This window comes from Aphelocoma coerulescens, chromosome 14 (assembly GCF_041296385.1).
Source record: "Aphelocoma coerulescens isolate FSJ_1873_10779 chromosome 14, UR_Acoe_1.0, whole genome shotgun sequence".
NCBI lineage: Eukaryota > Metazoa > Chordata > Aves > Passeriformes > Corvidae > Aphelocoma > Aphelocoma coerulescens.
In genome coordinates, this window is record NC_091028.1 from 17,067,567 (window position 1) to 17,285,536 (window position 217,970).

The 217,970-nt window shown below is 43.5% G+C and overlaps 9 protein-coding genes and 2 long non-coding RNA genes across 29 annotated transcripts; 9 read left to right on the forward strand and 2 right to left on the reverse strand.

The window, feature by feature from the left end:
• The first annotated feature begins 466 nt into the window (after positions 1 to 466).
• On the forward strand, positions 467 to 18,747 carry IL21R (interleukin 21 receptor). Of its 7 annotated transcripts, XM_069029892.1 has the most exons (10): positions 467 to 574; positions 751 to 841; positions 7,585 to 7,659; positions 10,781 to 10,886; positions 11,523 to 11,719; positions 13,352 to 13,503; positions 13,909 to 14,086; positions 15,388 to 15,484; positions 16,291 to 16,372; positions 16,891 to 18,747. In XM_069029892.1, exons 3-10 carry the CDS (start codon positions 7,605 to 7,607, stop codon positions 17,803 to 17,805), a joined length of 1,782 nt encoding a protein of 593 aa, XP_068885993.1. In that variant the 5' UTR covers positions 467 to 574; positions 751 to 841; positions 7,585 to 7,604; the 3' UTR covers positions 17,806 to 18,747. The 7 variants fall into 7 exon arrangements, with proteins under 7 accessions (XP_068885993.1, XP_068885995.1, XP_068885996.1 ...); XM_069029894.1 differs by lacking the exon at positions 751 to 841; XM_069029895.1 differs by lacking the exons at positions 467 to 574; positions 751 to 841 and adding an exon at positions 2,329 to 2,391.
• Positions 18,748 to 20,753: 2,006 nt separating this feature from the next.
• Positions 20,754 to 33,019, forward strand: LOC138118728 (interleukin-9 receptor-like). 4 transcript variants are annotated; one of them, XM_069029903.1, is made up of 11 exons: positions 20,780 to 20,823; positions 21,413 to 21,490; positions 25,798 to 25,853; positions 26,590 to 26,680; positions 27,079 to 27,187; positions 28,467 to 28,660; positions 29,349 to 29,494; positions 29,830 to 30,004; positions 30,263 to 30,377; positions 31,415 to 31,499; positions 31,972 to 33,019. In XM_069029903.1, the coding sequence occupies exons 4-11, from the start codon at positions 26,602 to 26,604 to the stop codon at positions 32,509 to 32,511; spliced, it is 1,443 nt and encodes a 480-aa protein (XP_068886004.1). In that variant the 5' UTR covers positions 20,780 to 20,823; positions 21,413 to 21,490; positions 25,798 to 25,853; positions 26,590 to 26,601; the 3' UTR covers positions 32,512 to 33,019. The 4 variants fall into 4 exon arrangements, with proteins under 4 accessions (XP_068886006.1, XP_068886004.1, XP_068886007.1 ...); XM_069029906.1 differs by lacking the exon at positions 25,798 to 25,853 and having other exon boundaries at positions 20,786 to 20,823; XM_069029904.1 differs by lacking the exon at positions 21,413 to 21,490 and having other exon boundaries at positions 20,794 to 20,823.
• Positions 33,020 to 33,145: 126 nt separating this feature from the next.
• On the reverse strand, positions 33,146 to 38,552 carry LOC138118730 (uncharacterized). Its single transcript, XR_011155270.1, has 3 exons — positions 38,484 to 38,552; positions 33,980 to 34,074; positions 33,146 to 33,888 (listed from the first exon to the last, which is right to left on the reverse strand). It is a non-coding gene; the product is annotated as an uncharacterized lncRNA (long non-coding RNA).
• PDPK1 (3-phosphoinositide dependent protein kinase 1) lies at positions 38,521 to 70,087 on the forward strand. Of its 5 annotated transcripts, none has more exons than XM_069029901.1 (15): positions 38,524 to 38,576; positions 49,454 to 49,513; positions 49,631 to 49,723; positions 53,454 to 53,496; positions 53,686 to 53,823; positions 54,833 to 54,977; positions 57,275 to 57,372; positions 58,128 to 58,203; positions 59,691 to 59,759; positions 60,229 to 60,325; positions 61,569 to 61,742; positions 62,159 to 62,376; positions 63,208 to 63,265; positions 64,161 to 64,313; positions 64,924 to 70,087. In XM_069029901.1, the coding sequence occupies exons 2-15, from the start codon at positions 49,511 to 49,513 to the stop codon at positions 65,029 to 65,031; spliced, it is 1,473 nt and encodes a 490-aa protein (XP_068886002.1). In that variant the 5' UTR covers positions 38,524 to 38,576; positions 49,454 to 49,510; the 3' UTR covers positions 65,032 to 70,087. The 5 variants fall into 5 exon arrangements, with proteins under 5 accessions (XP_068886001.1, XP_068886002.1, XP_068886003.1 ...); XM_069029899.1 differs by lacking the exon at positions 38,524 to 38,576 and adding an exon at positions 38,679 to 38,843; XM_069029900.1 differs by having other exon boundaries at positions 38,521 to 38,576; positions 49,454 to 49,723.
• Positions 70,088 to 70,285: 198 nt separating this feature from the next.
• On the forward strand, positions 70,286 to 101,420 carry KCTD5 (potassium channel tetramerization domain containing 5). 4 transcript variants are annotated; one of them, XM_069029716.1, is made up of 8 exons: positions 70,286 to 70,557; positions 77,861 to 77,969; positions 78,176 to 78,267; positions 79,110 to 79,205; positions 82,281 to 82,397; positions 88,193 to 88,318; positions 90,810 to 90,868; positions 95,314 to 101,420. In XM_069029716.1, exons 1-7 carry the CDS (start codon positions 70,324 to 70,326, stop codon positions 90,852 to 90,854), a joined length of 819 nt encoding a protein of 272 aa, XP_068885817.1. In that variant the 5' UTR covers positions 70,286 to 70,323; the 3' UTR covers positions 90,855 to 90,868; positions 95,314 to 101,420. The 4 variants fall into 4 exon arrangements, with proteins under 4 accessions (XP_068885817.1, XP_068885818.1, XP_068885819.1 ...); XM_069029717.1 differs by lacking the exon at positions 90,810 to 90,868; XM_069029718.1 differs by lacking the exon at positions 82,281 to 82,397.
• Positions 101,421 to 103,563: 2,143 nt separating this feature from the next.
• On the forward strand, positions 103,564 to 116,168 carry UBE2I (ubiquitin conjugating enzyme E2 I). 3 transcript variants are annotated; one of them, XM_069029722.1, is made up of 7 exons: positions 103,564 to 103,674; positions 107,699 to 107,777; positions 108,024 to 108,107; positions 110,745 to 110,817; positions 112,517 to 112,626; positions 112,803 to 112,882; positions 115,508 to 116,168. In XM_069029722.1, exons 2-7 carry the CDS (start codon positions 107,712 to 107,714, stop codon positions 115,569 to 115,571), a joined length of 477 nt encoding a protein of 158 aa, XP_068885823.1. In that variant the 5' UTR covers positions 103,564 to 103,674; positions 107,699 to 107,711; the 3' UTR covers positions 115,572 to 116,168. The 3 variants fall into 3 exon arrangements, with proteins under 3 accessions (XP_068885823.1, XP_068885822.1, XP_068885821.1); XM_069029721.1 differs by lacking the exon at positions 103,564 to 103,674 and adding an exon at positions 103,698 to 103,783; XM_069029720.1 differs by lacking the exon at positions 103,564 to 103,674 and adding an exon at positions 103,923 to 104,005.
• A 1,959-nt stretch (positions 116,169 to 118,127) lies between these two features.
• TSR3 (TSR3 ribosome maturation factor) lies at positions 118,128 to 121,775 on the reverse strand. The gene is made up of 5 exons (XM_069030318.1): positions 121,717 to 121,775; positions 120,740 to 120,933; positions 119,779 to 119,952; positions 118,357 to 118,420; positions 118,128 to 118,278 (listed from the first exon to the last, which is right to left on the reverse strand). Exons 1-5 carry the CDS (start codon positions 121,773 to 121,775, stop codon positions 118,128 to 118,130), a joined length of 642 nt encoding a protein of 213 aa, XP_068886419.1.
• GNPTG (N-acetylglucosamine-1-phosphate transferase subunit gamma) lies at positions 121,762 to 131,363 on the forward strand. The gene is given in 12 exon segments (XM_069030378.1): positions 121,762 to 122,021; positions 122,024 to 122,257; positions 122,339 to 122,393; positions 122,646 to 122,713; positions 124,816 to 124,870; positions 124,981 to 125,064; positions 126,105 to 126,198; positions 127,466 to 127,580; positions 128,113 to 128,195; positions 128,450 to 128,578; positions 129,975 to 130,056; positions 131,184 to 131,363. Coding segments are annotated over 12 exon segments (1,347 nt in total). The 5' UTR covers positions 121,762 to 121,798; the 3' UTR covers positions 131,309 to 131,363.
• Positions 131,364 to 131,449: 86 nt separating this feature from the next.
• UQCC4 (ubiquinol-cytochrome c reductase complex assembly factor 4) lies at positions 131,450 to 133,917 on the forward strand. The gene is made up of 2 exons (XM_069030379.1): positions 131,450 to 132,135; positions 132,285 to 133,917. The coding sequence occupies exons 1-2, from the start codon at positions 132,110 to 132,112 to the stop codon at positions 132,634 to 132,636; spliced, it is 378 nt and encodes a 125-aa protein (XP_068886480.1). The 5' UTR covers positions 131,450 to 132,109; the 3' UTR covers positions 132,637 to 133,917.
• A 52,291-nt stretch (positions 133,918 to 186,208) lies between these two features.
• LOC138118657 (uncharacterized) lies at positions 186,209 to 186,835 on the forward strand. Its single transcript, XR_011155243.1, has 3 exons — positions 186,209 to 186,236; positions 186,411 to 186,490; positions 186,572 to 186,835. It is a non-coding gene; the product is annotated as an uncharacterized lncRNA (long non-coding RNA).
• Positions 186,836 to 189,720: 2,885 nt separating this feature from the next.
• Positions 189,721 to 206,523, forward strand: LOC138118782 (tyrosine-protein phosphatase non-receptor type 1-like). The gene is made up of 7 exons (XM_069029993.1): positions 189,721 to 189,746; positions 189,827 to 189,980; positions 190,490 to 190,679; positions 203,397 to 203,470; positions 204,062 to 204,271; positions 204,705 to 204,866; positions 205,489 to 206,523. The coding sequence occupies exons 2-7, from the start codon at positions 189,924 to 189,926 to the stop codon at positions 205,597 to 205,599; spliced, it is 804 nt and encodes a 267-aa protein (XP_068886094.1). The 5' UTR covers positions 189,721 to 189,746; positions 189,827 to 189,923; the 3' UTR covers positions 205,600 to 206,523.
• Positions 206,524 to 217,970: the final 11,447 nt, after the last annotated feature.

Genomic DNA, 217,970 nt, shown 5'->3' on the forward strand with positions numbered 1-217,970 from the left:
CTTCTATATTGGGTTTGCATACCAAGATTTTATAGTGGAGGGGGGGCTACAAGGGTGGCTTTTCTGAGAAGCCACTCCCTTCCTGCCTTTTCTCCTGAAGACACAGTACATTGCTGCCAGTGACAGGAGAAGTCACTAAATGTGTTAGGACTATATGTTCTGTGGTTTACAGATGCAGCTGACCACCCTCCTGCAGCTTGCTGTGTGAGCCCTTTGCTTTGCTTTGCTTGGCACATGCTGCCACAGCCAGAGGTTGCAGACAGCTGGTGTGTTTTTCACCCTATGACAGACAGGTGCTGGAAAGCACACTCCATTGCTGCACCCAGCCTCGGGTGTGGAAGAGCTGCAGCCAGGCAGGATAGGTGGGACATGCTGATTTTTGACAGCTGTGGTAAAACAAAGCTCCATGAGATGCAGATGAGGCTCTTGCCATAAATAGCTGTGTGCCAGCAGCAGAGTTCTGGTCTTGGTACATCCCCACTTGCAGAGATCTGGGGACAAGGTGATAGATGTTGCCTCTAAGGGCCAACCTGCATTAAAGGAGTAGGGAGTTCTGCCTGCTCTGCCAACTCAGGTGAGCACTGTGGGAATGTGTAACAGTCTTTCTGACCTTGTGCAGAGATGCTCTGGGCATGCTTTGCATGGTGCAGCTGAGGATGTTGGGTTTGAGCCTGAGCAGAGCTGTAGGTTTCTGTTCCAGATGGTCAGGGTGAGTTCACTAGCACAGTCATTCCTGTTTCTCTTTACCAGCATGTGTCTGGTGATTTCCTAAGAGAAGGTACGAGCCTCTGTGCAATCTCCTCCATGCGAGCAAGACATACATAGTCACAGCTCTGTGAAGGTAAGCCCTTTTCCTCTGGTAGGAGCCAAAGTGATGTCCTCTTACTACGGCATTCACGCAGTATGAGTTCAGACTTGATGGATATTGGGGAAAACAAGAGGCTGAGCTCAGTGTTGGTGGCTACAGATAACTGGCAAAGGCAGAATGGAGGCAAGATATTGGGGTCTCTGCAGGTGACACTAGCATTCCCCAGACTGAAAACAGTGCACTCCTCCCTCCCCTGCAGCATCCTGTGTCAGCTCACAGCCACCACCTGTGGAGCTTCGGTGTTTTTCAACCTGCTGCTTTGCTGACTAACACCTCCGCTTTCTGCCTGGCTCATTCATATTTTAACCTGTTTCCTGAGCTTTGAGGTGGTTTCTTCTATTGGTTTCCCTTCCAGCAGATCACTGTTACTAATGTCTCAGCTGTTCTCCTGCCATTTTTTCCTTATCGTAATGTTTGATTATCTTCCTCCTAAATGTCACCAGCCAGTAATGGTGCCTTTGACTCTAAAGTTATGCCAGGTCTGTATCTTTGATGCTGCTGGGGATACTGGTTTAATTCTGTTATGACAGGAAGAAAGTACAGAGGTAGTACTGTTTCTGTGGAGTTTTTCCTGCTTTTCTCCAAATCATGAACCTGATAACTCCAAGTGTGACTAGTTTTATCTCCTAGAGAAAGGAAATGTCAGCTCTGATTGTTGTTTTTTCAATGTGTATTCATGCTGATAAACACATACAGATGTTGCGCTTCTTCCAGTGATAGCAAAATGGTTTTGGGTCATGAATAGGAGAATCTACCAGACTTTCCCTTGTGTGCCCTTCATGCCTGCTTCTTGGTGAATATTGCTGCTGCAGGCTAGGCTGAAATTACACTTTTTATGAGTTACATTTGAGGAAAACAGGCCTTTTTGTGGAATATGTTTAAATTTATAAAGCCATTGGTCTTACGGTGCTACCAGTGTTCTTGTTTTAAAAATTATCTCTGTAATATCAAATGCATATTATTGCATGGTTTAAAAGTAGTGTGGCTTGTGCCTGCCAGACTGTTGCTCTTTGGACTGATTGCATATGCTGCATTTTCGCTCTTTCGTCTGCACAAATAACAGTATTGGCACACCTTGGAGAGTCCTGTGTAATCAGGGGGCAAAAGCTACACCACTGTCCTGGTGTGCTATCCTCACAACAGAAAAATATTACTAAGAGCCTGGGAAATGTCTAACTTAGCTGCTCAGCCTCATTGACCCTGTACTGTCCCACATTGCACCCAAGAGTGGTGACAATCTCTACAACCCACAGGCACCATAAGCTGAGACAAGTCTTGTCTAAAAGTTTGGGCCTGACATTCTGCCTGTAAGTGATCCACAACGCATGTGGAAGGGAGAGCTGGTCTTTCACAGAGGCTACTCCAAACACCGTGAGGAGTAGCTTCTGGACTAAGTCTTGTGACTGTCTCCATGCATGTTCTAACAGTGTACAACCAGCTCAGTTACCAGCAACTACCTGGCAAGCATGATCAGGAGCCACCTGCGCTGGCCTGAACATTCCAAAACATCTCTTTTTCACATGGTGAGTCAGAGGCATGGAGGGCTGAACATGGAGCTTCCTCATCCTGTGCCGTGCTGCTTTGTGCCAGCTTCACTGCTGCAGTCTTCTTGAGTTATTACAGCTCCTTGTTCTTTACCCTCCGACCTCCACACTGTGCTGTGTGTGCCAAATCCCTCCACAGTGCTGCTTGTTTCCCTCTTGTCCAAGGATACAGCGAGTGTGCATGGGCTCCTTGCAGCCCCTTTAAAGGTAGGATTAGGTGAGTTGACGAACCCTCCCTCAGTGTCAACCTTGAAATCTAAAGAGACCTGGCCCAGACATAAGTTACAGGCATGAGATATGACAGGTGTGAGCCCCTCACCTGTGTAGGAGCCAGACAACCTACCTGCCTGTGGTCTGAGGATTGGTGCTGTTGTCCTGATGCTGGGACTGTTTGGGGGATGGATGGAAGCTGAATGCAGTGGTGCTTGACTGTCTCCAATGGGCACATGCTGTACCATGCAGTTTGGCTTAGTCCATTAATACCTTGACACTGATGCCTACTCACTGCACAAGTCTAAGTCCACCAGCCCCACTCTAACCTTTTAGATATGAGGCTTGTGAGTTTTTATCAGCTCTCCCACCCTTTTCTCATGTAAGAGAGCAGAGCAGTACAGTAATAAATGTTGTGTGGGTGTTTGGGCCTGAATTCATCACCTCCTCTCACCACATCCTTCTGTCGGCACAGTAATACTGATACAGTGGTGACGTCAATCTCCATTTATCGCTGTGTATTCCAATACACCACGGCCCTTGGTTGTGCACAAGTAGGCTTTGTTCTTACTCAGTGCTGAGGAGACCCACCTGCTCCCCAGCTCCCCAGGTGGGGTCTGCAGTTGCAGTAATGATTTAGCCAGGCCGGTAATGGAAGTGTTGGAGGGCTGAAAGGCACAGAACAGGGCAGGTAATGTCCATGTTTCCACCAATTTTCCCTGTGCCAGTTTGTTCCTGCTTGATATTGCAACTTCACTGTAAATCTTTCTTATAGCTGATGTGGCCCTTGTGCCCCAGATGTCATTGCTGTTGGCCTCTGGACAGTCAGAGCACCCCTTTGTCTCCCTGTTGCTCCAGCTTTGTGATTAGATGGCAGTGTGCATCAATAATGATTTTTTTTCAAGAAGAAAGCTTGTCTGGGCATATAACTGGTGGACTGTGTCTTGTGTCTTCCTTTCTTTTTTTGCTTGGGTGTAACAAAATCCATTTTCTCATGCTTGTAATTTTTTTTCCCCTCCTTTCTTTTTTTACTTAAAATGAGTTTTTAATTAGTTTTGTTTAGGGTTTTTGTTTTGTTGGGTTTGGGTTGTTTTTTGTTTGTTTTTTTTTTGGTTGGTGTTTTTTTGTTGTTTTGGGTTTGGTTTTGTTTTTGGTTTTTTTTTGTGGAAGTCTTTTAAGTACATACATTTCCTGGAAACACTTAAAATTGTGAGCTTAAACTGAATCCATGTTTGGCAGCTTATAGCATCATATTTCTAGATCCTTAACAAAAATAGTCTTCATAAATGTGTGTGTCTGTATTGGTCCTATTTCCTATTCTCTGGTGTATTAAAGATTGGTACCATCATTTACATGTGCATGTTATGAATGGCTAATCAGCTTTATTGCTGTGGTCTCATAAGGATAGTACAGAGTTTGCAGTAGTGGTACTTGGCAGCTGTACAATGCTTGACATTTTATAAGAATTAAGTGTCTGTGTTGCAAGCATGCATGAAGCTGATTCAGAGTCCCCATTTCACAGACAGAGAAAATGAAATGAGGTGGTAGAAAGGACTTTTCTAATGCCAGACTGGGAATAAGTTCCTGCCTCTGCTCATTGCCCACTGCCAATTTTTCCTCCAGGTGAACAATCACATGCTGACAGATGGAAGCAAATAGTGTGTAATAAATGGAGGGATGTAGGAAAGGTGGGGGTCTCAATCATAGACTGGGATTGAAGCTTGCAGGGGGCCTAACTGGAGCATGCTTCAGAATTAGGGCTGCTATACATCTCCATTGAAGTCATGAGGTCTTTGGCATCAAAGACCACAAAGATGCTGCTGCAGAGCTGCAACTTTCCCAGCTCTCCTGCACATGTCTTGTCTGTCCGTGTCTTGTCATAACAATCTAGAGCACAGCCAGGAGGTCAGTTTCAGCAGCACTGAAAGTGTCTATGGTGCTCTTAGAGGTCTCAGCCCTTTCCTACCACACTGAGGTAGGGAAAGAGACGGAGATAAATGTTGGACTAATCTGTGGGCACTGGCAAGGGTAAGAGATGGGACAGTGGCATCCCAGCTGAGGAAGTATTGTCTCTTTGTTTCACCTATTTTAGCAGATCCTACTGGTTTTCTTATTTTTGCTACTGTGCTCTTCTTCAGGAATCTTCCTTTTGGATTACAAGGCTGTATGCTAACCTCTCCCCATAGTGTAATGGCAGCCTCTGGTAACTCTGTAAGACATCTTCCCAATGAGCTACTTGGGCTTCTTGCTTTGACTTTTTCCTCTTCAGTCCCACCCATCCCTTTGGGTTGATGGTACCATTCTCTGAGCAGAGGAAGGAAAGTAGAGGAGGCCCTTGAAAGAAACCATAGTCCAATAAGTAAAAGCAGCAAAGACTTTCCTTGCATTGATCTGTTCATTTAGGCAAGAATGAGCATAGAAGCAGGGAGCTACTGCAATATCATGGATATGAAGCATCAGAGGCCCTGCCAATTGGATTCTGAAATAAGTGGTGGGTCTGCAGACCTCTCTGGGGGCCCAGCCCTTCTGTCCTTCCTTCCTCTCTCCCTCCATCCCTCCCTTCCTTCTTTCCTTCCTTCCTGAAGAAGAGGCAGCAAGTTGCCTTTCTTTGCTTTCCATGGTGTCCAAGAGTGTGGACTGTGACAGTCACAATACAAAGTGATGCTGAGATGGGCTCATGGTGCAGCCAGTCGTAGCAGGAAGTCGAGTGAGCAGGTTTCAGAAGGCAGGATAAGAGCAGGCTTTCCTCAAAGGAATGAGGATTTGAAGAAGAGCAGTGGAAGATGGGTGAGATCACAAGGTGGGGTTAGACAGTGGCCTGTATCTGAGTGACCAGGGACTGCACCACCAGAAGTACTGGTAATGACAAGAGTTACTACACAGAGAAAACTTGGAGAGCTGGGACCAGAGGGGTCAAGAAAGGTGTTAAGGCAGTGTGTGATGCAGAAAGAAGGGCTGGAGTATGGAGGTAGAGAGTTTGCCCTGCCACCAGCAACAGGTGAGGGTGGATGGCAGGGTGCCTGGGGCTCCTTGCTGAGCTGGGACAGTGCTTCATGGGCAGGGTTTGTTTGGCAGGAAAGAAGGGGCAGCAGCTGCACCGTTGCTCCCACCGCAGGGTGTGACACTGAGTGTCTGTGGTACCTCCAGAGCAAGCCTTGCTGGTCTCACCTGGGCACTGACACCCTGAGAGCACATCTGTGAGCTCACATGAGGCTGCAGGGGCTTTCTGGTGGCTGCTAAATTTATTTTGCTTTCACTATTTGAGTAAACCTGGAAAATTTTTAAACACCACAAATGTTCCCCAAGTCTTAGAGGCCTCATGGGCTTCTCTCTGCTGAGTGATTGCCTGGGTATTTGTTGCTTTGGGGTGGGTGCAGCACAGGCACCCCAGGACCTGAATACCTGCAACCCCCAAATCAATACAGGCTGAGGGACAAACAAATTGAGACCAGCCCTGCTGACAAGGACCTGGGGGCAGTGGTGGATAAAAAGCTGGCCATAAGCTGGCCATGTGTGCTGGTAGCCCAGAAACGCCTGTGTCCTGGGGTTCTTCCCCAGTAGTGTGGGCAGCAGGGGGAATTCTCCCCCTCTACTCTGCTCTCTTGAGAGCCCACCTGGAGTTCTGCCTTCAGGTCTGGGACCCTGCAATGTGACAAGCACGTGCAGCTGCTGTAGTGAATCCAGAGGAGGCCACAGAGATGCTTCAAGGGCTGGAGCACCTCTGCTATGTATGACAGGCTGAGAGAGTTGGGCTTGTTAAGCCTGAAGAAGAACAGGCTTTGAGGACACCTAACTGCAACCTTTCAGTATTTAAAGGGAGCCAGTAAGAAAGATAAGGACGGACTTTTTACCAGTCTGTTGTAACAGGACGAGGAGTGATGGTTTTTTAAATTAAAAGTGTAGATCAGACTATGTGGCGTGGCATGGCATGTGGGCCCTTCCTGATGTCTGTGCATCCTTGAAACTTGCCTTCAATGAAACTATGTCCCCAAGATAATACAGGTTGCTTCTTCAAAGTCTTGTCCTATTTAAGAATAGCTTGAGAAACAGTGTTGAAGTCTGTACCAGATATCAACAGCCAATACTCTGCAGGAAGCTAATTTTAAGTCTTTGTGTGCACATACATGTGTTTCTATAAGTATTTAAATGCTGTGAAAACACAGCCTTAATGTATTATATGACTTGAGGGGTTTGTCTTGGAGCAGGGGCCGTGGGTTGAACAGTCATTTGTATGTGATGCCATTTCCTCTGTTTTAAACATCCTGCTGTCATCTTCTCTGAAGCCTTTCTTATAGGTTCTCTTCACTAAACCATCAGGGCAGCCTCTCCCTGCAGTCAGTGCTGTACATTGTTCTCTTGGATGCTACATGGGAGGCTGGGTTTTTTTCTTTTTTTCTTCTAGTCTGTCTTCCTGGAGTCCCTTAATTAGATATTTCATGCTTATTTAACTATGGGTAGGCCAAATCAATGAGTTCTCACTAGCTTTGCTCACAGAGACCTACAATGATATTCAGACTCCATTTGGCTAAATCACTGCACAGCTGTTTAATCTGCAGTAATGTCACTTCTAGTGGCAAGCCGTTCCTAGTTGCAAGATACTAATGAAGTAAAAATGGGTTAGCACCTAACCCGGGAGTCTTTCTTGTTGCCTGGATAGCCGAGCCGCAGTCCCTTTGCTCCTTTCTCTGTGCACGTGCTGGCAAGGAGCGAAGATTTCACTGACCTGGCTTATGGCAAGTTGGCAGACTGTTGGTCATCCCCCCCTTAGCCCATGGAGTAGATACACACAGGAGAGCTGAAATTAACTGTCTAAATAAGGCACTTTACTTTTAGACATTTAAATGAAAGCAAGATTAATTCCACCTCAACCTTAATCAAGTAGATGTCTGAGCAGAGCTTTAAATTGGTTGTGGGAATCTTGTTTGTGGTTGTTGTTTTGTTTTGTTTTTTTTTCTTCCCCAGGACATCCAGTGAGAACCACCATGAGGAACAAACAGTGGCTCCACAATATTTTCTTCTGCCTTTTATTCCAGTACAGTAAGTCCTCAGATATTTCTTTGAGGTTGTACACCCACAGGATTTATCTTAGTGACCACATATGTCGGTTCTGATCAGATGTGCATGGCACAAGGTTGCCACGGGACAGCAACCACAAGATAAGGTCCCAGGGGAGAGAGTTCCATGGGGTAATGAGTGGTGGACAGGCACAGGAAGGTGCACAGCTGGGCAGAGTTCAGCCAGGCTGTATACTGCTCTGGGAAGCAGCACCAGCAGAGAGCCTGCAGAGGTAGTGCCTGCCCTGCATTGATATGTCTCCTAGTGACATTAGAATAGGATTTCCCCCATCAAAAATCCCCTTTGCTGTAGAAAATGTTCTGGTGGCCAAGACCAGGATATCCCCAGGGTTGCTGTTGGCTGGTCAGCCAAGGCCAGTGGAGTGAACCTCTCCTAATCTGAAGCCCTTTGCTTAGGACTGGACTGTGCATACAGTCACATCCTTCCCCCCCTTCCTCCCCCCCCCCCCCCCCCCCCCTTTTTTTTTGCTGTTTCCTACCCACACTGCAAACTCCAGCTGACTCAGAGCTGACTTTCTGAACAGATCAGCTGGACAGAAAAAGGCAGTGACAACCATGTCTGCAGGGAACTATGCAAGTTTTTAGTTTCTTACGTGCTGCTTGTAGGCAGAGCATGGGACCTGCTCCAGACCTAAATTAGGAGAAAAAATGCATTAAGAATTATATCTTCCTGTCATAAGGGACCACTGTGATGTCTGGTCTGAATTTTGTGTGATGCAAGCCATGGAATTACCATGTACTAATTTCAGTTTGGATCAATCTAGATCTTACTGGTAGAAGTATTTGAGTTTTGTTTCTGAAGCTGCCAAGGACAGACATTTTGTCCTAGATCTAACTAACTGTTATTAGGACACCTAATTAGTCCTTTCCCAGTAAAAAGCTGTCCTCTTAATTTTGTTAACAGGTTCTTGCCCAAACATGCACTTGCAACTTCCCAGCTACCTAGGAGTAGTCTGTTTGACTAATTACATAATAGCATAGAAGAACACTAATTGCCACTGCTTAATAGCTTATTAGTACTTGCTGCCCTCTCTAAAGGAATGCAAAAGATTTCTAACCCTGTTTTTCTAGGAGAATAAAGTTAGGCTAAAGGAGAAAATGTATGTTGCTCAGGATTCTGAACTAAACAGTGCTTGGTCCAGGACCGTCAGAAGAGTATTGAGGGTTCAAAATAAAGAGTGAAAACTTAATGAAAAATTTAGAACAGAATTCTGAAGTTGGTGTAAAATTAAAAAGTTAAAATGAAGGTTTTAAAAAAATCATGTGTACATCCTTGGGACCAGTCTGTTGCAAACATCCCCAAATTTCTTCTGCCACCATCCTAACTCTTTGGAGTAAGGAGGATCTTTTATGCAAGTCTGAGTGCTGCCCAGAGCTCCTGTAGGGAGAGTAGTGTGTGCTCTGATATGTGAGGACTAGAAAGTAAATGTGGTGATGGGTGACTTCAGCCAGGAAAAGTGGGACTTTCCTTTGAACTTACCCCAGGCTGGAAGGAGGCTGCACCCTCTGCTGGACACACCTGTTGTGCATTGTGACTGTAAATGCAGACATCTTGTTTGTGCGGACAGCCATTTGATCTGGAGGGTGGAACAGATTTCTGGTCCGTCATTGCACACACTGTCTGCATTCCATGGTGGTTCTCTGCATACAGCTTCAACTGTAAGACTGGGCATTGGGATTGTTGGGCCTATCGCATCAGCAAACAACACTGGACACAAAGCATTTTGCAACAGGGAAGGAGGACAAAGGGAGTACAGCTTCTCTAATCAAGAAAGCAGCAGAACGACAAAGGGAAATAAGCTTGCAGCATGGTTAGCATCAAAGGGTTTGGGTGCCTGATGGCTGCAAAGTAGTGTGTTCCCAGGAGGCTGGGAGCAGCCGTTACGGTAGGGGAGAACCCATGCTTGATTTAAGCATGGATGTAACAATCTTGAGTCTTCCTAGATGATGACAATTTTATTCCCATTGGAAAGGGGTGGTACTGTACGTGTCAGAAATGAATGGTCACTGCAGTAGGCATGGTTTGAACCAGCATGGCATGCTGCGTCTCCTGCAGGCTTTTCCTCATTCAGCCATTCCTAGTGTAATGATGGTGGTTCTTGTCAGCCCAGGGTGCTGTCAGGAGGGGACTCATCAATGCAGATATTTCTCACTGGGCTACTATCTTACCTGCCTTGAAATCCAGGGAGATAAGTGTCTTATGCACAGGACAATGGTACTTTTATACAACACATTCTGGATACTGCTCTGTGAGCAGAGCTCCTGCAGAACAAATGCAAGAATATAAATTCTGCTTTGTGACCACTTTCAAAAAATTACTTGATTTTTCTAATGACCAGTGTAAGTTCTACAATTGCCTCTCAAGGTCTCTTGAGAAGTCTGTAATTAATGAATTGTGCTTATCAGAATGTTTAATAGAAATTAAAGTAACTACAAATTTGCAATATTTTTTATTCCCAAATTCCATGGAAAACATACTTTAAGCCTCTGGAGCTGGACATAAAAAGTATTGATGCTGCAGATATCAAGCTTTAGAAAACAGAAAAGAGAATGGCAAAGAAAAAATTACTAAAATAGCACTTTTTAAAAAATGTGCAAAGTGCTATATAGATGTACAATGAAAACTAGACTAGCAAAGAACAGTACTCAATTTAGAAAGTGGTATCGTTAAAATGTTTGAATATGCTACTATTTCTTATTGGGTTATCATACCTCTTCTATGTGCTCTATAAGCTAAGACTCTTGAAGAAATATGTGACTGCTGTAGAGATTGTACGAGAGGGGACAGGGATAAGTCTGAAAATTCAGTCACAATTTGGGCATTTCCTGATTTTGGCTGCCACAGCGTTTTTAACTGGTTTTTGTTTGACACTTATCTTGCCATCAATGACTTGTCACCCTATAGAGCTGAAACACATCTGCCCCACAACTGGAGACTTTCAGTGGGAGGGAGGAGGGTTGTCAGAGACTGGTCTGTTCCCTTCAGATTTAGTGGGAACCCTGAGGAGTGCATAGATTGATACAAAGTTCTGCTTGCTTTATCATGGAAGTTGATACTGTGTTTTCTCTTTCCAAACCTACAGCTATGTGTTGTGAAAACCTCACTTGTTTTGTGGACTATGTACAGACCCTGTCCTGTATCCTGCGAAATGAGTTGGGTTTCGGTTCATACAATCTCACTGCAACATGGTATGTCTTGGTAGGATGAGCTAAGTCCAGTTAGCAGGAGCCTCTACATGGCCATAGCACAGTGGTGACCTTGACCTTCTGTCATCTTTGTTAGGTAGAAATCCTATTCTTGCTACCGTGCTGGTTTTTTACTCAGTATTTTGCACTCCAGTTATGAACTGACTTCTTCTCTAGAAAAGGACCCCTGGTTCCTGTCTCTGCCAACTATGCTTCTTGCTGCTGACTGCTATGCTGACCCCAGTTTCCTTAGCATTGCCTTCTCTGCTGCCACGGGAATACCTTGCCCTTTGCTGCTGTTAAAAGTGAACTTTTACCTGCATGCATTGGCAGGGCTCACGCAGATTGTCCAGTCCCCTACGGCTGCTGTTCTGCCCCTGCAAGGAAGTGGATGCAGTCTTGGCCTGTGTAGCCCTGAGGAGCACCTTTCCTTTCCAGAAACACTTTCCTATTTCTCTCAAAGATGCTAAGCTGAGCAAGTAGAAGGGAAAAAAGAAATCTGTTGAAGTTCAAAGATAATTTTTTATTTGAACATGTTGATTTTTTGTTTAATCATTTCCTGTGCCTGGTGGTTCAGCAACAAATTAATCCAACTACAGCATGTGATACATGTGGACTTGTTTGTTTCGGCTTTTTTAGGGTTCCTGAGGAAGATCCAGAAAACACTGTGGCTGCCTGCAGTCTCCTGCAATTGTCAAGGAACACCAGTCACACACAGTACATGTGCACTGTGGACATGACTGAACTCCTGGCAGATACCAAAGTCCAGGTGGATGTTATGGAGATAGCTGAAAGGCAGCATGTGCTTTCCAAAGACTTTTATTTGTCAGACAACAGTAAGTACAAAAATTATGAATTTGATAAATACTGTCTGACTATGTGCTAGGATAGTCTGGAAAAGGAGTGAGAGTTGCAGCAAGCAGTGTGGGGCTATGTTCGCTGTACACTCATTTACATAAAGCACTGTGCTCTTATTGTTGCTATTATGCTTGAAGCTGGCTTAGAGCTGACTTGGTCCATGCTTTTCACAGGGAAATTCCTTTTCCCCATGAAGCAGTAGGTGATAAGTATCTGCCTCAGACCAGTCTCATACCTAGACTATGCAAGAGTTTGTTCTTGGCTGGATTCTAAAGGACAGGACGAATTGTTTCATTACAAATGTCACAAATCACAGAATCCTTAGAATGGTTTGGGTTGAAAGGGACCTTAAAGATCATTAATCTCCAGCCCCCTACCATGGGCAGGGACACCTTCCACTAGACCAGGTTGCTCCAAACCCCATTCAACCTGGCTTTGGATACTTCCCAGAGAGGGGGCAGCCACAGTTTCTCTGGGCAACCTGTGCTAGTTCCTTGCCACCCTCACAACCAAGAATTTCTCCCTGATATCCCATCTAATCTGTCCTCTGTCAGTGTGAAGCCATTTCCCCTTGTCCTGTCACTACATGCCCTTGTCAAAAGTCTTTCTCCAGCTCCCTTGTAATATCCAAGGAGCTGGAATCTCCCAAAAGGCTTTTGCAGTGGACACCTGAACCAACATGACATTATTTTGGGTGGCACAAGGTGTCCCAGATGTACTGGATGTGGCAGTTCCCCTTTCTGGAGCAATTCCTAATCATTTCTCCTGCATGACATGAAGACTGAATGCAGTCATGTAAATGCCTTGGTAAAATGTTGCTGTGTTCTGGGTTGTGTAGCAAACTATGAAGAAAAGGAGTGGTTAGCCAGGCAGATGGGTACCACGCAGACATAGGATTTTTCTATTTGGCTTCTTCTGAAATTAAACTTTACTTGAGAAGTGCCATCTTTTTGACAAATGCCATAACATTTCAGGAAGCCTCCTTGCTCCCACTGACAGACTAGAGATTGGGTAGTCATGCATATCTCCTAGATGTTCTCATCCAAAGGCATCATAGCTCAGTGGTGGGCCGTGCAGACTGCTGGAGTTTTGCATTACTGCTTTTCAACACAAACACTCCCTGCAGGGATACAAAAGCTTGCTTTTTGGACACTTGGGACACGGGATTGCAGTGGGTTTATGCAGTGTCCGCTAGCCTCAGCTTTTCCTCATGACTCTGTTACATTGAGGGGTATTTCCCCAATTTTGCGAGGGATGATGACTACACAGAGTTCTTTTATGTCATGAGAAGAACAAGGTGCTCTACATTTTACATCTCCCAGGAGTTTATTAGCACTGTACTATCTTTCCTGCCCCTTAGGCAATGAGGAGGTTCAGAGACAAGCAGAAGATATATTCAGAGAAACATGGTCCTGACTTCATTATGTGGCTCACATGTGAGGTTCTGTGCATGGCTGAGGGCAGGAAGGCTGTGGACGTTCTCTGGTGTAGGAAGGCCCACCACTGCCAGGGCAGCTTTGTTCCCTACTCACTCTGCATTGCTAATACCATGCTGGGCCATCTCTTAACTGTAGTAATCTTATGAAAGGTAACACCATCCTGTCTTCCAGTCAAACCACAGCCTCCATTCAACCTGACCGCTTTGTTCTCAGAGGGTTACAATATTTCTTGGGAAACCATCTACCAGAACTCTTCCTACTACTTTTTGAATGAGGAGCTGGAATATCAGCTGCGTTACAAAAGAAGAACTGACACCTGGGAGGTAAGTGAGATGTCAGTTTACCATCAAGTAGGATGTACCAGAAAAGAGGAAGCCAGCACAACCAGGACAGTAGCACTGGTGTGGAACAAGGGTTTTCATGGTTTAGAAAAAATGTCTCTCTGCTTGACAGGACTGAAAACAGGCAAACCCAAAAAGTAATTGAGAAACAGAAGCTGTGTGAGAAGTATTAGATCCTGTGAGAAAGGCTGATGATTCATTTGATTCTCATGCTGTCCTGCATGGAAGGCTCCCCCAGGATTGCATGCAGCTGCTGGCCAGTCAGAGCATGGCCTTGCAGAAACAACATGAAAGCAGAAGAGGCTACTTTGCAGGCGTCCTCACTGTGCAGCAGGGAGAGCAAAGTAAGAGCAGTCACTCTAGTGTTTGGTGTTTAATCATTCACAGACTCAGAAGACTAAAGCTGTTCATGAAGATAAGCGGACATTGGTGCTCCTGCCATGGGAACTACAGGCGAACACTGAGTACGAGTTCCAAGTGAGAGCTAGACCCCGGGAAGACAGTGGCTATGGTGGTTTTTGGAGTGAATGGAGTTCTCCGCTGTCACTGAAAACCAGCCCTGCCGGTACATGCTGCCAGATCTCCTTGCCCTTTCAATAAGTCCAGTGTCAGAGAATGCTTTCAGAAATTTAATAAAATCTAATTAATCAGAACAAATTTTAAACAGTCCAGTAAAGACAGGTATGGTTAGCTTCCTTACTGGTTACGTGAACCCGAGGCCTGGGCTGTCAGTATTGACATTCTCACTGTGTGACAAAAGAGAGTGTTTGGTGGGGTTGGCTGTACATATGGGTGCCACTTGCAGGAGTGCAGCCTTTAGCTTCCCTTTGAATGTCAAATGTCCAGGGTCCTGCTTGCAGCCTTCAGAAATGGGGGAGATCTCCTCTACTGGGTCTTAGTGTTGTCTTCAGCTGAGGGGAGGGGGATCCTGCTCTCAAACCTGAGTTCTGTGTCTGGACTCTGATGTTTGATCATGCTGGGCATGGTGTTTTTGTTTGGTAGCCACCACTCTGCAGGGAGTTCACAGTACTTTATATTCAGAAGTACACGGATGCTTGTCATGGTGGAACAGAGACTATGAAAATAAGGAGCCTTTGCTCCAGGAGAACAGATGAAAAATGACTGGTCAATGCCAGCAGTATGTGCTGAGCTTCCCTGCTTTCACTCATCTGCAGCTCAAACTGAAGTATTACAGGGTTTACATGGTGCTGTGGCTGCAGGGCCAGGCTCCATTTGCTAAGGGATATCTGAGTTCTGGATCTCAAAGGTGCCCCTTTTCATCACAGGTGGAGAGCAGACAACAAGCACTCATCTAGTCTCTAATCAACTGCAGTCTTTCACTTCACAGATCACTTGTGGAGGTGTCCCTAAACCAGGAGTCAGAAACAACAGGGGTCTTAGTGGCAAGGAGCTGTCCTGCCCTAAGTATGTTGTCTGTCTGTCTCTGGTGCAGCCAGGTCATAGGGCAGCTGATGTACTGCTCCTTTCATTGCTGCAGTCTTCTCTGAGCATCCTCAATCAGACCTGTCTGGAATACTGGGGCCCAGATGATAGCCTCAATATCCCTGTGAGAGAATCTGGGATAGAAATTAAGGGTGTCTCATAGAATCATTTAGGTTGGAAAAGACCTCCAAGATCATCTGGTCCAACCTTTGACCAATCATTACTTTATCAACTAGATCATAGTACTAAGTGCCATGTCCAGTCTCTTGAACAAGGATAGTGACTCCACCACCTCCTTGGGCAGCCCATTCCAATGCTTGACAACTCTTTCTGTTCCAAAGACTTTTTCTCCTCACCATCTCCTGTTTATTGACCAGGGTATAAATACAAAGTGAGTCTGCATGACCTTATCTCTTTCTTCAGCAGTGACACAGAAAACAGGCATGGAATGGCTGTTGCTGTTTGGTATTGTTGTGGCAATCATGGCCTCAATCACAACCTTTCTGGTCAAACAGCAGAGGTAAGAATGCTTCAGGAAGTGGGAGTTAATGTTTTTATTCCATCTTGATAAAGATGGGGTGTTCACATGCAGCCTTCCTTGAGTCTTGTATACCTATGAGTAGGCAGCTATGGGCCTGTAAGGGACAGCCAAGTATGGTCCCTAGCTGATGTACTGCCAGGAGTGACCAGCTTTTCTCTGGGACTCTGCTGCCATTCATCTGGTTGGGACAAGATGGTGGTACATGGGGATGAAGCAAGGACCAGAAAGCCTCCTGAGCTGTTCTCCTGGTCTTGTCTGTGCTCTGCAATTGCCAGATAGAGCAGTAGCCAGAGCTGGCCTGGCCCTTTCCAAAGCTGACATAGGTCCCTCAATGCTGGCTGGAGGCCTCTGTTCCTCTCAGAGGCTTCTCATGCCCTTGAAGAGATATGGGGTGCTGACATGGAGGAGGGCTGGTGCAGCAATAGGGCTGGCACAGCCCAGGTCCACAGCAGAATTGCACAGGGCAGAGTTCTGGCCTGCAGACCACAAACCTCAGTGGAAAATGCATTTCTAGCATCTGGTGTTTTTCCAGGAAGGAAAAAACTGGAACCTCTTCCCTTAGTGTGAATATTTGTGTGCAAGTGCTGAGGCCTCACCTTCAGTGAGGTTCACAAGAAAGGCCATTAGATGGCTCTGGCAGCACAAGACAGCCTTGGAACCTCAGCCACTTGCTAACTCACAAGGCTGGGCAGGTGATTCCAGTTCCTTGAAACGGATCTGGAGATGCCTTGCTTTGCATCTGTAATGTGTGCTTAACCCCAAAGCCTTTCTCTTTTCTCTTCCAGCTTGTGGAAGAAGATGGCTTGCATCCCAGACCCTGCTCCCTTTTTCAAACCTCTTTATGTGGCTCATAATGGAGATTTTAAGGTATAAATGGGCTACACAAATGAGTGGAGTACATGACAGACTAAAAGGCCACCATGCTATCCTGGGCAAAGGATTCTCATTAGGGCAGTAGAAGGGGAAATCTGTCTCAAAGGAATGCCAAACAGCTCCAGATATAAGAACCATAGCTTTCCAGTATCTGTTTGGTGCCATGAAGACCTTTATGTTACATCTCTACTCCTTATTCTCTGTAAGTGCTGCCTCAATGTGTGAGCTGAGTTCATGTGGTTTGTGAAGCCTGGGATCCTGACGGGAGTGTCAGAGAAAACTGCAAAGCCATGCAAACCTCTCAGGGCTAATTATTTTCAATTACTTCAGTTACTTCTCTTGCAGTTGCCTGTATCTCATAATAACAGTATCTCCTACACTGTTATATTGGAGGAGTCAGTGACTGTAGAGTTTGATTTTTGCCTCTAAAAGCCTAAGAACTTTGGTTATTTCTGTGGAACCTAAAACCTAGTGATGCTAACCTCTCTCTCCCTGTGTGTCCTTTTCTGCAGAAGTGGGTTGGTGCATCCCATATGAAAATGACCTTTGATTTCTTTGAATGGGGAATAGTCCTTCCAGAAGTCCTAGAAGTTTACATGGTGCATCCTTCCAACAGCACCCCACAGGAAGAGCTGCATGAGCTGAGAAAGAATCTGCCTTGCAAGCCCTCTGTGTCTTGCCTGACTGTCCCAGGTCAAGACAGCCAGTCCCTGTGGTGTAGTGTAAACAGTAGTGGTGGGACTGAGGACCAGTCATATGGGCACTTGTCAATTGATACAGTGACTGTGGCTGATGAATTTACATCTTGTAACTGCCAGTGCAGCTGTAACCATGTGTACAGGGAACATGAGCATACCAACAAGGAAGATGATAGTGCTGGAGAACCTGCTTACCCCAAGGTTAACATTGATGAGGAAGACAGAAGGATATCCAGTGACTTGCATTTGGCCGATCTGAGCACACAGGACAAAATACTTGCTTCAGGCTCTGTGTCCACAGACCACCTGAGGAGCACAAGTGTCCCAGTCAACCAACAAGGAGAAAGGGGAGTGGAAGGAGGGATGGGGAGCATCCTAGAAGCCCTTTGCTTGCAGCCTCATCAGTGGGATTTGGAAAATTCAGGTTCTCTACCTTCTCCTGATGGTGAAAGTGTTTCTTACAGTGAAGGCTCCTATGACTTCTTCCCTCTCAATACAAGGCCTGGTGATAGTTATCCTTTGATCTGTGTAGATTTGGACACTATTGACAGTGGCTTTGTGGACTCAGACTGTGGAAGTCCAGTTGACTGTGAATTTGGGCAAAACAGTCAGACCATTTGTGGTCCCATCCCTCTTGAGCAGGAGGGACAAGACTTTCCACGGAGCTACGTCAAGCAGTGGGTCTCCTGTCGCTCTGACAGCCCTGTCAGTGGGACAGAGACAAACTAAGGCCTTTGATGTTGCCTGGAGGAGTATGGGGCCTTTTCCATAGTGTGCCAGGAGCAAAGTGTTAGCAAAATTCAGAAGAGAAACAAAGTTTACTTCGTGTAATCTCTATTGCACAAACTGAAACCTGTTAAGTCCACAGAAATATGCCTATTTCTACTGCCACTTATCCTATTAATGTCTCAAATTTGTTGTGATTGATTGTTCCTGGGTTTTGCTGGGGTTTGGGGTTTTTTAGAATCATAGATCAACCCTCCTTTATAATGTCAGAAAAAAACCCAACTGTACCTTGAAAGTTATTCTTTGGCTTATGTAGATGTGCAAAATTTTTTGCAAAATTTTTTACCTTATAAAGAGTACAGAACTTTAGGTTATTTTCCCTGGTATTCTCACCTGACTTGAGAGTTTGGCTGTGCACGGAACCTTAGAAACATAACCCATGGCAAGCATGTTTGCTACATTAAAGTTCCCCTACCCTTTCCAAGCAACATGTGATGTTACTTTTCCTTCTACTGTCTTAGGCTCTTTAAATGCAGCTGTAGTAGTTTGTTAATTACAGAGGATTCCAGACCTGTCCATGGGGATCAAAACCAATTTTTATGTAATCACCACAGAAATGTGTGTGCTAGAGACCAAGCACAACTCAGGTTTCAGAAGGACTTTGCCTTTCCAGGTGGAGTCTGCAAATGAAACGTCTTCAAAACATAAAAAATTCTAAACAAACTCTCGCTATTAGGCTTTTCTATTGAGTCAGATTCTCTCCCTGCACTTTTCAAGCATATTAAATTGAGCTGCTTTTAGAGTTATGCCAAAATTACTGAAACGTTGTCCTACCTAGATATGCCTACTACTTCTGCCTTGGACTTGCTCTGCTGCAGTTAACAGGTCAGTAACACGAATTTTGAGCAATTTCTGCTAGCTAATAAAACCAGATATGAAACTGCACTGTAACCGTGAATCTGTTTTTCTCTGACATCTCTGTATCTCTGATTTGTTCAGGATAATTGTCTTAAAAAGTCACTGTAATACTGAAATTGAATGTGAAGACCTTCATCTTGCATAGGCATGGTGCTACTAACCCATAGGCTACTTGGTCCAGAAGGTCGTATCTTGAGAGAACCTTTGTGGTGAACAATGCATGTTTCCAGTGTAGTAATAATCTGTTGTTGCTGTGATACCAATAAACTCTCTTCCCTCACCTCCTTCTCTTACCTGAGACTATAGGCAACCCCACAGCTCCCTAAACAGAAGAGAGCACAGTAGTAAAGAGAAGCTATTTCTTTCATAGGTGAGTGCTGAGACAGTACTGCATTGCATCCACATCCTCTGATTTGATTGTTCAGATACACCATGGTATCTGCTATGTTGATTTTGGACCTACATGACTTAGTTTTGCCCATGTTGTTATTATTCCCTCAATACATCACTTGCCTAGCAGCTTCCTGGGTACTGCTCTAAGATATATTAGCTTCTTTGGTCTTCCCTCCTTATTTTCCATTTTTCTTGTCATCTGCTGTGATAAGCCATGGGAGGTGTTGTCTTCATGTGCTGATTCATCTTCCCTGCTGCTCTACTGGTCCCTCACAGGCCCTCCACAAGGGGCGATCCTCTGCTGCCAACCCCACTGCCCTGATGAGCTGACTGCCCCACACTCCTACAAGGGCTGCTTGCATGATGATCATGTTGATGCAAATGTGTACTGGGCAGAAGCATTTCTGATGGCCTCAACACAATCTTCTGCAGCTTCATCTCACAGCTATTTTGACTTCAGAAACTACACTGTGCTAACTGAGCCCACGCTGCTTAAGGGAGAAACTCGCTTGTTTTTCTGGAGCCCTTTATATCTCAGTTCTGTGTGCTCTTTGTTTCCGTTTGTATTGATGGCCCCAGAACTGCTGAAGGAGCTGTTTCTGTTATTGGAACACACTCTGGCTGTACATCTGATAGAAGTGGTGGTTTGCTGTTATGTTCAGCTGGAAGTTATCTCTGTTTACCCTAGGAGGCAGACTTCACGAACAAGTGTGTGGCACAAGGGTATTAAAGTAAGGGAAGTTGTTCCCTTTGAAGCAAGCTGTAACAATTAAGCTTTTGGTCAGTGAGTTGTCACTGTGTTTGTGGAGGGGTTTGAGGTAGAGGTTTTCAGTGCCTCTTATGAGCAAACTGCAAATGTCCCTGATCTAGCATTCTAATTTGGAAATTTTTTTTCCCCCAGGAATGATAGGGTCAAAAAGCAGGTACTGGGAGAAGCACCACAATCCGTTCTGACGTACCAATTTGAAAATGTTCATCTCCATTTCTGCATGGCCCTTGTCTCCCTGTCTCTTGGCCCCAGAAGCTGATACTGACAGACTGTTATTCAGCCTGTTCTTTGACTGCTTCTCTCTGTTCTCTGGCACTAGACTCATGTACAGGACTGACTTGATGCCTCCTGGCTGTAACACTGCCATTGCATCATTGCAGCTGGGCATGGGAAAATCTGTTCCTTATAGGAACTCTAGGACCAGGACAAGGAAGCACTGCAATGCTTGTTTACCTTTGCTTCCAGAGCTGCCCTTTGAGCACAGTGCAGCAATTGGCTGTGGAAGAAGTACAGGATAGGGCAGCTCAGGGGTGCTGCAGGGGTCTGAGCACAGCTGGGCACAGGTCTTGGGTGGAAGCAGTTTTGCCCCACATTCAGACAGCGCTAGGAAATTACTTTGTGTCGCTTAGAAAGCTCTTTTGTTGGCCTATTTATATAAAAGTTGCAAGCAGATACTTTTCTATTCGGCAAATTACTTGGCCTTTTAAATGTTAATCCTTTAGCAGAAATTCCTGTTTCTCCATGACTAATGAGAAATTACATATATAGTTACTTTAACTCAATCTGATAATCAGAGTAGTTTTTCATTGGTTCTTGAGATTATCTTTAAAATCAGGCACAGTAAGCTCTGCTTTATTATGCCACTGCTGCTACTGCCTGATCATCAAACCACACTATCAAGGGACAGAAGCAGTGTGAAAAGTAACATTTCTTTTGAGCCGGTAAGACAGTTTAACATATTTCTGTTCTATGCATTCTAGTATGTAATGTTAGGGGACATCTACTGAGCTAAAATATTGAAAAATATTTTCTTTATGTAAATGTGGAATTCTATATTGTTTCTTGAACTAGGAACCGAGAACAAAAGAATGACCAGAAGTGTCTTTGCACTTTTGTTCTGATAGTTTGCTGAGCACAAAGTAACACTATTGCATTAATTCTGATGGATTGCGCTTGAAAGAAGGACCATCTTGAACAAGGTGCTCCCTCTGATTGCAAGAGATGAATGTAAAGGAATCCAGCCAAAATAGTCCTCAGTGTTTGGGACTTTGCAGACATAAACAAACTTTTTAAATGTGTCTGTATATATGTGGGTGTATGAATATTGCTTTATTGCAGTCATCCTTTGTAGCAGCTTTTTTCCTGGGATCCAAGTATATCAAATCTAAAAGTACATGGCTGTTTGTGGGCATCAAATTGTTAGGAAAATGGCTGTCCAAAGATGAAGAGAGAAAACGGCTGGTTATATGGGCTTCTCTCTGATAATCTATGCAGATAAGAAAATCCAACCACTTTTTCCTTATTCCCCAGGATAAGTCTCATGTGAGCCTGTTATGCGCATTTGATGTGCTTCTGTCAGACGTGCTTAGAGGCCTACATATTCAGAAGGTAGATAATGTATCACTAATTTTTCTTAAAGGACCTGCAAAAATCTTTTCTTACAGGCAGCGATGATTGTTTACAATGGGTATCCCTCCAATTACATGTAGTAGCACAACAGATTGCTCTGGAGACTCTGCACTTTGGTTAATCTAAATGGATGAAGGGGTGTACCTGTTGGTACAGACATGCTATTGCCTGTCACTGTATTACTTTTTTAGGTGCCAGTCAGTGTCCTGCCTTCTGTAGTGCCTGTTGGTGCTGCCTGCGGAAGAGATGTAAGCAAAGGAAGGGATTATGGCCAAGGGAGAGCAGGTCATTTATAACTAGTTGCTAAGATGTAAGGAACTGGGCGTTCAAGGGTCCAGGTCTGCTGTGTCTGCTCCCACTGTGCACCACTTGTTGTATCATAGAATCCTGGAATGGCTTTGGTTGGAAGGGATCTCCAAATCCTCTGCCGTGGACCTCAACACCTTCCACTAGACCAGGTTGCTCCAAGCCCCATCCAAGCTGGCCTGGAACACCTCCAGGGATGGGGTAGGGACGTCTTTTCTGGACAGCCTGTGCTAGTGTCTCATTGACCTCACGGGGAAAAATTTCTGCCCAGTACCCCATGTAACCCTGCCCTCTGCTTGTTGGAAGCCATTCACCCTTGCCCCATCACTACATGTCCATCTCCAGCTTTCTTATACCTCTTTTATGTACTGGAAGGGGCTCTAAATTCTCCCTGGAGCCTTCTCTTCTCCAAGCTGACCAAGCCCAGCTCTCTCATCCTATTTCCATAGCAGAGGGGCTCCAGTTCTCTGATCATCTTTGTGGCTACCTTCAGACTTGCTCTAGCAACTCCATGTCCTTCTTATGTTGAAGACCCCAGAACTGGACACAGTACTGCAAGTGGGGGTCTCACAAGCACAGAGTAGAGAGGTAGAATCCCCTCCCTTAACCTGCTGGTCATGCTGCTTTTGATGCAGTCCAGGATATGATGGGCTTTCTGGGCTGCAAGCATGCATTGCTAGATCATGTCGACTGTCTTGTTAACATCAGTATCTTGCTCTGGGAGTGAGAATGAGCAAAATACATTTTGAAAGAGTCCAGAGCCACTGCCAAATCAGAGCCTGAAGCTTCTGACTTCCTCTAAGATTTAGGTGAGCATAAAAAAACCATGTGAATGAGCTGCAACAAGAAAAAATTACACTGATTAAGAAATATACTTTATATAAAAAGTTGATGTCAGAAGTGGAATAAAACCTAGGACTCCTGGCTGTCTGCTGTGGTCTGGCAATATCACATGTATCAAAGGATACCCAAGCATGTTGAAGAATCTTATGCATACATCTCCACGTGAAATCCTTGCTCATGCTCTTATATGATACTTCATGTTTTGTCAGGCCTTTGTAAACCTGATCTTACTTGTAGTCATCCAAAAGTCAGGGACACAAAGATCTTTTTTGTGTTCATCCCTTTGAGCCCATTATGTTTATCTGTACAATTCTTCTATCTCTCTTTCTCTATCTCATCAAGCGCAAGTTTCTTGTCCCCACTTTTAAAGTCACTGACAGCCTCTTCTTGTCCTCTTGTCATCTCTCACTTCCCCATCTGGAAGTTAACTCCATGATGTCAGCTCCTACCTCCCACTAGATCATTAAATCTACTTCTCCTAATCATCCTCCATGCTACTGCTTACACATTGAAGGCACTGCTTACAATTCTCTTGGGCTACATCAACCTCATTCTTCAAGTCTCCCTGTAAAGGTCTGCTTTACAGAGTTTCTAAAACCTAGATGATATCTAGGCTACCCACATGCTGACACTGTGTTGTCAACTGCTTGTACTACTTCCCCTCTCAGTGGTATCCATCAAATAATTTATTTTACCTTACAAATTCTTATAAGAAAATGTTTTTTTATTATGTGTTCAACTGGACTCCAAATCGGGCGCTTAACAGATTTAGCAATAACAGTCAATCATTTGTCTTTCTGTTAATAAGCAGTTGAAAGCATTTGGAAAATGTGTTGTACAAATTCTGGTTAAAATTACTTAAAATTGCTTTTGGGAAGTGGAGGCGGGAACCACAGGAGGGGAGGGGAAAGGCACAGCTCATTTCCTCGAGAAGAAAACAGGCAGAAACATACAGAAAGGATGGAAACACCATTGCAACCAGCTTGAGACCACCTTGGAAATCAAGGTCACTACCACCTCCTGGTGCCGATAGATTGCTGGCAACATACCTGGTGTATCATTTCAGGGCATCATCTCAGACATTTTGTCTCTCTCCTGCAGAGTGAAGGTGGTTCTCCCTTCTTGACACTACGGCTTTTCTGCCTTCACCCACAACTTTGCAGTGTTGCAGAAACTGGACATTAGAACACAAGAAAGCAGCAAGCAGTCTGGTCCCCAAGACATCTGGCTAAGAAGTTGATTTGTCTTCCACTGCTAGCATCTGCTAGCATCAGCTGTGCTGCTAGAACTGGACTTCCATCTGAGCTAATAGGATTTTTTATTCTTTTTATGATACCTAACCAAGATCTATAGACTACAGGTCTTGCATATGTTTAGGCAAGATGTTTCAGCAATAAAGATAGATCCCTTTTGTACAAATTCTTCCCTTTGTTTCTGCCTAATTGTATCTACCTTCAGTGTCCAGCTACTGGATTCTTTCCATTTCTCTCTTGTAGATTTAAAAAAGAAAAAAAGAAAAGAAAATATTTTTCTCCTACCTGAAATCATCTTCTCACCCATACTTATGGCTGGTGTGAAATGACTACTTAGCCTTTCCTTCGCTTAAGTTAAAGAGATTCACTTGGTCTTTAATTGTTGATTTCTGAGTAAAGTTCTCCAGGACTATATTGTTCTTATAGCCCTTTTCAGAACCATTTTCATATTGACAGCAATTTTTTTTTTTGAAGTTTTGATTCCAACAGAAGAAACTAATTAATGGTGTTAAAAATGCTATGTGTAGCTGCAATAACTTTTCTTTTAATTAAGATATATCCACAGTCTGTATGTTAGCTTCTCTAATTGCATTAATGTACTGCAGAATCTCATTCAGCTGGTTATGTGCTATTTCCTGAAGTTATTTTTTGATAAGTCTTTCAGAATTCAGTGTTCCATGGCCTACCTATGACTAACATTTATGGCTTCTAACACAAAAATTTGCATTTAAACATGTTGTATTTGTTTCCAGGTGAGCTAGAGAGCCAGAAATATCTGACACATTTCAAACATTGCAGAACTGAACAAAGAACTACTTGCGGGGGGGGGGGGGGGCGGCGGGGGGGGGCGGAGTGGTTTATCGAATTAGTAGCAATTACCTGGAAATGTTCTGTCCTGGTTTACTTATCTTGACCTCAGTTTGTTTATTTGTTTGTGTGCCTGAACAAGTTCTTGTAAGCATATGTATAATTCTACTTAATGCAGCTCTCTCTATTTCATATTTAGTCAGTATTACTGTATTTATCACAGGGATCATAAGCAAACCTGATTAGAATGATAAGCAGGAGAGGCTTCATGCCTCCCAGCCTCCCTCAGCTAAAATCAGCTAATGGTGACGCTTCCTCTCGACAACCCCCACTCTGAAGAAAGTGTGCAGCAAAACAGGATATTTATGAAAAACCCGTAAATGAAGAGGTGGTGAAGTAAAAGCCAGAAATACTTCTTTTCTCTTGATCAGTTCCTGAAACATCGTAATTATTTTACAATTTAATTCAGACAAGGGACACTACAGGCAGGCATAATCCAAGTTATACGTGGATGCTGCTGTCTAGCTTTGTGAAATTCATGACTGGAAGGATATTCTTGGTCATGGATCAGATCATTTAATCTCTTCAGTAAAACAATCCTAATGATTATTCTTAATCCTAATGATTACATTACAGTCCTTGCTAAGCATAGGCTTTTTCTTGCTCACTTCTATTCAAGACTTCTTCAGACTCTTTGTTGGTTAGAAGTCACAATCTTATTCTATAGCTAGGCTATATCCGCTTGGTCCTGTGCTAATGCTGTACTTATTGTTTCTCCTATGCTGACACTCTTCCCCTTTTCCCCAAGTTCTTCTGAAAGAGAGATCATAATCTCTGGCAAGTTTTGTTTGGTATTTTTTTCTTTTTCTTTTTTTTCTGATAGTAGCTAACTCAGGCTCTTTTGAGACAGAATATTACCCCACCCTCTTGCTGTAAAGCTCAGTTCAGTGTCTGTGCTAGTCAAGTTGTGCAAACATTGTTCCTTCAATATTTTTTTAATTTTTCAAGAAACTGTTTTTGTTTATACTGATTAGTGGTCTCTGTCTACAAACTCACTCCAAGTTTTCTGGATTTCAGGCTCCTTGGAGCAGCACTCTCCTTGCAGTGGTGCTGGGCTCATTTGCTGTGTTCAGGTAACAGCAAATAATGCAAACTGGAAACATCTTTTTGAAACACCACATATTGCTGAATAGATCAGGTCCATATTCTTCATATTAAATATATTCTTCATATTAAGTGCCATAAAATCATCAAATCAGAAACTTTTAGTGAAAAAATATAATTTTAAATTAAAACTTCATCAGGAGACAATTCAGAGAATGGAATTTTTGGTTAAAAAGAAAGAGAGTGAGCCCAGCATAACCTTGTAGAGATATAGTGTTCCATATTGTAGAAGATACACTTCAATCATCCTTACATAACCCTTCAGGATTAGAATGCTCAGAGACAAACATGCTCTATTGCTATGATTCTCTCCAAGTATCTGGTTTTGACTATGGTCAGAAACAGGTTTTGGGGAAGCATGAACATTGGTTCCAACCCACTGTGGCTCTCTGCTGCTCTTAAATTGTCATAAACCAGATGACAATAATGCAGGAAGAAGGAAAGAAGGACCCACACCTTCTCCCACCCTCAACCAAATTGCAGGAATTGTAGATTTCCTTTCAGGCAGCTGGTGCTTTAGTGCAAAGTACTATTTACTGCCATAAGAAGAACAGTTCCTATAGAAGAAATGATACAGCTGAGTTGTTGCCCTCTCTGACACATTCAAGATCAGCTTTTGTCAGGCTGGCAGAAGACTGCAGCTAATGCTTCAATCTGCTGGTAGAAATACTGACAAAACTGCTCTTAACAATGATTCTGTTTTAGATACTATCTGCAATGGGAGGAGTTGTGTGGCAGTTGGGCCTCCAGCTGTGCATTGCTGCTGCACTGGTCTTTGGCGGAGGAAGAAGGAGAGGTAAGAGGAGATCTGGAATAGGTCCACTGTACAAAGACAGATACACGCCTGTGCTCATTTTCCATTCACAGACCCTTCAATATGCAACCCAAGATCTTGTGACTGCCCTTTCCCAGGTACCAGTACAGCTGGCTGGCAATGCCAGGCTTAGAGGACTAAGCACATACTATAAAAGCTGGGCACCAGAAAAAGTGTAACCACTGCCCAAGGTCCCTGCTCTAAGATCTCACATTCATCTCATGGAGTGAAGTGTGTTACAACAGAATAACAACATGATGAGGAAGATTAGATGCAGTGTCAGCAAAGGAAGTAGTAGCAAGTAATGCATTTATTTGATGAACTGAGCCAGGCATCATCCAGTGATACATGAATCCAGTTCTGGTCTCCTTTCTCTGCAGAGCTCTCTGGCAGCCTGAGCTGCCTGAATAACTACGTGACTACTGTGAGCTGCATGTGGGTAACGGAGAAGCCCGTGGGTGATGGACCTTTCCACCTGCATTTCACCAAGTAAGACACCAAGAGCTGTCTGTGGCATCCCCAGCCCTGCATGGGCAGGACAGCACTGAGAAGCAGAGATGGAGCCCAGCTGTGGGCTTTGCTCTGTCCACAGCAGACCTGTGGCACAGCTAGTTCTGCCACCCCATCATTCTAGACCTGGGCCGCCTCAGAAGCTGCTCTCTTTTGTGGTCCTGCAGCCTTAGGGGCTGCTGCAAAGGTCCATCGCATATGGCTGCATGATCTGTCAGCTATGGGCTCTCCACCTGTTCAGTGAACCCTTCTGGCAGGCATCTCAGCGCACAGAACCTTCCCTTTCCAGCCTCTGGTCCCCATGACCTGGGAACTTCCAGAGCCCATCCTACATAAAGCTGCCTAACCAGCCTAACTAATAATTTCTTTCCTTTTTGCCTAGAAATTAAACACTTAATGGTTTAATCTATGTTAGTAAATATATAAATACAAGTCCACTGAGTTATAAGCTTTAATAAGAGATTTAGAATATTATCTGAATAGTTTTTCTTCTATAGAAGAAACCGGATAAATAGTTTGCTAACTAATAGGATAATTTAAGATGAATATGTTTAGGTTATGTAGTAACATTGTCTTGACCACCAGTAACTACTACTACATGAGGGTAAGCCACTCTGACATTAGATGCCTCACATTCTGCTACAGTTGAGTAAAAAATAGCCTAACTCTTATTAATACTGGATTTTATACTCTTATTAATAATACTCTTATTAATACAGAAAGATGGGCAAGCTGATAAACTGTGATCTTCCAGTTTCTTGTGGAATCACATGCAATGTGAAAAAATAACCAATAAATGGCTAAACCACACAAAGACAAACCAACTTCCAACACGTTTTGCTGTCAATACTGGTTTTTTTGTAGTGAAAGAGGTCTCAATGTACAGCTTATTGTTACCTCTGCGCTATGCACTTGTAACCAACTGTCCATCCACTCCTTCCCCCCTACCCACCTGCTTTCCTGCAGTGACAGCAGCCCTCTCACTTTCAGAGGGAGCAGAGAACAGCTACTGGGTGCTGTGTACAACTTGTGTGAGATCTGGTGCTCTCAGCAGTAAGGTTATGAAGGTGCCTCCTTCCTCCCTATCCAGCCCTGCCATCCTGCCAGCTTTTGGATTGCTGGTTTGCTTGCTGTCTGCACTAAATAGGTTCATGGTCTTCCAGAGTGTTGTGGTGTGCTAAGCTGCCACATATCCATAAACTGAAAAGCACTTAATTGTATGACTTAAAAGAAACTTTCAGCCTTTTTATTCTTCTAGCCTCTGGTCAAAGGGCCACAACGCCAGCTGCAAACTGACTGCCACAGCGAGCACACAGAATCAGTACCACTGCACAATTAATTTAGCCAACCAGATCTTGGAAACAGATGGTTATAGAGTCTCTCTCCAAGGAAACTTTTTTGGACATAATCACACATACCTGACCTTTCCAGAGTACAATCCCCGCAAACACAGTAAGTATGAACCAGGGCAGCTGTGAGCTCAGGCTCTGCCCAGAAGCTCCAGGATAGGTCTGATATGCTGTCTAACAAAGGATGTCTCAAAGATAGCAAGTGAAAACAATGAAAACAAGCAAGACTGTCCATCCCCAGAGAGTGCACTGTGTGAACTGCACCAGTAAGGATGCAGTCACTGAGTCTCTCCATCCTGACTTTTCCCAGACTTCAGAGAAGGCTGGCTCTGGAGCACCATTCAAGAATACTTCTCATCTGCATCATGTTTTCTTGTGCCCTGGGTAATTTGCAATTGGATTGCCTCAATTATTTGTTTGTTTAGTTGTTTTATTTTTCCCTAGGAAATTATGTAATGAGGAGTCATGGATTTAACTGAATGTCCCATGCCCTGGTACCAGAGAGAAATGCTCAAAACCTGCTCATATTAGTGGTATGTCATAAGGGCAGAATGTGATATCCAGAGAGGTTCTTTGCTCGCAAGACTAACCCTAGGGACTACTGGAGTTATCATTAATTTACATCAGATCTGTAGCTGTTCCAATCCTGTAAGCTAATTTGGTCTACTGCTAGTGTTAGTATCCCTCTTTAGACCCAGCTTTATCTTCCATGACTTCAGTCACCCTAATACCATGCATTTTCTTTTGTGGTGTCCCAAATACCGTGAAAAAAACTCCTCCTCTATTTGCAGTAAAACTTGATCCACCTTTGAACATCCAGAGCAACACCACTGCCAGCAAGTGCCAGATATGGTGGAGTCTATGGAATGTGCCTTGGTACCTCGCTGAAATTCTCCAATATGAGTTGCAGTATAAGGAGTACAGCATGTCCTGGGAGGTAACTGGATGAGGCATACGGTGATCCTGCCTTGTTCTTTGGGTACAACGGCCTTGCCACTCAGCTCAGGGCTCTCCACCAGGTGACTTAAGCCGGCCTTTCTAGTTTCCTATATTAAGGCTGAGAGATTTTACATAAAACATCAATACTGAAGTTCAATAACTCTTCCTCTCATGAACCCTGCAGAAGTCATCCATCATCATGTAGGCCCTCTTCTTGCATCTAAGAAAAGAAAATCTGGAAAAGAGAAGGGAAAAAACAACAAAAAAAGAGTATTTAAAAGACCATCCTTTTGCCCAGTCTCATTAACAGCAATGCTTTGTAATACTTTGCAGGTTGCATTGAACAAGACACTACCCAGTTCACTGCCACAGGTTGAAATTGAAGCCACAGAGCTCCGCAGTGGCATTGCTTATGCTGCAAGAGTTCGCTGCAAAGTTTCTGAAAATGAGAATTCATACCACAGTCAGTGGAGTGAGTGGAGCCAGACAACACTGTTTCAAAGAGCAGGTACAAAGAATGTTGTTTTCATTTTATTTCATTTTTTTTCATGTCCATGTTCCAAAAAAAAAAAAAAGAAGGTACATGGTAAAATGAAGCTTTTCAAATCAGAACTAGCTTTATTCAAATATTCATAGCCAACTTACTTTCCTTAAGGCCTTTGGCTACAAATGAAAAGCTGTTTCATTTGTATTGCTTGGTTATTTGGGGTTCTATCTTGACTTCCAGAATTTTTATTAAAATTTTTTGCGCTGATTCTTTTCCTAGATGTCCCAAAATTCCCTGAAAAGATTCTAAATACCAAAACTATGCAGTTCTTATTAATTCCTCTGAGTTTTGGCACTCTACTGTATTTATTCTGGAACTGCAAGATTTCCTCAAGGTATGTGATTTTCATTAAGTTCCCCTTGATATTTATGGCCTGAAAAGGGTAAATCAAGAGTCATTATACCCCTTTTCCTTCCTGTTTCTGCTGCACAATCTCAGTCATTTCCAAAAGGTCTTTTGACAATCTTGGAACATGACACGTTCCTTGGCTGGTGATAGTTAACGACCCACTATACAGTCCTTAAGGAGACCAAAGTACCTTTGGGACTCCCAAATTCGGCTACAGCCCAAGGATGATGGTCTCTTGGAGTTAAAGAAATTTAAGCCCATGGAAATTTTTGAAGTTTCATGTAGATAAATTAAAAGTGCAAGTACACAGCAATCCATAAAGGTGCTTAAACTGATGTCAGTGTTAAGCTACTTGTTACATTCCTGGCAGGAGTCAGTAGGTAAAATACCAATATAGGCAAATTAAACTGACTCCAATTCATTTGAGACCATGTTGTACAGAGAAAAAAGTGGTTTTAGAACCTTGGTTCAACCATCCTCTGCAACTTTTTATGCTGGCAGAGCATAGGTAAATCTCCTACTACTGCTTTCTTTTTTGCCTTGACATACATTATTATGCTCCATATACACATCATTCTTAGAGAAACAGAACACATGATGTCCACGCGATAAAATATCTTTACAGGATAGACTCTATTAAAGGGCAAGGATGTCTGCAAGAATTTCTCTGTTTAAATGTAATGAAACTAGAACTCTTTAAAACACTTTCAGAAACAGTGGTTTAGATCAAGCAAGATGATAAACAAATGCTTAAACAGTTCAGTGCATATAATGAGTAATAGACTAGTATATTAAGTTTGTTGCATATTCCTAAGAAACTTATGAGAGTGTGCTTCAGCTTAAACATTAAATGCAAGCACAGGTGGCAGACAAACAGTTGCATGAGAAGTCAGAAATTATGATGAGTGGGCTTCTTGTGCAATCTTACTAACATCAGTGTGGAGGGGTTCATCTAACCAGTATCATGGAGACAAAACACAGAAAAACTGTCCCTTTTTTTTAAGTGTTGTTTTCTCACTTCAGGGCAAAAAGCCTCACCTGCTTTAACATTCCCACGCCAGCTGCTTTCTTTCAGCCACTCTATAGTTTGCACAATGGGAATTTTAAGGTAAGAAATAAATTTCACTTCTTTCTTATGACCCTCAGTTCATGACAGGAGGATTTTTTTTCCTGGGATTAATCGTTCTAGCAGAATTACATGGTTCTGATCTTCCTGAGAGTTTATAGTTTCACCGTTTCCTGCTTCCACATTCCAGCTAACCACCAGAGCTTCTGTCCAGCTTCTTGCTCCTTAGAAGTGGAGCTCCTCCAGTGACTCCCAGCTCAGACTGAATGCAAAAGGTGCACCCTTTCAAAACCAAAGAAATACCAGCAGCTTGCATTATATTCTGGTGGTATAATCTTGTAAAAATTCTTGTAAAATTTTGTGAAATTAGCAGCTAGGTTTTTTATCCTATTACTCTAACTTAGCCTGTTGGATTTACACTAAACATTTAGGTTATTGTGCCAAAGCCATAAAGAAAGAAGAGTTATTTTGGAATAACTGCAAAATGACCCCACCTTACTGATGTTTTCATTAGGAGTGGGTTGGACCAAATGAGGCTTGTAGCCAGCTTGAAAGAGAAGAGGCCAGCAATTCAAGCAAAGTGAATGCAGATAGAATTTCTGATCCAAACACCCAAGAACTGATTTCCCAAATCTCATTGAAACCTACAGAAAGCACAGATCTGGTTACTGCAGAAGAGAACTTTGAATTTACCTTGGGTCCAAGACAGCAGTATGTCCCCAGCAGGTACATAAGAGCAGAAGAGATTGAGTTGAGGCCAGGACTATTGTTTGCACCAAGCCATGATGATGATACCGTTGGCCTGAAAATCTCTGAAATAATTAAAGACAACCTTGAGAGCCCTAGTGTTGGAAAGAATTATCCCTCTCACTCACAGCATGGAAAGGATGACTTTCTTATGCTTCAAGAATCCTTGGGGATAGCAGATATGTCCTTCAGTGGTAGTGACTATTGTACTTTGTGTGACAATGATACCACAGGAGGTTTGATTCCTGCTGAACTACTGAAGCTTTCTAATGGCAATAGTCGTGTTAAACACCAGAAAGATCAGTGACCTTCCATGAGGAATACTGCCTATGAAGTTCCTTGTGCTCTCAGATCACCTCCCAACACTGTCCTTCCAAGCAGCTTAAATAGTGACTGTGCAAACAGTTTCTAACATGTATGATTTAAAAATAAATCCTCAATTTGTGTACTTCAGAAGAAGATTGTGACTAAGTCCTCTGTCTAGTAAATACTACCCCTAAAGGCATGGCAAAGCCTGACTCCAGCACCATTTGCGGTCCCAGAGACACACGGCTATGCTCCTCCCTAAATTAACCTCCTGGCTGCAAGATCCAGTAGCCCTCTTGTCTAAGGAGGAAGCAGCAGACCTGCTGTTTTCTTCAGGAAGAACTATTGGAATGGTGTGCCTCTTGGAAGCAGAAATATTTGCAATGTGATGAACCATGATTTAAACTCCATCATTTTGTAAAAACTATGCATGACTTTTCATAAAATAATGAGAAACTATTTTTGCTTAAGAAGGAAATTCTGCTTCTTAATATGATATTGATGAATTAAAAGAGTTCCTGATTTGATCAGAATTTGTAATTGCTCTATTTAAAGATAATCAGACAGTAGGCCTTGTTCTTTATTATCCTGAAGGGTTGTAACTTTTTATTTTGCAATAAGTAAGCCTCGTGTACTGCTTTAACAAAAAATTATTTCAAGGTTAAGTGGCTGGGCTGATCTAACGGCAAAAGGTGAAAAACAAGAACAGCACAAATGACCTTTACTTAATCACAGAAGAGGCCAGGCCCACTGCCTCTCCAGGACTTCTATTATTTCTCAAGAATTGATCAGTCCTTTGCCTATCTGCACAACAGGTACAGCCTTTCTGAGTGGAGGTTTACTTTCTGCCCTAGACACAGAAAATCCTATATATGATTAATCATCTACCAAGCAGATTTCTGGAGTCTTAGTTGCATTTCTTAGATTTAATGGGCTCAACAGTTTTAGCAAGCATACTGAGATATGTACGCATGCATCTGAACTAGCTGACACACGCATATACGCAGCCACATATGTTCATTCCTTTCTCTTTGGAGTGCTTCCGTTGTCTCTCTGGTGACAGCACAAATTAGTTTTGACAAGGCAAAGAAAGATTTCATTTAGAAGAAACAAAGTAGGTTGAGACATCCTTCCAAAAAAGCATGCTAAGCCAGAGAACTGTTGTGAGGAGTCCTCATCTGTGAGAAAAACAGGACCAGAAGGAGGAGTTAACATCCAATTTGTGTGACAGCCATAGAAGGTGACAGCAGTGATTTGTTTTCAGTGTTGTAACCAAAGGGCTTTTCTGATACTTGAAAAAATATCCCATTTCTGGTCCTCGGTGCTTTTTAACTTGCAAAAGCTATATTCAAGGGTGCATCTTTTATTCTGCCGCAATCTAATGGCAAGAGGAGAACATGATGTTGCTGTCATTAACAGTTGCTGTAATTTCCCCAGGATGAGAAAATCAGAAAAACAATGCCACATACCTGGAGGATTTTGGTGATCCCAAACTTTTAGACCCCATAGTGTAGTTTGATGTAGTGTCCCAAATTTCAAATCTTCAGAATCTGAGAGATGCTTCCTGAAATTGTCAGATCAATTGTATCTTAAACTAAACAGATCTTGACAGCCCTTACTTATGAACACGTCTGCACAGAAATTGAACCATATAAAATCTTGTTCTGTTCATAAGGTATTCTGTACCAGTTGTATTAGCAAAATGAGAGTGGGAACAATTATATTCAGATATGAGTAAAGAGAAGCAGGTCAGGCTATGGAAGGGAGAGTGTAAAACTTCATTAATAGAGAAGCAAAGAAAACTGAGAGATTGAATGTAGACAGAAATTACTTGAGAGAAATGAAAAGCCAAAGACACTGCTTGTGTCCATTAGGGCAAGATAGCAAGACTATAAGAACTGAGTCTGCAGATGATGACAGGCTGATGGTTAAAAGGCTGAAATGATATTCTAGCATCAGGAGTTCTCCAGGTGAAACTCTTAAAAACTTTCAGCTGCTTCTGCTTTTATGGAGTTACTTAAAAATATTAATTGTTGCAGCTAAAACCAAAATGCCTCTGCTTTACAATTAGGTCTTTGGAACAATCAAAGCCTCATTTTTATTCAGCCACTGAAATACTACAAATTTTCTAAAAAAGCAGGCTATAACCCCCTCCCCCCCCCCCCCCTTTTTTTTCCCCCTGTCCTTTTGCTTTGTGTTTTTTTAAGGTTTTTTTTGTTCTTTTCTTTGGTGTCATGTTTGAGACTGGTATTAGGTTCAAGCTATGGTTTTTCACAGCTTGTTCCAGAATCTCTGCACTATTCTAAGGCTGACTTTTGCCTCTAAGAGGGATATATATCCTTCAAGTGGAAGATAGAGAACTACAGTCTAATAAGGAGATATAATATTGGCTCTGATCAAACCTATGAAGCCTTTAATATCCTGGGACTACCGAGTGCATGCTATGTGTATCACCTGCAACCAGAACAAAGTACACAGCATTCTTCCCTTTTTCTTCTGTTGAATTTTGCCAAAAGAAACTATTTTGGAAAATATTTAAGTAGTGCTTGTAAGCCACTAAGGAGCTGAAAATGTTCTGTGACAAAGATTTTGGTTTAGTTGTGGGTTTGTTTTTTGGTGGTGTGTTTGGAGGTTGTTTGTTTTGTTTTGTTTTGCTTGTCTCACCTGGTACTTCTAGTCACCTATATTGCCCAGGGCATGGGAGCTTTATTTAGCCTCCACCTAAGGGCTGAGGGACACAGCTCGTCTTCAGTTGTCTTTGTGTCGCTTCCTGCATGGCCTCTGGGCCCGGGCTTCAGGTATGTTATATTTGGATAGCCCCCTTGAGTGGATGTGGCAGTGCCTCCTCCTCCCGAGGCAGTGCCCTTCCCCTCCGGGGCCGCCCCCGCTCCCCCGCCCAGCGGATGCCCCTCGGCGCAGGCCGCCCCCTGGTGGCAGGTCCCGCCCGCCGGAGGCCGCGGGAGGTTTCTCCCACGTCCCCCCACTACAGGCAGTGTTTGCTTTCCCCGATTCTCCCCAGCTGATTCACAGCTTCCTGAAGGCATCATGCCTAGACTTGGAAATACTATTCAACTGCATCCTCATTTGTTACATGAAGAATGAAATAAGTACTAGCTGCCGTTCTCAAATTCTGTATGTCATTATGTGCTAAAATAGTATTTATTTGCAGTAACATCTCACTATTAATTCATTACTTAAATTCTGGTACTCTGTAGCTCTCACTCTCACATCCTATTTCAGTATATTGCTAGTAACCTATTATTTCAGAGCTTATATTAATACATTTGCTTTCTTTTTTGAATTGCAATACTTTGCACTTAATGTAATTTCATTATTTAGAGTGTATTTAAAATATGTCAAAATATTTTTTCTCCTCATTTTTGTCTCCCCAAGTGACTAAAATCTTTCCCAGAATAATATCACAAATCTTGTATACATACTTTCTATTTCATTACCAAAACTGATGAAAATATTGAATCAGACCAAGTTTGAGCCTGGAGTGCCCCTTGAAATGCCATTTCACTTTAACAGGGAACTGCTAATGATTAGATGCATTATCAAAAATTTTAATTATTCATTAACAAGGTGCTAGCATTTAGGTCAACAATCTTCCTTAGTATTCCTTTAAAACTGAACTGTGTCAAAAATCTTAGCAAAGTCAAATTATATACTATCTACCCTGTTAGCAGCAAGTAAGCTTTCTTAGCAAAGATGGAAGTTGAATCAAGTTATATTCTCTGTTTAATCATTCACTCAGTTTAGCATTATTTTTGGCCTTACTTTTCCTACACTTGAAGATGAGACCATCATTCAGAAGTCCTCTAGGCTTCTTGAACGGCTTCTCAGAAATAACTTCCAACATTGCAGAGACTGATTCAGTTCTTTATGCTTTGCTTGGTTGGTTTGGTTTTTTTGTTTGTTTTTTGGGGGTTGTTTATTTGTTTGGTTTTGGTGGTTTTGTTTTGTTTCATTTTCCCAAAAAAAAAATACTTTGGGGCAAATTTCATCTGTCCCTGCAGAATTTAACACACTTGCTAAGGACTTTAACTCAATTTTTTTGTTTGCTATTATTATCTTGTTAAAATGAATAATATTATCTTTATTGTTAAACTAGATTGTTTTAGTGGAAGAAAAAGGGCGTGCTGTATTACTCAATCCATTACACATTGTCTATTATTCACTCCCTTTCCTGAACAATAACAGGCCTTTACTCTCCCTTTTTCCTAAGACTGATGACAAACTTTAGATTTTGTGGTTGTCCCATTTTCTAATTAATTTTAGTTTCTCAGTTTGTTTTCAACTGAACAGGAGATAAAAATTTCTACTGTCCAAGTTTTCCAGCAGGTTTGGTACACTAAACTCTGCCAGATGAAGCCACTGGACTCTACAGCATTGTCAGCTCTAAGAATTACATACAATATCCTGGTACTTCGTGGCTTTAATGCTATTGTGTGCTTTATTACCTCTGTTCTAAAGGCACCATCTGCTTTTCTAGAAAGGAAAATGTTACAGTTTGCTGATACTAAGCAGCAGAACCTAGCAAATTGCCTATAGTAATGCTGTTGCCTGATTTGTGTTTGCTTTGGCTCATGCATACTGGAACACACATATAGTCTGTACAGCTGATCTACAGCCCAGAGAAGCTGAATCAGAGCATTACACGTGCCCAAGTAAGCCCTACTGGAACAGGATGTGAGTCTGCACAGAACTGTCTTGACACATACAGCTTGATTGAGTAGTCATGTAATAGTATTACAAGTCTGCCCTGTTTGGTTCCTTCCTTTTCTTTGTGTTCACAAGTCTTGGTTGTATAATGTTTGGAATAGCTGTAAACTTGCTGTGTGCAATCCATAAATTTTTATAGTTTTGTGATAGTTTTTGAGCCTTAAAAAAACTAGCTAATTTTTGAGCCTTACAAAAGTATCCAAGGACATATAAACATAAATCCAGCTGGTCAAGCAGCTGTGTGGACCATTATGATAATGGCTAGTTAGACCCAAAACTGTAAAATGAGGAGAAAAAAGTTTTACCAGATCACATGGAAAAGAATCTGCCTTTTCGCCAGGATAATCTCTTTCAATTCACATATGCGAAAACCATCACAGCATCATTCAGTAGCCACAAACACGGCACTACTGACCTAAGTCACACAAAAGCTTTTTCCTACTTGGCAGAGTTTCTCTAAGAGGCCTAAAATATGGATACAGTCTGAAGAGTGCAGGTAGGCTTCCAACAAAAAACCACACGCGCAGACGTCCACTGACCCGTGCATCCAACCTACTACAAGACTATGATCAATTGTTCTACTAATCTGCAGAACAGATTAGTTCTGCCTTCAGGCAGAAGGATGAAAAAATTATCATAGAGGAAAGGTGACTCAGGCTGGCTATTTTAAAAACCTTTCTGAAAAAAGTGATCAACTCTGGGACACCGCAGTTGCCCTGGCCCTCCACGCCACCCCCGCTTGAAGCTAAATATCGGTATCTTGTACATTCTGATGCAGTTCAGTAAACTAGATGGTCTTTTCCTGCTTCATCCTCTTGAGTAATCCCTCACAATTCTACGAACTCTTTGACAAACTCAATTTGTTCGCTACAGTGTCGTGCACTGCTGGCCCACCTCCCGGCGTCTGTGGCCGGCGGGCTCGCACACGGACTGACAGGACGCCGTTAACGGGCACCGCGGGCTCGTACAGAAAACAGGGAAAACGGCCTGTCACAACCAGCGAGGGAGCGCGGGTATTATGCAGACGAGGCAAGTTCTCAGGAACGAAGAAGCGCACTGGAATTGCATTTATGACGCACTCGAATTCCGAGCTGCGTGGAGGGCGCGGCTCTCCCGGCAGTCCCGGCCGCCGCGCTGGCGCCACCAGCCGCCGCTCCTACGGCACGCCGCCGTCGTGGCACAAATCCGGATGTGAGCGTCCGGGGAAGGTGCTGCCCGGCGGTCCCGCCCCTTTCCGCCCTTACTTACGCAGCTTCCTGGGGGCGCCATTCCCTCAACTGCGCATCCTCCTCTCGGCTTGGACGCTGAGGCTGACGGGGGACGCTCTGTTCTGGCTCGCGTGTGAGTAACAGTTACCGCCACCAGTGAGCGAGCGCAGTGCGCGGAAGACCCGCCTACGGCGGGGGGGGGATTGTTGTGGTGACGTCGGGGGCGGGGGACGCGGGCGCCCCATTGGCTCAGGCTGGGCCGAGCGCCTGGCGCGGAACGGGTGGGGAACGGCCCCGGTCCGGGCGGGCCATGGCCAGCACCGGCAGCCCCCTGGTGAGTCCGGGCGCGGGGGGCGGCCCGCGGGCCAGGCGGGCCATGGCCAGCACCGGCAGCCCCCTGGTGAGTCTGCCCGCGGCTGCGGCCCGCGGGGTGCTGGGGGAATAAGTAGGCCCGGGCGCCGGGGCCAGCCCGTGAGAGGTGGCCGCCCGTGCCCAGTGCTCTGCCGGCGGTGGGGTCGCGGTGGGCTTTCGCGAACGGCCCCGCCTCCTACGCCCGCTCGAACAGGGCGGGTGAACGGGCGCTGCCGTCGGTGGGGCCAGTCTTGTCGCTGCTGCTCGCGGTCCTTCTTCCGCCCCCCTTTCCTGGCTCGCCGCCGGCCTCGCGGGAGGGCCCCGTTCTCCCCCGAGCGTAGCCCGTTCGCGGGAGGAGGTGAGGCCGATGGTGAAGGGGCCTCACCGCGGCCTCTCGCCGACCTCCGTTTTCGGTTCCGGGTACGGGGCGTTGGCATGGCTATGCCAGGCCGTCTCCCGCTGGCCGAACAGGCGTTGTTGCCCTGTGGGAGCTACCTGTCACTCTGTAATCGATTTCTTTTGTAGTAGGAACAAACGCGTGAGGAAGATCGTGAGGGTCACAATAGGACGCCGTTTCAAACGCAGTTGTTTACGTTAGTCTGACAGCGTAAATCTCGTTTCGTGTGTACTGACATATCTCGAAGATGGACTCGTAGTTGGTATACAGACGTGGTAATGGTAAATCTTCTTCTGTGTTGTAAGTTATACAGTTTGGTTAGTGTAGACATTCTCTTGTGAAAAGAAAAATAATCACCAGCTTTCACTCGTGTTGGCAAAACTACCTGGCAGTGATATGTTCCTTGTCCTCATGTGCATGCTGCTGTGCTTTTGAGTCCTGTGCTCTGTCAGTTGCAGGCTGCCAGGCTTCACTCTGCGGCACTTAAAACTTTTTCATCAACTGGAGTTGATGAAAAGGAGGCTTTTATGTGGAGACTGGCACAGCCATGTAGATTCTTGACATCTTGTTTCAGTGTGCTCTCTTCTCCATGCTCAGTGATTTTTTTCATCAGGGTGTTACACAGAATCATGACCGAAGATGAGAAGTACTGTGTGGAGTAGCCCTACAGAGCACATGGAATGCTACATCAAGGTCTATGAAATAAACCAATTTTTGATTATTAAAGGGATTAGTTTTGCTTTCTTGCTAGTTGATACAGCTCTATAAAGCTGCTTCTTAGCATCAGAGATGACTTCTGTTTACTTGGACACTTAAACAGAGAGTAGGCTTCCCTTTTTGCTTCTGCTCTTGCTTATTGCCCATCTTTCTCAGAGTTTTTTTTCCAAAATACTTGCATTTCCCTTCCTTTTCTGTATACAGTTTAGGTCCCTGCTGATAAGAAAAGCATGCAGAGAGGGAAAAAATTAGGAATGCAACTGACAACCAATTTTGTGAAAATCAAGATATTTTGTCAGGGTAATTTTTTTTAAATTCCTTCTCTTCCATTCTATTTAATATTTTCCTGGTCAGGTGAGTGTACTGACAGGCAGTACTAGATAGAGGTGGCCCGATTCAACTAACCTTTTTGTAATTCAGATGATATCAAATATGGGAAATCCAGTATTTCTGAGACTGAGCAAATTACTGCTAATGTTTATGTGATGGAGTTAATGACATAATGAGTTCTGTGATTATTGAATTGTAAATGCATAAGATGGGATTGGGGAGGGGAGGTGTGAACAGAGCCCGGCTTTGAAAGGAATGTTCTCGTAATTTTCTGCCAAACCAGTTAATTTCTTTATTTTTGTACTCAGGGACAATTCCTAAAATGTTCCGTTAGTTTCTGAAGATGTGGCCTAAGGAGGGAGTTGTACTTCTAAGAAGGAAACTATTTTAGTGCAGCTTTAGTTGCAGATGCTGGTGTGGTCTTAGCTATTTGCTGTTAATGCTAATGTGAGTATATTGGGTCTCAAACCAAGAAGTGCCCTTCCTCTCAAAATCAGATGTCTGGAAGTATGGTAATTAACATCTTCATTTGCAGCAACATCTTTACTGGACTGTTTAGCTGCACTGGCAATTACTAGATTCTACCAGTGTTTCTGACCTGATAAAACCTATAGTGTAGTCATGGATCCAGCTGAACAAAATTGCTAGCTTTTTTTTTTCCCCCAGTGGAACTAATATGAACTACACTTTTCGAAGAACTGGGCTCATAGACCTTACATAGAGACAGTTTTGCAACTATGTTAAGAATTAGATTAGGCAATGTTAAGAGTTCTGTTTGTAATTATTTGTAGGTGTAAAGCTTCCAGATATGTATGTAGGGGAAACTCTTCAAGCTTATCTATTTAATATTCTGTTCTCTTGGGTTTTCATCATAAAACCATGACTAGTCTTTATCACTCATGCGTAGGCTTTTAACTGGGATAAGTTTTCAGTAAATCTCTCACCAAAACAGGCTGCAGGAATAGACAATAGCAGAAGACACGGATGTTGAAAAGGTGCTCAAAGGTGGAAAAACCGGGAGTTTTAACAGGAGCAGTTTTATATGCATTCATATTTCTAACATTAAAAGTGCTTAGAGCTAGATGAAAGGACATGATCCACAGAACAATCTGAGTATAATAGTGATGGTCTACTAAACCATGATTCCACTGTGTGGGTAAGCTTTTTTTTAAAACAAATTTTTCTTTGGGTTTTTGATCTATTACAGTGCCAGAAGTAAAGTCTGTTTCATTTAGCTCTTGAAACTCTACAAGTAGATTACTGTAGCTGGATGTTGTAAGATACCCTGCAGGCTTAGGCTCATTGCACTTGCCTAAAGCAGATCAGTTGGAAGGCAACATTGCTGGAAAAACTTGGAAAGGGACGACGACTACTGAAGTACTTGCAGGAATTTTTGTACAGAAGGCATGAAACCAGGGGCACAATCATTTTGTTAGACTGAAAAATGTAGTAAACTGTCAAAGTAATAAAAATAAATTTGGTCTATGAAGATGTGAAATATTTTATTAATACCTATTTTTTAGCAGTAAACTTGTATTTTTTATATATATATTTGTCTAGAAAGGCTATACGGATTGCTGTAGAACTAGCACATTTATGCTATTCAGAAAATATGAAAGTGACCTTAATTTAAAAAACATCATGTTTGAAAGATAAAATCCAAGTTCCTCATATCAGAGCTTTCCAAAGAATACGTACGATGCCAAGGAATTATTGTTTCTGGTTTTTCAAATGGAAGAAACTTTCTTTGCAAGTGACCAAGTTAGATTGTGTATGTATAATAAAGAAGGAAATGAGGGAGAAGCAGATTTTCTTCCCTTCCCACTTCCCTTTCTGACATCTTATTTGCAGGTAGGCTTGTGGAAACTTACTACAGTCTAAAGCGTCTGAAAGGACTGGATACAAAATGTGCAAAGCTAGCTATTTGGTCTAGAACCTTATTTTTCACGCCATATGAATTCTACTCAAAATTGCTGTAGGAAGTAAGTGGTTTGCTGTGTGAGTAAATATTGAACCTGAGAGTTGCTTTCTTCTTTAAAAGACAAGCTGTAAATACTTCACCTAGAAATATTTTATAATTCTTTATGGTGAAAAATTGCAAGGATTAACTTGCTTAGTGCATTCTTCTGAAAATACTGAATTCAACGTTTGGTTCTTTAGTAATCCTGCAGGAATTTACAGTTCTTGACTGTGCCATGAATCCATTGTATGTACACTGCATCTATATACTGCCACTTCGGTGTGTCTGCTTCTCTGTTCTTTACCCCAAGCTGTTCTCTTTGCCTCCTAGAGCTGCTAGCAAGGAGCCTGGCATAGGAAGTCTTTTTGTGTTTGCTAGCCTGAGCCCCCATCTATGCTGCGCAGCACCTGGTTATCAGGTGAGGTAGCTGGTGGTGTAGCCTGGGATCCAGACTATTGCGATCACAGATGGCTTTTGTTTTCTTGTGAGCTAGCCTAGATCTGTTTGTGTTAAATGAATTCTCGATTACTTGTTTACAATATAGCTATATATGGGCCATAGGCTGACTTTAGGTTCTTGGAGATTTGTGTGGTTTCCTGTTTCTGATTTGTTTTGAAGCACTAGGCAGTGGAAGGATGCCTTAAATAGTCTGCCTCTGAAGATGCGTGGAATTTAAGTGCTTTGCTTAGCAGTAGAGGAGGTTAGAGAGTAACTGGCTGAAATGCAGGTTCTTATAAATCCTTTCATTAGCTTTAGTCCCTACCTGATTTTGGAATTAGAATCCTGGAAATCAGTGGCAGAAATACCACTATGTAAGGTGGTCGACTTTATAGAAAGGCATTTGCATAAACTAAAATTTTGGATCAGCATTGCTTGGTACGTGAAAAATTAATTTCTCTAGAAATGAAATCAGTCTTGTGGATAAAATACCTTTATTCCCTAAAGGTCAAAACAGTCTAAGAATGTTGAGGTGTTCTCTGTGCTTCCAAAGCATTGAGCTTCTTGGCTATATTTTTGCTGATATAATATGAAGCTGATATCCTCATTACTCATTTATGGATGGACTGTGTTATGGATTTACTGGACAAAGGAAGAAGTGTCAGTAGACCAACAGTACTTCTGTTTCCCACTACTGCAGAGGGACCAGCCATTTTAGGTAAAATAGTATGTTTGAACAGGGGAAAGCTTGAAGCTTTCAAGCTTTTCAAGCTTCCATTAATTTGTACAGTCTTTAATCTTGAAATGTATTATCAGGACATGATTTTTAAAGATTTTTTGTTGTCTTTTAAATTATGGTTATTTCTATCAAGATATTTTGTTAAGAGATTTTTTGGGAGTAACAGTTTTATGCAGTTCTTCAATGAGTGCTTACCTTTCAGCACTAGGTTTCAAATGACACTGGGCATGAAGGAAGGTGAGCATAGTTGTTTTGCTGGGTTAGAGCCTGGACTTCTTTAATCAATTAGCATAGCTGTTTGTTTGGACAACAACAACAAAATACCCTCCTTTTACGAAGCCAAATGCTTTTGAAATTTATATGGTTAATTCATAAAAATGGTCTTTAAACCATTTTTTCATGTGGCAACTTCTGAGATCAAAAAACTTCACCCTAGATACATGTATGACTTCAGATTCTCTTGCAAAATGAATTTGTGTTAAAACAGTTTTTGTAGTTGAACTATGAGATTTTAGTATGTTCATTTAAATGTAGTAGTTGATAATCATTCATGAACCTTGATCAAAGTATCGATTTTGACAAATTGTTTGGCTTCAGACTGTTTTACTGACTGTGAGGGTCAGTTTGTTCACGATATGTGGTGTTAAAGGGGCAGTTTGTTGGCTTATGAGCTAAATTTTAAGTTCTCTACAGTAATCTTTTGCATACCATTTGATGATGAGGTTTGAAAGAGTGCTGATGCAGCTCTACGCAACATAAACGCAAACCCCTGCTTCACAAGATCAATGTTTGATGTTAATGCTTTTTAAATATCTACAAATAACTAATACTTGGAGTAGGGTTTCTTTGCTGCAGTTTGAAGAAAATGGCTTACTATTGTCTTCAAAGAACTCTGTAGAAAAGAGCATCCTGTTGTTTTGGGAAAATATTTTTGAAACCTAGTGTATTTTTTTAATAAATGCTTTTCTTTTTCTTTTTTTTTTGGAGATGACTGTTTGCTCTTAGAAATCATGTTGAACTTCTGTCAAGCTGAAAGTGTGAACAGAGTACATATCTTCTAATACCTCCCAATTACTATGATGTTTTAGTGTGGTTGTATGTATTTTAGTGTCAAAGTTAACCTGTTAAGTGGGTGAGTTAAATAGCTGTGTGATGCATTCAGAAGTACTTCTGAGGCTTGTCTTACTGTAAGTTTTGTCCCGTTCATTACATGCTTGATTTTATGTTACAGTCAAAAGGCAGTCTGATAGCAGCTAGTGACCTTTTTTAATGAATGTTTTTTCTCTTTAGGCAAGTATTTTAATTACTTAAAGGTAATAATAATGTTGGCAAATAGATGTATTGTTAAATTCTTGAGATTATCTGACAAACTTCTAAGCTATTCTAAGTGTGTATGAAGAGAAACTGGCATGCAATGGAGTTTGATTAATCAGTATATTGTTTCTCTCTACACAGATACATGTACAATTGGTTAATAGAAAGAGGATGCTGTTGATCACTTAGCAGAAAGTCTGACAATCCATTTTTAGGCAGACATCCAGAGCATAAATAGACATGAGCATATAAGGTCTGAGAATTGATGTTTACTGCAGTTTATGAAAGCACACCATCTATTATTGTCTTCATTCAGGGCATTCCACTCTGGTGCAGCAACGGACAGAATTTAGGAAAGGAAAATGGGTGTTAAATATTGATAGGGATCACACAATAATCATTACACTTCCTGCAAACAGCTCCTGTATGGGATCGGTATTTATTGTTGCAAACTGTACTGTGCTTTCTGCACTGAAAGGTGAGGCCTTTAGTTGGATTTTTGTTACTGTGAATCAGTGGGTTTGTGTCTTCAGTTTCTTGTACCTGAACTACACTGCTTTTGCCTGCATTCTCATTTTAGTAGCAGTTTGAGGACATGTATTCAGGCCTATCTGAGTATCTGACCTGATCAGTTGCTTTTTTCTTTCGGAACACGCTGGAACTCCCAGGGTGTCTTACACTATAACCTTTGAAGTGGAGACTCTCACAACTAGGTACTGGGGAACATAGAGAAGGTTAACATTTTAATTGTGGGATATGAGGGGGGAGGAGGCCAGTGGAAAAGCTGTGTGTAATATCTGTTAATTACCCCTTCTGATGCTCTTTTTCAGATACGAGATGTGTGTCACATGCAGTTGGTGCATCTTTGTCAACCCTCTGAAACACCAGTGTGCCATGAAAAGAATTTATTAAATATAACTGCTTATCTTTTAATTTTTTCATTTTAAAACCCCAGGTTTTCAATGTTTAAATTGTAAGCAATACAAAATAAATTTCAGTTTCAGATCTTTTGGCTTATATGACAATGTCAAAACAGTTAACAAAACAGCTCAGGCCAAACCTGTCTAACTTAAACTGCCTTTAGCAGAATCTTGGGTTGTGCCAGTCTTCTAGCTTATAGCCTCATTAGCATTATTTATAATCAAAACAAATGTACTGGTTGAGGTTTAGAGGTCATGTTGCTTTGTGTAAAAAATACTTTCTGTTACCACGGTCTGCTTCCAAAAATATTGGCCTTAGAAGTAGTTAGATGGAAGAGCTTTTGTGATCATGTTTGCCCTGTGTCTTAAAGCACCTTGAGATTCAGTAATAGTCAGCAGTCAGACTCAGTGCTATCAGACAGCTAAGAGGTCAGGACCCTGTTCATAGTGATTTTCTTTGTAATAGATCTTGCTAGTAGAAATTCAGCAATAGCAAAGATACTCTCAGTCGTCTTCAGGGTTCAACATCCTGCCAATCAGTGGAGAAGTAAAGGATACTGGAAGTTTTAGAAGCCCAGTCTTGAAAAGTATTTTTTGCTGCTGTCAGTGTTGATAGAATGGTCTCAGTAAAGTAGTGTTGCAGATTTTGTGGTGGGCAAAAACTAGTGGAGATGCAGTTGTTGTGGCTGTACTTGCTTTAGAGAAGTGTGGTATGTGTTTGATGCATATAAATACATTAACAGTTGTAGTGATAGTGCAGTTGTCAAAATGCTGAATTGCAAAGGGAAAAAGTATGAGTTCTTTTAGGTGGTGGGGAGGAAAGGAAAAACACAGTGCTATCCAATGGGCTTTTTGCATTGATTCCAGTTGACTTAAAGTTTATTTCTACTCTTCACAGACAATTGGGGAAAAGAACAGTATTAGAACTTATTTCACGTATAAATAAAAGGAATCCTGTTTCTAGTGATTTAGTGAAAATTACTTGATGAAGATTTCGAAATGACTGTTGATCTATAATGCCATGAGCATTCAGGAGGTTTGTTATTTTTTTCCATGAAAGGCTTTCAAACTCAGAGTATGTTGCATTAAGAATGAAACAATTTCTATGTGAAAGTAAATGAAAAGGAGAACCCTTAAGGGTTTGGGAAAGAAGTAGTGTTAGAGAGTACTTTTTAAAGAGATAGAATTACTAGGTCAGTGCTAATCAGTGTGGTCATGATCATCCATGACATGCAATAGGTAAGTCTGTAGTTACTATGTGAGGATCTGTGCTTTCACTGGCTTGCCAGCTGAGAAATATTGATAATTGCTAGAAGGAGAGCATCCTCAAGCTTCTGAGAATTGCAGATGCAGTTTAGAACATGCTAAAATTCTGCTGTGATTGACTTCATCTCTCACTAAAAAATCGTCTGCATCTGGCAGAAGGAGGATATTAAGTCTGATTTTTACAAAAGCGTGATGGTACAGAGTTAGATCAGATAAGCTGACCTGTATCCTATCTCTGGCGTATTTAAAAATACATATGTAATGAGACATTTATGGTTTCTGCAGACCTGTTTTTCGGAGCCTTTCAAAATAAAACTAAGAAGGTAAATAATGCAGGGCAAAATGCTAAAGAAGAATATATGGAGTGTGGAAAGGCGAGTGCAGGAATTACCTTTTTCTGTAAATGTTGAGGTGCAACATAACAGACCTAGTTGCGTAGCTCTGTCATTTCTTAGGTAACTGATCCTTTTAAATCTACTGCATGTTCCTCTGTCCTCCTTGTTCCTAATCTTGACTTTCCTTTGAGAAAGTTGGGACTAATTGATGTTATACCCTGGCTGAAAATAACCTTCTCTTCCTACAAAGTCCTTTTACTTCTGTCTCTTCCCTTAGGATTTTTCTATACTGGATATTCATTGTGACTTAGTTTCAGCTACTGTGTAATGAAATACACTGCATCCAGCACCTTTCCCCCTCTTTCTCCCAGTGCTCTCTGCTTTGTGGTGGATTTTTTTCTTGCTTGTTTGCTTTTTCAAGGTTCTTTTGCTAGCTGCATAATCTGATCAGACCCCCTCCCCGCAATGCTATTGCTTTATTAACCTGTAAAACCTCATTTGTGACTGGAGCCAGTTCATCATTTAGATCCCGATATTTAGTCTGTGTATATGTGTGTTTTATTTACTGTATTTCAGTTAATGGGATGTTTTTTATCCTGGCATCACTTCAGTTGCTGAGCAGTCGTGCTTGTGTCAGTCTTGCTGCAGTCTTGATAGGAAAGGGTGCAATCTGTTTTTAATTCTAGCTAGCGTGTATCTTTAGGCACACTGCTGTTTGAGTAGCTGTCTGAAGGAGAGGTGATTCATCTGGGATATGAAAATGCTGGGGACAATAGTTAGCCTGCGGAAGGTACCAGCTAAAATATATGTATATGAAGCATAAAAGGAACTGTGACCTACAGCACATATACTTTAATGTGTATATGCTGTTTTCGTAGTAATAGTGTCAATTTTAGCAGTAAATAAAGGTAGCTTTTCCCTACTGCACAGACCACAACCATGTGAGGAATCGCTTTTTTTGGGAGCTAGGTTCTTTAAGACCATGTGCATGATTAAGTGTCAGTCCAATTCCTTTCTAAGGTGGCTTCTGACAAAAATGCAGAAAATTGTTTCAGATTGAAATTCATGAGGTAAAAAAATTCTTTTTGTCAGAAGTAATTTTTAATTTGGTAACATGATGTATGTTATGGACTATCTCACATGGTTGTACATTACGTCTGTTTTGAGATTAGGTGATTTTCATTAAGTCATAGTTTCATTCTGCTGGATCTATGGTGGAATACTGAGATTAAAAAATAATATTCAGCCATGGTGTTAACTTTCTTAAATATTTCCTCTGTTTTTTTTTTTGTTGTTGTTGTTTGTTGTTGTTGTTTGGTTTGGGTTTTTTGTCAGCAGTAGTTTAGCAGAGCTCTCCTATTTGTTTGTATTTTCTGGCCAGTTTGAAGTAAAACATCAGATGCGGTCCCTGACAGACTAATTGAGGTGTATTACCAAAAGGGGCAGAAAGCAACTTGACACGGTTCCTTGGTCTTACTTAGGGAAAATTGATAAAAGGGTACCAAATGACGACTTGCTTTGTGTATTATATTAATCAGGAGTGTGTCTCCTTGTACTTGCTGTTTTATGGGCTGTATCTGTTCTTTTTGTTTTGCAATTGGGTTGTTTTTATGTGGCCATATGTACAATTTAAATAGTGCGTGCAATCTCCCTTGTTTTAAAAGGCCATGAACCAGAGCATTCTTCAAAAAAAGTTTTAGGTGTTGCCGGTTATGAAACCCTCTAGCTTATGTGCCTTTTTTATGTTATCTCTTTTCTTCTTGTCCTTCACCAGAGAAAGTGAAATTCCAAGTAAAAAATTAAGAATGTATTCTTTGCCTCCATTAAAGTTTTCATGTGTTCCTCTAGAGTTCATTGTAACTTGGATCTCTGAACTAATATTACTGGTAAATACAGGTGTTCGTTGTATAACTAGAAATTTAAGGTCATATTATTTGTAGGAGAAGATACCATGAAATTTGGTGTTAGGAGCATTTTTTTGGGTTTAAGAAAAGCATTCTTGAATTAAAGTGTTCAGACATTTGACCTATGGCTATATGACAGCGTGACCTAAATAGAGGTATTTATCAAATTGAAGCTGCCATTTCCAAATAAATACTAATGTTCCCTCCTAAAGAGATTTTTAATGATGACCCATTCAAAGAAGAATTTATATGATTCTTGTATGGAAATAAAGTGCAGTTGTGCATGGTAGTTATGTCAGGTATGGGAATAATAGTTTCATTTCTTTTCATCATTTTCAGTATGATGCTGTTCCAATCCAGTCAAGCGTGGTGTTATGCTCCTGTTCATCCCCATCAATGGTGAGAAACCAAGCAGATTCCAGCACTCCATCTGTCATTTCCCCTTGTGGCATCAGACAGGGATCTAACATGGAGGGCACAGCACCTGAATCAAGATCTAATTCAAACTCCTTGCAGCAACATACAGGACAGCAGCCTCCACAGCCTCGAAAGAAACGACCTGATGACTTCAAATTTGGGAAAATTCTGGGTGAAGGATCTTTTTCAACGGTAACTTTACTTTTTATATGAAGTGCCAGATATCTTAGATAAACTTGAAAATTTGTTGTATAAGATTGATGAGATTGAAATGTGGAGGGAACAGCTTGAAGAGTAAATGAATTGAATATAGTGGATTTAAGCTTGCCTATTAAGTGTCACCCTAAATATGGGGGTGATGGGGTTTTTTTTAAGCTCCTTTTAAATTGATCAGAAGTTCCATTGTATCCTAATGACTTGATGCTTGGATGTTCAGTCAACATTGCTTTCTAGTGTAAGTGTGATAGCCATAATAGGTTATGTGAAAAGTTTGATAGAAAGGATTGGAACTGGTCTAGGAGCTAATGGTAAGAACTGTGCAATGTCCTGTCTATGTCAGGAGGTACTGCCAGATGTTTTCGAAAGAAAGAACAGTGATACTTCTCCAATATTCTTTCTCAGCCTCTAGTGTCATGGTCCTTGAGGACTTAGTGAGTCACAGTCAGTATATTTGTGTTCAGTAGCCTTAAATGGTTTGTTTCTTACATCCACAGCATTGCACAAAAATGAATTACTTAAGTGTTACCTTAATGAATCCATTAAGCAATTAATACTTTAATCTGATGGTTCGGTAGTTTCACAGTTATAAGAATAATATTTCTGTGTCTTTTTCATATGATATTATTTGTATACAATTTTTGGTTGTAGGTCTCTAACTGTTGGGGTTTTCTGGTTCTTCCAGTACAGCCTACTGCGGTTTTTAGGATGCAGGCCTCTAGTGCTCATCAAGAGTAATTTGCACTCAAACACATAGTTTGCATAACTTGCAGGTTTCCCTAGAGAATCCAAGAGAGTTGTTGTGGCTTGGGTATACCAGAACACTTTGCTTCAGTAATACACTTTTCCTTCCTGCTTTTGGTCTCTGAAAGTTAATGCCATGTTCCATGTAGGTAGAGGAGTTCATAGGGCTTAGCCCAGGCTCTGAATAAGCTTTTGTTCCAGCGCTCTGCTACCTGTCCCCCTGGACAGCAGCACAACCCTCTGATGTATCAACTTCAGAGCATTTGATCTGTGGGGCATGTACCTTTGTTGTTATCAAAACATCTTGTTAAAAAGCATATGATTTGTTCTTATTAAACATGGTTGTAGACTCAGATCTGATGTACTCTGCAAGATCCTCACCAGTGTTGTAAATAAAAAGTGTTTATCTCAAAAAGCAGGGGCCTTCATATTGCCGTATATCCAATGACATCTTCAGATTAAAAAAATATTTTATTCAAGATCATAATGAACATATTTCATTTTCTTGGACTTCTGTTAAGCTACCACAAACTCTCACCTAGTGCCAGTGCTGCATTTTAAATTCAACAGAGATGCACATGATTTGGCTTCAGGGTTTTTCTTCAGAGCACTCTCCAATTTTGTGGGACCTTCTTCTGCAGCTGCAACTTCTTGGACCCATGCTTGGTATAAGCAAACACAGAAATGCAGGGCCTTCTACTTGTTGTTCAGCTCTTTTAAACTAATGAGAATCTACTTGCTTTGTAGACAGCTTCATGCTGCTTTCAGAATATCTGTTATGTGGTGGAAGAATTAAAATTCTCACGATTGAGGCGGCATGTTGTGTTGCTCTCCTCCTTCTATATAGCGGGTACATATATATTCCACCTTGGTTTTGTCTCCACCGATAAATGAGGCACTTCTTAAAAACAGGAGCTCTAAGGAATTATGATTGTCTGACCAAAACCAGTTCTTAAATGCAGATTTAATCTCTGGCTGCCTGAAGTATTTGTTCAAGTTTAGAGTGGGGCTTGGTCATGATGTATGCCAGGTATGTTGGCAGTTATTTCTGCATTGTAGCCTCAGAGGGTTCTCTGCTCTACCTATCTCCCCTTCCTTCAATTTGGGATGTTTAACTACATTTCTTGCCTTGCTGTTGTCTGAATTTACAACTTACACATTTATATGTTCTATGAATGCTTTTGTTTTTCTGCTAATTTTACGTCTTTTTTTTAAGCTATCCAGCTAACCTCTAATTTCTTACTATTTACATTCCTTATTGATATTACTTCCTCCTGTAGGGTGGATAAGATTCAAGCCTGCTGATAACATTGTATCAATATGTACCTCTGAGTTATTTCTTTCTTTTTCCTTTTTTTTTCCTTTTTTTATTTATTTTTTTAAATTTTTTTTTGGTGCCTGTCTGCTGGGGTTTTCTGGATTATTAGTTGGGAGGAAGTTAAGATATATGGTATGCTCAGGTTTGTTTGGTGAGGAAGGAACTTGAGGGTACCAAGGTACTCCTGCTATCAGGTAAGTGCCTAGTCACGGGTACTTAGAACACAGCTGTTCAATATCCATGTAAGTATGTGAGCAATACCTGTGAAATACAATGGTAAAAAATTGGATACAGTGCAGGGCTGGAAGAGAGTCAGTCCATTAGCTTAATTTGCCAAGATACATTTTCATCTGTGTCAGCTGATCACTTCTGTCATCTGAGTATGGTCTCCAAGTATATGGGGTTTTATTTAATAACTGTCTTTTAAAGTGACCTGCTTTCAGAAGCTTTCGTGGTAGATATGGTTGATGAAACCTAGCTACAAAAATTAGAAAAGTTAATAGCATTCTCATTTGACTGCACATCTTATCTAGTGTTATACGTGTACACAGAAGGATCTCAAAAATTCCTTATGCAGAGATGCAGATTGTAACAGACTGGTTGTTTCTAATGGAAATTTTCATTGATCAAATACTGTAAACTTCAATGTGTTTGTAGGAGATGAACTTTGAAAAAAAAAAATTAAGGGTGCCTGTTACTACTGAACTGAGATCAATTTTCTAGTACTAAACAGGGCAACTGCATGCACTTTTTTCATCTGAGAAAAATGCCTTGTTTATATTTCCTAAATACCTAACATTTAGCATCAGGTGTATGTAGTAATATTTTGGAGTACCCTGTTATTACTGATTTTGCAAGGGATTAGAATATAATGAGAAGTGGATTAGAAGCAAGCCTGGTGCAGTGATTAAAAGAAAATAGTATGAAGTTGAGATTTTAGCAAGGTGTTGAAATGGATATAAACTTACAATGAGAAAAACAGAAAGCTGTAGTCATCTGTTGTTACAAGGTTATTGCTTGCATTCATGAAAGAGGACTTTTCAGATTTTCTCTAAAGTTGCCTTTTATAAAGTTCTTTCTTAAAAACGAGCCTTGTGTTCCTCCAAAAGCTTTTCTCTTTAAAAATGTAAACCTGCTTGCCTGAAATTTCATCCCTTGCTTCTACTAATTGGAAATCTTCTGTTCCTTTTATTTAAATCTTTTTCTTAACAAATTGTAAATAGTTTAAAGTTCTGTCTCAGTTTTTACTTTTGCTCACTCAAATAAAATTTATCTTTCAATCTTTGCCATCTATGTTAGGTAAAGTACTGTGACAATTATTTTTATGAATATTCCTCAGCGTACTTGTTGCTTTTTGTTCCTCCCTTTAAGAAGATTTGGCAGTTTACTTTGACTTATATTACCATCTTCAGAATTCTTCTGGAAAAATAATAAAGTAAATCGGTATTCACACTCTCATAGTGTAAGTCTTTTGGCAAAACAGGCATTGGTCTGCTGAACTGAATTTCTGCAGAAGTCTTGCTGAAGCATAATATGAACACATGCTTAAATATTTTGCTGTGTTCCAAATACCTACCGGAAGATCAATATTAGTGTATGTGTTTAGTGGCCAGTTACAATATATTTTCTTTCCTCTGGCAACAGGTTGTCTTGGCTCGAGAATTGGCAAGTTCTAGAGAATATGCCAGTAAGTATTGACTCCTTTAACATGAACTTTTTGAAAATACGGTATCAATGTAGTCCAGTTACAAAACACCCATTGAAGAAACAGAATTAGTGGTTTCATGTTAATTATATATAACCAAAAAACTCCAAAACAAGGTGTGATTCATTTAATTGTACCTCTTGCATTTTTACTCTCTCTTTTTTCATTAAGTTAAAATTCTAGAAAAACGTCATATCATAAAAGAAAACAAGGTACCATATGTGACACGAGAGAGAGATGTAATGTCCCGTCTGGATCACCCTTTTTTTGTGAAACTCTACTTCACCTTTCAGGATGATGAAAAGCTATGTATCCTTTGTATATTAAAACTTGCTGTAATACTTTCTTAAGAGCAACAATGCCCAGTTGTGGTTCCTTTGAAACATGGTCTAACAGAAATGATGAATTTAACTTGAGGTATTTAAAATATCCTAATGTATGTGATGCAATTTTTTATAGTCATGCTTTTAACAGTAATTAAGCAGATCGAATGAGTGGGTCCTCTCAAAGAGAAGAGTAGGTGTCTTGTGGGACAGGGGGGAGCAGTCAAACAAATTGTCTATGTGGTAAATGTTGAAGGGTCCAAGTTTAAAATAACTTAAAAATTCTGAATCGAGGGGCATGTATTAGAAGTGTTTTATTCCTGATGTGTGTGTGTGTGTATATATCTGTAGTAAAACACCATAATTCCTGCATTTAAAATAGGGCTAGCCAGCTATATTTCCTACTAGTTTCATTTCTACAATTAGAGCTATGATTAAAACTTTTCTTATGTAAAGGTGAAGGTGCTTATACAATAATCTGAATCCTCTGTTTGGGCTACCATTTCCCAAGCTCTCTCTGGGTCAGTAAGTAGTTTTTTGGTTTTCCCAGAGGCTGCTAATAGTGCTGGCAAGCACTACTGTACTATTATCATACAATATGAGCTCACAGGGCCTCTTTTGCAGTGTAAACACTTGCTCTGGTGCTTTCCAGGTGATGGGACAATTTTTAACTTTTATCAGTTATTACTGTAAATAATTCTCTTTGAGGGCAATTATGTATGTAATTTAAATTAATTAATCATGCCACTCCCTGGAAAAACTACAGAGTTAACCCTTTATGTAGTTTTTGCTATGCTAAGAAATTTGGACCCATGTCCTAGGTTGTTAACATATTTAAGAAATTATTTTGGGTTGCTACTTGTAAAGTTTCAAATTAACAAACTTCTTCCATGTTGTTCATGTTATTTTTAGTAGTATTCTTGTCATTGGAATAAGATGTGGGGATTTTTGTTTTAGATTGGCTTAGAAATAAACCTTAACGGAGTTCCATTCAGATTTTGGGCTTAGCTATGCCAAAAACGGAGAGCTGCTAAAGTATATACGCAAAATTGGCTCGTTTGATGAGACCTGTACAAGATTTTATACTGCCGAAATTGTATCCGCCCTGGAGTATTTGCATGGGAAAGGAATAATTCACAGGTAATACAAAGTTGAGACAGACATGCAGTTGACCATGCACAAGGTGGTTTTTTTTTCTAGAAGTGTTCTTTGTGAAGGTAAAAGCAAATGTGGCTTTTGTGGAAAGCTAAAGAGCACAAATTGCATTTGATCAGCACTAGTACAGTTAACATCAGGAACTAAACACAGCAAACTTGAGGAGGAGAGCCAATTGCTGTTATACCAACTGTTGGAACAGGAAAAAATAAGAAAACCTTCTGGCCTAGAATTAACATTACCCAAAGCTTGTCTTTCAGGCTTCATCGGTTGGCCTAAAAACCAGAAACTGACTTTTGGTTTAACTACACTTTTTTTCCTGTGTCGTTATGTAGCAAAAGTTGACTAGAATTCTTTTTGTGTGTGACTTAATGTGTACTGTGTAATCAAGTAAAGTTAATCTATATTAGTTTTCACTGAGTGAACAATTTCCACAAAGCTGCACAATAATTAGGTAAGTGGTGAAATTAGCAAAATTCTGAGTAGTACTTTTGAAGTTGTTTTTGATGTAGTATGTTGTTTGAATAATTATGTTTTGTCATTCATGTTTATTAAATAAAGCTTTAAGTGCTAGACATCAGAGCTGCAGAACTTCTTTTTGGGTAGGAAATCTGTTCTGTCTGTAGGTTACCAAGCTGTTGTCATGGGACACTAGATGCTAGTTGGCAAAAAGCTGACTGATTATAATTCTGATAGCATTATTTCTTTCAAGTTATTAAAAACCCTTTTTTTTCCTTTAAAATACAAGTTTTTGTGAAATAATTTGAAATAAAATCTAAGGGGGATGGATGTGGAGAGTACTGAAACCACAAGGTTTTCTACAGGGGCAGGGGGGAAGTTCAAGAACTCCTAGTTTCACTTTGATTTTACAGTCCATGTGTTTAGGCTGAGAGAATGCTTATAAAAATGAATGTAGCATGATTCTCAGTGTTACTAAGCCTATATTGGAAGCCTTATATTGTAGAAGAGCTGCTTTATACTTGTCTTTATATGAAGGACCCTACGAGGAGCTCAAAAGAAAACAGTGAAATTGTGCAGTTAGAGAACTTAATATGAAGTTTGAGGCCACAGCCGTAGCAGTGCCTGAAAGCTCTTGTGATTTCCTGCTGCCTGAAGAAATAGGACATGAGATAGAACCACTTCAAGAAGTCAGGCTACCCTGGAAAATTTATTACAGATAATCTCTCTATGTATCTGGATATGTAGCTATAGATCCATAATACAGTATTAATGTGGGTATATGATATATTATATAAACAGTATATATATGTGTACAGAGTACAATATGTCTGCATACATATGTATCTTAAAAAAGCCCTACACAGAACTGTTTGTTTACAAACAGTTTGTGCTAGTTTCCAGACTTTAAACTGTACAACTCATGCTTTTCCATAGTAGGGGACTTTAATCTGAAGAAAATAATGCTGCACAATGATTGACAGAAACAGCTTTCAGTTTTTACTGTTTTTTTCTTACTAGTCAAACAAAACAACTCCCATGCTCCTAGATTTCTTTATGAGCATTCAAAGATACTGCTTATGAGGGAAGTATGTAATTTCTTTTTGGATCAACTAAGGAAACTTGGTGCAAAGGAATATCATATCAGTGTAACTGAATGCTCTTAAGTTGTTTCTAATGCACCTCTTGACATCTAACTCTGTATTGCTATCTATCATGTTTGTGATACTGTGAAGTCTGATTTTATTCAGAATCAGAGGCAGTGTCTATGCAAATGGTAGGCATGCATTTGAAATACAGATTATGCATGGAGGTGATCTATGGTTCTTACCTAGTCAGGACATTTAGCTAGGGCTGGGTTTGCCGGTGTTTGACTAACGGGAGTTTCGCAATGAGGAAAGAGACCTAGAAGCTCTCAATGCCATATCAATCTATCAGATTTAATTTTTTTATTTAAATTAAGGCTTTGGAGTGAAGGGGCTTGGGTTTTTGTGTGTGTTTTTGTGAGGTGGGGTTTTTGTTGGGATTTGTTTGGGTTTTTTGTTAGTCTCTTTTTTTTAAAAAAATTTTTGAGCATGTGACATGCACAGTAGCATAGTTTTGAGATAATTATTTACTCGATGTTTTAAAAAAAAAGTTAAGTAATGGATTTACCAAAATCTGTTAGTCTGCCGGTTGACAGCTACAAGTTAGAGAAGTTGTTGTAACAATGTTTATAGAGTGTCTGCACTCATTTGTTATAGCATTATGTACCTAAGTCACTAGACTTAGGTCAGTTTCGTAACTTTGTGTGCTGTTTGAATATAAAAACCTGTCTTTTCCAGGGACCTTAAGCCAGAGAACATCTTGTTAAATGAAGACATGCACATTCAAATAACAGACTTTGGAACAGCAAAAGTATTATCTGCAGATAGCAGACAAGGTTTGCCATTATTCATTATGTGACACCAGTAATTGTAGCAAGTGATCCTTTGAAAATGTACTTATGTTGTATTTACCAAATTGTAACCTTCAAATATCATTACCTTACCTAAATCACTAAAATATCTTGAAACAGTTTTGACGGTCGCTACTTAGATTATGTCAGAGGAGGTAATATTTGGTGTAGTGGTATACCAGCTAGATTACCAGCTGGGCAGTTTAACTACTTCAGATTACTTAGTTTTCATTTGCAAGACAAGAATACAAACAAATAGGTACTGTGGCTAGCCTGATACAGTAAGTTTTTACTCTGCTTATATGTTTAACTCCAGTGGCTGTCAGAATTGCACAAATGTGAAGGTTCTAGAATTAATGTGTCTTTAGTTGTTACTAATAGACTGTAAATAGATGCTGCAAACAATGCCTGGAAAAAGCAGTAGGCCGAACTGAATTCAATAGACTTTTTTTTTCCTTGTCTGTAGCAAGCTTGTGTTGGTAGATTTTATAACTAAGTAATATCTAAATGCCTAGCTTCTTGAACCAGATAGGTATCACTGAGATTGATTTGTTTCTTCCAAGCAGGTTTTGTGGACGGGTAGAGAAATTAAATTCTCATGGGTTCTTTGTAGCATTATGTAACTTGCAATGGATTGCCTTTTGGGTTTTTTTTTTAACTGAGTGGGGACAGGGGAGGAAGGGGAATATTGGCTTATCCATGAGTATGTGTTTGCTTATTTCTTTCTATTTCCCTAACAGCGCGGGCAAACTCATTTGTAGGGACAGCACAGTATGTTTCTCCAGAACTGCTGACAGAGAAATCTGCCTGTAAAAGGTGAGGACTCTATATTCCAGAACTTAACTGACTCTGTCAGGAAGCTGTCGAATGGGGAAGAGTGGATAAATCAAGCAAGCAAGCTCAGTATTTTAAAGAAATAAGATGCTTGAGTATAAAGGTTTTTTTAAGAGAGTTTGAAAATTTTTTTCTTATCAAGTATTGCTTCTTGTCTGAGGGCTGGTTTCCTCCATTTATCTACTTTTTAGAGTTCTACAAACAGGTTTAGGTGTTGCTGGAAAAGGAGATGTGTAAGGTGAAGTTGGACTTCTTACCCATAAATAGATAAGAAAAACTTTTGTCTGTTATCCAAATAATATAATTATTTTAATTCCATTTTGTATAAGATTGCTCAAATATGGTATTTCCTGCTGTAGTAACAATGGAATGTCACGTGCTGTTCAGTTAGGGAGAAGGCTGCAGCATTCTTTGACTTGTATTTAGATCAACTTGCAGTTACCTTTCCTAAACTGTATTTGGGATTTGCAACATTTTAAAGCTTGTCTCTGTGCCTGGTATGAGTATGCCCTTAAGAAATTTCTTAACTTGTTAAAATTGTTTGTTGATGGTAACCTACTGAATGTGTATATCTATTTTATTGCAATGATGGAAGAGTAAGCTAGTAGCTGACAAATCACAGGTACAAAAGATCATTTATATGAATAGGTATGGTAATTTGTGCTAGCATTTTTTGAAGTCAGAGAAATACCATCAGACTTTTCACATCTTCTTTCATCAGTGAAGAGCTTTTGACTGTTTTGGCTAATGGAAAGACTTACTCAGAATATCATCTCCTTTTAGAAGTTGCATAATGCTTCATCTTTACAGGAAACTCTTAAATTGAGTAGCTTTAAGTCTTTGTTAGTATTTTAGTCTTCCATGAGGGCTTTGAAGCTTTAATCAAATCTATGGATAGGTTGCCTCAAGGTAAAGTAAGTTAAAAGTGCACTTTCAGGCCAACACACTAAAACTTTACCCACCACACTAAAATTTAACTTTCCCTCACGTACCATTATAGCCTGTCTTTTTGTTTGTGTCTTAAGACAAGCTTTAATTGAAAAAGGTAAAAAGCTGAATTGTAATTTTTTTTTATCAGATATTTAGAGGAAAGTATTTTAATTCTGAAAGGGCATATATTGAATTAAATTGGGTGCATCTTTGAATCGTCATGTAGATAATCAGTATTCTTTTCAGAGTCATTACATACCCATTATTTGGACTGAGAATTCAGCTGTCTTCCTCTTGTGCTTGTAGTCAGTTTTTGTGGGACTGTTACTCTACAGTTCTTTCTTGAAAGTTGTGTTGCTAGCCTACTCTTCTGTCAAGGGCTGAAGTGAAAATAGTATGGAAATTATACAAAGCACGTTTGTCCACTGGGTTCACACTATGTTCTAAGTAGCAGAAGATTAAGAATTTTTCTTTTTAAATTACATTGTAAAGACTTCTTTTACAAAAAGTTGCTATGTTTTTTCCTCTTTGTTTTGAAGCTCTGACCTCTGGGCTCTGGGATGCATAATATATCAACTTGTAGCTGGATTGCCTCCGTTTAGAGCTGGGTAAGAGATTTGAGCTAATTATTTACTTGTGGATCATAAATATATTGTCTCTGATTTGATTTTTACCTTACTACCAGTTCTGAAGTATTTTCATGATACAGAGTTGGTGTTAATGTCATGCCTGCTTTTATTTGTCCTTTTTGATGACATGAAATTGCTTAGCTATAACTAGAGATCCCGAGAGAGAGGTTCCTTAAGCTATCCTAGAATTTCACATGTTAATTTGTGCCATGTAACTATACTTCAAGGCATATCCTCAGCTCTCTCTGTTGAGTCATTTGAGCTTTTCTTGTTACTGCTCAAGTATCTGGTGCTTACAGGATTATAGTACTCCTTCACCCTAGGAAGATTTATGGGAATGTAACTTAACTTGTAGGTTTCTTGTTTAGTATTTGTCTGGGTTATTCAGGTTAAGGTGAAAGAACCATGGAGAACTAATAACAAGAATTAATATTTTTCTCTTCTGCAGAAATGAATATCTTATATTCCAGAAGATAATAAAGTTGGAATATGACTTCCCAGAAAAATTTTTTCCCAAGGCAAAGGACCTTGTGGAAAAGCTATTGGTAAATCTTGCACTTTTCTTTTTGAATGTAGTAAGGCTTGTGTTGGTAGATTTTATAACTGACCAAGTGCCTAAATGCCTAACTTCTTGAACCAAAAGATATCCCTGTATTTGATTTGTCATTAAATGGTGTGATGACATTGGAAACATTCAGCTTATGTAGTTCTCTTTCCTGAAAGTTTTTGTGCGCTCTTGCAAATTTTATAATAGGAACATCTGTGAGCATTGTTGACTGTATCGGGGAGTGTCTTGAAAGTCAACATCTGTTATTAAACAGCACTTCAATTTTTTTTTTTAAATCTGAATTCTAAAGTGTGGACAAGGACTGTCTTTCTATGAAATGGAAGCAAACAATTCTAGATACTGTGCATTACAAACAGAAATTAAGATTCAAATTCTTAGGCTTACATAGTTCTCAAATTAATTGGGTTTGCATTGTATAATGGATCGTTTAGTTGAAAACAGCATTCTGTACATCACAGGCAGATATATTCATTACAATATAAATCCAGTTGCTTTGCATTTTAGCATGTAGTTACCTTGCACTTAACATGTCTCAATAGTATCAGCCTAAGAATTACTGTGCCTGTGAAGGTTTGACAAGTAGGAAGAAAAAGTAGTTCTGTTCCATCAGTGAGATCATAGCCACTCAAGTGAATATGCAGAGAACATTTTAGGTGTTACAAGCTTTTTAAAGTTCAATAGCCTATCATATTAGCAGGGGATAAGGAGGAAGCACTTACCTTTGTGGATGATGATAAATACAACCTAAAAGGCCTAGCAGTGTGTTCCTGTGTCCAAGGCCAGCTCTATGGCCAAGCTGGTGTCTCCTGAATGGTGAAGTCCAGGTTGTATTAACCTGGTTGTATCCCAAGAACTGTGTCATTTTAAGGTGCTTGAGAGGTTGATGTTTGACACCAACTATAGTTTCCACAGCTTCTTGCATCACTAGAATGTGATGGTGGACTAAACTTAAATGAGGTGTGCTTCATCAGGCCTTCTCTGTATGTATGCTTCAGTCTTTATGAAGAAGCAAAGCCAGAAAATTGTGTGGACCTAAAGAAGTGCTCCTGTCCTTAGATCTGTGAGCTGATCTAATACAAAATCTTGTTGACAAGACATACTGATAAATTTATTATTAACAGCCTCCTTATATTATAGATATGTATGCTTAGGGCAGTGGGACAAGCTGGTTTTACATTTTCATTATTTTGTGCAGCTTAACTTAATTTTAATTTGCTTAGGTTCTAGATGCTACCAACAGATTAGGTTGTGAAGAAATGGGAGGATATGGACCTCTTAAGGCTCACCCCTTCTTCGAGTCCATTGTGTGGGAGAACCTACATCTTCAGACACCCCCTAAACTTACAGCATATTTACCTGCTATGTCAGAGGATGATGAAGATTGTTATGGAAATGTACGTTTGTTTGTCTACTACTGTATTCAGCTCTGATGCTGCCTGAGACTTCCATTATAGCATAATTACTGATTATTGATAGAAATAAATAATATAAATATTTTTACTGAAACTACTGATTAGTTATATTTTGATGAAGACTTTAATTATTAAGAGTCTAATAAAAATTACTGGTTACATTTTTACTTAAATCAGCATTTGTTTTCAGATAAAGCGAGTGTTTTGAAAAAACAAGGCTGGCTTGCTTTTGATCATACTTTTTTGCATAAATGCCTGCTGATCTATAGGGAATAGGCTGGGGTTTTGCCCAAAAGCAAAATAAACAAAAGCATGCTTAAATTAAAAGCCACAGTTTGGTGCAAAATAAGCTTTTTAATAAAAGACATTTAATTACTTCATTTTGTTTCCTCCTTTAGTATGACAATCTCCTGAGTCAGTTCGGTTGCATGCAAGTTTCTAGTTCTGCCTCTTCCCATTCACTGTCTGCTGCAGAGACAAGTACACCACAGACATCAGGAGGAAATATTGAACAGTATATTCATGATCTTGACAACAATTCCTTTGAGCTGGATTTACAATTTTCTGAAGATGAAAAGAGGTTACTTCTGGCAAAACAAGCTGGTGGAAATCCTTGGTAGGATCTTTGAATGTATCTAACTAGCTTGTGCAGCAATAAAGAATCCTGAAAAATAAGTGATTTTGATTCAAATTAATATTTGTCAATCTTAGTATTTTCAAGTAAACAATTAGCAACTAGATTTTTCTTGGCTTCTATTTTTAAACCAGTAGCAGCAAAACCCTAATATTATATTTCTAAAATTTGCAAGGTCTAGAAGATGATGTGGAGTGTGTTTATAAGATAGGCAGAATGACGCTATCCAGTGCTGAGGAGTCTTCGCTCTACAGTCCTAGAACTAGAAAAGGTTCCTCCTTTTTTACAGATGCCATAAGTTGTTGGAATTTTTTGCATGATAATATTCTGTGGATATCTAACCAAAATACCTCCAGATTATGTAACAGCATTTCTTTTCACTCTTTAGAGAAGTCTCTCATGTGTGAATTTTTGTTGTTGTTGTTTGTTTGGGGTGGGGAGGGTCAGGGGGAGTTGATGTGTTTAGGTGGGGTTTTTTTTGGTTGGTTGGTTTGTTTGGATTTTTTGTTGTTTATTTTTTTGCTGGTTTGTTTTGTCTTGTTAATTTTTTTAAATTTGGTTTGGGGCTTTTTTTTGTTTGGTTGGGTTTTTTTGTTTGGTTTTGGTTGGTTGGTTTTTTTTACTCCCTGTCAAATTTTAGAAAAAAACTCTCTGGTCTGGGCTGAGGAAGAGTCCAAAGCTCATGTACTAAAGTTGTTCAGGACTCTTGTGGAAAAGGACATGCAAGGGGTGACGTGAAAAACTGCTTGATAATAACAGCTGTTTCTGTGAAGGAATTACTTCTGGAGTAATAGTTATTTTTCTTTTTCTAAGGCATCAGTTTGTAGAGAATAACTTAATCCTAAAAATGGGTCCAGTGGACAAAAGAAAGGTAAGGGCTTTTCTTAATTTCCTGTAACAAGATTCAGCTGTCAGTTTTTTTCAGTTGCAGCATAGATAAGCAGCCTGTTTTAAACCTTCCTTGTTTAAACAATTTGGCACCTATAAACAAGTTACTTTTAAAAATTCATGTTTTCTTGTGAATAGATTGGGTTTTTTTTTCCTTGATTTAGTGATGTGCTCTTGATTTCTTGGAAAAGCCTAAAGGAAATCTGCTATTGATGCTTTCATTTTGAGATTGTAGCAAATGAGTGTTGGCTCCCCCTTCTCCTCCCAGTCTGATATAGTCCACTAAACACTCTTTCTTGATGCATGTCTGAATGTGGTTTGAACCAAAAATACCAAAAAATGAAATACAAGCCCATGTTGTTCTCAACTGTGGTGTTTTTTCTGAATCTGACTTTGTACCTTTATCCTGAGAGAGGGAGAGGTGGCATTAGAACATAAGAGTTAACTTCAGCAGTGTACAGATGAGCAAGGGTAGTCTGCATCAGCTTTACAGGAAAGAAGGTTCTCTTTTATCTAAGTTACTACCTGCTTCTTTGTAGTCTTTTCTACAAAATCATGACTATTGATTTCTCTGAGACATAGATTCTGCTTCACTCTGTACAGCTAGGTGTTTTATGTTTTACTAGAACTTGAAGATAGTTTCCCAAAATAGTACTTGTGTTTTGCCATGTAGTAGAAATGCACTGCAACACCCTAAAAAAGGAGTGAGGTCAAATAGGTAAAGTAAAATTAAAGACCCCCAAACCCAAACATACCATCCTATCACTGAGCTGGTTTTATCCTGCCTCTCTTGTTCAGTTCAGAGATCTGTAGATTTACATTTTTAATTCCTTCATGGTTTTTTTTTTTTGCATTGCTGCTTCTACTTTTCTTGTTAGGGATTGTTTGCACGTCGGCGCCAATTGCTGCTCACGGAAGGGCCCCACCTGTATTATGTGGATCCCGTCAACAAAGTTCTAAAAGGAGAAATTCCATGGTCTTTAGAGTTGCGTCCAGAAGCCAAGAATTTTAAGACATTCTTTGTTCACACGGTAAGTTTCTTTTTTGAATTTCTTTGTAAATTGCTCTAAGGTCCTTGGGCAATTTCTGTAAGCTGTTATCAAAAAGATTTTTCTGGAGAAGGTATAATAGCTTAGATACAAAATTTCATAGTCTTAATTTAAAACAAAAATAAACAAAAACCTGAACAAAGTCAACCAACCAAAAAAAAGCACAAAATCCTCACCCCCAAACAAAATCAAACAATAATAAAACAAAAATCACACAAAAACGCACTCTTACATACACATTTCTCACAAAAATGCAACTGTATTTTTATTATTAGTGTTTAAATAAACTGTAAATGGATTTTGGGATTTGAAGGACATTCTTAAGGGCTTCTAAAATTTAGCCCTCTTTATATGTAGTGAATCATGAGAGGTGTATTGATAATATATTGTCAGTTGACTGCTTAAAAATATTGAAGTGCCAGATGTATGGTTAATCAGTAATATATAATGTTACATAGCTGTAATTGAGTTTAACTTTCAGAAAGTTAATGAACTAATTATGAATAATTATTTTATTGGTAGGTGCAGAATTACTACTGCTTTTTGGTTAAACTATGTTTGGAGTAATCATTGAAATGTTGTTCACTTATAGCCAAACAGGACATATTACCTGATGGACCCAAGTGGGAATGCTCATAAATGGTGCAAAAAGATACATGAAGTTTGGCGGCACAGATACCACCAGAATGCTGCAAAATAGTAAAGCTCATCCAAAATTTCCGTTTCCCTTCTTGCTGCTAGAACTCCGTGTGCAGCCGATCAGAGGAATCTTTTCAACCCACCTATTACCATCTCAAGGGGAAGCATACGTCTGAAATGTTTTTGTTTTGTGTTTGTTTGTTTGGTTTCTTTTTTGGTTTTTTTTTTTTTTAAGAAGGAAAAAAAAAAAAGGAAGAAAAGCAAAAACCTAATGGAATTCAGGGTTGCTTTGCTCGCTCTTTGTGCTTCTGTTGAGGCTTCCACATGCATATCATTGCAGTGAAGATCTTGCTTTTGTGCACTTCAGTTCGGTTTCTGCTGCAGACTAGTGGATAGACCTTGCATTACCAGCTTCACTTAAGATGAGTTAAAACCAATCCACACGCACACATGCCGAATCATGTACCAGCCTTGCATTTTATGGGGCTGGAGTTTTCTGTGACTCAGATTATCATTAAACTGTTTCATCAGGGAGCTTTTATATGCCTCTCCTACATACCACCTCTTTGTTTTCTCTTCCTTTCCTCACGGTCCCCCAGCTTATTGGTATATGGCATTTGTAGCCAGGTCAGTTGCACCCTTGTGTAATTCCTAATATAGTTCTGGTTGCAGGATTTGTGTGGTACTTTAGTAATTATGTGAGTGAATCAGATGTATTTGTCTGACAGACAGGCTCCAATGATAAAAGTTTTGGAAGAGTAAAATGCTGAACATAGCACTGGAATTTGTAAAATTGAGATGTTGGCTTCTGAAGCATTTTAAACATTAAGTTTAAATTTTAATATAAGTCATATGTGTGTTTAATCAAGGGACAGTAAACTTACCAGCATGCTTTTAATTAATGCTAACTAAAAGAGAAACTAGTTAGTATGGGGAAGAAAAGGCTACTATTGAAATAGTAACTAGTTTTTCACCTTTTCAGCAGATGAGGTCTAGAAGCTTTTTTCCAGGGTGTGTATGTGTTGTGCATTTTAGTGGGGCCAACTATCTGAGTAGAGAAGGAAGTGTGAAAACTTTGTACAATTGATTACTTGACTTCTTTTTTTGTCTCATTTTATAATGAGATGTCAATTCTATTTTTGGTCCTTGGCCAAACATTCAGGAACTCTGGAAAAAAAATGTAAGCAATTGAAGTATAGATAATAAAGTAATCTGGTTAGAAAATCAAAGGCAAATATTGATACAAAGGGGAAAATATATGGTACTTAAAGCATATCTATAAAATGAAAATATTTTTCATATCGATCTCCTTTATCTTCTTCAAATTATGGCTATTTTTTGTGGTCAAACATTTCTTGTAGTGTTACAAAGACACAACTTCCTGTGTGGTATGCCCGTGTTCCTAGAGCTTGCATAGAGGAATGACCTAGGTCTGGACAAAGGCATTCCTTTCTTGTTTTAAAAGCAGTATAAACATCACACCTATTTATTCACTCACTACACATACCATTACTTGGCATTTTGAGTTGTCATAGTATGATGTGCTTTTCCTTCCACCAAAGAAAGGTTTCTCTATAATGTTGAAAAAACCCCTAGGCTACTGTTTCTAGAAGCAGTCTTTTAAAAACAATGGCTTATCAAATTTCTCAGAAAATACATGAATGTCAAATATTTTCTTGTATAGGGTGAAGGAGATTTATTATTGATCTCTTAAAAACTGTGTTATATGGTTGAACTTGATGGCAGTTCAGCTTTTCCAGTCTTTAAAAGAGGCAGTGCAGTTGCCTTTGCTTTTGGAGCCAACTGCGTTCTTGTAGTCTTCTATATCCCACCACGTACGGAAACCTGAGAGAAGCAAATCCCTGGTTTACTGTGTCTGGTGTTAAGGGAGAGAATGTGTCCTGTAAATGGCTGAGATGAGGAAGGCAGAAAAGTATTCCCCTTGCATCATGAGAAATTTCATCACATACGAAGTACTTTCCTCATCACTCAAATTTGAATAGCACAGGGCATCTTTGGTCTGAGTCTGTAGTAAGCTATATGTGCCATTCTAACCAAGATGACATGTATTTTAAGGCTGTTGCAGTGCTATCCATTTGTTCTCCAGCTGTCAAATTCCAGCCATGTGTTATGTCCACTGGAGGCAACCCCATACCACTTTTGGATTTAGTCTCTGCTATAGAGATCCAGACAGATGTATTCCCAGCTTTATACAGGGGAGTTTGGCAGTGATGGAGGTTCATGGTGCCACTGCTGTTCCATGTGACAAAACTTGGCCTTACATAAAAAGTCTGGCAAAATGACCTCCATTGGCTTGTTAACTAGGTATAAATCTCAGTGTGCTTAAACATGTTTTCTGTAATGTTTAGATTTTGTCATTTTACCATAACAAGTTAATTGCTATGTTTTTTCAGACCTTGAAAATCTTCCCTCAGTAGACTTCCATCCTGCCCACCAAAAGCTTTCAGCCAGCCAGATCTTGGTAGCAGTAAGCTGGCAAGAAGGTATCTGGAAGGCTGATGTCTGCATTCTAGAAGTCCTTTTTTTTTTTAACTGACAATGCTGTTATTAGAAAACTGTGAGCATCTCTTACAGGCATCACTCCACTTAGAACTTCAGTATTCCTAATCCAGTCTTACTTAGCTACTGCTTTTTTAGGAAGGAACTAGAACTTTCCTGGGAGAGGTATTTCTGTTTCTTGGGCTGTAGGTGGAATCTGTGGGTTTGAAAGGTGGCAGGAGTAGAGAGTGAGATGCCACAAAGCAGTCGTGGATTCAGGTATGTTTTACCAGTTTGTCCACTTAAATGTGTGTTGACAGGTGCTGCATACTTTGAAGGGTTGGTACCCATTTTAAATGCTTATACCTGATGTGGGGTAGATTCATATCTTTGGCCTGAAGATCACTCCTGTGGTTCATGGGAGTTCATGGAATGCAATGGGCAAGGGAGGTTCTTCAGAGCTGCACGTAAGCCCAGGTGATTTTTCGGCTTTTAATCCAAGGTTTTCAAAGCATAAAAAAAATTGTTAGGTACTTGAAGACTCTTCTTAAGATTCCTCCTCACTGCAGGCCTACTGAAAACCCAGTCTGTTGATGCATTCCATCTCTTGCAGTTTGAACAATTGCCAATAATTTATGAAGAATCTGGTCAATAGTGTTGTCATTTTGCTTTCCTTGGTATTTGAACTTCAGAAGGGTATTTATTCCATCTTTTTCTGTGGTGTGGAGCTTAATAAAGGATGAAGTACTACTGTCCAGTCAGAAGAAGTTCAAGACTACTTTGATAAACTGAGAAATTAGTTTGTTACCGTTCGCCTTAAAGTCGAGTTTTGTAAAGGTTTTGTATTAAGGAAGAGTTACTTCAGGTGTGATGCTGAGGCGTTGTGAGCAAACTGATATTGCTTATTATGATTCCATTTGCTAAGCACTTAGATGCTGAGAAGATCAAACTATCGGACAGTACTGTGCTCTCCTTTCCTCCTTCTGACATGATCTAATTGTGAACTATCTGCTATTATGTAAGTCTGGAAAGAACTGTGGATTGAAACAAATATGTGATGATTCTAATCAGTTTTCATAGTTCAAGATGCTTAATTTAATGTGCTTGATATATTTTGTGCTGGGGACTTTGAAGAATTATGAGAATTTCCCACATGTACATTTTCTTTTGAATGATTTAGTAAAGTCAAGACAATGACTTCATTTGGCTTGTCGACAAAACATTTGATTTCAACACCTTGCTGAGGAGAGAACTTGTGTATTAGTAGCTGCCTAAAGATGTGGCCTCTGGATTCTGATCATTCTTTCTATTAGTAAATTGCACAAATAGGTGTGGTATTTATATCTGAAATTTTGCTGAATGCCTGTAATACTTCATGGAAATATTTTATTAATCAAATGGAAATGTTCCTGCAAAGTCTCATGATGCAGATTATCCATCAGTTGATTAAGTGAGCTTACAGACAAGTAGTTCTGTGACCCAAAATGGCACGTTTTCATTTATGACTGTTTGTTGCATAACAGTAACTTCTTCTATGAAAGAGGAAACATTCTGAAACTAACAGTTAGAGAGGTTCTTAAGCACCTAATAGCCTGGTTTTAGAATAAATAGAATATACTGAGTTGGAAAGGACCCATCAGGGTCATCAAGTCCAGCTCCTGGCCCTGCGCAGGACTCCCCAGCAATCCCACCATGTGCCAGACACCCTCTTGAACTCGGGCAGGCTTGCTAGTGTGACCACTTCCTGGGGAGCCTGTACCAGTGTTCAGCCACCATCTGGGTGAAAAACCTTTTCCTGACACGTAACCTAAACCTCCCGTGACTCAGCTTCATGCCATTTCCTCGAGTCCTGTCCCTGGTCAAGAGATAAGTCTGTCTGTCAGCCGGGCCATGAATGTAGATGGTTGCCGTTTGACAAAGCTTCCTATGGCCATGTACTAACTGATTTGATGTGGCGAATGTTCAAAATGGTAGCAGAACTTAAAATTACTGTATCTGACAAAAGAAAAAAAAATAGGAACCAGGAACAATAATCAGTTTTGATAGTTGTATGCTGTTTTCAGGTTGGTGGCAGTCAGTTACATGTGTAATATGCTCTACCTGGTTTGTAGCTGTAACTGTGATGTAAAGAAAAAAAAGGAAAAACCCACCCCAAACAAACAAAACCCCTGACCTGCCCTCAACAAACCACAAAACAATCTCCCCTCCTCCAAGAACTTGTGAAGACAGAAGCAAATAATGCAATGATATAAGATACACACTTTTGTATTTTTATTCTTATAAGGTTATTTGCTGGCTCTTGTTGGCCTCTAGTTCAGTCTGTGTTATTTAAATTCTAATATATGAATTATTTGGATTGAATTCATGTTCGGGGCCATGGTGTTGTATGTATTGATGTACAGCCTTGAATGTGAATAATTATTGTAAACTATATTTTACACCTTTTTTCTGGCTTTATTATATAAATTTTCTATTGGTCGATGATTTAATCATATCTCATAATTTAATGACTGTTTATTCTCCTCCCGACAGATCTCTGTGCTGTAGATGTGTAGTTAGTGACTGGATGACGGATTTCACTTATGCTTGGTAGTCTGTAATAAAGGCATGTAGGGTTCTGCGCGGCCTCCGCCTCTTCCTTCCGCCGTGGGCAGAGGGGCAGGGGGCACACGAGACGGGCCCGCGGCCTCCGGCCCGGTGGCGGCCCTGTCGCAGGCGTGAGCGCTGCTCCCAGAACCCCGGGCCGAAGCCGCTCGGGCGAGAAGGGGGCAGGGCGCTGTTTCAGCCGACGCTTCCGGTGGGCGGTGCGCCTGGGGCCCGGCAGCCGGGGCGGCCCCTTCCGGCGGTGGCGAGGATGGCGGCGGAGAACCGCTGTGAGTTCCCCGTGCCCCCGGCTGCCGGCCTTGGTGCGGGCGGGCCCTGCCGTAGGTGTAACTCGGCACCGCTGCCCGGCGCGGGTCCCGGCAAGTGGGTCCGGCTGAACGTGGGGGGCACCTGCTTCCTGACCACTCGACAGACGCTCTGCAGGGATCCTAAGTCCTTCCTCTTCCGCCTCTGCCAGGCCGACCCCGACCTGGACTCGGACAAGGTGAGCGCGGGCCCCGCCGCGCCCGCTCCGCGCTCCGGGCCCGCTCCCCTGTCCCCGCTCGCCGCGCTGAGGGTGCGCTGCGGCTGGTGCCCGGTCCCCCTGTGACGCCTGCCTGGGCGGCCGCCGGCGTGAAAGAACCGCGGGGCCCGGCGCCGCGGTGAGGGGCGGCAGGAACGACTCTGCTGCTGCGGAGGGAGTCTTTCTGAAGAGTGTTGCTTAATGAGTGATGTCGTGCGAAGCAGTTGGGTTCGTGAATAACAAAGCTGCTCATAAATACAGCAGAGAGCATAGTAGTGTTTATAGGTTTGTGTAATATTTTAATGTTGTCTGACGGGGTTTAGTTCTGGCGTTTTAATGGAATATCTGTGTGCACTGACATTGTGTTATTTCTGCACTGTCATTATTCTCTTGTTCAATTACAAGAACCAGAGCAAAGTACTTTTGATAATAATCTCTCACTTAGACGTAGCATTCTGTCTTTTCAGCAATTCTTGCAGAAAAATGTTGCATATTCTGCATAGATGGTGGATGAATGTTTTGGTATTCACTCTGACTCATTTTTAGTAGGGAAAAAAATTACTAAGATTTTATTTTTGGTGTGGTATGTAGTAGTGGATATAAAGTATTTGTATATAGTGCTGTCTCTGAGAGAGATTTTGGAGCATCACAGACAAAAAACCATTTTCTACTACCGTACAGTTAAGGATAAGAAAGAAACAGGTTATAACACTTGAATGTATAATCAACAGGTTCAAAATAAGGAGTTGCTTATTATATATAAGTTTTGGAATTTTGTTTTTCAGTGAGGTTACTAGTAAAAGTCATCATTTTTTCTGGCATAACTTCCAGGAAGGATATTTGAACACTTAAGGTAATGAACAGAACCTAATGTTCATGAGAGTTAGAGGAAAAAAATCTTAAAGTGTGGTGGTGTGGGAATTGTTTTGTTGTTATCTTTGGGTTTGGTTGAGGTTTTTTTGGAGAGTTTAAACTAACCTATAAAAGTAAATTCAAAAATGTAGGTGGCTTGCTGATAGGTTAACTGTCTTTGTTTGGGAGAGAGTAGGGAAGCATTCCTCTAAGGTTTTTCTAATTAAAAGATGAAGCACTGCTATACACCCTGGCAGATGGGAGGGCCAGTTGTGTCCTGGGGTGCATCAGGCCCAGCATTGCCAGCCGGGCAAGGGAGAGGATTGTCCCCCTCTGCTCTGTTCTGGGGTGTGGCCTCACCTTGAGTCCTGTGGGCAGTTTTGGACACCACAGTATCAGAAGGACCTAAGGCTCTTGGAGAGCATCTGAAGGAGGGACACAAAGATTCTGAAGGGGAAGCCATATGACAAATTGCTGAGGTCACTTGGCTTCTTCAGCTGGCGGAGGCCGAGGGAAGGCTCATCGCTGTCTGCATCTTCCTCCTGAGGGAAGGAATCTCTGCTCTGTGTGACCAGTGACAGGACCCAAGGGAACAGCATGGAGCTGTGTCAGGAGAGGTTTATGTTGGATATCAGGAAAAGGTTCTTTACACAGAGGTTGGTTGAACCCTGGATCAGGCTTCCCAGGGAATGGTCATGGCCCCAAGCCATGAGCTTGACAGAGCTCAGGCACATGGTGGGATTGTTGGGGCTGTGCTGTGCAGGGCCAGGAGTTGGACTTGGTCCTTGTGGGTCCCTTCCAACTCAGGATATTCTGTGATTTCCTTAATGCTTGCTACTGTAAAGAACTGACAGGCTTCAAGAAAGGTAGCATGCTGGCCTTTAAACTACCTTCAGGTACTAATGTTGAATAGGATGAGGCAGCCTGTCTTTCGCTGTCAGGTATGTTTCCACTTCTAATGGAAGAAAGGTTAACCTTTGGCACACCCTGTGGCCAAACTAGTGTTTCATGGAATAAGATAGTGACACTGATTCTCTGAATTTAATGTTTCACAATGTCATGCACAACTTTGTATTTAAAACTGCTTGAGAATCATTTCAGCAAATGAGTGAGCGGTAGTGGTCATACTTACTGTTCGCAATAGGATTTGTTTTCCATAGTATTTAAATCTTGGTTTAGAGATGAATACATAAAAACAGACAAGCAGAGCCTTGCTCTCCTTTTCATCATTGTTTAACTAATTTAATGCTTTTACTGCATTACTGTTAATGATTTACATATATTTCCCTGTTTCAGCATCTTCCTTTTTTAGCTATATACCAGTTTTTCTTTTGCAAACGGTTCTAGCATTCTTTTAACTTTCCCCTAAGCAAGGAGATTATCAAAGTTTCTTAATAAGGTTTTGGCAGTAGTATTCATACTTGATTTTTAATGCCTTTCTAAAGTTGGCATGGAATCTGTTAGAGAAGGAAGAACGCAAGCACTGAGTGTTTTAGCAAAATCAGAGTCTTCCTGGTAGCACAACCTTTACTGTCAGCATTAAGAAATATCTAAATCGTAGTCATTATTCTAAGAAATAACAGATACACTTTATTTGTCCATGAGGTTCTGACTTGTCGGGTGGGTTGTGTTACTGATGTAGTTTTGATGAGTACTGCTAGTCTGCAGACACTCAAAGTTTTTAGGCCACACAGTTTGTGAAAAATTCAGTAGTTCAATATTTAAAAAGCACAGAGGATAGGGGAAACAATTATTTGTAAATCCAGATTTAGTACCAAATATGATTGTATTTCTCTGCATATTGCTGCCTTTATCAGAGCTTCTGCTTGCTCAGTACGTGTAAATGATGTCATTTTTTAAAATAGTCATGCTAGAGCATACAGCCTTGAGCCAAGAGCTTGGTGGTGTGAATTCTGAGTGTATCCAGATCCAGTATCGATCACAATGAAGATAATTAATTGGAAATAAATTTAGGACATTTCGACTAGTGTTTTAATGCAATTCTTGGGGAGATTGTTAAATGGGATTACAGAGGCGTATGTATTTGGTCTGCTTTTTGAGACCTACTGGAATCCTGCACTGGATTCTAGTATCCACAGTTCCAGGTCACAGCAGGTCAGTGACTAGTCACAAGGTGAAATCTGAATTGGTCAAAAGTTATAAAGAAAAAACTTTTTTTGCCAAGAAGTTTAAGGAGTCACTTCTCAGTCCAGATATACAAACATGGAGACAAGAAATCTAATACTGAAGCCTGTTCAGTCTAGCAAAGGTACTGTGAAATCCAGCTAGCAAAGTGTCAAACTATAGATGTCCTTGCCAGAAAGTACATAGTGTTAGCAGTGACAGTAATTATTTATTGGAGTGGTTAGGTTTTACCACAACTTTCTAAAGGTTAAATTTCACTGTAAATAAATTGAGTTCTATGGGGGTTTTAAACTCCGATCAGGGTAAATGTTCATTATGATTCCTTTGAGCCTCAATCTCTATAAAAACTGAGTGAAAACATCTGCAACTGGAATACATGATAATTTAATTGCTTTGGTCAGTATTTTTCAGAGGAATGTGATTGTGAGCTACACTGACTTTTCATTGGTACGATGAACCAGGTGATTGAAAGTTTAAGAGCAAGTTACTACATTTCCTCTAAAATTCCATGGTGTTTATAACTTGAACTAAACGTTAGTGTGGGAGAGTGGTAATAAACAAATGTAGTCTTCACTGTATGTGGGCAATGCTGTCTTCTAAATGGTGTCCTCATAAGCATGTATGAAAAAGGCCTAGAACTTACAGACAATGAAGAAAAAACTCTTGAGAGAAGAATGTAATGCAAAAATAAACCTGGGTAAAGATAGAGACAGTCAGATGATTAACTAGCAGTTTAGGGTTCGATGCACGAAGACAACTGGTGCATCTGTTTTGAGTTTTCTTATGAAGAACGTCAACATTTGCATGAAACTTCTCTAGGTGTGGGATAATGTGACTATACTGAATAGAGAGGAAACTTGAATTTCTGCTGCTGTTCTGGTAAACATTAACACCTGTTTGTATAAAATACATCTAAAAGAGAGAGAACTTGGAATCCTTATTAGAATGTAGGTTTTTCTGATGTTTATGGTATTCACTTAAAGTTTGGGAAATGGCTTCAAAGTACCTACACTTTTATCAGTGAGGATTAAAACTTGCTCAAAGCTTGTAGAAAAACAATTTACTAGTTAGCAGAGGAAATTGCATAGCTGGGTCATCAAAGTCTATTAATACTTAAGCTAGCAAGCCTACAGCTAGTTATGTCTGTGCAAACTAGCTACCTCTTTAAATTGTCCAGATCACACTGGATCACATTTCCAATTTATTATTTTATCTTACACTAAAACTATTTATATTAAAAGTGTCAAAATGCTAATTAGATGTGTTAATACAGTGTGTTTTCATGTACGTGTGGATGAAACCAATCCTGATAATATTCTGAAAGACTTAGGACCTGTATTTTTAGAGTACTGGGTAGAGCAGATGACTGCACTTCTGCATCAGCTTGTATTGGATTTATGTTTACGTAAATATCCTTAAAGATCTAGTGTAATCGGATTTTCTCAGTGATTTCAACATGAAATGCTTAGCATACATTGAAGGATATTCAGGCAGCTCAATCAAAAGGAGGAGTGATAAGGCAATTTGTATAGGAAGATGCTGAGGAAGTAAATTTTTTGCCTCACTTGCTTGTGCGTTATTTGCATATGGTTACAATATTCCTTACTGATTGGCTCATCTTTTGGGTCTTGACTCCCTGGTGCTAGTGTGTAGCATATCTGAGCTATAAGGTATCCTCCTCTTAACGTTAATGAATGCATATTTTCTATGTCTGTAATCTGGGTAAGCAACTTTTGCATGGAATTTAGATGCTAAAGTGAATCCTGTTGACAGAATTTGGGTTGCACACTCTTAAAATTTAGCCAGAGTTCTTTACCTGTTGATATTTACTAATGTAAAAAAAAAAAAAAATCTATTACAGCAAAAATTATAGGACTTTTGTGTGCCTTCTTTTTTATTATTTTTCAAGACACCTTGTTGTCTGAAAGGCTTCATAGAGTAAACTATGACAGTACTGAGGTGGTATTTTTTTCATGTATGACCTCTCATAAGGTGGAAGTTGAAAGAGAAGGCCTGACATAGCTTCTTCCCTTTGTGGTTTTGTTGGAAGCTTGTTTAGTATATAGAAATCAACTAAGAAAAAAACAATTTCAGATAATGTAACCCTTTAAAAAGAAGAAGTTCAGGCCTTTTGTGCAAGGAGTGAAGTAGCCATTGTTACTTAAGATTTCATTTAGAGCTTTCACTTACTTTGCTTCTGTGACCCACCTCTCTATCTCTGTAGTGGCGTAGAGCTGATGACTGGTGTTGCTTCAGAAGGTGATGTGAGAAAACACTGCAGTGTAAAAAATTACAATCATCTTAATGAAGAAGATTATTTCTAGAGATCTGTTTTTCTTAACTGGGAAGACTTCCAGTTTAGTAAGCCCTGTGTTTCTTAATGCAGTTCAAATGATGACCAAGTACTGGTTTTTTTTTCTTTAAAACAGTGTTTCTTTTTATCTGTTTTGTATCATCCTTTCCAACCTCGCTGGTTTCTGTTCTTTTACTAAATAATACTTTTCAGCTTATAATTTGTCAGCTATTTTAATTTCTTTGGGTTGTATATGTAGATTGTTCATTCTTGAAGTGTTTTGCTAGGTAATGTAAATATATTTATAAATGAAATATTAAAACTACACCACTTCATCTGTCTACTGGTTTTGATGCATAGTCTTGCTTTTGTGAGACCATGAGCTTAGATCAGAAGAAGTTGTGGTTAGAATTCATCAAGCATTGTCTGGTCTGAGGGTAGGTTAACTGACAGCATGTTTTAATATGTTAGCATTTTCTTGAACAGTTAATTTTATACAAAATTATACATCACTTCTAAAATGACACTGTGTTTAGGTGTGTAAAGCATTTAATTGTAATTTTAGAAAGGGTTTATGGCTTTTGTAGTTCAGGCTGTGGTCTTTCTACATTCTACCAATCCTGGTTAGACAAGTGCAGTTATTCAGAAACTGAATCTATGTACTTGAAAATACATCTGCCATCTTTTCCTCCAGTGAAACATTTTAGGAACTCTAGCTACTGTTGAGTAAGAGAGAGTTTTCAGGTATCACAGTTCAGTAATCAAACCTTTACGTATAAGCGTTAATATTCAAATACAGAAGATTGCATCAGTAGAATTTCTTTCATATGGAAGAGCAAGTATCATTAGTACCTATGGTTTTGAGGGAGTATGATCCAAATTTAGCTAGGGTTTTTGGTAATGATGATTTTTTTAGTATCTCCTGTAAACTCCTAGAATATTAAAAATAAGAATACGTAAAAAAGTATTTGGGGTGCTGCCACATCTCTCCAGTATATATCTGTAGGATATCCATTGCACCAAAACCTTATGTAGTAATGGATTAATACGGTCAGTGATCCACTTGGTAGTAGAAAGGAGCAGTGGATCAGTTTGAAATCTTTCTATGAATCTTCTTTAGACTTCTGGCCAGCACGAAGTATGTGAGTACTGTCTTGATTGCAGGGGTTCACAAATAGATTCTAAATAACACAGGAAGTACCAATTTTGTTTCTTTATCTCTTTGTCGTGGGTATCAACTCTGCAGGTGAATTTCTTGAACTGTTTTGCAATTCACAAAATGCTGTAGTCTGTTGGTTTACTTAGTTTGAGCTATTCATCTATTCCTTCATTGTCTGCATGAGGTGGGTAGGAACTGCATCTTCAGTGTACTTTCATTTTTTGAAGATGCATGTACACCCCTTGCTTGGTACACAGCAGTTCTCAGTACCCTGTGAGTATTTGTACATCTGAGCTAAGACAAAACCAAATGTTTTTAGAGCAAAGTGTTGAGGTTAAAAAGAATTAGGTTTGTTTGCCTTTAATTAAAAAAAAAAAAAAAAAAAGAAAAAGGAAAAACTGGTATTTGAAGCTCACTAGAATGTAGCCTTTGTTCTGACTCTTCAGGTTCCCAAACAAAATTTCCTGATTTTAAGTGCTATTTTTAACCTTAATTTGCAGTGTTCTCACTTACCGCTTTGATATTTCATTCCGACAATGTTAATCATTGATAAGGGGTTGGGGAGATTGATCAGGTAAGAGAAGTTGTGTATTGGATGATTTGAGTGATCAGTCTGATACAGTAACAGTTATATTGTTTAATTCCTTTTATTGTCTTCAGGGATGTGGCTACATCTGCATACCTGCTCACTGTGAGGTGAAGATTAGCTTGCAGCTCCCACTTGGATGTTCAAATCATTGTGGGGTTTTTGGTTTGTTTGTTTTGGGCTTTGTTGTTCTCTTGCTTTGTTTTGGGTTGTTTGTTTGGTTTGTGTTTGTTTGTTTTTTCTAATCTAGGATGAAACAGGTGCCTATTTAATAGACAGAGACCCAACCTACTTTGGGCCAGTGCTGAACTATCTCAGACACGGGAAACTGGTTATTAACAAGGACCTAGCTGAGGAAGGTAAGACATTTCTAAATATCCTGTTTGCTTGCCACTTGCTTATTGTTTCCACTTCTTTTGAGTCACCAAAACTAATTTAGAACTATCTTATCACAGGGAAAAATAAATAATTTTCTGTAGCTGTTGAGAGGATAGTCTTATGAACTGGTTGGTAATTTTTGGAATCTTTGGTTATACTGTCTTCCCAAAACATGTTTTCATACTAGGTGTACTGGAAGAGGCTGAATTCTACAATATCACATCTCTAATAAAACTGGTAAAGGACAAAATAAGAGAAAGAGACAGCAAAATCTCACAGGTGAGGCTGTTTTCTCGTGTGCTTTTGAATATTTGTTCTATGACAAATAGTGAGTGGGTTCCATTTGTTATTGTTTTTTTTATGAAATGGCTGATTTCTCCATTAAGATTCTGAATGGCTGCCTCCATCACTGCATGATCTGGAACCACTAGTATGCAAAGATTAATATTCTTAATTGCTGCCAGTTGGCTTACAAAGTTCACAGATCTCATTCAAAAATGGGAAACATTCTAAATAATTGTTCAAAAATGTCTGGTGATAGTAGAATTTGTCATAGTGTCATTTCTGGAAATAGTTATTTTAAAGAACAGCTTTTGTAGAACATATCTTTCTCATTTACTTTTAGATGTTCTGAATATGATGAGCTTGCTTAACTATGGTAATAACTGCTGTTTATACAGTATGTTTATGCAGCATACATACAGATGCTGTTTAGCTCCTGTCATATGTTTTTGTAGCAAAGTTGCTTTCTTTATTTGTAATGCTCTGTGATTGAGAAGGTTGCCTCTTCTCATAGCAGCTCATATTCTCCATGAAAGTGAATATGATACAGTTTGTTCTTTAACTCTGCTATTCAGGCTTCCCTGGTAACTGAGTCTTCATGGAGATATTACAAACTCATGTTGCCAAATTTCTCTTGAAGCCAGGTTGTGGGATCACAGGGTTGCTCTGATAGCATTTACTATAGGTCTCAGCTAAAATGGTCCTAATTATTCATTGTTCTGGATGGGTTCAAAGTGGTGTTGCTTACCATTTCTAGAGAGTAAGGGCAACTTCAGACAAGTCACAAACATAGTGAATTCCATGCCCTATTGAGCATCTTCTTCTATTTCTTCTTGAAGGTGCCAGTCAAACATGTGTACAGAGTGCTGCAGTGTCAGGAAGAAGAACTCACTCAAATGGTTTCCACAATGTCCGATGGCTGGAAATTTGAACAGGTAAAAAAGTTCATATGGGGTATAGTTACATCATCTTCTAAAAAATGAGTTTTGTGAAAGAGGAATATAAATTAAATTCCATGCATCTTTTTTAATTCAGTCGTTTTCAGAATTTGGATAAACATACGCAGCTAAGTTAAATGTGATGTTTGTGTTTGCATTTATCATAGAAAAAAAAAAAAAAGTAGCTTTCCAGGAGGTAAATTTTGCTGACTTTCTATAAAAACATCTGCAACATGTCTGAAATGTAATTCTTCAGTGTCTACACATGAGCAGTTGAAGGGTGAATCAACCAGAATTAACCAATACAAGTTTATATGAATGGTAGGTTAGATAAGAAGAGCTCTGGGTAAAAGAGGTGAGCTTGGGAGATAAATGTTTGCCAGGCCCAAAGAGTGGTTCTTCAAAAAAAACTGGTCCACAAAGGAGGGTGAACTTAACTGTCTGGATGTGAAGCTTGATAGCTGTGAGCTATGTGAATGTTTTTGTTCTTTGCAGTGCATAAAAATAGCTGTGTGTGTACATTCAAGAACACACTGTAAAATCGCAAGATCTTTGATAATCTTTGATAATCTTTGATAATCTTTGATAATCTTTGATAATCTTTGATAATCTCTGTAAGTAAGAAATTAACTATACAGCTTATTCACCCTTCACATTCCTAATCCAGCAGAATATTTAAACTGCATTGGAGCAATGCATCTGTTGACTCTGAAACATAAGTGTTCATCTGCTAGCACCTTTTTCAGCGTCTGATGCCTACTATAGGAGAAATTGAAATAAGCGTGAGCCCATTATCCTGTTCAGTCTCACTCTAATAACACAACAAAGCAACATTTAAAAAACGTTCATGACACAAAGGTAAAAGAGAACATTTTGTTTATATTTGATAAAATGGGGAAGGTGCTAGTGACATGGAGACAGCCATGAGCAAATAGACTAAACCGGCGCAGAGAAAGCTTCTTATGCTTCAGTACTTCGCTTCAAGTATTACCAGATCTGTTTTCTGTGCCAGGAGCTAAATGTTGTTTAAGTCCCTGAAAAAAACTCTCGCTTAGTGCACATGACTGTTTTTTGGCCAGCACATTGAAAAAGGTTTTTCAACATTCATCTTTGTCATGAGAAACCATCTTTCATCCCAAATAGAGCTCCTTTACTTTTTAGCAGATTAAATGACACCATGTCTTTTACCTATCCTAAACCCTTTGGGGATATTGCATTTGGGAGTAATACTGCTTGGACAGTGCAACTGCTGAAAGACCTATTATAGTCTCTCTTAGAACTGGAAGAATCCAGTGGTTTTCTTGTTTCATCCAGCTTTCTCCCTACTTCCTCCCTCTCCCCTGTTGTACGCTTTTAGACACATAGTTTGAAGTAGATAAACACAACAGCTGTATGATCTCATAATATTTAGCATCTCATTACCTCACACTAGGCCATTCCCTCCTTTGTACTGCAGACCTGCTCGTAGCAGATGTCATTCACTTGAAACAGGATTAGAATATTGTGCATAAACAGTTTTATTGTTAATATCTTCAAACACTGTAGCATTTCTGTTACTTTTTTCTGAGCCCATGTTGCTCAGCAGCATGCTTTCTTTCAAGAAGCAGTCTTTGGGGGCAGTACCTACTATGCTGTGTATGTGAAAAAAGATGGAATCATCAGCTTTTTCAGAGGAGTGATATTCTTACATATTGAGAGTCTTTGTGCTCTGAGCCGCATATAACGTGTTCAAGTGGTTGGTTTTGAAAGAAATATTTTTTTACGCTTAGCATTTCAAAATTTTATTGTTAAATATGATTGGATATCGTTATTGAATAGGAGTGGAAGATGCTGAACTGTTGTTGCACTTACACAGATGTATTGATGCCCTTTTCCAAAGAACACATGTGAAAGCTCTGCTAGAACAGTGCAATTTTGCATTAGTCCCAGTCCAAAGTCTATTACCAAAAATTATGCTGCCCCACTTTTGTGATTTCAGTGGGTTATTTTTTAGCTTCTATTGTTACCTCTTTAGGCAATCAGAAAAAAACAGTATTTTGGCAATACAGCAGAATAAAAAACGTGGGCTATACAAAATGGCTAAATACAAAGACTTTAGACAGCAGCAGTGTTGGTCATGTAAATGTTAATGTTTAACATAACCTGTCACCATAATGCGGTCTTAAATATGTTCACTGTATGAGGAGGATGGTATTTAACTGCTGTCATCAAAATTACTCACATACAATAGCAGGATGTAAATCAGTTTATTATTCATGGGCCTTTTCATCTGTCATAATCTCCAGTTTACTCAGAATAGGCAATTGTTGTCTAATTCTTCACACTTAATTTAAAGTTCTGATCTCTCTCAAGTGCACTGACAGGCTATGCTTTAATTTAGATGGGCTAGGAATTGCCATGTGTTATTAAGGTAAAATACGTTTTGTAATAAGAGGTTGAGAAATTTAGCTGAGGTTGAACTTTAAATTATTAGACATTTGGCCTAGTGTTCTTGGTAGTGATTTTTATTGGAACAAGACAATTTTTTACATTCCAGTTATTTTCTTGGATCTTCTGTAAATTACTCCTTCTAAAACTAATCTAGGCCACTCAACCTTTTTCCCTCTTGTTGACTTCTTATGTTTCCTTAGCTGTATTTTATCAGTATTTGGAACAAGACGGAGTTCTTTAATACCCAGGCTGACTTTATATATTGCTTTACATAACACCTTGCAGTCTTATATCCATGTTACCTTCTCCACTTGTCAGTGTATGACAGGAAAATAATGCTCACTTTCATATTGCACCAAACTTTGTTTTTCAGAGTAGTTGGCTACAACACAGTTATATGGGGTGTTTTCTGTCTTCTTATCAGTAACTCTTATTCCCTTTAAATTAGAAAGGGCTTTGCAACTGCCTCAGTAAATTTTACGTTGAAATGAAAGTTGTAGCTTGATAGCAACTTTTTCTAGTGGCAGGCAGATGTTACCTGAACGTTTGAGCTCATCTGTTACTTGTACAATTTGGATAATGGTATGTGCTTCAGCTTTACAAAGGTTTCTTTTTGTGTTTTGCTTTGATTGGTTATTTCAGCTTGTCAGTATAGGTTCCCAGTACAGCTGTGGCCGGGCTCAGCAGTCAGAGTTTCTGCTGATAGTGTCACGGGAAGTGAAAGGGGAAGAGAGATGCTTCCAGAAATGCTGCAGTGAGGTGTGTCACACCATTCTTTTTGCCCTCACACTGATATGCTTGGCCTCCTTGCGTTTCTGCTGCTTTCAAATCATCCCACTTTTTTTCTGGATGTACAGCACATAGTAGTTTGTGTGTATTTGTGACTGGCTTTTATTTATATTCATGATATTTCATTACACATTATGAATGTCCACATTGTAAAAATAATAGAAAAACAACCAAACAAAAATCCCTTGGTTATTTAGTTAAAGGTTTTTCTTAAGAAGAGTTCTTACCTCCTCAGTAGATAACTTCTTTTCCTTAAATTTTCCTCCAAAGTTAACAGCCTTTGATCCATACTTGTTAAGTAAGAGGTACAATTCAAACCTAGGGAGCCCTAAAAATACATCTGGATTCAGAAGGGGACATTTCTGGTAAACTGGAACAATGATTATTTCATCCACCAAAATTAAGTTGTGAGTTTGAACCTTTTATTTCTGGTAACTCAGAACTTGACTGTATTTTTTAGGTGGATGAGATATGTTTAAACTGGAATAATGAATAACAGGAGTTTTTTGTAAGTAAAATATAGAAGAGTGAGGGGAGAACAATATGAACAGTTTTAAATCTTGTGTCAAGTTGAAAAAACATCGTGTGTGTTTCCTTGGCTTTATTGTTTTGTTGTTTTGGGGGTTTTTTCCATCCTGGGAAATTTTCTTGAAATCCAAATGGAGAATCCTAGCTTCATTCATTTTCTCTCTTTTTTTTTTTTTTTTTATCCTTCCTTCTCCCCTTGTTCTGCTTTTTTGATTGCTGTGTTACTTCCGAATATTCATGAGTTTGGGAAGGATTTTTTGCTCTCAAAAACGCTGGAGGCAGTTTCCAGTTCTTTACATATCTGTGCTGCATTTTGATGTGTTGTATGTGAATTGATTTGGGAAGCTGGTGCTCTGTCGTTTTTTTCATCAATAAAATGCCTGGAGTACTTGCTCTTTTTCTTGCAACATGTATAGTTATTTAGAATGAAAGATGAGTATAACATTATGAAGATAACGTGATAATGAAATGGCTTAATAAACACAAAGCTTTGCCTATAACTATGTATGGACACTTAATCATGCAATTCTAGATTTGAAACCTGGACTGTTACCCAGCTTTGTTCCAGAATCTGCTTTCAATGTACCAAGCACTGTCTGTTTCTTGCAGTTCTATAGGTAACATTTGGAATGTGAAATGTGTGGTTTTCAGACTTCCGGCAACAGAGGAAGAATTGTGGCTTGTTAGGGATGTGTTAGGGTACAGGCAACATGATGTTATTCATGTGTTCATGTCCTACATGGCTCAAAGTAAAAGTTAGCATTATCAAATGGAAGGTGGGGAAGGCAGTGAAGAAATTGATGCAGGTATAAAATAAAATAAAAATTATAATTTGGAAAAATGAAGCTTTGAAGTCTGACTATTGCATTAAGAGACCTGAAATAAGTATTCTTTGAGGCCTGGTGTCAGTCATCAGTGCTGAGTTTTAAGAGCTGATGTGTGTGTATCTTCATAACCTTTTGCAAATCCTTTGGGAAGGCAGAACAAATGCATTATATGTCTAAAAGGCATAGAGTCCATTCTTAGATTCATACAACTTGATTCTGTAAAAAAAACTGAGTGGAGGATTTTCTTTATTAGCTGATAGTATAATTTTTAAAAAAGACAGTTTTTTCAAGCTTTCTAGTGTACAAGAAGTTCACCACATCTGAAATAGAAGCACTAATATTGAAAAGTACAAGAATATTTAAAATAGAATTGGAGAATAATTGTTACAGAATTTACTTGGTTTTGAGAATCAGACCATCACAAAATAGAGAAGGAAATTACTAGTGGTGAAGTAGAAGAGTTAGTTAATATGAGTAGCTCCAGTGGTAAGCAGAGGAAGAAGAAGAACAAGAAGAGGAAGAAGACGACTGGACTCTGTTTGTGCAAGCTGGAGTGGTTATCTGAGATGGCAATACTATTGCTGATTTGTCTGGTAAATGTACTATATAGATTTTGAATCAATATTATAAAACCAATACAGCAAATCTGGATAGGCATGTTACTGAAATGTGTCTGGTTTTGAGATCTGTCTCAGATCAATTAGGCATGAGACTAGTTCACTTCAAAAATGAGGTTCCTTATTGTGAGACAGGAAATTCCTTGTTGGGATTTCTTTGTCTTTTCAGGAAAATTGTGACCTCTATTGGCACATCAAGCGATAACTATATTTCTCTTGATTTAATAGTAATAAAAGTAATCCTGCTTTTCATTCCTGCCTTTTTTTAGCTGTAGGCTGACAGCCTACTAGTACCATCACCCTTATTCCATGCAAATGGTTATGGATCCCTATCTAATGAATTTTCTGTTATAAGTAGCATTGGCATTTTCCTATGCTCAGTTCTGACACTGTTGGGGATCACAGGGATGCTTAAACAGGATCACAGTGCTTTAGTAAGGAGTGTAATGAAACAAGTCATGGAAGGAATAAACCAGTGCAGAGAAATAGGTATATGCATGTATACGTACACACACACACACACACACATATATATATATAAATGTACAAATCTAAGGAATTTACAGTTTCAACATGTTTTTTTTATCCTCCCTTAAGTTCTTGGTCATTTAAGCCACATGAAGCAAAAACAGTTTGTCCTTTCAGAAAGTCTGAGAAACAGTAGCTTGGATAATCTGAAATCCTTTGGCCTGTTTTTCGTACCTCAGATTACTCTGATCTGTTGTGGCTTCTTTTAGGGGGTGGGATGAGGGTGGTAGTGTGGGGGCAGACAGACATGGCAGGGGGGGGTCTTCCAGTTTATCACCATCCTTCTTAAAGTGTTGTCACCAGTACTGGGAATAATGAAGTGACTTTTGGAGTAGGAGTGATAAAACATTGCTTTATTTCTGATCTCAGTTCCTGAGAACAGTTCAGTTCTAATCTGCAGTCATTTTCCATTGCTTCTTTTTCTGCCATCAACCTTGTTGTTGATGCATTTCAGAAAGCTACAATGAAATTTCTAGCATGCAGTTGCTACCATGCAAATTATACATTTTTAGGTGCACACATATGAAATGGCTTATGAGAGTATCGTGAGTTGGAGTTTTGAGGAACTTGGGTCTAATTCTGCAAAAGCGACTTTATCAACTGATCAGTATGGCAAAAAGTCATTAGATGTTTTGCAGTCCGCTAAATTGATAGTCCTATCCAACTGGCTAAAAGTATTCAATCTGCCATGTCTTGTAAAAAGACTTACGTGCAAAAGGTTAACTTACGTGGTTGGATTATGGAGCATTTGTTAGTAGCTATCAACTGAGGACCTGTCAACATGGTTGAAACAGGATTGATGATTTGGCTGATGTTTGGGTCTTGTGCGGTATCTACTTTCAGAGAGGTAATTTATTTCTTTAGAGTGTCAATAAGTAAAGAAGTATTTTTCCTTCTAGTAGTTATCATAGCTTACCTGATACCGAGTTGTTGCCATTTTGCGAGAAGAGTCAACTGTATACTAATTAAGTTGTATGCTTGAATTTTATTCTTCAAACTTCTCTTCAGAGAAGGTGAATTTTGCATGGCTTTATTTAAATATGTATGCAAACTTTCTAAATGTTTTCTAGCCTTTAAGTGGGTTAAAAATACTGTTTAATGTCCTACCTTTTACCTTTATAATTGAAGCAATTACTGTATTTGTACTAAATGGTTTGTAATTGCTATATTATGTATAGTGTAAACTTTATACCGCTTTGTTGGGTTTAAAACCAACTTTGCTGCTATTTTTTTCTGAAAATTTTTGTTGATAGGGAAGGCAATCAACAAATCATCTCAATATATGAAGTGAATTTGGGTTGATTTTCCAGCTTTTCAGTAGACTTTCTTAGTCCATCTTGTGCAACTAAGAAACTAGATGCTCCATGGGTTTTCTGATTCTATATTACACAAATACGTTGTGGTGCAGACTGCAGAGTATTCATTGTGAAAGATTAGCTGACTTAACATCTCAAGGTAAATGGTGTCTTTACATGCATTGGTGCTTCTAAAAAACGTGGGTATTTGTAACTTCATTACATAGTTTTGGTTGAAAAAATGTCTTTAACACATTAATTTTTGATCAGCCTGTGTTCATTACTGACTATGTATATATTTTGCAGAACTAAAGTGATGTTAGAAGAGGAGGAGGGAGGGAAGGTTTCTGGTGATCACACTCAGTGTAGTTAAAGTACGTAAATTGAGTGTGATGAATTTTGATGGCCAGTACTGCTCATGGAAGGCTGCGCCTTGTATGCTGTAATATCATCAGGCTCCAAAAACTTTCACATTGCCTAGGCCTGGCATCAAGTTGATTCATTATGCAGACACACTGCCTGCTGCTCTTTGTAGACATTGGCTCTGTCCATCTGTGGAAGTGCTTGCTTGGCTGTCTTACTGCAGTGCAGGAACATCTGAACATCTCTCTGCTCTCCTTAGAAAGTACAGTGAGGCTTTGCTTTCTTCTGACAGTGCTATATAGAAGCTGCTGTTAACCTTGGTCTAACTTCAGTTTTTGTTGGGAGAATTATTTTATCCCTTAAGTACAAACTCTGGATCAGGATTTCGTCTTCATCTTTCATGCTTTAACAGATCCTTTACTCTCTTTGGTGTTCTGCTAGACTAATGGTACTACCCTATTTGTCTTTACAGAGATAACTACAGTGTTTTAGGTGCTGTTGCTCTAAAGAAATATGCTAGGCCTTTTCTATGTAGCCATTTCTAGAGCACATTAATGGTATAGTAGAGATTGAGGAATAGGGCAGTCTTACTGTATGTGTGGGGTGATTTGGTAGATAGATTCAATATAGTTTGGGTAGTGACAAATTTATATAGTGTATCTGTGCAACAGGTTGATTTTTAGGACTTTGATCTGTGTCAGCAGATCTGACATTATCTTGTAGATCACACATTATCTTGTGCTTTTGAAATAAAACTTTAAAATAAATGAACCAGATACCTCTGAATTGAATCTGGCTTAAAAGGCAGGCTATGTAAAGCTTCTAGCATTAGGTAAGTGTATTGTGTGTAAGGTAAGACAATTTCTGCCATTTGATAAACGTGCTGCATCAGAAGTAGTACTGATGTTGAGTATATTCTTCTTTCTCAGTAAATTGTCATTTATCATTCAATATAGAGACTCTGGAAACTTGTAAATATGTCACATTTCATTATACATTGCTTCTGCTTGTAGCGCTTCCTTAATTAGCTTCCTTGTAGCAGTATGTATGAATTTCAGATGTTAATCTTGATGTCTCGCTATATTGTGTCTTGGTGTTTTCTAATCAGATGCAAATATTGTGTTTGTTCAGTCAAAATATGTTTTGATAGAAATACCATTAGTCTGGATATAGTGATGGGTATCCCTTCAGGCTAAAGAGGTTCCTGCATGCAGCCATTTACATGTTAAATCATGCCACGTTAAGATACCACACACAAACTTTAAAAATTGACTTTGGAGGATAGGAAGGTTTCCAGTAAATAACAGAAATAGGGAACAGGCTACTTCTCCACTGGCCTGCCTCCACAGCCTTTTCTTTCACAGGATAATTATAACCGTAAATCATTAATTCTGTAACTGTTTAAAAAAAGCTGTGTTTATCTTATCATCAGAGTGTGTATCGTCAGTGTATTTGTCAGCATCAAAACGTATTTGCATTGGAAGTGGAGAATTATGCTTCAGGCACAACATACAGTCTGAAGAGAAGAGTGTTTGTACTAATCATGAGACTTCATGGAATTTGTTTCATGTGGAAATATAATTGATTTTTTTTTTTTCATCTTTCAGCTGGTCAGTATTGGTTCTTCCTATAACTATGGCAATGAAGATCAGGCTGAATTTCTATGTGTTGTCTCAAAGGAATTGCATAACACTCCTTATGGCACAACCAGTGAACCCAGTGAAAAAGCAAAGGTGAGTTCTTAGGCACTGGACTAAGGAAATGGTGTTGAATTGGGTGGGCTTCACAAGTCATGATAGATCTACCCCTGTTCTGGACCATTATTTAATTGTCCTTTTTTCAAGACTAATAATGATTCCCTGTCCATTGTATGAGGGACTGTAAATGGTACAGTCAGCATGCATTTGTTATGCATGCCTGAATTATTTAAATACAACACTCTGTACTTTTTCAGTACCTGGTTTTTTTTTCAGGTATTGGCAGATATTTGCTCTTTACATCTGAGAATCTAGGTTTTGTTTCTTACACATTTGAATGACATTGGTTCAGTTAAAAACAGTTTTTCTTGCTTGACTTCACCTGAAGAAATCTTACTGTCAAGAATGGAACTTGTAAGATGCTATCTCTGTAAACAGTCATGTGCAATATGTTATAAAATGAGGGCACTTGTTAATGTTTTCAGGGTTCTACCAAGTTTACTTTCTGTAACCAACTTTACAAAAAGATTGTAATGGGCACAGTATCTTAACGTTTTACTCAGTTGTATTTCAGAATTTATAAAATGGAAAACGTAAAACCACAGCTGACTAGCCATAAGGCAGAGCAGTTCTGTAATGTAAGTGTATTCAGTGTCATGCATAGTGGACAGGTTTTATCATTGTATTGCTGCTTTGTATGAGGAGATGACTACAGACAAACTGGAAACTCCTGTAGTTGGCCTAAAGGCTTTTGATTTAGCTTATGTAGATGGAAAATAATTGGTAAAACATCAAAGCTTGCTTTTTCAAGAATCACCTTCAAAGAAATTGATTTTGAAATAATGCTAAGAATGGATCTGAGTCTTGGTGCTGAGGCCTCAAATAGATAAAACTTCATTACTTTCTCTGCTTTGTAACATGCTTATGCAGCTATACATATGGAGTAATTTTTATAATTTGCACTATAAAAATACTCCAAGCTGTATGGTGGATTCCTAGTGAAATTAGTAATTTATGTTCGTCACTGTTGAGATAAAAGTTGCAAAGAGTTGTAAAGGATTACTGTAGTCAGGAGTAAACAGTGAAACTGGGTAAGCCGTGTCTCATTCTTTCAAAACCCTAGTTGAGGTCTGCTTTTGCCAAGATGCTTGAAGAAGACTTTGAACATTGACATGTTAGAGGTGTCTGGTAATAATTTAGGGCTGAGATACCTACCTGGAATAAAATGTGGAATTTTAGAGCCTAATAAACATCTTCATAAGGAATGGTAGTGCATCTTCAGGTAATTTCAGAAGTTGCCAGAGTTATGTTGCATCCTTAATGTAAGAGAAAATATGGATCAAATGCAAGTGTTAAAGACAAAAAACAAAAGCTAGTTCAGGCTGCATTACAACTGTGTAAATTGAGTGGCGCTGAGAGAGGCCTCTCCATTGATGTGCTGCTTGGTCATTGTTTCAGAGATGAGAGCAGAGCATCATTTGACCACTGTGATGAATAGGAATTACTGATAATTTTGGTTGGAGATACAAACATTCACTCCTTTTGTCCTGGAAGAGCTAAGCTGTTGCTAGCAATTAATAGGCAATACTTGAAGAATAATTCTTTTATATATTATGTTTCTAAGGTTTTTTTGTATATAGGTATATGTTGTGACTGGGAAAAAAAAGGAAGAAGAATTTATTTTTTTTTCTTGAAAGGTTTCTGACAGCTGTTTTCGGGAATCTTGACTTTGGGAGCTGTTATCTCCATAGTTCCCTCTTAGCAAGTATTATCCTCTAGTCTCAGTAGTGTCTGAGTTGGTCTTCGTGAAGTTCATATGATTGAAACTCTGGTATCCACTGTTGTGTACAGAATGATATGTTCAGGTACTGGGACTGACTTTTAGATGCCATAAGAAAGTCCTCATTACTTTTACAGCAAAATGAGTTAGAGAAAAAAAACCTGCCAGTATGTAATTTTTATTGACAAGCACTTCAGTTTTAGTTAATAGTCCTGGATTTTCAGAATAGGAGAAGGTATCTTCTGATAGCCATCTAATCAAGCTTCACCTTCATTCCTTCTTAGGAGCTTTTTTCTTGTGTTTTCTTTTGTTAGTTAACAGTCAGCATAGTAAGTTAGTAGATGACTTCTGTGTAACCTTCTAATACACCTAGGCAAAGGAAATTCATCTTATGTGATTCCAGTGGCTTTTACTGGTAGCCATGGCACAACTGAAAGATAGCTTGTATTCCCACAAGCATTCTTCTCTTTCATACCACTTTGTTGACCTGACTATTGGCTTCTGTCTGCTGACTTCAGGATATTTGGAAGAGGAAATTGTAATGAAATCTGTTAGATTCCTTCTTGAAATGGTCAGCTGTCATACTTTTTTATACAAGGAGTGGAGGTCCCAGGTAAAAGTGAATAAATGTCATTGCCAGATGTTTCAGGTGTAAGTGGATTGTACTTTGTTGCAGCTCTGACTCACTTGCAATCTCTTCTTTTCCCTTGCTTCTTCTATACGTGCTGCATGCTGCATGACACTCAGAGTGAGGATGAAGAAACGGATTACGATATGAATGACTCAGATTAAGTGTAAATGTCATGGTGAGCACTAGCTGCCCTAGGATTTTAACCAGATGCTTTTCTGCCCCATCCAATTCCCACCCCTACTGGTGCTGTCCTTCGGCTAGTCCTGGTGGTGTGTGTGTGTTTGTGATTATAGTTGTGGCATGGTTAGCAAAGATAGAATTCCTGTTCCGGATATTGCTTCTTTGGCAGAATAATTAGTGTTGCTTTTATAAACTGTATTTTGAGTAGCTCCTTTAAAGCTTTGCTGAGAAAGAAAATTCTTCATGTAGATTCTAGGGCCAGAATTGCTTTTCATTCTGATTTTATGTCTACCAGATTTTCTGTCAAATGGGTTTTTTACATGTAGAGGGATCTGATACAAACTTACCATATGCATTTTCAGTAAATGTCTGATTTGGCAATAATTTAACAAACTTGATTGAAGTGCAGCATAGTCCAAAGGTGGTCTTACCTGATAATTTTGAAACTAGGGATTTTTTTTAGTTAAGATGTGGCAAATATAAGTAAATAGTGTGATCTGGGTCCTACAGTTGAATTTATCACAGGAAACAACTCTGGGGAGGGATCCTTTCCACTGTAGTTTGACGTCTGATTGAAGATCAAGTTACATTAAAAGTCACAAGTGGAAGAGCAAAGCAAAAGCTACATCTGAAAAAACTACTTAGGCACTTCTCCTAACGTGTCTTTAAGTACCGCTCATATTTATTCTGCTCTAGTTTCTAGGAGATAACATACCATTGAGTGCTCAGTGGCATGGTGTGGTTGGTCACTTGAGCCTGTATAAATTGAAGATACTTACCATTGCATGAGATTAAACTTCAGCTTCTCACCTATACACCCAAACTTTTTAGCTGTAAAGCAGCCTTTCACTTATCTCTGAAGTTTGGACAATGCTCTCGGGCACATGGTGTGATTCTTGAGGTTGTCTTGTGCGAGGTCAGGATCATCACTTAATGACCCTTGTGGGTTCCTTCCAACTCAGGATGTGCTGTGATTCTATGAAGTTGCTGCAGATGGCTGAAGAAGAACCTACATTATTTTCTGAAATGATGCTGACAGAAGCTACTGCTAGGGTAGAGTAAGGCCTTTTGCCAGGTCTTCAAGAATGGCTGAAAGGAATGGATCAAATCTGAAGCTTTACTGAAACAAAGTAAACTGGCACTCTCCTGTAATTGAATGTAATATTCTTAAGCTGCCTGACAGGCAAACAGTCCTTAAAACACTTAGCAGCAGCAGCTTTGTTTTGAGTGGGAAGAAGTAGTTTTCATGTTCTGCTTCCCTAAGAAGCAATCACACTCAGGCCCCTATAATATAAGAGTTCATTCAGCATTGTTTAAAATTTATAAGCCGTCTATGGATCTGGAGCACCTGTAGGGAAAATAGAACTGAAATACAAAAAGTAAGGAAAATTCTCTATACAGCAGATCTGTACTAGGGTTGGGACAGTCCCCAATATCAGTACAGACTGGGTGATAGATGGATTTACTGCAGCATTGCAGAAGACTTGGGGATACTGGTGGGTGAAAACCTGACTATGAGCCAGCAATACTTGCAGACTAGAAAGCCAGCTATACAGGACTGCAACAAAAGAAGCATGGGCAGCAGGCTGAGGGGAACTCTGCTCTCACAAAAACCCCTCTGGAATGCTGCATCCATCTCTGGGATTCCTAGTACAAGAAAGACCTGTGAGAGTGAGTCCAGAGGAGAGACAATGGCCTGTGGGCTGGAACATCTCTCCTGTGAAGACAGGCTGAGACAGTTGGGATTGTTAGGCCTGGAGAAGAGAGCCCCAGGGCCGATGTTACTGCATTTCCAATACTTAAAAAGCCTTATGAGAAAGATGGAAAAAGACTCTTTACCAGAGCTCATGGTGACAGGACAAGGAGTGAGGTTTTTAAACTGAAAGAGGCTAGCTTTAGATTGGATATAATGATGAGCATATTCTTTATCATTAAGGTAGTGAGACACTGGCACAGGTTGTCCAGAGAAGCTGTGGCTGCTCCATTGCTGGAAGTGACCAAGGCCAGGTTGGATGGGGCTTGGAGAAACCTGGGACAGTGGAAGGTGTCCGCGCCCATGGCAGGGGTTTAATGAGATGATCTTTAAGATCCCTTCCAACCCAACCCACTCTGTGGTTCTATGATTTCCCCTTCAGTAGAGGTAAAGGTTACAGAAGAAGTACCGAGAAAAGTGTGTTAAAATATTGCCTGATGGAATAGAATTTTCTGCTTTATGTTGGGATTACTGGCTCAGTAAAGTGTGCAAAGTTCAGTGTCCAGTTCTGGCTCAGGTTTGTCTTATTGCATGTGTTCCTCATGCTACAGAAAATAGTTCTAAGTGTATTAATCTTGCAGGTACTCTTCTAGGAAAAAATGAACTCAAATACTTCATATTAAATTGGAAAAATTAACAAAATTAATAGATCCAGTATTAATTTTCTAGTTGCACAGGTATTTGTTTCAGCCATATTTTTCTCTCTGTTGGATATGATTTCCCTTACTGACTCCATTTGCTGGGTCAGACTGTTATCCTCTGTTGTGGGCGTCTGCTCCAGCACTTTGTTCTCCGCTCTGACCAACAGCAAATACTTGGGGAAGGAGTTTAAGTATGAAGCATTTATGATGTCTACTCCTGATATATTTCACCACCTTTCAGTAAAACTCAGTTTGTGAATTTTGGCTTCAAGCCTTCATCCAGGTCATTGTATGGAAGCTATAATGACACTGTAATACCATGAGTTGTTATCAGTGTCACCGTCTTCTGTAAGGTTTTTTTGCATGTATTACACAAGCAGTTTCTGAGTAATTTACAGAGCCTGTTTTTTCCCCACAGAATTCACTTACATCTTTCCTGCAGATTCATGTGAAAAGCTTTTTGCTTAGTACACATAGTAAATTATCTTCATGAAATAAGTAGTGTTTGCTTCTAAAATATATCTTAAAGCATGTCATGGCTGGTGGAAAATGTCTTTCTCTATACTGGAAATTTTTCAAAGTAGTTGCACTGACATCTGGCTTCATAACTTCAAAACAATAATGCTGAATTTGAAATGAAAAAAAACTTTGTATGCACAAAGCTAGATCCAGGTGAGCAAGAGATGAAGTGGATTTTTTTTTTTATTTCGAGCTAATACCACACTGCCACTGAACTGTCCCTGAGCTACACAAATGGTAATGGGTTTTTTATGAACTCCAGCCCTTAAAAAATCCCATGGAGTTGTGCGAAGCAGGTGAGACCTTGCTTTACTTCAGTCACTATGAAAGCCATAATAGCCATTTTAACAATATTACAAGGAAACCAAATACCTAGACTTTTAAAATTTAAAACCATACTTAAACTGTTGTGCTGTATTAAGTGACTGCCAGCCTTTACCCTACAAGATTGAAGTGTTTGTGTGTGCTGGCAGATTCTGTGGGCTGAAACGTGCTGCTGAATGTTGTAACATCAGGCCACACAAAGATCATCATAGAAGGAAATTCATCTTGAAGGCAGCTCTGCCGTTGTCCAGGGATCGGTCCTTTGCTTTCTTTCAGATTTTGAAATCAAGAGCCCTTCACAATACTAAGAAAACTATCAAGAAGCAAAAGAAAATGAAGTATCATAAGACTTTTACTTACATATTAACATTCTTAAGTACTTGTGCTCAGTACGTTTGAAGCTTTGCTTAATGCTTTGTTTGCCTTTTGTCATGACTGGTTCTACAGCCTGCTGACAGTTGGGAGTACTACACAGCCTGAGAGTTGACCATTATTGCTGGTTGTGATTCAGTTTAGAGCAGCAACATTAAAGTAGCGTTGCTTGAACAGTCAGTCCTAAGACTTGGATCCTTTCCTCTCTGGAGGAGCCAAAAAAAAAACTGAAACAGAAAAGGAGAAAAAATAGTCCAACTGGAAGTAGAATGGGTGTTGTTGATTTAAATCTTCCCAGGATATACTTGGCCTTTAAAAACTTCTTGCATCATTGCACCCAGTGTGCCATTTCTGCACATTTTGATTTGCTAGTTCATGTTTTCAGTACTAATTTATGGAACACAATTTATATCTGAAATGTCAGAAAGTAAAGGACATTTTACTGCAACAGGAAAAATGAAGATTAAATTCAGTTTCTAGTAAAATACCCAGGTTAATTTACCACATAGGACCTCAGGATCTTCCGGACTAGGTTGAGGTGCAATGGCTTACTTTTTACAATTGCCAACTCTTAAGTCTTATTAGTGTATTAATTATTTATATTAATAATACTCAATTCCTCTGTTTTAATGGTATTTGATAGTAGACATTGTACGTATCAATCCATCTTTTTTCAGCTTTAAAGCACAGACCCCAGGAATGTCCTTGAACCAGATCCCTGACACATTACTGGTTATTTAAAATAGTCATTATGTTGCTCTTTGATCTCCATGCTTTAGGAATGACAGTGAGCTAATTTTCATTTATAGAATTTTTATTGGTCTATTTCAGATTTTGCAAGAACGAGGTTCCAGAATGTGAAGACAGTATTGAACGGTGACAATTTTTTTTCTTTTATTCGAAGATGCAGTGGATTGTCACACTGAAGAGGCTCAGCTGCAAAAGAAAAAATCTGATTTAGACAATTTTCTGTTGATCTGGGTTCAACCATATTTGCCTATAAGCTGGTGTCAACTTCTGGAAGCATTGCAAGATTACATAATGGGAATAGATGGTGTGGGAGTGTGTGTTAAGTTTTGGTTGTAGTGCATGGTTGTACTCTCTTGTTGGCTGATTGACACTGGTCATTTGAAAAGAAATGACCATGCACTCATATTTTCCTCGGAGATATGTAGCACTTGATGTCTGGTGCTGGATGACCCAATGTTGATCAGTTTGGAGACATTTTCCTACTAATCATTGTAAACCTTAAAAGGACAATGTAATTGGTGCTACACACACACACACACACACACACATAAATGTTACAGCCCACAAATGCAAGTATTTGGGCATACATTGTTTTAGACTCAGTGTCAGCCCCAGCTGACTGTATTATAATGCACATTCCTTATGGCTCTGTGACATAATCTATTATGTAATAACAGCCTAGAAGATCAACTGAAACTAGCACATGTAAAAGTTACACAACAGAGAAAAGTTTTCTCTGAAGGGTATATATACTGACTGGATGTATAGCTTATCTTAATATCCAAAGGGAAGACTAAACTCAGAGAAAATGGCCTTCATCTGAGTTATTCTTGATGTTCCCGCTGTTAAAACAGTCTCCTGCAAAAGTTATGCTCCAGTCCTGGTCACATTCTTGAAAGGGGAATCAAAATTCAGTTCAAATGACCAACTGAACATTCTGTTTCTTCGGAGTTGTTTATACTCATATGTGTGTTTGTGCTTTTATAAAATGCCTATAAGCATTGAACTGTGTGGATTAGGGTAGAGATTTTTCTAGAGCCGAAGGTTTTACAGAAATACGGCTGGCTAGTCCTAGGTCCCTGTCTCTATGACTAGGATTAAAATCAATCTTAGTGTGAACATAAACTCATCCAGTTGAAAAACCCGATTACTTTGGATATTCAGGATACCTGTAATCAACTCTTCTCTTTCTATACAGTTTCAACTATGCAGTTAAGAACAGTGTTTGAAAAGAATGTGGTGCAGCTTTGTTAGTTTGTCCTTGATGAAGGCTAATACACAAGACCAGAGCTTTCTAATAGAATATGTTTTGAGCAGAATCTTTAGCACATCTTTAAAACACTGAATGAGATGGACGGTATAAAGCTTGGCTGCATTGACTCATGGAACCAGTGGAAGGGAGTTTCAAGAAGCTACAGGATGGTTTGAAATTCTGAAGACATTGCAGTTTTCATTCTTAGTAATTTTAGAATTTATGCATATATTGTAGGTAATCCTTTACACAAAAGCCTGATTTTCAAATGCCCAGGGTCTGCTTTTTGTTTTTTAATTTTTCTTTAAAGGACTTACACATTGATAAAAGTTTGGCAAAACAATTTGTAAGAAACATTTCTACTAAGCAGGTTAAGCAATGGGCTAAATGTTTTGTCCATGTGTCCAATGCTTGAAAGGATTTGTAATGCATTTTGTGACTTGGATGTGGTCTGCACAGGAAGATGCTGGCCCCTCTGCAACACATAAAATTTTTGTCTTTTTTTAAGAAGTTAAAACTGAATTTAATTTACTAAAACTGTAATTGTGTAGGGGGAAATGTTTATACTTTTATACTTTTTTAGGTACCCATATCTTATCAGCTTAAATTGAGCACACAGATTTCCCCTAAATAGTGACAGATTATCTTGTGTATCTGAAAATAAGCATAACAATTGTCTGTGTTAACTGCATATTAAAACATTTCCTCTGCTGCAGTAGTCAATGTGTTTTTAAACAGCATGACTTCACCAGATTCTCTGAGCTCCCCAGCTCACGGAATTGCAGCCAACCATGTTACTTGTTTTTCTCTTGATGTGCTCCACAGAGTAATTCAGCATTGATGTAAGTGGATTTTAATGCCTAAAATACCAGTTTTACAGTGATCCTTCTGAATCAGCATTTCTGTTGCCTCTCTTATTTAACCCAAAAAGGACAGACTATTTGATAAAATGAAATTTTCCTGAATGACATCAGCAAAGTATGAGTAACAAACTGAGCAAACTGAACAAATTTAGAATATGTAAAAGAGCGAGTTTTTCAAAGTATGGGGGTTTTTTTTACACTGGAATATTTCCAGTTTTAAAATTTGTGTTTATGATGAGATTACCTGCAGTCTAGTTTACATTGTATTCCTGCCATAGCTAATTTTAGGGAAATGAGTGTTTAATAATTTTTTGCACTTTGTTTCCAATACCTCACAAAGATTTTAAGAAGGAAAGAAAAAAGAACTTTAGTAGGCAGGTACTTTGTAAATCATTTTAAATATGCTGTTGTTTGAGACCACCTGAACTAACTATTTTCCTATTCTTGTTATTGTCATTATTGTTTCAGTTTTTGTGATCATGTGAGAATTTCAGATAGATAGAAATGCTATCTTCGGCTTTTTTCAAGGCATTAAGAATTTATTCCTAAATAAGTTTTGTTTCTTTTTGTTTGACTGTTGCAGTTTCAAATAAAGTTAGTAACAAGGTAATTGCATTAGACTCCAATCTGCATCACCAGGTTTTGTAAACATTGCTTCATCTGTTAAGATCTTGCAGGATGAAGTAATGTACCTGTACAGTTTAAACTGGAGTCCTTTATTCCTTTTCTGCTGTTTGGAGAGTACCTACCTGAGAATTGCCTGTGACTGTGGAGAGCTGAGGGGTTCACTATAGGGCTGGGGCTGCAAAGGTGTACTGCAAACCCCTTTGACTTAACTCTGTATTTACACAGCTCCTGTATTCTTAAATCAGAACAGTATTCCAGGTTAGAACTTAAGATCCTGAGCTTGAAGAGATCATAGCAGAAGGAGTAAAGCAGGAAGGGAAAGAAACTAAATTCCTTAAAGGCATTTACATGACAAACTTCTTGCAAAACTTGTTTAAAAACAGAAGTTCAAATTTGCTATAGAAATTTCTTGCTTTGAGTTAGGAAACAGCATATTGTTGGCCTTTTCTCAGAGGCTATTTTCTTTTATTGGAGATGACATTTTTATATTACATGCTTTTGACTTTTTCAAGGGGCAAGTTTGCAGAGTTTGTCTGCAATGAACAAGTAATTCTGAAGCCTCAAATACATGAATGGTCACATGGTCCATAATAACTGTCCAAACATAAACTCTGACTCAGCAGCTCCCAGCCCAAAGGTTACCTGGGATTTTGTCCTACTTACTACTTACTGTGGGATTTCCATGGATTATGGTTAATTGCAGTTTTTTTATCCCATAGTAATTTAATTGTGTGTCAAAGACTTGATTGAATTTAGAAGCTTATCTTGATTCTTTACTAAAGTTTCTGTCATCAGAATCATATACTCATAAAATTTGGAAAATGTACTGTGTTTTTTTCAAACTCAGATTTCTCGTAATGATAAAAGTTCCTCCTTGCATCTTGCACTGTAGCACTTGAAAAAGATATTTCTTAAAAGATGAAGCTTGATTAATCCATCTGACTTCTTTTTTTTTCAGTTTTTCTTTAGACAATAGCTGTGTAGCTCCATTTCTAGTAATGAGTATGCACAGTTATGATTGATTAGAAACAGGATTATTTCCTGCAGATTCAAAAATTGAATCAGTCTCCTCTTTTTCTGAGAAAGGTGGTTTGTTGGGGTTTTTTTCAGGAGAAAAATGAAAACTTCTGGCAGATTAAACAAAAAATAACTTGATTACAGGCATGCAACCAAGGGAACAAGTTTGCTGAGTAGAGTGATAGTGTTATCAGAAAAGTGCTTCTCATAACAGAACACCATTCTGTGAATGTCTGTTGAGGCTGTTGAGAGTTGTCAGTCTCTTTTTGAGCTGTAGAGAGCTACCACCAGCAAATTACATTCATTACAAGTTTTTATTAATATTACAAAAATGAACTTGGAGTGCAAACATGCAATAGTATCTGATTCAGTGGAATTAAATAGAATCTGGAATATAATTATTCAGGTATACTGGAATACATTCCTTGGGAAGTACCGGCAGAAGAGTGAAGTTGTCCTGGGCTTTTTGAGGAAGATCAAAGTCAAATGAAAGAGAGCCTCAAGGTGAAGTCTGGAACTTTGTTCACTTGAGATGTGATAAAATCAGAAAGTGTCATTCTCCTATTTCATTCTCTCACCACATCAAAAGTTACAAGTTTTTCAAATTAACTTCTTCAATCAGCCCTTGAACTGTGGGGTTGTTGAAAAGAGATGAAATTTTGTTACGCCTTTAACAGTGTCTGTTATCCTAAGACAGTAGGGTTAAAACCTGAGTGGTCATTGGAGAAGTGTGTTTTCTAACACAAAAATTTTGGAATACTTAAGCCTGAGGATGCTGCCCGTTACTTCATTATAGACTGCAGTTATCCCCAGTTTTAAGGACAATCTTGGGATGTTACGTGGGGTTTTGTGTAGAATTATTGATGCTTTAAATTGTATGAATATTCAGTTTAAAAAAAAAGTGGAAGGCTCTCTGAACTCAGTGTCATATAAGTTTTCTTTTGTCTCACAAAAATCAGGAGCTCTCTTTAAAGGCTTCTTAATGAACAGAGGCTTTAAAGGGCTAAATAGATCTTATTGTCCAGTTTGCCTAAATGACTGTCAGAAGGAACTCTTTCCATTTTCAGAGCAGAAATGCTAAGGGCTAAAATGCTTTCCAGGGCTAATTTGAGGTTCCAAAGACATACAACATTTAAAAAACAACTAGTCTGTTTTCCTTTCAACTCATGGACTCTTAAAATATTTTTTTACAAGTGGCTGAACCAATTGCAGATGTAAGTGTTCCTATATGGCTTAGATTTTCAGTATCCAGATTGGATAAGAGCACACTAGACAAGGCAGTACACTTACCCACCACTTTATTATTCTCCTTTGCTGAAATTTAACAACTTTTGTGAACAGCATTGGCGATAGAGAAGCTTTGAGGAAGGTACTGCCCCAGGAAATTGTCACAGAATATTTCTTTGCATCTTAGTTGACCTTTACTTTAGCAAGGTCTACCAAGGCATAAAGTTCAAAAGTTCAGTGAATAGATACCACTGCAAATATAGCTTTCTGGATGCATCAAATGGTTCTCTTCAGGATGTCATGTCTTAATAACTACTATAATGAGAGAAACTTTTTAAAAAGTTATTTTGCTACTTTGGGGGTCAGTGGAAGGGGAAGAGTGCTCTCCTTGCCTTAGAAAGCTTAGCCTAAGTTTGGAACTAAGACCCGTTGTGATTTTGAGGCCTCATCATCTGAAATGTAAATTTATTTATTATGTACATGATTCTTGTTACTTTTGAAGATTTTCCAAAAGCTTATGTACAACTTTACTCACATTAACTTGGCTCACGTGTACTTGCTAGAATGAAGTAAGTGCCAAGGCACTCTTAAAAGGAATGTTGCCAACCTCTCTACCTGGAACTGGAACAAGATCACCAAACTGAAGAAGTATCAAATGGCAGCTTTTTCCACCTGCTTCTGTCCTTATTCTCACCTCAGCCTAGCTATGAAAAATCTACTTCCTATGCACTCTCTAGGCCCACTTACCCAGTTCAACAAATGTTCTTTTTTTTTCCTTTTCCTCTACATCACTGGTCTCAAAATTAGTTGTACATCAGCTGTTTGTGCTTATACCCAAGTGGTTGTACTTGCAACATGTTATTTCCTGGATAGTGGATTAGCAATAATACTTTTTTTTTGTGCCAATTCATTATCTCTGAAGTGTTCTTACTGCAGCAAAATTTGAGTTTTGATTTGGTTTTAATGCATTTGCATTAACCAAAACTCATAGCACAGACACAGACAAGAAACTGAATTCAGGGAAATTTCCCTGGAAAAAAAATCTGCTAGGGCTTCCCAAATAATTTGAAGGTGGTTACAGTTAGCCATCACTTTCAAAACAAACATACAAATGAAACGTGTGTGGGTATTTTTAAACTTCCTTTTCATAACACTAGTGTATTGTAAACTGCATGGAATAAACCTGGTTTTTCCCTTTTAAAGTGTGATGTCTTACATCTGTCTTTTCTAAATGCACTAAACGATATTAATAGTGTCATATCACAGATAATTCCTAGTTTAGCATTTCAGATGTAAAATGTAGTTGCATATTTGTGATTGAAAGTGATTCAAAGCATTAACACTTTCTCCTTTGTAAAGGAGATGTATCCTTTACTGCTGCCCCAAAGAGTTTGTCACAAAAAAGTTAGGTTTATTCAGATACATACCAGTTCAGAAATTGTTTTCCTTTGCGGTTGCATAGTTGACACTATGACTTGCTGATCATTATAGGACGGAATAGTTGTCTCTTGTATGGATATATAATCACATGAAGAAGTTTTAACTAACCACTTTGCATACCTTTTCTTTTGCATGACTCAAAAATCACCCTGCCCAACATCTAAGATTCTAGAATCCACTGATAATGCTTCCTTTATTTGAAAAACTAAGCTAATGGAAACTGATGCTTTGTAATAAGGAAAACATATAACAAGTGTCAAGGATAGAAATGGCTGAAGGAAGTAAATGATTTAAGTACCAAGTACAGGTTGTTGAAATTATCTGGGAAGTTTGACAGCTGTGTCCTCTACAAATATAGAAATGTTCATAATTGAGTATTAGTGTTGCGAAGACCACCAGACAGCTCTTATTTTCCAAACTGTTAGTAAGAATTTGAGAAGCTAAGACCTATGATTTTTAAAATCTTGAAGGCTGTATAGTGACATAGGAGGTGAATTTCATCTTAACAGTTTAATCAGTTTTAAGTGCAAAGCGCATTCTATTATTTCTGTATATATTCAGCAACTTCAGTAAAATTGTGTTATTTTACTAAACTAATTTGCTGCATTTAATTGCATTTGAGTTTTACTAAAATAAGTGCTAAGAACAAACACTGCTGTAGTAATCACGTTCAGCAATTACAGCAATTAAGTAATCAATGTGTGCATCTGTATTTTCATCAGACTGTTCTACAAAAGTATTTGCACTTTAGAGTCAACCAGCATGACTTTCAAATTCCTACTCTACATATATGTTGCGTCATTATAGTTTAGACTGCAGTTGTCTCTAGTTTTAAGGACAATCTTGGGATCTTACGTGGGTTTTTGTGTAGAATTATTGATTCTTTAAGTAGTATGAATATTGAGTATGAATATTGAGTAGTATGAATTTCCAGTTAGGAAAAGTGAGAGAATAAAAGGGACAAGTGTCTACCCTGAACTAGAAACCAGGTTATAAAGGGGACATAAACGAGTAAGTCATTAGCAACCTGTTTGGATCTTTTATAACATTTAGAGTTCATTTGGCACTAGTTTTCCTTTCAGTGGGAAGTTTCACTTCAGAAAGATGAAAATGATCCTGCAAATTGACCTTTTAGTGTACTGTTCATCTTTCAGTGTGCTGAAGTCTTGAAACACATAGTCCATATGTATGTCACATTCTCAGAGACTGTAATGTGTACAATTTCATGAGAGAGATCCTGTAAGCCGAGTGTTGAAGAGTTTCCACTGCTTTTTGTAATGCCATTGGAATTGTGTGGGAAGTTACACAGGGGAGTATATGTTTGTCCTGGTCTACCATGGGCGTTTGCTACTGGTGAAAGGTTTCTTAGCTAGGGTGATCTTCAGCATGTATTTTGATTAGGGCTGATTGAAATCTAGGTGATTATTTATTGAAAAAGTCAATTCTACAGTTCCCAAGAAACCATTTTGAACTTTAATACTACATAGAACATAGTTCAAGTAACATTGACACAGACCAGCACAAGGCATAGCTAGGCAGAGGTTTCAGGACTAAATATTCTTCTGTTTCATTAAGAAAGACAAGTTCAAGATAAGAACAGAATGTGATTCATACTCTACTTGCCACTGAAAATGCGTTCTTAGAAACCCAAACACCACCCCTCCTCCCCCCCAAGGCGAGGAAACCAAACCAAACCAAACCAAACCAGTAAACAAACCAATTGGAAAAAAAAAGCAGTCCACAAGTCCCGTAAAGGTCAGTGAAACTAGCGCGGGCGGGAGCCAAACTGAAGACCGCCTTCCGCCCCACCTCCCAGCGCCCTGATTGGCTCTTCCGCCTGCCCATCAGCTGCGAAAGCCCCTCCAGAGCAGGCCTCCAGGAGCCATCCTCCACTCAGCCTCGGCTGGGCACAGTGGGTGGGGTTCGGCCCGGCTCGAGCGCGGCCCGCCACACCTGCGCGCGCCCGCCGACGGAGCAGGCGTTCTTGAGTCGCAGGCGGCTCCCACAGCGCCGGAGGTAAAAATTAACTCAGCTTTTCGCCGGAGCTGGTGGAAGCGAGAGGCACGAGGAAGTGATCGGCTTTGGGATAACCCCGCGTGGATTTTTTCCTGTGCTTCATACTCAGGCATTGTTGGGGGCACCTCTGGGTCCTGTGTCGCGAGGATGCGTAAGGCGTGACGATAGGAGCACAGACGGGTCGGGCCGAGGGACAGAATAGCGGTGGCGCGCTCCGCGCCAAAACGAGAGGGAGGGAAACTCCGGAGTGGAGACAAAGCAGGGGGAGCGGGAACATCCGGGTCACTCGCGCGGCCTCGATCCGGGACACGCGCGGCGGCGGCGGCTCTCGGTGAGGCCCGGCCGGGAGTGGGGCCGGGTGGCCCCGGGGTCGGGGAGCGGAGCGGGGCTGGGCCGGGCTGGAGCCCCTCGCCTGCGATGGGACGGGACGGGACTGGCGGCCGTGGGCGTGCGGGCCCGGCGCCTCCTGCCTTGTGGCCGGGCCGGCCGGCGCAGCGCTGCCCGCCTGAGACTCTGAGCGCCCCGCAGGTCTCGGTGGTGGCGGGTGGAGGTCGCCAAACAGAGCGTGGGATCGCTGGGCCTGCGCGAGCCGGTCCCGCCCCGCCGGGTATCTGCCCGGGAACGGCGGGCGGGCCCGGGGTGCCCCGTGCAGGCCTTGGGCGCTGCCCCGGCCCCTCGCGGGGCCGATGGGACCAGCGGCCCTCGGCGGTGGCGGGCGGTGCTCGGCCGTGTCCGGTTACTTGGCCATCGAACACCTAGCCCATCGTCGCGCGGCATCTTCTGTTGTTTAACGTGCGACTCCGGTCGCCGCTCGGCCTCTTCTGTTTCTCTGGCCGCAAGCAGAGGAGACTTTCTGTTCTAGTCCCGAGTTAGCGTTCTTTGATTTAGAGCTCAGACCGTGGCTTTCTCCACCCTTCTGAAAATTAAAGATTGTACAGTTCGGGGGCAGACTATTCCGATAATAATTCTTCCTATGTCGGTATTTAACCTACAAAGTAAAAATGCGAGGCTAGCCATCCTAACGTTTTGGGGTTTTTTTTCTTGCTGCTTGGAATCAGTAGGTCGTACCGAAAGTTCTTGAACCTCAAAGAGCATATTGTCGATGTATTTAGAGACTTGTCTGTGGCACGGGAACGATTCTTTGCAAGACGTGCATTTTGTGTGTGGAAGTAGGTTGTTCCACCCCATCAGAGGGTGTAAATGGGTAAGATATTCTGTAATGGGACACAAAGGTTTGCATCTGTGATGAGCGTGATGGTTTTATTTTGTCCTTTTTCTAAAGTAGGCAGTAGCAGCAGTAAAGGCAAGCTACTGAGTAAATTTGGAAGTTTCTGTTAACTTTCTGGGTTGATGGCAGTAAAAGGTATGTTAGTACCTCTTAATGGGGTAGGTCTGGGGATTACTGGCAAGCAAAACGTGAAGACTGGTCTCTTCGACTTTTGTGGCATGTGCAAGGTAGGATTGAACAGACTTCCTCTGGTGCAAAATTCTTTCGGATGATGTAGCGCATAAATAGATTGGGATATAGAGAGTATATATCGACAGTTTGTTAGCAGATTTGTAGCAGATTGCTTTTGAGGGGATGCTTAACTAATGGGATCTTAGTTTTTGAAATGGGCTTTCAGTCTTCTTTGTCTAATCTTTATTTTCTGGTAGACTGATGAGGTTTTAGATGCTTGTCTGCTGTCATCAATGTAACTGAAGCCTGTGGAAACCACATACGTGAAGCCTGTCATCTCTCATATACACTGAAACTTCGGATGCAGCCTGTCAGTGCTTAACTAAGTCAAACGCCTCAAGATTTGGAAAGCTATTTGTAGAACATAAGAAAAATATTTAATGTAGTAGGGCACAGTATAGTGTGTAACAAGAGTAAGTAGGATGTGTGGCCTGAAAACACAGGATTTTTTTCAATTACTTGAAAAGTTACTTGATTAGTGATGCTGTGCAGGAGATACACTGTTTATTTACCCAAAGAGAAACTGGCATTTCCCTTGAGGTGCATGTTGTAATTAATTGGCTATTAGCCACAGGAAATGGAATTAATGTATTTGAAAGCATCCTGTAATGTGTCTTTTGGCAGAAAAGGTAACTGGGTTTAGCGAACTATGTAAGAATATTTGGATGGTTTATACTCACAAATGGTTTTCTCAACCTATGATGGGAAGGTTAGTATTAGTATAGTGGATCACGAGGTACCAAAAGTACAACTGAAATTCAGCTGTATATTCGGTTCCTTTGCATCTCTTGCAAGGGCGTGGGCTCACAACACTTTAAGAATTATTCCCTGTATAATTTGATTAAGGGAGAGGTTTTTTGGGTTTTTTTTTGTTTTGCTTTTTGGGGTTTTTTTGGTGTTTTTTTTTTTGTTGTTGTTTTTTTTTGTTTGTTTGTTTGTTTGTTTGTTTTGTTTTGTTTTTTTCCACTGGTATTTTTTTCAATGGTTCTGCATTTCCTGCATGTGAACAGACTAAAATCTGAAGTCATGTGTACACACTCACTAAGTCCTGCAAGTCTCCTGCCATAATTAAGATACAGATGTATGTGTTGGGAATACTAGAGGAAAACTGGACTGAATATAGGAATGTTTTTGTGTATGTGCATGTTCACTGAGTGCGAATTGTCCCTTTTAAAAAGCTTTATCTGACATTAATTTAGTTGCTACTCTGAAGGTGAATTAGGGAATATGGCCATCCAGGCAAAACTGGCTTGGGGGGAAAAAAAAAAAAAAAGTTGAAGAACAGATTTAAAATACATGTTATCCTAGGAACTGCATAAATTGCTTAATCTGGTGTTTTTAAAGATCTACAGTTCATATGCTTATAATAGTAGTAGACTGCAGTACTTCTTATAAGTAATCAACATATTGAGAGGTTATGAAATTTTGCATAATTCTTTACCAGTGTATAAGTGTTTGTTTTAATAGAGTGGTAACACTGCTTTCATTCATTCTGTGAGCTTGTTAAGTGGAAGCGTTCTACTCTTTTGCTGTCAAAAAGGCTTGTTAGGTGCATGTGGGGTTGGGAACAAATTGCCCTGAATTCTCCCACTGCCAGTTACCAGTTCTTATTTAAAATGTGTAGAAGTGCAGGTACAAGGAGGATTAAAAACCTTCATTGGAATTTGACAATGTGGGTAGTGAAACCCTGAGTTTAGATACAGTTTGACAATGAAAAATAAACTCTCGCTTTGAGTACTGTTCTGGGTGAATGGAGAATCCTCCCCTGAATTTGAAAGCGCCACTCGTGCAATCATCCTATCTAGAACTGCTCTGTGTGATGCAGTAATGAATGACCTGTGCTCTGCATATTTTTTCTATAGTCATGGTCACCATGCTTGGCTGTTCTAAGGCAGTGAAGGTGCAGAAATATTCTGTAGTTTATACTGGAATTGAAAATCTGTCTTGTGCAAGGAGCCGCTGGCTCTTACTTGGCTCACTTCTGTGTTGCTGCCTGTTCCTGCTGTTGTCTAGAAGTTTTATAGTGGCATCACTGCAAAACTGAGATGACTTTGTTAAATTCTGTGCCTGTGTTGCTTTTGTGTGGAATACTGGCTTTCAATGGGAATTTACCCTAAAAGTAACATTTCTTATTCCCGTTTGCCAGAAATGCAGGTGCTTGCCTACAGAAGAAAGCCATAGCCGATGTGGTGTAGGAAGGAGATAAACGGAGTGTGTATCAGTTGCACCAATAGGAAGTCTGAGCACTTTTTCCATTGCTAATAGTGTTTCTGTTGTCAAGATACTGTCAAAGTTGCCTCTAAGACAGGGTCCAAATATAAAGCAATACGGTAAGGATGGAATTTTGTAGGTTAAGTCCAGTAACTAAAAGCTTGATGGCATGGGGAAACGTGATGTTATTCCCGATGATAAATTCTGCAGGTTGTGCAAAAACGTGCGTCTTGGTTATTGAAGTGAAAATCAGAGGTCAAAATAATTCTTGAGTGAGCAGGGCTTATAAACACATAATGTGTTGTTTACACTATAAGTAAAAGTATTTACTAACAGCAACTACTTTTGTTTTAGAGGGACTCTGAATATGTCTGGCATAGCTCTTAGCAGACTTGCACAGGAGAGAAAAGCCTGGAGAAAAGATCACCCATTTGTAAGTATGAGAACTGCCAAATTTCTGACTCTGCAGTTGTTTCAGTGTTCCGGTGATGATTTTTTTCTTTACCCTGATAGGATTTAAAAAAAAAAATTAAATTAATATTTTTAAATTTAAAAAAAAAGCTTTTTAAAACTAGGTAGTGCAAAAAGAAGTAACTTTGTGTAAAGATAAAATGTATCATGAAGTATTTTAAGTACATCTTCTAAAATCCTCACCCTATGTCTTTTTGCCTTAATTCAGGGATTTGTAGCAGTACCTACAAAAAATCCAGATGGCACAATGAATCTAATGAACTGGGAGTGTGCTATTCCAGGAAAGAAAGGGGTAAGACTTCCTGTTCTCCTAACTTCTCACTTCTGGTGAAAAGTAACATAAGTTGCTTATGCATTACATGGACAATTGAAAATTTAACTTATGTGTAGTTTAATAAAAGCTTGTATCCTGCTTCTTCTTTAGAATTAAAAGTGCTGTAGACTAGGAATATTGGACAAAATACACCATAAACCTGTTCAGCTGTTGGCACTTAGCACCTTAAGAAAACGACTGTTTTAAGAGTCTTGCACTGAACAAACTGGAGGTTGTCTTCTGCTTCTTCTTGCTTCTTCTGAAATACTACTGTTAATTTTATTTGGGGGTTTTAATTCTTTCAGGCCTTCGGTATGGGACTTTTTTTGCCTTGCCTTTTCTACTGCCTTTTGCCAATTTGCTTAAATACCCTTATGATCTTGTTTCTTAAAGTCTGAGAAGACTGTGTGCGTAGGCAAAACCTGCAGGTTCTGTGCTACTGCCTTAGTTGAATGCTGAATGTTGCTGTTACGGTTACAACTTAGTTTTGGTAGTTGTCTGCACACAGCTTAAGTTACTTCTTAAAGAAGCACTGACAAATAATCTAACACAGTGTAAGGGAAAAACTCATCTCCTTGTGTTCTGCCAAAACAAGATTATCCCCCATAACAGTTTATGCACCTTATCAAGATGTCACCTTTAAATACTTAGGTAAAAATTTTATGCCATACAGAATCTTCATGCCATTGCTTAGAAGTTTTGTCAACCACAAAATGGAGCAAACAAGGCCTTAAAGCCAGCTTCACGTCTACTAGAAGACCAGGAAAAGATCATGTTGATGTGATTCCTGCTAAAAATTTAAAAGATTATATTTAACAAGAAGCAGCATGACTTGCTCATCTCTACCAGACCAAGCAGTTGCTCTCTATGGCCTTTATGTTTGGAGGCATCCTATACTGCAGCTGCTTCCCCTGAGATGAGTAGTTGAAACCATCAAAATGCTTTCTTGTCAGCCAGATGAAATATTGAAGTGGTGTTAGTCCTGGGTTGGATACTCTGTTGACTCTTTTGACAGCAAATCACTTGTTAACTACCTAAAATTTGACTCAAAAAACATCTGCAACTAGTCCCATAATGCAATATGGTCATGATACTGCTGTCATACTGTTAGCCTTAGTAAGGCTTTTGAGTGTCTGCTGTCTTTCACCCATAAGGTATGTTGCTCTATCAGAAGCATGATAAAAACTTCACTTTCTGTTCTTCTGTGTAAATTATGAAAAGCTATTTGTTTTCCTTTGTGAGCGAAAGCAAACAAAATAGGTAGTTTATTCTATCAAAAAGCTCATATTTTCTAAAAAGGAACTCGTCTGAGAAGGTATAGAGAATAGATTTTTCTAGTTGTTGACAACTGACTACAGCAATTTAGAGCGAGTTCTTTAAATACACTATAGCAAATATAATTAAACTCATTCACTTCTGGAAATGTGTTATCTTATTAATTCCTAGCATGTTTTTCTTCCTGTTCTAGCTTGAAACTTTGCATAATGAATACCAATGACAATGGAGTGATTTTTCTCTTTTCATGTGGGTTTTTTGGGTGTTTTGTTTTGTTTTTTGTTCAGCTAAAAATCACATAATTCAGATAGGAAATAATTAAGAATTTCCTTCTAAGAGTGTCGTATCTCTCTGTCTGTGAGGAGATTTGATCAGTTTTGTTCTTAAGATGTGAGACCATCTTTACTCCAGTTGTTTTAAAGAATCAATCCAACATTTACTTTCATTGCAGTGTTTCCATAGCAAGGGCAAGTTACAGAGAAGTGGTCTGAATTTTACAGCTACGATAATCTTCTCTGTATTTCTACACTTCTTAGCAGAACTCAGTTTGTCAGAAGATGGGCTTTTTTCTTTGTTTACATATTTTGTATATCTGAGACAGTCTTTTTCTTTATTGGTAGATGTTTTTTCTTGTTTACATGACTCTTTTGAATAGTGTTGTCTTATTTGGTTTGCTCTGTGTCATGGGAACTGCTCCTGTCATGCTCTTGCCCATTTTGGATAGGGATAAAGTACTTCTTACAATTTCTTGTTATACAGAAAGATTAAATCCTTAAGACTACATTCTACCAAACGCAGGCAGGATTAGTTTAGACTAGTGAATCTCATTAACTGTAGCAGTACTACTACAGTGCTGTCGACATTTTTAGTTTGTTTGTGGTTTTATTAGTCACATTCTCATAAGGCACAATAGAAGCCATTTACATTCACATGCTTAAAGGGTGTATCCATATGCTATCTTCTCAAACTTAAGTGGGGGTACAACAGCCCCTTCCTCATTGTATGTTTATCACGTAAAACTTCAGAAGTATTCTGTTCTTATGTAGTATGAAAATTTTACTTTTATATGGAATTTTTGGTGATGATCCTGACTCTGTTGATGACTCTGCATCACTTACTAGCTGTAATGAAGAAAGAAACCCCTTCCTTTCCACTTCAGCTTCTTATATAGGTAGGATAGCTTACCGTGATCTAGACAGTGTGCTGCAGTGCAGGACAGCTATTTTCTACTGTGTAGCAGAAGAATGTCTTGTGCTTTGCCTGAGAAACTGTATTCTTGGTAATCTTTTTTCCACAATTTTGACTTTTCCTTGCTGTAACCGAAACACTAACTTTTTACAGACACCATGGGAAGGAGGCTTATTTAAACTACGGATGCTTTTCAAGGATGACTACCCTTCTTCACCCCCAAAATGTAAGTAAAATTACTGAAAACCACAGGTTTATTAAAACAGTGTTGAATTAATCCATGAAGTTCTTACAAATAGTTACTGCTTTCTTACAGTTTTGTTTGCTTTTGGGGTTTTTTTTTAAAGGCACATTCCTTTTTGTTCTTTCCTCACCCACTTTGCATTCAGAAAGTTGTGATGAAATCAGCTGAGCGCTCGATATATTAAAATTGGGAGGGGAGGGAGATTGCTGTGTGGGTTACCTCAAAGTTTGACAAAAGCATCGCTTGACGTTTTCACTGCATTATCAGCTCTCCTTGGAAACTAGTATGTAGGCATGCTTAGACTAAATCCCTATGCATGTTCTTCCTGTTAAATTGGTCTTCTATGCTGAGAACAGAAGACAGAAATTTGGAAAAAAGTGTTCTATATGCTGAGAACAGAAGACAGAAATTTGGAAAAAAGTGTTCTATAACTTGAACCCTTTAATCGACTTGCTCTAAAACATTAATCTGTTCTATTTCTGCTACTGTGTATAACAGATCTTCAGATACCTAATTTCCCTATTAAGTTTTTGAACTGAATTTTCCTTATTCCATCTCAAACTTACCTATTATAGAAACCTGAGAACATCTATTGCCATGCACGGTTTCTTGGTTCTTGAATTGGCTACCATCTCAAATCAATGACAGCGATTACAAATCAGTCTTTTGACAGCAGTTCATCTCTTAATCACATTAGCGTTATTTTAGCTCTGTCAGCTCCTGGCTACTCCTTTTGTTTGTTGCCACCTAAATACATGTAACACAGGGGAAACATCTCTTTTAACTGAAAACATTTCACATTGTTTTCCCAAGAAATACCAGTTTTCACATCCTGACAGTGTTAAAGGAATTGTCATGCCTTAAAATAAGATGTATATGTGACTGATAAGACTCCCTACTGATGCAGCTGCTGAAGTACTCCTGAACTTGGTTGGGCAGCAAGACTGTTATGTCTTGTGAATACTCGCGATGTCAGATGGATTAGAAAACTGCAGTAGTATGTAGATATTTCATGTATTGCAAAAGGCGTGTTCATTACTTTACTCGAGATGCTGGCTGTTGCATTTAAGTCCTGTAAAGATTAAAAGAAATGCCAGAATAGAGATTGAGTGGTGGAAGGAAAGCTGCACAAGCCTTCAGTTAGTCTTATAATTTAAACTTGGTTCCTCTTGTTCAGTGCATCTTGATAATACGTAGGAAAATATGAAACTGAAAAAATGCTAGGAACTTAAGCCTTCTGTGTATGAAACTTTCAGTATTTTAAAGTGAGGAGAGAAAAGATGAGCGAAGGGTAGTATCTTTCCTTTACGTAGTAGTGTATGAGGCTGAGAAGACAGAATTGTTTTTAAAAGGTCTTTATCACAAAGCTACTACAAATTACTTTGTCAGTTTCCATTCCTAAACAAAAAGATTACCAGTCAAAAAGACAATGTTAGATTGCCTGGATTGATATCACAGATCACATCCACGTGTGATGGAATTCCTGCTTTAGGCACGGGCTGAGCCAAGAAGAAAAGTGGTATTAATAGCGCCAGAGATCTGTGGGGTTTTATTTGGGGGTTGGGGGTCTTTTGCCAGTGTTGGTTTGGGGTTTTTTGGGTTTTGTTTTCCCCTACTGATCTAACCCAACTCTGATCTTCCTCTTAGCACTGTATGCTAGTAATTGCCTCTTCTTCATCAGGTAAATTTGAACCACCGTTATTCCACCCAAATGTGTATCCTTCAGGCACCGTGTGTCTCTCCATCTTAGAGGAGGATAAGGACTGGCGGCCAGCAATCACAATTAAACAGGTCATTAGTTGTACTTAGACATATTCTTAACACTTTTGCTTTGCTTGCTTATCCGATGCAAATATAAGATGTTCACTGTGTGTTCCAGTAATTGGTTTCTAAGGGTTTTTCACTGAGATCTCTTTTAGTAATATCCATAATATAGGCCTATGTTACTTCTGTTTCTTTTTCCATAGATCTTGTTAGGAATACAAGAACTTCTAAATGAACCAAATATTCAAGACCCAGCTCAAGCAGAGGCTTACACAATTTACTGGTAAGTATCTTTGCAATATCAGCTTGAAAGCTGTCCTGTTGCCTACAGTTCTCTGTTACTTGTAGTATTAACATGCAAATGTTTTTAGGAATGACCAGGGGAATTTTCTTACTTTCGTGACTGTATTCTGTGGAGATGCCTAGATTGTGCTAAACTTGAACAAAATGGTAACTTCCTGGCTATTAGTCTAGTGGAGCTTTTAATAGCAAAGCAACAGCAATAAAGTGTGAAGTCTCTGTATATCAGGATTTTCATCCTGGTTCTAGCCCAACAGTCCTTTCTCTTAAAGGCTGAATAGTAACAGTGACGCATAATAGTGTCATGAGACCAGGAGAAGAGGAGACTGAATTAGGTGACAAGCCACATTTGTCAGTACAGGAGTAACTTACTTCTGCCAAGTAGTGTGTACCTTTAAGCACTTACTTGTGCCTGAAGGATAAAGGAGAGCTGTGGTCACTGTGGGAATCATGGCATTTTGGGAAAACTACATCTTCCAAAAGAAAAGTTTGTAAAGTACAGATGGAGCTTTACAGATGTCAAGTATAATGCCTGGAGCTTTAGCAGATTGAACTTTGCATTGATTAGGAAAGGGGATAATTTGTGAGCTAAAGAGACTTTTTGGGTTTGGGGTTTTTTTTTTTAGGCTTAATCTTAACCGTTTTACACCATTAAAAATGAATATCTGTTCTATAATCTTTAGGGAACCAAAACATTTTAAAAAATGCTTTTGGCACTGGCAGCTACTGAAATGATAACTGAGATGGAAATGTGGAATTACCATTCTGGACAGAAGAGGCCTCCAGGAGAGTGCCAAGTTTGAAAAATAATGTTTTATGTCACTGCACATGCAAGCTATGTTAGAAATGGTTTTTTATAGGGTCCTAGTTAAAAAGGAGACATAGGGATGGGTAGTGTGGCTTGCATTTAATTAATGGCTTCACAGTGTTATTTTTTTTAAAGCACTTACTGAAGGTTTGATGGAGTTGAGTGCATATGGAAGACAGTTAAGTGGCCACAGTTGTAGGAGCCAGGAATGATGAGGCGGGCCTCAATAGTATACTTCTATACATGTATACATAGTCTGCGTTCTATTTTTTGTAATCACCTCCCACATGCATGTATATACAAAACCAGTCTTGGCTAGTCTTGCTTGTGCTTTAAGTGCTTCTGGGCGGGGGGGGGGGGATCTGTTGAGCTTAAAATAGTACATGATTTTTGTTACTTCGAGTATATATAGTCTCCCATTTATCCTCTTCATGTCTCATGGACATACAGAGTATTTCAGATGGGTTACTATTATTCTGCAGTCTGAGTGTGCGCCTCTCTTGCTACTTAGTGAATATCTGGGAGAAGTTAAACAGAGCAGGATTGTGTGCGCGTCATAATGTTAGTGTAGTGCTAACCTACTTCCTCCTCTGCTGTAGGCATTCAGGGTCTGCTATGGAAGGCATTCTTCTGCGTGGATTCTATGGGTGTGAGACTTAACAGCTAGGCTATGTTCTCGTGTGACAATGCAATCTAACTTACAGAAGAAATGTAGAATAAAGTTTGTAAATGTGTGCACGAGAAGAGAGTATCTCCAATCTCTTTGCTGGCAATTGTTCATTGCATGCGACCAGAATTGGTTTCATTTCTTCTTTCCCCCCCACCCCCCCATATCTGTCAAGTTCTGAGGATATAATTTGCTGCCTTTTTTTTCCTTTTTTTTTTTCACTGCAGCAAGCCTTCATAGCTGAAAATAAGTTAACTTTACTGCAAAGCTGTCTGCAAAATCTAGTCACTCTAAACTACCTCTGGTAGAAGAGTAATGGTTACAAATTTTTGTTTAGCTCAACTGATACTTCCGACAGCTAATAAATAATGGACACCTGAATGTAAATGGATGCTTTACTATGCTACTACTATCTTGTTGGCAGAAGAACAGAAAACAAAGAACTTGCCCTTTTACATCTTGAGTCTGAGGCTTAGTGACTGGACATAGTTCCCTCAAATAGTACTTGCTTGTTTAATCAATCTGTAGCAGGTATGCTACACTTAGCTATGTTGAACTAGGTTTTTTTTGCAAATGAAGATCAGGATAAACCTGAATCTGTGAGTCAGGGTCTGTAGAGATAAAGGCTAAAATTACCGCACCATTATCATTTTCCTGTTTCTTAGGAGTGTTTCCATTCTCTCTCCAAAGCAGTAAAGATCATTTAAAGTCGTATGAAGTCCACCAGCTGCTAGTGAACTGGTCTCCTCACTTTGTGCTGTTAGGATACCGGAATTTGTTGTTAATGATCTCAGGTCTTAGTGTGAGTGGGGAGTAGAAAACTTCAGATGAATGAGAGAATGTTTGCACCTGAGGTACAGTTGGCCTTGAGAAGAGCAGGTGCAAACCTGTTTGAAGAGACCCAATACAGATTGAAGTAAGTGCAATCATTTGACAAAGGGTGGTGTTCAGGAAGTATCTAGTTGAATGGTACCATACTTGTCTAAAAAAGCCTTTAATTTATTGTAGTGTTCAGTGAATTGCTATCAAACGGGTTTGCCTTCAGCAGTGATTTCTGTTTCTCTTCAATATGAAACTAATTCTGTAATACAGCCTCTGATTGCTCCAGCTATAATTACCCTTTCTCTTTTCAGCCAAAACAGAGTGGAATATGAAAAGAGGGTTCGAGCACAAGCCAAGAAGTTTGCACCATCATAAGCATTTGTCATGCAGCATCTTAAAAAGGAAGGGATTGGTTTGGCAAGAACTTGTTTACAAAACTTTTACAAAATCTAATGTTGCTATGTACAATTAATATCCACATAAGGGGAGGGGGTTGTATGTGTGCCATTTTCCATATTCGCCAGTTGTATACAGTTCTAAATTTGCTGAATTGCCCCCAGTTTTTTCATACAGGGTCTCTTCCTTCAGTCTTTTGTATTTTTGATTGTTATGTAAAACTTGCTTTTATTTTAATATTGATGTCAGTATTTCAACTGCTGTAAAATTATAAACTTTTATACTTCTATAAATTCACTAGTATCTCTAGTTACTTTGCTATCTGATGCAGGCATGCTTTAAAATGTTAGAACTATATTTAGCCTCTAGCTGGCTGTATGAAAAAAAATCATGCCCTCCACCCCCTTCCCTCCCTGAATTTGTTTTTTCTATCTTTCAGAAACTAGGTTGTTATTGCTTAAGAGCCTCTGAGATCCAAAGTTAGCCAGCATCCTTATTCTGCATCACTTTCTTTGTGTTTATATGGCATTCTGTCTGTGTTGCTGTTTAGAGTAAATAAACTGTTTATATAAAGGGCTTTGTTTCATTTATCTTCATTAAAAGACTGCCATTGAAATGGCTCTGAACACAACTCAGCGCAAGTCCCGTTTTTAAGGCCTGCGATGCTGCATTTGACTTTTGTTTAGATGTTGCCTTCATTTGTTTTGCCTGTCCCTGACCCGGAGCACAAATGTGGCCCTTCTTTGGGCGGTGTGTGGTAACTGCAGCAAGTCAATTCTGATGAGTTTCTCAAGCAGTGTACAGAATTCTGACTCAGTAGAGACCAATTGCTTACAGTGCATAATGGGATCAGCATACTGGTGCGACCACGTTAATTTAAAGTAACATGAGCTTTAGACTGATATGAACAATAAGAGAAGCTGTCCAAGGAATGCTGAGGATTGTTAATGGTGCTTTGTTTATCAGAAATAATTTTGTGCCTTTTTCCATATGTAAATGCATATAGCTTCTAGGGAAAGGATGGGCTCTATGCAATTACAGTTTCCTTCTGTAAAGGAAATCTGTTACATTATGTAAGTTATTTTCATGTATGTGAAGCTGATACGCCCTCTATTAAACTTTAAGTGCTTTTTTTAAATTGTATTTTTTAGTCAAAATGATTCTGCAAAACAAAAAAAAATGTGAAAAGCTTTGTTCCATCTGAGCTTAGCTTCTTCAGTGCTTTTATTAAAAAATGGCTACTGCTCAACACTTAAGGTATTCTAAGTTATACAGCTCTGTTCCCAGATCTGTTTTGCTCGTCTGCATTTGATTACTAAAGCTTTGTAATATAAAAGCATTCCCCCAAATTAGAATAGCTAACACCCTCACATTGTTCTCAGTCTGTCCTTGTCGCTATCTAGAAATCCTTGCTAGAACAGCACATTTGGGAAAAATTTTGTTTGGGTGGGGAATTTACTGAGAAACCGAATCAAAAGAAAAATCTCCTCGTGGAACTAATTTACTTGTGCGTTTTTAAAAGGGAAACTGAGTATTTGTACCACTCAAACTGCTGCTGTTACTCCCAGCTCTAGCTGCGGTAGCACTAGCATTTAATCCCTCTAGTAGCAGAGGGACAAGAGGAGAAAGTCCTGGGACGTGAAGAACTCTGATTTCTGAAGGCGTGTCTGTGAGTTGTCCTTAGTATCTCTGATTCTACTGAAGGGTTTAAAGTTTAGGTTACTCTGAAACTCCAGAGTATTCAATTTAAATACACAGAAAACAACTGCTAACAGCTCATTTTTATTATACAAACTGGCAGGCATAGGGAAAAGCAACCTAAGACACTAGTGCTGGGTGCATGTCTTGACACAAAGCTTTAAGGGCTAGACACTGTGTATTTCTGACTTGGTACGGTGCCACTTTGAGTGATGCAAATACACAGAGATAGCATTGATGAACCTGTGATCTGAAGTTTCACAGTACAGTTCTGAATATGAAGTGCCAAAGCAGTGTGTTGCTTAGGACTGTATCAGAGTAAATAAAATTAGCAATTAAAGTTCCTGAAAAGACAGGGAGACGTTAAAGCAATTCCAAGAAGCATTTTTTCCTTTTAAGCTTTGCTCAGTTTATTCTAAATAGATGAAGTAGTTGAAATACACGTGACAGGTTCAAGCCTGCGAAGAGTCAGGGACTTCTTATGTGGTAGGTACCATGAACAGGACAATAGCTTAGTCATGTTTTCCTGCTGAAATACAGATGAGAAGTTAAGAAAGTTTACCTAATGTACTATTAGTTAAAAATAATCCCTATAAACCACTTTCCAGACATGTTGATTAGAATACAGGGTTGTTTATTTTTTAACTTGTAACTAAGCTTCAAGCTCGTTACAAAATAATTTAACATTCCATACTTACCTAAAAATTAAATAACCTAGAGCCCTTGTGCATAAAAAGACCTATAAACCTGCATAGAGACTGAGGTTTGCTAAGCACCAAGTTACAGGTGAACAAGACGCACTCAAGTATTTGCAAGAAGATTTCTTTATACAAGATGTTACGACTCTTTGGGATTATTGGGGATTTGTATTTCCTGTTGTATTTTTGTTTCTTCTAGACTGCTCTCGTCAGTGCTTTCACTGCTTTCAGTGGCTTCATCTGGATTGCTCATGCTGTCCTCCTCAGAGTCTTCCTTGCTTTGTGCTAGACTGGAAACATTTTTCAGGATTATAAAGGCAAAATAACTTACAGTAAGAAAAACAAGTATTGAAATTAAATTTCATTACCCCGAGGAATTGACTGGCCTGTTGGGATTAGAAAATTCTTTTTCTAAGTCAATGTCAAATGGATCTGGAAAAAAGAAGGAAAAACTGCAGAAGATGAAAAAAGCATTTTTTTAATGGTCTACCTTCAGTTTCATAGATTACTGGCAGGGAGGGGAAGGGACAGAAAGTCTGGTTCACATTTCTCATAAGTTTATCATAGTCGTTTGATGAGAAACCAGGGGAGGTACGGGAATAACCCAAGTCCTGCCTGTCCATTCTAGGCTTTTCACTCTTCCCTCACCCCCTGGAAGGGGTTCAGTAGCTCTTTAGAGGCAGTCAGATTGTATGAGTAGGTTTCTAAGGCTTTGGGTAAGAAAACATAGATGGTCTCAAAATGATTAAATTCTAAAAGGGCTATCTCGTTAGCTGATGTCCACTGAGAAGTGAATTACAGCTGTCCAGGTTTAGCTCTTGCTGAGTAAGGGTGGGGCTGGGCTTACTTTGGCTGAGGTAACTGGGAAGAACTGTCAAACCTCAGAAAAGTCAAACAAGGCATGATAGTCTAGGTTCTGCAGTTCAACCAGGAAATACATAGGATTGTAGGTGGAAGTGTGCTTTAATTGGCAGAGTTGTGTTGCCCCTTAAGAGCTGTCTTCAGTTTAATCTAACTAGTTAGGCTTCCACCAAGCAAGAGGATGGTTTAATTCAGCATCATGGCAAAGAAATCAAAGTTAAGAGCAACTAAAGGCTGTTGACTATCTTCTTACAGCCCTGGCCTATTGGACAGGGCTTAATCACTGGGAAAGGAAAACGCTAATTAGGATAATTTCTTTACATACGTTCTTGATTATTTGCCTTTCTTTGTGCTGTCTTGCATGAGACAAAGCACTCACCTGTGAATACGGCCTGAAATACTGGGATTCCAATAAATTACAGGAAGAGTTTGGGAATAAATTACTTGTACTTACTATAAATGATTTTAATTATATGTCTGATTTTAAACATCTTGATTGGGGACTATATAAATAAGTCTATTAAAGGTCCTTCGTAGGTTTATGTATAACTAACTTGCTGTCTGACTGTATGTGTATCTTTCTCTCATAGTTCCTTCTCAATTACTAGTCTTTTTACTCATACTCTCCTTTTAACATCTGTATATAAAACAAGGAAGCATCATACTTTCTTTTTGCTCCTACTTCTTCCAATTTGGTTAGTTGAATAAGGGTAACTGCTTCACAGTTCAGCTGTGAATACACTATACATTAAATTGCTTTCGTTGAAAAAAATGGGCGAAGAGCCACACTTAGCACAGTATAAAGACAACACATATCAACAAAGCATTTATCTTCCACCTTCTGATATTTTCATGAGATTTAGGTTAAAGACTGTAAAGAAACTGCTTAGAAAAAGGGCAGGTGTAGTATTTCTGTGTTTTTCTCTTACCTACTTCTTCATCTTTTTTTTCTTGGACACTGGCTAAAAAGTCCTTCTCAATGCTTACAATGTCGTCCCGGCAATGACAAGCTGCATATTTTTCCAAGAGATTTTTGTTCAGGTCAATAAATGCCTTACCCCATTTAAATTTCCTTAGAAGAATGGTGGCTAGATCTGGGAATCCTAAAACAGAAAATAAATTATCAGTTATCTTCTTTAGTGTGAGATTTCACTTGGCTTACACGTTTCCAGTTCAGTACATGCCTACGTATCAATATAATAGGGAGATGTTTGCCAGTGTTTCTTTCACTGATTGGAGATTAAAACTTTTGGAAAAACTACAAATATTTTCAAATTTCAGTTTAACTTGAATCATGGAACTGAATCCAAGAGTAGTTCATAGCCTTTTAGTGAGTGTTACATATTTTGTACAGGTAATGAATGATTCGAGCTCTGGGTCCCACAGCCCTTCAGTACATATTGTACCAATTGTACATACAGTGTTTTCAGAAGATAAGAGTTGTCTGCAGTATGGTAGAGCATTTCTCTTATCAAAGTTCAGTGATGAGTCTGCAAAACATGGGGGGGGGGGGGGGCAGGCAATTTCTTTTGTTTTTACCCGGACCTCGCCCTATTAACAGCCAGCTGCTACCTGTCACTAAGGCAAAGGTGCCTAAGGATTCATCTTCTGTCTTTCTTTAAAGTTTTTCTGATGTTACGCACCATCCCGACAAAATGAGGCTTATCAGTTTGTGTCCTGTTTAGTAGCTGACATGAATACTCCACAGATACCTCAGTGTCACCGATACAAGCACTTGGAAGAAAGCTAGACAATCTAATCCCAAACTCAAGAAAGTGATGACCCGTGTGACAGCATTACAGTTTCTTTTGTCGCAGACCATCTCTTCTGATTTATTAAGGACGTAAGAATTGCTAGCAATGTACTTCACATCAGACAAACTGAGCCTACCGACAATGCAAAATGCTGCAGCAAAAGCTTCCACACAGGACAGCTTGCACGGCCGACCATAGTTTACAGGATTTGCAGCAACCAAGTAAGGCAGCAACCGTAGATGGCCCCCTCTCATTCTCTTAAAGGGAGTTTCTTCTAATTTGGCCCAGGAGCAATCTATGACTGCAATTCCACTCTGAGCAATGACACGCCTGAAAAAAAGAAACGCCACTGTATTTGAAAAATTGTCACCATTACACTGATGAAGTGAGAATTCAAATTGCTGCTTTATATTGGCAACAAACTTGCATATGACCCCTGCTTTGTCAATCAAAACCCATGTGCCTTACAATAACCTAAAACAGAGATGCAATGAGAAAGAATAGTAGCACGGTTTTCCTCCAAACGTGCAAACGGCAAAAAAAGGTTTATCCATATGTTTCAAAATGAAATGTGAATACTTCTAGGTTTAAAAATGCTACAGAGGAGTGTGATTAATAGTAATGTTCACATCTTAAACTAACACCAAAGTTCAGATTTAGGTTCTCTGCTAGCCTTTAAAGACAAATCTTTTCTCTGAGTAAGTACACCTTTATAAAAGTTCTGCAGGCGCATTTGAAGGAAATTCTCATTTCCCCAAAAAGGTTTTCTGGTTAACATTGCATTCTCTAACCGAGGACCTTAAATATGGAACCATAAAAGATACAGTAGCTACAGGCCCGTGCTCTGAAGTAATTAACCTACAAGATGATTTTTCATTGAGATCTACAAATGCTTTTCTCATCTGATACAAGCTGTGTAAAAATGTTAAGCTGATTTGATAAAACGGCTCTATTTCTCATGTTCATGCATGGGTGTAATATAATAAGAAGGTCAATTTTATTCCGTATCAGTTTCGTCCGTGAATCAGGGCTTAAAATGCTCTCCCTAATACAGCGTCAGGACGATATTTGAACCAAGTGCTCTCCCTCACAGTCTGCGCCTCCCCACCCCACCTTCGGCCCGGGTTTGCCAACAGGCACCGGAGCCCCCCACCTGTCAGCGGGAGAGACATACTCCGTGGCCAGCGGGCTGAGGATGACGCCCGGGAATCTCTGGCGGAGGCGCAGGGTTCGCAGCAACCCTTTCCGAGCTAGTTTTCTCCCGGTGCATTTCTTGGGATCGCAGTGTCCGAGCTCCCACATGGCAAGGGGGCAGGGGAACTTGGCCTCCCGAGCGCCCCCATCCGCGGCCCTCTCGCCCTCCAGGCAAGCTGAAAACAGCAAGTGTACATCAGTGCCCAGCGCCGACGCGGCAGAGCCGGCGGGACGTGCCTGCCCTTGTCCGCGTCCCGCGGCGCCTCACGCACCTCTCAGCGCGGCCTCCGCTTCCACCGCGAAAGTCTCGAGACTGCGAGCCCCGCGCCGGCTCCCGCGCCGGCGGTGCTCCATGGCCGCGCCCGGCGGAGACACCACCCCGCTGCGCGCGCACTTCCGCTTCCCGCGGAACCGGCGATGGCGGCCCAGCTGCTACTGGCGGCGCTGAGCGCGGCGCTGGGTGAGTGTGGGGGCCGCGGGGCGAGCGGGCGCGCTGGCGGCTTGGTCCATCCGCCGCGGCCAAACTGCTCTCTCCTCGCAGGTCTCTTCGCCTCGGCGGGGAAGATGAAGATCGTGGAGGAGCCGAATACGTTCGGGTACGTGGCCGCCCGCTCGCCGTGTCCCGCGCTCCACCCGCACTCGGCGGGTTCGGGTCTGTCTGCCGTTGTGCCCGCTCCAGCCCATTTCTTCCTCCGGACATGGGGCGCCGGGCCGGGGCGCTGGTGCAGACCCCGCTGATGGCCCGCGCGCAGCGGCCATCGGTATTGGGACGCACAGGTAGGGGAGGATGTATGCGCGGCCAGATGCGTAACTCACCCTTAAACGTTTAACTTTCCTTCTTTTGAAAGGTTGAATAACCCATTCTTGCCTCAAACAAATAGGCTGCAGCCAAAGATGTCCCCATCTGCAGTATCAGGTATATGCAACCGTTTTGGGGCGGGGGGGTTGGTACGGTTTTTATCATTTAGCAACAGTTGTTTGCAATGCAAATAGTCTACTTCGACTTTACGCACACAAAACCTAATTTTGCATGTGATTTTAGAAGCATCACGGAAAATAAGCACGGGCAAATGTGTTTTATTGTGCTCTGAAGAGTTAAAACCTAGATTGACTTCATTGGTGGTTCCAGGTCCCGGTGCTGTTTATACTGGTTTTGTGACAGTACTATCCATATGTTTTATTCTGTGTTTTTTCAGCCTGACACAGATCCTTTTGACCCACAGTAAACACTCCTTTCTTCTTGACACAATCCTTGATGTCATTGAGATTATCATAAAAGTCATCCCATCATCTGGTAGTACTTAATACCCAAATATGGTTTTTAAAAAAAGTCCTAAGAGTAGTCTTGGAACCAGTCAGAGGGCCTCAGTTTCACACACAGCCTAGGTGTTGCAACATAAATACACCACTTAAGCAAAATGAACAGGAATGTAAAAAATTCTAGGCCATCTGTAGAGGAGAGCAGATAAGCCCTGAAGGCAGACTGAGCAAAAGGGAGTAACTCTTGTCTCTCTGCTAACCTTAGGCACAGACTTAAACCTTGTTCAGATTCAAGAAAGTCATTTTGGTATGGCGACATTTAATGTGATTATGCTTAATGTTTTTTGTCATGTTTTATAAACTTAAATTCTGCATGTACTGCCTGTGAAAAGTGAAATAGTTAGAAATGGGATTAGTAATAGAATGCTGAATGGGAAGATGCCAAACATAGCAGGAAGAAAGGACAACACACCAGAAATCCTTCTTTCTTTGTTGTGGGATTGTACATGTAGCCAAAAATTGGGGTTGTATATGGAACACAAATCTAGGGCATGGAACCCTGCCTTGCACAATTATTTCTTTAGCATGGAAACCATACTTGCTCTTTTCTTCTACAAAACAATTGGGGTAATAGTTCTGTTAATTTCTCTTCTAGAGCATCTGCCCTGGAAAGGGAGGCACGAGTTTAATGCATTCGTCATGGACATTCATGTTTGCTTTTTTTCATCTGCAGGGAGAGCATCCTAATTGCTAGGGCACAGATTTCATGTAGCAGAGGAGCAAACCCTTTGGCCAAGCCTATCTCTAGAATGAAATGCAAGATCATACAGTCAGGAAAACACTTGGGAAAGAGAACCTGCCTGTATCCCAGTGGTTAAGGCATTCTGGAGGGCATGATTCTGGTGGTCTGACCTTTGTTTGTAGGATTGCTTGTCTAGATATTTGGAAAAAGTACCCGTGCAGTCCTGACAGGGGGAGTTAGAGCCCAGGATGGGGTTTTATTTTATATGCTTTGTAATCTCTTTTCTTCTTTCCTCGTAAGTATTTAGTAATTCCAAGGAAAATTTCCTTATACAAGAGATACTGAAATACTCCTCTAGCATGTACTTCAGAACTTTTGATGCTCTTCTTAATGACAAGTTACCTGTCTTGATTCCTTTGACAACAAGCCTTGTAGTCAATACTACAAGAGTAGAATTGCCGCTGCTGACCTGTCTGACAGCAAAAGGTTTATCTTGTTGAGTACTACCTGGATCAGACCACGAAGGCAAATGGTGAAAAAGAATATTCAGTTTGAGAATCTCAGTGAAACTGAAATATGCAGTGCTGTCAACATTTTGAACAAATGGGCTTTACTAGTATAAACTTGCAGAGTTTGAATGACTTTGGAGACAGACAGCTGCCAAGCAAGAGTTTCAGTGATTTAAATGTTAGACTTTGGCATGATCTGCACTGATGATTCCTTTTATGGACCTGGCCTCCAAATGTTTATTTTCACACAGGTTTCTTATTTTTTTTTTAAAAAGAGGTTTATCTATTTCACTGGATAGTGAGAATGAAAAATGTCAAAGGTCATGATGCAAACCGGTATAGTACTAGTGAGAACTTAACAGTAATTCATATGAAAGATAAAAAATTCCTATGTACAGCAGAAAACTAAATTTGTCACATACTCCTCGCACTTTTGTCACCGCAGAAGCTTGCTTAAATTTAACCAAAACATTATTTTTCCTTTATGTCATGTTGTGATGTTTTTAGGCCCTGGACATCTCTTTAGGCTTGCTGGCAAGTGTTTCAGTTTCATGGAATCCACGTGAGTAATGGATTTGGATATTTCCTTCTATATACTTACTAGGAATTAACTGGTTTTGTATTCCAGTCTGAAACGTCTCTTATTTTCTTTTTCCTTTCTCTCATTTTAAGGTACAAGTATGAGTTTTGTCCTTTCCATAATGTCACCCAGCATGAGCAGACTTTTCGTTGGAATGCCTATAGTGGGATTTTAGGGTGAGGCATTTAGACCTTTTACGTTTTAGCTATGTTGTTAGCAGGCCACTTCATAGATTGTAAAAAAGGAGGCAGTTTTAAAATTAAGATTCTTCTATTGGTCACCTTAGGTCATGGTAGTTCCCAAGGTATTATGCATACAAGCACCCTGTCTTGAAAAATTCAGATTTTTTTTTGTTGTTGATAAATACTAACCCAGTATTTTAGCTGGAGACTGATTAATAACCAATGCCAACTGCAAGTGTGGTATGTTCATGTGAGAAATTCAATAATGTCTAACTACAGCTTATATTAGCACAGATTGCATGTCCATTAACTATTTGCAGTTTGACTTGAATACAAAAATTACAAAATGAAAAAAGTGCTTTATGCCTAATGGTTGTTAAACATTATAAGAAGTTATAGAACACTCAGTGTAGACCCAAAAAAAAAGTATCCCTAAGTATTTAAAGACCCTGGATCATAATACCACTGGATCATAATACCTAAAATAAATCTAAGTATAAACCAGAGCATTGCTTTTCTAAATATTTTGCATATAGTTGTCTCTTTTCTTTCCTATGTGCAAAATGGTAAGCCGGTATGTGAGAAAACTGGTACATCACCATGCTGAGGGTATCATTTCCTTTAGGACTAGCAGAAGTAGACTAGTTTTTGTAGGTGCTCTCACCAGCTCTAAAAATCCTGCAAACAAACTGAGTTGCACAGGGTACTTAGCCTCACGGAATTTGTGGTGGGATTGATGTATAAACTGTATTTTACTGGACTTAAACACAGATTTCTAAGTGCAAATGGTTTCCAAACTGAAATTTGATCCAAAGCTCTGCTCTCAAAAAGTGCTATTGACGTGCCCTATATAGCAACCTGGGTAACAAACTACACTGCTTCGAAGGCTGTAGGAAATGGAAATACTCAGACAACAAAAATGAAGTATTTACACTTAAATTGAACATGGTATGAGGGCGTTCTTGATTTTCTTCCTGAGGGTTCATCCTTTTCTTTCCAGTAACTTAAAACAAAATAATGTCCTCTTTTTACAGAATCTGGCATGAATGGGAAATTGACAACAACACGTTTGTTGGAATGTGGATGAGGGAAGGAGACTCCTGTGAAACTAAGAGCAGACAGACAAAGGTATAGTAACTTTGACTATGCTAATTCAGACAGCATGACTCTACACACACTTGTGAGACTACAAACTGAAACATTCCTACCCTGAAGAAGTCATCATTTAAGCTGTGATAGAAAACATAAAGACAAATTCCTGCAGGAACTACATGAATGAATGGAAGAGGAAAGCTAGAATCGGGATAAAATTTTGAAGACATTTACTTATGTTTTCTCACTTGTTACTTACCACTCTTTTTTTCCTTGATAGAAATACGGTACAGTGCTTTGCATTTTGTGTCAGGCAAAATAAAGAAAAAGAGCTCTTTGTTGAATTTAAGATGCCAGCCTATTAAGAACATGCAGGAAAAAGGAGGGAAAGGAATTAGGCAGTTAACAACAGCATGCTGAGAAGCTGAAGTATGGTGTTAGAACAAGCACTAGGAGCATTTCAAGAATGATTTGAGGTGATGGAGTGTGTCCAGAGAAGGGCAGTGGAGCTGTGGAAGGGTCTGGAGCACAAGCCTGATGAGTAGCACCTCTCAACCAGCATCCCCAGATCTTTTTCCACCAGGCAGCTTTCCAGCTATTCTCGCCCAAGCCTGGAGCAGTGCACGGGGTTGTCATGACCCAAGTGCGGTAGCAGCACTTTGCCTTGTTGAATCTCTTGTGATTAGCTGCCAACTTGGCTGCCATATCCTGGCCAAGGTGAAAATGTTATACTCCAATGGAGGTGCCTGGTTAACATCTTTATTTCCCATAGAAGCTGAAGAAAGAATTAATATTTTTGTATGACCTTCGATATTGTGATTGCAATCTTTCACTGGCATTTTGTTTTGAAGACAGAAAATATTGGTGCTGCAAATCTGAAGATGAAAACATTTCTCTGCAGTCTGGATGTGTCTTGTATTCTTCAATTAGCACATTGGTCAGAAATAAAATTTAAGAAAATTGTGCTTACGTTAGATGAGATTCTAAAGGGTGTCCTATTCACCCTCCTTTTTACTCTCATTCTTGCTGGAAATATGGTGCTTAGAAGTCCAAGGAACAATGGTAGGGGGGGAGAATCATTTCCCATTAGAGAAAACAATTTTCACATTTGGTAAGATAAATGGACGGTGTGCTTCCTACAATGCTTTTTCTGTCGGGGAAAAAAAAAGGCACTGGAAGCTTTGACATGACAGTATTTGCAGAAATGCATCTACTAGCATGGGAACACAGCAAACTGATCATCAGTGCTGGTTTTGTTTCATGTAGACCTTTTGTGCTCATCTCTGTTTTTACTGATGTTTAGGTTCATCTTGTTTGTGGAAAGAGCAATAAATTGGCTTACGTGTCTGAGCCAAGTACTTGCGTTTACTCTCTGACATTTGAGACTCCTCTCGTGTGCCATCCCCACTCACTTTTAGGTAAGATTTAGAGAATATTTTGTGGAGCAGCTGGCATATTACAGTATCCTCAGAGCGTACATTTTTAGGTTGAGTTTGTACCTTAATATAAATTTGTATTAAATGTTAACATATAATATGAAGTGTATTTTAAATCCCAGTCATTATAACACATAGGTATTTCTCGAATAAACTGTCATTGCTAGCTAGTGTAGACCCACGGAATTTTTTTTTCTTGGACTGTAGGAATAAGCCCTGTGGTAGCTGTTATTTTACTTACATTACAAAAAAGCTCAGTTAGAATTACACTGAGCAAAGGAATATGAGGCCTTGTATTTGGAAATAAGAAAAATTTCTGGTCATTCTCCAGAAACTTTAAACGTGTGAAGCGCAATTGAAGCGTAAGCCCAGTTCTTGAAAGCAGTAGAGACTTTGTACTGTATAGAAACGTTGAGTTCTTAAAACAAATATGCTTGCATGATACTAGAGGAGGAATTAACTAATGCAGGACAGTGCTCTTGGTTTTTTACATGGTTTGACTTCCGTTTTTCAGTTTATCCAACTCTGACTGAAGCACTGCAAAGGAAGTGGGATGAAGCAGAGCAGCTTCTGTATGATGAACTAATAACTGACCAGGTTTATTAATTTTTTCCAACTCTATTTGGTAAAAAAAACAATTACTGTCAAATAGCCAAACCTGGCTTCTGTAGTTTCTCCTTTCGGAGTAGATGCATTTATTCTGTGGTTGGCAAATAGTAATTTTCGTGTTCTGTAACTACTATATGAACTGGTAATGAAGCTTGAGGACTTGGAATGGCCAGTGAAAATTACAAGCAGAGATGAGAGTTGAATAGATTGATCGATCACCTTTTGGAAACTTTCTTTTTTAGGGTTACAGAAAAATACTGAAAGAGATTTTTGAGGAAGCAGGACTTCTGAAAGCAACAGAAGAAAATGAAGCTGAAAAACAGAGTAAGAAAATAACTCTGGAATTTGAAACAGTGGAGACATGCAGTAAGGTATAGAGCACAATATTTACAGTGTGGAATTAAATTGCCACCTTTTCACTGTATGACAGTATCAGTGGGAGAGCATTATGTAAACGCCCTTGGTATTGAGCTGAATCTGTTCATGGGGTTATCTTTTCTGGTTTCAATATGTAACAGCCTGCATACAGTGTGATTTGGTATCTTTATTCTAGCCCCTAAGTCAAAAACAAACCAGGAAAAATGAATGCCCAGTAAGAAAATGGGGGTTATGAAGGAATTAGCGTATGCACTTGAGTTATGAACACCTCGTAGGTACTCCTTCTGGGGAATACCAGTCTGGAGACAGGAAGGAAGTACTACTGAAGATATATGTGTAACCGACCTCGAGAAAGTTGACGCTTCTCTCTGTGGATAATTACCCAGACTTGCGTAAGAATGCACTGGCTGTTGCACAACCAAAAGGCAGAATGGCTGTATTCATTTCTGAATTACTCTTGTGTATGTGAACAGTTCTTCTGCAACAGAATTGGAATGGGGAAAATAGAGGTAGAAGGTGTACTCAGCCTAGAAGAGTGCAACCCGAACATCAGAAAAAGAGCATGGAAAGGAATTCATTCATTATAATACAGAGAAGCAGTTGCTGTTGTCTTTTTATTTGAAAAATGTAGCAAAGACAAAACACCATGTAGTAATTCATGAATATAACCAGTTAAAACCATGGTTAAGCTGAATATACTTTAATATAAAGATCACCATTTTGATCTGATAGGAGCTGGAACAGTCGTGATTTTTTTTCATTCATTAACAATACAGTATTTAATAATTTGTACTTCTTTTTCTGGCTCCATCATAGCTTAATTGACATAAATTGGCTGTTTTGGTAACCACAGAATCTTAAACACTTATTATTTTGCTCTATCTTTATTCACATAAACACCAAAGCACAACAAAAAATTTGGCTTCTCTGAGATTTCAGGTATGTGGTTTGAGTCTCAAAAGAACTAGGCAATCCCTGTCTCTGTCAGTTAACAGAAACTGCTGAGAGCAAAAACGTGAAGTTACTAGGTCAAGAGTTGAGGAGGTCACAAATTTCCAGACTGCAGCATTATGATAATAAGAAAACAAGGGTAGTCCTGAAGCAAACTTAAGATTTTGTTCTATGATAAAATGCTAGTTACAGAGCAGATTTGAAATAGTTACAAAAAGCATTGATAATTTTTACTCTTGGGCTTGAAAAAAGCTGGCTCCTCTTTTGGCAACACAGATGTATCTTTTTCTAAAATTTGCACTGTTCTCTTTAGTTTAACATCTTTAAAGCCAAAAGGCGTAACAGCTGTGCACAGAGGCATTTTTTTCTTAAAAGCCCCCAATTTAGGTATGTATTTGAAAAGTCGGAGAACTATTGTAAATGTATTTTCTTTCTTAGGAATACAAGCAACTTTCTGAAGAAATAAAAAAACTAAAAGTTTTATTACATCAGCATGGTATTGCATACAAAGGAAATTCTGGTGAGTTTTTTTTGGTAGTATACTTTTCCATGATTGTCTGCTCAGAATGTGAATACCCCAATGCTGTTTTCAGTTACAGCAACAATTAAATAATCTGGTATATATGGAGGTAAAATTCGGTAGACAAAGTTTTTAATAAGTACTTAGGTTTGATTCCTGTGCACACGGACTTACTTTGTCCTCAAAAAATCTGTTGATGTCTTGAAATTCTAGCTTTATAGAAAAATTTTGACTGCTGTTGTAACTGAAGTTTGTCTCCAGTCCTTAAGGTGCCAATTTAAAAGGAAATCACTATTACATGATTGATAGCACTAGTGTGTCTTTGAAGTGACTCCACTTTCTGTATATTAACCACAAGGCCTAATTTCTTTCATAACACTTGAAGTTTTCTCTAGATCTGTTTGGATTGTTTTTTTCCTTTTTTGAAGTCGCCTGTTTCTTTCTTCCCTCTCTTTGATTTCCGTTAGGTGAGTACCATATCACATGCAGTTTTTAGAAGGAAAGACTGGTGCTGGCTTTGAAGGAGCACGGCTTATCTGGATTAAGTCCAGACAAGTTGTTTTTTGATTTTTTTGGAGGGGTTTGTAGTTTGGTTTTTGAGTGGTTTTCTGATTGTTTGTTTGTTTTCCCTCATTCCTTCCAGACCATCATGCTCTTTATTACATGAACTATTTGTCAAGGGAGAATTGAATTTCCGGAAATATACATACATACATGAATACAGATCTATTTTCTTTTACAGATTTTATGCTCAGCATTGGCACTTCAACAAAACGAAGAACCTTTGAGCTAATTAAGTTAGCTTAAAATTAGTGACATACTTAGTTTTTTTCTTTTTGCTTTGGGAAACTCTTTTCTAGGAAAAAACTCATAAAAATTTTGTGTAGCACGTTATCTGCACATTATTAACTATGTAATTTGCACAGTATTTCTGCCTGTTTGGTAGTTCTTTCATTATTGCAGTAGTTCTTTTAATTATTGCAGATTAGCACTAAATAATCAAAAGCAGAATTCACTTTACTCTAGATGACTTATTTCAAAATTATTTAGTGAATTCTGTGACAAAAATGTTTTGGTGTTTAAAAGCAAAAATAACTGATGTCTTATTTAAAAACAAAATTTTTCAGCTGGAAATACCAGTGTTGAGTACGTAAGTCACCAACCGGCAACTGCAGTGGCATCGGTTCTTAGTAGGTCAAAGGATGACAAGCACCTGCATGGCGATACAGGAATTTGGAATTACACTGTATGAAGAAACTTGGGTGGTACAGACTGTAAATTAAACTGAAAGTGTATTATGCCAGAAATGGGGATTTATCTTCTTGTGAGTCTTCTTGGCTTTTTGAATTTCTGCCCTAAAGCAAACAGAATGTAGTAGAGGGAAGGCATACCATTATGAGACTAGTTGGCTAGTTTCTGAGAACATTTGTAACACTTCTTTGCGAAGACCAGTATTTGGCACAAATTTACAGATTCTGTGTGTCTAGTCCCAGCTTTTGCTATTTTTATTGATCAAGTGTGGTAACAGTTGGAGTAAACACAAACCAGCTCAAGACCAGTGCTGCAAGTTGTAAGAAAGGTACTAAATACAATATTAAGGACATATTATTTCATCTGTATGCTAAAAAGTTTTCTGGGCACACTTTAGCAGAAAAAGAAACGTTTTCTGCCACAGCAGGGCAGAACACGCCACTCCACCCACTCGTGTTCAAAGGTTAATGTCGTATTTGGCTGTCGGGTTAAATGAAAGTTGGTCAGGATCTGACAGAAAGGTGCGATGAAACCGCTGACTTGTAAAAGCACAGCTGTGTGAAGGGAATACCTGGCAAGTCTCTGTACGTAATGCGGAATAAAATGGACTCTTCCAACACAAGCTATGGAAACGTCACTGTAGCAGTCGGTGAACGCCATCTGCGGTCACTCTGCCGCCTCCTGTAGTGAGCTTCGCAACCCCCCTAGTCCAGGGTCCTCTCGGCCTTGCCCTCGCCACAGCAGCCGCGACCCAGCCCCCGGGGGCCCTGGCATTTCCGTTTCCGCTCCCGGAAGGCGCGGGATGATCTGGGCGCTGGGCCGCTGGCGGTGAGGAGAGGAGACGGGCGGGGCCGGGCCAGGGCTGCTAGCGGTGAGGACGGGGGCTGCGGCGGGGGCCGGACCGTGACCGATGGCGGTGAGGAGGGGGGCTGGGACGCTACGTGCGCCTTCTGCGCCGCTCACGCGTGTCTTTGCAGGGCGCGGCGAGCTCCGCTTCTGCCCGGGCCCGGCCGGGGGCTGGCACGACGGCGGGACCCCGAGGGTGCGGTGGGCGCGCATCCGGAGCGCGGGGGGCCCATTCCCTTCTCCGGCAGCAAGGCCAGTCCGCGGTTTTGGAGCGTTAGCCGGTCGATGGGGAGCCACCACGAGAGGCCATTGGTGAAGGTGCTGCCTCTTTGTGTCCTGGGCACGGGGCTGTTGCTATGGGGTGTGTTCGGACACAAAACGGAGGTCGACGAGCGACTGGAAGCAGTTCTCTCCGGCCAGATCGCGGACTCAGATACGGCCCAAGAAAGCAATGCTCCCCTGCAGCTGCAGAAGGAGAACTGAGGACGGGAGTGCGGCTGTAGTGAAGGAGCTGCCAGAAGTTTGCTTGCATTCATCTGGTTAAAAGCTGTACTGACACTTTAATAGAAGAAACCTCTTCCTAGTTTTTCGGCAGCCTTATCATGCAAGCTTGATTTCTTCATGCTGCTTTTTGTGCTGGTCTTGCTGTAGTAATTTACACTGGTAGGAAAAGGCATAGTTTCTGGATTGCGCAGGTAGGGATGAACAGGATGTATTGCAAATCAGCTTGAATTGGAAGATAAGTTTTATACAACGCACCATTTTTCTATGGATCATTTTTCTTAGCGGATCGTTGTATTAAAAAATACCAAATGTGAATGTCTGTGAAATTCCTGCTTAAGGTGATTTTCATTTGACCTTTTGGTAGTTACAGAGTATGTTCAGTTTATATTGAAGACAGCTCTAAATGAATGATCATTGATATGCGATTGTATTCTGAATTTTTTCTTTTTGTAATTCTGCTCGTTAATGTAGAAACTACCTTCAAGGGTGCATGCTTTCTGGACTAGAACTTCTAAGCATGGTTGATTTTAGGTGATCTTTACTGGCAGGAGAGTATTTTGCACAGAATGGAAATGATTGGCTTGCATTATGTTGGGGAGGTTTCATTGAATAATACGCTATCTAGGTTTTTTGTGCAGATTCATAGATATTCAAACTTGCACCCTCCAGAGACTTTTCTTGGAGAGGAGGAGTGTAAAATACTATCATGACTTAGTTCCCTTCAAAATTAGAAGGTTGGGTTTTTTTTTAAGTTTTCAACTATAAAAATGGAAAATCGGGTTTGTGCCATTAAAATCCTTAATTAAAACCCTAAAACCAACAAAGATTATAGCAGCTCTTAAGAAAGGCTGAAGCTTTGGAGAAAAGGGGTTTGTGTAATACCAGTGATTAGTCTAAACAACATGCACTACTGTGGCTTTTGATTTTGCTGTAGAGTCCCTTAACCACATGATGCCTAGTATATGAGTACACTTGATTTGGTACTGTCACAAGGTTTAATCTTGGTATTCAATTTTACTACAGTAGAATGGTGCGAGTGAGGTGCGTGGGGGCATCCTGGGGAATGACTGAAAGAGTGATCCTGGATTTTTTTTTTTCCCCATACATTGAAGCTCAGGTGTAATGCTTTTTGCTCCTGACTAGCTTTCTTGCTCCCTATTCTATGAAAACAACTCAACAATGAGCTGCTTTGTTTAAGGAAATACATCATGTGTGCCTTGTTTTCGGGTGATGATTAATAAAGTATCTCTACCCGTTAAACTGTTCTCATAGTCTCTTGCTCTTAAGGTGTTTGCAACATTTTATTGTCAGCTAAGGCTCCCTCCAGCAGCTCCTCGTGCTCGCTCTACAACACTTCTGAGGTGCCAGAGCCGCGGTGGCGGAGGTACCCCGACCGCAGGGGAGCTCGGACCTGAGGACTCAGGGGGCGGGGCGGGTCCGTGTCTGCGCTCTGCGTTCCCGGGGAAGGCGATGTTAACCAGCAGTTGCTAAGTGGATGCTTCCTGCAAATATCTGAAATCGTTGTGGTGTTTGTGTGCAGGTTTCAGCTGGAGTTGCCCTGGCATTGCCTCCCAGAGGGGCAGGATTGCTCCCCAGGAAGTTCTCCAGCCAGAAGTCCCTCTGGATCCGGATTATTTTTTTAAAAGAAGTTTAGTGTGTCTTGGCTTTTTCTTTTTTTCTCCTGCCCTTTCTGGTTACTCTTTGTCTCTCCATGTTCTTATTTTACAGATGAACCCATCCCCAGCCTGGCCAGAGCCGCAGCCTCCTTCATGTGCTGCTGCCTCACTCGCTGCTGCTGTGCTGGCTCAGGAATGTGATCAAAGCCTGGCTAAGCAGGAATTGTTCCAGGCCTGCTCTGTTTAATTGCTGCCGCTGCGAGCAAAGCTGCCCCTGCTCCTTGAGGGGAGCACTCGCTGCAGCCCAGCAGGAAGAGAGCCCAGGAGAAGCTGCGCCCTTTGCAGGAGAAGCGCTGGGAGCAGAGGGGAGAACGGGAAAAGGGAGTGAGAGCAGCAGGGCGGGCGGGAGAGAATGTCAGCTCCCAGCAGCTCTCGGTGAGTGCTGGATGGACTCCATGCTGGGCAGGTGGGAGATGTGGGTCATATTCACGTTCCCAGGAACTGCTGAAATGATAAGTCACAGCAACCTCGCACGTCTGTGTGTAGAACCAGCTCTAATGCTGGCTGGCAGCCACTTGTGAGCTGGGAAATGAACATCAGGAGGCTGGGAACAAGTCCCAGAAATTGGTTAAAATGGGATGGACTTTTGCCAAGCATCTGAAAATTGCTTTTGTTTTGCTTTAGGAATTCAAAACTGAAGCAATTCTCAAGGTGTTTCTTGCAGCTGCTGTTGGCTGAACAGATTGGCACCTGATTTACCTGTAAGGTCCTGGCTTGTTCACTGCCTCTCACAGCTTGTATGGTAGCTGGAATCCCAGTGGTGCAGGGATGCACTGGAATTCCTGAGTTAATGTTAAGTCTTGCCAGATGATCTTTACGAGGTTAAATTCCAGTGAATCTGTACCAAAAAACTGGAAGCCCTGAAGCACAAGAAGCTGTGCTGCAAGACCTGATGGCCTCAGTGTGCTCCTGGCTGTACCTGCTCAGGTGTTCCCCTGCTGTGCTGTCTGTCAGAGCCATGGGGATGGGCAGATCCAAAGAGCTGGAGTTAAACCCCACAGAGGCATTTTGGAGCAGGCGGGTGGGACCAAGGCAGAGCTGCTCAGGGACTGCAGGTAGAAACTGAAGTCCTCACAGGGAGAGCTGTGTAATCATCACAATCCTCTGCTTTTCCTATGACAGAACTTGTTCTTGGTCATTCCTGCAGTTTGCAGGGAGTAAAAATGCCCTTGGGGATTCCCTACTGGGACCAGCGATCCATATTTTGAGGGGAGTCCTTGAAACAGACCTGTGAGAAATGAGGATGCTGCAGCCAGAACAATGGGAATGGAGAGTCTGTCACTGTTATCCCCAGAGAACAGTGAATCACAACATAGGTCCAGGTTAAAAGATATGGCCAAAGCAGAGTTAAGACCTCATTTAATGAATTCCTCCTCTTTTATAGTGTAGTTCACAATAAAGAAATTACATGATTGGCTTATTCACTCACCACCTCTCAAGGTGATAGACCGAGCAGTAAGACACCCATTTCCAAATATTATTCTCACAAGACTGAAAACAATTCTAGTGTTCTGACAACAATAGCAGGTGTAGAAATAGTTTACATTCTTACAAACTGTTACCCGTCCAGTTCTCATGAGAACAAAAGCTCTCACAGAGAAGCTGTGAGAAGCTGGATTTCTCTGTTTCTCAGCTAAAGGATGAGAAAGGAAAAACTTCACAAACTACAGAGCTGGAAAATTTCTCTGCTCCTGCCTTTTAGCATCCACAGAGAGTCCATAGTGAATGTTGTCTGGTGAGTCTCTCAGTATCTGTGATCTAATGCTGTGCTGTCACCAAGTGACCTCATTCTGATTTAAACGGTCCCAGTGTGCTGAAAGTACACACTGAAGTACAAAATGCCTGTGGGAAGGTTCATGCTCCCAAGGGATTGGTCTAGGGATGTGCAGCTTCTGAACTGCACAAATAATTCAGATTGCCACAGCTGCCTGCTGGGCCATGGTTCTGGGCCAGGAGTATCAGGAAGGCGGCATCTTTGCTGCCAGCTCAACAGTTATTTTCCTTGGAGCTATCAAGACCAAAAGGGGGTGATCATGCCCCAATTGCAAACCACAGAGCATGATCAGTGCTGTAACTGTGTATTTTTTTTCCTGCTCTCTGCAACTCTCTCAAGGATGCCCTGAAGTGCTCTGGCTCATGGCAATATAATCTGTGTGTAACAGCTTCCCGTGCCTGTCTGTGCAGCTGGGTCAGTCACAGGCTGTCCCATAGAATCCCTGAGGCTGGAAAACCCTTTGAGACCATCAGGTCCAACTGCTGCCCCAGCACTGCCAGGGCCACTCCTTACCCCTGTCCCCAACTGTCACATCAAGAGCCACCCACTGACAAAAATTGGGGTGAGGGCTGCAGGCACAGACAGCGCCATTGCTCACTGGCAGGGGGTCTGGGGGTTCCCAGAGGGTGTCCAAAACCCTTGGCCTTCCTAGGCAGGATGGCTGGTGTGGAGAACACAAGGTGCAGGTGGGAGCATCCCAAAGCCAGACTCAGGATCATTTCCCTGAAGTTCAAGGAACCCATGCTCAGAGCACCTTTAACTCCACTGTGCTTGGGACCTTCTTGTAGGTGTAGGTTTTTATGCACTTGGAAACAGATCTTGGGATCTGCCAGTGAATTCAGTGAATTGTCCCAGCCAGAGGCCTTTTGGCTGACCTAAAAAGTAGATTTTGAACCCTCAAGCCACAGGGTTTGTAGTGTTTTTCAACAGCAGAGCAAGACTCAATGGGTTATCCTGTTCAGCTGACCCCACGAGGGCCAGGTCAGCTGGGACAGCCCTTGCTGTCATGCGTTTTCCTCCCTCAGAGAAAGAGAAACCACTTGGCTTTACTCTGCAGGGTTCACTGAGGCTGTGAATTGTAATCCAGAGCATCTTCAGGCTCCCAGTGCTTGGGGCTGTGGTCTTTGGTGTGCAGAACACACCCCAATCTGTCTAACTCGGGTTTGGATGCACATTTCCAGTTACTCGGACTGGGAAGAGGCCAAGAGGGTTGTGGGAGGGGCTTTCTCCCGGGCCTGAACACCCTCAAGGCAGGGACAATTTTAAAATGTTTGTTGTCTTTTGTTTCCCAGCCCAGGGCTAAGTTGGTGTTCCCTGAATTGGATGTGCAGTTAGGGCATCCAAAGGATCGTGGCAAGCACAGCACTGAAAACATCAGGATGAAACAGTTCTCAAGAAACTCAACTTTCTAAAATATTTATCAAGATAAAACCATACAGGAATAACCTTGAAAGAAAAGCCCCTGTCAAGAAAAGCAGCAGGAGAACAGCTGTGAACAGAAACACTAAGGAATTGCTGCTGGCTCTCAGTCCTGGCATCCTGTTTTTTTCAGGCAGGTTTTGTACTGAATTGAAAGGCAGTTTTCTTGCCTCTGCGAGGCACCTGCATCCTACCTGCGGAAGGAGAAAGTGTAGAGTGGTAAGTGGGAGGAAGGACCATTTTTAGATCTACCCTTGGATTCCAGTTCCTCATGGAGGGTCTGTGCTGCCTGAAGTACAAAGTAAATCCTGGAGTACCTGTTTGTTCACCTGCTGAGCTTGGAAGAGACACACTGGACATGAAATTCCAGGGAAGCTGCACTTGCAATAGTGTCTGGAGCAAGAAGCAGTGGAAGCTGTTTGCTGTCTGCTTGTTCCCCACCTTCACCTCAGTTTCCTGGGGCCCCAGGTAATCATACATCACCTTTGCTTTTTCCAAAGTCTTTGCTGAAGTGTTTCTAAATGCAGCAGTGAGATTTTCCATAGCTGGAATTTATTTCTGTTTTGGGAAGTCTGTCTCATTGTACAGTCTGTGATTTAACAGTTCCCGCGAGAGGATAATCACTGTCAAAGAAGGCAGATGAAGCCGAGAGCCTGGACTACGATGCCACAGGCCCCTGCCAAGCACAGGTTACAAAATAGCAACCCCCCAGGTTACCAAAATACTAAACTAAAAGCCCATGTTACAAAATACAAAAAAAACCAGCCCACAAAAATACCAAAAAAACAGCCTACAAAAATACAAAAAAAAAAAAAAAAAATCAGATTCCAAAATACCAGAATAACCTAGTTCCAAAATAATAGAAAACCAAGTTAAAAAATATCAGAAAACTAGGTTTCAAAATCCCAGAAAACCAAGTTTTGAAATACCAAAGTTATCCAGTTCCAAAATACCAAGTCCAGAAATACCAAAGTAATTTGGTTCCAAAACAGTAGAATACCAAGTCCCAAATGACCAAAGTAATCCAGTTCTGCAATACCAGAAAACCAAGTTTCAGAATAGCAAAGTAACCTACTTTCAAAATACCAGAATACCAAGTTCCAAACTACCAAAATAATTCCCTTTCAAAATACCAGAATATTAAGTTCCAAAATATCAACATGTCCCCATTTCAAAATATCAAATTCCAAAATACCAATTTTCAGATGCCCTATATGGGCAGGATTCCCAAACGCAAAAGAATGCATTATTGTCAAAATGGGATCTGTGCTATCAAAATGGATATTTTCTGTTCTGAAAAGCTTTCGCCCAATGACCATCAATACTTGTATTTATTTTGATCATTTAGCCAGATGTAATAAGAATTTTACTTTAAAAGCCAACACTTGTAGCAGTTTTCTGCTTAGTTCTTGTCTGTGAGAACCAGCATCTGGGCAGGAGAGCTGCGGTCAGGAGCAAAGGATGGAGTAATCTGCTCTCTGGATGGACAGGGAAAGAGTGAGTAGCAGGCAAAGGGAGTATTTATAAACTATATCAATATTTCATGGAAATTCGGGGTAGACCAGCAATGGGGAGCTCGGGTTCTGTCGGGGCCTGTCAGGATTAGCCATAAAAAACCCGGCCAAACCCTCATCCCCTCAAGGGATGTGTCAAACACTTCCACAGAAACACAATTCAGTAATGATTGCAGAGGAAAAATTACCTGTAATCACTTATGATCTGAGGGAAATTTCCTCGGTAATTACAAAGCTAGGACATAGGGAATTTTGGAGGCAGAATCCCAATTTTGGCCACGGGCACCTGGATGAGAAGGCAGGTTCTTTTCCACAGAAAGGAAAGCCCAGCACCCCGGTGTTTCAGGGACAGACACCAGGCCACGTATGGGAGGGAACAACCAGCAGGACCTTTCTCCACCTCACCCCCCCCCCCCCCCCCCCCCCCCCCGCTCCAAGGCACAGCAGGTCCAGGCATGACCTGCTGCTTTCAGAGGGTTGCCTGGGCACACCTGCACAGGGAGCTACTAGTTCAGAGGGGCTGATGGTATCCCGAGTGTCCCTCCAGGAATGACAGTTGGAGCATCCTAGCAGGAGCTAGGGAGCAGCCAGATGCACCTGGGCACCTGAGCATGCCAGGCAGCATGTGGGGTGCCACGGGGAAACTTTCAACTTTCCCCTTTTATCTTGTCAGTCCCTCGCCTGAGCCCCCAGAAAAGAGAGGTATTATTAGGAGAAAAGGGGCTTAAATTGAGGGAAAAACCATAATTTTTCCATAATAGTCTCTATCAAAATTGAGGGGGAATCCCCTTCCCCTGCAATTTTAATAGTATCATTTGAAGGAAACCCCACCCCTTCTATGCTATTAGGGGTATCAATTGACAGCAAATCCCCATTTTCCATTATTTTCTAGTTTAAATGGAAAGGGAAAACCTTGACTGTACTATTTTATGGGTTTGAATTAAGGGTAGCTCCTGCATTTTCATCATCCAAATGTGTAAATGGAAGCGGAAGCCCAGTTGTCCCCCCTTTTTAAGGGTTTGAGCTGAGGGAAAAATTACTCTTTCTGTATCATTTGAGAGATTTAAAGTGAGGAAACCCCCTCTTTTCCAAATATTTTAGGGGATTAAATTAAAGGGGAGAAGCCATTTATTTGCCATCATATTAGCTTAAGTGGAGGTAAACACCCCATTTCCTCATTTTAGGGGTTCAGTTAAAGGAAGTGCTCCCTTTTTCAGCATTTTTAAGGGTTTAAATTTGCACTTCAGGGCACTTCTACCCATGCCCCAGTACCAAATATCTCATATGGGAGCAAGCCCAGCACATATGTAACCTTAACAGCACCCAGGAGTCAATTAGTTTTCTTATTTTTATTTAAAATGTATCTAGCCCTAATTAGAGGTCCCAATTCGAGCTTCACCATTCATATAATTACTATTCTTCTCCACCCTACTTAGTCGCATGTGAAGTACTACTTACTAATCACTAAGGAACAGCTGTGCAAATTAACAGCTAGTTATCCCACTTAGCTATCTACGATGCCAAAATACAAAGTCTTATTTCTTACCTGGTTTCTGCCCTTTTGCTTGATGTAGCTGTAGTAAAAAAGAAGGTATCATCAATTCCCTGAAGAGCTCTTTTTTCTCTCTCTCCAGCCCTTTACTCATTTTGAACTTAAATCAGAGGAGCCAAGCAGCTACAGCTCCTTTGACAGCTTTTATACCTTGTGGTAATTACCTCCTCCCTTTTCTGGGGCATGATGGGAATGAGAGGCGGACCCGGCCAGGGGTATATTAACCCCAGCCTTTGCCAAAGGGATTCATTTCCTCCCTGGGATTGACTGGGTGGGAGATCTGCTCTCATTTTAATGAAGAGGGCTTTTCAGCTTTTATCAGGTGGGTTTTTTTTTTCCCCCAGTAGATGCTTTTAGCCTCTAAAGCAACAGAGGTTTTGAAGACATCATGAAGAAGATAGTGTTGAACACAGGGAGTATTTAGGCTCATAATTTTGGCTTGAGTGTTCAGGGGTGGTAAGGTGCTTTTCTAATTTCAGTTTTTCTTCTTGTTTTTTTTTTTTTTCTTTAGGAGCATTGTAACTTCCAGGTTGTATTGAGTATGAAGCTTCAAATTTTTTTAGCGCATTCATTGTGTCATAAAAGGGACCTTGCCCATATCAAAGATGATATCCAAAATTGTGGCTTCTGATAGGTAAGTTATGGATTGCAGCTGGGAGAGTGTGAGCAGGGTAGCTGGCTTAGGAAGTGCCAAAAGGGGTTTTGAAGGCCATAGGGTGGGAAAAGGTGTCTATTTGGGGCTACCTAAGGCTTTTTCCCAAGCACAGCAGATACATTTATACATCTTAAAGCACACAAATGCATCCACTGCACTTACAGAAATACCATATAACTTTGCCCCTTGCTGTCTCACGTGTCTATTGAAGTAATGGCCACAGCTTTTGATTCTGGGTGAAGCCAGAGACCTGAGGACCTGGATGTGCTTAGGAGGTGGTGAGTAGCCAAATTGTGGGCATTTGGCCTATATGCCACTAGATTTGTGCATTGATCTTGATTTTTTTTTTTTATTGTAGCTGACTAAGAGGCTAACCCGGCTATTATGGGGCCTTCTGAGACGACTGAGGAGGACTCATTTCGCATCCAATGTGGATTCATATTGCCGGTCATCCGAAAGATAAGTCAGGGGCTATGACCTGGAGATGGGATGGCAGCATGGTAGTGAGTTGGAAATTCCTGGGAAAAACTTAATAATTAGTGCAGGGGTAAGGGATGCTCTCTAAGGGGCCTCTTAGGATAGCTAAAGGGAGAGGCTCCACATTTGATTGCAACCGTAGGGTATGCAGTGCAGAGCAGTTCCAGTCTGTTGTGTTGTCTGGTGTGTTGTGTTGTCTAGTGTGTCTTCAGGATCCCTTGGATCAGATATGTCTGCCTTTTATCCTCAAGGACCTTATGGCAAGTGTCAGCCATCATCTCTAGGTTCTCAAACATTTGTACTTCTCGGCATATTACCGATACAATTTGTTCTCTTACCGATGGGCTTAGCCGTGTCTCGGAATCGCATCTCAGAAATGTTGAGTCAGATGTCTTTTGAGGCCTCATTCCTGGCTGTATTGCCATACATCCTTTCCAGCCATGAGTTGTAATGTCCTGGGGCTTATAACATTGTAAGGATACAGGGAGCATTCTGAACATAGCATTGTTTTGCAGCCATCTTGATCATCGTGACTGACAGGTCTTATAATAGGTCACTCTATTACAGTCTTTTCTTCTGCTCCTTAGAGCCGCTTCCGTCTACTGTCGCTATGCCATCGGTCATCTCTTTTGGCGTCATCTCGGTCCTTACCGTCATTCTTCTCTCCGAGAGCTTTTTTTATCATCCTTGTGTCCCACTGTTTGTAGCATAATGTGTTGTTTGAGTTTGTGTTTAGCCTAGAACTGCTCTGCCCTGTGGAATAGACTGGGGGGTAGGTGGAATAGAAAGAAGGCTTTACGGGTAACCTTTACTTTTGCATAACCACCTGAGCCACACCTCAGATGGAGCAACCATGGCTGGTCTGTGCGGGGTTCGGCGGGAGTGGTATGGCGGTGTCTCGCAGTTTTCTAGTCCTAAGTTATCATGCAGCCCTTTAACTTTTGTCATCACTTTCTTTCAGATGCAGATGGATTAGATCAGTGGCAGAGTGCCCCATACCGGGTGAGAGGGCTTGCACAGGAAGGTCAGTCACCATTTGTCTTTGCAGGGCACGTGTAAATGGTGACTGTGTTCCAGCATTGTTCTTTGCCTTTGTTTTTAGGAGGGAAAGCTAGATCTCAGCAGTCAAGGTCAAGTGAGCAAAGTAAGCAGTGACTGGTGGAAAGAAAAAGTTGTTATTCCTTAGGTGGCAAGTTCTGGTACAGCTCTAAGCATACACTGTCATTTGTGTGTTTTAGGGGGTCCACTTGTATTATGCTGAGCCCCCTCACCGACTGGCCAATGTACCTGGCTCACTGCCCTCATGAGCCCTCCCAAAGCATTATGGGACTCTGCAATGAAGCCTTTACCTTTTCCATTCAAAGATACCATCCGGGCAGACTTTAGCAACGGCCGAGAAGTTGGAGGGAGGGGGGAGGAGCTAGGGTCTGCTCAAGTCTCAGCAATGCCGCATCACCTTGTCTCCTCTTAACCCAGGTATACCCTATGATGATGGTGCCAGCCTTGGAGTGCGGCCGAAGTGTGTGGCCCCAGGACCCCGGGCTTCTTAGGAGATGGTAAGTAGTGGAATTGTTGGGTTTTGGCTAACCTGCCACTAAGTTCAAGCCTTGATATTTGGTTTTCTTTATTGTAGCTGACTAAGAGACAACAGGCCAGCAATGGCAGGAGCTTCCTGGATGGCAAGGCGGCCCTCTTTTGCACCCAAAGAGGATTCACATCCCTGGATGTCTGAGAGATAAGTCAACGGGATGAAAGCGGGGTGTTGGGTAGGGGGTTGCTGGGAGGGATTTTTAAGTCAGCTTTGGAGACGGGGCTACCCACAAAGGGGCCCCTTAGGCCACGTAAAGGGAAAGTCTCACTTTTGATCACAGTGCTGAGGTGTGCAGGGCAGAGCAGTCCCAGTGCATGTTGTATCACTTCTCTATTGTGTGTTCTGTGTCTTTTGGGCATCTTGTGTTTCACGTCTTTTGCTTTAGCCCTTTGACGTGCTTGCGGTCATTCTTCTTGCCGAGAGTTTTCTCTTCTCGTTGTGTCCCCTCCTTTGTCATCTGCTGCATGCAAATCCTGCATGGGATTTGGCCCGGAGCTGCTCTGCCCTACTGCACAGTCTGGCATATAGGTGTAGTAGGGCAAGGCTTGGGAACTTGGAATTTGTTCTGTAGGGTGTAGTTTGGCCTCTAGATGATATTCCTAGATTGATACAGGATGCCTGGAGCTGTTAAGTTCTCATGCAGCACTTTGACTTTTGTCATCACTTTCTTTCAGACGCAGATGGATTAAATTGGTGGCAGAGCGCCCCACACCGGGTGAGGGGGTTCCTGCAGGAAGGTGAGTCACCATTTGTCTTTGCAAGGCAAGTGTGAATGGTGACTGTGTTCCAGCATTGTTCTTTGTCTTTATTTTTAGGAGGTAAAGCTGGATAGCAGCAGTCAAGGTCAAGTGAGTGAGGTAAGCAGTGACTGGTAGACAGAATGACTTGTTATTGCTTGGGTATCAATTTCTGGTGCATCCATTGTTATTTGTGTGCTTTAGGGGGTCCACTTGTATTATGCCTAACCTCCTTGCCAACCGGCTGACAGACCCAGTTTGCTGCCCTCGTGAACCCTCCGGAAGCATTACAGGACTCTGCAATGAAGTCTTTACATTTTCCATTCGAAGCTACCATCCTGCTGCCTTTGGCAATGGCCGAGGAGTTGCAGCAAGTTGGGGATGGAGGGAGGCGGATTGAGGGTCTACTCAAGTTTCAGCTGTGCCACATCACCTTGTCTCCTTAACCCCAGTATACCCCGCAACAATGGCGTCAGCCTCGGAGTGTGCCTGAAGTGTGCTGCCCGAGAACCCTGGCCTACATAGGAGACGGTGAGTGGCAGAATTGTCGGGTTCTGGCCAAGGTGCCACTAACTTTGTGCACTGTTGTTTGGTTTTGTTTATTGTAGCTGACTAAGAGAGAACAGCCCGCTGATGGCAGGAGCTTCCTGGATGGTGAGGCCGCCTTCTTTTATGCCTGAGGTAGATTTGCATCCCTGGATGTCCAAGAGATAAGTTGAGGGGGTGAAAGCAGAGTGTTGGGTCAGGGCTTGCCGGGAGGGAACATTGAGCCAGCTTCAGAGATGGAGATGTCTAAGAAGGGGCCCCTTAGGCCCCATAAAGGGAAAGTATCACTTTTGATTAAAACACTTATGTGTGCAGAGCAGTCCCGGTGCATGTCATGTCACTTGTCTGTTGTGCGTTCTGTCTCGTTTGGGCATCTTGTGTCTCATGTATTTAGTCTTAGCCCTTCAATGTGTTTGCAGTCATTCTTCTTGCCGAGAGTTTTCTCTCCTTGTTGTGTCCCCTTGTTTGTCATCTCTTGTGTCACGGGTGCCTGCATGGGTTTGGCCCAGAGCTGCTATGCCCTGCTGTATAGCCTGGCCTATAGGTGTAATAGGACAGGGCCCTGGGACTTGATATTTGTTATGTAGGGTGTAGTTTGACCTCAAGATGTTATTCCTAGATTGACACAGGATGGCTGGAGCTGTGAAGTTCTCATGCAGCCCTTTGACTTTTGTCATCACTTTCTTTCAGATGCAGATGGGTTAAATCCCTGGCAGAGTGCCGCATACCGGTTGAGGGGGTTCCCGCAGGAAGGTCAGTCACTGTTTGTGTTTGCAGGGCAAGTGTAAATGGTGGCAATGTTCCAGCATTGTTCTTTGTCTTTGCTTTTAGGAGGTAAAGCCAGATAGCAGCAGTCAAAGTGAAGTGAGCGAGGTAAGCAGTGACCGGTGGAAAGAAAAAGTTGTTATTCCTTGGGTGCCAAGTTCTGGTACACCTCTAAGCATCCACAATCATTTGTGCGTTTTAGGTGGTCCCCTTGTATTATGCTGAAGCACCTCCATGACCGGCCAACAGACCCGGTCTGCCACCCTTGTGAGCCCTTCAGAAGTGTTACGGGACTCTGCGATGGAGCCTTTACCTTTTCCAATCAAAGGTGCTGTGCAGGCACCCTTTGGCAACGGCTGGGTAGTTGTGGTGAGTCAGGGAGGGAGGAAGAGTGAGGGTCTGCTCAAGTTTCAGTAATGCCGCATCACCTTGTCTCCTCTTGACCCAGGAATACGTGGTGACGATGGCGTCGGCCTTGGAGCATGGCCAAAGCGTGCGGCCTGAGAACCCTGGCCTTCTTAGGGGATGGTGAGCGGTGGAATTGTTGGGTTCTGGCCGAGGTGTCACTAAGTTCGTGCACTGATGTTTGGTTTGGTTTTCTTTACTGTAGCTCTCTAAGAGAGAACAGCCTGGTGATGGCAGGAGCTTCCTGGATGGCAAGGTGGCCTTTTTTTGTGCCCGAGGAGGATTTGCATCCCTGCACGTCTGAGAGATAAGTCGAGGGGGTGAAAGCAGAGTGTCGGGTCAGGGCTCGCCGGGAGGGAATATTGAGTCTGCTTCAGAGATGGGGATGTCTAAGAAGGGGCCCCTTAGGCCCCATGAAAGGAAAGCCTCACTTTTGATCACAAGGCCGAGGTGCGCCAGGCAGAGCAGACCCAGTGCATGTCATGTCACTTGTCTATTGTGTGCCCTGTCTCTTTTGGGCATCTCATGTCTTCTGTCTTAGCTCTTCAATGTGCTTGCAGTCATTCTTCTCACTGAGAGTTTTCTCTCCTCATCCCTTCACCTCGTTTGTGATCTGCTGTGTCACAGGTGCCTGCATGGGTTTGGTCTGGAGCTGCTCTGCCCTGCTGCACAGTCTGGCATATAGTTGTAATAGGACAGGGCCCCGGGACTTGATATTTGTTATGTAGGGTATAATTTGGCCTCTAGATGATATTCCTAGATTGACACAGGATGGCTGGAGCTGTGAAGTTATCATGCAGCGCGTTAACTTTTGTCATCACTTTCTTTCAGATGCAGTCAGGTTAAATCTGTGGCAGAGCGCCCCACACCGTGTGAGGGGGATTCCCGCAGGAAGGTGAGTCACCGTTTGTGTTTGCAGGGCAAGTGTAAATGGTGGCTATGTTCCAGCATTGTTCTTTGTCTTTATTTTTAGGAGGTAAAGCTGGATAGCAGCAGTCAACGTCAAGTGAACGTGGTAAGCGGTGACCGGTGGAAAGAAAAAGTTGTTATTCCTTGGGTGTCAAGTTCTGGTAGAGCTCCAAGCATCCGTTGTCATTTGTGTGTTTCAGGTGGTCTGCTTGTGTTCTCCGAACCTCCATAACCGGCAGACCCGGCTCGCCACCCTTGTGAGCCCTCTGAAAGTATTATGGGACTCTTTGACCAAGCCTTCACCTTTTCTATTCGAAGGGTCTTTCTGAGCAGCCTTTAGCAATGGCTGGGGAGCTGCAGCATGTTGGGGAGGGAGGAGGAATGAGGGTCTGCTCAAGTCTCAGCAATGCCACATCACCTTGTCTCCTCCTAATCCAGGTATACCCTGCAATGACAGTGTCAGCCTTAAAGTGCAGCCAAAGTGTGCAGCCCGAGGACCCTGGCCCTATTAGGAGACGGTGAGTAGCAGAATAGTTGGGTTTTGGCTGAGGTGCCACTAAGCTAATGTACTGATGTTGGGTTTGGTTTTTTTTTTTGTAGCTGACTGAGAGAGAACAGCCCAGTGACTGCAGGAGCTTCCAGGACGGCAAGTTGGCCTTCTTTTGCGCCCAAGGCAGATTCACATCCCCAGGCGTCTGAGAGAAAAGTCGAGGCTTGTGACCCACAGAGGGGGTGACATCAGGTTGTTGAGTTGGGACTTGCCGGGAGTGATTTTTGAGTCAGATTTGGAGGTGGGGATACCCAAGAAGGGGCCCCTTAGGCCAACATAAAGGGAAAAATCTTGCTTTTGATCACAATGCCAAGGTATGCAGGGCAGACCAGTCCTGGTGCATGTCACTTGTCTAGTGTGTGTTCTGTCTTTTGGCCATCTCGTGTCACAGGTGTTTTGCCTTAGCCCTTTGAGATGCTTATTGCAAATGCTGGGCATTATTCTTAGCATCTCTGCTCTTGGTGTTCCTCAGTGTGGTGCTGATACCATTGATCCTTTGACTCTTGAGCTTGGAGGTGCATCAGAATCGCATCTCTTTAGCAGTGTTGAGTCAGGTGTCTTTTCAGGTCTTGTTCTGAGCTGCATTGACAGCTATGCACCACAACAATCCACTAAAGGGGATGAGGACTTGTGAAAATACGAAGATAGCTAGAGGATTCTGCCTGTACAACTCAAGAATACATTTTTGTGGTTCTTGAATAAAGCCTTTGTGTTAGCATCCTCCTCTGCCAGGGTTCTTGGAGCCCTGTTGGCTCACTGTCGGTCTCACCTGTCGTCTCATTCCTCATTCTCTCGGTCCTTGGGATCATCTAGCCCAGAGTTTTCCCTCCTTGTTGGGTCCCCTCGTTTGTCATCTCCTGTGTCACGGGTGCCTGAGTGGGTTTGGCCCAGAGCTGCTCTGCCCTGATGCATACTCTGGTGTATAGGTGTAAAAGAACAAGGCTTGTGGACTTGTAATTTGTGATGTAGGGTGTAGTTTGACCTCTAGATGGTATTCTGAGATTGACACAAGATGGCTGGAGCTGTTAAGTTATCATGCAGCACTTCGAATTTTGTCCTCAGTTTATTTCCGATGCAGATGGATTAAGTCCGTGGCTGAGTGCCCCTGTACCAGTTAAGGGGGTTCCCGCAGGAAGGTCAGTCACTGTTGGTCTTTGCAGAGCAAGTGTAAATGGTGGCTGTGTTACAGCATTGTTCTTCGTCTTTGTTCTTAGGAGGTAAAGCCAGATCTCAGCCGTCAAGGTCAAGTGAATGAGGTAAGAAGTCACTGGTGGAAAGAACCACTTGGTATTCCTTGGGTGCCAAGTTCTGGTACAGCTCGAAGCATCCATTGTCATTTGTGTGTTTCAGGCGGGCCCCTTGTATTACACCAAACTCCTCACTGACCGGCCGACGGACCCGGCTCGCTGCCCTCGTGAGTCCTCCGCAAGTATCACAGGACTCTGCGATGAAGCCTTTACCTTTTCCATGTGAGGGTACCATCCGGGTCGCCTTCGACAACGGCCGAGGAGTTGCAGCAAGTCAGGGAGGGAGGGAGGAGGAGCGAGCGTCCACTCAAGTTTCAGCAATACCTCATCACCTCGTCTCCACTCAACCTAGGTATAGCCTGTGATGATGGTGCCAGCCTTGAGGTGCGGCCGGAGGATCCGGGCCCTCTTAGGAGAGGGTGAGTAGTGGAATTGTTGCGTTTTGGCTGATGTGCCGCTAAGCTTGTGTACTGATGTTTGGTTTTCTTTATGGTAGCTGACTGAGAGACAACTGCCTGGCAATGGCAGGAGCTTCGGGGATGGCGAGAGGCAGCCTTCTTTTGTGCCCCAGGAAGATTCACATCCCCAGATGTCCGAGAGATAAGTTGAGGGATATGACCCATGGAGGGAATGACAGCAAGGTGGTGTCGAGTCGGGGCTTGCTGGGAGGGAGTTTTGAGGCAGCTTTGGAGATAGGGATGTCCAAGAATGGGCCCCTTAGCCCATATAATGGGAAAGTCTCACATTTGATCTCAATGCTGAGGTGCGCAGGGCAGAGCAATCAGAGTGCATCTTGCGTCACTTGTCTATTGTGCATGCCGTGTCTTTTGGGCATCTTGTGTCACGGGTCTTTTGCCTTAGCCCTTTGATGTGCTTGCAGTCACGCTTTTCGCCGAGAGTTCTCTCTCCTCATTGCATCCCCTCTTTTGTCGTCTCCTGTGTCACGGGTGCCTGCATGGAATGGCCCAGAGCTGCTCTGCCCTGCTGCATACTCTGGCATATAGGTGTAATAGAACAAGGCCCAAGGCCTTTAAATCTCTAATGTAGGGTGCAGTTTGTCCTCTAGATGATATTCCTAGGTTGTCACAAGATGGCTGGAGCTGTGAAGTTCTCATGCAGCCCTTTGACTTCTGTCATCACTTTCTTGCAGATGCAGACAGATTAATTCCGTGCCAGAGCGCCCTATACCGAGTGAGGGGGTTCCCACAGGAAGGTCAGTCACTGTTTGTGTTTCCTCAGCAAGTGTAACTGGTGGCTGTGTTACAAGATTGTTCTTTGTCTTTGTTCTTAGGAGGTAAAGCCAGATCTAAGCAGTCAAGGTCAAATGAATGAGGTAAGAAGTCACTGGTGGAAAGAACCCCTTGGTATTCCTTGGGTGCCAAGTTCTGGTACAGCTCGAAGCATCCATTGCCATTTGTGTTTCAGGTGGTCCCCTTGTATTACACTGAAACCCCTCACCGACTGGCTGATGGACCTGGCTCGCTGCCCTTGTGAGTCCTCTGCAAGTATCATGGGACTCTGCGATGAAACCTTTACCTTTTCCATGTGAAGGTACCGTCTGGGTAGCCTTCAGCAACGGCCGAGGAGTTGCAGCATGTCGGGGAGGGAGGAGGAACAAGGGTCCACTCAAGTTTCAGCAATGCTGCATAACCTCGTCTCCACTCAACCCAGGTATACCCTGCGATGATGGCGTTGGCCTTGCAGCACGGCCAGAGCGTGCGGCCTGAGGACCTGGGCTCTCTTAGTAGACGGTGAGTAGTGGAATTGATGGGTTTTGGCTGACATGCCACTAAGCTCATATACTGATGTTTGGTTGTCTTTATTGTAGCTGACTGAGAGACAACAGCCTGGCAATGGCAGGAGCTTCTGGGCCGGCGAGAGGCCGCCTTCTTTTGCGCCCCAGGAAGATTCACATCCCCAGATGTCCGAGAGATAAGTTGAGGGATATGACCCACGGAGGGAATGAAAGCGGGGTGTCGGGTCGGGGCTTGCTGGGAGGGAGTTTTGAGTCAGCTTTGGAGATGGGGGTGTCCAAGAAGGGGCCCTGTAGCCCATATAATGGGAAAGCCTCACATTTGATCGCCATGCTGAGGTGCGCAGGGCAGAGCAATCGCAGTGCATGTTGCATCACTTGTCTATTGTGCATGCTGTGTCTTTTGGGCATCTTGTGTCACGGGTCTTTTGCCTTAGCCCTTTGATGTGCTTGCAGTCACGCTTTTCGCCGAGAGTTCTCTCTCCTCATTGCATCCCCTCTTTTGTCATCTCCTGTGTCACGGGTGCCTGCATGGGTTTGGCCCAGAGCTGCTCTGCCCTGCTGCATACCCTGGCATATAGGTGTTGTAGAACAAGGCCCAAGGCCTTTAAATCCATAATGTAGGGTGTAGTCTGGCGTCTAGATGATATTCCTAGGTTGTCACAAGATGGCTGGAGCTGTGAAGTTCTCATGCAGCCCTTTGACTTTTGTCATCACTTTCTTGCAGATGCAGACAGATTAAATCCGTGGCAGAGCGCCCCATACCAGGTGAGGGGGTTTCCTGCAGGAAGGTCAGTCACCGTTTGTTTGCGGGGCAAGTGTAATTGGTGGCTGTGTTACAGCATCATTCTTTGTCTTTGTTTTTAGGAGGTAATGCCAGATCTCAGCAGTCAAAGTCGAGTTAGCGAGGTAAGTGGTGACCGGTGTCCTGAACGGGTTGTTATTGTTTCGATGCCAAGTTCTGGCACTCCAAGCTTTAAGCATCCATTGTCATTTGTGTGCTTCAGGCAGTCCCCATGTATTATGGTGAAACTCCTTGCCAACTGGCTGATGGACCTGGCTCGCCGCTGTCGTTAGCCCGCCGGAAGTATTACAGGACTCTGTGACGAAGCCTTTACCTTTTCCATTTGAACGTGCCGTCCAGGTTGCCTTCGGCAATGGCCGGGTAGTTGCAGTGAGTTGCGGAGGGAGGGAGGAGCGAGGGCCCACTCAAGTTTCGGCAATGCCGCATCACCTCGTCTCCTCTTAACCCAGGTATACTCTGTGACGATGGCGTTGGCCTCAGAGCGTGGCCAAAGTGTGCGGCCTGAGGAGGCCAGCCTTTTTAGGAGACGGTGAGTGGCAGAATTGACAGGTTTTGGCTGAGGTGCCACTAAGTTCATGCACTGATGTTTGTCTGGTTTTCTTTATTGTAGCTGACCAAGAGAGAACCAGCCCGGTGAAGGCACGAGCTTCCCGCATGGTGATGCAGCCTTCTTTTGCACCCGAGGCAGATTGACATCCCCAGACATCCAAGAGATAAGTTGAGACCTGTGACCCACAGTAGGGGTGAAAGCAGGGTGTTGAGTTGGGACTCACCAGGAGGTATTTTTGAGTCAGATTTGGAGGTGGGGATACCCAAGAAGGGGCCCCTTAGGCCCCATAAAGCCTAAGTCTCGCTTTTGATCACAGTGCCGAGGTGCGCAGGGCAGAGCAGGCCTGGTACATGTCACCTGTCTATTGTGCGTTCTCTGTCTTTTGTGCATCTCATGTCACAGGTCTTTTGCCTTAGCCCTTTGAGATGCTTATTGCAAACTCTGGGCATTATTCTTAGCGTCTCTGTTCTTGGTGTTCCTCAGTGTGGTGCCGATACCATTGATCCTTTGACTTGTGAGCTTGGAGGTGCATCAGGATCACGTCTCTCTTCAGCGACGTTGAGTCGGGTGTCTTTTCAGGTCTTGTTCTGAGCTGCATTGTCAGCTGTGCACTGCAATGATCCATTATAGAGGATGAAGGCTTGTAACAATGTGAAGATAGCTGGAGGATTCCACCCGTCCAATTCTCGGGCATCCATCTTTGCGGTTCTTGGAATAAGCCCTTCTGTTATCATCCTCCTCTGCCAGGGTTCTTGCAGCCTCGTTGGCTCACCGTCGGTCTCGCCGTGGTCATCTCATTCCTCATTTGCTCGGTCCTTGTGATCATCTAGCCTAGAGTTTTCTCTCCTTGTTGTGTCCCCTTGTTTGTCATCTTCTGTGTCACGGGTGCCTGAGTGGGTTTGGCCCAGAGCTGCTCTTCCCTGATGCATACTGTGGAGTATGGGTGTAATAGGACAAGGCCTGGGGATGTGGAATTTGTGGTGTAGCTTGTAGTTTGGCCTCAAGATGGTATTCCTAGACTCATACAGGATGGCTGGAGCTGTGAGGTTCTAATGCAGCTCTTTGACTTTTGTCATCACTTTCTTGCAGACGCAGACGGATTAAATCTGCGGCAGAGCGCCCCATACCGTGTGAGGGGGTTCCCACCTGAAGGTCGGTCACTGTTTGTCTTTGCAGGGCAAACATAAATGGTGGCTGTGTTACAGGACTGTTCTTTGTCTTTGTTCTTAGGAGGTAAAGCCAGATCTTAGCAGTCAAGGTCAAGTGAATGAGGTAAGAAGTCACTGGTGGAAAGAACCCCTTGTTATGCCTTGGGTGCCAAGTTCTGGTACAGCTCTAAGCATCCGTAGTCATTTGTGTGTTTCAGGTAGTCCCCTTGTATTACACCGAACTCCTCGCCGACTGGCTGACGGACTTGTCTTGCCGCCCTCCTGAGTCCTCCGCAAGTATCATGGGACTCTGCGATGAAGCCTTTACCTTTTCCATGCGAAGGTACCGTCCCGGTAGCCTTTGGCGACGGCCGAGGAGTTGCGGCAAGTCAGGGAGGGAGGGTGGGGGAGCGAGGGTCCGCTCAAGTTTCAGCAGTCCCGCGTCACCTCCTCTCCTCTTAACTCAGGTATACCCTGCGGTGACGGTATCGGCCTCGGGGCGTGGCCAAAGCGTGTGGTCCGAGTTCCCCGGCCTTCTTAGGAGACGGTGAGTAGTGGAACTGTTGGGGGCTTGGCCAATGTGCCACGAAGTTCCTGTACTGATGTTTGGTTTTCTTTATTGTAGCCGTCTAAAAGACAAAAGCCCGGCGATGGTAGGAGCTTCCAGGATGGTGAGGCGGTCTTCTTTTGCGTCCCAGGTGGACTCACATCTCAGGACGTCTGAGAGATAAGTCAAGGGGATGAAATCGGAGTATCGAGTCGGGCCTCGCCGGGAGGGATTTTTGAATCAGCTTTGGAGATGGGGATACCCAAGAAGGGGCGCCTTAGCCCGCATAAAGTGAAAGTCTCACATTTGATGACAATGCTGAGGTGCGCAGGGCAGAGCAATCCGAGCGCATGTTGTGTCACTTGTCTATAGTGCATGCCATGTCTTTTGGGTGTCCTGTGTCACAGGTCTTTTGCCTTAGCCCTTTGATGTGCTTGCAGTCATGCTTTCCACCCTGAGTTCTCTCTACTTGTTGTATCCTCTCGTTTGTCATCTCCTCTGTCATGGGTGCCTGCATGGGTTTGGCCCAGAGCTGCTCTGCCCTGCTGCATACCCTGGCATATCGGTGTAATAGAACAAGGCTTGGGGACTTGAAATTTGTAATGTAGGGTGTAGTTTGTCCTCTAGATGATATTTCTAGGTTGTCACAAGATGGCTGGAGCTGTGAAGTTCTCATGCAGCCCTTTGACTTTTGTCATCACTTTCTTGCAGATGCCGACGGATTAAATCCGTGCCAGAGCGCCCTATACCGGGCTAGGGGGTTCCCACAGGAAGGTCAGTCACTGTTTGTGTTTCCTCAGCAAGTGTAACTGGTGGCTTTGTTACAGCATTGTTCTTTGTCTTTGTTCTTAGGAGGTAAAGCCAGATCTTGGCAGTCAAGGTCAAGTGAATGAGGTAAGAAGGCACTGGTGGAAAGAACCCCTAGGTATTCCTTGGGTGCCAAGTTCTGGTACAGCTCTAAGCATTCGTAGTCATTTGTGTGTTTCAGGCGGGCCCCTTGTATTACACTGAAACCCCTCACCGACTGGCTGATGGACCTGGCTCGCTGCCCTCGTGAGTCCTCTGCAAGTATCATGGGACTCTGCGATGAAACCTTTACCTTTTCCATGCGAAGGTACCGTCTGGGTAGCCTTCAGCAACGGCCGAGGAGTTGCAGCATGTCGGGGAGGGAGGAGGAACAAGGGTCCACTCAAGTTTCAGCAATGCTGCATAACCTCGTCTCCACTCAACCCAGGTATACCCTGCGATGATGGCGTCGGCCTTGGAGGGCGGCCAGAGCGTGCGGCCCGAGGACCCTGGCCTTCTTAGGAGACGGTGAGTAGTGGAATTGTTGGGTTTTGGCCGACATGCCACTAAGCTCATACACTGATGTTTGGTTGTCTTTATTGTAGCTGACTGAGAGACAACAGCCTGGCAATGGCAGGAGCTTCTGGGCCGGCGAGAGGCCGCCTTCTTTTGCGCCCCAGGAAGATTCACATCCCCAGATGTCTGAGAGATAAGTTGAGGGATGTGACCCACGGAGGGAATGAAAGCGGGGTGTCGGGTCGGGGCTTGCTGGGAGGGAGTTTTGAGTCAGCTTTGGAGATGGGGATGTCCAAGAAGGGGCCCCTTAGCCCGCATAATGGGAAAGCCTCACATTTGATCGCAATGCTGAGGTGCGCAGGGCAGAGCAATCCGAGTGCATCTTGCGTCACTTGTCTATTGTGCATGCCGTGTCTTTTGGGCATCTTGTGTCACGGGTCTTTTGCCTTAGCCCTTTGATGTGCTTGCAGTCACGCTTTTCGCCGAGTGTTCTCTCTCCTCATTGCATCCCCTCTTTTGTCGTCTCCTGTGTCACGGGTGCCTGCATGGAATGGCCCAGAGCTGCTCTGCCCTGCTGCATACTCTGGCATATAGGTGTAATAGAACAAGGCCCAAGGCCTTTAAATCCATAATGTAGGGTGTAGTCTGGCGTCTAGATGATATTCCTAGGTTGTCACAAGATGGCTGGAGCTGTGAAGTTCTCATGCAGCCCTTTGACTTTTGTCATCACTTTCTTGCAGATGCAGACAGATTAAATCCGTGGCAGAGCGCCCCATACCAGGTGAGGGGGTTTCCTGCAGGAAGGTCAGTCGCCGTTTGTTTGCGGGGCAAGTGTAATTGGTGGCTGTGTTACAGCATCGTTCTTTGTCTTTGTTTTTAGGAGGTAATGCCAGATCTCAGCAGTCAAAGTCGAGTTAGCGAGGTAAGTGGTGACCGGTGTCCTGAACGGGTTGTTATTGTTTCGATGCCAAGTTCTGGCACTCTAAGCTTTAAGCATCCATTGTCATTTGTGTGCTTCAGGCAGTCCCCATGTATTATGGTGAAACTCCTTGCCAACTGGCTGATGGACCTGGCTCGCCGCTGTCGTTAGCCCGCCGGAAGTATTACAGGACTCTGTGACGAAGCCTTTACCTTTTCCATTTGAACGTGCCGTCCAGGTTGCCTTCGGCAAAGGCCAGGTAGTTGCAGTGAGTTGCGGAGGGAGGGAGGAGCGAGGGCCCACTCAAGTTTCGGCAATGCCGCATCACCTCGTCTCCTCTTAACCCAGGTATACTCTGTGACGATGACGATGGCGTTGGCCTCAGAGCGTGGCCAAAGCGTGCGGCCTGAGGAGGCCAGCCTTTTTAGGAGACGGTGAGTGGCAGAATTGACAGGTTTTGGCTGAGGTGCCACTAAGTTCATGCACTGATGTTTGTCTGGTTTTCTTTATTGTAGCTGACCAAGAGAGAACCAGCCCGGTGAAGGCACGAGCTTCCCGCATGGTGATGCAGCCTTCTTTTGCACCCGAGGCAGATTGACATCCCCAGACATCCAAGAGATAAGTTGAGACCTGTGACCCACAGTAGGGGTGAAAGCAGGGTGTTGAGTTGGGACTCACCAGGAGGTATTTTTGAGTCAGATTTGGAGGTGGGGATACCCAAGAAGGGGCCCCTTAGGCCCCATAAAGCCTAAGTCTCGCTTTTGATCACAGTGCCGAGGTGCGCAGGGCAGAGCAGGCCTGGTACGTGTCACCTGTCTATTGTGCGTTCTCTGTCTTTTGTGCATCTCATGTCACAGGTCTTTTGCCTTAGCCCTTTGAGATGCTTATCGCAAACGCTGGGCATTATTCTTAGCGTCTCTGTTCTTGGCGTTCCTCAGTGTGGTGCCGATACCATTGATCCTTTGACTCGTGAGCTTGGAGGTGCATCAGGATCACGTCTCTCTTCAGCGACGTTGAGTCGGGTGTCTTTTCAGGTCTTGTTCTGAGCTGCATTGTCAGCTGTGCACTGCAATGATCCATTATAGAGGATGAAGGCTTGTAACAATGTGAAGATAGCTGGAGGATTCCACCCGTCCAATTCTCGGGCATCCATCTTTGCGGTTCTTGGAATAAGCCCTTCTGTCATCATCCTCCTCTGCCAGGGTTCTTGCAGCCTCGTTGGCTCACCGTCGGTCTCGCCGTGGTCATCTCATTCCTCATTTGCTCGGTCCTTGTGATCATCTAGCCTAGAGTTTTCTCTCCTTGTTGTGTCCCCTTGTTTGTCATCTTCTGTGTCACGGGTGCCTGAGTGGGTTTGGCCCAGAGCTGCTCTTCCCTGATGCATACTGTGGAGTATGGGTGTAATAGGACAAGGCCTGGGGATGTGGAATTTGTGGTGTAGCTTGTAGTTTGGCCTCAAGATGGTATTCCTAGACTCATACAGGATGGCTGGAGCTGTGAAGTTCTAATGCAGCTCTTTGACTTTTGTCATCACTTTCTTGCAGATGCAGACGGATTAAATCTGCGGCAGAGCGCCCCATACCGTGTGAGGGGGTTCCCACCTGAAGGTCGGTCACTGTTTGTCTTTGCAGGGCAAACATAAGTGGTGGCTGTGTTACAGGATTGTTCTTTGTCTTTGTTCTTAGGAGGTAAAGCCAGATCTTAGCAGTCAAGGTCAAGTGAATGAGGTAAGAAGTCACTGGTGGAAAGAACCCCTTGTTATGCCTTGGGTGCCAAGTTCTGGTACAGCTCTAAGCATCCATTGTCATTTGTGTGTTTCAGGTAGTCCCCTTGTATTACACCAAACTCTTCGCCGACTGGCTGACGGACCTGTCTTGCCGCCCTCCTGAGTCCTCCGCAAGTATCATGGGACTCTGCGATGAAGCCTTTACCTTTTCCATGCGAAGGTACCGTCCCGGTAGCCTTTGGCGACGGCCGAGGAGTTGCGGCAAGTCGGGGGGGGGGAGCGAGGGTCCGCTCAAGTTTCAGCAGTCCCGCGTCACCTCCTCTCCTCTTAACTCAGGTATACCCTGCGGTGACGGTATCGGCCTCGGGGCGTGGCCAAAGCGTGGGGCCCAAGGACCCCGGCCTTCTTAGGAGACGGTGAGTAGTGGAACTGTTGGGGGCTTGGCCAATGTGCCACAAAGTTCCTGTACTGATGTTTGGTTTTCTTTATTGTAGCCATCTAAAAGACAAAAGCCCGGCGATGGTAGGAGCTTCCAGGGTGGTGAGGCGGTCTTCTTTTGCGTCCCAGGTGGATTCACATCTCAGGACGTCTGAGAGATAAGTCAAGGGGATGAAAGCGGAGTATCGAGTCGGGCCTCGCCGGGAGGGATTTTTGCGTCAGCTTTGGAGATGGGGATACCCAAGAAGGGGCGCCTTAGCCCGCATAAAGTGAAAGTCTCACATTTGATGACAATGCTGAGGTGCGCAGGGCAGAGCAATCCGAGCGCATGTTGTGTCACTTGTCTATAGTGCATGCCATGTCTTTTGGGTGTCCTGTGTCACAGGTCTTTTGCCTTAGCCCTTTGATGTGCTTGCAGTCATGCTTTCCACCCTGAGTTCTCTCTCCTTGTTGTATCCTCTCGTTTGTCATCTCCTCTGTCATGGGTGCCTGCATGGGTTTGGCCCAGAGCTGCTCTGCCCTGCTGCATACCCTGGCATATCGGTGTAATAGAACAAGGCTTGGGGACTTGAAATTTGTAATGTAGGGTGCAGTTTGTCCTCTAGATGATATTTCTAGATTGTCAGAAGATGGCTGGAGCTGTGAAGTTCTCATGCAGCCCTTTGACTTTTGTCATCACTTTCTTGCAGATGCAGACAGATTAAATCCGTGGCAGAGCGCCCCATACCAGGTGAGGGGGTTTCCTGCAGGAAGGTCAGTCACTGTTTGTGTTTCCTCAGCAAGTGTAACTGGTGGCTTTGTTACAGCATTGTTCTTTGTCTTTGTTCTTAGGAGGTAAAGCCAGATCTTGGCAGTCAAGGTCAAGTGAATGAGGTAAGAAGGCACTGGTGGAAAGAACCCCTTGGTATTCCTTGGGTGCCAAGTTCTGGTACAGCTCTAAGCATCCACTGTCATTTGTGTGTTTCAGGCGGGCCCCTTGTATTACACTGAAACCCCTCACCGACTGGCTGATGGACCTGGCTCGCTGCCCTCGTGAGTCCTCTGCAAGTATCATGGGATTCTGCGATGAAGCCTTTACCGTTTCCATGCGAAGGTACCGTCCCGGTAGCCTTCGGCAACGGCCGAGGAGTTGCAGCATGTCGGGGAGGGAGGAGGAACAAGGGTCCACTCAAGTTTCAGCAATGCTGCATAACCTCGTCTCCACTCAACCCAGGTATACCCTGCGATGATGGCGTCGGCCTTGGAGCGCGGCCAGAGCGTGCGGCCCGAGGACCCGGGCTCTCTTAGTAGACGGTGAGTAGTGGAATTGTTGGGTTTTGGCCGACATGCCACTAAGCTCATACACTGATGTTTGGTTGTCTTTATTGTAGCTGACTGAGAGACAACAGCCTGGCAATGGCAGGAGCTTCTGGGCCGGCGAGAGGCCGCCTTCTTTTGCGCCCCAGGAAGATTCACATCCCCAGATGTCTGAGAGATAAGTTGAGGGATGTGACCCACGGAGGGAATGAAAGCGGGGTGTCGGGTCGGGGCTTGCTGGGAGGGAGTTTTGAGTCAGCTTTGGAGATGGGGATGTCCAAGAAGGGGCCCCTTAGCCCGCATAATGGGAAAGCCTCACATTTGATCGCAATGCTGAGGTGCGCAGGGCAGAGCAATCCGAGTGCATCTTGCGTCACTTGTCTATTGTGCATGCCGTGTCTTTTGGGCATCTTGTGTCACGGGTCTTTTGCCTTAGCCCTTTGATGTGCTTGCAGTCACGCTTTTCGCCGAGTGTTCTCTCTCCTCATTGCATCCCCTCTTTTGTCGTCTCCTGTGTCACGGGTGCCTGCATGGAATGGCCCAGAGCTGCTCTGCCCTGCTGCATACTCTGGCATATAGGTGTAATAGAACAAGGCCCAAGGCCTTTAAATCCATAATGTAGGGTGTAGTCTGGCGTCTAGATGATATTCCTAGGTTGTCACAAGATGGCTGGAGCTGTGAAGTTCTCATGCAGCCCTTTGACTTTTGTCATCACTTTCTTGCAGATGCAGACAGATTAAATCCGTGGCAGAGCGCCCCATACCAGGTGAGGGGGTTTCCTGCAGGAAGGTCAGTCGCCGTTTGTTTGCGGGGCAAGTGTAATTGGTGGCTGTGTTACAGCATCGTTCTTTGTCTTTGTTTTTAGGAGGTAATGCCAGATCTCAGCAGTCAAAGTCGAGTTAGCGAGGTAAGTGGTGACCGGTGTCCTGAACGGGTTGTTATTGTTTCGATGCCAAGTTCTGGCACTCTAAGCTTTAAGCATCCATTGTCATTTGTGTGCTTCAGGCAGTCCCCATGTATTATGGTGAAACTCCTTGCCAACTGGCTGATGGACCTGGCTCGCCGCTGTCGTTAGCCCGCCGGAAGTATTACAGGACTCTGTGACGAAGCCTTTACCTTTTCCATTTGAACGTGCCGTCCAGGTTGCCTTCGGCAAAGGCCAGGTAGTTGCAGTGAGTTGCGGAGGGAGGGAGGAGCGAGGGCCCACTCAAGTTTCGGCAATGCCGCATCACCTCGTCTCCTCTTAACCCAGGTATACTCTGTGACGATGACGATGGCGTTGGCCTCAGAGCGTGGCCAAAGCGTGCGGCCTGAGGAGGCCAGCCTTTTTAGGAGACGGTGAGTGGCAGAATTGACAGGTTTTGGCTGAGGTGCCACTAAGTTCATGCACTGATGTTTGTCTGGTTTTCTTTATTGTAGCTGACCAAGAGAGAACCAGCCCGGTGAAGGCACGAGCTTCCCGCATGGTGATGCAGCCTTCTTTTGCACCCGAGGCAGATTGACATCCCCAGACATCCAAGAGATAAGTTGAGACCTGTGACCCACAGTAGGGGTGAAAGCAGGGTGTTGAGTTGGGACTCACCAGGAGGTATTTTTGAGTCAGATTTGGAGGTGGGGATACCCAAGAAGGGGCCCCTTAGGCCCCATAAAGCCTAAGTCTCGCTTTTGATCACAGTGCCGAGGTGCGCAGGGCAGAGCAGGCCTGGTACGTGTCACCTGTCTATTGTGCGTTCTCTGTCTTTTGTGCATCTCATGTCACAGGTCTTTTGCCTTAGCCCTTTGAGATGCTTATCGCAAACGCTGGGCATTATTCTTAGCGTCTCTGTTCTTGGCGTTCCTCAGTGTGGTGCCGATACCATTGATCCTTTGACTCGTGAGCTTGGAGGTGCATCAGGATCACGTCTCTCTTCAGCGACGTTGAGTCGGGTGTCTTTTCAGGTCTTGTTCTGAGCTGCATTGTCAGCTGTGCACTGCAATGATCCATTATAGAGGATGAAGGCTTGTAACAATGTGAAGATAGCTGGAGGATTCCACCCGTCCAATTCTCGGGCATCCATCTTTGCGGTTCTTGGAATAAGCCCTTCTGTCATCATCCTCCTCTGCCAGGGTTCTTGCAGCCTCGTTGGCTCACCGTCGGTCTCGCCGTGGTCATCTCATTCCTCATTTGCTCGGTCCTTGTGATCATCTAGCCTAGAGTTTTCTCTCCTTGTTGTGTCCCCTTGTTTGTCATCTTCTGTGTCACGGGTGCCTGAGTGGGTTTGGCCCAGAGCTGCTCTTCCCTGATGCATACTGTGGAGTATGGGTGTAATAGGACAAGGCCTGGGGATGTGGAATTTGTGGTGTAGCTTGTAGTTTGGCCTCAAGATGGTATTCCTAGACTCATACAGGATGGCTGGAGCTGTGAAGTTCTAATGCAGCTCTTTGACTTTTGTCATCACTTTCTTGCAGACGCAGACGGATTAAATCTGCGGCAGAGCGCCCCATACCGTGTGAGGGGGTTCCCACCTGAAGGTCGGTCACTGTTTGTCTTTGCAGGGCAAACATAAGTGGTGGCTGTGTTACAGGACTGTTCTTTGTCTTTGTTCTTAGGAGGTAAAGCCAGATCTTAGCAGTCAAGGTCAAGTGAATGAGGTAAGAAGTCACTGGTGGAAAGAACCCCTTGTTATGCCTTGGGTGCCAAGTTCTGGTACAGCTCTAAGCATCCGTAGTCATTTGTGTGTTTCAGGTAGTCCCCTTGTATTACACCGAACTCCTCGCCGACTGGCTGACGGACTTGTCTTGCCGCCCTCCTGAGTCCTCCGCAAGTATCATGGGACTCTGCGATGAAGCCTTTACCTTTTCCATGCGAAGGTACCGTCCCGGTAGCCTTTGGCGACGGCCGAGGAGTTGCGGCAAGTCAGGGAGGGAGGGTGGGGGAGCGAGGGTCCGCTCAAGTTTCAGCAGTCCCGCGTCACCTCCTCTCCTCTTAACTCAGGTATACCCTGCGGTGACGGTATCGGCCTCGGGGCGTGGCCAAAGCGTGTGGTCCGAGTTCCCCGGCCTTCTTAGGAGACGGTGAGTAGTGGAACTGTTGGGGGCTTGGCCAATGTGCCACGAAGTTCCTGTACTGATGTTTGGTTTTCTTTATTGTAGCCGTCTAAAAGACAAAAGCCCGGCGATGGTAGGAGCTTCCAGGATGGTGAGGCGGTCTTCTTTTGCGTCCCAGGTGGACTCACATCTCAGGACGTCTGAGAGATAAGTCAAGGGGATGAAATCGGAGTATCGAGTCGGGCCTCGCCGGGAGGGATTTTTGAATCAGCTTTGGAGATGGGGATACCCAAGAAGGGGCGCCTTAGCCCGCATAAAGTGAAAGTCTCACATTTGATGACAATGCTGAGGTGCGCAGGGCAGAGCAATCCGAGCGCATGTTGTGTCACTTGTCTATAGTGCATGCCATGTCTTTTGGGTGTCCTGTGTCACAGGTCTTTTGCCTTAGCCCTTTGATGTGCTTGCAGTCATGCTTTCCACCCTGAGTTCTCTCTACTTGTTGTATCCTCTCGTTTGTCATCTCCTCTGTCATGGGTGCCTGCATGGGTTTGGCCCAGAGCTGCTCTGCCCTGCTGCATACCCTGGCATATCGGTGTAATAGAACAAGGCTTGGGGACTTGAAATTTGTAATGTAGGGTGTAGTTTGTCCTCTAGATGATATTTCTAGGTTGTCACAAGATGGCTGGAGCTGTGAAGTTCTCATGCAGCCCTTTGACTTTTGTCATCACTTTCTTGCAGATGCCGACGGATTAAATCCGTGCCAGAGCGCCCTATACCGGGCTAGGGGGTTCCCACAGGAAGGTCAGTCACTGTTTGTGTTTCCTCAGCAAGTGTAACTGGTGGCTTTGTTACAGCATTGTTCTTTGTCTTTGTTCTTAGGAGGTAAAGCCAGATCTTGGCAGTCAAGGTCAAGTGAATGAGGTAAGAAGGCACTGGTGGAAAGAACCCCTTGGTATTCCTTGGGTGCCAAGTTCTGGTACAGCTCTAAGCATTCGTAGTCATTTGTGTGTTTCAGGCGGGCCCCTTGTATTACACTGAAACCCCTCACCGACTGGCTGATGGACCTGGCTCGCTGCCCTCGTGAGTCCTCTGCAAGTATCATGGGACTCTGCGATGAAACCTTTACCTTTTCCATGCGAAGGTACCGTCTGGGTAGCCTTCAGCAACGGCCGAGGAGTTGCAGCATGTCGGGGAGGGAGGAGGAACAAGGGTCCACTCAAGTTTCAGCAATGCTGCATAACCTCGTCTCCACTCAACCCAGGTATACCCTGCGATGATGGCGTCGGCCTTGGAGGGCGGCCAGAGCGTGCGGCCCGAGGACCCTGGCCTTCTTAGGAGACGGTGAGTAGTGGAATTGTTGGGTTTTGGCTGACATGCCACTAAGCTCATACACTGATGTTTGGTTGTCTTTATTGTAGCTGACTGAGAGACAACAGCCTGGCAATGGCAGGAGCTTCTGGGCCGGCGAGAGGCCGCCTTCTTTTGCGCCCCAGGAAGATTCACATCCCCAGATGTCTGAGAGATAAGTTGAGGGATGTGACCCACGGAGGGAATGAAAGCGGGGTGTCGGGTCGGGGCTTGCTGGGAGGGAGTTTTGAGTCAGCTTTGGAGATGGGGATGTCCAAGAAGGGGCCCCTTAGCCCGCATAATGGGAAAGCCTCACATTTGATCGCAATGCTGAGGTGCGCAGGGCAGAGCAATCCGAGTGCATCTTGCGTCACTTGTCTATTGTGCATGCCGTGTCTTTTGGGCATCTTGTGTCACGGGTCTTTTGCCTTAGCCCTTTGATGTGCTTGCAGTCACGCTTTTCGCCGAGTGTTCTCTCTCCTCATTGCATCCCCTCTTTTGTCGTCTCCTGTGTCACGGGTGCCTGCATGGAATGGCCCAGAGCTGCTCTGCCCTGCTGCATACTCTGGCATATAGGTGTAATAGAACAAGGCCCAAGGCCTTTAAATCCATAATGTAGGGTGTAGTCTGGCGTCTAGATGATATTCCTAGGTTGTCACAAGATGGCTGGAGCTGTGAAGTTCTCATGCAGCCCTTTGACTTTTGTCATCACTTTCTTGCAGATGCAGACAGATTAAATCCGTGGCAGAGCGCCCCATACCAGGTGAGGGGGTTTCCTGCAGGAAGGTCAGTCGCCGTTTGTTTGCGGGGCAAGTGTAATTGGTGGCTGTGTTACAGCATCGTTCTTTGTCTTTGTTTTTAGGAGGTAATGCCAGATCTCAGCAGTCAAAGTCGAGTTAGCGAGGTAAGTGGTGACCGGTGTCCTGAACGGGTTGTTATTGTTTCGATGCCAAGTTCTGGCACTCTAAGCTTTAAGCATCCATTGTCATTTGTGTGCTTCAGGCAGTCCCCATGTATTATGGTGAAACTCCTTGCCAACTGGCTGATGGACCTGGCTCGCCGCTGTCGTTAGCCCGCCGGAAGTATTACAGGACTCTGTGACGAAGCCTTTACCTTTTCCATTTGAACGTGCCGTCCAGGTTGCCTTCGGCAAAGGCCAGGTAGTTGCAGTGAGTTGCGGAGGGAGGGAGGAGCGAGGGCCCACTCAAGTTTCGGCAATGCCGCATCACCTCGTCTCCTCTTAACCCAGGTATACTCTGTGACGATGACGATGGCGTTGGCCTCAGAGCGTGGCCAAAGCGTGCGGCCTGAGGAGGCCAGCCTTTTTAGGAGACGGTGAGTGGCAGAATTGACAGGTTTTGGCTGAGGTGCCACTAAGTTCATGCACTGATGTTTGTCTGGTTTTCTTTATTGTAGCTGACCAAGAGAGAACCAGCCCGGTGAAGGCACGAGCTTCCCGCATGGTGATGCAGCCTTCTTTTGCACCCGAGGCAGATTGACATCCCCAGACATCCAAGAGATAAGTTGAGACCTGTGACCCACAGTAGGGGTGAAAGCAGGGTGTTGAGTTGGGACTCACCAGGAGGTATTTTTGAGTCAGATTTGGAGGTGGGGATACCCAAGAAGGGGCCCCTTAGGCCCCATAAAGCCTAAGTCTCGCTTTTGATCACAGTGCCGAGGTGCGCAGGGCAGAGCAGGCCTGGTACGTGTCACCTGTCTATTGTGCGTTCTCTGTCTTTTGTGCATCTCATGTCACAGGTCTTTTGCCTTAGCCCTTTGAGATGCTTATCGCAAACGCTGGGCATTATTCTTAGCGTCTCTGTTCTTGGCGTTCCTCAGTGTGGTGCCGATACCATTGATCCTTTGACTCGTGAGCTTGGAGGTGCATCAGGATCACGTCTCTCTTCAGCGACGTTGAGTCGGGTGTCTTTTCAGGTCTTGTTCTGAGCTGCATTGTCAGCTGTGCACTGCAATGATCCATTATAGAGGATGAAGGCTTGTAACAATGTGAAGATAGCTGGAGGATTCCACCCGTCCAATTCTCGGGCATCCATCTTTGCGGTTCTTGGAATAAGCCCTTCTGTCATCATCCTCCTCTGCCAGGGTTCTTGCAGCCTCGTTGGCTCACCGTCGGTCTCGCCGTGGTCATCTCATTCCTCATTTGCTCGGTCCTTGTGATCATCTAGCCTAGAGTTTTCTCTCCTTGTTGTGTCCCCTTGTTTGTCATCTTCTGTGTCACGGGTGCCTGAGTGGGTTTGGCCCAGAGCTGCTCTTCCCTGATGCATACTGTGGAGTATGGGTGTAATAGGACAAGGCCTGGGGATGTGGAATTTGTGGTGTAGCTTGTAGTTTGGCCTCAAGATGGTATTCCTAGACTCATACAGGATGGCTGGAGCTGTGAAGTTCTAATGCAGCTCTTTGACTTTTGTCATCACTTTCTTGCAGATGCAGATGGATTAAATCTGCGGCAGAGCGCCCCATACCGTGTGAGGGGGTTCCCACCTGAAGGTCGGTCACTGTTTGTCTTTGCAGGGCAAACATAAGTGGTGGCTGTGTTACAGGATTGTTCTTTGTCTTTGTTCTTAGGAGGTAAAGCCAGATCTTAGCAGTCAAGGTCAAGTGAATGAGGTAAGAAGTCACTGGTGGAAAGAACCCCTTGTTATGCCTTGGGTGCCAAGTTCTGGTACAGCTCTAAGCATCCATTGTCATTTGTGTGTTTCAGGTAGTCCCCTTGTATTACACCAAACTCTTCGCCGACTGGCTGACGGACCTGTCTTGCCGCCCTCCTGAGTCCTCCGCAAGTATCATGGGACTCTGCGATGAAGCCTTTACCTTTTCCATGCGAAGGTACCGTCCCGGTAGCCTTTGGCGACGGCCGAGGAGTTGCGGCAAGTCGGGGGGGGGGAGCGAGGGTCCGCTCAAGTTTCAGCAGTCCCGCGTCACCTCCTCTCCTCTTAACTCAGGTATACCCTGCGGTGACGGTATCGGCCTCGGGGCGTGGCCAAAGCGTGGGGCCCAAGGACCCCGGCCTTCTTAGGAGACGGTGAGTAGTGGAACTGTTGGGGGCTTGGCCAATGTGCCACAAAGTTCCTGTACTGATGTTTGGTTTTCTTTATTGTAGCCATCTAAAAGACAAAAGCCCGGCGATGGTAGGAGCTTCCAGGGTGGTGAGGCGGTCTTCTTTTGCGTCCCAGGTGGATTCACATCTCAGGACGTCTGAGAGATAAGTCAAGGGGATGAAAGCGGAGTATCGAGTCGGGCCTCGCCGGGAGGGATTTTTGCGTCAGCTTTGGAGATGGGGATACCCAAGAAGGGGCGCCTTAGCCCGCATAAAGTGAAAGTCTCACATTTGATGACAATGCTGAGGTGCGCAGGGCAGAGCAATCCGAGCGCATGTTGTGTCACTTGTCTATAGTGCATGCCATGTCTTTTGGGTGTCCTGTGTCACAGGTCTTTTGCCTTAGCCCTTTGATGTGCTTGCAGTCATGCTTTCCACCCTGAGTTCTCTCTACTTGTTGTATCCTCTCGTTTGTCATCTCCTCTGTCATGGGTGCCTGCATGGGTTTGGCCCAGAGCTGCTCTGCCCTGCTGCATACCCTGGCATATCGGTGTAATAGAACAAGGCTTGGGGACTTGAAATTTGTAATGTAGGGTGCAGTTTGTCCTCTAGATGATATTTCTAGATTGTCAGAAGATGGCTGGAGCTGTGAAGTTCTCATGCAGCCCTTTGACTTTTGTCATCACTTTCTTGCAGATGCAGACAGATTAAATCCGTGGCAGAGCGCCCCATACCAGGTGAGGGGGTTTCCTGCAGGAAGGTCAGTCACTGTTTGTGTTTCCTCAGCAAGTGTAACTGGTGGCTTTGTTACAGCATTGTTCTTTGTCTTTGTTCTTAGGAGGTAAAGCCAGATCTTGGCAGTCAAGGTCAAGTGAATGAGGTAAGAAGGCACTGGTGGAAAGAACCCCTTGGTATTCCTTGGGTGCCAAGTTCTGGTACAGCTCTAAGCATCCACTGTCATTTGTGTGTTTCAGGCGGGCCCCTTGTATTACACTGAAACCCCTCACCGACTGGCTGATGGACCTGGCTCGCTGCCCTCGTGAGTCCTCTGCAAGTATCATGGGATTCTGCGATGAAGCCTTTACCGTTTCCATGCGAAGGTACCGTCCCGGTAGCCTTCGGCAACGGCCGAGGAGTTGCAGCATGTCGGGGAGGGAGGAGGAACAAGGGTCCACTCAAGTTTCAGCAATGCTGCATAACCTCGTCTCCACTCAACCCAGGTATACCCTGCGATGATGGCGTCGGCCTTGGAGCGCGGCCAGAGCGTGCGGCCCGAGGACCCGGGCTCTCTTAGTAGACGGTGAGTAGTGGAATTGTTGGGTTTTGGCCGACATGCCACTAAGCTCATACACTGATGTTTGGTTGTCTTTATTGTAGCTGACTGAGAGACAACAGCCTGGCAATGGCAGGAGCTTCTGGGCCGGCGAGAGGCCGCCTTCTTTTGCGCCCCAGGAAGATTCACATCCCCAGATGTCTGAGAGATAAGTTGAGGGATGTGACCCACGGAGGGAATGAAAGCGGGGTGTCGGGTCGGGGCTTGCTGGGAGGGAGTTTTGAGTCAGCTTTGGAGATGGGGATGTCCAAGAAGGGGCCCCTTAGCCCGCATAATGGGAAAGCCTCACATTTGATCGCAATGCTGAGGTGCGCAGGGCAGAGCAATCCGAGTGCATCTTGCGTCACTTGTCTATTGTGCATGCCGTGTCTTTTGGGCATCTTGTGTCACGGGTCTTTTGCCTTAGCCCTTTGATGTGCTTGCAGTCACGCTTTTCGCCGAGTGTTCTCTCTCCTCATTGCATCCCCTCTTTTGTCGTCTCCTGTGTCACGGGTGCCTGCATGGAATGGCCCAGAGCTGCTCTGCCCTGCTGCATACTCTGGCATATAGGTGTAATAGAACAAGGCCCAAGGCCTTTAAATCCATAATGTAGGGTGTAGTCTGGCGTCTAGATGATATTCCTAGGTTGTCACAAGATGGCTGGAGCTGTGAAGTTCTCATGCAGCCCTTTGACTTTTGTCATCACTTTCTTGCAGATGCAGACAGATTAAATCCGTGGCAGAGCGCCCCATACCAGGTGAGGGGGTTTCCTGCAGGAAGGTCAGTCGCCGTTTGTTTGCGGGGCAAGTGTAATTGGTGGCTGTGTTACAGCATCGTTCTTTGTCTTTGTTTTTAGGAGGTAATGCCAGATCTCAGCAGTCAAAGTCGAGTTAGCGAGGTAAGTGGTGACCGGTGTCCTGAACGGGTTGTTATTGTTTCGATGCCAAGTTCTGGCACTCTAAGCTTTAAGCATCCATTGTCATTTGTGTGCTTCAGGCAGTCCCCATGTATTATGGTGAAACTCCTTGCCAACTGGCTGATGGACCTGGCTCGCCGCTGTCGTTAGCCCGCCGGAAGTATTACAGGACTCTGTGACGAAGCCTTTACCTTTTCCATTTGAACGTGCCGTCCAGGTTGCCTTCGGCAAAGGCCAGGTAGTTGCAGTGAGTTGCGGAGGGAGGGAGGAGCGAGGGCCCACTCAAGTTTCGGCAATGCCGCATCACCTCGTCTCCTCTTAACCCAGGTATACTCTGTGACGATGACGATGGCGTTGGCCTCAGAGCGTGGCCAAAGCGTGCGGCCTGAGGAGGCCAGCCTTTTTAGGAGACGGTGAGTGGCAGAATTGACAGGTTTTGGCTGAGGTGCCACTAAGTTCATGCACTGATGTTTGTCTGGTTTTCTTTATTGTAGCTGACCAAGAGAGAACCAGCCCGGTGAAGGCACGAGCTTCCCGCATGGTGATGCAGCCTTCTTTTGCACCCGAGGCAGATTGACATCCCCAGACATCCAAGAGATAAGTTGAGACCTGTGACCCACAGTAGGGGTGAAAGCAGGGTGTTGAGTTGGGACTCACCAGGAGGTATTTTTGAGTCAGATTTGGAGGTGGGGATACCCAAGAAGGGGCCCCTTAGGCCCCATAAAGCCTAAGTCTCGCTTTTGATCACAGTGCCGAGGTGCGCAGGGCAGAGCAGGCCTGGTACGTGTCACCTGTCTATTGTGCGTTCTCTGTCTTTTGTGCATCTCATGTCACAGGTCTTTTGCCTTAGCCCTTTGAGATGCTTATCGCAAACGCTGGGCATTATTCTTAGCGTCTCTGTTCTTGGCGTTCCTCAGTGTGGTGCCGATACCATTGATCCTTTGACTCGTGAGCTTGGAGGTGCATCAGGATCACGTCTCTCTTCAGCGACGTTGAGTCGGGTGTCTTTTCAGGTCTTGTTCTGAGCTGCATTGTCAGCTGTGCACTGCAATGATCCATTATAGAGGATGAAGGCTTGTAACAATGTGAAGATAGCTGGAGGATTCCACCCGTCCAATTCTCGGGCATCCATCTTTGCGGTTCTTGGAATAAGCCCTTCTGTCATCATCCTCCTCTGCCAGGGTTCTTGCAGCCTCGTTGGCTCACCGTCGGTCTCGCCGTGGTCATCTCATTCCTCATTTGCTCGGTCCTTGTGATCATCTAGCCTAGAGTTTTCTCTCCTTGTTGTGTCCCCTTGTTTGTCATCTTCTGTGTCACGGGTGCCTGAGTGGGTTTGGCCCAGAGCTGCTCTTCCCTGATGCATACTGTGGAGTATGGGTGTAATAGGACAAGGCCTGGGGATGTGGAATTTGTGGTGTAGCTTGTAGTTTGGCCTCAAGATGGTATTCCTAGACTCATACAGGATGGCTGGAGCTGTGAAGTTCTAATGCAGCTCTTTGACTTTTGTCATCACTTTCTTGCAGATGCAGACGGATTAAATCTGCGGCAGAGCGCCCCATACCGTGTGAGGGGGTTCCCACCTGAAGGTCGGTCACTGTTTGTCTTTGCAGGGCAAACATAAGTGGTGGCTGTGTTACAGGATTGTTCTTTGTCTTTGTTCTTAGGAGGTAAAGCCAGATCTTAGCAGTCAAGGTCAAGTGAATGAGGTAAGAAGTCACTGGTGGAAAGAACCCCTTGTTATGCCTTGGGTGCCAAGTTCTGGTACAGCTCTAAGCATCCATTGTCATTTGTGTGTTTCAGGTAGTCCCCTTGTATTACACCAAACTCTTCGCCGACTGGCTGACGGACCTGTCTTGCCGCCCTCCTGAGTCCTCCGCAAGTATCATGGGACTCTGCGATGAAGCCTTTACCTTTTCCATGCGAAGGTACCGTCCCGGTAGCCTTTGGCGACGGCCGAGGAGTTGCGGCAAGTCGGGGGGGGGGAGCGAGGGTCCGCTCAAGTTTCAGCAGTCCCGCGTCACCTCCTCTCCTCTTAACTCAGGTATACCCTGCGGTGACGGTATCGGCCTCGGGGCGTGGCCAAAGCGTGGGGCCCAAGGACCCCGGCCTTCTTAGGAGACGGTGAGTAGTGGAACTGTTGGGGGCTTGGCCAATGTGCCACAAAGTTCCTGTACTGATGTTTGGTTTTCTTTATTGTAGCCATCTAAAAGACAAAAGCCCGGCGATGGTAGGAGCTTCCAGGGTGGTGAGGCGGTCTTCTTTTGCGTCCCAGGTGGATTCACATCTCAGGACGTCTGAGAGATAAGTCAAGGGGATGAAAGCGGAGTATCGAGTCGGGCCTCGCCGGGAGGGATTTTTGCGTCAGCTTTGGAGATGGGGATACCCAAGAAGGGGCGCCTTAGCCCGCATAAAGTGAAAGTCTCACATTTGATGACAATGCTGAGGTGCGCAGGGCAGAGCAATCCGAGCGCATGTTGTGTCACTTGTCTATAGTGCATGCCATGTCTTTTGGGTGTCCTGTGTCACAGGTCTTTTGCCTTAGCCCTTTGATGTGCTTGCAGTCATGCTTTCCACCCTGAGTTCTCTCTCCTTGTTGTATCCTCTCGTTTGTCATCTCCTCTGTCATGGGTGCCTGCATGGGTTTGGCCCAGAGCTGCTCTGCCCTGCTGCATACCCTGGCATATCGGTGTAATAGAACAAGGCTTGGGGACTTGAAATTTGTAATGTAGGGTGCAGTTTGTCCTCTAGATGATATTTCTAGATTGTCAGAAGATGGCTGGAGCTGTGAAGTTCTCATGCAGCCCTTTGACTTTTGTCATCACTTTCTTGCAGATGCAGACAGATTAAATCCGTGGCAGAGCGCCCCATACCAGGTGAGGGGGTTTCCTGCAGGAAGGTCAGTCACTGTTTGTGTTTCCTCAGCAAGTGTAACTGGTGGCTTTGTTACAGCATTGTTCTTTGTCTTTGTTCTTAGGAGGTAAAGCCAGATCTTGGCAGTCAAGGTCAAGTGAATGAGGTAAGAAGGCACTGGTGGAAAGAACCCCTTGGTATTCCTTGGGTGCCAAGTTCTGGTACAGCTCTAAGCATCCACTGTCATTTGTGTGTTTCAGGCGGGCCCCTTGTATTACACTGAAACCCCTCACCGACTGGCTGATGGACCTGGCTCGCTGCCCTCGTGAGTCCTCTGCAAGTATCATGGGATTCTGCGATGAAGCCTTTACCGTTTCCATGCGAAGGTACCGTCCCGGTAGCCTTCGGCAACGGCCGAGGAGTTGCAGCATGTCGGGGAGGGAGGAGGAACAAGGGTCCACTCAAGTTTCAGCAATGCTGCATAACCTCGTCTCCACTCAACCCAGGTATACCCTGCGATGATGGCGTCGGCCTTGGAGCGCGGCCAGAGCGTGCGGCCCGAGGACCCGGGCTCTCTTAGTAGACGGTGAGTAGTGGAATTGTTGGGTTTTGGCCGACATGCCACTAAGCTCATACACTGATGTTTGGTTGTCTTTATTGTAGCTGACTGAGAGACAACAGCCTGGCAATGGCAGGAGCTTCTGGGCCGGCGAGAGGCCGCCTTCTTTTGCGCCCCAGGAAGATTCACATCCCCAGATGTCTGAGAGATAAGTTGAGGGATGTGACCCACGGAGGGAATGAAAGCGGGGTGTCGGGTCGGGGCTTGCTGGGAGGGAGTTTTGAGTCAGCTTTGGAGATGGGGATGTCCAAGAAGGGGCCCCTTAGCCCGCATAATGGGAAAGCCTCACATTTGATCGCAATGCTGAGGTGCGCAGGGCAGAGCAATCCGAGTGCATCTTGCGTCACTTGTCTATTGTGCATGCCGTGTCTTTTGGGCATCTTGTGTCACGGGTCTTTTGCCTTAGCCCTTTGATGTGCTTGCAGTCACGCTTTTCGCCGAGTGTTCTCTCTCCTCATTGCATCCCCTCTTTTGTCGTCTCCTGTGTCACGGGTGCCTGCATGGAATGGCCCAGAGCTGCTCTGCCCTGCTGCATACTCTGGCATATAGGTGTAATAGAACAAGGCCCAAGGCCTTTAAATCCATAATGTAGGGTGTAGTCTGGCGTCTAGATGATATTCCTAGGTTGTCACAAGATGGCTGGAGCTGTGAAGTTCTCATGCAGCCCTTTGACTTTTGTCATCACTTTCTTGCAGATGCAGACAGATTAAATCCGTGGCAGAGCGCCCCATACCAGGTGAGGGGGTTTCCTGCAGGAAGGTCAGTCGCCGTTTGTTTGCGGGGCAAGTGTAATTGGTGGCTGTGTTACAGCATCGTTCTTTGTCTTTGTTTTTAGGAGGTAATGCCAGATCTCAGCAGTCAAAGTCGAGTTAGCGAGGTAAGTGGTGACCGGTGTCCTGAACGGGTTGTTATTGTTTCGATGCCAAGTTCTGGCACTCTAAGCTTTAAGCATCCATTGTCATTTGTGTGCTTCAGGCAGTCCCCATGTATTATGGTGAAACTCCTTGCCAACTGGCTGATGGACCTGGCTCGCCGCTGTCGTTAGCCCGCCGGAAGTATTACAGGACTCTGTGACGAAGCCTTTACCTTTTCCATTTGAACGTGCCGTCCAGGTTGCCTTCGGCAAAGGCCAGGTAGTTGCAGTGAGTTGCGGAGGGAGGGAGGAGCGAGGGCCCACTCAAGTTTCGGCAATGCCGCATCACCTCGTCTCCTCTTAACCCAGGTATACTCTGTGACGATGACGATGGCGTTGGCCTCAGAGCGTGGCCAAAGCGTGCGGCCTGAGGAGGCCAGCCTTTTTAGGAGACGGTGAGTGGCAGAATTGACAGGTTTTGGCTGAGGTGCCACTAAGTTCATGCACTGATGTTTGTCTGGTTTTCTTTATTGTAGCTGACCAAGAGAGAACCAGCCCGGTGAAGGCACGAGCTTCCCGCATGGTGATGCAGCCTTCTTTTGCACCCGAGGCAGATTGACATCCCCAGACATCCAAGAGATAAGTTGAGACCTGTGACCCACAGTAGGGGTGAAAGCAGGGTGTTGAGTTGGGACTCACCAGGAGGTATTTTTGAGTCAGATTTGGAGGTGGGGATACCCAAGAAGGGGCCCCTTAGGCCCCATAAAGCCTAAGTCTCGCTTTTGATCACAGTGCCGAGGTGCGCAGGGCAGAGCAGGCCTGGTACGTGTCACCTGTCTATTGTGCGTTCTCTGTCTTTTGTGCATCTCATGTCACAGGTCTTTTGCCTTAGCCCTTTGAGATGCTTATCGCAAACGCTGGGCATTATTCTTAGCGTCTCTGTTCTTGGCGTTCCTCAGTGTGGTGCCGATACCATTGATCCTTTGACTCGTGAGCTTGGAGGTGCATCAGGATCACGTCTCTCTTCAGCGACGTTGAGTCGGGTGTCTTTTCAGGTCTTGTTCTGAGCTGCATTGTCAGCTGTGCACTGCAATGATCCATTATAGAGGATGAAGGCTTGTAACAATGTGAAGATAGCTGGAGGATTCCACCCGTCCAATTCTCGGGCATCCATCTTTGCGGTTCTTGGAATAAGCCCTTCTGTCATCATCCTCCTCTGCCAGGGTTCTTGCAGCCTCGTTGGCTCACCGTCGGTCTCGCCGTGGTCATCTCATTCCTCATTTGCTCGGTCCTTGTGATCATCTAGCCTAGAGTTTTCTCTCCTTGTTGTGTCCCCTTGTTTGTCATCTTCTGTGTCACGGGTGCCTGAGTGGGTTTGGCCCAGAGCTGCTCTTCCCTGATGCATACTGTGGAGTATGGGTGTAATAGGACAAGGCCTGGGGATGTGGAATTTGTGGTGTAGCTTGTAGTTTGGCCTCAAGATGGTATTCCTAGACTCATACAGGATGGCTGGAGCTGTGAAGTTCTAATGCAGCTCTTTGACTTTTGTCATCACTTTCTTGCAGACGCAGACGGATTAAATCTGCGGCAGAGCGCCCCATACCGTGTGAGGGGGTTCCCACCTGAAGGTCGGTCACTGTTTGTCTTTGCAGGGCAAACATAAGTGGTGGCTGTGTTACAGGATTGTTCTTTGTCTTTGTTCTTAGGAGGTAAAGCCAGATCTTAGCAGTCAAGGTCAAGTGAATGAGGTAAGAAGTCACTGGTGGAAAGAACCCCTTGTTATGCCTTGGGTGCCAAGTTCTGGTACAGCTCTAAGCATCCATTGTCATTTGTGTGTTTCAGGTAGTCCCCTTGTATTACACCAAACTCTTCGCCGACTGGCTGACGGACCTGTCTTGCCGCCCTCCTGAGTCCTCCGCAAGTATCATGGGACTCTGCGATGAAGCCTTTACCTTTTCCATGCGAAGGTACCGTCCCGGTAGCCTTTGGCGACGGCCGAGGAGTTGCGGCAAGTCGGGGGGGGGGAGCGAGGGTCCGCTCAAGTTTCAGCAGTCCCGCGTCACCTCCTCTCCTCTTAACTCAGGTATACCCTGCGGTGACGGTATCGGCCTCGGGGCGTGGCCAAAGCGTGGGGCCCAAGGACCCCGGCCTTCTTAGGAGACGGTGAGTAGTGGAACTGTTGGGGGCTTGGCCAATGTGCCACAAAGTTCCTGTACTGATGTTTGGTTTTCTTTATTGTAGCCATCTAAAAGACAAAAGCCCGGCGATGGTAGGAGCTTCCAGGGTGGTGAGGCGGTCTTCTTTTGCGTCCCAGGTGGATTCACATCTCAGGACGTCTGAGAGATAAGTCAAGGGGATGAAAGCGGAGTATCGAGTCGGGCCTCGCCGGGAGGGATTTTTGCGTCAGCTTTGGAGATGGGGATACCCAAGAAGGGGCGCCTTAGCCCGCATAAAGTGAAAGTCTCACATTTGATGACAATGCTGAGGTGCGCAGGGCAGAGCAATCCGAGCGCATGTTGTGTCACTTGTCTATAGTGCATGCCATGTCTTTTGGGTGTCCTGTGTCACAGGTCTTTTGCCTTAGCCCTTTGATGTGCTTGCAGTCATGCTTTCCACCCTGAGTTCTCTCTCCTTGTTGTATCCTCTCGTTTGTCATCTCCTCTGTCATGGGTGCCTGCATGGGTTTGGCCCAGAGCTGCTCTGCCCTGCTGCATACCCTGGCATATCGGTGTAATAGAACAAGGCTTGGGGACTTGAAATTTGTAATGTAGGGTGCAGTTTGTCCTCTAGATGATATTTCTAGATTGTCAGAAGATGGCTGGAGCTGTGAAGTTCTCATGCAGCCCTTTGACTTTTGTCATCACTTTCTTGCAGATGCAGACAGATTAAATCCGTGGCAGAGCGCCCCATACCAGGTGAGGGGGTTTCCTGCAGGAAGGTCAGTCACTGTTTGTGTTTCCTCAGCAAGTGTAACTGGTGGCTTTGTTACAGCATTGTTCTTTGTCTTTGTTCTTAGGAGGTAAAGCCAGATCTTGGCAGTCAAGGTCAAGTGAATGAGGTAAGAAGGCACTGGTGGAAAGAACCCCTTGGTATTCCTTGGGTGCCAAGTTCTGGTACAGCTCTAAGCATCCACTGTCATTTGTGTGTTTCAGGCGGGCCCCTTGTATTACACTGAAACCCCTCACCGACTGGCTGATGGACCTGGCTCGCTGCCCTCGTGAGTCCTCTGCAAGTATCATGGGATTCTGCGATGAAGCCTTTACCGTTTCCATGCGAAGGTACCGTCCCGGTAGCCTTCGGCAACGGCCGAGGAGTTGCAGCATGTCGGGGAGGGAGGAGGAACAAGGGTCCACTCAAGTTTCAGCAATGCTGCATAACCTCGTCTCCACTCAACCCAGGTATACCCTGCGATGATGGCGTCGGCCTTGGAGCGCGGCCAGAGCGTGCGGCCCGAGGACCCGGGCTCTCTTAGTAGACGGTGAGTAGTGGAATTGTTGGGTTTTGGCCGACATGCCACTAAGCTCATACACTGATGTTTGGTTGTCTTTATTGTAGCTGACTGAGAGACAACAGCCTGGCAATGGCAGGAGCTTCTGGGCCGGCGAGAGGCCGCCTTCTTTTGCGCCCCAGGAAGATTCACATCCCCAGATGTCCGAGAGATAAGTTGAGGGATGTGACCCACGGAGGGAATGAAAGCGGGGTGTCGGGTCGGGGCTTGCTGGGAGGGAGTTTTGAGTCAGCTTTGGAGATGGGGGTGTCCAAGAAGGGGCCCTGTAGCCCATATAATGGGAAAGCCTCACATTTGATCGCCATGCTGAGGTGCGCAGGGCAGAGCAATCGCAGTGCATGTTGCATCACTTGTCTATTGTGCATGCCGTGTCTTTTGGGCATCTTGTGTCACGGGTCTTTTGCCTTAGCCCTTTGATGTGCTTGCAGTCACGCTTTTCGCCGAGAGTTCTCTCTCCTCATTGCATCCCCTCTTTTGTCATCTCCTGTGTCACGGGTGCCTGCATGGGTTTGGCCCAGAGCTGCTCTGCCCTGCTGCATACCCTGGCATATAGGTGTTGTAGAACAAGGCCCAAGGCCTTTAAATCCATAATGTAGGGTGTAGTCTGGCGTCTAGATGATATTCCTAGGTTGTCACAAGATGGCTGGAGCTGTGAAGTTCTCATGCAGCCCTTTGACTTTTGTCATCACTTTCTTGCAGATGCAGACAGATTAAATCCGTGGCAGAGCGCCCCATACCAGGTGAGGGGGTTTCCTGCAGGAAGGTCAGTCACTGTTTGTGTTTCCTCAGCAAGTGTAACTGGTGGCTTTGTTACAGCATTGTTCTTTGTCTTTGTTCTTAGGAGGTAAAGCCAGATCTTGGCAGTCAAGGTCAAGTGAATGAGGTAAGAAGGCACTGGTGGAAAGAACCCCTTGGTATTCCTTGGGTGCCAAGTTCTGGTACAGCTCTAAGCATCCACTGTCATTTGTGTGTTTCAGGCGGGCCCCTTGTATTACACTGAAACCCCTCACCGACTGGCTGATGGACCTGGCTCGCTGCCCTCGTGAGTCCTCTGCAAGTATCATGGGATTCTGCGATGAAGCCTTTACCGTTTCCATGCGAAGGTACCGTCCCGGTAGCCTTCGGCAACGGCCGAGGAGTTGCAGCATGTCGGGGAGGGAGGAGGAACAAGGGTCCACTCAAGTTTCAGCAATGCTGCATAACCTCGTCTCCACTCAACCCAGGTATACCCTGCGATGATGGCGTCGGCCTTGGAGCGCGGCCAGAGCGTGCGGCCCGAGGACCCGGGCTCTCTTAGTAGACGGTGAGTAGTGGAATTGTTGGGTTTTGGCCGACATGCCACTAAGCTCATACACTGATGTTTGGTTGTCTTTATTGTAGCTGACTGAGAGACAACAGCCTGGCAATGGCAGGAGCTTCTGGGCCGGCGAGAGGCCGCCTTCTTTTGCGCCCCAGGAAGATTCACATCCCCAGATGTCTGAGAGATAAGTTGAGGGATGTGACCCACGGAGGGAATGAAAGCGGGGTGTCGGGTCGGGGCTTGCTGGGAGGGAGTTTTGAGTCAGCTTTGGAGATGGGGATGTCCAAGAAGGGGCCCCTTAGCCCGCATAATGGGAAAGCCTCACATTTGATCGCAATGCTGAGGTGCGCAGGGCAGAGCAATCCGAGTGCATCTTGCGTCACTTGTCTATTGTGCATGCCGTGTCTTTTGGGCATCTTGTGTCACGGGTCTTTTGCCTTAGCCCTTTGATGTGCTTGCAGTCACGCTTTTCGCCGAGTGTTCTCTCTCCTCATTGCATCCCCTCTTTTGTCGTCTCCTGTGTCACGGGTGCCTGCATGGAATGGCCCAGAGCTGCTCTGCCCTGCTGCATACTCTGGCATATAGGTGTAATAGAACAAGGCCCAAGGCCTTTAAATCCATAATGTAGGGTGTAGTCTGGCGTCTAGATGATATTCCTAGGTTGTCACAAGATGGCTGGAGCTGTGAAGTTCTCATGCAGCCCTTTGACTTTTGTCATCACTTTCTTGCAGATGCAGACAGATTAAATCCGTGGCAGAGCGCCCCATACCAGGTGAGGGGGTTTCCTGCAGGAAGGTCAGTCGCCGTTTGTTTGCGGGGCAAGTGTAATTGGTGGCTGTGTTACAGCATCGTTCTTTGTCTTTGTTTTTAGGAGGTAATGCCAGATCTCAGCAGTCAAAGTCGAGTTAGCGAGGTAAGTGGTGACCGGTGTCCTGAACGGGTTGTTATTGTTTCGATGCCAAGTTCTGGCACTCTAAGCTTTAAGCATCCATTGTCATTTGTGTGCTTCAGGCAGTCCCCATGTATTATGGTGAAACTCCTTGCCAACTGGCTGATGGACCTGGCTCGCCGCTGTCGTTAGCCCGCCGGAAGTATTACAGGACTCTGTGACGAAGCCTTTACCTTTTCCATTTGAACGTGCCGTCCAGGTTGCCTTCGGCAAAGGCCAGGTAGTTGCAGTGAGTTGCGGAGGGAGGGAGGAGCGAGGGCCCACTCAAGTTTCGGCAATGCCGCATCACCTCGTCTCCTCTTAACCCAGGTATACTCTGTGACGATGACGATGGCGTTGGCCTCAGAGCGTGGCCAAAGCGTGCGGCCTGAGGAGGCCAGCCTTTTTAGGAGACGGTGAGTGGCAGAATTGACAGGTTTTGGCTGAGGTGCCACTAAGTTCATGCACTGATGTTTGTCTGGTTTTCTTTATTGTAGCTGACCAAGAGAGAACCAGCCCGGTGAAGGCACGAGCTTCCCGCATGGTGATGCAGCCTTCTTTTGCACCCGAGGCAGATTGACATCCCCAGACATCCAAGAGATAAGTTGAGACCTGTGACCCACAGTAGGGGTGAAAGCAGGGTGTTGAGTTGGGACTCACCAGGAGGTATTTTTGAGTCAGATTTGGAGGTGGGGATACCCAAGAAGGGGCCCCTTAGGCCCCATAAAGCCTAAGTCTCGCTTTTGATCACAGTGCCGAGGTGCGCAGGGCAGAGCAGGCCTGGTACGTGTCACCTGTCTATTGTGCGTTCTCTGTCTTTTGTGCATCTCATGTCACAGGTCTTTTGCCTTAGCCCTTTGAGATGCTTATCGCAAACGCTGGGCATTATTCTTAGCGTCTCTGTTCTTGGCGTTCCTCAGTGTGGTGCCGATACCATTGATCCTTTGACTCGTGAGCTTGGAGGTGCATCAGGATCACGTCTCTCTTCAGCGACGTTGAGTCGGGTGTCTTTTCAGGTCTTGTTCTGAGCTGCATTGTCAGCTGTGCACTGCAATGATCCATTATAGAGGATGAAGGCTTGTAACAATGTGAAGATAGCTGGAGGATTCCACCCGTCCAATTCTCGGGCATCCATCTTTGCGGTTCTTGGAATAAGCCCTTCTGTCATCATCCTCCTCTGCCAGGGTTCTTGCAGCCTCGTTGGCTCACCGTCGGTCTCGCCGTGGTCATCTCATTCCTCATTTGCTCGGTCCTTGTGATCATCTAGCCTAGAGTTTTCTCTCCTTGTTGTGTCCCCTTGTTTGTCATCTTCTGTGTCACGGGTGCCTGAGTGGGTTTGGCCCAGAGCTGCTCTTCCCTGATGCATACTGTGGAGTATGGGTGTAATAGGACAAGGCCTGGGGATGTGGAATTTGTGGTGTAGCTTGTAGTTTGGCCTCAAGATGGTATTCCTAGACTCATACAGGATGGCTGGAGCTGTGAAGTTCTAATGCAGCTCTTTGACTTTTGTCATCACTTTCTTGCAGACGCAGACGGATTAAATCTGCGGCAGAGCGCCCCATACCGTGTGAGGGGGTTCCCACCTGAAGGTCGGTCACTGTTTGTCTTTGCAGGGCAAACATAAGTGGTGGCTGTGTTACAGGATTGTTCTTTGTCTTTGTTCTTAGGAGGTAAAGCCAGATCTTAGCAGTCAAGGTCAAGTGAATGAGGTAAGAAGTCACTGGTGGAAAGAACCCCTTGTTATGCCTTGGGTGCCAAGTTCTGGTACAGCTCTAAGCATCCATTGTCATTTGTGTGTTTCAGGTAGTCCCCTTGTATTACACCAAACTCTTCGCCGACTGGCTGACGGACCTGTCTTGCCGCCCTCCTGAGTCCTCCGCAAGTATCATGGGACTCTGCGATGAAGCCTTTACCTTTTCCATGCGAAGGTACCGTCCCGGTAGCCTTTGGCGACGGCCGAGGAGTTGCGGCAAGTCGGGGGGGGGGAGCGAGGGTCCGCTCAAGTTTCAGCAGTCCCGCGTCACCTCCTCTCCTCTTAACTCAGGTATACCCTGCGGTGACGGTATCGGCCTCGGGGCGTGGCCAAAGCGTGGGGCCCAAGGACCCCGGCCTTCTTAGGAGACGGTGAGTAGTGGAACTGTTGGGGGCTTGGCCAATGTGCCACAAAGTTCCTGTACTGATGTTTGGTTTTCTTTATTGTAGCCATCTAAAAGACAAAAGCCCGGCGATGGTAGGAGCTTCCAGGGTGGTGAGGCGGTCTTCTTTTGCGTCCCAGGTGGATTCACATCTCAGGACGTCTGAGAGATAAGTCAAGGGGATGAAAGTGGAGTATCGAGTCGGGCCTCGCCGGGAGGGATTTTTGCGTCAGCTTTGGAGATGGGGATACCCAAGAAGGGGCGCCTTAGCCCGCATAAAGTGAAAGTCTCACATTTGATGACAATGCTGAGGTGCGCAGGGCAGAGCAATCCGAGCGCATGTTGTGTCACTTGTCTATAGTGCATGCCATGTCTTTTGGGTGTCCTGTGTCACAGGTCTTTTGCCTTAGCCCTTTGATGTGCTTGCAGTCATGCTTTCCACCCTGAGTTCTCTCTCCTTGTTGTATCCTCTCGTTTGTCATCTCCTCTGTCATGGGTGCCTGCATGGGTTTGGCCCAGAGCTGCTCTGCCCTGCTGCATACCCTGGCATATCGGTGTAATAGAACAAGGCTTGGGGACTTGAAATTTGTAATGTAGGGTGCAGTTTGTCCTCTAGATGATATTTCTAGATTGTCAGAAGATGGCTGGAGCTGTGAAGTTCTCATGCAGCCCTTTGACTTTTGTCATCACTTTCTTGCAGATGCAGACAGATTAAATCCGTGGCAGAGCGCCCCATACCAGGTGAGGGGGTTTCCTGCAGGAAGGTCAGTCACTGTTTGTGTTTCCTCAGCAAGTGTAACTGGTGGCTTTGTTACAGCATTGTTCTTTGTCTTTGTTCTTAGGAGGTAAAGCCAGATCTTGGCAGTCAAGGTCAAGTGAATGAGGTAAGAAGGCACTGGTGGAAAGAACCCCTTGGTATTCCTTGGGTGCCAAGTTCTGGTACAGCTCTAAGCATCCACTGTCATTTGTGTGTTTCAGGCGGGCCCCTTGTATTACACTGAAACCCCTCACCGACTGGCTGATGGACCTGGCTCGCTGCCCTCGTGAGTCCTCTGCAAGTATCATGGGATTCTGCGATGAAGCCTTTACCGTTTCCATGCGAAGGTACCGTCCCGGTAGCCTTCGGCAACGGCCGAGGAGTTGCAGCATGTCGGGGAGGGAGGAGGAACAAGGGTCCACTCAAGTTTCAGCAATGCTGCATAACCTCGTCTCCACTCAACCCAGGTATACCCTGCGATGATGGCGTCGGCCTTGGAGCGCGGCCAGAGCGTGCGGCCCGAGGACCCGGGCTCTCTTAGTAGACGGTGAGTAGTGGAATTGTTGGGTTTTGGCCGACATGCCACTAAGCTCATACACTGATGTTTGGTTGTCTTTATTGTAGCTGACTGAGAGACAACAGCCTGGCAATGGCAGGAGCTTCTGGGCCGGCGAGAGGCCGCCTTCTTTTGCGCCCCAGGAAGATTCACATCCCCAGATGTCTGAGAGATAAGTTGAGGGATGTGACCCACGGAGGGAATGAAAGCGGGGTGTCGGGTCGGGGCTTGCTGGGAGGGAGTTTTGAGTCAGCTTTGGAGATGGGGATGTCCAAGAAGGGGCCCCTTAGCCCGCATAATGGGAAAGCCTCACATTTGATCGCAATGCTGAGGTGCGCAGGGCAGAGCAATCCGAGTGCATCTTGCGTCACTTGTCTATTGTGCATGCCGTGTCTTTTGGGCATCTTGTGTCACGGGTCTTTTGCCTTAGCCCTTTGATGTGCTTGCAGTCACGCTTTTCGCCGAGTGTTCTCTCTCCTCATTGCATCCCCTCTTTTGTCGTCTCCTGTGTCACGGGTGCCTGCATGGAATGGCCCAGAGCTGCTCTGCCCTGCTGCATACTCTGGCATATAGGTGTAATAGAACAAGGCCCAAGGCCTTTAAATCCATAATGTAGGGTGTAGTCTGGCGTCTAGATGATATTCCTAGGTTGTCACAAGATGGCTGGAGCTGTGAAGTTCTCATGCAGCCCTTTGACTTTTGTCATCACTTTCTTGCAGATGCAGACAGATTAAATCCGTGGCAGAGCGCCCCATACCAGGTGAGGGGGTTTCCTGCAGGAAGGTCAGTCGCCGTTTGTTTGCGGGGCAAGTGTAATTGGTGGCTGTGTTACAGCATCGTTCTTTGTCTTTGTTTTTAGGAGGTAATGCCAGATCTCAGCAGTCAAAGTCGAGTTAGCGAGGTAAGTGGTGACCGGTGTCCTGAACGGGTTGTTATTGTTTCGATGCCAAGTTCTGGCACTCTAAGCTTTAAGCATCCATTGTCATTTGTGTGCTTCAGGCAGTCCCCATGTATTATGGTGAAACTCCTTGCCAACTGGCTGATGGACCTGGCTCGCCGCTGTCGTTAGCCCGCCGGAAGTATTACAGGACTCTGTGACGAAGCCTTTACCTTTTCCATTTGAACGTGCCGTCCAGGTTGCCTTCGGCAAAGGCCAGGTAGTTGCAGTGAGTTGCGGAGGGAGGGAGGAGCGAGGGCCCACTCAAGTTTCGGCAATGCCGCATCACCTCGTCTCCTCTTAACCCAGGTATACTCTGTGACGATGACGATGGCGTTGGCCTCAGAGCGTGGCCAAAGCGTGCGGCCTGAGGAGGCCAGCCTTTTTAGGAGACGGTGAGTGGCAGAATTGACAGGTTTTGGCTGAGGTGCCACTAAGTTCATGCACTGATGTTTGTCTGGTTTTCTTTATTGTAGCTGACCAAGAGAGAACCAGCCCGGTGAAGGCACGAGCTTCCCGCATGGTGATGCAGCCTTCTTTTGCACCCGAGGCAGATTGACATCCCCAGACATCCAAGAGATAAGTTGAGACCTGTGACCCACAGTAGGGGTGAAAGCAGGGTGTTGAGTTGGGACTCACCAGGAGGTATTTTTGAGTCAGATTTGGAGGTGGGGATACCCAAGAAGGGGCCCCTTAGGCCCCATAAAGCCTAAGTCTCGCTTTTGATCACAGTGCCGAGGTGCGCAGGGCAGAGCAGGCCTGGTACGTGTCACCTGTCTATTGTGCGTTCTCTGTCTTTTGTGCATCTCATGTCACAGGTCTTTTGCCTTAGCCCTTTGAGATGCTTATCGCAAACGCTGGGCATTATTCTTAGCGTCTCTGTTCTTGGCGTTCCTCAGTGTGGTGCCGATACCATTGATCCTTTGACTCGTGAGCTTGGAGGTGCATCAGGATCACGTCTCTCTTCAGCGACGTTGAGTCGGGTGTCTTTTCAGGTCTTGTTCTGAGCTGCATTGTCAGCTGTGCACTGCAATGATCCATTATAGAGGATGAAGGCTTGTAACAATGTGAAGATAGCTGGAGGATTCCACCCGTCCAATTCTCGGGCATCCATCTTTGCGGTTCTTGGAATAAGCCCTTCTGTCATCATCCTCCTCTGCCAGGGTTCTTGCAGCCTCGTTGGCTCACCGTCGGTCTCGCCGTGGTCATCTCATTCCTCATTTGCTCGGTCCTTGTGATCATCTAGCCTAGAGTTTTCTCTCCTTGTTGTGTCCCCTTGTTTGTCATCTTCTGTGTCACGGGTGCCTGAGTGGGTTTGGCCCAGAGCTGCTCTTCCCTGATGCATACTGTGGAGTATGGGTGTAATAGGACAAGGCCTGGGGATGTGGAATTTGTGGTGTAGCTTGTAGTTTGGCCTCAAGATGGTATTCCTAGACTCATACAGGATGGCTGGAGCTGTGAGGTTCTAATGCAGCTCTTTGACTTTTGTCATCACTTTCTTGCAGACGCAGACGGATTAAATCTGCGGCAGAGCGCCCCGTACCGTGTGAGGGGGTTCCCACATGAAGGTCGGTCACTGTTTGTCTTTGCAGGGCAAACATAAATGGTGGCTGTGTTACAGGACTGTTCTTTGTCTTTGTTCTTAGGAGGTAAAGCCAGATCTTAGCAGTCAAGGTCAAGTGAATGAGGTAAGAAGTCACTGGTGGAAAGAACCACTTGTTATGCCTTGGGTGCCAAGTTCTGGTACAGCTCTAAGCATCCATTGTCATTTGTGTGTTTCAGGTAGTCCCCTTGTATTACACCAAACTCCTCGCCGACTGGCTGACGGACTTGTCTTGCCGCCCTCCTGAGTCCTCCGCAAGTATCATGGGACTCTGCGATGAAGCCTTTACCTTTTCCATGCGAAGGTACCGTCCCGGTAGCCTTTGGCGACGGCCGAGGAGTTGCGGCAAGTCGGGGTGGGGGGGGGGGGGGAGCGAGGGTCCGCTCAAGTTTCAGCAGTCCCGCATCACCTCCTCTGCTCTTAACTCAGGTATACCCTGCGGTGACGGTATCGGCCTCGGGGCGTGGCCAAAGCGTGGGGCCCAAGGACCCCGGCCTTCTTAGGAGACGGTGAGTAGTGGAACTGTTGGGGGCTTGGCCAATGTGCCACAAAGTTCCTGTACTGATGTTTGGTTTTCTTTATTGTAGCCATCTAAAAGACAAAAGCCCGGCGATGGTAGGAGCTTCCAGGGTGGTGAGGCGGTCGTCTTTTGCGTCCCAGGTGGATTCACATCTCAGGACGTCTGAGAGATAAGTCAAGGGGATGAAATCGGAGTATCGAGTCGGGCCTCGCCGGGAGGGATTTTTGCGTCAGCTTTGGAGATGGGGATACCCAAGAAGGGGCGCCTTAGCCCGCATAAAGTGAAAGTCTCACATTTGATGACAATGCTGAGGTGCGCAGGGCAGAGCAATCCGAGCGCATGTTGTGTCACTTGTCTATAGTGCATGCCATGTCTTTTGGGTGTCCTGTGTCACAGGTCTTTTGCCTTAGCCCTTTGATGTGCTTGCAGTCATGCTTTCCACCCTGAGTTCTCTCTCCTTGTTGTATCCTCTCGTTTGTCATCTCCTCTGTCATGGGTGCCTGCATGGGTTTGGCCCAGAGCTGCTCTGCCCTGCTGCATACCCTGGCATATCGGTGTAATAGAACAAGGCTTGGGGACTTGAAATTTGTAATGTAGGGTGCAGTTTGTCCTCTAGATGATATTTCTAGATTGTCAGAAGATGGCTGGAGCTGTGAAGTTCTCATGCAGCCCTTTGACTTTTGTCATCACTTTCTTGCAGATGCAGACAGATTAAATCCGTGCCAGAGCGCCCCATACCGGGTGAGGGGGTTCCCACCTGATGGTCGGTCACTGTTTGGCTTTGCAGGGCAAACATAAATGGTGGCTGTGTTACAGGATTGTTCTTTGTCTTTGTTCTTAGGAGGTAAAGCCAGATCTTGGCAGTCAAGGTCAAGTGAACGAGGTAAGAAGTCATTGGTGGAAAGAACCACTTGGTATTCCTTGGGTGCCAAGTTCTGGTACAGCTCTAAGCATCCACTGTCATTTGTGTGTTTCAGGCCGTCCCATTGTCTTAGGCCGTACCCCTCACCGACCGGCCGACGGTCCTGTCTCGCTGCCCTCGTTAGTACTCTGTGAGTATCATGGGACTCTGTGATGAAGCCTTTAAGTTTTCCATGTGAGGGTACCACCCAGGTTGCCTTTGGCAACGGCCGAGGAGTTGCAATAAGTTGGGGAGGGAGGGAGGGGGAGTGCGGGTCCGCTCAAGTTTTAGCAATGCCGCATCACCTCCTCTCCACTCGACTCAGGTATACCCTTCAACGATGGTGTCGGCCTTGGAGCGTGGCCAGAGCGTGCGGCCCGAGGACTCCAGCCTTTTTAGGAGACGGTGAGTGGCAGAATTGATGGGTTTTGGCTGAGGTGCCACTAAGTTCATGCACTGATGTTTGTTTGGTTTTGTTTATTGTAGCTGACTAAGAGATAATCAGCCTGGTGAAGGCACCAGCTGCCTGCATGGTGAGGCGGCCACCTTTTGCACCCGAGGCAGATTGACATCCCCAGACATCCAAGAGATAAGTTGAGACCTGTGACCCACAGTAGGGGTGAAAGCGGGGTGTCGAGTTGGCACTCACCGGAGATATTTTTGAGTCAGATTTGGAGGTGGGGATACCCAAGAAGGGGCCCCTTAGGCCCCATAAAGCTTAAGTCTTGCTTTTGATCACAGTGCCGAGGTGTGCAGGGCAGAGCAGGCCTGGTACATGTCACGTGTCTATTGTGCGTTCTCTGTCTTTTGTGCATCTCATGTCACAGGTCTTTTGCCTTAGTCCTTTGAGGTGCCAAGCATGTTCCTTTTCACTTTGCGGGTATTGTCCAGGCCACCTCCAGAGTCGGGTGAAGATTTGAGGTGCGCCAGGGCAGCAGTGTAGAGGAGCCCTGGGGATTAATCTTCTGGAGGGTGATAGTCACGTTTTCCGTTTTGTCGTCTTAGGCACCATGAGCCGGTGTGGAGCCGAAGTTTGGAAACGGCCAGTAAGCGATTAGCCTTTGCAGTTACGAGGGAGGGGGGCGTTGCAGAAGGGGTCATTTTTGGGACGTCTCATTGCAGTCTGAAGTTTCTTTCTGAATTTTCACAGCCTCCAAAGCAGACTACAGGGAATGTACTGATGTCCACAGTGCCCACGTGTTCTTTTCTGTCGAGGATGGATTTTTTCCTCTCATCTCTGAAAGCTAAGTGTTGAGACTGGTGGTTGGGAGAAGGGAAAAACCTTTGGAATCACAGGAGGCAATCTGAAGTTAGCTTAGAGGAGAGGGCTGTAGTGGGATGGGCCCCTTGGAAGTAAAGGGAGAGGGTTTCTCCTCAGCATCACCTGACCCTTTGCCGGGCAGAGCAGTTCCATACCCATGTTTTTGCAAGCTTTGTGCTTTGAGTCTTGATGTCATCGCACATCTTTTTGCCTGAGGAGCCTGCCTTTGGGTCCGGAGCAGTTGCCCAGCAGTCATCACCTCTTTCTCTAGGCCTACTGAACTTCTTGAGCATCCTCTTAACAGCTTTGGCACTAGCTTCTCGTAAGGAGTTGTTTCACTGTCATGTGCTATTGCCATAGAGCCGTCTTTCCTTTGGCATCATCACTTTCTGGCTCATCTTGCAGCAGGAATCTTGGGTCCATCAGGTGAAACTGCTGGGCAGTTTTAACTTCTCTCTGTGTTACGTAGTTTGTGTCTATGTTGTGTAGTTTGTGTCTACCCTCTTCTGTGTCCTAGGGCTTTGTTATGTCTTGATGCTTTATCGGCATTGTTCTGGGCCGTATTGGCAGCGGGGGGGGGGGGGGGGGGTCTCTCCTTGTGTACTTTCCCAGATTGGGCTTATTCCGGCATCTTTACATTTTTACTTTTTGAGACCAGAAGACAGGCTTCTGTCTGCCTGTGAGCGCATGTGTGTTGATGGGTTCTAATGTTGTATGTGAGATTTTTGCCTTTCAGGTTTTTCAACACATTTTTAAATTTTGAATTAAAAAAACCCCAGCCAGGTTTGTCCCCCCCCCCCCCCCCCCCAGGTTTTTTTTCCTTCGGTCCTGGCCGGTCTGCGAGGCGACGTTCATCGCCAAGGTTTGGGTGCGGACCGTGCCGGCGATGGGGTTTTGTGAGGCAGGATGATTTGGAGGCTCCTGGGAACCACATTCCCATAGAGCGCCAAGGGTTAGTGGAGCGGTCAAGATGAGAGCAAGGGTGGGTTTGTGTGTAAGCTAAAGGAGGTGTGGGTGGTGGATGACTGTTATGTTCTCTACATGTTGCTGTTTTGGGTTTCTTATAACAATAAAAGAAAATGTAATAAACTTTCCAGAAACAGTAGCATTGTTTTATTGTATTGATATGTATTTGGCTTGCATTGCCCTGTATTGTTCTGTATTGGTGTTTGCCACTGAATTTCCATGTATTGTTCCGTGTGTAAATTGGACTTTTGCCAGCATGTATATGGATTGTATTCGTACTTGTGTTTGTATACGTTATTTCCACATTTTGCGGAAGTGTAAATAAAAAAATTCAATGAAGAAAGAAGTTCCAAAGAACTCGCTCAGAACAGGGAAAGAAGAGAAAGCGCACAGACTTTCAATGCAGTACTCTAAAACCGGCAAGAGATTTAGTCTCTGTCGGAGCAAAAGCTCCTCTGGACTCAGGCCCAGAGGGAAGCCAAAGCACGGGGATTGAATTTAAACCTTTGGACAGGCTGAGATACATGAAGCCACACCAAAGTGAAATAGAAACACAGATTTTTAACTTCAGTAGAAATATATGCTAAGTGCCTTAAACATTAAAAAGCTGTAGCAGAGACCTTAAACACAGTTCTTGCTGCAGCAGTGTTACCTTTTCACAGAATTCTTTACTTTAGACAAAATATAGATAGAATTACACTGTTCATATTTTTTAGATAGACTGTTCACATAAACAATAAGAGCCGATAGAAACTGCATACGCAAATCTGTGTAATACCTATGTAGTACTTGTGTAAGGCTTACGACTGTTAGAATCAGGCCAGGATAGGTTAAGAAAAACTAGAATCGTGTATTAATCTTATTGGTCAGTTAACAAATATAATCCACACTTCCGTAAGAAAAAAATATAGAGTGTATAGTACATTGTATAGAGTGTATCATGTATAGTGTGTATAGTATATGGAGCATATAGAACATATAGAAGAGGCTGTTTTTGCCTGCTGTTGCTGCTTGGCTTTATCATGTAACCCCCTCTGAACTCTGCCTTCAAGAAAACTATGAGACTATGAAATAAAGAACTTAGCAGAACAGCAGCCTCCTCTGCTCCGTTACCCTGGTCCGAGAAGGAAGGGTACCCCGTCAAAAGCTCAACAAGTCTCGTATATCAAATCTCAAAAGTCACATGCATACTTATGGAACACTTTCTAGTTTAAAAAAATATTTCAAAAACCAATCCTGACAGTTTACCTGCACCTGGCATCAACTATCTATTATCTATGGAAAGGAAAGCCCGGTGCCTCAGCGTGTCAGGTGCAGACAATGAGCCGTCCAGGGAAGGAGCAGCAAATCCTTTCTGCACCTGCCCTCACACTTGGACCGGCAACAACCCCAGGTGTGAGCCGTGAGAATGATGAGGGGGCAGAGCAGCCCCAGGTGTGAGCTGTGACGGTGAGGAGAGGGCGGCTCCTGCCGGGGCCTGTTTTAGGAGGGGTTACCTCAGCTCACTTTTGCAGGGCTATGTTGGAGGAGAGGGGCTTACGGTGAGGTCCTGGGGGGGTCTCTCACGAAAGGACGGTGAGAGTGTCTCACAGGGTCTGGGGGAGCACTCGGATGCAGTTAGATGCGGAGCATTGCCAAAGGAGGTGCCAGGCAGCTGCAGCTAAGCAGGTGAGCCGGTGCGTGGGTTTGCGGGGGTGGTTCTTTCTATTTTTCCCTTCCGATTTCATCTTGCCAGTCCCTCCCCCCGTGCCCTCAGAAAAAATGGGGATTACGAGAACAAAAGGAGTTTAAATGGAGGGAAGAAACTCCTCCTTCATTATTGTCTGTGTTTGAACGAGGGGATCCCCCTTCCATTTTAAATGGAAGGGGAAAGCACAGATGTTACCATTTTATGGGTTTGAATTGAGGGTAACCCCTCCATTTTCATCAACCTAAGTTCTAAATTGAGGGGGAAGCCCTGCTGCCCCTGCTTTTTGAGGGTTTTAATGAAGGTAACAATCGCCCTTTCCCCATCATTTGAGAGAGTTGAGGAAAACTCCTCTCTTTCTGATATCTTAGACCATTAAATAGAAAGGGAGAACACATTTATTTACCATTGTATTGGTTTGAATTGAGGTGAACACCCCCCGTTGCCTCAGTTTCAGGGGTTAAATTGAAAGAAACTCCGGCTTTTCCAGCATTTGAAAGGTTTGAATCGGAGCGTGCCACCGCATTTGAGGTCGCTTCCGGCCATGCCCCGGCACCGAATGTCTCCCGCGGGAGCACTCCCGGCCCCTGGGGAATTTCTGAGGAGGAGTGGAAATTTGGGGGCTGGGCCGCCGACAGGGACCGACGGAGCCGCGCCGGTCCGAGCCGCGCGGAGCCGAGGTGAGCGCCGCCGGGCCCGCAGGCGGGAGATGCGGCACGGAGCCGCGCCGCCCCGGGTCGTCCCGCCCGCTCCGTGCCGTCCGTGCGCGGGGCTGGGGCGCCGCCGGGTCCCCTTCGGTCAGGCGCCGGTGCCGGTGCCGTTCGGCAGGCGCCGGGGGCGGGCGGGGGTCTCCCGGCGCGGGACCGCCCCCGCCTGCCGGAGGAGCCGCTTCCGTGCCGCGAGCCACGCTCCGCCCGGTTCCGGGAGCGCGGGGCCGTCCCCGGGCGGCGAGTGCCGCCGGTTCCGTGGGTTGCGTGGCTTTTCCGGTCCCCTCGCACCGTGGAACAGCGCCAGCCCGGAGCGAGTCCCAGCAAGGGGCACTGTAGCACGCTTGCGGCTTGTCCACTTCATAGTTTGCTTGCAAAAAGCCACCGAAAGGAACAATGGAAAAAAAACCAACCCCGATCTCCCAGGCTTTTTATCCAGGAGCTTAATTGGTATTGCTCTTTAACTGAGCCACGGCTTTAAATAATGAATGATTTAGCAGCCTCTGAGATAATCCTTGTCCCCTCTGTGATTGACGGAGGCAGACAAGGAGGTTTAATCAAATTAGAGAATTTATTAATTACAGCAAGCAAGGCATAAGCAAAATCAGCACTGGGCGACAGGGGAGTCCCCGCTCCACCGACTGCCGCAGGGGTTTGCAAATTTGCAAACTTCTTTTATGCAGGATCATTTCCTATTAACTTATCTTTAAGGGAGTACTCTACGCATGTGTGAGCTTGTTGCTAGGGGGTCGTTTTCTGCCTTCTGGTGGTCGATGGCTGAAGGCAAGTAGTCTTCTTCAAGTGCCCTCTGGGTGACCCTTTCCATATTTGGTCAGTTAGTATCCCCTGCTTTTCTTCCTGGAGCTTAAACAATAGTACACTTACAGCACTTACAACCTTTACATATGGATTTGTTAAGACATTTCCTGTTATGTACGTTGTGGCCTGTGTCAGCTCTTTTCAATGAACAAAATACCCTTATTTATTACAATCCCCCCTTTTTCTCTTGTTCATTTTTGTTCATTGAATCTTTTTAGCTCTTGTTTAGCTAATTCTAACATTTCTTCTTCATGATTTTCTGGTATCTGCTGGTATTTAGCCCTAAGGAGCATTAAATGTGCTACTTCTAAGCGCCCTTTTACTATGGAGATCAGCTTATTGAATATACACGGCCCAAATGTGAGTCCTAGGACTAACAGAATTAGAGGCCCTGCGATGGTAGATAACAAAGTGGTTAACCAGGGTGAATGATTAAACCAGGATTCATACCAGCTCTGTTGTGCCTCTCTTTCTCTTTTCCGTTGTTCTAGCCGTTTTCTTAGTTCAGTCATGGTGTCTATCACTACCCCAGTGTGGTCTGCGTAGACACAGCATTCTTCTTTGAGTGCTACACACAGTCCTCCCTGCTGAAGGAATAATAAGTCTAATCCCCTCCTATTTTGTAGGACTACTTCTGATAGAGATCTTACTGATTTTACTAGGCCATCAATTGCTTGTTCTATTCGGCTTAGATCTTCATCTACTGAGACCCTTAGTGCTCTTAATTCTTTTTGCTGGGTGACTAAGGATGCTACTCCAGTTCCTGCCCCAACTCCTCCTATAGTGAGAAGGGTTGCTATGGTTAATGCAGTAAAAGGTTCTCTTTTTACTAGGTGATGATCTGCTGTGGTGTGTTGTTGGTACATGTATTCACTAGGATGATACGTGATTCGGGGTATGATGGACACTTGAATACAATAATCGTGGGTGTAATTAAATAGTTGAATTCAATGTAGTTTAAGTTCTAGCGGGGGCCTTTGAGTTATCATGCCCTTTTTCCATAATTCTTCTCTATATTTCATTAAGGTAATAATGTAATGATTCATGTTTTGGTCTCTTAAATTTGGGTGATCTTGAGGTTCCCCCATATTATAAGGCATTCCATACAGCATCTCAAAAGGGGAGATTCCCATGTCAGATCTTGGTTGAGTCCGTATGTTTAACAAAGCTAATGGTAGACATTTCACCCACGACAACTTGGTTTCAAGCATAAGCTTTGTCAATTGCTTCTTTATTTCCCCATTCATTCTTTCTACTCGTCCTGAACTTTGGGGATGCCAGGGGGTATGATATTCACACTTTATTCCCATAATTCCCATTACTTCTTTGATGATTTTAGATACAAAGTGGGGTCCTCAGTCGGAGTCAATAGTCTCAATTATTCCATATCTAGGGATAATATTTTCTAATAGAACTTTGACCACTGTCTGTGCTGTTGCCCTTGCTGTGGGAAATGCTTCGACAAAATGCGTTAGATGGTCTACTATAACTAATAAGTATTTACTTCTTCCTACTTTGGGCAATTCTGTGAAATCTAGTTGTATGTTAGCAAAGGGCCTGTGTGCTAGTGGTCTCCCTCCCAATGGGTGTTCTCTTAAATAAGCCTTATTCACTTTAAGGCAAGTTATGCAGCCTTTAACAATTTGTTTTGCCAAATTATATATTCCAATACACATATACTTGGTGGCAAACTGGTCTGCTAGTGCTTGTGTTCCCCAATGAGTTTGGCTATGTAACCTTGGTAAAATTTCTACTGCTATTGATTTAGGTAGTACTACTCTTCCATCTGGGAGTTTCCATTCTCCTTCTGAATTTTCTTTTAGCCCCATTTGTGATAGTTTCTCTTTTTCTTGTTCTGTAAAACTATACATTCTAGTTTTATTGGGGAATTTCTCCTTTGGTTGTTCCTTATCCTGAACTTGTCGTATAACCAAAAGTGCTGCCCTTTTTGCTTCTTGGTCTGCTGCATTATTACCTCTACTCCTAAAATCTAATCCTTTCCGGTGTCCTTTAAGATGTACTACAGCAATTCTTCTAGGCTCCCGTAAGGCCTGGAGTAGCTGTCTTATTAGCTCCTGATGGACTAAGTCTTTCCCTTGAGAGTTTATTAACCCTCGTTCTTCCCATATTTTTCCAAATGTATGTACCACTCCATATGCATATTTGGAGTCTGTATATATTGTCCCTGTTTTATTTTTCAGCAATCTCAGAGCTCGTAAGACTGCATACAATTCACAAGCTTGAGCTGACCAGGATCTACTTAGAGGTCCTGACTCTAAGACTTCTGACCCTTCCTCTTTAATGATTGCATAGCCAGATACTCTCTTTCCCTCTATTACCCGAGATGATCCGTCTACAAACAGCCTCTCCCCTTCTTCTAATTCTTCTTATTCTTCTTCTTCTTCTAAGTCCGGTCGGATTTTGGTTTGTTCTTCTATGGTTAACATGCAATCATGGGCTAATTTATTCTCATTTGGTTCTCCGTATAAGAACTGGGCCGGATTTTGTAGTGTAGTGACCTCTAGTGTTAGCTTTGGGGAATCTAATAAGATCCCTTCATACTTTAAAAGTCTCGAATCTGTTATCCATTTTTCAGCTTTTTGTTGCAATATTCCCCTAATATTATGTGGAGATAGTACCTTGAGTTCCCCATTAAAAGTTATTTTACGTGCTTCTTCTACCAAGAGAGCACAGGCTACCACTGCCTGTAGGCATGTAGGCCATCCCTTGCTTACTGGGTCTAATAGCTTTGACAAGTACCCTACCGGTTTCTTTCTCCCAGCCCAATCTTGAGTTAATACTCCATATGCTGTCCCATTTTCAATGTTTACAAATAGATAAAATGGTCTTTTAAAATCAGGTAAACTTAGTACTGGAGCGTTAATTAAATCCTGTTGCAGTTGTTCTAAGCTCTGCTCATCCTCTCTGCTCCATTTCAATAACCCGTCATGACTGAGCTTGTTATACAGAAATTTAACCTTGGTACTATAATTATCAATCCATTGTCTACAGTAGCCTACTAATCCTAGCAATTGCCTTACTTGTCTCTTGCTCCTTGGTGGCAGGAGTGAGAGGATTCCTTTCACTCTTTCAGGGTCTATTTTTTTCTCTCCTTTACTCAAATAATAGCCTAAATATTTTACTTCTTCTTCTACAAACTGTAATTTTGCCTTTGATACTTTTAGTCCCTTCAAGCTTAAAAAGTTTAACAGTTTAATGCTCTCCTCCCGAACTTCTTCTTCTTTTCTTCCTGCAATCAGGAGGTCATCCACATACTGAATCAAAGTAATGTTTTCTCTTGTTTGATATTCTTGGAGGATTTGTTCTAATGCTTGTCCAAATAAATTTGGTGATTCTGTGAACCCTTGTGGCAGCACGGTCCACCGCAACTGTTGTCGCCTATGAGTATCTGGGTCCTCCCATTCAAAGGCAAAATAATCTCTACTATTTTCGTCTAAGGGGCAGGCCCAAAATGCACCTTTTAGATCAATTACACTATACCAGTGATTTTCTGGCCCTAGTCTACTTAATAGGGTGTATGGGTTAGCAACCACCGGGAACCGGGCCACTGTCCTCTTATTAATTTCTCTTAAATCATGCACTAATCGATAGGATCCATCCGGTTTCCTTACTGGTAAAATGGGTGTATTAAAAGGGGACATACAGGCTTCTAGGAGTCCCTTGCTTATTAGTCTGTCTATTTCAGGCTTTAGTCCTCGTTTCCCTTTTGGGGATATGGGATACTGCTTGATCCTTATTGGAATTTCTGGATCTTTTATGGTTACGGAGAAGGGCGGAATGTTCAGTTGGCCCACACTGTCAGGCGTGTACCATACCTCAGGGTTAATTTCCTTTTCATCCTCTACTCTAAGGGGGCATAGTTTGATTCTCAATTCTTTATTAATTACCTCTAGGTTTATTCCCAATTCTACTATGAGATCTCTACCCATGAGGTTATACTCTGCTTCTGGTGCCAGCAAAAGGCTTCCTATTCCTATTTTTGATTCGGTTTCCATCAGGACATCTTTAATAACAGGGACCTCAAAAGGTTCACCCTTGGCGCCCACTACAAGGGCGGTGTCTCGGGAGACTTTACATCCAGATGGTAAAACTTGGATAGTTGATCTTTCTGCTCCCGTATCTACCAGGAATTCAAATTCCTGGCACTGGGGACCGACTTTTATTTTTATCAAGGGCTCTGGATGTTTCTTGGTCCCCAGTAAGTAGAGCCCCTGACCCCTCTAATCTTCTTTAAACATCTTTTCATCTCTTATCCTCTTTCTACAATCCCTTCTGATGTGTCCCTTCTCCCCACAATAAAAACATACGACTGCTTCCCTCCTTTCCACTCTCTGATTTCCCTCTGTGTTCCTAGGGGCCTTTCTGGGTATTTGCCCCATTCGGCGGGGAGAGTCTTGTTTTCTGCTTTCCCTTACTGCTGCCACCATCATTCTGACTTGTCTCTTGTGATTCTCTTCATCCCTCCTGACATATACTTTCTGCGCTTCCCTCAACAATTCATCTAATCCTCTCTCCTGCCAATTTTCTAGTTTTTCTAGCTTCCTCCTGATGTCATCCCATGGTTTGGCTACAAATTGAGTTTTCAGAAGTGCCTGACCCAACTGTGTGTCTGCGTCCAGGCCTGAATACAGCTGTAGATTCTTTCTTACCCTTTCTAGCCAATCTGTTGGAGTTTCCTCCTTTCTCTGCCTCTCATTAAAGGCCTTATTTATGTTTTGTCCTCTCGGTACTGCCTCTCGGACCCCTTGTATAACTATTGTCCTTAAGTCCTGCATATGAGTTCTGTGTGCTGGATCCTGATGATCCCAATTAGGGTTTTGTAAAGGCCATTTGATATCTGCCTGTGGGCCTTGGGCATGTTGGGCATCCCAAATTTGCATTCCCGCTCGCCTAATCATGTTCTTTTCTTCTGCAGTAAAAAGAATATTTAGAATTGACTGCAACTCATCCCAGGTCTATATATTAGGGCCTAAAAATTGATCTAGCTTCTCTGCAACTCCCAGGGGGTCTTCTAATAGGTTCCCCATTTCCTTCTTAAAGTCCCGTACATCTCCAGAGCTAAGGGGAACTGAAATAAAGCCAATTCCTGGTTGGGGTCCCCCCATAGGCACTTCTCTTAATGGATAGAGGTTATGACGTCTAGCTCTGCCCCTTGTCATTGGTCCCTCCCGTTCGGGTTCAGGATTCCCTTCTTCTTCCTCTAGGGGCTGCTCAGGGAGTGGGAGTGGGGGTGCTTGCGGGGCCTGTGGAGGTATATAGGGGGGTGGAATCAACGGGACTTCCTCTTTCTTTTTATCTTTTCTTCTTACCCCCGAGTTTTCAGATTTTTCCTTTAAAGTAAACAGGAGTACCCCGGGGGTCTCTATCCATATTTTTGCATATTCACTCTCTTCTCGACTAAAAGGAGTTTTGGAATTTACCCATAAATTCAAATCCTGTCTCACCCAGTCCTCGTAGGACCCAAATATAGGCCAAAATACATTTCGTGATATCTGCTTTCCTCCCCAGACCTCTATACAATAATAAATCATCTTGGCCTTATCTTTATTCTGTGTACTCGAATAATGCCTCCAATTATTCAATAAAAGCCCTAACGGACTATCCTCAGGTACTGGGGGAAACCTCATGGAACTAGAGGGCTTGCTTTTCCCCTGTCCCATCCTCTGGAGTGCCTTCAGGCGTTCTGTGTGTGGAATCACTCGCTTCCCCTGGTTCGTGGCCCACGCCCTCGCGGGCAATGGGAACCGCACTACTGAGGGTCCACACTCGCTTGGGGAGTCCGGCTGCCGGCCCCCCTCTCACACACCGCACTCGCCACACTCCAGGATACCCGACCCCGACCGAACGGATCCCTTTTCCGCAAATACTCACGCTTCCAGCGTCTTCGTCCGGACCTCTGCGCACAAAGTTTATGGGGCCGACCGGTTCCCTTTGCTTAATGCCTTGAGTTTAGGTTCGTCAGTGGGAGCGAGGTAAAGACTGAGGATACCGAGGCCACCAGAGGTGGGGCGCCTCCCCGATATCTCTGTCTCACTGTATCATTCCCATCCGAGTCACGGCACCAAATTGTGATTGACTGAGGCAGACAAGGAGGTTTAATCAAATTAGAGAAGTTATTAATTACAGCAAGCAAGGCATAAGCAAAATCAGGGCTGGGCGACAGGGGAGTCCCCGCTCCACCGACTGCCGCAGGGGTTTGCAAATTTCAGTCCTTCTTTTATGCAGGATCGTTTCCTGTTAACTCTTCTTTAAGGGAGTACTCTACGCATGTGTGAGCTTGTTGCTAGGGGGTCGTTTTCTGCCTTCTGGTGGTCGATGGCTGAAGGCAAGTAGTCTTCTTCAAGTGCCCTCTGGGTGACCCTTTCCATATTTGGTCAGTTAGTATCCCCTGCTTTTCTTCCTGGAGCTTAAACAATAGTACACTTACAGCACTTACAACCTTTACATATGGATTTGTTAAGACATTTCCTGTTATGTACGTTGTGGCCTGTGTCAGCTCTTTTCAATGAACAAAATACCCTTATTTATTACACCTCTATCTTGACAAGATTAAGGTGAATTTGGCTTCTTAGGTTGTGTAATTAGCATCTGCTGTCTGAACTAACATTTGCTGTCTCCAGCTAGTTAACTTGTGCTTACATGAGTTAGTTATTGACTGCCCCTTCTTCAATCCCCCCCTTTTCTTTGGGTATTTGTAATTCTTTACAAATCTTGCATGTCTTTAAAGTAAGAACCCTTCTCTATCTTAGTTCTAAGTTTATGCTTGTGCCATGGAGCATAAGCATCTCGATTCCAGGTACATAATATCATACAACAGTAACTACTAATACAAACCCTAAGTAACAATGCAATAACACAAATAGCTATTACAAACAATTGTTTAAGCCGGGTAAGTTGGGTAACCATGCTGTAAGTTTGTCTCATACCTCCTCAAACCTTCAAGAACTGTAATCTAAGGTGATCTGATGCAATGTTCGCTTTGGATAAATAATTTTAACAGTTTTCTGGGTATGATTATGAGACCCTTTATCCTAGCCCACCCATCTGTGCTCATTTGTCCCTTGTCTTCTTGTATCCAATTTAAATCATCAGTGTCATATGGTGGTTTGTTTTTTTTTTTTTTACTTATAAGGATGCTAGAAGGAATTAGAGCTAGGGCTTGGATCTGAAGCCCACTGGCCACTGCCTTTGCTGTTTTGTCTGCCATAGCATTTCCCAGTTCAGGGATAGTGTTACCCTGGGACTGTCCCTTACAATGCATTATAGCCACTTTTGAAGGTTTTACCACTGATTCCAGTAACTGTACAATTTCAGTAGCTTGCTTGATTTCTTCTGTGAGGTTAATAAACCCCTTTCTTTCCAGATAGCCCCGTGAGCGTGTACCACCCCAAAAGTATACCTCGAATCAGTCCAAATGTTGATAGGTTTTCCTTTGGCCAATGCCAAGGCTCGAGTTAGGGCTATTATTTCAGCTTTTTGAGCTGATGTCCCCACAGGTAATGGTTTTGCCTCAATGACAGCGTCTGTGGCTGTAACTGCATACCCAGCGAGCCGCTTACCATTCTTGACATAACCGCTCCTATCGGTGAACCAGTTTGCCGCATTTTCTAGCGGAGAGTCCTTTAGGTCCGGGCGGCCGGAGTAAACCGCCTCCACGGTTTCGATGCGGTCATGCCGTACAGGCTCCTCAGCAGCTTTGCCCCAGGTAAGCTGCTGGGTTTAAAACGTTAGTTACTTGGATACTCACATCCTCCGATTCTGCTAGGACAGCCTGGTGTTTGAGAAAGCGAGATGGGGTTAACCAGTGATTTCCTTTCTGTGTGAGCACTGCTGACACCGTGTGAGAAACAAAAACAGTTACCTACTGTCCCAGTGTGAACTCGCGAGCTTCTACGTTCAGGATCACGGCTGCCACTGCACACAGTGCCGACTCTCCTTGGCTGACCACGTCCGGCTGCTTGGAGAAATAAGCCACCGGCCTTTTGTAGGGTCCCAGCTTCTGTGCCAAAAGTCCCAGCGCCAGTCCTTGTCTCTCATGTCAAAACAACAGAAAAGGTTTAGTGACATCTGGTATGCCCAGTAGAGTTACAAATACATTATTAGTCTCTGGTGTCCAGCATAGGTGAGTTCCCCTAGTCTCTTTTAGAAGTTGGTATAAAGGTTTCACAATGAGTCTATAGTTGCAGATCCGTAATCTACGCCATCCTGTCATTGCCAGAAAAGTTCTCAGTTCTTTGGTTCTTCAGTTGGCCAGGGCATTTGACAAATTGCCTCCTTCCTGTTGTCTCTCAAGGCTCTCTCCCCTCCTGCCAGTTCATACCCCAGATATGTAACATTGTGGAGGACTAGCTGAGCCTTTTCAGGAGAGACTCTATATCCACTTAGTCTCAGAAAATTGAAAAGACTTACAGTCCAGTTCTTGCAGTCTTCACAGGTCCTTGTTGCTATTAATAGATCATCGATGTACTGCAAGAGCGTACCTTCCCTTTCCCAAGCGGCGGCATCCAGGCTTCCAGTTCCTCGGCTAATTGATCTCCAAATATCACGGGTCTATTTTTGAATCCTTGTGGCAATACAGTCCACGTAAGCTGGCTTTTTCTCCCTGTTCTGGGGTTTTCCCATTCAAAGGCAAAAATTTCCTGACTGCTTTCAGCTAATGGCAGACAAAAGAAAACATCCTTTAAATCTAAAACTGAAAACCACACTCAGTCACTTGGTAATTTTGTGAGTAAAGTGTCCTCAGGTCCTGAACTAATCAATAACTTCCATTTGGCTTTTGTACTGGTAGAATTGGGGTATTTCAGGAAGATCCACACTCTCTCAACAACTTCTGATCAATAAATTTACTAATTATTGGTTCCATTCCTACTCATGCTTCATGCCTTAGTGGATATTGTTTAACTGACACTGGTTGTACCCTTTCCAGTAGTTCAATAATCACTGGGGGAGCCCGTTTTGATCTCCCTGGAATTTCAACATCTCTTACTAATGGGATCATCTGATTTGTTATTTTACTATCTATGGGTATTTCTCTTCTTTCAGTCTTGTTTGTTTTGTCGTTTTTTTTTGGTTTTGTTTTGTTTTTTTTCCTAGGCCTGAGTTGGGCAAATAATGAGTTTTCCCTTTATCTAATCTTAGTGGTTTAACTTACACTTCAAAGTCCTAGTCAGGTATCTTCAGGAGGCTTCTTTGGTTGTAACTTCTTTATACAGTTTTTGTTATAATAATATTCTTACTCTGCTATATAATTCTATACATTATGAAGGATTAGTTTTTATGATACCAAACTAACACACAAAACATTTTCATACAAAATATTCTCATGCAAACATATCTTTACATCAGGGCTATGCTCTGTTTTCCAGGAGACAGATTATAGCACTCTCGTCATTTAATCTTGACACAAACTACAAACTGTGGCTTTATTTTTGGTGGGATTAAAAATGAAATGAATTGTCTTTCAAACTTAGGGTTTGTTTTTTTTTTCTTTTTACCTCATGTAGCCTTTTTTTTTCGGTGAATAAATTGCCTTCATCCCATTCTGCACCTACAACTGAGATTGCAGAATATGCTATAAATAGGAGGGGTGAGGAAAAGTTAAAACATCCTCTTAAGACATATGGCATGAGATTGAACAGCACTTTAGTTTGAGAGCTGGTAGAAGGCTTTTCTGTATCCCTCCTGGTTTAGGAAGGGGGATTCAATCATTTCTCATGTAGCATTTGCTTGTGTTTTGTCACGATTCTTTTAATTCACTAATTAGAAAATCCAAAAAATTTAGCCAGATTATAATAATTTTGAAGCCTTCTGAGGCAGAACCGGGAGGGTTAGTCCATATTTGTAGGATTTCAAATATGTATAAATTCTTATACCAACTCTCAGGATAATATTGGTTGAAACAAATTATACATCCATAAGACCTGAGCCACACCATTTTTCAGTAAAAAGAGAAAACAAGTTAGACAAAAATTAAACTCAAGAATATGTAGAATGCTTTAACTACTATTTGATCTGTCACTTGCAATGAAAACACAAACAAATTACAAACATGAACCAACTGACAATGCAAGCAATTATGGTGACACTTTCAATTTCATTGGTTTTCACACAGCTCCATCTCATGTGTTGGTAGATTCCTATAAAAGAAAAGTGAAAATTTGGCCCACTAGACCGATTATTAAAAAAGAAGTAAAACTTTATAGGGCTAACACAAAGTGACAGCGAAGCAACGGTTATCACATTTAGGTGTGATTTTGCTGCTTGCAGTTTCCTTGCTCTCAAACTGCTTGCTTTATCTTTGATGTCGGGACATTTGACATTCCTAGAAAAGAGAAAAGAAACAAACTTCCCCCCAAAAAATATGTCTGAGTGAAACAAGAGTTTAATTGCATTAACTTATTCAAGGGGAGTTTTAGTTTTTATTCTATGAAGTGCTTGTCGCACCACTTTTGTTGTCTCCCACAGCTTTTCGGTGGGGTTTCTTCCAATCGATTCTTCAGCGGAGGGAGCGAGACTGCTTTTAAAAGTTTTGCAAGAGTTGCAGTCTGTGAATCAGGCATTTGAGTCGCCTTTTTTTTTTTTTTTTAAATAACCAATCACATTTTTAGTAATCAATCATCTTTTAGTAACCAATTGTTCCTTATCTCAATTTTTTTTTTTTTTACCAAGTCCACCCCAGGAGTAGAGAGGTGACTAACAAATTAACCAAGGAAGGACAGCAAAGCATTCTCCCCATAGGTTTCTTTACAGCCCCTGCAGATGAGGCTGCATGACAAATACCTGGGCCTGCACAGGGACAACACCATCCCCACAAGGCAGCAGCTGCAGAATTGGCCGCAGGATTAGAATCTGCCAATTCTAGTTCTCCACAATAAACCACTGACCGGTGGCAGGGGAGGGTTCCCCACAAGATAGGAGCTCCGGATTCGCCTCAGAACCGAAACCTGCCAATTTTGGCTTTTCACAACAAAACACAAAAGGCACAGGGGCACGGGTCTCCTCCAAACAGGAGCCTTTCAGCTCTGCACAAGCACCACATAACAGGAGCCTCGCAGCTCCGCACAAAACACCAAGCAGAAAAGGGAACTAAACACCCAAACCTATTAACCACAATGTCCACAATTCTTACAACCTCTGCCATCACCTTTGCCATTGCTTTTGCCTTTTCCTCATCTCTTCTTCCATACGCTTGCTGTACTTTTCTAATCAGCTCCTCTCAAATTTCTCACTATTCTCTGCCACTCTCCCCTTTAACATTATCTGCACTTTCCTTTTCTGCCAAGTTCTTTATTCCTGCTCTTTCTAGTCTGATACCAAGCTCTCTCCTCTGGCAGCTTGGACACCACCCACTCCATCTAGTAGAAATACAATACCACTTTCTCTCACAATTAATACATGCACACAAAGACAAGCTTTAGAACCGTTTTCTCACACTTAACACGGGATTTCAAAAGGGAAATCAGATGGAGCTATATCAGAAAGGCGTTGGGGGTCTGCATGTTTTCAATTCAATAGCTAAAATCTTTCTCCTCTAAAATCCACCCCCTTTGGACAGTAAGGTTGAATTCCAAACCGACAGTTTATGTGATTTATGCTCATTCGCTCTTTGCCAATCGCTTCGCTTTCCTCCGGTCGAGCCCGTCGCCGGGGTACGGAACCGCAGATAGAGCCTCTCACTCGCTTTGTACTTTGACAGCACGTCTCATCCACTCTCACTCACACAGCAGCAGAATAGCAACAGACAAAACAAAAATAGCAGTACAATAGCACACGCCAGTGGGGTCCAGCCCCTTAAAGGTACCTTTCCCAGTGGGGTCCAACCCCTTAAAAGTACTTTTTTTTCTTGCCCAGGACTAATTTTGGGAGACCCAGTCTTCTTCGGGACTTTCAACCCACCCTCAGGGACTCGAACCCTGGACCTGCAGGTATTTCTGTGTTTAAAAGGAATAGCAAATACCTTAATTTGGTGCAGATGGTCCTTGTCCGCCCCCGCCGCGAGCCAAAGGACAGCCGAGCTCCCCCTGAAAATTCAGGGTCGCGACCGGGAGGTCCGCTTACCCCTGGATCCGGCAGCCGGGCAGAGAGGGTCCCATCTCGGGGCACCAGATGAATCGCGCCGCAGCCGGGCCAGGAGATTGGCTTGAAACTGGGGGTCACGAATTGGTCTGGATTTGATGATTCTGCATGAGATGTCATGGAAATGAAACTCTTGGATATTTCTGAGACGTACCTGGGGACACTCCAGGTGGTTTCATGTCTCAGCCATACCCAGAGTGACACAGGCTTCTGAGCTGCACTGAAATAACTGAATTGTAAATAAGTAAATTTACTTACCCAATTCCCTTTGGTCCCAGTGGAGACCTTCACAACAAGAGACAATTACTTGTAATTAGTTTCTTGGCTGTGCAGCTATAAAAACTCCCTGAGACTCCCTGAAACTTTGTCCTTGGAATTTAAGTCAGTCCTTCTGACTGGTGTATCCAAACTAAAACTGTTCCCAAACCCTGTTTTTGCAGACCCAGGAAACTCGGGAGATTCTGCACTTTCACTACACCACCTGGCCCGACTTTGGGGTCCCAGAGTCGCCGGCCTCGTTCCCGAATTTCCCGTTCAAGGTGCGGGAGTCGGGCTCGCCGAGCCCCGGGCACGGCCCGGTCGTGGTGCACTGCAGGGCTGGCATCGGGAGGTCGGGCACCTTCTGCCCGGTGGACACCTGTCTGCTGCTGGTAAGGGCCACCTGCAGGGCCACCTCTCCTGCACAGGCACCTTCAGGGGAGCTTTGGTGCAGCCTTAAAGGAGCTGGAGCAGGGGCTGGAGGGGTTCCCTGTGATTTCCTGTTGTTTTACTCTGCTGTTTTGGGAGTGTATTCCAAGGCAGGTCTCATTCCTAAGTGGCCATTTTGAGTTAGGGGAAGAAAAGTCTCCAGTTTTCAGAGTGATTCGCAAAGACAGGCTTTGCTTTCAGGGAAAGCAGCATTTTTGAGGCCCAGTGTTTTCCCCTGTGTGTTTTTGGAGACCCAGTAAAGAGCCGTTGATACCAATTGTATGTGAGTTCATTCGTTCTGTAATGTGGAGGGTGGTGTGAAGGCCTTACCACAAAGTGAGTCATTGTAGTGAACCTCATCAGAGCAGAAAACACGTTTCACGTTTTTATCTGCAGATGGACAAACGGAAAGACCCTTCTTCCGTGGACGTTAAGCAGGTTCTCCTGGAAATGAGGAAGTACAGGATGGGGCTCATCCAGACTGCAGATCAGCTCCGGTTCTCCTACTTAGCTGTTATTGAAGGGGCAAAATTCATCATGGGAGATGCTTCAATGCAAGTAAGTGCTCCTGGCAGCTCCCAGGGAACTGCAGCAAGTGGGTGGAAGGAACAGGATGGAAAGAAGCTTCAAACGTGGTGCTTGCTTCAGCTTCAGTACATGTTTATGTTATGGGGCTTTTAGGTACAGTGCTTTACAATCTGTCACAACCTAAAGTGCTGCGTTTTATTTATTTCCACAAGTACCTGTGATGTAGCAGGTGCCTCCTGTGCTTTCCAGCACAGTGACTGGGGTGGAGCTGCTGCATCAGCCTCCCCTGACATTTCAGACAGTACAAGTTTTCTAATATGCCTGAAGTTTAAGTGTCATGATTAAATTAATCAGGGTTTTTTATGGTAAGCAGAACTCTAGCAAAATAGATTTTATTTTGTGCTGCTTAGGTTTTTTAGAAGCAGATGGGAATTTCTTGCTTTTATGGCCAATATGTTTTGTGTAGTGGATGTAGCTTGGGCTTGGAGTTCTTGTGTTTTTCTTGCCTTTTTTTCAATTCTGCCAAGCCTCCAGATCTGTGTAATTCCCTTGCCAAACTATCCTCCTCCCCAACAGTGCAGCGCTTGTTCCCTTACACCTTTAGTTCATTGTGGAAAGCATTTATTTCAGTGAACAAATGTTGTTGTGGCAGGTGCAGCGAAAAGCAGAAGAATTCTCGGTAAGTTCATCTCGGAGACCTCAAGTGCCGGCCAAAACCTCGCCGCATTCTGCCGTGACGCCACCGAGGGAGGAAAGAGCGTGAGGTGCAAAGCCCCGAGCAGAGCGGTAGGAAACGGAAGGACCGAAGAGTCGGGCTAGGTACGGATTTAAACCGGGCCAGGTATAGGAACTGCAGAGCAGGAAGAGTCATTTAGCTGGAATTAATTTGTTTCAGGAAGCATCTCATCATATAGTCTGTAATTTAACAGTTCCCATGCCAGGAACTGTTAATCGTAGCGGAAGACAGCAAACGAAGCCTAGAGACTCGACCGGGATGCCCCAGGTCCCTGCCAGGCGCAGATTACAAAAAACCAAACCCCGAGGTTACAAAAACAGTAAAAGCTCATCATACAATACACAGGGAAAAAAAAAAAAGCCTACAAATACACCAAAAAAACAGCCTACAGAAAAATTTTGTTCTTTGTTTTGTTTGTTATTTGTCTGGTATTTTGGAACAAAATACCAGAATAACCTAGTTCAAAATCATAGAAACCCAAATTTCAAAATACCAGAAAAACAGTTTCAAACAACCACAATACCCAGTTCCAAAATATTAAAATAGCCTAGTTTCAAAATACCAGAACACCACGTTCAGAGGTAGCAAAGTAACCCAGTTTCAAATTGCCAGAACACGTTCAGAAATACCAAAGTAACCCAGTTACAAATTACCAAGTTCCAAAATACCAAAGTTACCCGGTTTCCAAATATCAGAATACCAGGTTCCAAAATACCAAACTAATTCCATTTCAAAACAACAGAATATCAAGTTCCAAAATATCAAAATGACCCCGTTTCCAAATATCAAATTGTAAAATACTGATTTTCAGATGTCTTGTACAGGCAGGATTCCCAAACCCACAAAAATGCAGTATTGTCAAAATGGGATCTGTGCTACCAAAATGGGTATTTTCTCCTCTGAAAAGCTTTCCCATAATGACCATCAATAGATGCATTTTTTTAAATTGTACAGCCAGATGTACAATAAGACTTTTACTTCAAAAAGCCAACACTCGTAGTAGTTTTCTGCTTAGATCGTGTCCGCAAGCATCGGCATTTGGGCCGGAGAGCTGCGGGTGGGATCAAGGGATAGAGTAAACCCTCTCCCTGCAGATACACGAGGAAAGACCGAGTAGCAGGGAAAGGGAGTATTTATAAACAATATCAATATTTCACCAAAATTCAGGGCGGACCGGCGACGGGGGCGCTCGGGTTCGGTCCGGGCCTGCCGGGATGGGCCATAAACGACCCGGCCAAACCCTCGACCCCCTCGAGGAACACGTCAAACACTTCAAAGGAAACGGAAGTCAGTAACAATTATGGAAGAGCCATTACCGGTAATCGCTTGCGATCGGCAGGGAATTTCCTCGGTAAGTACAAGCCTAGGACATAGGGAATTTTGGAGGCGGGATCCCAATTTTGGCCACGTGCACCCGGACGAGAAGGCCGGTCCTTTTCCACGGAAAGGAAAGCCCCACACCCCGGCATTTCGGGGGCGGATGACGGCCCACGTAGGGGAGGGAGCGACCGGCAGGACCTTTCTCCGCCTCATCCCCCCGCTCCGAGGTGCGGCAGCACCGAGCGCGACCGGCGTGGATGAGGAGGGGGCGGCTCTGCCAGAGGTCGCTTTCAGAGGGTTCCCGAGGCACACCTACACGGGGAGCTGCCGGTCGAGAGGGGCCAACGGAGGCGTCCCGAGAGACGCTTCGGGAACAACGGTCGCAGCGCTCCGCAGGAGCCGGGGAGCGGCCGGATGCACCCGGGTAAGGAGCATCGCTTCAAGAAAACACCCAGGGAAAAGCTCTCGTGCCAAGGGGCAGCACCTGAGCGGGCAGGGCAGTATGTGAGGTCCCTTTCATCTCCCCCTTTTCCATCATTGTAAGGTTTAAATTGAGGGGGAAGCCCAGTTCTCCCTCCTTTCTAAGGGTTTGAATTGAGGAAAAATCCCCCTTTTTCCAGCACCAGAGAGTTTTAAAGTGAGGAAAACCCCTCTTTTCCCAATAGGTTAGGGGATTAAATTGAAGGGGAGAAGCCATTAATTTGCCATTGTATCGGTTCAAGTGGAGGCAACTCCCGCCCGTTCCCTCATTTTAAAGACTTCAGTCAAAGAAAGCTCTCCCTTTTTGAGCATTTTAAGGATTTAAATTGCATCTCAGGGTGCTCCTACCCAAGCCCCGGTACCGAATGTCATACGGGAGCGAGCCCCGCACGGACGTAACCCTAATAGCAGCTAGGAGGGTATTAAGAAGTCTTATTTTTATTTATAATGTATATAGCCTTAATTAGAGGTCCCAAGGAGAGTTACATCGTTAATAAAATTACTATTCTTCTCTACCCTACTAAGCCACAGGTGGAGTACTACTCAGTAATTACTAGGGAATAATTATGCAACTTAACAACAAATTACCTAGCTGAGTTCCCAAAACACAAAGTTTGATTTCTTACCGGCCGGCCACCCTTTTGCTCAATATAAAAGCAAAAAAAGAAAGCATCGTCGTTTCCCTGAAGAGTTTCCTACCAAGCCCTTTACTCACCTCAAATTTAAGTCAGAGGAGCCAAACAGTGGCAACTCCTAGGAGGGCTTTTATACCTTGCAGGATTTGGCTCCTCCCTTTTCCCTGGGCATCATGGGAACGAGGGGCGGACCCGGCCAGGGGTATATTAAGCCCAGGCTTTTGCAAGGGGAGTCATTCCCTCTCTGGGAGTGAGTGGGGTAAGAGCTCTCCTCTCATTTCAGTGATGGGGATCTTTCTGCTTATCTCAGCTTGCTTTCAGCAGGCTCTTTTAGCCTCTAAAGCGACAGAGGCTTTGAAGACATTGGGAAGAAGATACTATTGAATACAGGTAATATTTAAGTTCACTCATTTGGGTTACATGTTTAGGGTTGGTAAGGTGGTTTTATAATTTCTGGTTTTGTGCTAAGGTTTTTTTTTTTTGGAGCAGTGCAACTTCCTGCTATTCCAGGTTGTGTTGAGTGGGATACTTCAAATTTTTTCAGTGAATTCATTGTGTCCAAAAAGGGATCTACCTCGTGCCGTAGATGGTGTCCGAGATTGAGGCTTCCGATAGGGAAGTTGAGCATTGCGACCGGGAGAGGGAGGACGAGCAGGGTAGCGGGTTAGGAGTTACAGCAGGGGGCTTTTGAAGGCGGCACGGTGTATTTGGGAGCTGCTTAAGGCCTTTCCATAAGCATAGCAGCCGCATTTACAAGTTTTATGGCATGCAAACACATCCCATGCATTTATGGAAACGCCTTGTAACTCTGTCCCTTGCTACCCTGGGTGCCTATCACAATAGCAGCCGCAGCCTTAGACTAGGGATAAAGCTAGGGCCTTGAGAATCTAGGGGCACTTAGGAGCGAAGCGAGCCGCCGACTTGTTGCGATTTGCCACTAAACTCATAGTTTGATCTTGGTTTTCTTTATTGTATCTGACTAAGAGACAACAGCCCAGCAACAGCAGGACCTTCCCGGGTAGCGAGAGCCAGCCTTCTTTTTGCACCCGAGGCACGTTCGCATCCCCGGACATCCGAGAGATAAGTCGAGGGCTCTGACCTACGGAGGGGATGAAAGCGGGGTGTCGGGTTGGAACTTGCCGGGAGGGATTTTTGAATTAGCTTTGGAGATGGAGATATCCAAGAAGGGGCCCCTTAGCCCACATAAAAGGAAGTCTCGCTTTTGATCGCAATGCCGATGTGCGCAGGGCAGAGCAATCCCGGTGCGTGTCGTGTCACCTGTCTATTGTTACGTTCTGTGTCTTTTGGGCATCTTGTGTCTCGTGTCTTCTGCCTTAGCCCTTTGATGTGCTTGCAGTCGTTCTTTTCGCAGAGAGTTTTCTGTCCTTGTCGTGTCTCCTCATTTGTCATCTCCTGTGTCACGGGTGCTTGCACGGGTTTGGCCCGGAGCTGCTCCGCCCTGCCGCATAGTCTGGCACATAGGTGTAATAGAACAAGGCCTGGGGACTTGAAATTTGTAATGTAGGTTGTAGCTGGGCTCTAGATGATATTCCTAAATTCACACGAGATGGTCGGAGCCGTGAAATTCTCATGCAGCCCTTTGACTTTTGTCATCGCTTTCTTTCAGATGCAGATGGATTAAATCTGTGGCAGAGCGCCCCATACCGGGTGAGGGGATTCCCGCAGGAAGGTCGGTAACTGTTTGTCTGTGCTGGGCAAGTGTAAATGATGGCTATGTTATAGCACCGTTCTTTGTCTTTTTCTTTTAGGAGATAAAGCCAGATCTCAGCAGTCAAGGTCAAGTTAGTGAGGTAAGCGGTGACCGGTGGAAGGAAAAAGTTGTTATCGCTCGGGTGCCGAGTGCCGGTACTTTAAACTTTAAGCGGCCATCGTCATTTGCGTGTTTTGAGCAGTCCACTCGTATTATGCCAAATCCCCTCACCGACCGGCCGACAGAGCCGGCTCGCCGCCCTCGTGAGCCCTCCCAAAGTGTTATGGGACTCTGCAATGAAGCCTTTACATTTTCTGATGTTTTGGTTTTCTTTGTTGTAGCTGACTAGGAGATGGCAGGAACTTCCCGGACAGTGAGGTAGCCTTATTTTGCACCCGAGGCGGATTCACATCCCGGACGTCCGAGAGATAAGTCGAGGGTTACGACCCACCGAGGGGATGAAAGCAGGGTGCTGGGTCGGGCCTCGCCGGGAGGGATTTTTGAGTCAGCTTTGAAGGCGGGAATGTCCAAGAAGGGGCCCCTTAGCCCACATAAAGGGCAAGTATCACTTTTGATCACAATGCCGAGGCGGGCAGAGCAGTCCCGGTGCGTGTCGTGTCACTTGTCTGTTGTATGTTCTGTGTCTTTTGGGCATCTTGTGTCTTAGGTCTTTTTCCTTAGCCCTTCGAGGGGCCAGCTTATCGGAAATGCCAGGCATCATCCTTAGCATCCGTGTTCCTCGGCCTGGTGCCGATACCGTCGGAGCTTTGACCGACGAGCTTGGATGCACATTGGAATCGCATCTCCCTTCAGAGGCATTGAGTCAGAGGTCTTTTATGGTCTTGTTCTGAGCTATATTCACAGCTCTGCACCGCAGTGATCCATTACAGAGGATTAGGACTTGTCAGAATGCAAAGAGCGGTAGAGGATTCTGACCGGACGATTCTCGGGCATCCATCTTTGCGGTTCTCGGAATAAGCCCTTCCGTTAGCATCTTCTTCGAGCCTCGTCGGTCTCGCCGAGATCATCTCGCTCCGCATTCTCTCGGTCCTTGCGGTCATTCCTCTTGCCAGAGTTTTCTCTCTTCATCGCATCTCCTCGTTTGTCATTTCCTGTGTCACGGGTGCCTGCATGGGTTTGGCCCGGAGCTGCTCTGCCCTGCCGTGTAGTCTGGTGTATAGGTGCAGTAGGACAAGTCCCAAGGCCTTGAAATCTGTAATATAGGGTGTAGTTTGGCCTCTAGCTGGTATTCCTAGATTGACACAGGATGCCTGGAGCTGTTATCATGCAGGACTCTGACTTTTGTCATCGCTTTCTTTCAGATGCAGACGGATGAAATCTGTGTCAGGGCGCCCAAGACCGGGCGAGGGGGTTCCCGCAAGAAGGTCAGTCGCCGTTTGTGTTTGTGGGGTAACTGTAAATGGTGGCTATGTTACAGCATTGTTCTTTGTCTTTGCTTTCAGGAGGTAAAGCTGGATAGCAGTAGTCAAGGTCGATGGAGCGAGGTAAGCGGTGACCGGTGGACAGAACGAGTTGTTATTGCTCGGTTATCAATTTCCGGTGCAGTTCTAAGCATCCATTGTCATTTGTGTGTTTTAGGGGGTCCGCTTTTTTTATGCCGAACCTTCTCGCCGACCGCCCGACAGACCCGGTTTGCCACCGTCGTGAGCGCTCTGGAAGTATTACGGGACTCTGCAACGAAGCCTTTACATTTTCTCTTCTGAGGTACCTTCCGGTACATCCACGGCCGTGGAGTTGCGGTGAGTCAGGGAGGGAGGAGGAGGGAGGGTCCACTTAAGTTTCAGCAATGCCACACCACCTTGTCTCCTCTTAACCCAGGCATACCCCGCGACGACGGCGTCGGCCTCGGAGCGCGGCCGAAGCGTGCGGTCGGAGGACCCCGGCCTTCTTAGGGGACGGTGAGTAGCGGAATTGTCGGGGCTTTGGCCGACGTGCCACTAAGTTCCTGTAGTGATGTTTGGTTTTCTTTATTGTGGCTGACTAGGAGACGACAGCCCGGTGATGACAGGAGCTTCCCAGAGGGTGAGCCGGCCTTCTGTTGTGCCTGAGGAGGATTCCCATCTCCAGATGCCTGAGAGATAAGTTGAGGGCTACAATCCACTGAGGGAATGAATGTGCGGTGTTGGGTCAGGGCTCGCCGGGAGGGATTTTTGAGTCAGATATGGAGGTGGGGATGTCCAGGAAGGGGCCCCTTAGGCCACATAAAGGGCAAGTCTCACTTTTGATCACAATGCCGAGGTGTGCAGAGCAGAGCAGTCCCGGTGTGTGTCACTTGTCTATTGTATGTTCTGTGTCTTTTGGGCATCTTCTGTTGCAGGTCTTTTGCCTTAGCCCTTTGAGATGCTTATTGGAAATGTTGGGTGTTATTCTTAGCATCTCTGCTCTCGGTGCTCTTTGGCCCGGTGCCGATACCATCGATCCTTTGACTCAAGAGCTTGGAGGTGCATCAGAATCGCATCTCTCTTTAGAAGCGTCGAGTCAGATGTCTTTTATGGTCTTGTTCTGAGCTGTATTCACAGCTGTATGCCGCAATGATCCATTATAGCGGATTAGGACTTGTCAGAATGCAAAGAGCGGTAGAGGATTCTGACCGTACGATTCTCGGGCATCCGTCTTTGCGGTTCTCGGAATAAGTCCTTCCGCCGGGGTTCTTCGAGCCTCATCGGCTCACCGTCGGTCTCGCTAGGTCATCTCATTCCTCGGTCTCTCGGTCCTTGCGATCGTTCTTCTCTACGAGGGTTTTCTCTCTTCATCGCATCCCCTCCTTTGTCCTTTCCTGTGTCACAGGTGTCTGCGTAAATTTGGCCCGGAGCTGCTCTGCCCTGCTGCACGGTCTGGCATATGGGTGTAATAGGACAAGGCCTGGGGACTTGTAACTTGTGGTGTAGGCTGTAGTTTGGCCTCTAGATGGTATTCCTAGATTGACACAAGATAGCTGGGGCTGTGAAGTTCTCATGCAGCACTTTGACTTTTGTCATCGCTTTCTTTCAGATGCGGAGGGATTAAATCCGTGGCAGAGCGCCCTGGACCGGGTGACGGGGTTCCCACCGGAAGGTCAGTCACCATTTGTGTTTGTGGAGCAAGCGCAAATGGTGGCTGTGTTACAGCATTGTTCTTTGTCTTTATTTTTAGGAGGTCAAGCTGGATCTCAGCCATCAAGGTGAAGTGAGTGAGGTAAGTGGTGACTAGTGGACCGAACTAGTTTTTCTTCCTCACTTATCAATTTCTGGTGCAGCTCTAAGCATCTGTTATTTTTTGCGCATTTTAGGCGGTCCACCGGCAAGATGTCCCGGTCGGGGATGCTGGCAGCCAGGTGGGTGCAAGCTTAAGCTATAGGTGCAGTGTACTTTAATTGGAGGGGGGAGGTTGTGATTTCAGAGTCTTTCAGGATGTTTTTTGCTTTGTTTCTTTGCAGGTGCTGCTGCTGCCTTGGATGTGCCAAGAAATAGAGACAATCAGGTGAGTTGGCCTTTAAGTGGGGCAAGTAATAGGTGAGCGGTATGTGGCAGTGTGCTAAGCATGTACCTTTTCGCTTTGCAGGTATTTTCTGGGCCGCCTCTGGAATCGGATGAAGATTTGAGGTGAGCCAGGGTACTGGTGCGGAGGACCCCCGGGGATTAATATTCTCGAGGGCCACAGTGACGTTTTCTGTTTTGTTGTCTTAGGTGCCGTGAGCAGCTGCGGAGGTGAAGTTTGGAAGCGGCAGGTAAGCGAGCCTGGGCCCTTAGGAGGGAGGGAGGCCTTGCGGAAGGGGTCGCTTTTGGGACGTCTCACTGCGGTCTGAATTTTTTTTCTGAATTTTTGCAGCCACCAAAACAGACCCTGGGGACGGTATCAACATCCATGGCGCCCGTGTGCTCATTTCCATTGAGGATGGATTTTGTCGGCTCGTCTTCCAAAAGCTAAGTGTTGGGACCGGTGGTGGGGACAAGGGAAAACCCTTTGGACTTGCAGGAGGCAATTTGAAGTTAGCTTAGAGGAGAGGGCTGTAGAGGGATAGGCCCCTTAGAAGTAAAGGGAGAGGGTTTCTCCTCAGCATCACCCGACCTTTTGCCGGGCAGGACGGTTCCGACCCGTCTCCGTGTTCTCACGAGCTTCACGTCATCGGCCTTCTCCGAGTCTTGATGTCATCGCAAAACCTTTTGGCCCAGGAGCTCGCCTTTGGGTCCGGAGCGATCGCCCCGGTCCCCCAGCAGTTGTTGCCTTCTTCTCTAGGCCTACTGAGCTTGAGCATCCTCTTAACAGCTTTGGTACCAACTTCTTGTAAGGACTTATGTTTTGCTATCATGTGCTATTGCCATAGAGCTTTCTTTCCTTTGGCATCATCGGCCTCTGGCTCATCTTGCAGTAGGAATCTTGGGTCCATCAGGTGAGACTGCTGGGCAGTTTCAACTTGTGTCTATGTTCTGTAGGTTGTGTCTATGTTATGTAGTGTCCATTGTCCTCTGTGTCACAGGGCTTTGTTGCATATCAGTGACTTTTTTTGCATCGTTCTGGGCCGTATTGGCTGTACTCTACTTGCCTACTTTCCCAGATGGGGCTTATTCTGGCATCTTTACCTTTTCACTTCTTGAGACTGGAGGAAGTACACAAGATGTTCTCATCTATCTTCCTTCTCAGTTTTAGTACTGGCTTCTTTTCACATGTCATTCCCTTGGACCTCTAGAGGGAGGGTATCGGACCCTCCCTCCATGACCGCAATATTTCAGTAGGTTCCATCGCCTCTAAGTGTATTGTGCTCAAGAATTAATCTTCTGGAGACTCATCTCAAGCCCTCGTGTCATCTTTTCTTAATTTGGGGTGCCGCCCCTCTGTGCGCCGCTTAGGGTCGGAGCCGCCCTGCCCTGGCATGTAGAGTCACAGTTAGGTAGAACAGTCATAAAACTTAAGGGTTCATTTATTTTCTGTGGGGTTTTGGGTAGAAAAATTTATGGGCCTGGTGTGGGGATAACTCCTAGCCACGGGCCACTCTCTGACCGCTTCACATTTTCTTGCAGGTCCCGAGGTGGCTTTGGATCTCCACGGTCACAGATGCTACCGATTTTCCCGGAATCTACGGCTCGATGTCGAGGAGCGGCAGCCAGGGAAGATGTATCGAAGTATTTTCATTGGTGGAGTGTTTTGATGAATGGCTACAGTCACTGTGTAAGCTGAAGAGCGTGTGACTGTCTGTATCTGTGTGTGAGAGGTTGTGTGTGCTTATGTGGTTGTGTCTGCCTGTGAGTGTGTGTGTGTGGAATGGTTCTAACCTTGTGTGTTTGGTTTTTGCCTTTCAGGTTTTTCAACACATTTTTAAATTTAGAATAAAAAAACCCCAGCTGGGGGGTTTTTTTTTTTTTTCCCCCCCGGCTGGGTTTTTTTTTCCTCGGTCCCGGCCGGTCTGTGAGGCGACGTTCATCGCCAAGGTTTGGGTGCGGACCGTGCCGGGCCGGGGTTTTGTCAGGCAGGACGATTTGGAGGCTCTCGGGAACCCCGTTCCCGAGCAGCCAGGGTGGGGAGAGTGGTTGAGATGATGGTGGGGTTGTGTGGAAGCTGAAAGAGGTGTGGTGTGTGTGTGTGTGTGTGGTGGAATGGTTCTAACCTTGTGTGTTTGGTTTTTGCCTTTCAGGTTTTTCAACACATTTTTAAATTTAGAATAAAAAAACCCCAGCTGGGGGGGTTTTTTTTTTTTCCCCCCCGGCTGGGTTTTTTTTTCCTCGGTCCCGGCCGGTCTGCGAGGCGACGTTCATCGCCAAGGTTTGGGTGCGGACCGTGCCGGGCCGGGGTTTTGTCAGGCAGGACGATTTGGAGGCTCTCGGGAACCCCGTTCCCGAGCAGCCAGGGTGGGGAGAGTGGTTGAGATGATGGTGGGATTGTGTGGAAGCTGAAAGAGGTGTGTGTGGTGGAATGGTTCTAACCTTGTGTGTTTGGTTTTTGCCTTTTAGGTTTTTCAACACATTTTTAAATTTAGAATAAAAAAACCCCAGCTGGGGGGGTTTTTTTTTTTTTTCCCCCCCGGCTGGGTTTTTTTTTCCTCGGTCCCGGCCGGTCTGCGAGGCGATGTTCATCGCCAAGGTTTGGGTGCGGACCGTGCCGGGCCGGGGTTTTGTCAGGCAGGACAATTTGGAGGCTCTCGGGAACCCCGTTCCCGAGCAGCCAGGGTGGGGGAGAGTGGTTGAGATGATGGTGGGATTGTGTGGAAGCTGAAAGAGGTGTGTGTGTGGTGGAATGGTTCTAACCTTGTGTGTTTGGTTTTTGCCTTTCAGGTTTTTCAACACATTTTTAAATTTAGAATAAAAAAACCCCAGCTGGGGGGGTTTTTTTTTTTTTTCCCCCCCGGCTGGGTTTTTTTTTCCTCGGTCCCGGCCGGTCTGCGAGGCGATGTTCATCGCCAAGGTTTGGGTGCGGACCGTGCCGGGCCGGGGTTTTGTCAGGCAGGACAATTTGGAGGCTCTCGGGAACCCCGTTCCCGAGCAGCCTGGGGGGGGGAGAGTGGTTGGTTGAGATGATGGTGGGATTGTGTGGAAGCTGAAAGAAGTGTGTGTGTGGTGGAATGGTTCTAACCTTGTGTGTTTGGTTTTTGCCTTTCAGGTTTTTCAACACATTTTTAAATTTAGAATAAAAAAACCCCAGCTGGGGGGGTTTTTTTTTTTTTTCCCCCCCGGCTGGGTTTTTTTTTCCTCGGTCCCGGCCGGTCTGTGAGGCGATGTTCATCGCCAAGGTTTGGGTGCGGACCGTGCTGGGCCGGGGTTTTGTCAGGCAGGACAATTTGGAGGCTCTCGGGAACCCCGTTCCCGAGCAGCCTGGGGGGGGGAGAGTGGTTGCGATGAGAGCAATGGTGGGGTTGTGTGGAAGCTGAAAGAGGTGTGTGTGGTGGATGACTGGTATGTTCTCCCTGTGGTGCTGTTGTTTTGGGTTTTCTGTAACAATAAAACAAAATGTAGCAAGTTTTCCAGAAATAGAGTAATTGTTATATTGTATTGATATGTATTTGCCTTGTGCTGCTCTGTATTGGTCTGTATTTGTGTCTGCTGCTGTATTTCCATGTATTGCTCTGTATGCAAATAGGACTTTTACCAGTGTGTATATGGATTGTATTTGTACTTTATTTGTATACATTGTTGTTTCTGTATATTGTGCTAGAGTGTAAATACAAAAATCCATTCAATAAAGTTGAATAAACTCTAAAACCCTAATAAAGATCCCCAGCCCCCCCCTCCTTCCTTGGCTCCTGTCTTTCTTTGGTGTGGTTTAGTCATTTATTCACTGTATTTCTTGCTTTGCTTCACTTTACTTTTCTCTGTCTATCTTTATTTCTGTGTCTGTTTTTCTTTTTCTCATTGTTTCTACCTCTGTCTCTCAGTTTCTCCTCACTCTCTCCAATTATGTTTCTCTCTAGGTTTATTTCCCTATTTCTCTTTAACTATTTCCTTGTTTGTCTCTGACTCCATTTCTTTGCTTCTCTAGAACTCTGTTTCTTTGCTTTCCTATTTCTCCTTATTGCTTTGTCTCTCTCTTTTTCTCTTTAACTCTGTTTCTGTCCTTCTCTATTTTTCTCTTTTAACTCTTCTTTGTTCCTCTGTTTGTCTTTATTCCTGTGTTTTCTCTACTTTTCTCTTTCCTCTTCTCTCCAACTCTACTTTTCTGTCTTTAACTTTGCTTTCTCTCTCTCTCTAACTTTTTAACTTTACTTTTCTCTTTCCCGCTGACTCTTTTGCTTTACTTTCCCCTTTCTCTTTAACTTTTCTACTTTACTTTCCTGTTTCTCTCTAACTTTTCAACTTTGCTCTTCTCCTTCCCTCTAACTTTTCTGCTTTGCTTTTCTCTTTCCCTCTAACTTTTCTACTTTGCATTTCTCTTTTTCTCTTTCTCTCTAACTTTAACTTTTCTACTTTGCTTTTCTTTTTCTCTCTCTCTAACTTTAACTTTTCTACTTTGCTTTGCTTTTCTCTTTTTCCCTTTCTCTCTCTCTAACTTTAACTTTTCTACTTTGCTTTTCTCTTTTTCTCTTTCTCTCTCTCTAACTTTAACTTTTCTACTTTGCTTTTTCTCTTTCTCTCTCTCTAACTTTTCTACTTTGCTTTTCTTTTTCTCTTTCTTTCTCTCTAACTTTAACTTTTCTACTTTGCTTTTCTCTTTCTCTCTAACTTTAACTTTTCTACTTTGCTTTTCTCTCTCTTTAACTTTTCTACTTTTTCTCTTTTTTCCTTCTCTTTAACTTTAACTTTTCTACTTTGCTTTTCTCTCTCTTT

Coding starts and splice junctions, on each gene's coding strand:
- IL21R (XM_069029892.1), top strand. CDS start 7,605: ATGAGGAACAAACAGTGGCTCCACAATATTTTCTTCTGCCTTTTATTC. Junction 13,504..13,908: donor GAAGAACTGACACCTGGGAG/GTAAGTGAGATG, acceptor AATCATTCACAG/ACTCAGAAGACTAAAGCTGT. Junction 16,373..16,890: donor CTCATAATGGAGATTTTAAG/GTATAAATGGGC, acceptor CCTTTTCTGCAG/AAGTGGGTTGGTGCATCCCA.
- LOC138118728 (XM_069029905.1), top strand. CDS start 26,602: ATGGGAGGAGTTGTGTGGCAGTTGGGCCTCCAGCTGTGCATTGCTGCT. Junction 28,661..29,348: donor GTACAATCCCCGCAAACACA/GTAAGTATGAAC, acceptor CTCTATTTGCAG/TAAAACTTGATCCACCTTTG. Junction 30,005..30,262: donor AACACTGTTTCAAAGAGCAG/GTACAAAGAATG, acceptor TTCTTTTCCTAG/ATGTCCCAAAATTCCCTGAA.
- PDPK1 (XM_069029902.1), top strand. CDS start 38,754: ATGGCCAGCACCGGCAGCCCCCTGGTGAGTCCGGGCGCGGGGGGCGGC. Junction 53,497..53,685: donor AAGTTCTAGAGAATATGCCA/GTAAGTATTGAC, acceptor TTTTTCATTAAG/TTAAAATTCTAGAAAAACGT. Junction 57,373..58,127: donor ATCTGCAGATAGCAGACAAG/GTTTGCCATTAT, acceptor TTTCCCTAACAG/CGCGGGCAAACTCATTTGTA.
- KCTD5 (XM_069029716.1), top strand. CDS start 70,324: ATGGCGGCGGAGAACCGCTGTGAGTTCCCCGTGCCCCCGGCTGCCGGC. Junction 82,398..88,192: donor TCCAGAAATGCTGCAGTGAG/GTGTGTCACACC, acceptor TTCATCTTTCAG/CTGGTCAGTATTGGTTCTTC. Junction 88,319..90,809: donor AACCCAGTGAAAAAGCAAAG/GTGAGTTCTTAG, acceptor CATGACACTCAG/AGTGAGGATGAAGAAACGGA.
- UBE2I (XM_069029722.1), top strand. CDS start 107,712: ATGTCTGGCATAGCTCTTAGCAGACTTGCACAGGAGAGAAAAGCCTGG. Junction 107,778..108,023: donor GGAGAAAAGATCACCCATTT/GTAAGTATGAGA, acceptor GCCTTAATTCAG/GGATTTGTAGCAGTACCTAC. Junction 110,818..112,516: donor CCCTTCTTCACCCCCAAAAT/GTAAGTAAAATT, acceptor CTTCTTCATCAG/GTAAATTTGAACCACCGTTA.
- TSR3 (XM_069030318.1), bottom strand. CDS start 121,775: ATGTCTCTCCCGCTGACAGGTGGGGGGCTCCGGTGCCTGTTGGCAAAC. Junction 119,953..120,739: donor TGCAGCATTTTGCATTGTCG/GTAGGCTCAGTT, acceptor TTTCTGTTTTAG/GATTCCCAGATCTAGCCACC. Junction 118,421..119,778: donor AAAAAAAGATGAAGAAGTAG/GTAAGAGAAAAA, acceptor TCTTTTTTCCAG/ATCCATTTGACATTGACTTA.
- UQCC4 (XM_069030379.1), top strand. CDS start 132,110: ATGATCTGGGCGCTGGGCCGCTGGCG. Junction 132,136..132,284: donor TGGGCGCTGGGCCGCTGGCG/GTGAGGAGAGGA, acceptor GTGTCTTTGCAG/GGCGCGGCGAGCTCCGCTTC.
- LOC138118782 (XM_069029993.1), top strand. CDS start 189,924: ATGCAGTTAGATGCGGAGCATTGCCAAAGGAGGTGCCAGGCAGCTGCA. Junction 190,680..203,396: donor CCGAGCCGCGCGGAGCCGAG/GTGAGCGCCGCC, acceptor TTTCTTGCCCAG/GACTAATTTTGGGAGACCCA. Junction 204,272..204,704: donor TGGACACCTGTCTGCTGCTG/GTAAGGGCCACC, acceptor TTTTATCTGCAG/ATGGACAAACGGAAAGACCC.